Raw genomic sequence first — 288,358 nt, 5'->3', positions numbered from 1 at the left:
TCAGATCTCTACTATCAATTACTGTACCGTTCGAAGCTAGCAATTGACCAGAAACGACCAGAATCGGCCAACGGAAGAGGTTTTGTGTTCCAACAGGACAACGAAATGTGACGCACGTCTTTAGTGACTCGCCAGAAAGTCGAAGAGCTTGGATGGAAAGTGTTAATGCATCCACCGTATAGTCCGGACCTTGCACTAAGCGATTGACACCTTTTCCGCGCATTACAAAATTTCCCGAGTGATGAAAAACTGAGATCAAAAAAGGGTTGTGAAAATGGATTGCTCCAATTTTTCGCCAATAACGAGTAAGCCTTTTATAATAGAGGCATTATGGAGATATTTTTAAAAAGACAACAAATTTTTTAACAAAATGGTGCATATTTGACGCAAATCGGACCATTGGAACGTCTTAAATAATGTTTTGAAGTTCACGCCAAAAACGTCGATTTCTTTTTCCCCAACCTGATATTTGGCAGAACAAACCTAAAGAAAGCTGAAATTGATAACTGCCAATTTAGCGGTTGTCCTGTGATTCATTAAAAATAACGAAGAGAAAAACCTTTTCACCATTAAATGAAGACGTTCTTGAATACAATAGAATATGAAAGTACGGTCTCTATCTTTATCGAATAAAAAATATGATAATAATGTAAACATAGAGTGGCTAGCGACACAAATTTCATCATTCAAACACTTCAATACATTGTAAAATATGAATACTATTTACTTTCAAAGATGGTGAATGCTAGTTTGCGATTCTAAGAGACTAACACTATGACTATTACATGACATATTGAACGAAACCTGTGTACAGGTATCCATTTGCAACCATTTTTTTCGCATTTAGTTTTCTTTCGTTCTCGTTCGATATTAGCATCTGGACGGATTATTTTGTGGTAACGCAATTTTGCATTTAAAAGTAAGATACGTAAGATAAAAAAGGTCAACATCATAGATGGGAAAATTCACTAAATAATTTAAAAATTCCGGCGAACAACGATTTACAATTACTTATAAGAATTATTGGCATAAATAACAAGCAGATTACAAAAATGTTCATCAAACGTGAGAAAGCAATCGAACGAGTAATCAACCATCAACATTAACAATCAAGACACATTAATCAACTCATCTGGGAATGTTTGGTGTTCTGAATCCGTATGGCTAAAACGTGTGCGTGTTTATCAATGATCCCTCAGAAAAGCAGAAACATTTAAGAGGGCTGTTCAAAAAGTTCTAAGACATTTGAATTTCCGCGAGCTACGTATATTCGATTCTCGATTTTTTTTGCTAAATTTTGACAGCTGTTTTGCTTGGACAAGAACTTGGCACCATAAGTGAGTGACATGAGTAGCAAGTTAACCAAAAAAATAAATCTGGATTCGAACATACGTAGCACGCGGAAATTCAAATGCCTTAGAACTTTTTGTACAGCCCTCGTATTTACCCAACATAATTTCGATTTGATCCGACTTGAATTAATTTTTCATCGTCGCATTTTACAAAACCATTTGCTTTGTCAAAATCAGCTTTCACTAGGCTCCAAAATAAATCCAACAATCAAAAAAATTATCGTTGGAAATTATCGCAATAAAATTCCACGACCAAGCGTGACACAGAAGTGCCACGGCGCGATGCAACGTTCCGTGCGTCACAAGACAGCGACTCGATCGCGAAAGTGAAAGTCACACCACCGCCGATCGCCCGCGGATCGCGATGCCGGGCGGTGGCCAAGCACCCCCCGGCCACCCCCGGCCACCCCCGGCCATCCACTTTCGATCGCTTTCCGGTGCTCGCTCGGGTGCGAAGTGCTGTGTGTGCGTGCTCCCGTCCGCCCGGTGCGTTGTTTTGGTTTCGGGCTCCCTCGCCCCGAGTTACGTAAGCTCGGAGCTTACGGTCCAGTGGACGCCAGCCACGATCGGTCGCGCCAGTTGATCGCACACCATGCTGGCACGCGGAACGGTAACGCTGATCGTGCTGCTCGCCGTGGCCCCGTCAGCTGATCGGCTGGTGGCGGCGTTTCGCAAAACGTTTGAAGGTTAGTTGGGCAAAAATGGCGGCCGCAGTGTGAGTGTGTGTTGGTGCAGCTCGGCGGCGATTCAGGAAGTGGGAAGCTGACCAGCACCGTTACCCCGAGCCTCAAGGTTAACTGTATTGTGGTGCCGCCGCAAGATTGCCCCGTTCTCACCAATTGCTGTCATTTATTTGCAGAGCTGAGCGTCCACACGCTGCCGGATTCGGGTTCACTGGGCGGTACGCGGGAACAGAACTGTGCCCAGGGCTATTGCTAATTCCACCACACCTTGTGCCTTAGATTGCCCGCTGAGGCTGCAGAAGCGAGCCAGCGATGAACCGGTGGCTGCTCCAACGCAAGAGTATCCTTCGTTTTCACGACAATTTGCCCATCTGGCCGCGCTCGGCTGGAATTCGACCAGTGGCAGCGCAGCGGACATCGAGTGGCGCTGCAGTGGCACGCTGATCGCGGAAGACTTTGTGCTCACCGCGGCCCATTGCACCCAGGACGAAGGGTGAGTGTCCAAGGCTTCCGGTAGGTCCGGTCCGGCGATCCATTCGGCACCATGAATTATCCATTCGGCCTCTCATTCGATTGCTTAGAGCGGAGCCGACCGTGGTGCGGTTAGGGGATCTGGACCTGTACGACGCCAAAGACGATCGGTACGTGCAGCAGATCGCAATCGCCGAGATTATCCGGCATCCGGAGTTCAACTTCAACAGTGCGTACCACGACGTGGCCCTCCTGCGACTGCAGCAGTCCGTGACGTAAGCCGCCGCGCGAGCCGCTTCTTGGCCGGACACCGAACCGGTTCTGGTTTTCTGTTTTGCTTCACTCTCTCGTTTCAGTGTCAACGATTTTGTCACACCGGCCTGTCTCTACACGAACGATTCCCTGCCGTTCGATACGCTGCACGCCGCGGGATGGGATTTTTGTGAGTGAAACGTGAAGTGAACATAGTGCAGGGTGCGGTCAATAAGCGGCCGGTTGTTTTCGTTGTTGCAGATGCCGAAGTGTCACCGCCGATCGTGAGCAGCGTGTTGCGTGTGATCGCGCAGGATCGGTGCAAGTTTTGGTACCGCGACAACAAGGAAGCGTTCCGGAAGGGCATCAACCGGATGCTGCTGTGTGCCGGCGATGAGCAGCTCAAGAGCTGCCCCAGCGACACGGGCGGTCCGCTGCAGGTGCAGCTGCTGTCCAGCTCCCGCTACACCCCGTTCGTGGTCGGCGTTTCTGCCCTGGGGGTGCCGTGCGGGGCGACGACACCCGGCGTGTACGCCAAGGTTCCGCACTACATCCTGTGGATCGAGTCCGTCACGAAACGGGCCTTCCATCCGCCGGACTGTGTCGTGCGACACATTTCGAAGCGCGAGCGTGACACTTCGCTGGTCCCTCCGGAACTGAAAGTAAGTGGGTTGATTGCCGGTGTGCCGGATTCAGCGTGCCAGGTGGTTAACGGCGCCTGGCGAGGTGTTCGTGTGTGTGTGCTTGGTGCCATGTTTAGAGCATTAGAGTGGCTTACCGGCGTTTTGAATGATGCCTTTCGGAGCCTGTTTGGCTCGGCCATCAAGCAGGGCGGACCCCAACTCGATCCTGTAGAAATCAAACCAACAAATCAATTATCAAACTCAACTCAAACTGAAGGAAATTTGAAAAGTTCATTTAATTCAAGCTCATTTCCACCTCGTGACTATGTTAATAAGCAGAGTTTATCATATTAGGTTTAGAACTTAATTCTTGCAGTTTTTTTTCGACATTTGTGACCTAATTAAAACCACAAAACGTATGACTACCGTAGTGAAAGTATTGTCCGTCGTTAGCTACTACTTTCTCCCATATTTTAGGTAGTTCCTCGATTCCGTGTCGATAGAACTTCTCATCTCATCGTTACTCATGCAACGGAACAAATACTAGTCCCAAGGAGCAAAATCTGTTGAAGAAACGGCGGAGTTAACAGTTCCCATCCGACATTTTCGGAATGGGTTTGACCGGTTTTACGATCTAGTTTTGAGCTTTGTCGTTTTATGGCCAAAGCTTTGCTTCAGATGTTTTAATTGCCGTCGATAGGAATATCCGTCAATAACTTCATAAGGTTTCGAAAGCTCACACTACACCACACCTTTCGTATCCCATCATATTTTTGTAATAACTCCCCTTTTCACCACTAGTAACGATTCGGCACACCATTTTTTTGTGCCGTGCCAGCAGGAATGAAAAAGCACTCCTCGCAAAAACACTTCACCAGGAACAAAACCTGACATGTTCAAATGTTTAAAAAAGGTGTTGTTTACCCTTAACAAAAAACCTATACTGCATTAGATGCGTAGTGACAGTAGCTATCACACACATATTTCATAAAAAAAACTGTGACATTTAGCGAGTAATGCCATGTATTGTAAAACTGCAAGAATTAAGTTCTACACCTAATATTTAAGGCTCGGAAAACGTCGTGCAAGAAATGCCGCTATGGACCACCCTATACTCACCTCATGTACGAGGTGCGTTGAATCATGTCGTTGATGCCTGCAAGAGTCACTTGCACCAACCTAATGATGGTGGAATGGAGTTCACCCGAGTAGAGGTTCCGTCTAAAGAATTCCAAAATGTGTGTTATCCAGTAAAGCTGTTGGTTTATGCCGAGGCGCTGTGCTTAGCACCTTTCGCCTCAACCGGAAGGATATTGTGCAACGTTTGATTTACGCTAAATGTGCCCCAACAAACCAAAGTACCTCAGGGCCGGCCCGGGCGGTACGTAACAAATCGATCCCTTCGTTAACAGATTTAATACCCGTTACGATACGCTTCTTAAGTCGAGTGCCCAGCTTCCCCCGGGGGGGCGGGACGGCACTTTGTGTGCACAAACACACACACACACACGGCCAGCCAGCCGTTCGCCAAGCTTCTGTTGGTGCAGCATCGTTGCATCGTCAGCTCTCTCTCTCTCTCTCTCTCTCTCTCTCTATGTGTGCCTTTGCAGACGCCCGTCCAGGAGACCCACCAGACCGGCAAGCGGAGCACGGTGGCGGCAAATCCTTTGCGTGCTAAATTGCACGTATTCAAAGAATTTAAGGTTAGTTAAACAACGCTATTTACTGGCCACGGTTGGCCTCAGGACTGTCTGTGTGGTAGAACGCCAGCCAGCCAGCCAGCCAGCCGAGGTGTGTCTTGGGCGCCGGTTAAGCCAGTGAAGGAGCTAACGAGGGAGCATCTTTTCGACTTTTCGTTGTACGATTTTTTCGGACCCACATCCGTGCGGCATCGCCATCGCCCGACAACCCTCTTCGCAAACTACGACATCCTCTGGGGCAGTGTGCCGTCGGGGTGGAAGGCGAGAACGTGGAGTGGATTTGCGGTTGCACAATTGTTGCACAGGACTTTGCACTGACGTCCGCCCGGTGCGTCAAGGATGTGTAAGTGTGCTAATGCCGGCTGGGCGCAGACACAGACCGTACCGTACCGATGGAACATCGGTTGTTGGTCCTCGGACGTCGTCTCGCCGCCCGAATGAAAATGTTAACAATTTGATCTACATTCCTTCCTTCCTACCGATTTTGGGTTGCGGCTCTCTGCACACGGTACCCGGGAAATCACGAAATCGAACGCAGCGACGTCGATGTGGTGAACTATCGCAACGACTGGAAGAAGGTGGCCGAAGTAATCTTCCACCCGGAGTACGACAGGAAGACGCTCTACAACGATCTGGCCCTGATTCGGCTGCAGACCGACAACCGGTGAGTTGTGAAGTTGCTGTATTTATTTCCGCCCGGCGACCGGTCCGGGCGGTGTGTTCACCCATTGTTTCCCGCAGCGGAACTGTGCAGCTTTGGTATTCGTATGTAGTGACCACCGGCAGCGTGCATCCAGCCAGCCGAAAACGGACAAGCGAATAATTTATTGATGACGATTATTTGTGCAATAGAGTGCGCCAGTGGGCCCTGATTTCGCCTTTGTTCCGTCAGGGTTTCTGTCTACGATTTGGGCGTCGGAACTGTGGAACAATGCTTGGCCATAGCTGTTGCATTTTAGCTTCACTTTCGCCGAAAAAACCGGCTTCCAAACAGTCACTCGTTTTGGGTGTATTGGCTTCTCTTGCACGAAGTGTCATATTTACGAGCCACAAATAGGACAATTCTGTTTAATAATATAACCACCGAGGTGGAAATGAGAGTTTCGTACGGTTTGAGTTGGAGACGCTTCACTTTTACTAAATACTTTCAATTTCCAGAATGAACATTGACGTTTTAAAAGTCAAGCAATCATTAGTTTAAATTTCAAACACCAGATGGATCACCCTCCAAGATCACCATCCTTCAGTTGCCTCCTTAAACCAAGTAGACCCCAAAACGGGACGGAACAGACTGACTTATTAGTAGAATAGGCTAGAGAAGCGCAGGCCAAATTTGACCACTTCTGCCGCGGTCCGAGTGACACTGTGCAGGAAGAGTTACTAATTTCATTCCCGGTTCATTCCGTGTCCAGCAATCGGTACGACTGGAAGGCGGTGTCGTGTGTGGCCGCCCCGTCCACTGACGATGATCAAAGGGAGTACCTTTCGTTCGGCATCGGTCCCTACAACCTGGCGGACGATGGGCTCACCGATGGCAGCGCGGACACCGCCGAACGGTACCTGACCGCGACCCTGCAGCTGCTGGAGAACGCCAACTGCACCAAGGCGTACGAGGGCTACGGGATCCTGAAGGCGGGTCTGAACGAGACCCAGTTCTGTCTGGGGGCCGGCGCCGATAACCTGGTGCCGGGTGCCTGTGAGCCGTGGAACGGCAACGAGGTGCTGAACGAGATTCGTCCCCCTCAGACGGGCGCCGGCTCGAACCCCTTTCCCGAGGACCTGGTCGGCGTTAGTTCGTACGCCCCGGAGTGCGGGTTCGGGCGGCGGCCTCTGGTCGCGTCGAGGCCGGCCGCATTTCTCGGTTGGATGAACAGCGTCATCTACAAGGCCACCGACATCCAGCGCGTGCCGCAGGTGCTGATGGAGAAGGAGCTGGCGCTGGACTACGTCTGCGAAGCCTCGGACCGGGAGGCGGGCGTGTGCGTGCACATCGACCACTGTTCGCACCGAGCGCTGGCCAAGGACGTGGTGAAGGTGTGCACCAACGAGACGGCCACCATCGTCTGCTGCCCGGTGAACTCGGTCATCGCCACCGCCCACCTACCGCTGCTGGCCGAGTGCGAAGCGAACTACCAGCGGTTCCGCCAGAAGTACGTCGAGTTTGCCACCGCCCCGGACGGGTCGGCGGCAGGCCGGCCCCTGGCCGACGGAGACCATCCGCACGCGGTCCTGATCGGGTGGAAAGTCAACCGGACGGCCACAGCGTGGCACTGCCAGGGTACGCTCATTAATTTGAACACGGTCCTTACGACGGCCGGCTGCGCCAACAGTGTCCGCAGGTAGGTCCTGGTACCGGCTCCGTACACGCGGTTGGTTCCGATAATTCCATTACGCCGCATCCTTCCAGACGGAGCCCGGATGTGATCGGCGTCGGCGAGACGGACATCGCGCGGATCCAGGACGGAGCGGGCCAGCTGGTGCGCGTCAAGGAAACGATCCGCTACCCGAGTTACAACCCGAAAACGCACGAGTACGACATCGCGGTGCTCAAGCTGGAATCCGACGTTCTGTAAGTGGCCCACCCGGTCGGTCCGTCTGCCCTTCCGTTAAATCAGTTGTCACTAATCCGGCTTTGACTGCTGAACTGGACACCACGTCCTGTCGGAGTGTTTGTGCGATGAAATCGTAATCCTGACAAACATCTCCGCCGGCGATAGTGTGTCTCCGCCACGTGGCCACAATTCCACAATAGCACCGAATTTGAATGTATTCGAATGTACGTAATATGTACGATTGAATGGACGAAGAATGTACGAATTCCGGTGGAAGTAGCTCCGTCGTCCGGTAATGATGGGCCAAGCAGGTTACGGTACAACAAACGGTGCTAACCGAAGGCCTCCGACAGCGCAAATCAAATTTTCACCCCACATTCGTTCCGGCCTCTAACACCCGCTCTCCCCTTCACTCTCTCCGTAGCCCCAGTGCGAACGCCATCCCGGCGTGTTTGTGGCGAGACCTGAACCGAACGCCTTACTACGGCCAGGCGGTCCATTTCGACGGCCAGGCGCTGTCGGTGCGGGACAAGAACGTGGTGCACAACCGGGACTGCAAGCTGTTCACGTCGCACACCGAGCTCAACAACGATCAGCTGTGCTGGCAGGCGTTCCGGTTGCGCCCGGACGGATCCGACGGGCCCAACTGTGGCCGCAAGGGCGATCCGCTTATTACGCTGCAGCGAAGCAACAACATCTACCTGCCGTACCTGGTCGGACTGTACAGCCACGACCAGCAGTGCGCCGGCGGCGAACCGATCGTGGCCACACGCATCTCGTCCTACATCAATTGGATTAGTCTCTACATGTAGCGCTCGGACTCGAGCCCGCGGATGCCGCGAACAGATGCAGCTGCAGTAATGCGTCGGTGGTTGTGTAATTGCAATAATTGTTCCACCGTAGCTCTGTAGCGTGTGCGTGGGACCGCCAGGGTGCCAGGACGCCAGGACGAGCCACAGCTGTGTGCGAGATGGAGATGCTGCACTCCCCATTCGACTGCGACCGTTCGACCGGTGGGTTGGTCAGTTATTTCGTTTTGTTTTAGAGCAATTTGCAATAAAATTCGTTTTCCTCCGAGGGAGCGAGAGATAGAGAGAGTGTCAGGACACGAGGACCACCGTGCGAACAGTAATGCATCGGCAGCCGTCGATTGAATCCACCAGCAGGTGGCAGGTGGTCTGGACTGGACCGTTTGGGTGGTTGGTGCTTTGTAAAATGTCTTTCTAATAGAAAATAAATACAAATGGATACACTTTTTTATAAAATGCCTGAAATTACTGATTCTTCGCATAGTTTTGATGGAATAAAGAGTTTAGTTTGATTAGTTTAGTAGGAAGTTTAGTTTGTTTATTATTTGTACTTTTTTCATTAAAAAGTTATTGAGGGTATGGTCTGATGATACGTAACGGACGGATCCCTTTTCGTTTGGAAATATCAGCCTGTTCAATAAGTTTCGAGTTTCAGTAGCAGAAGACGCAACTGGTAACTTAATTTTTGTTGTTATGTTGGTACACTCTTCATATGAACGTATGTGAAGTTTCATTTCAATGTGAAGTTTTATTTCGATGTTCATTTCGATTCATTTGTTTAAAGGCTATCGTATCGGCTATCGCTATCGCTATCACTATCGTTATGTCGAAGTATTTTTACAACGGAAAAAATCAAATATATTACAGTGATTTAATTTTTATTTTTGGATGGTTAAATAAGGGGGAAAAGGAAGGAAATTTATGAACGAATGTTGAAAGTGTACAAGGACTCTAAAACCTTCAACCTGAATTTTAACGTGGTCGTAAGAGCCTTGAAGAAGATGCACGCCAAGGAGAAAATTCGTGAAAATAGACCTGGTAGACAGAAGAAAAATATCCTTTTCCATCGTATTCACCAGATATGGCCCCTAGCGACTTCTATTTGTTTTCAGACCTAAAAAATCATGCGCGAAAAGCGTTTTTCATCAAATGATGACGTCATAAAAGCCGCCGAAGCGTATTTTGCAGCCTTTCCAGATTCTCACTTCAGGGATGGAATTCTTCAATTGGAGTCTCTCTGGAGCAAGTGTATAAATGTTCTGCGGGACTAAAGTGAATAATAAAGTGTGTGTTTTTATCAACGATGCTCAACACTTATTGAACAATCCGGTACTACGATTACTAACAAAACAGGAATTTGGACATTCAAGTCTTTCGAGTTGCAATACTTTGAAACGCTGGTTCGACAGGCATGTACTTTGACATCGTTTTAATTGAACTAAATTTCTAAAGTCTGAATATTGACAACAATTTCGTTCTTGATCTGTCGAATGCTAGTTTTGGTCTTCGCATCACAAGTACTGATAAACTGAGAACCATCGGCGGAATTTATACTGCACATACTGCACATAATTAACACAGACATTCCAATAGCTCTTTCCAGTGCAGATCTCGAATGAAATGATCTGCACGAACGTTGTTCTCCACATAATCTTATGAAACATCCATTCACTCTCAAACAAGAAATTTATTTTAATTAAGCCGTTGCTGGGAAGAACAGTTGAAGTATCCTATTCCCTGTTTGATTTCATTTGTCAAACGACACGACGGTGATTTCAAAACGGTTGGTTTAAGGTGAGTGCATTCAAAGTTCAGACCTCCATTCCGTTCCAGCACGGAATCTGCCGGATGGTTGTCGGAGCCGTTGTTTAATCGTTCGCTCGTTTCCCGCTCGCCCGGCGCTGCTCAATCTAATCCTGCGGTCTTAATAGGATAATTTTATATCTAATTCATTCCGACCCGGGCGACCCGACGTTTCGGCTCTTCCGGAATCGTCGCCGTCGTCAGAAACTCATCACCTCAGCCGGCAGCCGGGTCGGGTTCGGTTCGGCAGGTTCGGTCCTAATTTATTCTGCTACTTGCGATTTGTTTGAAGTGGAGCCTTCATCTTCAAGGCTGGCCCACAAGGTTCGGCGGGGCACCGGTACTGCCGGCAGCCAGGCAGACAGGTGCTGTCTTGACGACGGCGCTGATCTAATCCACCGGATGGTTAATGATAGTGTTACTATATTAACATTTCAAAGGATAATAATTGCTGCGTGGATTGATGGGCCGGTCGGAGCCGTGTGATTGGCACACGGATGGCTGTAGGCTCGCCGTGGTGGCACGCTCAGGTGACGCCGGTGGACACTGATAGTTGCTTCCTGGCTGCTAATGTTTATTGATTGAGGATAAGATGAAGATGTTGGGTGTTATCGCCATCGCCGAAGCTGGAACCCGTGGTGTGGTGAATAGAAATAGGTGCATCCATATCCGATGCAACATTAATAATGATGATAAATTAAATTGAGGGAAATTATTCATAATTGCGTTTGCGGCGGTACCATGCGGCGCCATGGGACCTACACGCACGCCCCTCCCCCCTCAGCGGGACGAGCGAAATCTGATCAAAGCAAATTACATGATTGGCAATTAAAATTGTCTCAAAACCTCAATCCCGCAGCCTGTGCACATAACATAGCGACGCGGCAACAAACCGGAAACTCGAGGCGCTCTCGAGTCCCGTTTCCTGTTCGAACCTGGCGATGCGATGAAAAATCGATACCAGAACAATACTCACACCACTCCCAGCCAGTCCCTGCGTAGCCAATTTCAGATGCCACACCGAAAGTAAGTCAACCGATCCCGCCGTCCCGATTCGAGATGGTTTCCTTCTGCCGTTTATTGGTTTTTCCAAATTATCGATCGGTTTAGAGATGTGAAGCGCGAACCGGGACAGGCCGCTGGCGAGGGGGCTGGGTAGCAGGCAAATCACTTCCTTCAGCTATCCTTCTGATATGCATTATTCACGAATGCAACTGAAATAATTGAGCAAATTATGCTGCCGTCTGCGGCTGGCTTGATCTGCCGGTTGATATGTGATTGGTAACGGAGCCATTTAAGCTCCCCGGGCGTTGGGACGTTCCAAATATTGATCGGGATTTCCGGCTATGCTTTAAGCGTCGGTGTACGATTTGAGGCGATTCGCTTTCGCTTTAAACCGAAACCGGGACAGGTGGGAAATGTTATGGGAAGAATTTCAATTGAAACGATTTGAATAGTAAAACATTGATTCCTTTTTCTGAGAGCTAATCCTGGCTGCTTGGCGAGCATTTTTTCTCGATGCAGCAAGTTCTAGATTCTGATATGATTAGCTGTTAGATGTTGAATGTAAGTGAAAAGTTAATGAATAAAGAAAAGGTTAAATATTATGCGCTATGTTATTTAAAACTAAACCCATCGCGCAATTGTGAAGCTTTTGAATCATTGTTGTCGAAATGTAAACATTGGAAATATAGCATTTTAAAGTCACTCAACATTATGTGAACTGTGAATAGAAACATAGTTCAAAATAATATGCCATTGGAGAGCTTCTGTTTCGCAGTCGTACAACCATTTCTGATCTGCTCTTAACGAAAATCATTAAATTTAAGATGCCAGCGACAATGTGGAAGTTATCTTGTCCGTATTTTCAACCAATAAATAAACCATGTCCCACCCCGCCAGGAATCACGAAGCCACGTCAACGAATGCGACGATGTTTCGAACCGATCGATCCATTCCATCCCAATACTGCATATTGTTTTCTCACGCTCACCGCTCCGCATACATAAACAAGTGGCGCTGGTGTTGGTTTACACCTTTGGCTGCATCTGGCCTTTGATTCCTCATAAACACTCTACTTTAATCCAATCTGCAATAAACATGCAGCCGAACATATACACGCCATCGGACGTGAAGCATCTCGGGACGCCTGACGGAGGACTACCGACTCCGGAGCGCTTTGATGTAAATAAACATATCAAAGTCGATCTTTTGCCCGGCCCCCTGCTCGAGTGCTCCCGGGACGGGGACGAAACGGTAAGCAAGCGGAACCGGCCAAACGGAACCGTGCCGTGGGCCCGTTTTTTCGGCAAAGGCCGCACTCAATGATGGAAAATGTGCGACCGGTCGTAAAGTTCCGGAGAACTTTACGGGTCGTTCCGGGCCCCGAACCGGCCCCGAACCGGGCGGACGTACTCATCGAAGGAATCGAAGCCGGCAAATGGTATCTTCCATACCGGTCCACCGGTCGGGAGGGGGAAATCGAGCTCCACGGCCAACTTGGAGTGTTCGAATCAGCTCACTCAGAGCATTGGGTCGAAGATGCCTGGTTGATGCCGCCGACAAAAGATTGTTTCCGATGTTCCAATCTTCATCTCATCATTCTAAAATGCGCCTCCCAAAGGTGCGTGCCGGAGCGGTTCCAGCGTGTAGTCATTTTTTCCCCCCGCTCCTTCCCTTTCCCACCTTTCCCGGGGTCGTCTCCTTCGTTTCAATTTAGGGTTCGTTCCGTTCGACGAGCACGGGGCCGCTGGGGCCCGGCGGTGCCAGGCCTTTAAAACGAAAGTAAAACCGGGCCGCCGAAACGCCGGCGCTCGCAGGCGAACCCGAGCCCCCTTTCTGCCTTGGGCCGGCGCCCCACCACCCCACGTCCTACCGTCACTTAAAAAATTCTTGAAGAACGCCGGAGTTGATCGAGCAACTCCGGCCGTTCCGGGCGTCCGGCTGCGGAACGGCCGAAGTTAGTTGGCAAAACAAAACGTGGAGCGAAATGGAAAAAGTGGAGCACCGGGCACGGAAAATATGTAAACCGGTGCAGGTCACAAAATTAAGATGGGCAGATTGAGGCATGAAATATAGAACGGGCCGGCTGAATTATAGATGAGCTGGCGCCGGTCGACCCGAGCCCCGGGCCCCGGGCCGTCGCTTTTCGGGTGCTCCGATCACGGAGTGTCCTCACGTTCGGCTCGACCAGCCGGCGCGGCGTGTCCGTCAACGGCGACGGGGCGTACATCAACGAAAGGATACATTCACCGTTCGCCGCTCCGTGACCGCTCTCGGAGGGCGCTACCTTCATTTATTTGAAAAAGCCCATCTCCAGGTATGGTTACAGGACGCAAAAAAACATGGTGTGCGGCGAAGGTGTGGCTGGTAATTCAGTGTGGGCAAAGAAATTCATAAGCCACCTGACTGGCCACCAGACGGCGTGCGGGTGCGGGTGCGCGCGCGTGTGTGCCATCACGTGGGGCACAGGACATGCGGTGATGCATCAAAAATTGTCGCACCTTCTGTGGCACCGTTCGCCCGGTGGAGTCCAAGGAGGATCACCTTTAAGCAATCTGCTATTTTTTATGTCGGTGGTCGATGATCGATGAAGATTGATCAATTAAATTAGTTGACTAATTTGGGGCAAAACTTAAAAAAATGGAAAATGCGATTATGCGATTATTCCACAAAAACTGCGATTTGCAAGTCAAATGCTCGAGAAAATCTTAGAACGAATATTATAATCGTCAACTAAGCATTATGGGAATAATGCTCACTTTAACTTTCGTTCTAACAAAAATTCGGAGTATCATTTGTTAACAGAATATACTGCCTAGAGAATGCATCCTTTGTTAAGCATACCATTTTTATGACCGAAATATGTTTTCTTGACATTCTAGAATCTTTTATCCAATACGCTATCTTTATTTCGATACATTGTTCCGCTACATGTAAACATGTTTTTATTCGGGCTTGTACGGCTCAAATAAACTGCTAATTGCACTTAAAATTTGTCAGCTCTTCACGTTGATAAAGCTCTCGACGAATGACACCACTCACTGACACCAGCCGAATGGTGTTCCACCTTCAAAAAGGCCGCCCGTCGGTGACTAGATGAGGCGAAAATAATTACGTCGATTTGCTTGCTCCATGGCCACCTATGTCCACACTAGCCCCCTCTATTCGGATACGAGTCCCGGATCCTGGGCGCCCGCACCGCCGATTGGCCGGAGCCGGAATTTCGTGCTGTCCTGCGGCACTATTTGTCGCTTTTGGGGCCGCAGAAACGACACGAAAGCACGCCACGTGTGTGTGTGTGTGCGCCGAGGAGCTGAAGGAGTATGGAAAAAGTTGCTGAAAGTGTCATTTGATCCTTACCAGGAAGCCAAAAAGCAAGAATCACGAATTGGCGCAAGGGCGCGACGGCCGCTCGAGAATCTACCGCTCCAGGATGTAGCGGCCGCCAACGGGTAGGAAAAAAAGGGGCGAAGTGGCGGATCCGTGTGTTTGCTTGCAAACAGGAGACGGAGCCCTTTTAGGTGGTGGGATAGGTGAACCAAACGAAGGAACCAATACGCGAGGAGCGAGAATCGGGATCGGGTGAGGTGTGAAAATGGGTGAGAAAACAGCAAAATGTCAGACACCCGATGATGTCACTTGTGAGGAGCCGGCCGGGGCGGGGCGAGGATGGGCCAGGGGGCAGAATAATTACGACGGCCCCGGCCAAGGTATGTATGTTTTGATGTAGCACATATTTTTATCATTGCCCGGGGAACGGTTCGGGCCATGTTGCGAGAGTTAAGTTTGTTTACGCCAAAGTTGCCAGTAAATTTGCGATCGAAAGGACATTCCGACGGCGGCCGGAGTGGAAAGGCGCGACACGACGTAGGCTTTCTTGGTGATCACAGTCAGATGATTATGCTAATCAGTGAGCAGTGGGCGATATGTTGCGTTCGGTATCATGCTCGCATTATTCATGAGCCTCACACACGGCGCCCTTCTTTGAGTGATTAGCAGAGATTATTTATTCATACGAAACTTGTGTACTTCTGGAGCTCCTCGAAACCGGTGCCGGGTGCCGAATGAAAAAGTTACATTGCAATGTAAAAATGTTGCTCACAACTCAATTAGCGAGCCTCTGTGTGCGTGGTTATCCAAACATTATGAGTTGCTAATTGACAAGATTCAAGATACTCTCGTTGGGCTTTCTTTAAGTGGCCATAATGACGTTACGATGTGTACGTTCCATTTCTACACCGACCGACATTTGTTGTGTAAATGCATCATGTGTACACTAACTCGAACCATGTGTAAAATCCTGATGGTACTTTGATTACCATCGGGATGCTAATTTAGCACTCTTCGGTCCTGTTCTTTTCGAACGCAGAGAGCGAATAGAGCACAACGGTTTCGAATAAAAATGCACAAAGTTAAGCTTCGACTGGCAAAGACGGAAAACCGGAGCCACCGAGAGTACGCCACGGTGGAGGGCTCTTGAGATCGAAAGAATGATTCTGTCGAAACACGACACGACATGACTTGTCAGTAAAGGGTGCGTGAGTTGAACTGAAACGGGACAGGCATTGCACTGGTGCGTGAAAATGCGTAGTTGTGAATTGCTGTTACGTCCTTCATTCGATTCAGGCATTGCTTGCGATGAACTAGGAAGGAAGGAAGTTCCAGAACCATAAATCCCCTTCCGAATCGAGAGATTAATTTCCATTTTTATTTGTGTCGTACTAGGATTTTAAATTAATTCATGTGGTTTTTATTCGACAATTGTGGCTTAACTACAACAATAAAACATATGACAACTTTAATTAAAATATTGTCCTTCGTTAGCTTATACCTTCTCCCATCCTTAGAACTTCTCATCTTCGGAAGCGATCCAACCAGAGGGCCAATTTTCAATACTTCTATAAGAACTTTCGATACTTCCATTCCACTGCGGGAATTAATTCAAAGTACAAGAGAGACAAAGCGTGTGGCGTAAGGATTCCAGCAGACATATAATTTAAATCCGTCCTTGGCTTCCTGACTGTGTAACCCGTAAGTCTTAAAAGTAAGGAAACTGCATTGCATCAATATTGCGTTGTCGGTTGGCATTCGGCTACAAATGGAGGCGAGAGGTCTGCGTCTATCTGTTACCACAGCAGCCCTCTGTGCTTGCTGACTCGTAATTTAGTATAATTTCGAAAATACCTCCATTAATTAGCAACCTCCTTTGTTCTTCTCCATTTAAAGTAGACCATTCAGCAAGGACGTGTTCCGGCAATACCACAAGATGTCCACGATTTGGACAATGTTAAGATCCACCTGGTCGGCGGGTAGAAAACAGAGTTAAATGGAAATTTAGACCACAATGGGGCCACGTGATCTGCTCTTTGATTGCTGCAGCAGTCCCTGCTCTTTGCCACGTGATCTGCTCTTTGATTGCTACAGCAGTCCCTGAATTGTAAATAGTCATAGGCCTTACAATGATCTGGCGCAGGTAATTATTTACATTAACTTTGTGGCAGAGCAACGAAAAATCATAAATCATCTCGGAGATGTACGATTGGCCCAACTTTGAAGTAAAATTACCATTCCCGACAGATAACCAATCGCGGTGTCACGTATGTGACGGTGTGTTCATTTTACTCCCAGACTGATCCTAAACACCTGGTACAGCATAAATGCGGCGTCAGAACGAACCAAGTCCATGTCCGATTGCGCTGGCAACATTCGATAAAACAAAAGCTCTCCCACAAGCGGCGTGGTTAGATTCACGTAAGGCAAATTAAGTGTAGTTTTCTCGTAGATTTTTTACCGCTCCTAGCGGACCCGGATCACCACCAACACCCGGTTTGCAATTGTGGCTCCGGCTACCGACCGACCGACAGCGCGGTGCGCTTTGTTAATTATACCACCTTCCGCCGCGGGAAAGTTATTATCAAACTCAAATAAATAATCCTAGCCGGAAGGCGATTACGGGCGGCATTTTCTTTCACGTTCGCTCCGGCCCCACCTGCATTTTGCGGTGGAAAATGGGGCGAGGTCCCGCAGATGGGCAGGAAAATCTGGTTTTATTATGCCATTTACATCACCTTTCCCGGCGGCCACCCTACGGGCGATTACTCGGGCGCGGTGCGTCTTCAAAGACTCCAATGCCGTAGAAGAAGATGGCGGGATGCCGACCGGCAGCCAAGGCGAACGTTAATTTATCCTCAAACCCTACCGGGCAGCCAGAAGCTAGAAGATGCTCCAATCGGCCTTACACCTCTTGTTTTTCAAGGAGGCGCATATTAAATTGGCTCGGCTTTTTTGTCGGTGGTTATCTCGGTGTTCTTGTTGTGTTTTACGGACGAAACGCCAGAACAACGCGATTTCTTCGCGCTGCTCCCGTGGCCGTGTGTATTTTTTTCGGCCCATTTTCCTTTGAATGGCTCCGACTCGGCCAGCCGCCGCAGGGGGCAGGGCCGACAAACCAATCTGGTGCCGACATTAATTAAGCCATCGATAAATTGTACCTTAATCAGCACGTCGGCCAGTAATCGAAGCTACGTTTGTTGGGTTCGCGTATATATTTTTTTATTTAATGGGAAGCCCACCAAGGCGGCGGCCTTTACCGCTCGGGACAAGATTGTACAAAAACCACACACACACACAGCAAGCCACAGAAGAACAATGGAACTGGGCCTTCGACACAGGAAGTTCATTTACGGCTTTGCTTCGTCCTTAATTCGTTTCTGGTAGTTGCTGAGGCCGCTCCCTGCCAACTCCGGCAACAAGCAACAAGATACGGTGCAATACGGTGTGTATTTGTGACCGATCGAGACCTTAAAAACTCGGTGTGTGTGTGTGCGCCCTTTTTAATGAGTTTTAACAACTTCGACCCTTGTAAGGGATATTTCAGGCCAATTCAACTCATTTTACCGTGTTTCTCGCTTGTTTTTTTCTTTCTCCTCGTTTCGGTCGGCGTCATTACATTCTCTAATTTTCCCCAGAAAAGTGCCTCATTTCTTGGCCTAGACCCCACCAACCCACCCCGCCGACCGCTGTAAATGAATATAAATTTTGCGTTCTTAATTCGATACACCTTCCGGGCTTCCGGGCTTCCGGGTTCCGCGTGCGTCGGGCGCAAGGAAATCGATTTGTATTTGAACAAACCGTCTTATCCTCGGTTCGGTTCGGGGGAGCCCCCTTTTCCACGTGCCCCCCCTTTCCGCTGGGGGTCCGGGCCGGATTTATTGAACGATGCTGAGCAAGTCCTTAATGAACCAGCTGTGGCCCCTGTGCGGCGGATTAGGCAGAAGGTGTAAATCTGTTGGTGATGGGGTGGTGTCCTGTCCCGTGGGCCGGAGAGCGCAAAGGGAATTAACTGGTCCCGGTAACTGCTTCCCGGTCCCGATCCCACCACTTGCCGGACGGAAGCGGGCAGATTTTGTGGAATTTGTTCGGAAACGTGTCTAACGGTGTAATATTCCCAGGCTCAGGATCTCTCCTGTGCTCTCGCTCTCTCGCTCTCGTGATGGGTTATTCGAGCACGGTCCTCGAGGGGGGCACCACCATTACCGGCATTATGTGTATGTGTGGGGCATACGGTAGGAAGTGAAAACGATAATGTATATTTAATGATGTTATCATCCCTACAACCCGAACCCGAAACATAAACGTGCCTCTCGTGCTCGTGGAGAGGCAGGGAAAAAAAACTTTATTACGAAAGCACCGTGGCGTGGCGTGGAAGAGACCGACTTTTGGCAACATTTGCTCGAAACCCCTCGAATCCACAGCTTGCCGCGCCCTGGCCGGTTATTATCTGCTAATTTTAATGCCGACTCCGTTACGGTTCTGTGACCGAAGCGAAGCAAGTAGCGCCGGAAGTGTTTTATTTCGCTCTCGGTGGCCTCCGAACCGAACCGGTGGGTCGCGGGGCGTCGACGGGCTGGGTGTTGTTTCTGCTTATTGGTGCAGTTTTTCTAATGGATTCAAAATCAGCCCCGGGGCCGTTCGTTCGTGGAACCGGTTAAGCGGCTCGGGCCGTGTCCCGCCTGTGGTGGACGGGGTGGATGAAGTCATTCCGTGCCCCAGGATCTTGGGGTGAATGGGGGTTTCTGGCCTGCCTTCGCCATCCCCGGGCCAGCATGTGTTTGCCGGAGGTTGACCGTCTGTTTTCGTTCGAAGGTAATGGTGCTCTACAGGCTGTTGTGCTGTTCAGCCTGAGCGGCCCGGGTGGGTCAAGGGAAGAATGCAAATGTGCTAATGTCTATCATGTCGGTTCGGTCGGAGATGTTGTGACACTCGGAAAAAGGCAGCCCGTTCTGCTGACTCACAGCCTTAATACGAAAATGCTTAGACAAGGCCACGTCGGGTCACCGTAATGATGTGGTATTATCGCTTTTGGAGCCGGAACTCGATCATTGGCTGAAGGCGTACATTGAGGGGTACATTATTGAACGGATTGTAATAACAAAGTTCCGACACAGACACATTAAAGATTCCAATTATTGTAGGTTCTATGCCTTATTGATGTGTCGTAATATTCTTGTAATTCTTGGAAGAAACGAACTAAGGAATCGGGAAGGAAGATATCGAACCTTTCATGAAGAGGAAAATCGATGCGAATATTGCTACTGAAGTTCCCGTTCAGTGTATATACGTGGTCTAATAAAAAAAATGCGACATTTGAATTTCCGCAGGTTACGTATATCCGATATTCGATATTTTTGTGGCGTAAGGTTGCTACACATGTCACTCACTTATGGTGAAACGTTCGGCCATTTTGAGTAATCGGTCAATTTTTGACAACTGTTTTGCTAGGACAAGATTTGAGATTAGAAGATCATTAGTGTGTTGTTTTGGCCAAAAATTCGAGCAGAAACTACGATGTGTTAACAGGACCGCGACAGCCAATTTTGGGTTTTCCACAAAACCGGCCGTTTGTGGCGAATTGGTTCGCGCAAATTGCGCATAACTTGCAGGAAATATTCGTTATTGACTGTTCTATCCTTTGGCAACAATGCATGATGCACCACGACCCTACAATCGAAGAAAATTGTGAGCAAAACTGTTCACATTCGACCAAACTTGGCTTTTCCTTGTTCACATCTTCTCGGCCCTCTGAAACAATTTTGAACGACCGATAAGCGCTACTTTTGGTCTTAATAGCTTCACCATAAGCCACAGGCAACATTTCGATTGCGTCCGAGCTCCTAATTTCATTTTTCACACAAAATTGGATACAGATTCTTTGCCATCCATTTTTTTGAATAGCCAAAAATCGACGATGAGCCAAAACAAGCCCAAGCAAAACAGCTGTCAAATATAGACTGATTATTCAAAATGGACGAACTTTTCACCATAAGTGAGTGACATGTGTAGCAACATAATGCCACAAAAAATCGGATATACGTAGCCCACGGAAATTCAAATGTCACGAAAATTTTTGATCAGACCACGTATACTAGGTCGTTGCGTTGAGATTCGGAATTTTGAAAAGATGGCTGTACCTGCCGATTGGGACTTCCCAGTTTTGCTGTTCATGCATCATTTCCTTGTTTTGACATCAGGTAAATGATTGCAGGTCGAAAAAAAAATTATTTCGGTTTGCAACCCATCTTTGAAAGGGTTAAACTATGTCATTTTTTGTGCCTGAAAATGACGGTTTGCGGGGATTATAATTTTTCTGCCCCTGTTGAAGAAAACTACTTCGGAACCGCACCAAATGCTTGTCGGGACTTGTGTTTGGAAGATCGCAGTGCTTTGAGTGGTTTAAAAAGTTTCAAAATGGCGATTTTGACTTAACAAAAAAAAGCGTCGAAGGACTCCAAAAAACGGACTTTCTGGTCGGACAGAAAGGTGTGATGTTTCACAAGCTCCTAAAACCTGATGGAAACGTTAATTCCGATCGCTACTGATAACAAATGATCAATTTGAACCATGCATTGATCTAAAAACGACCAAAATGCAATTCTAGTGGGGGCGCCTGGTGGTCCGTAGAATCAAGCACCAGGCGCCCAAAAAACAAAACTGTTTCAGGATACTATCAAATCACTTGGATGGGAACTGCTATCCCTCCCCGCGTTATTCACTAGACTTGGTTCTTTCCGAATATCATTCATTTTCATCGATGGGACACGTATTGGCTGAGCAGCTCTTCGTTTTCTACGAGGAAGTCGAAATGGGAAGACTAATTAGTTTACTTAAAAAGTCGAAGAATTCTTTCATCTGGGAATCCATGATTTAGCAGAGAGATAGGAGAAATGTATAGCTAGCAATGCCACAAACTTTGAACAATGTAGAAAATCGCATTCAAATTTTATAAACATTTTTGTGTGTCAAACAAATTCCGAATCTCAACGCAACGACCTAGTATATGGCAGCAAGTATCAGAGACCAGAAAGATACTTCTTACGTTCCGTAGAGGTCGGGAACATAACTAGGATCATTCGTTTGGCGTAGCGCAACAGAAATTAAAGGCTGTACCTTTATTCCATTCATAAATCACTTCGTAGAGGCTATTCAATTATTTAAACATCGCGTTTTCACGTCCTTGGCACGTTTCGACAGAATGCTGGTTTCTGGATTCCCCAAGGTGTTTTGAGGAGTTTCGAACATTTCTTCAAATTATTGATGATGGTTTTAATTAGAGTAACCTGTAACCCTTGCAGTAGAGTAAGCTAGAGGCATTACCAGCAACATTTTACTGTAAACATCTTCAACCAGACTAAATAGAGCAAACAGCTTACGGCCGGAACCTTGCCACGAGTTTGTGCATCTGCGTATGGAACTGCGGTCTAGAACACGGTTACTGTTCGCTCTTTTTCAACCACATTTACCGTGATACACTGCAACCTGCAGCCAAAGGTGGTACAATACACATTTAAATCGTTCGCAAAACGGTTTGCAACGGTACGTAGAGCTTCCGCGGCCGACGGGAACCGCCTCGTCATACCGTATCATTACCCTGGAAGGCCGAATCTTGCAATGATACCAGTTAACCCATCACGGGCTCCGTTCCGGGTCCCGTAACTCATATCGGATTGCAGCGCGCGAAAACTGATAGCCATCATTACGAGAACGCCGCGTTCCACGGCCCAACGGTGGCAGTAAATAAATAATAGTATTCAACCAGCCCGGCTGGCCGCGCGGAGAAGAAAAATAAAAATGGCGAACGCACCTCCGGAGGTCGTGGGAAACCCACGAAATGGTCGGAACAGTCATTCGGCCCATTCGGCCCATTCGGTCTCACTGTTCCGCTGTGCGGTTCCTTTGGCGTTCGATTCCTTGCCCAGAAAGCGATTTTCGCCGTGCGTGGTGGCGCCCATACTAAGCAAAAGTAACACGCTTGGCTTTCAGCGTCTCCGCCGTGGTTCATAAATACGCGACTAATATATGCGTTGATTGTTTGTTCGACTTCGGCTCGGAGGGGCCACGCCACGGGTTGGGTGAGCAAAGTTCGATCCAAACAGCGGGCCGATGGGCCGAAAAGTGTGTGTGTGTGTGATGAAATATCGATACGTCATGGTCCTTCGGCGGGCCCAAGGAATGGTGAACCCAACGGCATCCTAAGTGATTTTTGGTCGCTCTGATTGATTGCGCGAAAGGCGCACACACGCGCCGTCCACTTGTTTATAATTTATGGATTATGCTGCTATAAAATGGCACGAAAATATGTTGTTACGGCGAACGATGGGTCGTAAAATTAAAGTGTTCGGCGTCCTTTTGGGTCGTTAGTGAGTGAAATAGGGCAAGGCGATTTTGGATTCGATCACCAAACAGAGCGTGTTTTGAATTGAAATAGTTTTAAGATAAGTTTTTGTTAAGGTGGAGAAAAAAAGGTTAAAAGTGAAACTGACCCATCGGGAATGAAGAAATAAAAGTCTTCGCATTTTTGAAGCCTTTTCCCGAATTCTTTCACTCTCGCTCTCTCTCTGCCTTTCTAATCGATTTCCACAAAATTACACCACAAACAGCAAAAGCTGCCGGGGCAATCGAGTAAAGATATTTATTGTTTTGCTATGACGTTTAGCGCCTCGAAGGTGGGCAGAAAAGGACCGTCCCGTGCCCGTGCCCGGGAGTGAAAGCCCAAAAGCCTCCCGGGCGGAATCACCAAGACACGTGAGCGACAGACCGGCACGGGATGCTGCGGCGGCAGCGGCAGCGCTGGAGGTTAAGAGCGATAAAGTACCAAACAACGATCACCACCACAACGTCAGCCCCGTCTCGTAAACTATGTGTGGTTTATCGATTTTCCCTCCGTTCGCCGGGCGAACCGCGGGGAAAACTGCGGCGACCACCGCCACCGTCAGTCGTCAGCCGTCGGACGAGAGCCGGAGAAAAGGAAGGCTCATTCGTTAAAGGGTTCTCGGGGGGCCGTTCGGTCGATAAGGAAAGCTCTCGTTCCCGCGTTTTCCGCTTCTCTTCGTTCACCCCATTTTGGCTTGGCCACCCTGGCAGACAAATGATTTGTTCATCTGCCACGGAAGGTAAATTTTTCGTACATGATGAACATTTATTTGATTGTGAGTTTACTTTCGCTGGCGGTTGGTGTAACGTAAATTATGTTTGTATTTTGTCCATTTTCTGCAGCAACTTGGCGAACGCGAGCTTTTCACCATTTGGTTGTTGGCGGGTTTTAATGATTCACGCGAAAAACAGGGAGTTCGCTGGAGCGTTAAATGCAAATCGAAATACATCGGGGAACTAGCAGGGCTAGTTGTGTTTCGCGCGAATTTTGCGCCGCTCAGGCAGACGCTACAATATTGAATTTCAATAGATATTTCGAGCACGATCAAAATTGGATGGGTTCGTGGAATGCATTTTAGTCAGCCATATTGTGTGTTTCATTCATGAAGACAGTCCGCAACATGTTTCTTTACCGAATTAATTAGGCTCTTATTACTAGACCGTCAGCATGTCGCTGTCGGAACTATAAATATAACTACACTGACCGACAGGAAAAGGGGTCTAGTTACAGTCGGTCAGCCCGTTAAAATAATTACAACCGGTATGTTCCTACCGAAATCATCAACTATCTACCAAAACCACCTGCCCCAAACAGTGATTGAAATGCGATCGTGATGCACAATATTAGTAAATGAGTATATTATTAACCAAGCCGCTAGAGATCCCAGTTTCTTATTGTTATATTCATGCAATCCAGTTAACTACTAAAATATTTCATCCAACACATGACATTTGATTGAAAATGAAAAGCATAATATTTTTTTGCTTCGCGGTTCGTATATGATCATTGTTCATTTTTAACATTTATTCAGTTGTAATGTTTTGCTAAATTCAGAACGGTTGCGACAATATTTCGAAAAAACAAGGTATTTTCATAAATTCATACGGCAATGTAGTTTAAAACGACTCAAGGTTCGATAATACGTCAAATGCTGTCGAACCTTTCCTTGCCATGATCAAGTTAGCCGTGATGACGTGCCTTCGAAACGTTCACTTGAAGAGGACTGAAAGAAAAGTAATCTATCACACATCCCTCATTAAGACGCGCGCCATCCCGGCGCGCCTAAGTAAGTGGGCAGGCGGCAACAGCCACAGCAGCGACCTTGACTCGTGGTCTCGAATTCCATTAGCACCCAAGCGAGCGTGCACACATCCTAGCCCAGCCCATCCCGACCGCGGCCGGATAATTGAATGAATCAAACTGATTACGGCGAAACACTCAGATTTGGCGACACTCACTTTGGCCGTGAAGTCGTTCAAATTTGATTACCCACGCACAGATGGCCGATCCGGGCCATCGTGACGCGAGGATCCTTGTCCGCGCGCTCCCCCCCCCCCCTCTCTCTCTCTCTCTTCGTACGCCGGTCCGTGCCGAATTACCCGGAAAAGCGGCACGCGTAATTTAAAGTAGAGAAATCAATTGATCGTCTAACATCATAACGGACTCGCATAAATTACCAGACAGTTAGCCATTCATGCTGCCGGCAACCGGCTGGGTGGGGTGGCAACCGGAAGGAAGGCGTGGTCAGCGGAGGGGGGGGGAGGCTCGAAAGGAACACTCTACAGATTGACGGATGGTCGCGACCGAAAGCCGGCTGCTGTTTTGCGGTTTCCTGTTCGCCGAAAGCCCCACTCACGGTGCAGCGGTGAGTGCCACCCGAGGACGACGACGGGGCGAAGCGAAGTGAACTCACCGCTGAGCTCGGTAAAGGAGATTAGTAGGCGACTCTAGTACTGCGCCCGAAGCCCCGCCAGCAGTTTGACGCAGTAGCCGATTCGGCAAGCCGGCCGAGCAACCGAACGCGAGGTGGGCACTCAGGCGAGTGAGTGGCGTGGTTGAAGCTGCTGCGGTTCGCCACCGACGGGACGTTAGTATCCTGCGAACGTTCGTTGACGTCGGTCGGGTTTTGTGGTCGTTCGACGAGTGTCCTGCCGTGTGTGTGCGTTGATCGATTTCGATTAACGAATCCGTTGTTGTCGCTTGCGTGGTCCTTGTGTGTTTTTCCCCCGTGGTGTGACTGGGATAAAGGGCGTGCTAACGGGCGTGAGTAAGTGTGTCCCGGAACGAAGCCGGGCGGTCGTTCGCACGATCCTTGCAAACTCCCACACGCGCTGCACTCACAAGGCCGTGCTCGGGCCGTGGTGGTGGGTGGGAGTGGGTGGCGAGGGCTCGGCCCAAAATTGGTGCAATTTTCGCTGCAGTCTGACACCGCCACGTCCGTATCCGTGGTGTGCGCGCGGTGAGAGTGTGCCGTTTCCGGTGTGCGGGTTCCGGGCTCCGGGTTGCACTTCCGGTTCCCGCCACCGAAAAACCGGACCACAGGAAGTGGAAGGTGAAACGGGCCCGACCCGACCTGACCCGACCCGGCCCGGCCCGGTGTGTGTTATGTTTTGAGCGTTGAGAAGGGAATTGGATTGGATGGGTTGGGATTGGATTGGATTGGATTGGGTCGTATCGCTTTCGGACCGAGGGCGCGACGTGCGGGGGATCACACGTACAGGGCATCGTAAGTGTGCTTGCTTCCGCCGCTCGCGCTCGCACTGCGCGGGCTGCACATCAAAAAAGGACAGCCGAGAGTTCCGGGAGTCGCCGCCGCCGTTAGTTAGTCTAATGAATAAGTAAACGAATCTGTCCGTTTCGTTCATCCGCTCGCAGGGGCACGGCAGGGGAGGGAAGGGGAACGTCGGCATGTCAGCCTTGTCCGCTGTTGACGGGACTCACCGGTCTGATCCGGATCCGGAAAACTTTTGACTTTTCGCAACCCGGTCCGCCGCCCGCCCGGGCGTCGGCCGAAAAGGCCGAAGGGCTTAGCGTTCCTTCGGCGGTCCTTCCACACGCGAGATCCTTTTTGGCGAGAGAGTCGGATGTGCAAATAGCATCCGTTGTCACAGCTAATTACGATCCGGTCTATTTGGTGGTCGTGCCACACTCGCGTGGTCGGAGGCACTTCAATTAACGTGTCCTTGCGGGCCCGCTCGTATGACGGCCGCTGCGCATGGCCGTGTGGATTAGCGATGCAGCAGATGCAGATTGGCGGGCCGACCTTAAGTGTCCTATTTCGTGCGGGCCTCGTGACCCGTTATTGCAGGTCAGGTATTCAACCCCCGAACATCGGGCACTCGAGAGGTCTGTACTGAACATAGATTTGTGACGCAAATAAAAACGTGCAGTGGGAAGAGCCCATAAATTGGGTCATATAGTACCTTCGGAACGAGTTCGCTTCGCCCGGAATGTGTGTAAAATTTATGAAAGTAGAGCTGTCCCGGAACCGGAACACCTCGCGGAAAGAGAGAGCGGGCGAAGTGAAAGCGAAATCACAAGGACCGGCCGAAAAGGCCGCAGCGTGTGCGGACCACCACCATCAATCTCGGCCGTGAGAAGCGCCAGGATGCGTACCTTGCTTCCGGGCTGAAGGATAGCCGGACGCGTAGCACAGTGGTCGTCGTCGGCGGCGGCTTCGGATTCACTGCAGGTGAATCCGGATCACCGCACCGCATCACGGTCGCGAGCCTCGAGAATCCTTTCGATTGCAGACACGGTGCCATCCATCATAGCCTGGCCCCCGGGAGTGGGGGCCTCCTTTAACCCAGGTTTTTTCATCTCTCCCCCTCCCCCCCCGGGTTTTTGTCCTTTCTATTGTTCCGCAGTACCCACGAGCTGGAGGGATAAGCTAAACTTTCGCACGAGCTGCCCGATTCGAGGGCTCCGATGAAGGGATTGTTGTTATAGGAGGATGCGGATGTGCCGCGAGGAAGTGGCCGGAAGTGACGTGCTAGCAGTGCGACCCACAGTGCGGTTGTGCGAATGCGGTCGTGTGCCGTGTGTGAGTATTGTGAGGTAAATTAATTAAAAAAGTTATATCAAAACGCTCCGAAACAGGCGAAACCGAATTAATGCTCCACGTGCCGTTCCCGGAGTCCTTCGTTCGGTGTCGGAGATTGGCGTCAGGTGTGGGAAAAGGCGTGAAAAAAAAGAAAGGACCACTTGATTCACCGCACAGAGGCGCAGAGTGCGGAGGGGTCGGTTGTAAAACGGTTTGAAGGCCGAATGTGATTGCGATTCGTGGTCAGGTCCGAGTGAATGTTTTCAAATGAAGCAATAGAAAGCGGTGCTTGCGGCGGAGTGTGCCCAACATGTGCCGTTGGTAGTGTCGCCGGTGTGTGTGTGTGGGTCGGTGCGGGTGAATGAGTGAACCGTGATTTGTTTTTGCGGGTGGCACTCAGTGTTGTGATGGAGGCGCCTGGTGCCGTTCGGTGTGTTCGATCCTTAAGCACCCTGCCACAGCCCGCAGCCGGTGCGCGGTGAAGTGAGGAAACGGTGTGGATTGAAGCGAAAGCGAACAACGAACATCGAACACACTCCGGGCAGAGAATCGAGAAACGGTCCGGCCGGATTACTCCTAATCACCGAGCCTAGTCGAGCGTCGACTACAAAAGGGACCGAGGCCATCGAGTGACGGTAAGGAATGGATTTTAATTACGCCAAAGGTCAAACTATCGTACGTATTGTCGGCCAGGAGCCGGTTGGCTGACTGTCTGGTCCGTAAGGAGTACAAATAATAGGTTCTTCCTTGCAATACATAACCAACGTCAAGAGGTACTCGATGTCCGAACACTCCACCTGAAACGAAAACTCACCAAAGTAGGCGATGGCTCAAATCAAAGATTATGTTCCGATGATTATGCTACGCTCCGGCAAATCGCTTTGGTGTTAGTTTGATGTGATTCTTGGCTAAATTTGATACCAACATCGACGGACGAGCTCCTGTGAAGTTTCAAAAAAATAAACAACCCCTAGCACGGTGTTACCAATATGTTTGTGTGTGTGTGCGGTTGTTCGAGAAAACTCGTTTCCGGTGGCCTGTGGTTGTCGATGGTTTTTTTTCTTTCCGTCCTTTTCTTCGTTACTGTGCCCCAATCTAATCCCCGTGTTGGCCCGTGTTGGCATTGAATACTTCCTGTTTGGGCCGCCCCACGCAAAACTTCGTTCTAGGAATTTGTCGCTCTACACACACACAGACCGTGTTGGGTTTATTGCTGACTGCCACGGACACAAAATTCCCAGACGTTGCTCGTTCGCATTCGGTCTGATTTGTCAAACGCAATTTCGCACAATTCGCGGTCGGCGGGTTCCACAACCAACAACCAATTAGGTCGGTTTGATAATAAAACTAGCGCACACACCTTCGAGCGCAGGTTGATGTTGTTTCTCACAGGATTTCGCTACGGAGAGGAAGAAATGCTTGCCCTTGATGGAAAGATGGAGCCACGATGGGACTTTTTAAGGTGAAACAGAAATTGATTAGACCAGAAAGCGGATTGAGGTTAAAATAACAAGCGAAACAATGTGATGCTGACCACAGCCAGCTGCTGGTTACTACTTCAAAGTAATAACTTTTTCCGTTATCCTCACCGGTCAACCACCGGCGGGTTTCACGTGATTATCCTTCCACCAACGGAACCGCCATTCGCTATTTCGTTGGAATAAAACCGCAGCCGCGGAACTAAATCCGCTGGAGCTGCTGTTGCTGCTGCTGCAGTAGTCACCTTGTTTTGCCAGCAACTTTGATCCGCTATCTCGAGCAAGAAATATTGCAACACAGCACCGGGGCCGAAGAAAATTAAATGGACCCCAAGGGGTTCTGTGGCCGGTCCGGTTCATCGGTTGAAACGGTTATGAACCGCAGAAGAAAAGCTGCTCCAAACTTTAGCTGTTACTTCGCCGGGGTGTGGTTAGTTCTGTGTGTGTATGTATTTGCGGTCAAAGACCAACTCTTGCGTTGTGAAGGATGCGAAATGCGGATAATGCTGTTCTACATTCTTTTCGGAAAAGGGCGAACAATCAGCTGCGAGCGTGTCTCGTGTTTTCTCGGGCACAAGTTCACAAACAATGCAAACCCCCCGGACGCCGCCGAATTGTTCGTGATCCACACACTTTGTACATTTAATATTCATAGGCTCCGTAAGACGGGTTAAACGGCGTTGTTCGGAATAAATTCAATCAATGTCGCGCGCCTCGAAGCTCAATAAACGAACAAAACTCGTCGGCTTATCAAAAAGCTTTCGAGGAATTTGGCAAATCGCCCGCGCAACGGGAACCGAAGCGGTGGAACTATGGAACTGCGTCCTCTAAAGGACGAGTATCACCGTGAGTTCATGCAAATTCGATTACCGACGGACGGTTGGTTTTGCAAAGGGTGTTCGGGTCGGGTCTACGGCTTTAAGACAGCCACCAGGAAGCAAAAGACGCCGTGCGTTAAGATCGAGCGTATCGGGCGAAGCCAAACAAACACAGCGGACAGCTGAGGACAACCGGCACCGGCACCAAAGATCATAAAAGCCTCACGGGAAGCCCTCGGAACGGAGCCGGGTAAAGTCGGTGCGTGACGGTGGCTGAAAGTTTCCCGTGGCTGCTGTGTGGACCGACCGACCGAAAGGATGCGAGTCACCATCAGGAGATGGCGGGCACAGATTTGGAAGGGATTACATGTTTAGGACGAGTTTGGATGGTGATGGATTTTGGTGAGGTGGCGGTGGCGGCGGCGTCGGCAAACCGAACCGGCTTACGGGCATGCTGCCGTAGACAAAGGGATTATGCTGCGGACTTAGGTGGCCTCCCGGCGAACACGGCGACGCTTGGCGTTGGTGTAATTGGTGTTCGAGGATTATCTTCACTGCAGCCCCGCAATCGTCGGATGGCCCCGGATGCGATTGGTGAGGCACGGCAAAAGCAATCCTTTTAGAGCCTGGTGCAGCTTTGCAGCGTTATCGTTTGTTGCTGGCTGAAACTTTCCGACGTTTTCAAGTATCGCTCCCAAAAACATTGACTGTCTTATCGTGGTCAAACATCAAACAGGTGGTCCGCCGGTGTCTGATTGAATTGCATTGCCCGACGATCGGTTCGGCTTCGACCAACGCTCGCTTCATTGAATTATTAAAAAGCACTTAGCTCACGGTGCCGTGTCGCTTCGGATGACCCTTTGTAGGCGCCCTGTATTTTTGAAGCGACAAAAAAAAAACGTTGCACCGGGAAATAAACGAAGGACCCATTCATGGCCGATCCCTCGCAGAGTCATGGCGCGGTAATTGACTGCAACATGTATGCAACATCGAGTTTCCATTAGAAAACCCGCGTTCACTTCGCGCCGAAGTGCATGTTTGGCGTTGGAGTGGATGGCATGGCACTTTTTTCCCCCCTTCGCTATGACTTCCGTAATCTATGGCTTTGATAAAATGCTTGAGTTGCACAAAAGATACCGAGCAGGCGGAAGGGACGTGAAAAAATGCAACTCGCTTCGGAAAGTGTAATCATACATTTTTCATCACTTTTAGGTGGCGGCCCTCCCGGGTGGGTGCCCGGTGCGGATTACGTCGATTGCGGTGCTCTGAAGCGGTGCCATAATCCTCCGTCCGGGTTCACCCGGGGGTGCGGATTTGCAGTTCGATTTCACTCCCAATACATTGGCATTCAACACATGGCCGATGCCGATGCTGAGCCACTTGATGCGGTGGAAGTTCATCGATCACCCCCCACGCCGCAGCAGCAGCACCGGTGTCGGTGGCAGTCCATTTCTTGGACGCTCACGGAAATTGCTGTGCTGTAGCCCCGAAAACTGCACACCAGCACCGGCACCGTCGGTCCATTACTCGCTTTTCCGTTCGTTCTCCGTTCTCGGGTGTGCCGGACATGCTGGTACTTCGGTTCCGGGTTTTCCATCGCACCGTACGGCAGGGTTCCAACGAGGTGCTTTAAGGGCTGCCGGACTCAACACCTGTATCTTGGCCATGACCCTCTCTACTCTGGGATTCGACCGGATCGGCCGGGGGCTGGGTGCGTTGAGTGCAGATGCTGCCATTACAGCGGCGAGCAACCCGGCTTGCCCGGTAAGCGTCGTTTGGTGCTCCGATTCCTGGACACCGGACTGTGGACTTTGCTGGGGAGTTTCTGCTAAATTAATGAATCGGCATTCTTTGGCCACCGATACGGCGGCTATCACGTTCAAAAAGCACACACACCCATCGAGGATTGGGTGTTCGGAAGGTAGCGCAACTTCACCGAGTGATTAAACTGGTGTAGCCAAAAGGTGGTCCGGTTTTTTGGCCACCAACCTGCTAGCCGATGCTAGTTTGTAAACTTTGTTGGTTTAAAAAAGTCTTATCTACGCAAGTAAATTATTTTGTTGAATAAATTTGGGAAGTGAAAGGCAAATAGCTCTACTACTATCGTTAGATCCATACTTACGATTCATGGGGCTGGAAATTTCACCAAAAATATGCAACAAAACCGAATAACTAATTATGTAAACATTGTTCCGAAAATAAGCTCCATCGCTGGTGTCCCGCGCCAGCTTCAGAAAGAAACATCGCCCCAACGTGAAACTATTTTCAAGCTTCACTATCGCCCTCGCCCCGGCACACGACCGTCTCGAGATTGTAACGCCAACCGGGACCGATTCTTTCATGGCTCGGGCAGGTTTTGCTCTGTTGGACCGCCTAGAACAGCGGGCCGGTGGCAGGCACCGAATATGAATATGAAATGAGGCAGCAACTGTGCCAAAGCGAATCACAATTTCATGGCGGAAACACGAAACCCACACGACCGACCGACCGACGGGCTCGAACGCAATCGAACAGTGCAAGTTCGTTACAGTAAGTAAGTGTCCTTACCCACACAGATCATCCTTGCGCGCTCGATACGTGACAAACTCCGAGCTTTCCCAGCCATCTTCACTCGTGATTGCCAAGAATATGCCACTCGGTTGGGGGGTTCTCTATGGAGGAGGAAAAGTTGGCTCGTACCAAGGAGAACTTTACTGACCGCACACACACACACACAGGGGAGGAAGTAGACGACCACCAGAAAGTCCAGAGAAGGAGAAAATTTTATTAATAAATCAGGTTTCTGCTTGTACACCACCGACCGTGGGCAGTGCTTATCCGTGCGAAATTGGCAGGACATTTAAGGTTGCCCAGCTAGCTTCTGGGAAGCAAACTTCTGGACGGAGAAGCCGATCTGAGGCACCGTCGGGAGTGGAACTGCCCAAGGAGGAGGAAACACACAGCCCGGGGGCCGGGACCGAGTTCTTCTTGTTTCCGGTGCGCAATTTAGTGCGTCCCGGAATTGGTATGGAAATGGGTAAAAAATTTATCGACGTAACGAAAACAATCGAAAGGGGATGTTTGTAAACCGTATCTTGATTTATCAAGAAGAACATGAAGATAAGGAAAGCAGTGTAAACATCACGAAACCGGCACTCCGGTATATTGATTACGTTCAATGCTCAATCGATGCTTTTGACAACTCGAGGAAATTAGTCTAGCGAATCGAGGAGAATATAAACAGTTTATACGGATTCTGCTTCAAGCAACGATGCCTTTTTAGATGAGCAAATAAGTGGAATACCAGGCGCCTCCATCAGGCTCGATGGAGACGCCCGGTCGATAAAAGCAAACGACACAATGTTTAACTGTTTTATCCTCATATCGCTCCGCAAAGCCTCCGGTGTCGGGGGGAAAACGAAGATGAAACCTCATAATAATGTTGCACTTTTAACACCTGATTGAGCTCACGAGATAGCTCCTCTTGTAATGGGTTCCTGACGTATTTTCAATTACTGCGGAGCGTGTGGATTCGGCGCCGGACGTGCGCGCGGCTGGTGGTGGTAATTTTATTAGCGACAAATCTTCGTAACAGGATCCATTGAAGGGGGGGGGCAAATATGGATGTCTGGTGGCCGCCGGATCCGGAGACTTTTTCTTCTGTCGCGCGCCCGGAAGTCCGTGGGACGAACGGAAAGCAGCTCGGAAAGCCGCTCGTAAACCGGAAAAGTGTTTCGCCGGGCCGTGGGCGTGTTTCGCTGGCCCGTGATGCTCTTCTCTTAAGCACTTCGCTAAAGCTTCGGCGATATCCCGTTTTACGACTAAACCGTATTGTTTCCACTGATTGTCCACCCGCCAGGCTCGGCTCGTGAGTTGGTGAGTTTTTCCCAACCAGTCTCTCTCTCTCTCTCGCTTTTTGTGACATTATTTTCTTTCATCTCGGTGGCCTTAAAGAGATAAAATTGCGTGGCTGCGTGGCGCAGACTTTAAGCGCGGAATTGGCCGCGGGGCTGATAATAACTTTACTTTTCCGCGAAAATTATGTCACCTTTGAACGGTACGCCTCGCGGTACGGAGCAGGAGGGGATTTGGATTTTTATTAGATTATCAAAAGAAAGGACAGTCTTTATTTGATGGTACCGACCCGCGGCGATACCGTTCCGGTACGTGTTGCTTGCTGTGGTATTGATTTAATAGGCCGAAGTTGATCAAATTTCAAATCTTCCCGGATGGATTTTATGGCTCTTTTTACGTGGTGAACGATTTTTTATAACAGCCACATAAAATAAGTACTTATCGAAGTGGCGAATGGGATACAGAAAGAGTTGGCGATTTCATAGAGTTGCAATGTCCTCGAAAAGAAATTATTCTACATTTCGTTAAGCCACCGTCAGCCACAACTTATAGTGCTTTATTCCCGGTTCCTGTGGGTCGGTTTTAAACCCAAGAAACGGAGATCATAAATAAAACATTTTTTTTGTAAGTAAATTATGTTGCGTGACGCGGATGTTGCTTGTGGTTTTTGCCATTTTTTTTTTGGTGAATGTTTTTCGCCAGTTCGCCACCACAAACGGGCGGGCGGGATTTTTCCACAAACACCCAATGAGCAGACTGTCGCCACCGCCAGACCGCAAACACGGCGACTTGTCGCTCATAAATAGTCACTTCCGTTGCCTTGCTGAAGCCACCACGGTGTGGAAGTGTTAAATTATAATAAAAGAAACTCTTAAGATCACCACCAGCAGCAGCAGCAGCAGCAGCAGCGAGGAGTGGCATTTGTCATTGGGTAAATGTAAAAGAGTGGCCCCCAATACGGCATATCGCGGCGGCGGCGGCGGTGGCGGTGGTCACCAGCCACCTGCCGTGACCTCACGATCGGTGGTTCCCAGGGAACGCTGCTTGGTTTTCACTCATTCCACCGCGGCCCGGTTTTTTGCGCGGTTCGCCTGATTTTTCCTTCACCGTAACGCCGAAAGCGTTTGCGACTCGCTCTCGCACGGACTGGACCCTTTTTATGGCGGTGGTCCCCGGTGGAAATTCAGTCAACAATAAATTTTCAGATAAATGAAAAACGGACTGCACTTCCCACCGCGGCAATTTCCCGGTGGAGCTGGCCAGGTCAGGCGCGCGCGCAACCGCGCAAGGCAAAGTGTTGAAGACTTCGCGAGCTCACTACAAAAACCTTCGCGGCCAGCGCCAGTTTCGCGTGTGCACCGGACCCACCGGCCACCGGTGCAAGGAACCAAATCTGCAGGTGTGTAATTTATTTTTCGCCAACAGCATCGCCGTCGGCAAGCGGACAGCACGGAAAGCGCTTTTCTTCATTCATTATTTCCAACAGGGCCGCGATGGCATGGGTGGTCTAATGGTAGGTGCTAACCAATAGGAAACAACACAGTAACCGCGAGAGAGAGCGAAGAAAAAAGGGAGGAAAGAACACACAGCACAGCGTCGGGTTCAGCACTCGTCCAGGATACAGGGTCCAGGGTTGTGCAATTGGTGTGGCTCGCGGTCGATGCACAACCAGTGTTTGGCCAACCCGCCGGGTGTTTTTGTGGTTTGATCGGGTGGACGCGATCGACGGAAAAAGGGGGGCCAAAAAAGTTTCCACCACGGGGCAATATGAAAATGGCCAGACAAACGCAGCGACTCGCCCATGGGGTGCCTACTTTTGTTTTGGTTTTTTTGACGAAAAAATAGGGAAATAAAATTAAACAAACAAATAATAGTAACACACAGCACGGTGCAGCCCAGCCCGTTTTATTTCATTAAACTCACCGCGCGCCGGTGACTGCACGTGACGTGGAATAAATGAAAATTGCGTAAACGAATGAACGAGCGCCCGGCAAGCAGTCTCGTCCATTCGCTAGCCAGTCTAATAAATGTAAACAAAAATGGTGGCGAAAAATGGAATGGAACATAAAAAAAGAAGGACCATTGCCCACGCGCTGGTGGTCACAAACAGGAAACACCAACGCGTACGGACACTCGACTCTGTGTGCGAGAGCGAAATTCATTAATCAAACGCTTTGCGGGTTTTGAATAAAGTTGATGATTCGACGAAAGACGGATAACGTGGGCCCTTGGTACACACAGTTTTACGCTTCGATAAGAATGTTGTTGAACTGCGCCGTATCGAATGGAAAAGAAAACAACTTTTTGGAGGGTTTTTTTCCGTTTCATATTTGCCGCTCGGCTGTGCTTCCTTCCAAATGCGTAACGTTGTTCGATTTTCGTGGCAACGCTATGTTTGCCGTTCACAGTTTTATAACGAAGCGCTACGTGGTTCATGCTTTTCGTTTCACTTCGTACCCTCTTTTTCAGCATGATTTGTTCCTTAAGAAAAGTAAACTTAAATAAAAAAAATCACAACAGGTCTAAAACTCGTGTTTTTTTAAAGAAAGCAAATATTCATAACATTTAAATGAAAAATGCTACTTTATTCAAAGTATGTGCCATCACTAGATATACATTTTTCCTATCTCTTTGCAAAATCGTGGATTCTCAGACGAAAGAATTATTCGTCTTTTGAAGCAAACTAATTAGTCATTCAATTTCGACTTCCTCGTAGAAAAACGAAGGGCTGCTCAGCCAATACGTGTCCCATCGATGAAAAAGAATGATATTCGGAAAGAGCTACGTGCTGGTGAATACAGCGGGAGGGAATAGCAGCTCACATCCAAGTGATTTGATAGTATCCTGAACCTGTTTTGCTTTGTGTGCCATGGAGACGCCAGGTTTAGTGGCCATTGTGCCCGACCTGGCGTCTCCATTTCATACCAGAGAAACAGCTTTTGGTCGTTTTTCGATGCATGCTTCAAATTGTTGTCAGTAACGATCTGAATTAACGTTTTCGAGAACTTCGAATTCGAACGAGTTTGTGCCATCAGAAAGTACTTTTTTGGAGTCCTCCGACACTCTTTTCTTGTTAAGAAAAAATCGCCATTTTGGAATTTTTTTAAAGCACTTAAAGCTCTATGATATTCCAAAAACAAGCCCCGACAACCATTGGGTGCGGTTCTACAGCATTTTTCTTCAAGAAGTAGCAGAAAAGTAATGATCTCCTCAAAACATCATTTTCAGGCACAACAGTTGATATGGTCTAAGCCTTTCAACGATCGGTTGATAACTGAATCAATTTTGTTTTTACCTGAACTCATTTACCTGATGTCAGAACAAGGCAATGAGACCAAAACAGCATAACTGGAAAGTCCAAATTTACAAGTAGAGCCATCTGTTCAAAAACTCGATTCTCATGTTCTAGACCTGTAAGTAACAAATAATTTAAAATCCTCTTTTAGCTTTTAAATAAGTTGAGGTCGAACAATTGTTTAAGCACGTTCCACACGTAACTTGACCAGAAAAATCATCCAATCTCATAAAACCACACCGAACAGCGGAACAGCGGACGGTTCTCGAATTGGAAAGTGAAAGCACGTTCTTGAAAAATTACTACTCCAGCTCCTTACGCGGACGGTTGCATCATTCATTCGGCAGTTTAAAGTACTGAATGGAGACGGAAAGCCTGCCAAGAAGGGGCGGACGAACGAAAAAGGAAAAAGTTCGTACGCCCACCGTACGATTCGTGACAGTGCAAAGTTGTTAAAGCATTTTTCACCTTCGTTTCATTAGCGGTGCCGGCGTGCCAGTCCTCAGCAGCAGCAGCAGCAGCAGCAACAGTGCTCGCCATTGCAAGGACACTCGCAGACTCTCCAAGACCCCGCGGGCCCCGTGTTTTGTTTTTGTGCTCCGCTCTGCTCGACGGCAATCACTTTCGTTCCGTTTCGGCGAGCGATTTGGACCCGCAGCCATTTTGGCACCTTTCTGGCGGGTCCGGGTTGGAGCATGGATATTTTGGTTTTATTTGCGCACCGCAAAACAGTGTTTTGGGGGGGAGGCCGAGCAAAAACCGGTGTGGTGCCTGCGATGTGGTGTGTTAACGTGACCGACGTTCTCGGAGTCGGAGTGCGGAGAGTAAGTAAGCCAGAACAGCTGTTTTCGGTATCAAAAAGCACTCGCAAGCGGCGCACTTTTTCGTCTCCCTCGTCTTTCGTCGGAAGGTCAGTTTAGAGCTCTCCATGGCTGCCAGGAGGCCAAGGCCTCAAGATGGTCCCACGAAAATGGCTCACCTATTATCGTTTGTAGTTTAGCATACATGTCGTTCTATTTAGAAGCTCTTTCGCTTTGCAGCTCAGCAACAATACGCTCACCGAGCGCACGTAAGTGTTCATTTGGGGTCGTATAAATGTAAGACTATCGGTTGGCCCGAAACTTCAGCATGTGTCATAAAATTCGGCCCCCCGCCCAGCCGAACAGGAATGATGCTCGTTGGCACGGGACCCTCGCCAGGACGCGCACATGAAGGAGACGCTTACCAGTGTCCATAAATTTGAGTGCATGCATAAAATTTATAAACCCCAAAATCGTAAGGAATCCTATAAATCTCTCAACGGGAGCGGAGCATATGTAGCGGAGCTCGGCGGGACTCGGCTGCGCTCGGAGTCGGTCGTATGGGCAATAAAGCGGCCGTGTCGTAAACGGTGTCAGGTGAAGCTGAAACCAATTTTACATTTTTTCCCCATTCCCGACGTTGACATGTCGGCCGGCTTTGTTGCGATGTCGGGCTTCCGAGGAGCGGCAACCCATCGTACCCATCGGCTGGATTGGCAGCCGAAAAGGCACCCGGTTGTCGATTGACGACACACCCTTCCCGTCTAAAGCTGACAGAAAAGCGGGAATATGCTGCTCAAAACTTTTCGCAATGACGCAATCGCGGGAAAGATTATTTGTGGTGCCTTTGGCAGGAATTTGGCAACTTTACCACGGGGAGGCCAAGTGAGAAAAGTCAACGAAATGCGCTATCACAGGCTTAGAAAGTTAGTAAATTATGATGCTCTGGGTTGCAATAATTTCATAAATTCAAAGCTCGGCAAGCTTTCGGCGGGTAAAAACTCCTACCCAAGAGCAATTTCAGCAGCGTTGGTATTGTGGAACATCGAAAGTTGGCACAAAAATCACACATTGTGCATAGAAATAATGAGGGCCACCAGTTGATCATAAAACTAAAGTACAGTTATCGCTTTAGAAAGACATTTCAAAGCAAACAATAGGGTTTTGTGTGTGTTTTATTTCCAATTAATTCGCTTTGGCCGCCCTTTGGTTCAACATGCGCTTGAATTGGGGTATCGAATCCGAGCCACACAATTTCGGAGCAACTCTTTTACACAACAACACGCAAATCAATTCTCAGAATTCTGTTACCTTCACGCAATCGAAAAAACCAGACCACGTTTCTCCACCGACAGGCGGCATAATTCCACGTGAAGTCTTTCAAGTTCAACGTACACCGTTCTCCCGGAGGAACGCAGACCCGGCGCGGCATAATGAGGCACATAGCAGAGGGCCTGGCACATAACGCCATTACACGAAATATTTGGCTCGAGGTTTATTTATTTTATTCCTCCAGTCGCCGGGCAGCTGGGATGTGGATGGGTGTGACCTTCGGGTGAACGGCACCCATCCAAAATTTACCCTTTTCGTCTATGCGCCGATCAAACAGTGGGTTAACTGGCTGGTTAGTTTTGGGTTCATAGCGGGATCCGAGCTCGTTGTGTTGCCAGTATGACCTATAGTACGAAAATCGCATAAGAAGACTGGTTTTCGATTGTATTCGATTGCCTTAAAATTTCTCTCGGCACACGAACTAATAAATTCCACTCCCAATCGATCGATTTCTGACCTATTCGCTTCGCTGTCGTTCCAATGTCCTGGATCCATCACACCGCTTTGGGTTTGACCACAATTATTTACAGCGTTCTCCACAGTTTTCTACACCCCAGGACGGCCGGCCGCAGTAGAACCGCTTGACGCACCACAGAATACAACCGGAAAAGCACTAGGCGCCTCCACCGCGTACCTTGCGCCGGATGTGGTGAATCATTTTAGTAGACGCTTGTGTGTGTGTGTGTGTGTGCGGTTACCACCATCACGCTTGTCGCGAACAATTCCGTTCAACGACACAGTTCCTTGGGGGCGCGCTCGAGTGCGCACACGTGTGCCTGTGTGTGTGTTTATGGTGGATGTTTTAAGGAAAATATTACCATAATGTTTTATGGCGGTACTTCCGCCTGGGCCTTTCCACCTGACTGCCGCAATGAACGCGTATTTTTTGGCATATTCTGGCCGCGGTTCTTGTTTTTTTTTCGTTGCTGCTGCTGTTTGGCACAACCATCAGCATACTAAACATTGACTCGGTCGGTCGGTCGGTGACCACTTCGCGGGTTTGAAGTAAGTTGTTGGTGTTCGAGCAAGCAGTTCGAGCAGCAGCAGCAAAAAAGGCATGTATTCCACATTACGAGCCGCTCAACGAGTGGTCCCAAAAGCTTTAAACTTTGGACGCCTTTGGAAATGGTGACCCTTTCGGTCACTGCATGCGGTCCGGGCCTTGGAAGCTCGATTTGGTCGATAATGATTTGGTCGTCCAAGGGGCGGTTGGGAGCTATGTTTGTCCTGCGACACCGGCAGGCCCGTGTGTCATGTCGTGGGTGTTGGCAAGTCAGTTACTTATACGATCGTGCACACTTCGCCACCCATTCGCTTGGCACGTGCTTCTGGGGGATTTTGCAACGGTGGGCGTCGTGAGTCATTTGCATGTCCTTGCGTCTAGGGCGGCTGCACTTGCTGTAGACAATTCCAATCAGAAGCGGTCCCGAATGCCTCTAAAATGTTTGTGGTACTATTTCTACAACAAATACTAAATTAGAAGCAAAAAGGATGCACGAATTTGTATGTCGAAATCGTCATAAAGCACTTTACTGACTCATTTCTAACAATGCTCACGCTGAGTTCCAGCAAAACGGTGAAACCCGTCGTTTATGATGCGAGCTTTCACAATGAGTCGGCACGTTTGATGTGGTGTAATCAAATTTTAATTAAATACAGGAACTCATTAAACGCAATGGAAAGCGGCACGGAGCCACTACTTGCAAACTACTTTTATTTCTAAAAATCGTTAAAATAAAAACCGAGAGTGGCCAGTAACGCAATCACTTCGCTTTTGTGAGGAAGTTAAACACGTTGAGCAAGCACTACTAGCCTCGTGCTCGTTTCGCAAATTAAATATGCTCTCCGGCTGTGTACAGATCCTAGAAAACAAGTGCGGCGGCGGTCGGCGCCGAAGATCGCATAGCGAGAGCAGGGAAAGGAAAAAAAACGAAACGTGACCCACATGGCCGTTCCGTGCCTACGATTGCCGGGCACTGCCAGGATTCGTGTACGTGGCACTGCACGCGCTGACCACGGCGTTTTATTTTGCCTGGCCTTTGTTTGCCTTGTTGGATGATAAATTCCAAACTAAATTAAAAAATGGCCGCGTCCCCGGAAGGACAAAGGACAGACCTCCGGCTAACTGTTTGTGTGTGTGTGTGTAATGCCAAAACAAAAAATGAAGCAAAATCGCTTAAACAAACCATTTTACAACACCATATTACGACGCCGCCCCGCTTTCTAGTCAGTTTGGTTTTTGGAGTTTTTTTTACAAACATATCTCAAAAATGCCTTCCCGGGCACACTAATTGTACCGAGCACTGTAGCCTCGTGTGTGTGTGTGTGTGCGTGGATCTGGCTGGGCGGGCTAGGCCGTCCCCGATGGTGCCAACTTTTTGCGTGGGGTTTGGTTTTGTTTTTTCCGTTCGTGCCAGCTGTGGACTTTGGCGTTCCAATATGTGCCTATTTTGTGCAGATTGAAAGTCACGTGTAAAAAAGTCCTTGTCACCAACCAGCCAGCCAGCCAGCCAGCCGGCCGGCCGGCCGGAATCAGCCATCCGGTTCCGTGCTGGCGGATTCCAAAACAGCTTAGGCCCACAAACACCGTGCCACCGTGTGTTGTGGAAAAACAAAAGTGAAATCCATTACGGGCAAACAAAATGGCTGTGTCAATATTGATACTGGTCCCGGTGCTGATGGCACTCGGGTGGTTTGGTTGGCGCCTCCGCGATTTTACACATGTGGGCATGGACTTTCAATTACACCCCGTTCGCGCGGCTTATCAGCCGCAAGCAGATAGAGAAATTAATTTAAACCGTAAATCGCGGCCAGCCAGCCGTCGGTTTAGGGGGCAAATAAATGAGCGATGATCGTATAATTTGTTGAAAAATGGCAAATTTACATGCGTGTGCGTGTGCTCGAATGCACAATGCTAAACAGCTTAAGCATGATGCTGACAGGATGGCCTCTTTTTGTACACCACACCAATTTATGCACAAGGAATGCCATTGTTCCAGTGTTTGATCTGTGTGATCGGTCGAAAAATTGAGCTCCGATATAAAAAAATGGAACATTTCAATTGAATTAAAATTTTTATTGGGCCAATTTGACTGCTCGTTTGGTTAAATTTATTTCTTTTTACCGTTAAACATTTTATTTTATTGTCCTTATTACGGTGCCGTATGTTTCTATCCACTACACGATGATAACAGGCTAATGTTGGAGGCACGAACCCAACACTGACAGTGGAACAAAACAAATAACCAGAACACCAAATGTAATCAAATAAATTGGAGCAACTTCTGTTGCGAGCGCCAAGCCCAGCAGCTCTTGCAGATCCTTCGCGGGTTTTTTTTACAATATGCACTATGCAGGTAGCCTCGCTCGTGTTCGGTGAGATTTAAGGTACACATGCCGCTCGCCGTAAGCAGAAAGGGGCGAAAGAAGCGGCCGAAAAACGTGTGGACGATGAAAACGGAAATGAAGGACAAAATACTAATGGAACTGGACACCGAAAGGATCGCCGGCTCGCTGTTGCTCCGGGTTCCGGGCCTCTAAAGTGAGGCTCGCGCACCGCCCTGCGGTGTGATTCGAACGACACCCGCCACGCACCTTCACCTTCGAGTCGAGGCCGGTGGCCAGGCTCCGAAGGGCACCCATGTTAAATGTAATTATGTAAATGGAACCGGGCACGTGATGCTCTATATTTTAAATTACTCCAACGGCGAGTAATTGCATGGTGCCCTTTTTGCGCTACTCCTTTTCCTGCTGACCGTTTGTTGTTGCGCCGTCATTGCGAAAAATAACGGCCAACGCGCCAGCAGACCTCGGCCACGATCGTCCCCCAAGAGACAGTCGCTTTCTTCTCCTGCGAGCCTCGCGAGGAAAGCATTTAGTGAAATTAACACAATTTGTGCACAACCTTTCGTTTCAAATGTCTCCCGATTGCGTTGCGGGTCGACTGGGATTCACCAGAACGCACCACGGACGCCAGAGCCAGAGGCGCCCAACTTTGGAATAAACTCAATAAATTATCTTCATCACTCTCGAACGATTCGAACCCGGATTGTCCCACGGCAGCACGGCACGGCGATTGCTGCCGGCGAAAGAGATTGAATTCTTGGAAGAGAGCCGGAGGCAGGAGAAATGGTTAATCCTTTTATCGGCGAACTTTCGACTCGTTGTGGCTCGCTTGCAGTGGGTTTGTTGAATCACCGGCCTTCGATTATTCCATTAGAGAAAGTGATAAAAATAGCGTCTTGGCAATGGGTTCGGGAGAAATGGTTCGTGCTTTTGAATGAATTAGTCGCCTGCTTTGATCACAACTGAACTTACATTTCAATGCGTACTAATGCATTGAAATGTAGCACAGGAATGAATTTGGGTTTCGACGTTCGACGTCAGCGGCAAACGTTCAGGTTTGAGCTTCTACAGAAGAACATTTGGAAATGGCCAATTTTTCAATTGATTGCCATCAATGTTTTGACACAATTCCTGCGAGTGAAATTTTCAAATGAAAATGAAGATTCAAGAATAGGATACGACAGCATAGCATTTGAAGCGATGTTTCATATCTAACAAAAACAAGCTTATGAAATATGATCCATTGACAACATTTGCCAATAAGAGCTCTCTCAAACTGGTGTACTGTCTGAATTCATATTGATGTGTATCAACCAGATTTCGGTCCGCAACCATCGTCTTTGTCTGACTTAGCACCTTGTAACTTCTGTTTATAAGATTAAGTCAAAAGACCGATCCAAGGACATCTTTTACAGTAAATAGCTGGGATAGGAGCCGAAAGGAAGAATGTGTTGAAAACTATTCCTTAAAAAGAACTTTTCGGACCGTGTCGAGAATTGGAACAAATGTAGACATAGCTGTATTTAGAATTCATGATATTTTTTTACCACAGTAGTACATTTATAATAAATTGTATTTAAATTTAAATAAATTGTAAATTTAAAAAATTAAAAAAATTCCATGCTTGAACTCGATCAAGGCATCGCCCTGACATTAGGCATTTGCCATGGAACGCGCCATGTAGCTACATGGAGGAAACCTGAACAAAAATCAACCACTAAAAGCCTCCCTAATAAATCAAAAATATTGGAAATGTGACTGCCTGTACTTATAGTGTGCATAGTTGACAGTTATTAAAACTTCCAAAGGGTAGAAAACATTAAAAACCCCGCCGTAACTTATCAAGCATGACGCCTCGCATAGTGTCTGCCCGTATGACGAAGCCATAAGCCACTTAGAATGCCTTTGCGTATGAGTAACTGGCGAAGAAGGGCACAGTCCAGTGCTTAGAACTAGCAGAATTCGAGCACCGAAGCACCGCTCTCGGGACTGATTTAGGTCTCCGGTGTGCCGTGGCCCGCTCTTTCCCATGGGCAACGTATTCCCGTTTCCGGCACTTGCTCCTCAAACCTGGACCCCGTGTAACTCGCCCATCATCTTTTGCGGTCGGACGGAGGCGAATACCAGCTGTCTACCGGACCGCATCGGATTTGCCACCGAAATTTGCATAATATGCCACCGAAACACTCCGAGCTCCGTCGGGGGGGGGGACGAGGTAATAAATTTATGCACATAATTATTAACAAAACTACGTGTCATAATGTAAATAAATTTTCTATTTTCCAAAAAGGCCTGTCCGGCCGACCCGACAACCCAGCGGCAGCAGACCCAGCTGACACTCGGTCTCCTCCTTCGAGTCCCTAGCTAAGTACTGAGACTCCGAGGCGGAAGGTCCTTCCGACCCTTCGGCAAGCAGCAGCGGCAACGGTTAAAATAGTTAGCCGCACACGGGAATGCCGTCGTATCGAGCCCCGTTTTTCATATCTCCGTGCCGCCGTGGCGCTCCCGGAGAAGTTTCCGGGTTTTTCGAAACATTTCCGCAACACAATAAAAGTAGGCAACATAATCGGTTTAGCGCATTCCGGGCCGCACCCATCCACCCCCCCGGCAGGCGCTCGCTCGTGCATGTGCGACATTTGCAAAAGGACTTCATAAATACTTCGCTCTCCTTCCGCCGGCTCCGGGACGGCTTTGTCCGGGACAGGGAGCGGCGAACCGAATATCCGGTGCCGTTCCGCAAAAGTTCCACTGGGAACCCGTGTACCAAACAAGGCCACCCCGGTCTCTTCGTCAGCCCCCCTCCCCCGTGTTTCGATCGGTGGCTATTTCCAATTTTCATAATCCTCTGGCTGATTGTTTTTCCGGCAGAACGGCGCAGAGTCTCCTACCATCCGGAGAGAGGCCTGCGAAGAATGGTTCTGTTGCACGCCGCACACGCTCGGTCGGCAGTTTATAAAAATCCATCTTCCGGTAATAACCGATAACCGGTTGCCACTTTGGTGGGAACCGTTTAAGGCGGTGCGGGGTCGAGATGGGAACCGGTCGATCGGTTTAAAAATTATTTCAAATAAATGGAAATAAATAGCTCAATATTTCATCGCGGCGAGGCAAAAAGTCGTTGGAGTCGACCAAAAACCAAAGGACCTCCAGCGCGATGGTAACGGGGAGCAAACGGGTGCGATTCATAAACGGGATATGCGCCCGTTCTGCAGCACATTACTCCTGCGCCGTCGGCAGTAACGCCGGGCCGGCCGACACTAGGAATGCATTTTGTTTGCACCGATGAGAACCATCTGCTGGTGGAATTTCGGTGGAAGCTTTCGCCACATGGCCCAACAGTTTGCTCCTCGTCGGTCGGTCCTTGTCGTAGATGAAGCACACCCGTGGGCCGCTCCGGACTCCGGTGGGCTCCATTTTTCTCCCGTACCACCAAAGTTTTGCCGCCGGGCCCGGCTGATCCCGAGAATCCTATTTCGGTGTCGGGGATTTTTTTTTCCTCCGTTTTGCTCTGCTCACCATTGCACCAGCTGCAGCAGCAGCAGCAACGGAAACGATAGATAGTCTCCGGCAGTGTTCCGGAAGACCCCGGCCCACAGAGAGAGAGAGAAAGAGAGAGAGCGAGAGAGTGCAAATTTGTATGCAAATAATGCATTTTCATTTTTCAACGGAGGCCCGCCGGGTTTGCCGGTGGGATCCTGGGATCAGCCGCAGATCCCATTGGATCCTGAAAGTCATCTATTATTCAGCTGATTTTTGACTGCCCGGCCCTTTGCCAGAGTGCCCGCCGTGCCAGCCGGCTAGGTTTGCAAGACTTTGTGTGTGTGTGTCTGGAGGACTGCCTCAAGACATTGAAAATTCTAAGACCAATTTCCGCCCAGTATTTAACCGGGAAATTTCCTCGCCATGTCGAACATGCACTTGGCGGCACCCCCGCTGTGCTTTGAAAGCAATAAATCACGTGATTTTGCTTTGAGCTTCGAAAACAAGCCCATTAAGTGAGCGGACAATCGATGAAAAACATCGATTGGTGCTTTAGAAACATAATTCGATTATCCAGTTGGAGGAAAGAAATCAAACAACCAACACTGGATCGATGATGTTCGGGCGCCGATGGCGGGTTCTTTGATGCCTTTGAAGCCTTTTGATGAAGTGTTTGCAGTACCTCTCATCGCAAACGGCCAGCGCGCTGTGAAGTCAATCTTTTAAGCCTTTGTTTGCGTTACACTCAACGGCAATCATCCCGATTGCAGCGACCCAAATCAAAGATCACAGGGCAGGGCGTTCGGTATCGGGTGGTTAAATATGCACGAATTGGACGGTTTTGCTACGAAAGGAGCGATGGAAAGTTATGCTCCCGAACGCAGATATTGAGCAAACATCAAATAATCATAAATCTGCGGCCCATTGCAGTAACCCACCGCACATCGGTCTGCGCATCGGCTGCACCTCACTCCGAGAGCGAAATTAGCAGTCACTAAGTCACGGCGACCGCAACACGGTCTAAACTGAACGAGGCCGAGAGGAGTGCTCGGGCGTAGCGAAAATGGCGGCCAGGACACAGCACACTGACTGACCGCCCGCACCGCACACTGACATAATGTTACCGCAGAAAACATTATCAATTAAATCCCGGATCCCGGGCGGCAACCCGCGATGTCGGTTCGGATGTCGGAGCGATAACGACGACGACGCGTGGTTAATATTTGATTAAAACCGGTCCACCCAAATCATCGGCTGTCGCTGAGGGTCCCTGCACCTGTTCGAGTCGATCGTTCCGCCATTAACGTTACCATTATCGCACGGCTCGGTTCGGGACCGATGCCCGGTGACGCGTGAGATAAAACCCCGAGGCTCCTGGCTCCCGGTTCAGTGCGGTGTCATGGGCCACCCTCGGTGACCTCGGTTTCTCGAAATGTGGCGGCCGTTTGGTCCAATCTTTAGGTGTGCGTGTGTGTGTGGCCACACTCCAGTTCGGCAGGCCTCCGGCAAGCTAATGAGTTTTATGTGATAACGCTCTCGGGCACTCCAGGCACTTACGCTCCCTACGCCTGCTCCGAGAGCAACCCGACTAATGCGACGTTTGTGGATCCCGTAGTGGAGACTGCGGAATCGAGTGGCGCTCGTATCGGCTCTAATTAGAGCACTCAGCACTCAGCAGCCGGGCTCAAGATTGTGGATGCAATGTAGCGGAAAATTAGATATGAGCGAGATAACGGACCATTACAGAGCTATTATACGTTTGTTTACTCTCATTATCTCGTGTCGGCTCGTCGTCCTGGCCTCGAACAGGGCGAGACAGGGAGGGAGTGTTTGGTTGGTGTGCCTGCAGGGTTGCAGTGGGCGATTGCAGGAAACCGCTGAGAAGCGGATCCTTGCCTTCGGCCGGAGGAAGCTGCATTTTCCGGTGGCTGACGCGTCCTGGTGACTGCGACACACAGGGGTCTTATCGGATTTTCCCAAGACACCAACTACTCACAGCCCGGCAGCCAGCCTGGGTCAGACCGGGGTCGTATTGTTCAACGGGCCGAGCGCAAGACGGCTCGGTGGCCAACAGAACCCGCCGTGGCTGGAAGCATCTTGACCATGAAGTGTAAATAAGGCAATAAAACCCCTAGCTCGACCGAGCACCCAAACCGAGGGCCGCCTTCGCCGCCGTTCCCGAAATCCCTTCGTCCCGGACCCGTAATAGGCTACATCCGGAGTGTTTCATGTATTTCAAGATAATTGTCCTGCCGTTTCTTGGGCTCCGGCCAGGACCGGCGGACGGGCCCGTCCGAACCGGGGCAATGAAATTTCTGAAAACGATAAAAGGATCATGAAAGTTTGCGGCGTACTTATGCTGCGTCTCACAATGAAGGTTTTATGAGCTCACCGACAACCGGGCGAGCTACAGCTGCCGGTGGTTCGTTCCTTCGGTTCCTTCGAAGCGGATCCGGTGATGCTGCTGCACTCGGAATGAGGTTCGCTGGCTCACCGTTTCACTAGATCGGTCCGATCCGCCACCCTATTTGCGTGTTTATGTGCGTGTGTTTTTGATGCTCGACAATAACATAAAAATGTCCATTCATAAGCATAGTTTTCTTGTTGCGCTTCTTGCTGCATTAACGAGGGTTTCCGCGTGGCAATGTTGCGCCGGGCTTATCAGTTCCGGTTGGTTGGGATAAATGTAAACGGCTGCATTTTGTTTCACTAGTTGATCCGGTTATACGGTGCACCAAATGAATGAAGAAACTGTTGAAATTAGTTGAGCGAAAGGGCCTTAGAACAACAGGGAAAAGAAAACAATGTTTCCTCGAAGCTTTTAATGTTTCTGAAAATTGCTGAATTATATTTATTATTTAAACATATTCGAACAATCACCATTTGGTATGCTGTGAATGTCGTTTTGCTGTCGAATATTTCCCTAAATGGATGAATATTATTTGTTAGAAATTTTCATTCATTTTTATGGGCTTGCTTAAGGTGCACCGACGTAGCATAAACCCGTGGTGTTCCCGGTCAACATAAATCGCTCTAGGCGAAGGCCAAACACCACCGAACGATCGCTCATTAAAATGCACACTTTTTTCCGTTGTCTCTCGCAACCTGCGATACGAATCCTCGGGAATAGACCAAAACGACGGCGAAGGTTCCGTTGATGGTAGGTCTCGTTAAATTTTTCGATACGTCGCCAGCCGTCGATCCCTCGATCCGCGTTCCTGTCTTAAGGCGCCTGCCACCGGGCGACGGCCCATCGACGGGCCGGCGCACCGTCGGGTTCGATGTTTGCACATTTTTGGCACCGTGAGCTCGTTCTCTGTCCCACGGAAAAGCTCCGTAATACCGTAAAACCCCGGCAAACCCTAAGTAAAGAGAGACCATTTCGGTTTACTCAGCAGCCCTTCGTTACTTCGGCGAAGCGTTTGACAGCGCGGCTCGGAAAAGCCTTTGATTCCCACCGGCCTGCCGGCCCGCCGGCTGTTCCGTCTTCTGCCTTCGTCCCGCGCCTTATGGAAATGCAATTTTACCGGGACGATTTTCCGGCGACTTTTCGCTTTGGAGTGGGGCCGTGAAAATGAAAAAAAAAAACCGGCGATACTCCCGCCAGCAAACGTTTGACGGAACGGACCACTCTATCTGTTAGTCCTTTTCGAACGCTTTCGCCAGCTTCGAAATGGAACAAAATGAACCACGTGCCACGGCCCACCAACACGACCACGTGGACTCGTTTTCCTACCGCCCTAACCTTTATTGGGCACAAACAGAGCACGCTTTTGGCACTGGTTTTTCGGCCAAACTCGGCCCGCACCATTTGTTGGGCCGGTCGGCCGGGATATAAATATTTGAATTTTTTATGAGGCGAACCGTTTAATTGACGCTCGACCGGGTGGCCGAAAAATTAATTTAACATTCCGGGCGGCCGGCAAAAATGGATCGAATGAATGAATTCCGTGCCCCACCGGCGGAAGTCGTTGACTTTTCTTACTTGCGCCACGAAACGGTTATTGCGGCCCCGTTGGGGAAATGGCGTCCCCCGTCAAAAGGCTCCGAGCGTCATAGGTCACGGCGAGATGTTACAGCATCGGTTTCAGGTGAAGGGTTTTACTGTGTTGGGGCCCATAAGTAGCGCGGGAGTATTGGTAGGATCGATTCAGAAAAAAAGACATCCTGTGTAGAGCCCACGGAGTGCCATTGATGTGCGGGATGAAGGTTTGTGTTTGATTGATTCATGTAGCAACGAATATTAAGAGGAAAATAAAGTGATTGGCATTTTACCGTTTCAACCAATAACACGATGTAGCGTGGCAATATACTGAGCGTTCTTTGTCAAAGTAAGTAGGTATGTTGCTTAAAGTGGAATGATTAATTTTGCTGGAAAAAGAATTATTTTTTACGTCTGTTATTTTACTAGCTTGAGATTCAACATTTATTAGCAAAACAGGGGCCATGGGCCATTGGGTCACGCAACATTTAGTAACAGTAACATTAATTGCTTTTTGTTGCAAATTCATTTAATACATTTGGAGTATGAAGGCGCTTTTAGCGATCAAATACAATTGTTCGAAAGGATAACGGTGTTGTACGTAATGCTGTGTTTAACGTAAAATCGCAATTAATTCATTTGTAAAGCTTCGATTCAGAGAGGCAAAACATTTCAACAGGCACACTACTCACATCGTCCTAGGCAAATCCTATTAAAACATGGTCCGTAGCCCGTAGTAGAAATGCTTTCTAAGCTTCAATAATAAATGAATTAGGTACACCTTCATGAGCACGGCGCACAGTAAATGGTTTTGATTGGTTCGGTTGTGTAGCCATCGATCAACGAATCAATTACCCGGCGCGCCCGGCGGCCCGATTACGGCGTGCAGACAAATGGAGAATCATTTATGCGTTTGATCAAGCGAGGCGAAGGAAAAATGAAATGCTCGACCACCAATAATGACACACTACTACACAGCAAATTAATCTCTAATAATTTTCCCACACCGGGCGGCCAGCGACGGTCAATATCGGAGTCGGAGTCGGAGTGTAATCCACTCGGGAGCGGACTATTTGTTGACTGTGTCGATACTTCCGCCCGTTGTCGGTCGAAAACTTTGATGTGTCCAATTATGTTGCTAACCGTTTCACGCTTCGTCGGCGACTCCTGTGACACTCAAGTGTCACAACCACACGGCCTCTCAATCAAAAGACCAGTAGCCTGCAATTATCGGGTCACGGCACAGGCCGTGATGACTTTGATTGCTACAAGCTGTGGCCCATTACATTACAGCTCGGTGACGCCGCAGTTTCCTTCTTTCCTTTCATGCTCCAGCCCGGCAGCAATATAATGAGTAGTTGCCGAGCCACCTGGGTGCAGGCAAAAGCCGACTATAGCAATAAGTGGAAATAAACTGCGAACCAACCCCAGTGCTAGTGAAGTTAATCGATTGAATTCAATTAAAAAACCATTTCCAACGTGCGTGCGCTGAGAAAAGTTGGCTTGGGTCCGCGGGTTGGCATGTTGCCAGCAAAAACGGCCGTCTCCTTGTAGAACCACCTGCAGATTGGATAGGTGCACCCGAACGCACCTGGCTCTCTGATCGATGGAAGGAATTGATTTTTCTGTCTCATTAATAATGGGCACGAGCAACCGGGGCTCCAGTGCTTCAAGGATCAGCGCAAAGCGGCCTACCATTATTGGATTGAACTCGGAGCATTAGCGAGCGAACGGGCTCGGGGCCGGAAAGAGTGCTGTGAATGGCTCAATGCAGAAGTGTGTTTATAATTTAATGTGACAATATTCACGAAACAAAACGCGGCGCAAACAACTGTTGCGCCGCCCTGGCTGCCCACCCGTTTCGAGGGAGCCCATCAACAGCAGCACGCCATCGGGCCCGAAATTGTTGTCCCGACATAAATCGAGAACCGTCGGGTGCTTCGGTCGTCCTGGCCCCCGGATGGAAGTCGTGACAAATTTCGCTTCGATCGACTCTCGATTGCTTACGAATCCGTAACGATTTCCGGTACATCGCACCCGAAGGGGCGAAGTAAAGGGGGTTGAAGAAATGCTGCAAACGGCAGCATTACACGCCGGACATGAAAGGACTGGCGCTGCGCCATTCTTACGCCCGTTCGCTTCGCCGGCGTCGGCTCCTGTCGATATGACGTTATCACATCACTTGCGAATGCGGCAGCTAACGCCCTGCTGGGCGGGTGGTGATGCTCCTTCAAGGGATCATTTGTCGGTGAGTGTATGTGTGTGTTCGTGTGTGCTACGCATCAGGATGATGGCACGGAACTCGGATGATGGTGCTTCTGGAATCAGCAATATGCTTGTTCTCTACGTTTATGCTACAATTCACTTAACTTGAGGCATTTGTGATTGGTTGCCGATGGTGGCCAATCGTACTGGCCGACTGGTTGGTAGACATTTCTAGGAACAGTACAAAAACCACAAAGAAAGTTTAGGCTGTCAAAAAACCATGAAAATGGAACATATTTTTATCTAAGTTTTTGTCTTATTTTACACAAACATGGTTTTTCGCGTTCCGAGTTGTGTTATGTGATATCCATGTCTAGAAACCGAGTAGTAGTAGTAGTTTTAAATGTCAGATTGTTTTATGACTATTAGTTTGCATGTTTGATTGAACAAAAAAACCATTATATCTACCATAGAGGTTACACTTAACAAAAGCACATGAAGGATGTGCACATTGGCTGTAGAGCTCTCTTAGTTCAACACGGAATCAGTCTTGTTTTTATCGCTCATCGCTGAAGGCACTGAACGATGAAGCGTCAACGAGAAGCTAGTTACAGTTACAAAGCCATCGAGTGGTGTGTCTGCCTTCTAGGGCCTCTTGAAGTGGCGTGCGTGATGTCGTCCGCGATTCTATGCTTCACTCTGCGTGGTTCTGGGCCTCCAAAAGCTAACCCCAGTGATGCACATTCATTTCAAGTGGCCCATCGCCACCATATGTTCGTCTCCGACTTGTCCGCCGACTTTCCGGCAACTAGCGATGCGATTTGAGTGATTATTATCACAGCACACCACACTGGGACCTGTGCATGGATGGTGGGCTCCGATCCGATGGATAAGGTGATGGCACGATAATATTCTGTTTTTTTACCCCGCGGGGGCTCGAGACTCGTTGAAAAACTCTTCGTCCCTCAGGGCGAAGAATGGGCTTTTTCCGGGTTCGTCCCCGTGCAATGCGGCTCGCATAGTTGGCGTATCGCAGCTCGTCGTCACCGGGCAAAGTAGACGCGAATAATAACCATGATGAGAGATTTGATCCGATGATGATGTATAAGCTCAGCCAAGCGAGCTCGCGGTCCCTTTTCCCGAGCCAAGCCCCGCCTAGCTTTTCCGGCCAACGACCCGGAAAACATGGGAAAATCCGGCGCTATCGGAAAAGGGGATAATACTGACAGGGATTTATCATGTTCACCGTCCAAGAGGCACTCCAGCCACGCTGGGATCGGTGCTCCGGTTTGGGACGCCGAGTCTTCCTCAAAAGTCACACACACCGACACACACACACACGCAGCATTAGGGGGCATTCCGATTGGATGTTACGTGCTTGAAGTATTGTCGGACGTGATTTATTGCTTTCCGAATGGCGGCGATGGTGTGAGCTTCGCTTCGCCGCGCGACTGAAGCCGCGTTGAAGCACGCGACTCCGTAGACGACGCTAGAGAGCCTGTTCCGCTGGGGCCATATTATTAAATGACGACGACGACGACGATGCCGGAGTCGATGACGACGACGACGGCGGTGGTGTAGGTTATGTCAGAATTAAGACGAAAGCCAGCGGGATTGCGAGCGCCAGGACGTGGCAAGATTTCTTGTGAAGTTCGTGACGAACAAAGCGGATCCTTTAAAAGTCGTTTGAAAGTTATGTTCAATTTGTTACAAGGTTGCTATTTCGATGGTGTTTTGGGGGTCATTAAACGCATCGTGGACCACGGGTTCATTTGCCGGACTTCTCAAGCACGGTACCTTGTTTCTTTCCACCATCAATAACGGTGAGTAAAGTTAAACCATTTGTTGACTATTTTGATTGATGGCGCAGTATTTGATTGGAAAGAAACGAGCTGAGAGCAGTGGTATCGTTAGTATATTTTGAAAGGACCCAAATATCATCAATTAACTCGATGGGCAGTCCGAAATGTTGACTTGCGTTTTGATTCCTTTTCTTAATACTTTTTCGATTCATTAGCGATCACGATACGTAGCAATATGTGATTAGTTTTCAACGTTGTAAGTGTTAAACGAGAAAATAACAATCTCTTATTTCGTTCCGAAAGCAATATTGACTTCGAACGTTAATGACAGTTAAAAATTAAGTCAAAATCCAGTAGGAGTCATTTGCCAGTAAGCCCTCAAAAGAAACTACTTACTTCACAGTGAAACATCTCTTATGCTGAGAAGCAATCGGTGGGAACCATATTCCTAAAGGTTTCACGAGCTTACAAAGAAAAATGTGGATCCTTCGCGACTTCCATTTCCAAGCCCGTCCCCAACATAAAGTCCCCAGGGCATTCGACGGGGACGGTGCTCGGGAGTGTGCATAAATTTGCGCTAATTATCTAAACCAGATAAGCACTAATGCTGTGCTAATTATGCCCCCATTCGGGTGAGTGAAGGAACCCGGCTCCAACTTTTCAATAAAATGCTGCCAGAGATAATTTGTTGGCTTACGCTCTCGCCGTCCTCGTTAAATCTATTATAGCCACTCCTTTCACGGCAGCCAGCACGATACGGATTTCCTTAAACAACGCCGACTCTAGACCCCGGCCCCGGGTCGGTCGCTCGTGCCCAGGTGCCAACGGCCACTGGGGGGGGAGGGGACCGGGCGCCGGGACCATCGAAATTAGCATGCAATATATCAAATTTATCCCCCGTTCGCCGAGGTTCATCTTGGGAAATTCCCCAACGAGCGGGTTTTCATTAATTTGAAATTCATTCCGTGTTTGGTTCGCTTTTCGTGCTCCACTTTTCCACCGGCCTCTGTAGGGGTTTGATTTTTCGTGGCTCCCGGAAGCTCCGCCGCCGTCACCGGCGATGGTGGCCAGAGATAATAAATATTTAAACAATTTCCCTCGCAGCCCGAAATCCGGCACGACGAGCCTTTCTGGCTGACCGGAGTGCCGTGCGCCATTCCCGGCTGAGTCCCGCTGGAGATTCGGGATCGGTGCCAGGTGCCAGGGGCGGGGGGCGGCGGCCGCACAATTAGGGAAGCCTGAATTCCTGAACCGAGCCTTCCGAACAGTTCGTTTCGATTCGCTGCAGTCATCGTGCCTCCGCAGTCGAATCGGTCTGATGCAGTCCCCGAGAAACAGCAGACGGGCGTACGGCTTCCGTGGGGCAAACGAAAAATCGAACGTATGTTCGTCCCTCGAACATCCCTCTCGGGGGGAGGCCCGAGATGCTTGGCCGTCTGAGCGCTGCGGTCCCGCCGCTTTCGATTTACTGCCGCGAGTGGAAACTATTTAAACATTTCCTACCAATTTTCGACCGTTCGTTTCGTTCGCACTACCATTCCGACGCCGCTGCCGCTGAGGCGGCCAGTTTCTGATCGGTTCCGGTTGTTTGCTGAGCCCTGAGCCCAACCTCCCTGCACGTCCCGGTATATTTCACTCGGGAAATTCTTTTTTAATTACCTCGCATGTTAGGGTTTCTCAGTTCAGCGGAGCAATCGACCCTCGGCTTCGGATCGCCGAAGCGGAGAACGAAAAACCGGTCCAGTCAGCGCCCCCCAAAAAAACCGGATGTTCCGTGAAGTTGTGGAATCTGCCGGTGGGGCCGGTGGTGAAACCCAACGGATCCTAGTTTTGACTTTTTTGCTTCATTCGGGCCATCGTGCCGGCGAAGGTCTTCTATATTAATGATTGTTGAAGTAGCTACAACATAGCCGACGGGGATACAACGCAGCGCAGCAGCAGAGCGACGGTACATTGATCGTTTGTCGGTTCCGGGTGTTCCAGTGGCCGGGAACCGAGGACGCACCGAACGTCACGGGGGGATATTCTTTCGCCGCCGGTCGTCACTACGCCAAGAAGCGCTATTTTTAGTTTCTCGTTTCGATGCCCAAATGAAAACTGAACTTTTCTTTCTTTGAACTGAACTTTTCATATTGACGTATCCGTTTTCCGTTGGTTTACTCGAGAAGGGTTCACTAGCACGGATTCGTGGAACGATGGGTGCTCCGGCCGAGGAACTTTACTAAACTTTCCACTGAGCAAATTTATTTTAATGTTTATCTCCCGGACCCGACAGATTGATGCACGGGCACAGATATTTTACCGTTAGAAAACTTGACTAGACGAGACTAAAAACTAATCATAAATGGAGTAACGGGTTTGATATTGGATGATGACGGGTGATCAACAAGCTTCAAGTAAATAAAACTAAAGGAGTATGTGCAATAAATTGTCTTAAAGAAATTTTAATTAATTCTTCCACAAGAGAAATCTTGTTTTTCGACCATCATCATAGCATAAAATCATACATTAATCATATGTTGTTGTTTGACCACAACGGCTGTAAACATTTTATACCTAATATATTCTGACATTTCATGGAGATTTCAAAATGTTCTGATTCACATTATTTCGTGTAGTTCTATTTACGTTAAACAATGTTAAAATATCAATTTATATGTTCCTACATGTACTTCACCATCCCTGAACCCTGACAGCTTGCATACGTTCGCATGGCTGAAGTTTTAACTCGTTGGCATGTTGAACAAAACCAATACCAGGGTTTTTGCGTACACCTTTTAAAAGTTTGTCGAACCAAAGTCCAAAGTCGAAGAATACGCGCCGATAACGGGATGACTAATAGTGCCGAGTGCCGGGCACGATCCAACAGCATGAAGCTATTCAAAGTTCTATCGAGTTTTAAAATGTCTGATCGAAAACTTTACCGGTTACCATTCTAATCTGTTGGCTACATCATCATCGTCATCATCATCAGCAGCATCCTGGCTGTGCTGTGCTGTGCAGTTCCATCTTCACTCGGCTACGCCCTCGGCTCCACCGAAGCCGGAGACGCTGCGCACGAAAAGTTGCACGAAACCACGAAACGTAACGCGTAGAATTTATTTTTACCTCCCCCTTGGTTTCGGCGCAAGTTTCCACGGGTTGGCATGATAAATGGGCTAAATTTATCATGTAGTCCATATCCATGTAGTGGCGCGCGAAGATAGCGGATTCGCCGCAAACTGCCGCTACTGTCTTCATCTTGCCGTTTTTTTTTCGAAGGATAGAAAAGAAGCTCCGAATTTCTGTGCGATTATATCATCCTCCAAAGTGGCCAGACGGTGCTTTTATTGGCTTGGATTTCTTCGCTTTCTTCTCCCGCCGTCAGCCATTTGACAGCCATCCATCGATGGTAATCTCGGATTCGGATCCGTCTCAATCTCAAATTCACTAACGCCGGGCTGTCGTCACTTTGTCTTTCTTTCCAGCGTTTGGATTCGTGTCTCCGTGAAAGGCTTGCCGCGGGCTCCTTAAAATCGTGATTCGATTCGAAGGCAGACAATATGGCGACACACTTCGTGCGGTCCGTCGCCGACGTCGTCAGCATACTGCTGCTCACGGTGATACAGCCGGGCGCGGTCGGGAGCTGGAAGCTGGACAACCGCAACATCCTCTACACCAACCAGGACATCTCGTACGAGTGTCCCACCAACACCATGTGCCGGTGCGCCAGCCTACCCAATCAGACGGCCCTGCTCGAGATCAACTGCAACGAGGTGTCGCTGTACAAATTTCCCGGTAAGCGGTTCCAGGCCAAGTTTTAACGGTGCTAAGATAACAGTTTGCATGCAAACAAACACCAATCGGTTGGGCTGGGACCCGTCTTCGCGCCCTCGAAAGCCTATCTTTATTCATGGAGCAACCGGACGACGGCTCCGGGAGAACGAAATGGAGCATAATCGATTCGACACGGCCCAACATCGGCACCAGTGCGTATCGGGGGGAGCGGCCGGGCCTTCATTGAAGGATCAATATTGACCTTTCGGGTGCACCGTCCGAATCCGCCGGAATCTAACTTCGGTTGACTAATACCTCTTCGGCTTCTGTAAGGACGCGCGGACCTTACACTTACCCGTTGGGCCGCGCGGAGGCGGGACCGGCGATAATCTGTCGGAACATGGCTCGGTGTTGGGGCACGTGGTGAATTTAAATTCCGATCGCCTCCAACCGGCCGATGATAGGCCTACCGAGGGCACCGCATCCCCCGGTTGTTATCCGAAGGACCGTATTTTTTTCAATTTAGGCCCGAAACCCTCGACACGCTCCATTCGTCCTTCGCACCGAACAGAAGTCCCGGACAAGTTTCTTTTCTTGCTCGCCCCGTGTTTGAGACGAGGACCTTTTCCGCTTTCTTGTTGCGCATTCAAAGCGTGTTCGCGTGAGCTGGCCCGATCCTTCCGACGGACGGACCGACGGAAGGTGCCGGTGCTTCGGTTTTTACCGTGCACAGTCTAGTTCACCAAACAACCTTAAGCAAATATCACTAACAAGCTAGTCGCACTTCAATCGCGTCCTTTACCGGAGAGCCAGCCAGCGAGAGAGAGAGTGCCCTTTTGGCCGTCCCCGGTCCCACGGTGTATCCTGCGGCGTCCAAGCCAGCGTCGCAGGGTGGTGTGTCGCCCAGGTGCCAGAGTATCCACTTCACGGTCCACTGGTGTGCGCTTCAAGGAACCCGGTATCTGGAAGGACCGGGAAACTGTGCACCATGGCGGAAGGTTCCGTAAGTCAAGGCTCCTGCGGGGTGGGGCGGGGCGGGCTTTCAGGGCTTATTCGGGGCTAAGGACACTTTTAAGCACGAATGGTCCCTACCCTTCGCGCATGTACGCTACCCTGTTTCAGGCACGCCGCTGTTCCTTCATTCAACTTCTACACTAACACTACAAATAAGAGGATTGCGATTGTTTATTTTGACATTTTGTAATGTTGCATCTTTCTGTTCGGGATTATTTTTTCTCGCTCGTGCCGCGAATGCCGTGCCTGGCGAAGGGCGGTTCTTGGTAGTTACCTTCTTGGGAATAAAAGAGGGAAAGAAAAAACTTACACCATCTTCGCAGGTAACCTCCTCGGCCCGGAGTTTCCTTGTTAGTGCCGGCAGTGTGTAGTGGTGGTAGTTTTGGAGCATCCTTCGAGCGAATCGAGTCATCGAACGACCGAAACAGGAACGGAGTGGCGTAGTTTTGCTGAGAAATCAAATTATTCTCGGTTAACAGTCAGCATGAGTTGGCCCAAGAAGCCAGCAGCCCACTCAGCGAGGCTGAGGTCGAGGAGGACTGACTGAAGCAGAACTGACAGTCATTCCGGGGCATTCCGGGAAGCTAGCAAACCGGGATGTTGGCCGGCGCACGGGCTTTGTACCGAAATGGCGCATCATTACGATCAATATGTCGAAGTGGCCAAATAGAAAACCGCAATTTGCGCAAACCAAAGCGTGTTTTTCGAGTGGTGACAACTCGTTATTCCACGCACACTCGCTCGGTCGAGAAGCTTTTTCGGGACATTTGTTTACTTGCGGCCATCGTCGTGTGTGTGTTATTATGCGACCTACGTTAGCGGGATTTTGGCCGTGGTTTATTTTTTCCCCCTTTTCGTTCTCTTCAAATCCTTTTCAAGAGGCTCATCGGGGCTCCGACGCATTGATCGATGTGTTCGGGCAGCTCCGGAGTGGTCGCTCCGCCCTTCCGCCCGGGCGGGTTGTGCTTTTTATTTGTTAATGCTCAAAGTGGATCTAGAAATCGGCTTCGGAGCGGCAAGGGCCCCGTAAGCCCGTGCCCAGACCCCGGTTTTCCGCCGATGCCGGTGAACTGGTCCGGGGAAAATAAATTGGCCATTTATACTTGGCTCCCAAATGAAAAACGGGAAAACTAGCACAGAAAAAAAAGAACGGTGCCTTATTCGAGCAGTGAGCGTGCCATTGTGTGGACGGGGTGACCGCCCCGCTCTCTCGTGGGGGAGGGAGGCCATTGGGAAATCTCGGCCAAATCGTGGCCAACCGAATCGGTCTCTTTCTTGGCTCGCTGAGCTGAGAAAGGAAAACGGGAGCGTGGTTTGAAAAATCAATCACGAAGAATCACGGTTCCCGACAAAATACCGACAAAATGGGAAAGTGATTGGATGCTGTGAGGATGTTTCATTTAATTCGCACACGGCTGAGATTAATTTTGTAATTGCTCGCAATGCGAGTATTCTTTCTTTGTCGACGAAGGCGAACCCATTTCGAGTGTGTAGCAGTTTCGGTGTCCAGCATGACGTGCGCCAAACATGTAATTTGAAGACACATTTATGTCAGACAAGTAACTGGGTTTGTTAGCTTTAATGCTCGCCACATATATAGGGTTTGTTTGAAATCGATAAACAATATAGCTTCGAAATGATCGAGATGGTGATCGAGCATATATGTTTTGATGGGTAATGCTAACAAAGAATTTATACATAAACCTTAAGGTATATAAGACTTCTAAAATATATGTTTTATCAATAAGACAATTATTTGAATTAAAAACAAACCAACTAATGCATAGATGTAAATGATAGGAAATGAGTCAAAATGTAGTTGAAAACAATTCAGCTGTTTCTTTTACTGTGACCAAAAACGAACGGGAAATAGTTTTTTTTCGATTAATGTGTGTCGAAAATTGGAGAGAATTGCATTGCATTCTATGTTTACATAGAACAGGGACTATGTTAAAGGTCAAATGACATAGATTCAAATTAAAGATTTTTTTGGTTATAAACAAATTTCATTCCGTACCGTACCGTTGAACAAAATGAAGAAACAACCAAGTAAGGCACTGTAAATCGTATAAAAAATTGTCGACCAATTTCTAAATTCACATAAATCACCACTCATCTACATAGACGCAAAGAAAATTGATTTTCCCTCATTCTTTTCTCACGATACGGAGGACATTTTGAACATCGTACGTTTATGTTTATGCCATTCCTCAAAGAGCCGTTTATTCCTTTCACAATCTTTGTCACGATTGTTTTAGATTATCCATATCATGCGTGCGTTCTTGGCTTATTCATGTCCACGAGCTGGCCGCGCTCTACGCGAACCTCACTTTTTCTGGCCACCCACCGTTTTGTTGGAGCATTTCCGCTTTGCTTTGTTCCCCGGGTCGCGATGTTGTTACATCGTGATTTCGTACGAGAGAGACCGTTAAACAAAACGAGCCACTTGCAAAATATTATTGAGAGTATAAAAATTAACCAGAGCGAAGTGGAACAGGCCATCAAACCGGACCAGCGCGGGTCGGGCGGCATAGCATAACTTTACCATCGGGCGAAAGTACACAGCGCGTCCCCGGCGCCGTCTAGTGGAAACTCATCCAGTTCAACAAAAATAAACTTTTAGTAGCTTCATTTCGGTCCGGTTCCACCGTATATAGCTCCGGCTGGCGGAGCCACTTCGTCGGGTTGGGGCCTTTTTTTGTTTCCGTGCCTTCATTACTTCCTGGAAGCATCACCAGGCGCCTCCATCAGCCAAAAGTGCCATCAAATAAAAGCCCTCCCCCACTGTCATGGGCCAGCGGCCACCACAACCACACGTTATGGCCGAACAGTGGAACGGGGTTCGCTGGCTCGGTCACGGCTCGTGACTTTCCTTCACGGAGTCGCGGTAAAAACTGGTAAAATATGACCAATGAAATATTGAAATGCACCGTAAAGAAGGTGATTCGGATCACGGGCACGTTTCGGGCACGGACCCGCCAGTGTACTGAAGCGAAGCGAGTAAAATACGACCATCCGGACAAAAAAACACACCTCTTCATGCAATGGAAGCCATCGGTGTCGACAACCCGTCGCTTTGACGCTTCTTCGAATTTTTCCACGCTGGCCCTCCGTGTGGCAAGTTGCACTTTTCTCTCGCGCACTAGAAAAGGCGTTCTTGGAAACTCGCCCTGATCGATGGAAGTCTAGCGAGAAAGCAACCGAACCGTCTGGCACCCAGCCGAAAGATGTTCGTGTTCGGGGCTCCACAACGGGACAGAAATAAAAGAAAATTTATGTAATGTGCAGTTACAGCATCGGATATCTGTTTCTATTGGCCCCGTTTGGCGCCCGCACGCCCGAAAGTGCCTGCCGCAAGCTGTCAGGTATTGTCATTGGGTAGCGGAAACCTAATCCTCCGCGGGGCCACGCCAGGGCAGGCCAGGGAGGGAAAAGAAAAATGAACCGTAAAAAAAAACGAATCCCAAAAACAACACAAGAATCCTGGCGATGCCACCTGCTTATCTCGTGCGCTGTTCTTTTCCACCCCGGCAACATCAAACGAATAGCGCTCGCTTCGGATGGTTAGAAAACAGTGGAAAACTCGAAAGGAAAACACAAACATAAGCAGCCGGGCCGGGCGAGTCCGGGGGCGGCCTAAGCCGGAAGCCGGGGTCCCCGGAAGCATCCGCCCCGGAAGCATCATGGGTGAAGCAGGGTGAAGATTGTTGTGCGCTTTTAGTGTCGAGCCAAAACAAAGCCAACAGTTTTTCCGCCTGCCCACCCGATCCCCCGCCACACCCTGCCTTTGCCTGGATGCCTTCAGCACTCGCGCCCGGAATGCGTCTCTCGGTTTCCACCTCGGTGTGGACTTCAAACGGTGCCGGGATACGAGATAGAAGCACCCGGTTCCCAGCCCGATAGGATGTGCCAGGATCGGATGGCCCCGGATCTCGACTCCACAGCTGCCCACCTTTCTCGGCACGGTCGAGACTCACCGGTTCCGGGCCCGGAACCGATGGGCGGTACCGGGCCCGAAAAGAAGCGAATGCTCGGAAGGACGAAGGACTTTCACGGTGGCTGCCCCACGGTGTCACAATATTTGGCATATAAGTATGTTGGGGGCCTTTCCCGGGAGCGAAATGTGGCAAAAAGGCGCAAAACAATGCGAAAGGGAAGGCTGTCGACGCGAGAAATAGACATCTTTCGGCAACGGACGCCGTTTTTTGGTCGGGACTTGCGGCTCTTAACTCATTTTCAAAACACAAAAAAGTGAACCAACACCCGCCACTGCCGGGTGGCCCGGGTTTGTGTGGGAGACGGAATGGAATGGAGTAACGAACGCGTTGTCCTCGGTGCTCCGTGCCGTTGCCTCTCAATCATTGGCCGCCTACACCGCCGATTGGTGTTGAGTGTTTTGACTAGCGCCTTTGCCGCCACAGAGTGAGAGTTGTTTGGTCTGTGGATGCGTAAGAAAATACGTTTGCTTGAGGTTTTCACACCTGTTCCCCTACAGCTCAACAAGATAATGCTCCGACAGGATGCTCCGCGTGGATCATCGTCCCGATGATGCTTAAACCAAAAACACAAACGCTCAGATGTGTTGTATACTAAGAGAATTCTTTATTTTATTTACATAGTCAGCTGTAGTGAGTAGCTACAACATATTACATTTTTATAGTTTTCTATGATTGCATGTACTTGACATGAATCAGTTTTATGATTATATGACTTCTCTTGAACCGTTCGTGTATTTTCAACAAGCATCAAATAAACATCAAAGTTCGAAAAATATTACTACCTTTTGTTCCCCGAGCGACACACAGAACACACTGGTCCGAGCTTACCGAGAGTTTCTGCTGCTTTCGACAAAGTTCAATTTCATGCATGATCGAAGATTTGCCTTTCGGGATAGTTTGCGAACGCTTTGATATGAGTGGAGGCTCCGGGGGTTTAGGGATTGCTGCCAAAAATACAACACAACAAAAGCACCGTCATGAAAGGGGAAGTTGTGTGTCGAACCGACAAGTAAAATGTATGTTGTGCATGAGAAAGTTTGCTTGAACGATTCAAAAACGAGTTTTTATGCACCGTCTGTGTTTCGGTGAGCCTTTGGTTGTTCTGGTTGCTTATATGAAATAAGTTGTAATTTGCGGAGTAGCAATCTTTGTGGATATTGGAAGTGTATCGTACATGTTTGGTATAACATATTCGACTAAATTTCAATAATGCTAACCCGCTACTTACTCTGCGTCGTACGTACAACAATTTCTAGATACTAATTAACTTTGATAAATAAACACAATAAATAAATAAGTTTTTTTTATGCTTTCGTGCGGGCACAGGCCCAGGCACCTTTTATTTGCGAAAGTTACCCTGCCCCTGTCCCTCTCTCTAAGCCCTTTGTGCGCCTTGCCAATAAATAAATAAGTTAAAACATAAAAAAGACATCTTGAAATCCATCTCGGTTTTCAAGTTGTCCGAGCAAGATAAGATTTTTCCGTACACTTTTTCAGGCAAATTTAGTTGACCTCGTAAAAGGGCTCGTCACGACGCTCAGCTCAGCACACAAAATGGAAACGAACGTCGTTTCGTGCTGTAGTACCGCCGCAAGTGTTGACGGGGTGCGTTAATCTGTTGCTGTATGTGTACTTAACCGTGGTATTATCTCCGTTTGAGTAGTCAACAGAGTAGATAAGCCAAGGCATCCCTTGGCCGCTCCCTACGCAAGTCAAGTGACTTCACTCCGAATCGACCAAACACCGCCGGCCAACAAAGCATTCCACTGCTGCGGTTCACTGCGCGCACAGCGAGCATCAACATAATCCGCCAGGGGAAACAAACAGAAGCCCGGGCAAACAATGTGTGCTGCTGCATACGTCTCGCCAATGGGAGCTTCTGGGATTCCCGTTTCCGGGTTCTTTCCGAGAAAATAGTGTAAAAAAAACGTTCGCCACTTCGGCCACGATCTGTTCCCCGGTGGTGTGGAGTGCTGCATTGACTAGAGTGCATCGACCGCGCCATCCATCCCGAAGCCCAAATGCGGCAGAGAAAAATAAACAAAACCCCGGAAACCGAAAAGGACCGCTTTTCGTGCAAAAACCGAGTGACGGTGAAAAGTGAAAAGTCGCAAAATTAAGATTATCAATCGACCGCTATGTGTCAGATGCGTGCGTGATGTTCGTTTTTCTTCCGGAATGCTCCAGAGCGGGCGCTCCGAGGCCACCGACACGCCGCAAGCTTTTTCTGGCCAGCAAGCTGATGCGCTCGAGGACTTTCAGTGCTACCGGTGTTAACAATTAATGTATCAGCAGCAAACTATATCAAGGTCCGAATAGACATAACTAAAAAGGGGTTTGCAACATTCATTGTTGACACTGGTGCCGATGTTTCGCTAATTAAATCAGGGCAATCCAGATCAGGACAATCAGTAAACAGGAATGAAATAATACAGCTAACAGGTATTTCGGACAACGCAGTAACCACACTGGGTACAATAGTAGCAAAACTCCAGTTTGGCAACTGCGTGATCAAACATAAATTCCATTTGATTCCAAACACAATAGAAATCAATACCGATGGTATATTAGGTAGGGATTTCCTAGCAGCATACCGATGTACTATAGATTACGAGCATTGGTTGCTAGGGTTTTCAGTCAATGGTGAAATTATTTCTCACCCCATTGAGGATAGCATGGGTAATAGTTTTATGTTACCTATACGAAGTGAGGTCATCCGAAGGATTAATTTAACACAAGTGACGGAGGACTCAGTGGTATTTGCACAAGAAATAGAGCCAGGAGTATTCTGCGGCAACACCATCGTGTCTAAGGAAAGACCATTTGTTAAATTTATCAACACAACCAACAGAAACGTAATAATAAAAGAAAACAGTTTCCAACCAACAATAGAACCACTGCATAATTTTACAATTTTTAAAAATGCAGTCAAGCAAACCAACAATAGACAGGAACAAATTCTCAAAGACATTGAGATCAATAGTATAACAGAGGATACTCGAGAGCAATTGAAAAAAGTGATCAGGCAATATGCTGATATTTTTTGCACAGCAAATGATGCCATCACAACTAACAATTTTTATACTCAAAACATAGAGCTGAAAGACAACATACCCACCTACATTCCTAATTACAAACAAATTCATACACAAACAGATGAAATGAACAGGCAGGTACAGAAGATGTTGCAAGATGAAATCATTGAGCATTCTGTTTCATCCTACAACTCACCCATTTTGCTTGTCCCAAAAAAATCAGACGATGCGGACAAAAAGTGGAGGCTAGTTGTCGACTTCCGACAACTAAATAAAAAAATCTCGCCTGATAAATTTCCACTACCACGGATTGACACAATATTAGATCAGCTAGGAAGAGCGAAGTACTTTAGTACCCTCGACCTAATGTCTGGCTTTCACCAGATTCCCTTGAAGAAGGAATCACGCAGGTTTACGGCGTTTTCAACACCTGCAGGCCACTTTCACTTCAAGCGATTACCGTTCGGGCTGAACATAAGTCCGAACAGTTTCCAGCGAATGATGGCAATAGCCATGGCAGGCTTAACACCAGAACTAGCATTTGTATATATCGACGATATAATTGTTACGGGATGCAGTGCACGGCATCACATCAACAATTTAATTAAGGTTTTTGATAGGCTTAGGAAATATAATCTTAAGCTAAATCCTAAGAAGTGTAAATTTTTTAGAACTGAGGTTACATATTTAGGACATAAGATAACGGATAAAGGGATTTTTCCAGATGACGGAAAATTCGAGGTAATCAGAAATTACCCAATACCGAATAGTGCCGACGATGCAAGGCGATTCGTCGCTTTTTGCAACTATTATAGGAAATTTGTCCAGAACTTTGCCAAGAAAGCAAAACCGCTTAACAACTTAATCAAGAAAAATGTGAAATTCGAATGGACACCTGAGTGCCAGGAAGCATTTGATACGCTGCGTCAGAATTTGATGTCTCCAAACATTTTGAAATACCCTGATTTCGAGAAACAGTTCATAATAACAACGGACGCTTCTGACATGGCATGCGGGGCAGTTCTATCACAAATTACGGATGGCAATGACCACCCGGTTGCCTACGCATCCAAAAGCTTCACACCAGGTGAAAAGAATAAACCTATAATAGAAAAAGAGTTGACCGCAATTCATTGGGCGATCAACTACTTTAAACCTTATGTTTATGGTAGGAAGTTCAAGATAAGAACCGACCATAGACCTTTGGTATACTTATTCGGTATGAAGAATCCCACATCCAAATTAACCAGAATGAGACTAGATTTAGAAGAGTTTGACTTCGAGATAGAGTTCGTTGCAGGAAAGGCAAACGTTGCAGCCGATGCACTTTCCAGAATCATATATAACTCGGACGAACTGAAGGCAACAATACCTAAAAATAAGGAGGAGCTAACTAAGAATAAGGTTCTTACAGTCACAACAAGGGCAATGACAAAAGCAAAAGAAGAAGCCAGGCCAAACCAGGAGATAAAGAGAAACGATGTAGGGAATGATCAACCCGTGATGTGGACGACGGAGAGGCCGTCGGAAACATCAAAATTATTGAAAGTAGTAGGAAAGGAAACAAGAGAAGGAATAGGGTTGACGGTATTCAACCACAATGGAAATAAAGCGCTAGGGTTGACTTTAGTCCCCAATACTAAGAAATCGCACCATAATGGAAGTCAAGCACTAGAGCTTGCTCTTCTAGAGCTGTGCAGCATTGCAAAAAGTTACGGAAGAAATAAGATAGCAATGTCAAAGGAAGATAAGTTGTACCAAAAGTACTCCCTTCAAACCGTAAAAGAAATCGCGAATACAGCCATTTCTGGGTTTGAAATAGTTCTGTTCACTCCAACTAGATGGATCACAGATAGGGAAGAAAGGCTAAGAATAATCCACGATTATCACATGACCCCTTCGGGAGGACATGTAGGCCAGTACAGACTCTACATGAAGCTTAGAGAGAAATACAAGTGGAAAAATATGAGAAAGGATATTCAAGAATACGTAAAGAAATGTGAAGCATGCGTAGTTAATAAAGTAGTTAAACACACAAAAGAGGAGGCAGTTGTGACGACAACCCCTACCAGACCTTTTGATGTAATAGCGATAGATACGATAGGACCTTTAGCAAAAACAAACAAAGGAAACCGTTATGCAGTCACAATTCAATGTGAACTCTCAAAATATATTGTCATAATACCAATACCAAACAAAGAAGCAAACACAATAGCCAGGGCAATAGTAGAAAATTTCATACTCACGTTTGGGAAATTCTTAGAAATGAAAACCGATCAGGGACTAGAATACAATAACGAAATACTTTCCAAAATAGCAGCAATATTGCACGTCAAACATACATTCGCAACAGCTTATCACCCGCAAACAATAGGTTCATTAGAACGAAATCATAGATGTCTGAACGAATACTTGCGAGCATTTTCAAACGAGCATCACGATGATTGGGACGATTGGACCAAATTTTACGAATTTGTATACAACACAACCCCACACACAGATACAAGTTACACACCATACGAATTAATTTTTGGTAGGACAGCAAACTTACCGCAGGAATTATATAAAAGCAAGCTAGATCCAGTATACAACATAGAACAATATTACACGGAAATGCGATACAAACTACAAAAATCAAACGAGGTGGCCAAACAGAAATTAATAGAAGCAAAAGAAAACAGAAAGGGCACAGCAAACAAATACACCAACCCAATACAAATAAGCATAGGAGACACAGTTTATTTAACAAACGAAAACAGGAAGAAGTTAGATCCTGTATACATAGGACCATTTACCATTACAAACATCGACCACACGAATTGCACTATAAGGAACAGGCAGACCCTTAAGGAAACAATAGTACATAAAAACAGACTAATACGAGCCAGGAACGAATGAGACAGCTCATTTCAAATCGCTGCCTCATTCTTTCAAAGGAAGGGAGGTGTAGCAGATTCATCAGATCTGCTAAACAGTCACACCAGTAGAATTCGAGGAAACTTGACCACACAACTAGACCACCCATAGAACGGAAATATGCAGGTCATAAATCACGCAATAGGCAAATTCACTTCCCGGAAAGAAAGCAAGTAGCAAAACAGGAAACAAACCAGACAGCGAGGAATTTGGTAAAAACAGGAAACGAACCAGACCTCGAAGAATTCGAGGAAACTGGACCACACAAACAGGCCACCCATAGAGAAGCGAAATAGACCCCAGGAACGCGATTTAAAGTAGTAGTAGTAGTAGTAGTAGTAAAATAAAGAACGATCCGTCAGTCAAGACCTTTTCTGATGGCGGCGATAACATCCAATATTTCTTCGTGTCGCGTTTAAACAAGTTCTCCCCGAAGGAAAGAAAGCAGCCGAGATCCCCAGTCAGCGGATCAGAGTTCTAAGTGTTACACACGCGGGGCGGCTTCGCCACCGAAGCCGCCCGCCAACAAAGTACTCAGTCCATCACAGCGAACCAACCATGCGTTGGGCCGACGCCAGCAACACCGGCGCGTGCGTAACAATGTGCCACGCGGTGCGCACTTACTACGAACCAATATAACAAGTGTCGGCCAGTGTAAATATATGGCGATCGATGCCAGTGTAAAAACATAAATATATGGCGACCGATGCCAGTGTAAAAACATATATTATAATAACAACAAATATTACAAAACTAGTTCGTTGATAATTATTGATGAAAATCTGGATGGATGGATCTGGAATATGGATGATAATTATGGATGAAAATTTACCGTGTGTTTCGTCACCCTCCTAGCTGAAGGAGTTCGTAGCGTTCCTGAGATGCTGTTTCATCATTGCTTCAAGTAATCACCATGTTTGCAATTATCTTAGCCATAGTGAACGCTTTCCGACCGCAAGCCAAGCCAAGTGGTATGGTATGTAAAACATAGCGCAACATTGTAAACAAACCAAAACATTATTTTCGATTGCAAGCAATCGTCCTTTGTGGGCGAGTTTCTTCACCCGCGACGTTTAATCCCCTTGCATTGAGCACACTTTCGCAGACGATCTGCGGGGGTCCGGGAGCCTCCCGGAATACATTGTTCTGGAATCGCGTGAAGCGTTATTGATTGTTGCACCCATTGCACCCAAGCCCCGTACCGCAATACCCCGCAATGTCTTCAACACTATTCGATGAAGCGTGAAAGGTGGTTTCAACAGATACCATCACGGCACGGCAGCCACCCCAAAACGCGGACCGGTGTTTGGTCTGCGGTTGCATGTCGAGGCGGTTCGATGATATCGAAGGGTTGGTTTTTTTTTTTCAATAATGCCTTCATTTCCATCATCGCATTTTCACGAGCCGCGTGTTTTGTTTTGCGTTTTTTGCATGGCTGTTCCATGCTCCGTTCGCCCGTAGTGCGTATAATTGACACAAAAACAGAACGTTTATCATCGGCACAGGTCGGGCCGGGCTTCGGTGGAAGGGCGGGACATTATCCGACGCATTGATCAATATAAATGTCGAATTGTGGTGTGTGAAGCAACCCGGACGCTGACACGCTCCGTATCAGGCTACGCGCTCAGCTGTTGCCACAAAGCAGGTTTCCGCCATTTTTTTTGTTTGTTTTTCTTGTCACCGTGTGGCTCACGCAGAATTAAATCCCCGCCCGTGTGGGAGACCATGCCCCCCCTCCGACCGTTTCGGCGTGGATTCGGAAGCGCTAAAGCAGGATTAAAAGGACGAATGTGCGACGCGTTCAATATTGCCATTGTTGTTGTTGATGGTGTTGTTTGGGGGCCACGCTTTGTGGAGTTTTCTACGGCACCGAACCTAACGCCGAGGCTCGATCGCAAAACCGCACGCCTGTAATGCGCCGGCCGCTGTTACACAACTTAGTAGTCGGTAGGCTTAGCATGCCGGGCGCATTTCGCGCGATTATGCTCGGCGCATTAGGCATCGGGGCAAAAAATCGCTGAACCTGCGGCTGGATGCTGTTTGCATTCAACAGTAGATAAACGTATTATGTTTCATAATGTATGGGGATTTCACCGCGAGAGGGATCGGTTCGCGGAGGATACGTTAAATCCGTTACGCAAGCATCGGCACGTTGGCGATTAATGAAGGCTTCGAGGGACTCGAGCTAGGCTTCTGGATCGTCTTCTAACCGCCGTCCGTTGCTCGGCAACATTGAACGTGGCTGTTCGAATTCGGAGAAAGTTCAAACAAAAATCTAAATCGAAACAATTTCTGATTAAATGGAATTTTCGGAAGCTGCTGCTCGCCAGGACGCCGGGTCGCGAGTGTTGGAGAGCACTTGCTCAAGCTCAAGATGTGTTCAAGATGCGATTGTCGGGTGGTTTGCCCACGCGTCTTCCACGGCGTGAGCAGCAAAATGGTACGGTCAATATTGAATTTACTTAATTTACACTTAGAGCGCCCAAGTGTCGCCCAATAGGAACTTCATTAATTTCAATCAGAGTGTAACAGAGTGCCCACTCTCCCGGCGAAACCCGTGATTGATATTTTAAAGTATTCTCACGCGCGCCCTGCTCCCGAGTCCCGAGCAAACAGTTGCCCACAAATATCATTTCGGCCCCACTCCGACAGGTCGGAGGATTAAATTGAGTCGCCGAAAGGACTCGGGCCCCACCTGACGGGGACTGCCGGCGTGAAGAGTCGACGACAGAGGCCGGGCGCACAGGACACCGATTTGGGACCCTTTTCCCGTCGGAACCCTTTTTCCGGTTGTCACTCTGTTGATGCTGCCGCTGCTGCTGATGATGTCCGACGAAAAGCGGCGAGACGAGGCGAAATAGGACGTCTCAGGACGCGCCGCTGGCCACACAAAAAGGCTCGATCATTCATCATTTAATCAACGACATCGTTTGCTTCGGTCTGTCTGTCCCGTGGGAGGTGGCAAATTCGGAAGCAAAAACCGGCCTCTAACCTTTTCTCACTCGCTCAGCCCGGTGTCCTTCATCGGGGCAAAATTTGCGCCAAAGATTCCGGCAAATTTTACCCAGACCGAGACCGACCGACCGACGTTCTTTGTTTCGTGTGTCCTGTCATCGTGGGTCCTGTCGCTTGGGCTCGGCTCGGTGAATGTCCGTTCTGCTATGCCGAGTACGCCGCCATCGCAGAGACACTCCGGTCGGGGCTCACCGCACTCAGCAAGGATTTAGAGGGCTCGCCAGGACCTTCACCGAGGGGGCCACTGTGACCGGAACCGAGCACTTGACATAGTTCCCGAAGCTAACGCCAGAGAGGAGGCGTATCCTTGAGTCCTTGGGTTTTTGGAGCCATTTCAGTACCCTTTCCGTAAGGCTGCGGCCGAAGGTGTGCCATTTCTGAGCTGAGGTTCAATTTGCCTTCCCAACGATCCTGTGGTCGGTCCCCGGAGGTCCCGAACCGAAGCGATTATGACCTGCCTGGCGCTCGCATACGGCCCAACAGATCGCTCTCTCTCTCTATCGCTCGCTTAGAGCACTTTTCGTTTGCGTTTTTTTTTTGTTAAACGATATTTCCCGCGGTTGGAGCCGGTCTATTTCTGTTTATTGTTGTTGGCAAAATTCAATCTACAATCAGTGTTGATTGAGTGACATTGAGAATATTCGACCCCCCACGGTCGACGCCGAAGGAAAAGGGGAGATTGTTTCGAGTGAACGCAAATCGTGTGCCTGAATCGGAGCAATAGAAACAAGTGTTTGCATGCTAAACTTAGAACACCATTATGATAATGTTGGCACGAGGATTAAGGAGTATTGCGAGAACCGAGAATATTGCATTTGCAGGAGACCCGTCCTGTACGTAGCTCGGCGTTGCGTTGCAATTGAGTTGCTGTTCAGTTTCGCTCGTGATAAACGGAAAACAATTCCACCGAATAGAAATGCCAATATAAACAGCAACAGTGCAGCAAGCAAAACCGTACCGTAAAACAATTTCCTTGTACGGAATGTCAATAAACGACTGGAAAAAGGCTAGTGTACCGCCAGGGGAAATGGAAAATCATCATCAACGTCGTTGCGGCGACGTGCCTCCGACGTCGGGACGCCGTGTTGCCGGGCTACAGGTTGTCGCAGCGATGGCCGAGGAAAATTGGATGCAAAAATGGCCACCGAGTCAGTCGATAAAAATGGCACACGGGAAGTTAAACAGTGCAATCAAGTGTCGGTAATCAAACGCAGGCGGGTATGGTAAGCGATCGCGGGGGTACCATCGTTCCCATTCTTGATCAGCTTTTTTTTTCCTGTTGTTGCCGGGAGCGATACCGCCCGACGGTTGAGAGGTGTAAAGTGGTGGAGAATAATGCGAGTAATGAAACGATAAAATGCGACGGAACGAGGGGCGAGATGGCTGCGCTTTCACGAGCACGATAAGGTGAGTCGTGATGATAAATTGAAATAAGCAGAATGGATGGTCGATCAGACAAGGCGCGTACATAAACGAGAATAAATGGTGGAAACGGTGCTTTTAATGTATGTATTTTCGATCCGCTTGAAAAAAGAACCAGTGAACTGGATGGATGCCATTACGAACGGCAATGGTTCACAATAGAGCGAAGCTGTTCAATATTTGTTTCAAATTTTCTAATTAAAAATTACCCATCATCGGCTGTACCGTTTCTGATACCGTTAAACTACGCCAGTGGCGCTCGTTATTAGTTAGACATCGCTCGCCACACACCGAATCCACCGGAACCGAGTCCTGCAGCACTGCGAGCAATATTAATTAGTGTGGCAAATAATGCCATTAATATTGCAGCAGACGCCGGCGCAGACGATATAATCGTCACCGAATGTCTTGAATCGTTTCCCTTTCGCCACTTTCACGATCATTTTGCCAAGAAGAGCTGCCCCTAGTCCTGCATATCTAGTTTCTTCCCTGCGGACGGTGGCGTTTTGTGGAACAATCGTCTTTGTTCATTTGCGAAAATATTTTTCTTTAATTTCTCGCTCTTTATCTTTGCCCACTACCGTCTGGAGTGCGCGTCGCTAGAAGACGAGCTTCGGCCGTCGGCAGGAAACATATATTTGTGTTTGGCTAAACGTATGCACATCCCCCGGTGGTGGTGGTAATGAAACACGGCGGCAAATCTAGTGCCGCCGATGCTGCCAGTTGCCGGTGCTTTCGGAACGCGCGGCACTCCGGAAACTTCCGGAGCCGCAGGACGATGCGTCTTCCGCCATTGAAGCGACGGCATGCCTTCGCTTTTAGGGAAGCTATAATTTTCCGACCGCAGCCCGAGAGGCATGCAAAATAGCTGAGATGGCAAATTTAATTAGGTCACTCTGTTGGCGGCTGAGCATGAGCTGTTTGCCTGACGGTGCTTGATCGGTAGCTTCAACATGCTAGGAGATTTACACACGATTGGCAGCCGTACAGCTTCAAAGTAGTTATGCGAGAAGTAGATTCACGAGTTAGGGTGCCGGCGCATACATCATCTGCCAACAGACAACAAAGAGGAACACTGGACTAAATAGGGTTAGGTATTGTTAAGGAGAGTGCACTTTTTCAATTCCATGTTGAGTAGGACACTGCAAAGCGATTATCACCTATTATCCGCGCATTGCAAAACTTTCTGTGTGATAAGAAATAAAGATCAAATAAAGACAGATTGTTGTGTGTAAAGTTTTACGCCAATAACGACCTATGCAAGACCAACGATCTATGCAAGAGGCATTATGAGGCTACCTTTAAAATGGCAACCAATTTTCCAACAAAACCATGCATATTTGACGCAAATCGGAGCACCAAAAGTATTTTAAATAAAGTTTTGAAATTCACGCAAAAATATTGCGTAAAAGCTGCTACCAACGGGATGCATGGCCTGATTTATAACTGTAAACGTTAAGTTAATAGCACACGTGATGTAATTTAACGAGACGAAAGCAAACCCGGCGGCTGATGATACATTGCGACACCGACTAAGGGACACAAAGTCATCCAAGGCAATAAGTGACGAAAAATTATTGTAAGTGCGACCAAGAACTACCCCTATAACACTATCAGTATTAGGATCTATCAGCAGGCATCTTTAGCCACAGCCAATGTTCTTTCACTGAACCTTTTTTTAAACTGCTCACTGCATATTGTTGTAAAATTGAAAAAAAGTATGTTGTTGGAATACATTACACGATCCTACTTACTCGCCCTAATTGGGCTTATTTAAAATTCATTAGCGAAGCAATTGTAACCGAGAAAGGTTTTTAAATAAATGTTCACAGGCCTCGAAGGCTGCCCCGTATTACTCATGCAAATATTTAATCACCCAGAGTGTGCCATTAGTTGATTCGAGCATCCCGCCCGCGGCGACCCCGGAGGCACAGGATACCGCCACGAGTCGTGCTTGCCGCTAACACCTATAATTTGTACGTATTCCCGTTAAGTATTCCAGGGCCGTGACTCTGGCCACTTAGAGCTGGCCACACTAATCGTCACACGAAAATGCGCCTCCACCGGCAATGACACATGGTAGGTGGTAGCAAAAAAGGATACATTCACGCGCGTACAGGCTACCGAACCAGCAACCGGCACCACGGTATCGAGGGGATCTCCGGATTGCCGCCCGGGAGCCGCTCAGAAACGTGACACACTTTCCCCGGAGTGCATAAATAACGCCCCGAATGGTTCCCAGGAGGCTCGGGGCAGAAAATGATGATCGCTATCAAACGGCGCCCAGTGACCGCCGAGCCCCCGGTTTGCCCCCCCGTCACACTCGAACCCATTGTCACCCGACACACCTAGGCGGCGACCTGCCTTGACATTTGAGGCCCCGGGAGAACCGCAACAAGGACGTGCGATCCGTGCCAGTGGAGGGCCACTGGCTAGAAGTTGCCCTTGTTTGTCCCACGTCCTACTTGCTACAATGAGCCGGGAGTGTTTGGCACGTCGCGCTGTGTTACGGCGGCCCACATGCTCACATGTTGCATGCTAATTTTATTGGCATTACTCGCTACCCGTAACCTGCGGCCACATTTCGCCGGCGTAAAGTACGCACGCAGCGAGCGGAGAAAGTGTAAAATTGGATTGCCTTTTTTACCACCGAGGCTCATCTGTGCCCACCATGACCACAATCCGTTGAGCAGGCTCTGACGCCTACGAGAGCCTGTGTGAATATAACGAAACTAAAATGGTACGTTTGTTATACTCGGATTTTTTATTGCACTTTCGCGAAATTGTCTACTAATGTTTATGGCTTCCTGTGTAAACAAATATGACAACTCAAGTATTATTTGCAGCGGACATGTTTTATAATAAAAACAAAACAAAAGAAACATTACAAATGGTGCAACCGTTTTTTGCCCACACGTTACGGCAGATTTCCATGGCAATCCTGCCCATAATTACCCAGACCATTTTGGGAGTCACGGCAGTGAAGCCAATGGCAGTTCCTTCGCGGTAGCCTCTCTCACACCGGTGTCATCATATCAATGCACCATCAATGGCTGCCCACATTAAATTCTGCTCCGTTCGTGCCTGCGAAGCATTTTCGAGCTATTATAGTGTACAAACTGCTAATAAAATAAACCAAACATCAGCCCGCGTGTGTAAACAAACCGTCATAAACCGACCCGTCTGCCTGGGGAAATATACAAATGCAAGCTCAGATAATATACCGACCGGCGTCGGCTTTATTTACAGTATGTTACACACGGCATCAAACAGATCGATGCGCGAGTCCGACACATCGTGCATCGCATTTCGTCCTTTGAACGACACTTTCCCTATCTCAAACATTTAATTACAAACAATAGCGAGCAATTGATCACGACATGAAAATGTGTGTGTCTGTTTGTTTTCCAAACAACTGCTTTGTTCTGTAAAATGCTAAGTGTTTGAAAATGTGTAAACGTAAATGGTACACGATTGATGTAATTCGGTACTTGTAACTGGTGTCGTTTAATTGATTGAGCGTTGTTCAGCATGTTAACACACGAAAGCAGGTTGCATTGTGAAGCATCAGCATCTTCATCGAAGTGATATTTGAACCGTTTCAATAAACGTTCAATGAAATTTTGTGTTTTTGTTTCACGAGCGTTTTTTGTACTACAACAGGGAAACTTAACGATTACAAATTGTTGGGTCGATGTCTAAAGTATACGAATTAATTTGAAAATGGCACTTTCGGCCTCGGTCGAATCAATGGTCATGTTGAAAGTGGATGATAATTGAAATGGGAATACCATTTGGAGGCTCGTTAATGCCTGTGAGGGTAAAAATGACTGCAGATATCGACTTTCCTGAATTGTAGAACTCTCATTTGTTGCTTCGTTCCATCCCTAATGACTTTGTTTGCGTGCGTCGTGTTTCGTCATTTAAACCACCTACCAGGATAATGCCCGTATCCCATCCCTGTGGAGAAACATAATTCGATGTTGCTGATGACTCGCCCCAGGTATCCCTCTGATGATGATGGCTCTACTAGAGGTCGAGAATATGTTCAGAACCGGTTCTATCGGCCACGCAATGGCAAAAAAAATCCAACACACCCCACTATGTGTAAGATAAACTTTGAAAAAATATGTAAAACACGGCAACAGTTCTTTAAACTGATTTGACCTGAACGTTCACACTACAATAGCCAGAAGTGGACCGAGTTAGACAAAGCGTGCGACATTCATTTACAATTTATTACCCACGTCCTCGCGTCGGCCAAGTGCGCGGCTCACGCAGCGCAGACGATGGCGGGGCCGTGCAAAACATGCCTTGATTATGGTGTATGAAAAATAATTATCAGATACTTTTATCTGCCGTGCCGTCCTCTCGGTCACGAACGGCGACGACGACGACGCGGAGTACCGGCAATATGTAACCGCCCCAGGAGAGTACCCCCCGGGAAGTCCTTCGTGCGTGACTACAAAGTCACCGCTACGACCGGTGGACGCTGGGCTACAGTTCCGGCCAGTCGGCCGGCCGTCCGATCGCGGGCAAAATAATTCTCCCCGAGACCCGGTGTGCGCCCGGTGAGCAAATAATTCATCAGCTTTGCGGTTCAGCGACGAATTTTCAACTCGACAAAACCGGCGCGAAAAGCGACATTCGTTCACGGATTTCGGAACGCTCTGGTGTGTGTGTGTGCGTGTGTGTGTGCAAGCGTATCATGGGCACGGGGCGAAGCATATATTTGCATGATTGTATAATTGCATCATGGCACGATAATTAAACCGGGGCGTGGAATTGAAATAGACGTGCGCTTTAAATCACCAACTTGTTATAGAAGCGACGGCGACCAGAGCACCAGCACCAGAGCGTGCGAGCGATGGTGACAAATTCGTCGGAATCGGATTCGGTTGGCTCACTCACGGAAAGGACACGGAAAATGGACACGTTTTTGCAGGTGACAGCGGGACCATTTGCTGCCTGCAGGGAAGTTGAGCACTGCAGCTGGGGCTCGCGCCATAGCCGTAGAGTGTGCGGTTTGCGTGGCAAATGCCAGTGAATTAAGCATGCACCTTGCCGTTGAATATTTCAGCACCGGTGGCCAGAGGGTCACGAAAAAGGCTCCTTTCGAGCGAGCGTCGGCTCTTGAGCTCAGGGTCTTGGGGCAAACTTTGGGCCAGGTGCCTACGTGCAAGATGCCGCGTGGTGCAAAACTATTCACGAAAAGCAAATCCGACTTCCCGCGGTGAATTCTGAAACACCGAGAAATGTTATCATTATTTTCTAATGGAGACGCCTGGTAACCCGTGCTATCGGGGACGAAATTTGTGTGTTCGAGTTGATTGATTTATTGTGCTGCGGGCTGTGCTGTTGAAAATCGCGTCGAAAAGGAAATCAACTAAAATCCTGAAGAGGGGAGTTCCATTTGCTGGTGACCCAAGGCATAGGCCGCTCGCCAACGGGAACGATCCGCCCATCAGTTAATCTTCCAAGATTCAATGGGGCCCCTGGAACTTTGGCCCCCTTGGAATGAACTGATTTAGCAGACGCCCAAATGCCAACGACCACACCGGCGTCCTCCCTAGTCACCTTTGCAGCTTCCACAAACCAGTTGACTGATTTTAATCGGTGGCAAGGGACAATTTTATCTACTCCGTTGGGCCCTTCGTTCAACGGAGTTGTCGAGTGTCTTTGAAGGGAACCCGCGCCCCCGTCCTATTACTTCCGGGAGCCGGGAGGCGGGAAGCGATACAAAGTTTAATTTGAGCCATAAATTTTGTTACCCTTTACTTAGGGCAACATTTTTACGGATACCGACAATCCTACCGGCGCCCCGCTTCGGACCACTGACAAATGCTTGTTGCCGAACACTGAGACTAGTCCGTCTCACCGACCGAGCCACTTAAGGAGCAACTTTTCCCGACATCTCACTCAACCGCCCAATGAGCGCCAACGACTACGACGAGAAGAAGGTTTTGGGATACGCTGAGCAAGATTGCCAACATACTGTGTGGGTCACTATTTGCACAGGGTGGATCGGTATTCTTAAGAACTTTCACTCTTTTCGAAACCTCCCAACCGAGTCAAGGGGAACTGCGGAATGAGCTAAATGGAGCAGCAATTTTATTACTCGTCAGCCGTTTTTGGACGAACCTAGACACTGCTGCCTTTCACGGCGTAATGGGTCGGAGGAACTTTAAATACCAATAATCTTACTTTTATGCTGATGACCATACTGACGGTGGCCGTAACGACTGCCGGTCGGAGAGTGGACGGTGACAGCAACAGTTTTGAGGAACGTCTCCGTTTTGGGGATGATGTTTGACCGGGAAGTTGTGACCCGGTTTCCGAAGTTGCGGCCCTTTGAAGCATAAATCAATACAAACTTCTTCACTTTTGAACTTAAGTTTATTCGTAGCAGTAATAACATCGTGGCTTCATAGTGTTGTTATCACTGCAAATTGAAGTCTATAAAGTTGTGACCATCTTTGTTAATCAAATCTGAATTACTATATCAAAAGTTAGAAACAAATTAGAAGGAAATTTGAATCAAAATCGGTGTGGATAGTCATGTCGCTTAAGGCTCATAAAACACCGTTGGCAGGGAATCGGAAATTTTGCATGTTTTACATGGAAAAGCCCATCTGTTAGCTAACTTAATTTCAATGCTCACTCTTTGGTCCCAATTTATGGTGATTAGCTTGCTTGATACACTGTTTGTTGCCGAGTTCACCAAAAAGTCGGCACCACCTGACTCGACCACCGGAAGGAGTCATTGGCAATGGCGTGTTGTTGGCAAATAAAACTTTAATTCACGCAACGATGGTGCCACAGTCATCATGGACGATGTTTGAACAGGACAAACTTGGAACCGCGAGGCGTGGTGGTTTTTGGACCTTTTTTTCTGGACGTGAAACAAACGGACGAAAAGTTTGTAACCAGAACGCTCAACGCTCATTAAGCATAATCAAATTGTTTGTTCGAAGCAAAAATCATCGGTGCTTGGAGGTTATATCAACCGAAACCGTATCATTCTGATCAACTGTCTGTTTCGAATATTTGTTTTCGGTTTAGTCACTCAATGTTGAATTTTCCGAAGACTCACCTTGTTTAGATCGATAAAATATTACATTGAAAACGAACTCAAGTATCAAAAAAGACTCATACAATCGCTTCACTAAACCTTGCCCAAAATGCAGCAAAACAAGACTGTTTTAATGTCTTCATTTGCGCAACGACTCATTCTACTTGATGCCTCTGTTGACGCAACCGATGAACTCGGCTGGTCTGAGGTTGAGACGGTGGACAGAATTACTTCGCCTATCGCCGGATCAACCGGTGACCCCATGAAATGCTTAATCAAATAATTTGTCACCCATCAGCCATCCACTCGATGGCATCATAACTCGACACCTTTCGCCCGAACTCGATTAAGTCGCACAAACACATAATCCAGGGGTGATTTCGTTTTTTTTCCTCCGCCACCAAGGGCCACATAAACTGATAGCTACGGCCTTGGTTATGTTGCAAAATCACCCGTACGCGCCAATAGTTGGCGCTGGCCGCCGCAAGTTTCGCGTGGATGCGTGACAAACAAAATAAAAAGGAAAGTAAACATCACATGCAGCCTCCGCCGGCGCCGGAATGATACCAGGACACAAAATCGTTAAGTATGTACAAGCACACTCATACGCCCACGCACACACACACACGTGAGATGCGAAGGAAGTTTGCGCTCTCGACTAATCAGATTAGAGCGAATTGTTTACTTATTTATTTAGTTGTGTGTCGGAGAGTTCCAGCGAACCGTGGCGTCACCGGCGCCCCGATGCCGGCACGCAAGCGATGCTGCGCATAAAAGACGTTTGTGGTGTTGGTTGGGCCGTTGTTTGTGTGTTTTCCACGTCCTGGATGCTGCGCGCAGCTGATACGGTGGCCACGGTTTACTGGGTGAATAAAAATGCTGCGGGAAAAAGGAATGCCACGAGAAAAACATCCAAAGATGAGTGGCCAAAACGATGGTTCCCATGGCATGGAAGGATCGGCGGGTCCAGAAACCCATCGCACTGGACCGACTCGGCGGCACACGGGCGATCGTTACCACAATCGCAGTGCTTAACTTCAGCATAAGGAATGATTGCCGTCGAATGACGGGGCCCGGTCCTGCACGACGACGACGACTAAGGCGACCACGACATGGCAGAAGATGAGGCCGAAAGATTAGACCTTCAGCTGAATTGAATTAGAAGATTCGGAAATTAATTGCTAATGGATTTCCGATTGTGCGCTTCGGGGAAACCGTCGGCGCGGCCAGTTGTCAAAGGAGCAAGGCGATGGACTCACCGGTCGGAGAAAAGTTTCGTTTTCGGCATCAGTAGTTCGGATCCGGTTCGGACGGGCGGATTAAGGTGTGCCTCTAACTTCTCTGGGCTCTAGTACGAGATTGTGTCACTTCACCAACGTCCATAAGCAAGCATCCGCTAATTATGTTCCCAAACTCCCACGAATATTAACCAACATGAATGCCTTACTGATGGGGAAAGTTTGTCGGAAAGATTGAACTTAAATTATTTATTAGCTGTTTGGCAACAAGTTGTTGTTAGATTGTTATTTATCACTGTTTGAGCAACTCCTATTGAGAACGTATTTTATCGAAAAGAAACCATTTTTTTAGTTTACTTTAAGTTGTATCTTTTCTTATATATTCGACAAAAAGGTAAACATTGCGGTAGTTTGCAATCAGTACATAACTTATGTCCTTATACCAAATGTCATATCAATCTGACCCGAAAATCTTGGAGCTCAAAATTAAGCACACGTCAATAGCGTATGTAAGGTATGCTCATGATAAAACACTTATTCGCATCGCACTACTAGAGAAATTGTTGATTTAAGATAAATCAGAGACACGCTGTGTTGTGAAAAAAATAGTTTACTGCTAAGCCACAGTCCATTGAACCGTGTCCTGGCTGACTGCCAGAAGCTTACTCGGTTCCTAGCGTTCTTAGTTAAGCTCTGCTCACACACCACATTTTTGTAAACCTTAAGCTTTCACATAAAATGTTAAATTTGACACGCTTCGTCGCTTCTCCTAAGCAGTGGCATTTTTTTCTCCGTAAAATTCCTTCACCAAAGGTCACCTCAGGAATCGGTACATGCTCACACGGCTGCCTGGTCTGGCCTGGCCTACAATGGTAGGAAATTTCAGACGACATTCTTCGAGCAGAAGAAACCTCCCATCCCACGTTCACCGGGGAAGGTGGAGGCGCACCAACATGGACGACAAAGTGTAAACATATTTGCGTCCCCGAAAAGAGAGGCCATAAAACCAAAAACTAACGGATGGCAAAAGCTAATTTCGCCGCACACGAATAACCGTGGCGTGGTGAGAGCAGCACTGTCATTACCAGTGCCAAAGAGCCGTGCCACGGGGAGTGGAACTCCAATCCCGGTGGGCCCGGGCAATCCCGGGGCCCACTGGTAGGCCACAGGATACCGAAATGATCTTTCCCGCCGTCGACCTGTCCGTGCCGTCGCCACCGAAAAAGAGCCCCCGCCACCGAAGCCCGTCTAAGTGCGTCTATGTGTTTCTCGCCGAGGCGCCGAAGAAAAGGATATTTTCGTGTTAACATGATGTTACAGCAAATAATGTATATGTTGCTGTTGGTTGGGCTCGCTCGAAAAGTGCTCCGATAGCGACTCGAGCCCAGAAGTGACTCGGGCAGTGCGCCTTCTGGAGAAGCGCTCGAGACTCCCGGCGCTCTAATGGGGCTGTTTTGTGACGATTCAAACCCACCGGAACCATGTCCCGGATGTGGTCGACGTGACTTCGCATGGCCAGCTAGTGGTGGCCAGAGAACGGTCCACGTTCGGCCACCGGGGGCCCCGCGATGGCTCTGATGGAATGGACGATTGCGCTGCTCCAGCTGGCAACAAACTGTTGCCAACAACGTAGCGATATGCTTAATTATTCCTACCGGACCTCAGGATGATCCTCGAATCCCGGCAGTCCGTTCTCGACGGACGGACCGTTGTTTTGAGGCAGCTGAAGATTATTTCATTTTCCAAATATTCCGACGCGTTGCTAATGGAACAATGTGTGATGATGTTTCAGAACGAGTCTCAAACCATTGGCAACGCGCAAAAGTATGCAAATGTGGATTAATGGATTGCAAGCTATGGTTTCATTTCAACGAAGTTTAGGTTTCAAAATTATGCCAGTTAAAACGTAATGTTAGCGCTGGTTAGAGAAATTAGCACATTCAAATTAGGATTTAAAAATGAAGCAAAGTAAAGCACAAAACATCTTCTCATCAATCGTCATAAAACGCCTGATGTTAGGCAATCCTGCAAACTCCTACGGAGTGACGACTCGTTATTTTAATGAAAAAAAAACAGAAAGTAACCAAACCACATAAATTAAAAGCGTGAAACATTATTAAAAAAAACTAAAAAACACACAAAAAGGATTTAAAAAAAATGAAGTCTTTGTCGTGGCCATTTAGTACATCCGGTTGGATTTTTATATTCATTAAACGCGTGGTTTTAGTGGCCTGCGTTCGGTGTAAAACCAATTAGCGAATCGATAGTCCACCCGTATCAACTCGGGCCAGCATCCGTTCGTTTGTTCGTGTCGAACATGCACCACAATTACGCTTACAGTGCATCATAAATCTTGGCACTGCCGAGAACTCTCCTGCTCGGGCTGCATGGTCGTAACAAATCGCGCATTAGTAGCAATTAATCGAACGGCCACGGGTTTTAGGGCAAACAATCGAACCCCTGCATTGGCTTCAGCCGATCGCCACGGGTCACCAGGCACCGGCTTATCGAAATTTGCGTTCCGGCGATGAATTTAATTATTCATCATTTTTATTGCACTTCGAAAAGTACATTAAAAAGCGGCTCCGGCCGGTTCGGTTCCCGGTTGCGATCGCATCCCTTCCGGTGTGGTCGACCGTGCCTGGAAGGACGGCCGCGTTGGAAAGATCCTCCGTGGGCAAGCGTGTTCCCGTGGCCATGGACTTGAAAGTGCCGTGGGCGAACAACAAAACTACGCCGATGCCGCGGTACGGTACGCTGGGGTCGGGAATATTTTTCCCACCCAACCCACCTGCCCGTCCGACGGTGTCCGTTTGAGGACTTCGAGGGCTTGTTTTTGTAGCCGATTCCCCGGCAAGGCGGGAAACTTTATGAAAGGGAATTTATACAAGGATTTCTTTTGCGCAATCTGGTTCTGGCTCGCCGTTAGCTACTTTCAAGCTACCCGGGGGGGGCCTCGAACCCGAGAACTAGGACGAAGACGCTAACCGCAAACATTCTCCGCTCGCCCGCCGACGAGTCACCCGAGCACCAGGGGCTGGGCACGGGAAGACGGCCGGAAGTTGGCTGTCCTTTTTAGCTGGCAGTGCTTTTATGAGGACTTATCTCACCGACAGGCTCCCGTAAGAATTCACCTTCGCCGGAGCACGGTTTTGGAAACTTTTACCTTCCCTACTTCCGGTTCGGGGAAAGCCAAGCCTTGGGGAGGGCGCCGAAGAATTTAGAGTGGGTAGCAGGAAAAAAAAAGTTTAATTGAAGATAAAGTAACTTCCAGCGCGGCCAGGCGCCCCGCGCCCGGTCTCACTTCCGCTCGTTGATCTAAGTGAACCTGCTGAATACATTAATTCATTACGAAGTTTCATCCGGAGGATTTAGCGTAAATAGGATCGCGAGTCCACAACGACGACGGCGACGAAGACACGCTTTGCGAGCGCCAAAAACATGGAACTCGTTTCTCGCCAACCCAATGGTGTTTTGTGATTTCACGGCAGGCTCTAAGCCTACAGTCGGTCGGTACATGTCGTTACCAGCCGCCAGAAACTATATATGAATGTTGTGTGCGATCTCGCAACAAACCCACTCCGGTATCCGGTTGCGTAATCTGGTTAACACATTCGTGGCCATCGCGCACCGAGCAGCTGCTCCAGCGACGTGAAACTAGAAACAAATTATTCGACGTCATGTTAAGCCCCGGTAAGCACCCGAAAAGGACGCGACGTTCCGGGTTCGAAAAAGATACCGTTTCCCTCTAAGACGTCATGACGGATCGTGCCTTAAAATCAACATCAAAAATTAGTTGGAGTTAAACAATGAATGTCGTAATCGTTTGACAAAAGCGAGAGCCCCATTATCCACTCAACCACCGGAGGGCGGCGAGTGGCCTCCTTTTGGTCCAAATTGGCCTATCAAATTTCCCGGAGTGTCTTATAGTTTTCTTGGAAATAAATTCAATCATAATACTGCCAACCATTTAGCGTAACTACCCGGTTCGCTGATGCCGGGCTGCAGTCGAACCGAGTCCGGGCAGCGTCGAGTCTTCCACCCCGAGGGTCGGGTTTTACGGTGCGGTCGAGGTGATGAAATCGGATTAAAATCTCCAGACTCGTCAACCGTCCGAAAGCTGCTTCTTGCGACGTTTTCCGCAGCCAAAAAGCGGAGCATAAACGACACCCGGGGACCATAATGTTGGGTTTCCGTTTCTTCTTCGACAGAACTGCACCCGGGGCCAGGATAGCCAAAGCCCGGGCAGCAGCAGCAGCAGCTGGACGGACTTGACTCGCACACCCAAATGTTATCCTGTTTGTGTCCTGTCAGCTTGAGATAAAAGAGATGAATAGCATCTCGGTTTGTCGGTTTTCGGTGCCAGTCCCGGTGCCGGGTGCCGGGGCGAGCCTTCTGCCGCCGACGAATGCATTCTTCGTCCGGGAAACGGACTGCGAAGTTGTTTTCTCAACCCGTTCGGGCTTTGAATACCACGACGAACCCTTTCCCGGCAGCGGAGGGAAGGAAAAAAAGAGAACACTCCAGAAAATCACGATCTGCTGAACAGCTGCTATCCATTTCGGGGCCGGCGTTCGCCCAAAGCGGTTTCCACATCGATTGTCGGATTTTCGGTTCGCTTCAAAAAGCGCTTCCCAAAGCCGGGGCTGCAGCAAATGTCGCCCGGGTATTGTCCCAGCGGTCCCAGCGGTTGCCAGCAGCAGCAGCAGCGGCGTTCGGGTTCGGGTTTGCATAAGATATGAAAATCAGGCAACGATCAGCGAAAAGATACGGCGTCCAGAGGGCAACAACAAACACCGGGGGCGAAGAATTAAACTACGCCATGGCGCTTGATTGAAATGGCGCGTGGCAGAAGGGCATTGGGAGATTTATGGTCCAGTTCAGCTGTTTCGGAGATTCCACCAGTTCATAGATCTTGCGAAATGATGTAACGAATGCTAGACTTGCTTTTGCTTGAGCTTTTTATAAGCTCCGATTAAGTGGCCAGATTTCAAGACAGTTTGAATTAGCCATAGTCGATGCGTTTAAACTATTTTTGCGATGTGGTTTTGAGTGTTTTCAATCAACTGTAACTTCATTAGCATCAATTCCTGTTTAAGGCACTGTTCAAATGCTCATGGTGAAAGCGATTCCTTGAGAAGCTACGAATTCGGAAGCAAAAACATCAGCGCAATACGCAATTGAAACAGAAGATTGACACTCTGCAACGACGTGAACTCTACGGCTGAGGGTTGTGGCCTACGCTCGAAGCACTGGCCCAACGGAGGCGAACGACACAATGCACTCCTCGTTCGCTGTCAAAGATGAAAGATTGTCAGTGAAGATGTTGACAACCAGAGTCCTGTCTCCCACCAGCATCCACCGGCCTTCCGAAACCCAGCATGGCGTAGGAACCGGCCGGCCGGCGGAAGGAGAAGTGAAAATTAAATTTTCGCTTCAGGATTCTTTTCCCCCCGAACAAAGGGTCGTCGTCACTGACGTCCGCCCGACGACTTATCCCGTCCCGGCATCTGCTCGTCGATAAAACACGGCAGATTGCTTGCCGGCCAGACCTTCGATCAGCCTTTCAAAGGATTATGAAAAATTAAATCTTCCCCAACCGGGATGCTGCTTCGTCCTGAAGGAACGGCGATAGGCTTCGTGTTTTGCTCGCACGGCTCGTTAGGACGGCTCCGAGGACGTGCAGTGACTGCCTCATGAGGAACGCCTCGGAGGAACGACTCTCGGGGGCTGATCGAGAGCACCCGAAAGGTGATAATGGGAAAATCGGTCAGCCTTTTCCAGGGCCGGGCCGGGGTTTCTTTGAAGAACCGCTTTTGGGTGCTTTAAAATGAGGTTGATAGTGGCACGACAATGGGCCGAAAGCCGATGATGATAACCCTACGAAAAGGGGTTCGGGAAACTATTATTGCCCTTTGCAGTGGGGCCACGTAGGCCGTAGGGTTCTCCAGATAAACATTCAAGGATTAACCCCTCATTAGGCGGACGGGATTAGGTCATGTTCTTCGGCGAGGCGCGATGAATCCTAAAATAAATTTTAAAGATGATGCATTAATTATGTTTACACAGAAGCGGTAAACGATAAAAAAGGAGTGTAATTAGTTTCCCCATCGTTCGGAACGATAGTGAAACTGTAGTAACAATAGGATGTTTTTGGTGTAATCCGTTTTTTTCATTTGCCAATAACAACACTTTGAAGCGATAGTCATATAATAGCTTTGGAGCGATTAGTCAATTAGATTTAATTTCATATATCGGTAAAGATGATGAAAAATAAATAAGAGGAAAGATCTTTTTCTAATGCGTTTCATTAAGGCTTTTTAAATTATAAATTAACAACTGCTTACTGTAACTGTAACTTTATTTTCCTCAAGCCAATAGACTGTTAGACTATATTTACTTGGAAGTGGTAAAGTCGCTAGAACGCTAGAATCGAATGAATCCTTTGTATATAAGAAGTGTTTCGCTGCTTAATGATCAACCTTTTCTAATAACTTCTTTCAAATATTCATTTGAATACATCATATTTTAAATTGAAGACATCATATTTCATAGACCCGTGGTTTGATAAACATAAAATATTCTCTACCCAACAACACAAATTCGACATTCTGTGACGGGTAGTGAGTTAATTAGAATATGTATTGCTCAAACACAGGCAATTAGTTCGCTTTAACATACCAATAGTAAAGTATGACCTTCGTTCAACACGTTGTCAACACAAATTTGGACCGTTCACAAGAGTCCTTCGTAGAACCATTACGCAAAACGGAGCGAGACACAACATTACGACCACCACACCAACGAAAGGCGGGCAACCCAACCCAATAGCACGCCGAGGATTTGTTTTGCTTTCGTGACGATCATAAATCGTTCATCGTTCCGTTCCCGAGAACCCCGGAGGTCCTGCGGTGGCCCCAGTGCCATTTTCCAGCGGTTTGTTTTTCTAATTTATGTTTCGATTAATTTAGCAACGTCTATTCGCCTAATGCAGGGTTTCCAGTTTCCCTCGGCACTCAATAACGACTCCGTTTTTTTTGCTCCATTCTCTCTCTCTCACACACTTCGTGTTTCTCTTTCTGTCTACCTTCGCAGAGTTTCTCCACGGGACGATAAAGCACATCGACATGTCACGCACCTTCATCCACAACGTGGACGACGAGACGTTCCAGGGGCTGCGGCTCGAGTCGCTGAAGCTGGTGGACAACAAAATACAGGATATTTCCGAAAAGAGCTTCAAGTAAGTAAACAGAGCCACCCGAAGGGCCGTCCCTGCAGGGGCAACACGCTTCGCGGAACTTGGCGTCGTGCAGTGAACAGAAAAATAATTTTCCACGAACGCCGGCGTAAAGCTCAGCAAACAAGGCGACGGCGGCGGCGGCGGCGGCCGGGTACTTCCGTTTCCGCTTCCGTTCTCGGAACGGCACACGAGCGAGCGGCTCAAGGAGGGACACGGCAAATGGAGCCCAAAGAAAAAGGTGGCCCTCCGGCGGGTGGGACACAAAGAGAGCAGTAAAACTTTGGCTGACCATTCGTCATCGCTCATCGTCGGGTGATAATTGAAAGCAAAAGTGCGACAACTTCCAAACGGTTTTGCCAGGTTTTCCGCAGTGCTGCGCTCGCCCTTCTGCACCGTTATGCGCATTCCGCCAGAGGCCGGAACCCATCCACGGGCCGCGGTGCCCCCGTTTTCTGCGGCAGCAGTTCTTTTTGGTGGGGCTCGCACTGGTCAGTGGGGCGGGAAGTGTGGGAAAATTAGAAAGAAGCACATAACTGCCCTCCAAACGTCAGGGCAGGTTTGATTGATGATGGTGCCCGCGACCCCGCCAAAAAGGTGTGCGCTGCCCGCGGCGGTGGAGTACGCCTCACTGAGTGTGTGTGTGTGTGTGTGTGAGTCGCTCCAGATCCCTACCTGTGGACAGTGGGACCTCCACACACTGAAGAACGGACAAATGTAGGTTTGCAGCATTTTTCGGCAGAATTCAATTTATTGCAATCGGGACAAAGACTCAACATTGATTAATATGACATTCATAAAAACTGCCACACTTTAAGTAAATATTTAAAACGTTCTCTATAATTGCTCAAAACGCTGTCATGAGTTCATTGCTGTCAGTTCATTCATGTTACAACACATTTTTTTTATTGTGCGATATTTTAAAGAAGGTCTTGACTATGACGTTATATTTGAGTGTCGTTTTGACGCAAATAACAATTGCTGGCCCAATAAGATATTAGTAAATGACTATAGAGTTACTTCTTAGGTGAAATAAAACCCAATAGTCTCAACAGTCTCAATAGACTTCTTTTATAGTTTCAAAGCAACGAGAAGTATCGATGAGATAATGCTCAAACAACATTTGAATGTCATTATTTTTAAGTGTAATATTTTTTTCTATAAAAATGTTCGCTATTGATGCTTGTAAAATAAGGCGCTAAAGCTTAAGCCGCTGTTTTGTTAAACAATATTGTTGTTGTTAATAAAAAAAATACCAAATTGTCTATGCTAAGAACCTACAGCGGCAAACCTCTGCTAAATAGTTTCGCTACTGAAAATCTCTCAAAGCCTGCTCTTTAGTTTTAATACACTTTAGTGGATGGTAATTTATATTTTGGAGGTATATCCCCCATTTCCAGTGAACCGTAATTTGGAGAGAACCATTTTGTTTGAATACTGGCCACACTTTTAGCCCACTGTGCGCTCCAGGGATTCTTGTTTTTACCTTAGCGCCAAGGGCTGGCCTCACCGATGACGATGAGAACGACGATTATGAGGCACGCCAGCGAGCCACCAGGTAATGGTCTCTCGCCCGCATCACTTGCATAACGCGCATACAACAAAAAACAAACCAAACGTCGAGACTTTTCGAAGTGGAAATGGTGGTCCAGTATTTTCTGTTTTTTTTGTGGGTGAAATGAAGTTCAAAAGAACACATAGGAAAACAGAGAGAGAGAGAGAGAGGAGAGAGCAAAAAATGTAATGCAAAAATGAATGACCGAGTGTAACTGGTGCCGAGAGTGCCGCCGACAACCGCAATCCCCACACACTCACGCGGGAAACGGAAAATTTCAATCGTTGGTTTATAATGATTTACCTCTCCGCGGGAGCGTCGGCGACGAAGGAAACGGCAGGAAAAGCTTCGCTTCGAGCACACGAGCAGTGCGGAGGAGGTTGGCGAAAAACTCAAGGCGACGCAAGGAAGCAATCAGCCGTGGCACGGAAGGACTCACCGGGAGGGCCGGCTTGCGTTTGCCAGGAAGGTCGCGTTGACGGTTGATGATGAGTTATGAATAGGATGTAAAATTTAAATTAAGCGTCGGCGGACGGGCGTTTGTCACGTGGCGATTTCTTTTTTTTCCCCGAACATGAACGATGAAACGGCGAAATGCCGCTTTATTTGCTGCGAGATGATTTATAATGCACGCGTCTTGGCGCCGGCAGAGGGTCTTCAATTAGTGGTGTTATAAATGGAGGGCAAAGTAATCATGACACATGGCCCGGCCCAATTGATACGAATTTGGTGGCGCAAGGCGGGCATATTTCTTCCATAACAAATTAAATTATTATTTCGGGAGTACCATTGCAGCAGCGGAGACGCAACAAATGGGACTGGGGATTTGTATTAACTTAGCGCCAGCGATCGACAAAGGCGGTACTCGAAAGTGACATTCTATCGGTATTCATGCAAAAACGCACACTAAGAGGCAAAATGTCCTTTATTTTAGAGAGTGGATCATACGGGATTCCTTTTACGATCCGCTTTGAAATGTTAGCCACATTTTGCACCGTTCTTCCTAATCCCGTAACTGTTTTGCATTAAAAACGCATCATTGCGTCTTTGAAGGCAGCAGCTAAAAAGTCCGAAAGCATACAGGACTGCCGGCAGCCGGTAATTGCCTCCCCCTAAACTGTGGAACCAGACAACACGGAGCAGATCGTTGCAAATCTTCGCTGCTATTGTCACTGTCGCCAGGCACGGTGGTGACGGTGCGAAGGTTGTCGGTGCTCCCCAGCAACAGTTGACCTTTCGGTCCGGGACCTCGCCGCCTGGTGCAGCGCAACATAGAGCCACCTCCCCATGCTTTGACACGATTTATTTGCTCTTGCATACTTTAATCGGCTTTTGTTCGGCGACGTTTGGTGCACGTTCTGTACCACCCCACACGCGGGGGTGAAGCCGTTTGACGGGGGATGGTGAGGCATAAAAATATGTTGCAAGTGTCGAAGTGTTCCATTGTGCGTTCCGGTCTTGAGAGTGCAGCCGCGCAGCGTCTTCGGAGCACTGCCGCATGGCTCCATCGCTACATTTTGCTAGCATCTCAAGAAACTACATCTTATGCTGCACGTGTGTGTGTGTGTGTGTGAGTGTAGAATGTTTGCCGAGTAAAATTGGATTGAAGTTGTACGTATGCGCAACTGTTCACACAAAGAATGCCCCAGATAGTCGGCCTGATCTGTTGACTCCGGCCCCAGGCCGAAGCCAGACCCTGGCGTTTGCCGGGGCACACGTTCGCTTAAATCAGGGTCTCAAAGTGCACAGTGCAGAGAGTGCACATTCGTTATGCAGCCTTATGGGCTTCATATTTCATAAGCCAAATGAGTACAAGCGAACTTATCACCGAGCTTGGCTTGATTCGAAAGAGCATTGTAGGATTAAACCACGCTTCGTTCAATAGACTGCTGTTATGCTACATAAAAGTCTCGAGAGCCGATATGATCGACAGTCCTTAGCATCTTGGTAGACATTAAGCTTTAAGTTATGTTGAAGGAAGATCGCTGAAAAGCTGATGACGATAACTATTATGCGAGGCTGGCTGTCAAAGAGATCATTGTAAGACGCTACCAATGAACAACTTAATACCCAAAACTTTACGCAAATATGCATTATTAACATTCTGCGAAGTTTGCTGTTCCTCTTCAAATAATTTCAACTAATTTGGTAATTTTGAAAACAACTTCTAATCCTGTTTCTGGCTCCAACGAAAGATTTGTGTTTTTATCAATGCAACTGTCACTGATAAGTGACGCCAGCGAGCGGCGCAAGAGGGCGCTGCCGCCAGGCGAGAGGACGCTCGGTCCAGGTGTGGAGTACGGATGACAAACCACACGGATCGAGCGTACTGCAGAGACCAGTACGAATCAGAACGGCAAAGCCGTAACTAGTAAAAATTCTTACAGGAGTAAATTTGTACAAGTTTATGGGTAGAGCCCAAAATAAAAACAGTTTATTCGCGACACAACCATTAAAGATTCATTAAATCGAAATCTACCCACACTTCGTATGTAAATAAGCTTGATTCGCCAAATTTCCACCCTCACGTGCGAAGGGCACTTCGGTACCTTTTTCGCCGAATTAGTTCCGACGAGCTCATTGAAGCCACTCCACGTTATTATGTTTGACGCGCCAGTCACTAACTTTGTCAAGCTGTCACGGAAACGTACATGACTTGTACCGCTGCTAATGCACTCAATCCATTTGCGAGTGCACGCGGCTCCACAATGCGGCTGCGGCAAGTTTGCAAATTCTTAATGCATTTTGTTGCCCTCGCATCGCTCGCAAGGATTCCCTCCGCCAGCGTATGTTGTGTACTGCGCCGCTTGAAACAACACTCTACCGCTCCAGTAACACCCAGTTCGAACGCCACACACACACGCTCACTCACTCAACAAGCACAAACACTTCCGGTCTCGGTGAACTACACATTGAACATCCGTTTCGGTGGCAACATTATTGCTACGCAGCATAACCGCACGCCACAGCTCGATGCGGTTGCGAAGGGCGGGCGAAGAAACGCCCGGCCTTGGGGAGGGAAATCAAAGCAAATGCATCGTAAACTATAAATGAAGCGCAAATGCAGCGGGCAAAAATGTGTACCTGTGCACCCCTGTGCACCGTGGCGGGTTACGGTCGCGGATTTCGGAAATCCTGTTGCGGCAACGGTTCGCCTGGGAAGCCGGGATTCAACAGAATTGCCCCGAACAATGTGATTGGTTGCAGTCGGGTGCAGCGCGAACTCGAAGCAACAAAAAACCGCCACCCAACAATACTCGCCCCAACGCCCGGTCATGGCACCATGGCATACCGTAATCTGCTGCGGAAGTAACGGAAAAGCTGTTGGTTCCTTACCAAGAGCAGCGGAGGGAAAAAATTGTATGAAGGACTTTCGAAATGCGCTCTTTATTAAAATTGAATTTCGGGGCAAATTGAATAGGGGTAAAACCTCTTTAAATTTCGCGAAATTCGAAAATATTTTGTATACATTCAGTAACATCGTTTAACTACACGCAGCAGCAAATCGATGGTGCTAAAAACATCCGTAGCAGATTAGGAGTAACAGATTTTAAACATAGCTTTCGTTATTACAGAAATGTCAATTGTTTGATTTTTTTTCAATAAAACTAAACAGAGTGCAATCCTTTTTGATAAACCAGTTGTAATGTTAACAGTTGGAATTATAAATATTTGGAAAATGCCAAAAAGAAATATTTGATGAAGGTCTGCCGTTTAATTCATGAGCCTACAATAACAAGAAAATGTTTCTAATTATACACAACTGCTGCGGAACCGAATTAAGTATAGTCAGCAAGATCCGGATCTTTTACTATTTTTAAATACAAAACATATTCTTTTTTATACATGGAAGTGAAGCATACACGAGAGCTGTTCAAAAGGACTTGCGACTGGCAAATTTCTGTTGGCTATGGTTTTTCAATTTGCTTGTGTCGTCATGTTGATAATCATGTTTTCCACGTTTACCTGCAAATTCTGAAATTTTGAATGCGTAGTTTAGTATTTAAAAACGTTTGTGACGCGTGGTTTGTCTTGTTTTCGACTGTTGAATTTTGTAAATACCTTTAGAATTTGAAAAAAAACATTGACACAAATGAAACAGTACATTGAATTGGTTAACATAGATATTAAAGAAACATGAAAGTGTCGTTTCGTTTCGAACAGCTCTCGTATATATAGAAAATCGGTGTTAGTTGCAGCTGTTCAAATCAGGGTAACGTACGCATTCATACAGTCTTTAGTTTTTGACATGTACGTACCAAAGAAAATATAAAAAAAAACACAAGTTAAAGAATATCGAAATATAACCGCACTCTTAAACTCTACGAATGACCAGAAAACAATAAAATGCCAAAAATAGTCATTTTAAGCGGCGATAGTTGTGTTGAAAATAATTTCTCTATATAAGAAAAGTAGTTTTGTTTCAGCGAATTTAGACTTGACGTGACTGCGAGACTGAGATTAGCGTGACTTGACTGAGACTTGAGAGATTGGAGACTTAAGACACAGCTCCTTATGATTTACTACTTCTTTGTAGTTTTGGCCCTTACTCTTACACAAAGTGTTTCAAAAGTTTCCTAATTTTAAGCCCCGAAATTCAAGTATTATGATGACGAGTGCACTCCAACCACGCCGCGAGTACATGAACTGGAACAACCAGTGCAAGACGGGCACACTAGATGCCATTCGTTATCGGTCGAGATCCTTCCAGGATCTGCGCGCCAAAAAACACCGAAAAAAAAGGCTTTCATTGTCATTTCGCTGCTGCTGTGGGGTTGCCTCTTGTCGAACGGATCGTTGTGCCGAGTGATCACAACATGTAAAGGGCACCGGACTGGGCCACCGACGGCCGACCTTACTAAACAACGCTACCCCGGCAATGGTTCAGGAGGTCCTCAAGGGCCAACCGAGGCCAGCCCGCCCGCCTTCCTGCCGGTAGTGCAAGTGTAGCAAAGCGGCGAATAAATCTTATCTCTGCGAGGCAATCGAACTTTCTTTTCAATTGTAAAGCAATAAAGATGTACAATCTCTGATTTCTCGGGCGCACCCACTTCGGGCCGCCACTGGAGGTCGCAGGCCACAAACACACAGACACAGACAGACAGGGCGAACGGGAGCGCTGGGGCGGGCTCGGGAATGATGAACTTTTCCCTGTGTGCGCCACACGGGTCGTTCGCATTTCCCGGCGCGCGGCGATAAAGTTGCGGAATTGAAAAAATAGAAATAAAATGAAAAATCCTTGCAACCGAAAAGCGCCAGCCTCCCACCGGGGGAATGCATTTTCAGGCCCGCCCTCCCGGGCTTTTCTTTCACTGCAACCATCCTCCCGTCCCCATTTTCTGGGTCAGCTCGGGCTAGAGTCTGACGCAGTTAGCGTCACTCGAGTGAATCGAAACGAAATTGTAGTTGAACATTCATGGGAAGGGGACCAAAACCGGAAGCAATGCGGCAAATGCAGGCAAGTCGGCCCAAGTTGGGCCGCGTCGAGGAAAGTCGAGAATCCCGAATTGAAAAAAAAACGGAAGAATGTGACCCCGAACAACCCCAAAACGGGGCGGAGGCCATCTCCCGGAATCCCGGAGCCCAAAAAATGGCAACGATGCTCGCCGGCCCAGAACATGCAACGGGATAACATCTCCGGGAGTGCCTTTTGTTTCCGACGCTCTCGTTGAGAGTGGCCAGCACACCCTCACACGTACACATACACACACAGAAGTGCAGCAGAGCGCGTTGCCTGCAGGCCCAAAGTTTGACTCGAGACTCTTCCTTCGGTCGTCTGTCACCACCAGGTCCGTCGCCAGTAAGAAACGAGGCAACATAGTGTTCGAACTTTTGTTCGAAACTTCGAACAAACGATGCAGCCAATCGGGGGGGTCGTGGCTCAGTGGTCAAGGCACCGGGCGGTTGTAGTTGTCTGATTAGGTACATGCGAAGTCACCAGCCGGTCATAGGGAGCATAGTTTATTGCCGTCCCTTTAAACATCAATTTCATTCGACGGCCCCGTAATTGGTGAATAACGCGAAGAAAAGGACACTAACTTAAGGAGCGTTTCGGTTATGCTCCTGAATTCTGTCAACGTCCTTTCTGGGGGGTCCTCCTCAGATGGTCCAATAAGCTGCCAAACAAAAAAGCCATCCGCAGAGGATGGTTAATATTATAAACCTCTTTGCTCCACAATAAGCTTCGTTGATCGAGTTCCTTTCATCCTTTCCGCAATTTGAATGGCACCAAAACGTATTCTGGCTGGAATGCCATTAGCTAGAGGCCCTCCTGTCGATCCCGTCGGTCAATGGCCAGACTAATTTTTGTATCATAAGCAAAGCGGGCGGCTTTTTTGCGGCTTCTAGCTCTCTCTTACTCGTTGCTTTAAAATCACTCAAGATCCCTGTGCCCCGGTGGCCACTCACCAGTTATCCACCTGTCGCTGGCCGTTTCTGGCTTCTGTGGCCCCCTTTTAGCCAAGCGATCTCTCACTTTATTTCATTTAGACGGAACGTCGATTGTCAATTTACAACTCCACTTTTGGCTTCTGGCCGTTGTTCGGCTTTTCGTTTCTTTCGGCAGCGAAGGAATTTGTCTCCTATTGCGCATTTTCCCATCCACTCGGCAACTACTAGGTCTATGCGTTGCAAATCGGACTTTAAAAAAAATGGCTGTACCTGTCGATTGTGACTTCCCAGTTTAGCGGTTCATTCATCATTACCTTGTTTTGACATCAGGTAAATGAATCCAGGTCGCAAAAAAATTTAATCAGTTTGCAAACGGCCGTTGAAAGGGTTAGACCATGTCAACTTTTGTGCCTGAAAATGACGTTTTACGGAGATTATTATTTTTCTGCTCCTCTTGAAGAAAGCTGCTTCGGAATCGCACCAAATGCTTGTCGGGACTTGTGTTTGGAAGATCGCAGTGCTTTAAGTGGTTTAAAAGATTTCAAAATGGCGATTTTGACTTAACAGAAAAAAAGCGTCGAAGGACTCCAAAAAACGGACTTTTTGATGGGACGGAAAGGTGTGGTGTTTCACAAGCTCCTAAAACCTGATAGAAACGTTAATTCCGATCGCTACTGACAACAAATGGTCAATTTGAACCATGTTTGATCGAAAATCGACCAAAAAGCAATTCTAGTGGTTTTTAATGGAGACGCCTAGTCCCTCATGGTCCCTCAACAGTCCGATTTGCAACGCATAGACCTAGTATGCTGTGGGCCGGCCATAGCGTGGGCCGTTCGCAATTCTTATGCTTCTGAGGACCCCGTCCATTGGGGTCATTTGAGGTCCACCGTACGCTCTCGCTCTCCTTCTCTCTAGAGAGAGAGCGATGCCAAGCTGCCGAAAATCCTCCGATGCTCCGATGGTTGATCCCGGGCCGCCGGATCCGACGTCCGGGCGGATATCAAATAAAGGAGATTTAAAATACAATTTAAATTTGCATAAAAACCATGAATAGATATGATGGCATACATTATGCGGTACGCGGTTTCTGGGGCCGGGTGAGGACCCAGCTTGCCAACCGGGCTCACGTATGGCACGAGGATGACACAGTTCCGGGCTCTTTTGCGGTCGTTTATCGCTCGTTTCACCGCCCCTTCCCACTCTGCCACCGGCCAGCCGGTCGGCCCGTCCCCCGGCACAACGCAATGCTTCATACTCAAATATGTCTTGTGGAAAATGGAGGCTGTTGCTGCTGCTCCGGTCGCCCTTGCCCGAGCGCCCTAAACCCGGGAAGCCCTCGGCCCCGCGGGGAATCGTCCTTCGATGGGATGGTTTATTTATCAAACCTGATTCTCCATTTTTGCCCCCCTATTCTTCCTGTCCTGCCGTACCGTGCCGCTTCGCACGCTAAGTGACAGGACGATCTGGTGGACGATTCTGCTGCGGGTCCCGTACGATATGCTGATGCATTCTGGGTGTCCGGGCTCCGTGCCCCCCCGGGGTGGAGGGCAGCAAATTGCGGACGGTGCTGCATTTCCATTACATGACTGCATCGCCGAGTCTCGCTGCATGAATGATGGCGCAGGACAGTATCGACGGCGACGGCCGGGACCGGGACCGGGGATAAAGCCAAACCATTTGTAGTGGATATTCGCACTTTGCCACCGTACTTCGAACCACCCGCTCCGTCGCGCGCACCACCCTTCCACGGTGGTGGTGTCACGATCGAACGGAAACATCGGCAAGCCGCTTTCCACTTGACGGCGTCGACGGATGAACGTGTTCCGGGCGGTGCCCGACGTCTGATGCTGCCGCCGGGGCCGTGGGCTGCTGGAATGATGTAGCCGCCGTTCGTCGGTACGCTTAGGATCCGGTTGTCGCAGCTTAACGAGCGACCGATTGCTTCTCGCCAAGGACTCGCCTCTGAGTGACACACACCCAAAGGCAGAGTGAGTGAGCGAGAGAGAGAATCGGGAATTAAAACTGATTTTGTGAATGCAGATCGTACGTTGGGCCGATTGCGGTAAGTTGATGAATTAGACAATACCTTCCGCAAACGGTTCGAGCCTGGTGGTGGTTAGAGTAACGCGCTTTCGCTTGTCGTGCTTGGGAATGTTTGGACCTGGGGTATTGTTGGTGATTTTAGGACCTTTTTGCAGTCGCTTTGGTGGCTGAAGCATAACAGATTACCAGCATCTTTTTCTTGACAGACGTCGTATTATACGGTTTAGTGAGAACTACGAACGCTAGAATCAAAGGCGATTAAATCCTTTAACGGCTAAAGTAAATCAACCATAACTAAAAATTATCGGATAGCTTAAACTAGGAGATGTTGAAGTCTCCGATAGAATTGTCGCACTTGAATGTTTCGAACGTCATAAAAGTATAAGAAGTTTAAAAAAGACAACAAAAAGGATATCATCAATCGTCCATTCACTAATCCGGCATCGTCCGGTACTGACTGAACTGCAAAACTGAAGTTTGTTTGTATGAGTAAACCGTAAGAACATTTTCTATCCTTTCCCAGAATTATCCAAAACCATTTTTAACCTTTGTTGCTAACATTTTGCTTAAAAGATGGAATATCATAACAACTTTCCACATAGTTTTTGGCGACTAAAGCCTTACAGCAAACACGTGCCGCGTTGGCTTTTGACTTTCCCTCATGCGTACGACACCACCGATCGTTGAAACCTTCGTTGGAGCCACCAAACAATCGGTCCACCGATCGGTATCGGCAGTTTCGGAAATGGAAAATTTATGATCAACAACAATCCATCGTTAGGGAATTTGGGGGCCGTTCGGTTGCGGCGCCAAGCCATGAGCCAATACCGAACCGGTCCACCGGTCGATGGTTGCCAAATTGTCCAAACACTGTTGTGAAATATTAATATTTCACCTACAATGTCACAGTACAATGTTGGTGCGCCACTGTTTGTGCAGTTTAGCGTCGTCCGCATTTCTCGACTCGAATTCAATTGCCGTTCGAACGTTACACCGATTCGAAGAAGAGCGAACCGGGATGGTTCGCAGCGACGGTCATGATGTTGTGATTCGTGCCCAGGTCGGAGAACCTGCTACGTGCTGGGCTGGGTAAGCCAATTTAAACCACGTCACTGAATAGTCTGGCAGCTAGAGGATCGGCACCGTCGATGGTGGGTCTGGTGAGTGAAAACCAAATTTGTGTTCGGGTGGTTCACCCACAAGCCTCCAGTTTGTCTTTCTTGCTTTTTTGTCGTTCCTCTAATTTTGAACAATTATTATGGGTGAGCGCCATTGATGGTTTCCGCAGAACGCTGACAGCGTGTGGTCATTTTTTTAATCGGAAAAATTCGCTCCAAAAATTCGTTAATTTGTTTCGTATAGAACTTGTACACGAATCATGAACCGCGAAATTGCACCGAAATCTTTCACAAGCAATAATATTGAAATATTGCCGAAAATATTGTTTGACCATACCACCAAACAACCCAGCTTCGCAATCAAGATGGCATACAACATTGCACACAACATTGTGTACAAGTTTTGGAAAGCAAATCTTGTTGTACAATATTGCATACAATGTTACATGCAAGTTTTGGAAATCAAATATTGCATGCAATGTTGCGTGCAATATTTCATGCAACGTTATCACTGGTGCTACCTACCAGTCGCTCCTGCTCCCCTAGTCAAATTTCGTATTTTTCGGGTTTCGAAGTTTTTCAAAAATTGTTCCTTTTTTTCGGCTGTCCGTTGTCTGTTCCGTTATTTCTCCAAAACTACTGAACCAATCTGCGAGAAATTTTGCACAGCGTAGTTTTGTGACACCGAACAATTAATGCAGGACAGTTCGACTCTCTCACACCTCCGAGGAGAGAACGAAAAATTCATGATAATTGGGTTTTTATAAATCTTAGAAGAACGGTATTTATGATAATTTGGGTTGTTTTCGAATAAATCGAACCAAATTTTGCAGGTAGGAGTTTTTGAGAGGGGGAAACATTCCGGTGAATATTTGAAACCCTTCCTCATCTTACAACCGGTTCGGAACCGATTCAAAATCGGTTCATGACCGGCTCAGAACACGATCGAATAAGTGGACCGATTTGATCACCGGTTTGATTACCGTTTCGACTTCCTGACGCCTATTTTCCTAAAAAAGAAAGTCAAAGACGCTTAAAATGGTTGATTCTACCTTAGCATCGGCATATTCTAATGTTAATAGAGGAACCTCTTTATTCTCTTATCAATGGTTTGTGCTCCAAGTGAGTAAAGTGTATAAAAGTTTATGAACTTTAAACGACGCTACAACTCTCAAACGCCGAGACGAGATTTTGACAGATAAGCGCCCGCCGTCCTTACAACAATGGGGTTTACAAGATTCGGAAATGGTCCGGATGAAAGCACAACGACAAGAAATAAATATAACAGCAAATCCTCGTCACTCGTGTCCGTCCGCCGTCGTCCGAGACGGACCTCGAGAACCCACCATCATCGTGCGCTCGAGAGTCCTTCACGATCCGCATTCGAAGCAAAAACCGAACAAGCGTCTTCCATTCTTGTCTTGGCTACTGTTCGAAGTCCAACCCTCCCCCGCTGCCGGCAGAGTGCTCTCCTGGCCGGTGTCCCAGCTCCGTCGATTGTGCCAGCGGGCCAGCGATTGAATTAGCCTTCATCTTTTTATCACGGCTAAGCATCAGCAGTGGCCCGTGAGTGGTGAGAAAGATAAAATTCCTCCAAACGGCAAAAGCCCCCAGACGTCCGAAACGTGGCCACTGGCTGCCGGATTGCCGGATCTGTCCATCGAACCTCGAAATGTGCGCGGCTTTCCGTTGGCGTTGGCGTTTCGGTCGAAGCCGTGCACACACATTCAAATAAATAAATTGAGAAAATTTGATTTTCGGTCCGGTAAGAAAAACAATTTCCAATTTGGCCATTTTTATCCACCACTCTCTGCGGAGGGACTTTTTCTTGCCGGTGGACGACGACGACGACCGCCAATAGTTGGATGCCTGCAGCTGTTTTCAGCAACTCTGCCCTTAAGGTCAACATGCAAATGCCAGCCGATGAGTTTATTTTTCCGACCAATCTGCGGAACGGGCGGACGGCTGCGGGTTTAAAAGTCGTTTTCCGTGCTTCCCGGTTTTTTGCTTCCCGTGCTGTCCGGGCAGCCATTTAGTTTGCGAAAGCGCCCATTTATAGCGATTGGCCTGTGCTGTGTGTATCCCTTCTAAGCTTCGCTTACGATCTCGGGTTTTTTTTTCTTCTTTCGCTTCCATCCACAGCTTCATGCAGCACTCGCTGGTTTCGCTGGATCTCTCAGACAATCAACTGCAGGGCCTGCCGCTGGATTCGCTGAAAAATGTCCACAGCCTAAGCCGATTAGTAGCCCAGAGGTAAGTAAGTTAGGTTCTGCGACAACACCGGACCGCGCGCCCGACCATATGGCTCGGTCCAGCGACCGACGACGGAAGCCGGAACCGTTATCCGGATGGTTCCTGGATGGTGACTTTTTTGCTCATTTTCGTGGTTCTTCAAAAAATAACAATAACATTCGGTTTGGTAAAGTAAAGAAAGCTCTGTGCGGTGTTAATCTAACGGGCAGGGTGAATTGCTTTGCCGTTAGGACCTTTTTAATGGATAATTTATTTGCAAAGTAATCTCAATGCCGTTTGTTCACTGCTTATCAGGTTGAGATAAATCCAATCCAACTAAGCCAGATGAAATAAACCGAAACAGAATATATAAATATAAATTGCTAGCTCATTGATGAGTAGTATGTTCAGTCCTGCTGTAGACTGATTGCTCCTACCAAATTAATCTTGTTAAAAGATATACAGTACTGTTCGAAGTTCTGCCTCTCGAACCTCGATTCTCGAAAACTTGAATGTAGCTTTCAACGCAACGCTTATCGAGTGCCTCGGAGCACTACGAAGTACGACGTAACAAGTTCATAATTTGTTTTCGCTACTCAGAACTCCACAGCGGGCTGACCACTGGTCTGACGTGCTTGAGACAGACAGACAGCTAGATAATACCGAAACCGACCAAATCTGGATCTGCCATCGTTCTCATTTTGCCCTGTTCCTTTCTCCTCGCACACTCACACACCCAGGAACAACATCCACCACCTGGACGGCAACTGGGGCGGGCTGGCGGACTCGCTGCGCAGTTTACACATTTCCGGCAACTCCATCTCGGAGGTCTCGTTTTACACGCACGACGAGAAGCGTCAGAACCACACGGCTCCGAACTCGCAGGCTTCGATGATAAACGCGAAACTCTTCTCGGCCGCCACCCAGCAAACGGGGACGGGTGCATCGGGACAGCCGCCGCAGCAGCAGCAACAGCAGCAAGGCAGTAAGCCGTTCGCGAAGCTGAAAAAGCTCGTCTGGCTCGACATCAGCTCGAACCGGATCGCCCACATCAGCCCGAACACGTTCCCCAGGTCACTGGTAACGATCGATCTGTCCAAGAACCTACTCACCCAGTTCCCGACCGCCTTCCTGGAGCACCTGCACGATCTGCGCGTCCTGTCGCTGCGGGACAATCTGATTGCGAAGCTCGGCGGTGGCGGTGGGCCGGGCCCGGAACCGCCCGTCCCCGTGCGGATCCGGCTGGAGAAGCTGGACCTGAGCCTGAACCATGTCGAGGAGCTGCCGCCGCAACTGTTCAACGGCAGTGTGCGGATAAAGGCAATCAATTTCGATAAAAACTTCATCCGCCACCTACCGGCCGACTCGTTCCAGGGCCTGAACATCGTGCACATGGTGCTGGCGTTCAATTTCATCGAGTCGGTCGATGCGTTCGCCTTCGCGACGCTCGAGAACAGCCTCGAATACCTGGACCTGGAGCGCAACCGGTTGACGGTGGTGCCGGCGGCCATCGGCAGTCTGAATCGGCTGCGCTACCTCTACCTGACGTCCAACGAGCTGAGCAGCGTTCCGGATGGGCCGCACGGGTTACTTCCCGGCACGCTGAAGGTGCTGTCGTTGAGTGGCAACAATTTCACCGCCATTCCGGTGGACGGACTAATTAATTGCACCGAGCTGTCGTACCTGAACATGGGCTACAACAAAATCACCGACATCGAGGAGGGCGCCTTCGGCGGGTGGGGCGCCAACCTGCAGACGTTGTTGCTGCGCAACAACAAAATCACCAGCCTCGGGTACGGTGCGTTCGGTGGGCTCGAGACGATCAAGGAAATTAGCCTCAGCTTCAACGGCATCCACCACGTGCACCCGAACGTGTTCGATAACGTGTCCTCGACGCTCAAGATCCTGGAACTGTCGTTCGGCATCTACCGGCAGGAGTACCCGGGCGAGGCGCTCTCCGTGCTCACGGAGCTAATGTGGCTCGGGCTGGACAACAACAACCTAAAGTCCCTGCCGGACGATGCGCTGGCCAGCCTGGGGCAGCTGACGTACATCAATCTGGCGTTCAACCGAATTGTGGCCATCCCGCGCTCGCTGTTCCGCTCGGAAGTCCACCGAAATCTGGTCGAGATTGATTTGTCGTTCAACCACCTGGAGGAGCTGCCGAGTCTCACGTTCGACAGTCTGGAGTTGATTCAGATCATCAATCTGTCGTCGAACAAAATCCGGGCGGTCCAGAAGAATGCGTTCCACGATCTGCCGTACCTGACGTACGTGGACATGTCCTGCAATGGGCTGCAGAATGTTAGCGAGGGTGCGTTCAGCTTTCTGCCCAGTCTGCTGAGTGTCGATCTGATGCACAACGAGCTGTCGGTGCTGTCACTGAAGGTGTTCCGCCAGGTCTCGAACGCCACCACCCCGATGAGGCTGAACATTAGCAGCAACGCGATGGAGCTACTCGACGGGGACGTCAACTCGCTGCTGTACGTTTACTCCCTGGACGCTAGCCACAATCAGCTACAGGAAACGGCCGCCTTCCGGGCGTTGGCCTTTTCGCTGCGTATCCTGTATCTCAACTGGAACAACCTAACGGCGCTGGGTAACCATGCGTTCGGTGATCTGCAGATCCTGGAGGTGTTGAACTTGGCCCACAACAACATCAGCTCGTTGCGACGTCGTAGCTTCGCGGGGCTCGCCAACCTGCAGGAGTTTGATCTGAGCCACAACCGGATCGAGAGTCTGCAGATCGAGCAGTTTTCGCCGTTGAAAAAATTGCGTCTCCTCAAGCTCAACAACAACCGGCTGCGTACGATCCCGCGCGATTCGTTCCTGAACACGCGCATCGAGTATCTGGACCTGTCCAACAATCAGTTCACGACCTGGCAGGCGACCGCGTTCGCCGATATCGGGTTTACGCTGCGCTCGATTCAGTTCGACAACAATCTGCTCGAATTTCTGGACCCGTACATGTTCACGAGCACCCAGTTTCTGCTGGAACTCAGCCTGGCCGGCAATCTGATCAAGACCGTCACGGAAAACTCGTTCGCCAACCTCAACAATCTGACCGTGCTCGATCTTAGCTACAACCAGCTGATGCCGGTCAACTTCCGGGAGTTGTTCGTGAACGTGCCACGGTTGCGTGTGCTGAGCCTGCGTGCGACCGGCATCTACCGTCTGCCGACCCTGGCGTTGCCCCAGCTGGCATCGCTCGATGTCGGCGAGAACAACCTGCAGGAGATCGAGTCGCAGGAGGAACTGTACCTGCTGCGCGAGCTGCGCATCGAGGAGAACAAGATTAGCAACATCTCGAACTTGCTGCGCAACCTGCCGGCGTCGTTGCGTGTGCTGGACGTGTCGCGGAATCCGATCCGGAAGATTTCGTTCCACGACTTTGCGCTCTCGCGCCGACTGGAGGAACTGTTCATCGAGGACATCAAAATCGCCAACTCGGACGTGTTCATCAAACTGCACAATCTGAAGCGGCTCCGGATCGGGGCGCAACACAACTTCAGTGATCTCATCTCGAAGTTGCGCGGTCTGCAGGAGCTGTACGTCACCGTGTACGATGAGCATCTGGGAGACGGGCTGTTTACGTCGCGGATGCACTCGAACACCAAACTGAACGTGGTGGAAATCACCGGCCGCCGGCTGGTGTCGATTTCGAGCAACGCCTTCGAGGGACTCGCCCGGAATCACGAGTTGAAGCTGCGGCTCCACAACACCCTGGTGAACGATCTGCCTCCGGGGGTTTTCTACGCCCTCAAGTACATCCCACGGTTGAGCATCGATCTGTCGGACAACCTGCTGGCGGCGCTCGCCCCGGACAGTTTCTACCCCAACACCAGCTCCTGGGATGCGGTGGGGACGCGCAGCGTCATCGGGGGCCTCGACGTGTCCAACAACCCGCTCCAGTGCGAGTGTGGCTTGGTGTGGCTCGGTCACTGGCTACGCCGATGGCTTCGCGAGACGGCGCAAGTCAACCTTATATCGAAGGACGAGATGAAACAAATGATCCGGGTAAGTCAGGGAAAAATAGAGGGACAGTTTGATAAATACTCATTGCGCCATTAGTACTTACCCGAAAAAAATAGGACGAGTTTCAATCACCAAATAATGTACCTCAATCTTCCGGTTCCGCGAACGACGCCAAAGTGTTGCGACGCAAAGCAAACAAAACCGGCTCATGATCAAACTGTTTACAAAGGCGACAACGAGACATGATTAATTACCGCATCGTTTCTGCTTCAATCAACTGCAGCTTCTTTGGCGCTCTCCCGTCGAAGCACCCGATATGATGTGCTCGCTCGCTGTTTTCATTAGCATCCCCGGGCCGCAGGAAGAGCGAAAAACGGGGACACAAAAACGCTGCGCTGCGAAACACCCCGGAAAACTAACACTCAACTTCCCCGGGCGGGCGGTACAAAAACTTCGGGCACACTTTGTAGCGATTATGCTCTGGGTCTGGCGGGCTGGCTGGCCGGGTCCCTAGGGTCCCCGCTTCCGTCCTGCCTGCCGTCCTGAAGCGAACAACGAATGTAAAGCTAATCTGGTGCCAAGCAACACTTTTTCCCTCCCGCTTCGGTTCGGCACAGTATAAATAACCTTTTATTCTGGCATTGATTAATACGAAACGACATTAATAATTTATGCTGCTCGCCCAGTGTGATGATGCTGGGTCCTTCCCATCGCCACGATTTTTTTTCGCATCTCGTTCGCCTCTTTTCGGATCATTATGCTGCTTGCTGCCCGGGAACTTTTCCTTTGCCGGGCGCGCCGTGATGAGACTCTGACTATGTTATATTGTTTCGCTGTTGTGGGCAGCGCTCATTTTTTCGCGATAATAAGGATTTCAGCCATCAGCCACGCTGGCGGCGACCGGCGACATTGGACATTGTGCTGGAAAATTGCATCATAATTAAGGGAAGCAATAAAGTGCTCCACGGTGATAATGGCATTCATCGTTTCCGGGTTGTGACAGTGACGGAGAGTGTGTCTAATTTGCTGTGAGTGACTGTCGGTGATGGTTGCACAGCCAATATCCGTTGCAATTCACTGTAATTACCCGGCAATTGTGGTATATACGCGGTTCTTCGTTGCGTGTTGCAACGGTGAAATCGTAGCCCGCAACGTGTGAGCCCTTCTTTCAAAGGGCTAGTTGAATATTTATTCGAACATTTTGGGCGCTACTTTATCGCTGACATACTCGCAAACTGTGGCGAACTCTTTTGAAGTAGTTTTCATAGTTTCAGTGTCACATTCTTCATAGGATTCTCAAGAGATTCTCAAACAGAACGTAAACTATTCAGGCTAAACGTGTATTGCATACTTCTAGGTGCGCCTTTCACGAACACGACTCTAGGTTGTTCAATATGTTTTGAACTTCGATAAGAAAAACACAATTTTATGGTTTAAAATACACTTCATTATTGAGTATCCTGAACATCAACACAGTTGTTCCAAACAGACCAAAGTTCCAATTTATGAATTCCATCCCTGAAGTGAGATTTTGGAAGGGCTGTAAAATACGCTTCCACAGCCGTTATGACCCCACCATTTGATGAAAATCACTTTCCACGCATTCATTGTTTTTACGCCTGGAAACAAATGAAAGTCGAACTTTAATTTATGGATGTTTGCCATTGTCAAAATGCTCTTCCGACACGGTGTATTGTTCAGAAGAAACAGGATTTGTTTCTGAAACCCACTACTTCAGTCCAAATATTGATTCCATTGCCCAATAAGATACCGAGCGGTTTAGTAATTCTTCTTCAGTTACTGGTCAATTTTCCAATACGATATCCTGTATTTTTCCTATCATTTCTGGTGTTGCTACTGTTTTTGGACGTCCTTGACGTGCGTTACTTTCAAGGCTTTTCAGCAACCCATCTTTCTACTGTATCAATTGAAGGTGAAGAGTCCTTATACACTTTTAACATGCGTTCGTAAATTGCCTTTGCTTTTAAACTTTCCAAATATAAAGACTCAATCACTGCACAATACCTGATTTTTTCCGTTGTAAAAAATACTGTGACACGTTGATACTAAACGGCTTGTAAACAACGAATGAAGTGAAAGATTAAAATGAAACTTCTCTGCTATTGAAGCTGAACACTTATTGGTATAAGATTATTACAGCCTGGTATAAGATTATTAGTAACAAAGCCAAATGTACTGTAACTAATGCAACAACAAATTCAATCCTCTTTTATTGACTTGTACCTTTTCCCGAGTAAAATAAATCACATTGCTTGAAAATGCACCGGGTTATGAGTTATGAGAAAAACCTCCTTAGCTCCGTCCTTACATGTCATTTCATAACCCTTACAAATTGTAGTCAATATGTAGGGCTCAATACAAACGAAATTACGAATTGTTGCATCATTCATCCTCTCAAACCACAGAGCCAGGTGAAGCCAACATCAGACAAATCCCAGCACACTGCCCGGGTTGCATGTAAAGCATTATCAGCTTACTATCAAATTATTCATTGGCGGAGCACAAAGTTGCACGGAATTCAAGAATTTTAGAATGGATTAAAGTGGAAAACTTGACGCTGATCCAATCGCACTCTCCAATGGCACCTTTTTGCTTCGCCCACAACAGATGTCCGAATCAATGGCCCGGCCCGGAGTGCACTAAAAAACTTGTTGGAGCTCACTTTGTCAACTCATCGACGACATCGTCCTTGTTAGCGTTAGGTGAGCTCTTGCGCTGCGAAGGTATTTCCACACACACACACAACTTGAGCGATACTTTGACATCGAAACACCGAAACCAAGGCGCCTTTGAATCTTGTGAAGCGCCGTCTCCGGTCCGGGAAAATTAGTCACATCTTCCGAACCCGCTCCACTCGACCCGACTCGAGTGTGTTTGAATATGTTCTCCGAGACTCGGGGGTGCTCGAGTGTGTGTGTGTGTGTGTGGTGAGAAGGCATTGCCGGTGCGCTGCTCTTTTGGGCCGCCCCAAAAGTATGGCTAAACTTGTTTAGGTCCAATGCGATGGAAAAGTTCCCGGTCACACGGCCACACGGCACCCGGACTGGCCGCAACGGCATCGTTTCGGTCCCCTGAGCCGCGGCCGAACGCTCCGGTTTCCGGTGGCCGAACGTGGGAGAGCGTTTTGAAAGTTTTTCAAGCATACAGAATGACGCCATCGTCGTCATCGGCGGCGGCGGCGTCGAAAAGGTACGGCTCCTGCGCTTCTACGGAGTCTGTTTGCACGCCGTGTGTTTGTTTGCCTTACGCTCGAGCCCGGCCCGGCTCCCGAGGAGCCCGAAAGCCAAGAGTGAGAAGTTCGGTAAATAGAATATTCTATCCCCGGGTTGTCGTCAACCCCGTTCCACCCCGGGGCCGTGTCGCCATCGAACAGGGCTAATGTCGCCATCGTCGTCCTGCGCCCAGGTACCGGGCGATCCGACCGGCCGGTCCCGAGGTGTTTCACTGTTTAACTTTCCAGTCACTTTGACCGAAACTTTTGACAAAATGTCACATTCATTCGGCTGTTTGTGTTGTGAAGATACAACATTCTCCCAACGGCCTGGGGTTCCGGGCGCTTGGTTGGTGAAAAGGTACCGAAGGTTGAAGCATGAATGGGGGCCACAAATCTTAAACGGTTCCTTTGCTGGCTTATCAATGCGAGAACCGGTGATGTTGCTCAGTCAAGCGTCAGACTTTGCATTTCAACAACCCGATTAAAGTTACCGGGGAAGGATGGGTGATGTTGTAAACGATGGCTTAACTGTTTACCTGATTGCCATTAGTTCCGGTTCCATTCCGATAGCGTACGCGTCACTAATGCACCGGTTCCGTTCTCTACTTCACAGCGAGCAAAGAAGAGCACCTGCACGGATCCACTGACCGGGCGGCGGTTACCGTTCCTGGAGATCTTCCCCGAGGACCTGCTGTGCCACGCGAGCGCGCTGAGCAGTTTAGCGCTGAAGCTACGCTTTCGGTTTATGCTAATCTGCCTCAACATGCTGCTAATAGTGCTGCACAAATCGCGGACACTGATACTGTAATTCCCGCCTTGTCACGGATGTGTGTGTGCGTGTTTCTTGTGTGAATCTTCGCGTACGCGTGTGTACCACAGATCGATCTGCATGTAGTGCCAACGATTACGACCGGAAAGGTAAGACAACCCAGGCCAGGCCAGTCGTCCAAATGCACCGGACGGAGATGCACGGAGAAGCATTATGGACAGTTTTTTGCGTTCTGAGTGTTTGCCCCACACCGTCCTCGGTGCTCGGTGACATTGTAAATAGTGTAGTCGAAGTGTAAATTACGATAGGAAAATGGAGGTTATGTTTTTGTACGCGAGCCATGGTCCAAGACGAATGATGTAAAAGAAAACACACACAAAAAGAGAAGCGAAAGAAAGCGAAACAATCGATCGAAGAAGGATCGAACAGTGATGGAGGACGGCCGGTCCGGCACCGGCGTGTAATGAGTAAGATATTAACGAAAGCCCATCCACGCACCCGACCCAACAGCAAGGAATCCATCACGAATCGTAGCGGTCTTAGAATAGAGTACTTCGTTCACCGGCACCATATTTGCACCTGAGTAAGAAACGAGAATAAGTCGTTGATTGGCACCTACCAACCATAGGCACCGAGCCCGACGCCTAGCGAGTCGTGCCATTTTGAGGGCAAGGCCTCCGAGGCCACTAGCAAAGTAGTTAATTCGAAGCGCGGTTCGTTTTGCTGTGAGATTTATGCTCGGTAAAAAAAAATACTCAATACCAATTGTGACTGTTTGTTGTGCGATTGACACACGCAAAGGCAGCTCTGGGTGGGTCAGCAGTTCGATCACAAAAATCGTCCCCGTCAGGGCTACGCGTCACCATGCGTCTCCATCGCCATTCGAAATATGTTAAACTCAAACACACTTCACCTGTCCGCGATCGTACCCCGCGATGAGTGATAATATAGAAATCGAAACTGCCACCGCAGCAACATTCTGGTCCACCGAACGGCCGCGTTCGATAAAATGGCACGTTCTGTTCCCGTCAATCAGATAATAATGATGCGGCCGGCCCACCCGCCCGCCTGCTGCTGACCCCAAACCGAACCTGGGCGGTACATAATTATGCCATTTTCAGTCCAATTACGAAAACATACAAACCACCGACCGACCGATCGACCGAAAAGGCTGCATCGGATGCATTTTCGCTGTTTTCGTAAAATTTCCCGACCCGTCCCCCGACCGGGACGCCCCGCCCGTTCGCGCTGTGCCATTCGCCGAGCCAAGCCGGACGGATTCTGTTGATTGATATTCATAATGATCACACAATTATTATCACCGCGAGGCCGCGATTATAATAAGGTCGGCCGCCCGGTAACATCGTGACCGGCTCCGGGTACCTATGCTCCTGTCTCTCCTCGTGTGTGTGTGTGTGCAGTTTGTATGTGATGTTAATTAATTTCACATAACTCGGGCCGAGTCGTGCGCCGTCGTCGATCGGTTCATGTTGCGTCTGAAGCAATAACTGCCGGGCCGCTCGGCCATCAAACAAATTTATCGAGCACTTAGCTGTTAATACAATCTGTCAGCAAGCCGTGTCGATGGCGATGTATGTGCGCGTATGTGTGCCCGCCCCGGCAGAAAGTAAGCTCCGGGGAGGTTTAGTTACAGTCTAACCCGCTTTTTCACTCCAATGGAATGACATTTGTTAGTAGAAAATAGTGTTTTGTGTTCGGTTATTAGGTCCCACACTGAAGCGTTGTTGCTGGTGCCTATTTTTGCGACACGATTTTCAGTGATCGTTAGTTTCAAGTTTCGAAGTCAGTTTTGTTAATCATGCTTTCACCAACATTTTTTAATAGTATTGCTCGTGTATTTTCAGACCAATAGCTGACACTGGAAAAAGGACGTCCTTTTGCCTCATTGCAAAAGGATTTTTAATCCATTGTTTAAATATTTGCTACCAAGCACCGGTCAAGCCAGCTTAATTTTTAACTCACCTTAGCTTATTGGTTGTAAACAAAACCCTCTCAGCTACTTAGTTCATGTTGCAGAATGTTATTTTTACGCTTTACCCTTTAAGAAACACAAATAGATGAACTTCAGCATATTTCTTGAGTAGAAACCGTTTTTCAGTACTATTAACTATGCTTTTGTTTGTAGAATGTGTCTCCTTTTTTTCGTTTTATTTGCTTCAGTTGTTATTATTTTATTAACATTAACAAATGTTCAATGCGTTAAATACAAGTTGAATGAATCGGTTGGTAAATTACCTTAAAAAACCTCTTTTCCTATCATACTTTTCGAATAACCAGTAGTTTTTTTTCCAACCATTAATTATCATTCCTGTCTAGGGTCAACGGCCCTTACGGAGTAGATTCGCGGAACAATCTGAAGAAGCTACTCGGCTAACGTCACATACGCATCCGAGGTATCTCTGTCACTCTGTCCAAGTCTGTGCCGAACCCCTTATCTTATCCAATCCAATCAACCGATAAATAATTTAACAAAATGGCACTCCTTTCTGGCCTGCTCACTCACGAATTTGTACGATTTCAAAGAACATCCTTTTAAACCATTGTGCCAGTGCCATTGTTTGCTGTGTGCTCGGGAAAACAATTTGTGAATCATGTTTCCACCGAAACGGAAGCGGATTAATGTAATCTTGCTCCGAAGTTCGGTCGCTACCGTTCGCTTTCCTCGTCCCATCTCGTCACGCCCGTGACACGCTGCACATTGTGATTGATGAATTCCTGAAGGCCGCCGTGCTGCGAAGTGCGGTCTCCACTTACTGTCGAAGATCAATCTGATAACTTCGGCGGCAGCGGCAAGTCAATTAAAATTTTATCAAGATTGATTAGCCGCCCCCGGGGGGGGAAGGAAGGTTTTCCAGTTGTTTTCTTGGCGTGAGGTTCGACTCGCAATTCTCTCGCAACGAACGCTCCGGAGCCCCGGAACCAGAGAGAGCATAATGGTGGCCGCATGATTTCGTAATATTTCACCAGAGCCGAGAAGGAGCCAAGCCTATCACGGGGACATGGGCGTCATGATAAGCAGACATAATTGAATTCTGCGATTGATTTTATCATTTCTTTGTTGCGGCCCCGGAGGATTCGGCGAATGCGGCATTTTCCCTCGTTTTCGGGGTTGCCAAGAACCCCAAGAAGTTCCCTGGAATTTGCACAACAACCCGCGAGACGGGCACGTACGTATGTGTGCGTGCGGAATTGTTTTATAATGAATAATGTTCAGCACGCCGCGGTATGGCTCGATGGGCTGCGGGTTGGAGAAAATGTGCAAAGAAAAACAGTTTTTCCATCCATCAATCAATCCCCGAACCGCGACCGCGTCGCGACCCGACCATCGCGAGTGGCGCGTTCCTTAAAGGATGCAGCCATGCGTGCGTGGCATGCCACATGCCGTCAATACGCCCACCAGACGTGGCCACACGTGTGCTCCGTACGGTGCCGATCAGGTCCTTTCCATGGAAAGGACCGGCAAAAAGTCAGCACGCCACGGCACCATCGTCATTTTTCAAACTTGGCCGCACCGTGAGCCGCCGCGGATCGCGAGCCCGGCCGACGGGGGGTTCACTTTCATTTTCCTTCACTTGACGGCGCCGTTGACAGTTGCCACACAAACCGACAGCCACGTGGCCCACCCGGGTAAATCGCATGGCATAACGGTTCTGATTAATACAAATCACCGACAAATTTCTCAATTGATAAACTTCGCATTTACGTCAGGAGCCGCCGCCGCCGATAGTGTCGCCACCGTCTCTCACGCGTGCGCCCGTGTGTGTGTGCGATGGTGTCGGCTTCATGACATTTGACAGGTGATGGGTTTCCGGTGGGTGGTTCGTGTGGTGGGCGCTGGCATTCACGAAAGGTGCCACGCGGTGCCACGCGAAAGCCATCGAAGTGGCTCCCAAGGAGAACGCAAACGCGTGGTTGGCGCGCAGCGGGGAGCTGGAAAAAAATGTGCGTCATTTCGCTCAACATTCACCCGATCCTACGGCCCCCGCCACGGCGTGTCCTTGTGAGTCACCGGAACACACCTTGGCGCGATCGATCGTAGCTCGCGCGAGCGAACACCAGAAAGAGGCTGCCATCCGCCTGGCGAAAGGGGTCACGGGGGGGTGGGTGCGCGGGCATCCACGACGACGTGGGTGAAGGAAGTGAATTTTAATCTTGGGTACTTTTTGCAGCGCACCACCACCACGCAGTTCCCCCCGCGGCAGCGTAATCGAACCACGGATGCCACGGAACGATGACGAACGGATATGCTCGCGACGGAAACGTAGAAGTAAATTATGCTCTTTTCCCACTTACCACGCGTCCCCAACGCCGTCCCCTCGGGGGGGGGGGAGGTAAAGTGTACATGCCAATCATTCGGTCACGAAAGGGCTGCCGGCGATGCCGGGGTGGAGTCCTGCGCCACCCGGCTGGTCAACCCACCCGTGGCCTGTGTGGTTGCGTGTTGCCACTCGGCCCTCTTTGTTCCCTGTCCGTGTGTCCTTCCGCTTGACGTGTGTGTGTGTGCGGAAGTGATTTACTCGACACCAAACTCCCGGCAGCCCGTACCCACGGCGGGTGACCTTGGACGCCAGCATAATACATATGGCAGAATGTTTTCTTTTGAATTGGCAAAAAGTCGGACTATCGGGCCACAAAACGGGAACAAAACGTGTCGCAGGTAGGTGTGTGTGTGTGTGTGTGTGCGAGTGTAGGTTCCCCAAACCAATCTAGTTACCCGGAAACGGATTGCGCTCTTTTGCCTGGTTTTTATCATGCGGCGCCATCGGTGAATGACAGATGGTTGATTGAGGAACCACAGCGCCGCCGTTGAATGAAGGGAGGAAGCCACCATTTTTGAATGGTGGCCACAATACGGTGATACGTACCGCCATTTCTAGCCTCGGTTGGGCTCTCTATCAAAACAAACCGGAAATCAGATTTACACCTGATCGACTTCCACAAACAGTTGAACAAGCATCAAAATATGAAGTTGATTTAATTAAATCACACCTTCAATCATCGCGTTTAGGTGAAGAGTAGAAAGATCCTTTTTTTGGGGGGAAATATTTCATTTTTGATAGCATTATAGACCGAGGAACGGGTTTTTGAACCCATTCATTGTTGAAAAGCTTAAACGTTATTTAAACTTATTTTACGGTAGCTGTTCTGTGTTCATTAAAGAACAACAGTTACGCAATACTTTCACAACTTTATTGTCGGCTTTGACAATTTATGGATAAAAATGATTTAAATTTAATTTAGAGCATAATTTGAGAATTAATTTCCATAAAATATTGATATAAAATCCAAAAAAGGCTCTAAAGGGTAACAATGAGTCCGAATTGGAAGGACCGACGATGAATCTGTTTTGATCGGTTTTAAATTGAATTATTGTCTGTTAGCTGAGGTCGCTTCGCCTTCTGCATCGAAATAATTCCCGTGTTACAGCCATGGGCCGGGTCGGTGCTCGCTGATCAATCAATTTTCATTAAAGTAAAAGCACACACAATCGCACATGGGCTACAAGTATCAATTAATGAGCTTACAGTTTCGTGCCATATCTTATTGAATACTTTAAGCGTTAAATAATTTTCAATTCGACTTCCAGGGCTATTAATTCCAGGCTCCAATTGGGATTCCATTTGGAATGTTTCAAATATTTTAACTACCACCGAATGGTGGCATAAAATTTATTTAAAAAATCATAAATTGGGCAGCCTATGCCCAACTGGCAATGGTGGCTTCAATCTGACGCAAGTTCGATGCAACTCCATCCCAAAATGCCGATACTTTGCACAAGCAGCTCTTGGGGTTGTTTAATTACCTTCGAATCTCCAATTATGAATGTCCTGCAAACGCCGGATGGGAAACAATACTATTAGGTACAGTGAGGGCACACACAATAGTCGTTTTGTTTGCTTACTTCAACTGGCCAGTCCATCCAACGCATGAGGGGTCTCCACTAACACTAATGGGGAAACCAACGGTAGCCAACCCGCAACTCTGCTGCATTATGCCCCGTAATTGCCATCCGATGTCGGGGTTTTTGTGTCACCTCCGGACCATTTGAACCAGAATTGATTGAACACACACACACACACTAATGTGATGTTTAATTTTATAAACCCATCATTTTGCGCACTGCGCGCCCAGTAACACTTGAACTTTCCCTAAATGGCTTACCGGAGGGGCCCTTGCGGCCCACTTATTTGCTCGCCGGTAATGAGCATTAAAATTGGATCATGCTTCGGATGCATCGGTGACTAGGATTTGAGCCGGTTTTGACCACATTTCGCGATGTGTGTTTAAACACAATTATTTCAAATGAAGCTGGCCGGCACATCGGTGATAGTCGTTGTCGATCGGGGCCACCGTTGGCCGTAAAGCAACACTGTTATGAGATTTTCGGAGCTAATGTCATGTGAAACAATAGTACCTACAAGAATAATATATTTGGAATCAGAATTGAAAAAGAGGGGATTTGCTTTTGTTTTAGTTGGAGTTTTTAGCAGCATTGCCTACGTTTTAATCATTTTCATATTTTTAATATCCGAATTTTTCCTAAAACAGAATTTTCCACATGACTCCGCTCAAGTTCAAAAGCGAAAAAATGTCATCAGTGTAGCTGTTCGCATAGCATAAAATGGACCCACACGTACGGTGAAGTTATAATTCGTTGAATAAGTTCATCCTCACTGGGTTCCGGACGGCAAATGCCGGACATTCCATCGCATCGCACAAATCCAAGCCTAACTCTCCACTAACCAGAAGTCAACTGGAAGGCCATGAGCCTAGTCCTAGTGCTCTGACAAAAAAACCGAAACTTTCAAACTGTGTGCCGTACAGTCATCAGCACTATCTGCAGCGAACTCACTTGCCTGGTCAGTAAAGGCAGTAGACGAAGCAAGTTCATCACCATTTGTCATCAAGCAAATGCTAGTGGTCGGGTTTCACGGGCTCAAACCCGAACCCGAGGCCGAGTAAAAATTGATGGTTCAATGAAATAGTAGTTTGCGACATACAAACCGAATATTTCACTTCCTGAAAATTACCCACAGCTTGCATGAAACCCACGGGGGTCGGCAGTGCCACCGGGGTTGGCCATTTTCGAAAGTCACGTACGGAAATTAAATATTAAAGCTATTTGATCACATAAAAATGCATGCACGGCGTTACGGTGCGTAGCCCAGGCCCCGTGCGGCTTTGTTGACGTTTGGCTAGACATCCTTTTATGCCGACAAAAAAACCCTCTCGACCAGGGTGTGTTCCCTACGGTGGGGTCACTGTCAGCCATACATGGCCTCAGGCCATATCAGAAACATAGAAGGTGCATCAATGTTTATGGTTCAGTGCGCAGAGCCGCAGATTCAATGGGGTGTCTGTGTGACTCGGGCGTGCTCCGGAGTGTCCTTTGGCAGTCAGCGCCCTTAGCCACTTCACATGGAACGGGCTCTGCTGCTCTGCTTCACGGTACGTCCAATGCCAAAGTTTCCGAGGCAGTTGTACAAGGAAAAATTATGAAACCATGCCGAAGCCAGCGGTATCCGTCTGGCCCGAGTTGAACCGACGCGTTCTGGGGTTTATTTATGGAAATGGTTCATTGTAGTGTGATTCCGAGGAGAGTTTCACGTTGAAGTAAGATGCATTAAAATTATTTTAATATTAATGAAACCGGGCTGAACGGAAAGATAATATCTTGGCGAATATGATTTCGGATGGTGACATGATCCAAGCGCACAACACTCATTGACAAACTGTAAATAGGATTTATTTATCCATTAATATATTATTTTTTGCGTAAGGGTCCAGGCCTCCTGGGTTGCCTGAAAAGGAACGTGTATCGGGGGACTGGACACACCTAGTTCTTCAATAAAGAACACTACCATTTAAAAATTAACATTTTATACCATTTGGTTATATTAGTTGATCGGTCTAACATGAAGCGACATTCTTTTTTCTCATTTTTGGTGTAGTATTCTGCTGATGTTTTAAATGATCCCACAATTCCAATATACTCACACTCATGTTAGTGCTTGTTGGCGAAGGCTTAAATCTCATAAATGAACTAAACATGTTGCATGTTGCACAAAAATGGTTCCCGATTATCTCTGGGTCTGGTATTAGCGTGTTTTAGTTCTCAAATGCCAATAGTTGAAACAATCGAGCTGATTCAATCTCACAGCAAAACGGCCGCGTCTCGCAAATAGATAATTGATCCGTAAGAAAGAAAATGTGAATACGTTACGTTCGCACTGTAACATTGCCCAACAGCCGAACCGTTGACGACTAAATCGATAACGATAAAATCATACACATTCACCTACATACATGAATAAATTGTGATATATTTTTATATGAAGAAAACCATTATAGTTAAACGGAATCGGCAGTAAGGAAATCAAAGAATGCAAGTTTCGTGAGAGACGAAAATTGGCGCGTGGACGTGTAGTAGCAGAAAACAGTAGCTAATACGCAGAAAAAGCAAAATGCATCACTTTCTATTGGATTGCAGGGTTTTGCTTTAGGTTATCTCGCGCTCAACACGGCGCAAGACACAACGCAGTTTTATTCCTGAAAGGAACGTTCCTACCGCAAGCACTGCAAAAAAACCCGAGATCAGTGACAGCCGGGGTTTTTGAAGATAAATTCCGATCTCTGCTTCTTCTGATGCTGCTGAAACCTCTTGATCGCACATCGCTACACTGGTGAAAGGCAAGATGAAGCACAACAGCATATAAATAAAAATTTGATACCCAACAAATAAAGGCACGGCCTCCGGGAGCCAGCAAACCAACGAACAGTCAGTGGAAGGCTGGCCGATAAGAGAGATGGATGTGCGAGAAGACAGCGCCCGACGATAAGCGCAAATGCGAAGGAAATAGGTATCAGAATGTTCTTTTTTCCGGGGCCTTGGTCTTGGCGCCAGGACGCCAAAGAATGATGTTTGGATTTTTTTGCTTCAATTTGTTTTACGCTATCTGTTTTCATTACATTACGGTTACGAACACCAGTAGAAAAGGTTGGCCGAATTGCTCTTGACATTCAAATGGATTGCCAACCGGTGACGGCCCTTCTTAAGACGCTAGCCAGAACTAATTGGTTATGGTCATAGACAAAACAAGGTTTGTTGTTTGAATAGGGCCAAATGTATGGCCTTGAAATTACAAAACTTTTCCACACAACCGTCTGCCTGTTGGCCTAGGGCTTTGTGAGGATTAATATTTCAAATCTCTAGAGATCAATAACAAATATTGAATTGTAATGAATAAATGTGTAAAAAGGGGGTAAAAGGGTTTATCTTCATGAAGGCTCGATTTTTTGTGATAAAATATACTGATTTTTAACAAAGTTCAGTATTTAGATTTCAGACAAAGTTCAGATCATTTAGTTTGTGGGCAATTTTAATAATCATTTCTTTGCTTTGCTTCGAATTGATAATTAAATCGAGCCGAACGACCCAAGACTCACTCACCAGCGGCCATAATGCACAGTTGTAAAATGGCGTAACTCGATTAATCTTCTTCCGGCCATGCAAATGCGAACCGACCGACGGCAGCTTTGGGTGTGAGCTTCTAATTTGTACACCAAACATCTACACAGAGCTCCTTTCTCCACAGAGCTGGTGGTGCCAAACTCTAGGCAAACATTCATTCGTCCAGGCAAAGCCCGAAAAGTCCGGAAACTATGCTTGGAAACTATGCCATTCGTCAATCCGTGCCCGACGTACAGCTGGCAGAGGGCTATAGCTTAGCTTAATTTATTTTCTACACTTTCTCCCACCGGCGCACTTCGCACGCAACGTAACGTAGCCGCCCGGAAAAGCCTGGCCAGAGGTCGGGCCTTGCGGCCACCATCCCGACCATTTAACCGGCCTCAACCTTTCTGTCGGATTACTAGGATCCCGAAAAGAAATGACGTTGATCCTTCACCGATCCGTACGCTTAGTTGAATTCCCGCTCTGCCCTGTCCGCTGGCCCCGCCTTGGGCCGTCTTTCGTTGCCCGCCTTCGGTTCGGATCCGCTGCTGTCTACCCGGGGTGTCTACGCCGATGCCGGGATGCGGACTGAAAAATGGGGCCAAATGGAGCAGCAAACGCATAGTCAGCCTTGTCGGTATCTTATCACGGGCTTCACGGGCCGCAATTTTCTATCCGGTTCGGTTCCACTCAACACCACTCAAAATCACTGGCCCACGCCAGTGATACGGGATACGGTCGTTGAAAAATGGTACGGTAGGGAAAAAATTATTATCCTGAAATTTAAACTGACGGCTCCGCGTACGGCGATAGGGTTGGATCGGTTGGAGGCCTGCCCGAACCCTGGTTCCGGTGAGCGGTGTAGGATTTCACCAAATCTCACATATTGACAGTTTCATTCGATCCGATACAAATCTGGAGTGGTGAGAATCGGATTGGTTTGGGCTTGGGAATTTATTACGCACGGACCCGAGCCAAAGGACGATGTCCTGCGATCCTGCGGCCCGTCGTTACTCTGGCGGGCGCTGGCCATTCAAAATGTACCAATCGGTCTGTTCTGGTTGTCTGGTCGTCCTCCATGCTCGATTGCGTGTGATTAGGGCCAATCATAAATCACTTGTTTTGATTTTCCCGCTTTTATCGTTCAAGGTCACGCGTCCGGAAGTGGAACAGGAAAATTCGATTTTTCGCAACGGGATGCGTTAACGTAAACAAATGGTTCATTCATCGGTTAATGAAATTCTTGTTAGGAATGGTAGGAACTTTATGATAAAATTTAAATTGTTGACATAAAACGTTCAAGGACATTAAAAAAATAATAAAAAATGTGTGTCTATTGTTTCATTTCTTTTAACTTGATAGACTCCTCAAGTAAACTTTGTCTCACGTCAACCTACAAAATATCGAAGATAAAAATATAAGTTAGTAACGAACAATTGTACACCAGACACGATTTTGATTGGAAAAAAGTCTAAGTATTCCAAATAGGTAAATTGATATGCATAGAAAAAAGAGAAATGCTTTGAAAAGAAAAGCTTCCTCCTTTTAGGCCTTTTAATTATAAATTCATGTTAGCCTAATTCAATGTTTTAACGTTCACCAGAACGATGTCATTTGGCCATCTAAACTCCGGAGTGCCTGTCGAGTGAAGTAAATGTAAAGGTATTGAACGCCAGCCAGGGGATGTCAGCGAAACATTGTCACCCGTTACAACCAGCATAAACTAGTGCCACTTGCTGGTGTAAAACTGAAGATGCAAACGTGTGATTAATGATAGCAGATCCGGCCCTACCCTATCATGTTGTAATCATCTTGTCGATAAGGGTTTCTTTTGATTCCACAGTCAGATGAGGGAGCTGTTAAGCCAAACTACCGGACCGGGTTTGCCATGCGTTGCTATCTGCACGCCGGCTTAGCTAATGCATCATCGCTAACGTTCCGAAACGTAGTGCAGCACCCACCGACGATCCTTTAATTAAATATTGAAGACTGACGCCCGCCAGCCCATCGGATGCACCACTTCACCACGTGCCGCATCGTTCGAAGGCCGAGACCGATCGAAGGAGGCATCAGTAACACCAGTCGGATCCACACGACGATGACGACGATGATTATTATTATTATGTGTATCCTCGCACAAAGTAAATTGACTCGTGCTGCTCTAAGCGGCCAGCAATACGCATTCGATTCGATCCTGCCGCATCGTAAATCCACATTCCGGTCGTACCGACCGCTCCACTCCAGGCCTTGGCTGGTCGGTTGGTTGGTTAATTTATGAACGCTTCCGAGTTCACAATTAGAAGTCACCGGCAAACCGGCAAACGTGTAACGATTTCTCACAGCACAATCACGGCCGGTAACGCGTCCACCGTGCTACCCGTCATGCCCCTGCAGGACCCAGGAAGATTGTCGAGAGATAACGATCTTGTCCCAGAACTTGTCTGGCGCAAGTGAGCAACAAAGTCCCGCTGGCTCGATAGTGTGTATTTCACTCAACACCCGGGCCCCTCGCTTTAGCAGGGTGATAGTTTCTGTGATCAAGTTCTGTGATTTAATGAAAGGCTGCCCGCACGCCCGGAACGAGGAAATGGGATTTACAAGTTATGCTAAGCTCGCCTGAGGTGCGCTCCGGTGCTCCGGTGGGCGGCCCCGGGCTAAGTTTGCGAGCATTTTACATTAGCATCAATCTGAATGCCAAATATGACAATGAATATTTATGGCAGTAAATAAGTCGCCCGAAGCTGGCCCGAGCCCAAGCCGTGAACCGTGAGCCGCGCCACCTAATGCTGGCAATGTTTGGACCATTTTTCCGACGGTCGGTGATTTAAACGCACATTACGCGTGAACGATGAACGATTTCGATGTTACATCTCGTGCGGGCCCATCACGAGCTACGTCATCGTTTACACACCCCAAAATTATGTCTATGCTCCGCGTGTGTGTGGGCTCCCTTTTCGGCTGCATTCCGGATGTTATTCAACGCACTCGAGAGAGGGGTTGAAGGGTTAGCTGCGCTCGTTGGATTGCCCAGTTCCAGTTTCTATCACAATTATGATAATGTTGCACCTTGAGCGAGGCATTCACCCGACATTTTGCTGGCCGAAAGTTTACGAAGAAATAAAAAAGCATCACCCCAACCGAACCAAATACTTATAATTAGCCCGTGCCCGTTAAACGCACACACAACTCTTTCGCCGGTGGCAACCTCGGTTTATTGCGCAACGAATCCATTCCGGCCGGTTGATGTATCGTAAACTTTGCCACCCCTCGGTGGCTGATGGCCGATAACACCACCCAGCCCACGACCCACTAGGGTTGCACTAGGTTGTGCGGTTGTGCTTCAGATGATCCACGAAAAATGGCCCCTTCGAATTCGCCACCGATTTCGACAATTTACTATCAATCGGAATGTTGCGGAATCGGTTGCCATAAATTTCCTCGAAACGCGCTTCATTGACTGCCCGAAATGGGGACGGTGTGACAACATTGGACGACAAATTTGCTGCAGTTTTCCACGTGACACGTTGTTTTGTGACAACCGTTTGATTCGCCCACCCCTAAAGGGGCGTCTTTCTAATTCCGGCGCGAAACGCTATTAATTGTGGACGTTGGAAAACACAATATACCACGCATCGGCGCCTCGTTCCTCGGCGCACTGAGTTAATCTTCCACTCGGAGGCCACCCTTGACCAACGTCTTCGACGTCTTCTGCCCGACCGGCCGGAGTGTTTTCTGCCGGAAAAAGAAACTTTTTCATTCGCGCGCCCGAAAAAATGCGGAAAGTTCCTTCGCCGCAACTTCGACCGAAGACGGTGGCTATAAACTTTTCATTTAGTTTTCCACGGCACGTTTTTTAATGAATTCCGGTGCCCAGGTGCGGTGCGGTGGCCCAACTTTACCCCAATCTTACTGCTCTTTCTCTGTGCGCGAGTTTCGAGTTCGAGAAAATTTACAATTCTATGGCGCAGGTCGAGACACGTCTCTGCGTCGTCTCTGCACATCGTCAAACAACCGAAAAATATTGATAAAATGGACGAAAAACAGAAAGCACCGAAAAGAGACCGCGCGACACCCATCGGTGGTCACCCGGGGTAGTCGCAACCCTTCGGCGAGCCTTCGCCGAGCGCAATCCTGAGCCAGCCGATATCGGTCGTAATGGTGTTTGCAAGATTCACGCATCACTTCCGTCCGAATCCGGAGGGAAGGAGAAGAAGAAAACAGCGCCGAAGCTTGACGGCGGATAGGATCACCGTCGGTGGCCAACACAGGTGGCTGACCCGCGGACCCGCGGATCGGGCACACCGCGTTCGCGCCTATATAAGCTGCGGCCGGGGCCCTCCGAAAGTCAGTTCTTTCTCTGGTCTCGCTATCTCCGGTACTATTGTGCAGGTGCGAACGTAAAAGTGGACGGCGCAACAACGGCGTGTTTTTGGTGAATCGACAGTGCACGATGCGTATGGTACGTTGGCTCTCTGGGATGCTGTCTATGTGTGTGTGTGTGTGTGTGTGGCGCAGAGACCTCTTACCCCGTTTTGGACTTGGACCTGGGCGCCGATGCGATTGATAGGATAATGGGCGCAGAATCAGTGAAATCGGCTAACGGAACCCTGACGGCCCCAATCTGTGACGCGCTCTTCACTTTCTTTGTCCCATTTGATTGCGGGGCCTCCCCGATGGCCTGCGAAAAGTGAGATTCATGTTTCGGGGTAGTGTGGGTTAATCATCTTTCTGGTGGGATCTCTGGCGTCGGTCTCGATCAACGATCGATCCAAGCGATCGAATCGATCGACTATCGTGGCGCCTTATGAGCCGCCGACTCCAGCCGCCCCGGGAGACCCCGGGATGGAAAGTGGCCCACATTGGCCCACAGAGAAACCCGCGCGCATCGCTCGCTCCGATTGTCCGTCATATTTATTTCGGCAATCCACACGCACGGCACCTCTTCCGGAGGCGGAGGGGCCAGTGGCGAAATTGGGTGGCAATTAGGCGCGTTACGACATGCGCTGCGTCCGAGAGAGTTTCTTCCATTTCGCCCATTCGCCCAACTCAATTCGATTTCGTTCCGTTCCGTGCCGTTCCGTTCCGAGAGTCCAATGACTTCCGATGGTTCGTGGCATCCGTGGTGGGCTTTCCGGTTCATGTGCGGCGTCATGTAACGCGTGGCAGGGTGATGATGATGATGTTGGCAAATTATGAAAATTCATAAACCATCTCCGGGTTTCAGCGTGGTTACTCAATCCAATCCCATCCATTCCGGTCTGCACTCCACAGTTTATCATCCCTTGCTGCCTGGCCCTGCTGGTGGCACTGGCCACTGCTGAGGGCGGCGCTGCAGCGGAACAGCAGACGGCGGCCGACGAGAGAAGCGCAGAAGCTGAGCCAAAGGAATCTCAACGCCTGGAGAAGCGGGGCGCGTCGGTGGGCGACTGGAACCAGCTGTCGCACGGATACGCCGAGCAGCACAGCTACCAGCTGCAGCATCCGCATCAGTACCACAGCAGCAGCAGCAGCAATGGCCCCCAGCTGCAGTACAACATCCTGCAGCACCACCAGCACGTGAAGTACGAGCAGCCGATCAAGACGATCACGATCGAGAAGAAGATCCCGGTGCCGTACACGGTCGAGAAGCACATTCCCTACACGGTCGAGAAGAAGGTACCGTACGAGGTGAAGGTGGCGATCCCGAAGCCATACCTGGTCGAGAAGAAGGTGCCGGTCCACTACAAGGAATACGTCAAGTATACGGTCCACGTCCCGGAACCGTACACCGTCTACAAGAAGATCCCGTACGAGGTCAAGGTGCCGGTCGACAAACCGTACGAGGTGAAAGTGCACGTACCCAAGCCGTATCTCGTGGAGAAGAAGATTCCGTACGAGGTAAAGGTGCCCGTCCCGGTGCCAGTGACCGTCGAGAAGAAGGTCCCGTACGAAGTGAAGTACGAGGTGGCCGTCCCGAAGCCGTACGTCGTTTACCGAAAGGTACCGTATGAGGTGAAGGTGCCAGTCGACAAGCCCTACAAGGTAGAGGTTCCCCGCCCGGTCAAGGTAGAGGTCCTCAAGCCGTATCCGGTCGTTGTCGAGAAGAAGGTCCCTTACGAGGTGAAGGTCGCCGTTGACAAGCCCTACAAAGTGGAGGTGCCCAAGCCCTACAAGGTTGAGGTGAAAGTCCCTTACCCAGCACCGTACACGGTCGAGAAGAAGTTCCCGTACACAGTGGAGAAGGCTGTGCCATACGAGGTGAAGGTACCGATCGACCGTCCGGTGCCAGTCTACAAGGAGGTTAAGTTCGCCGTCCAAAAGGAAGTGCCCGTGCCGGTGAAGGAGAAGCTTTACGTGCCGGTGCCGGTCAGCGAGAAGAAGCCGGAAACCGAGTACCATCACCAGGAACAGCAGCAGCACCAGCAGCAGGAACACTTCTACCACGAGCAACCTCAGGCTCTGGTCTACCAGCAGGATGAGCCCACGTACCATCAAGAAGCGCAGCCACAGCACCACCAGCAGCAACACCAGCTGCATCAGCAACCTCAAGCTCTTGTCTACCAGCAGGATGAGCCCACGTACCATCAAGAAGCGCAGCCACAACACCACCAGCAGCAACACAAACTGCACCAGCAACAGGAGCAGCAGCACCAACAGCAGGAGCAGCAGTACCACCAGTATCAGCAGCACCAGCAGCAGATCTACCATGCGCACCAGGACCAACAGTTCCAGCAGCAACAACACCAACAGCAGCAGGAACAACACCATCACCAGCAGCACTATGAGTCGCACTAGGGCGGTGCGGATCGCCAGCTCAGACAGCTGAGACACCAGATGTGATAACGATTAGATTATTTGCCTAATGACGCTTTTTTGCTATGCGGAACCGGACGACCAGCAGGTTGCGTCCCCAACTAGTGCGCCCCGCCTGTTGTGCTTCATTGAATCGATCGATAGCTGTTTCAGTCGACCGGGATTAGGATAGACCGAGCAAGAGAGAAAGAGAGAGAGAGGGAAAGGGATATATGTAAATCAGAAGCAGCTACAGCGCGTATACGAAAGGATGACGAAGTGATCGTATTCCGATGGAAAAAATCTTGAAATGTTCGGACCTGTGCCAATGCGCAGCCCACCACGGTCTCAATAGCTCAGCACGTGGTCCATTTGGTCCGCTGACGCCGGGACGACGGTGCTTAAGGGACTGGTAATGCACCGCCGTTTCCTGGCCGAGGTGGGACGAATTGGCCCGGGAGCTGGCGAGGTGGGTGCGGTTGGTCGATACTCGCACCGACAAGTTGTTGCCTAGTTGTTTATAGATCTTTTGACTGAAGAACAGAAGTTAATGAAAATAAAAATTATGATCACAACAAATCGTCGGCAGAATTTTTCGGTACTTTCATTCGCCAATTGTTTACGGTTCTCAGTGTTTCACTGACGACGATCAGCAAAAAGTCAGTAAAATCTACAAATCCCAGAAAAGATTCGATTCTAGTTCGATTGCATACATTCAGGCGCTTTCCTAAGTTCTAAACTGACTCTGTGTATAGCAATCTTGGCATGTGCGCCAAGATGTAGGCAATCCGTGTTCCTCGATCTCAAGAATGAGTTTTTGAAGGAAGGCTCCATGTGTTCTCGGTAATACATTTTATGTTGGTTTACCTTACCAGAAATTAAATTTACAGGTGTTGTTACAAATGAAATGTAACAAGTAAGTACACGCGGGTGGTTCAGTTACTTTCAACAGTTTAGAATATTGGCGGTTAAAAGAAGAACCGTGTCGCCACGCGGTTCGTAGTGAAGAGAGATCATCGCTGGTGACAATCCGCTGTGGTAATGATCCGACGGCAGGTAAGTGTTTGCCCTAGTGCGTGTAACCGCGAGCTGCCGTGGTTCCCTTTAACTACTTTTTAAGACATTTTCTATGTTTGCCTTTATTCCAATAATGCCTTGATTCATTGCATCATTTTAGACTAGAAAAAACACAAACTACACAATCGCTAAATGCAACGAACGTCCAAAACAATGTGCGCAATATGTTACTAAATGCTACATTTTGACGTTACCAAACCCCACACTGGCTCCTTCATTGCCCACTGACAACAACAGAATCGCAAATTCGTGTTCCGCGAAGCCTTGAAACCTCCGCAATAATAATGAAAACGGGGAAAAAGGAGGCACCAAAACATGACGCCGTCCCGAAAATTGGCTCTCATTTCCGCGTGATTCCCCGGTGGCCGACCGGTGGACACCGGTTGGCAGCGGCGGTGGCGGGGAATCCATTGATATTTAAATGAACCGTAATCTAATTAGGTGGAAAATTTATCGAGTGCCTCCCGAGGGACCGACCGGCCGGCTCTTCGGCACGCCTCCCCGCGGGAAACAACCAAATTGAGGAGTCATTCAGCTAATTTCGGAATTCATCCGGCCAGCCGGCCCGGGGATGACCGGGGTCACGTGTGCCGGCCGCCGGGCCAGATAATGGGTGTGGGACGAAATTTAATGCACCAGGAAACATGCTCCCGATCGCCACCGTACGGCGGCGCAGGTTACCGTCGTGCCTGCGCGTGCCGAGAATCGCAAAACTTTCGCTACTTCCGACTCCGGCGGAGGGCGAAGGTGGCCCCGTAGCTCCCGCCTCGCCCGGGGGGAGGCCAACGCCGTGAGCATAAACTAATTCGCCCGAAAACCCGAAACGCCCGGAGCTCAATCTAAATAACAAATTTTTCATGCATATATTTGATTATTTGCAACGCATCATTGATTAGGCCCTCTGTGGGGGTGGTGGGCGGTTTTCCGACCGACTGCAAATGCCAAACACCTCACCGCCCCACCCACTAGTCCTGTGGGGCCAGAGTTGTCGCAGGACCTGTTTTTCTTTCTTGATTCCTCCGGCCGGCTGGGTGCGCCCTGGCAAAACCCGGGCAGCTAATCAACGGTCGAACGAACGAACGGACCTTGTTCAATCCGGTCCCCCGTGGAGGGTCCCCTTGCACCAACACCGCACTGAGCATAGCACCCAGGCCGCGAAAGTCAGCGTGCGTTGCAATAATAATTGTTACCAACAAACAACGGTTCGGCTGTTCATATTATATTCGCTTAACTTAATCGATGCTCATTGCGCTCGAGTGGCCAACAAACTGTTTGCGCCCAACCGCAACCATATGCTCCCGCCACACTCCCGGGCGCACAGGTCAACGGGGTTTTAGGTGGCCATGGCCGAGCTTCCAATTCCAAACATGCACCACCTGTCTAACGAACTGTGCCCCCGCAGCCTGGCGTGCTATAAAAAACGCGGGTCCTTGCCAATCGCTGGCTGGCGCTGAAAAATGGCCAAAATGGACGACAACCGCTGGCCGATGTAAGTAACGGGGAGGGCGGGCGCTTAATAGGGCCACCACACCACTACATTAAGTGCACACTACATAAACAAACATATCTAAAATACCACAGCCCGGGTAGTGACCACCCGACCTTCGCTGCCAGCGCCTCCCGCACCGGCGACATCGACGGGTTTCGAATGAATAATCATCCAGCCAGCCACACTTTCTGCCTGCCGTTACTGTTCGCAGCCCCACTTCACCACGCCACGGTACATTTTAGTATTTTTCATTATTAATGAGATAAAAATTGGAAATATGTTTTCCAATTTCATAATAATTTGATATGCAAATTCCAATTGAATTTTAATGCTACTTTCGCACGCCCCGCACGGGCAGGGACCGGACACGATGGGGCCATGGGGCCACCCATTAAATAATGTGTGGTGGAAAACAACAACTTTGCGAAGCACACACACAAACACGCGCGGGTCGCACAAGGTTGGTTTATAAACCACCGCAATTTTCAAGTGCCCGATGGTCGATGATTGCTGGGTGGCTTTTGTTTTCATTTTCATAAAATTTATGTAGTTTGATTAGCGCGGATGAGGCCGCTGCTGGGTGTTTAGTTGCCGAATTGATGGAAAACATCACACAACATCATGACGTCAAACACCCAATTATTCTATTCGACTGGCGCGGATCCACCGGATGCCATTCCAGGTTCGTTATACACAGGACGAGACAGACAATTAGTTTCAACGACTATAATTAGGTAACTAGCGGCGATCATTCCACGCTAAGGACTTACGAGAACTCTTTTACGATAGCTTACCGAATCATAAGTACATGACCGCTTTTTGACTGGAACAACACTATTTTGAAATACTCGTGCGATGGCGCAATACCGAGCAATAGAACTTGACACTGTCTGACGCAGATAGTTTCGCATGCTGCGCCGCTTCTTAGCCACTCCAGTGTCTTGTGCAGTATGCGTAACACTCAGCAAGCGGAAGGTCAGTTTTTTCAATCGGAAAAATCCGTTTCAAAAATTCGTCAAAACTTTGCAGTACCAGCCAGATTACACGAAAAAAATTGGTTATCCGAAGCCGCAAAAACAATAGGGAAACAGGAGCGACTGTAAGGTAGCATCAGGTTCTACCAATCTTTTGGGTGTACAAGTTCTACGAATCATGCAGCGGAAAATTGCACCAAAATATGTCACAAGCAATAATATTGAAATATTGCCGAAAATATTGTTCGGCCGTATCATGCAATATTATTACAAAATTTTTCCAAGCAAGCTACGCAATCGCAAGGATTGCATACAACATTGCAAGCAAAATTGTATACAAGTTTTGAAAAGCAAATCACGTATGCAATGTTGCGTGCAATATTGCATGCAAGTCACTGGTGCTACCTACCAGTCGCTCCTGCTACCCTTGTAAAATTTCGGATTTTTCGGGTTTTAGATTTTTTCAAAATTTCATTAAAAAATCGGATTTTTTTCGTATTGCTCCAAAACTACTGAACCAATCCGCGAGAAATTTTGCACATGGTAGGTTTCTGACACCGGACAGTGAATATAGGTCAGTTCGGCCCTCCCACAACTCCGGGAAGGGGGCTCCCATACAAACGAAAATTCAGGATAATTTGGGTTGTTTTCGAACAAATCGAACCAAATTCTACAGTTGAGAGTTTCGGGGAAATGTTCTAATGAATGTTTGAAACCCATCCCCACTTTACAAAGCGGGGTTCCCCTACAAAATCTGGGTTAATTTCAGCAAAACTCGGATAGTTTGCAAGCAATTTGAGCCAAATTCGGTTGGCGCGAGTTTTGCCATGCAGGGAAGGGAAGGGATCGGATACGTCACCGGAACGTCCGATCCTCTGAAACGCCGGATCATCGCGAAACGGGAGTGAAATGAGGCGTCGCGACGCACGCCGGGAAGAACTAGTAAACTAATAACTTCATCAATTACCTCAGTTTCTTGGCAGACAGATAAATCGATGATCTATGCACCTTTCAAACTGTCTTGATCGAGAATCGACCAACCTAACCAAAGATTGTATTTGAAAGTCTATGGAAAAGTTTCAGATTAATTTGTTGTTTGGCAAGCTGGACCCGCAAACAACGAACAGAGTTTAATTTTTCCTGGAGCCAAATGGTGCTCTATTAATTAAGCTCAGAAGAAGTTTCAAGAACTAAGAAACGGACCAACCTTTTAACCGTTGTAAACAATAACAAAAAATCTAACAAACTAACGACTCTATGGCATCCATTTAGCAAACAATAAATCTGGTTGGGCCTGAGCCTTTCTAAGGTATCGCCAGTCTGGCACGGGTCCAATTGGCACACCGTTCGACAAACTAATTGTTCGACAACGGCGGGAAGGCAAAACACTTTATATTATGATTTTTTCGGCGGGGGCCAAGAAACATTATAAAAAATGGCTACCCAAGCGCATAAACTTTCCGAACCCCCACTGTCCCGGAACTGGAATGTTACGAAAAGTTGCGACCATTTTTCTGCGCCTGCTCTCTGTTGACCCACATTTTCCCGGCCGGGCCTGAAATACAAGGCAAGTGCGCTTTTAATCGTTGGCGAGAGAATTTATCTACAATAAAATTTTTAACAATTTGCCTAACGAATTCAGCGCCGCGATCGCCAAGATGGATTCCAGCCAGCCGGCAGCCACAGTGTGTTGCCGATCGAGAGCCGGCGAGGGAAATAAAAGGCACCCACGCCACGGTACATTTTAGTATTTTTCATTATTAATGAGATAAAAATTGGAAATATGTTTTCCAATTTCATAATAATTTGATATGCAAATTCCAATTGAATTTTAATGCTACTTTCGCACGCCCCGCACGGGCAGGGACCGGACACGATGGGGCCATGGGGCCACCCATTAAATAATGTGTGGTGGAAAACAACAACTTTGCGAAGCACACACACAAACACGCGCGGGTCGCACAAGGTTGGTTTATAAACCACCGCAATTTTCAAGTGCCCGATGGTCGATGATTGCTGGGTGGCTTTTGTTTTCATTTTCATAAAATTTATGTAGTTTGATTAGCGCGGATGAGGCCGCTGCTGGGTGTTTAGTTGCCGAATTGATGGAAAACATCACACAACATCATGACGTCAAACACCCAATTATTCTATTCGACTGGCGCGGATCCACCGGATGCCATTCCAGGTTCGTTATACACAGGACGAGACAGACAATTAGTTTCAACGACTATAATTAGGTAACTAGCGGCGATCATTCCACGCTAAGGACTTACGAGAACTCTTTTACGATAGCTTACCGAATCATAAGTACATGACCGCTTTTTGACTGGAACAACACTATTTTGAAATACTCGTGCGATGGCGCAATACCGAGCAATAGAACTTGACACTGTCTGACGCAGATAGTTTCGCATGCTGCGCCGCTTCTTAGCCACTCCAGTGTCTTGTGCAGTATGCGTAACACTCAGCAAGCGGAAGGTCAGTTTTTTCAATCGGAAAAATCCGTTTCAAAAATTCGTCAAAACTTTGCAGTACCAGCCAGATTACACGAAAAAAATTGGTTATCCGAAGCCGCAAAAACAATAGGGAAACAGGAGCGACTGTAAGGTAGCATCAGGTTCTACCAATCTTTTGGGTGTACAAGTTCTACGAATCATGCAGCGGAAAATTGCACCAAAATATGTCACAAGCAATAATATTGAAATATTGCCGAAAATATTGTTCGGCCGTATCATGCAATATTATTACAAAATTTTTCCAAGCAAGCTACGCAATCGCAAGGATTGCATACAACATTGCAAGCAAAATTGTATACAAGTTTTGAAAAGCAAATCACGTATGCAATGTTGCGTGCAATATTGCATGCAAGTCACTGGTGCTACCTACCAGTCGCTCCTGCTACCCTTGTAAAATTTCGGATTTTTCGGGTTTTAGATTTTTTCAAAATTTCATTAAAAAATCGGATTTTTTTCGTATTGCTCCAAAACTACTGAACCAATCCGCGAGAAATTTTGCACATGGTAGGTTTCTGACACCGGACAGTGAATATAGGTCAGTTCGGCCCTCCCACAACTCCGGGAAGGGGGCTCCCATACAAACGAAAATTCAGGATAATTTGGGTTGTTTTCGAACAAATCGAACCAAATTCTACAGTTGAGAGTTTCGGGGAAATGTTCTAATGAATGTTTGAAACCCATCCCCACTTTACAAAGCGGGGTTCCCCTACAAAATCTGGGTTAATTTCAGCAAAACTCGGATAGTTTGCAAGCAATTTGAGCCAAATTCGGTTGGCGCGAGTTTTGCCATGCAGGGAAGGGAAGGGATCGGATACGTCACCGGAACGTCCGATCCTCTGAAACGCCGGATCATCGCGAAACGGGAGTGAAATGAGGCGTCGCGACGCACGCCGGGAAGAACTAGTAAACTAATAACTTCATCAATTACCTCAGTTTCTTGGCAGACAGATAAATCGATGATCTATGCACCTTTCAAACTGTCTTGATCGAGAATCGACCAACCTAACCAAAGATTGTATTTGAAAGTCTATGGAAAAGTTTCAGATTAATTTGTTGTTTGGCAAGCTGGACCCGCAAACAACGAACAGAGTTTAATTTTTCCTGGAGCCAAATGGTGCTCTATTAATTAAGCTCAGAAGAAGTTTCAAGAACTAAGAAACGGACCAACCTTTTAACCGTTGTAAACAATAACAAAAAATCTAACAAACTAACGACTCTATGGCATCCATTTAGCAAACAATAAATCTGGTTGGGCCTGAGCCTTTCTAAGGTATCGCCAGTCTGGCACGGGTCCAATTGGCACACCGTTCGACAAACTAATTGTTCGACAACGGCGGGAAGGCAAAACACTTTATATTATGATTTTTTCGGCGGGGGCCAAGAAACATTATAAAAAATGGCTACCCAAGCGCATAAACTTTCCGAACCCCCACTGTCCCGGAACTGGAATGTTACGAAAAGTTGCGACCATTTTTCTGCGCCTGCTCTCTGTTGACCCACATTTTCCCGGCCGGGCCTGAAATACAAGGCAAGTGCGCTTTTAATCGTTGGCGAGAGAATTTATCTACAATAAAATTTTTAACAATTTGCCTAACGAATTCAGCGCCGCGATCGCCAAGATGGATTCCAGCCAGCCGGCAGCCACAGTGTGTTGCCGATCGAGAGCCGGCGAGGGAAATAAAAGGCACAAAAAACAACCTTTTAATTTATCTTGCAGGATAATTGCAGGAAGTGCTCCTTCGAAAAAGTGCTCCGTTAAAAACAGGTCCTTTTTTCGGTCAGTTCGGCCGCCCGTTGGCCATTTTTTTTCGCTTGGTTCACCATCCGTTCCCCCCCAGGGACGGGGGTTGATGTTGAAGCGCCGGCTTCTAACGAGCGCCCGTTAATAGAAAGCAACGCCTTTTTGACCACCACTTAGGGAAGCGGGTCTATAATTTTCGCCTCCGGCGATGCCCTTAGAGACGGGTTCCGCTACACTCCGAACTCCGTCGGTCGGTTTGGGGGGAGGGTAAAATTTTAAAATTCTAACGCTCAGTTCCGTTCCGTGACGTGCTTCCATTGTGCCATTCACAGCGGTACACACACACACTCTCATTCGGCAGGACCAATCGAAAAGCATTGAAGATAAAGCGAGCTGGAGAATGTGCTGATGCATGCACTAAAAGTGCCCCGGAAAGGGTATAAAATAGCACCCAAATAAGAACCCGTAAATTTGTTCGTCCTGCTTGTGGCCAAGGCGAACGCTGCTGCTGGGGCTTTCCTTTCTATTTTTAATTAGTTGCAATGATATTTGAGAGCACGGACCGCAATTCAGCCGGTTCTCCACTCATTTGGGTGTCAATTTTTCACGTATGTGCTATGCACTGCAGTGTCTCGCTCAATTATTGGGGCAAAAAATCCATTAGCTCTCTCGAACAAAGGTTTCTTAAAGACGATCGCCTAGGATGGCAAGCGATCCCACAATCAACATCACCAACTACACATCTTCTGAAGCTTTTATGGTTTTTATTAGGAAAAAACGGAGTCCGGATTGCACAAAAAGGATGAAATGGCTCCACTCATTCAAACCAAGCTCTGCTTTTTTACGCTACTCAACATAACGTTTTTGATGGTACCGTATCCTACGTAAAAGCACTTTATCACCTCTAGCGTCTTCTTGTTCTTTGAGCACAAGTCGGCACCGTTTTGAAGCGGCTCGAGTATGTAAGATAATAAAATTCACTTTAAATTCCGTATCTTCGAGTGGATCGCAAATTGCAGCCTCCAAACACATATTGCCAACCTAGCAGCCACACAAATCAATAACCGACCCCCGCCCGAAGTTAGAGTGTCTCAAGACATTGAGTCGAATCGTAAATCCCGTACCTGCGCGTCGCTGGATCATTAATTTCACGGTCTAGCAATTTATAGCACCCGAGAGAGATGCTAAATTAGCACTCCGGAGGTCCCTACGAAGCCCCGAAAAGGGGCTCATTACGATGATTCGTGGTAGCAGCAACCTCGTGTCTGCCATCGCCGCCCGAAAACTGGAAGCACAGCACATTGGCTTCAATTAACATCGCCAAATTGTATCCAGCGGCTGTCGGTTTACCTTTTCCAGCTGGTGGAACCGGTGGCAGGTTGTGGTCCCGTTCGTCTGCCGTGGCCGTGACTGCCAACTTGAACCGCACTAGAATGATTACTCCTTGAGAAAGCGTTGCACCGGGCACGGTGAGAACGTACGAACGTCGCCCGTAGACCCGGAGAACGCGTCTGGGGCGAGCCCTAATCATGTACATTCCAAGCGTTCAAACAAGAAAGGACATCAACACCACCAGGTCGGGCCAACCCTGCCCTGCGCGCACAGCCTGAACACGCACTAAAAACCCTCATCCGCTGTAATTAACTTTAATAATATCACTTTGCCATGAATATGAAATTTTATGTAGGCGAGTTCACTAAATAATGCACGGCACAATATTCATATCCGAGTGGACGGTGCCGGAGCCGTCCGTGGCAAGATTAAGAAGCGGCAGCGTCTTCGTCTTGAGGGTCGCCCGGCTTGACAAAGGGTGCCACAGATGTGTACTACGTTGGTTTGCTTTCGGGAGCAAAACAACACAACGGCGAACAATGCCGGGTTGCTTTCCGGCAGTCCGGAACGGACCTTTCTGTTTGATTAGAGTTAATTGATGTGAAACGCATATGGAACCCACCGTTTCGCAGCATAATGGGCCATCTTAAGTAGGTATCTTTAGCGACGCCGTTCTTTAAATTTCCACAAATAACCAACGCCACCTGCCCTAATAGGCACTATGTTTGATGTAAACCCATAATCCTTGCTTTTCGTTTAACGGATTTACCATTGTTGAGTTGGCTATGGAACAAAAAATTTAATATGTTTGTCAGCTTCAAAGTCCAAAACAATATACAGTAAATGAAAAGATAAAACAAATCTATTCTCACGGTTAGATTTAGGCTTAAAACAGCTTACAGCAACCATTTAACTGATTATCTTTATGCAAATGGATCCTCAAACGCGCTGAGGCGCAGATGTGCCATACTTATTATGAGTTAGTGTCCCATCTTATTTCTTGCTTAATAATTTGTATTGAGCTTCTTCATGTAGGACTTATGTTTTTGTTTAACAAACAGTGTTCATAAAACAATAAGTAATTACACAAGAATCACTATGATTCAGCCACTTGGTAGACTCTTCTCTCATCGCCCTCGTTGCTTAAGGAAAACCATTGTTTGAGAAACAACAATGACCCTTTCTCACAATATGGGACAGACTTTTATGGAGAATGTCCTGCAATACAATGTTCTGACTAAAGCATCATCCACTTGTCGAAAAAGAACTCAAAGGGGAGCACATTTATCTTGGAGTAAATGTTACATGATCTATCTCAACGAGCGTATCAGCACATCGCAAAGCAAGTGGTGTTGGCAGAAGGTGACTTCAGAAGTGCGTCCGGATCACTTTCCCGAGCTCAAGCTGGGTTCCGTGAAGGGTGTAGGGCTTCAAAAAACACAAAACCCGACCCCGGTGCTTGTGATGAGAGGCCACTGACTGATAGACTCATACGCACACGGGCAAGATAACGGGATCGGCACAGGGCTTCGCAAATAGCGACCAGATCCTGGTGAATGGAACCGCACGAGAAGGGCAAAGAATCATAATAATCCTTAGAAAATATTGTAAGATCCCTGGAGATAGTACACCCCGTCGGTTAGTATGTGGGCCCCGGGTCTGGAACTTCACTAGAAACGGATTCAGTAATTACCGGTACTCCGGCGACGGGATCCCGAGCCGAGGACGCATCACTTAGGCTCCGACGCGCCTCCGACGGTTGTGGCTTTGCCAGTTTTTATCCAACTTTTATCGTTGACACCCGACGAAAGCGAAGAAATGTGTTAAATTATTGATAGCATCTCCGGAGGTCGCCCGGTCGGAGGAAGGACCAACTGCCCGGCCACTCCGCAGCCGCCTTCGTGTCTCCAGCGTTCATTGAATTCAATTCCTCTTATCGGCCGGCAAGTGAAGCTGTCCAGCTCGGGATGACAGCAATTGCTAGGGAAAGCGAGAACGGCTGGAATCCGAAGAAGCCGAGCCCGGGCCGTGTGCCATGCGTGCTCTCCACAGCGGAATGGTCCTGCCGACCCGACCAGACCGAGAGATTCCATTCCGGAGGCGGCGGCGGCGGTGCAGGTGCCGGTTCCTTTCAGCGTTGCTTCCGGGGTGGCTCGCAAAAGGGACGGTTTCAGGATATTTATGTATTCAAAGCCACCGCAGGGAATTTTGTCCCCGCGTCCCTGGACGTAAATACAATCTCGGGCCACATTTCTGGCCGGGCGCCGGGAAAGGTTCTGCAGATTGATGGAAGGTTAATTGGGGCACGGTTATGCGTTCGCTCAGTTAATGGAAATGAACAATTTTTACAACACATCACTCGTATGCGTTCGTCCCCGGAACCCCAGAGAGCGGCGGAAACTTTAAAGCGCATCCGGCCGGAGCCGGAGCTAATTTCATGGCAGGGCTTTAAAAAAACGGAAATTCACGCCACACGTATCAGATAATGTTGATGATTGAAACTAAACGAATTCCAGCAGTGGGGTGTCTGCTACAAGTTGGTGGGCTTCTAGTTTCCAGCGCCAAACGATTATTGCATGCGTAAACGTTACGGCTCTAGCGTATAGAGGCCTAGTTGTCCCAGAAAAAACATTACTCGATGTCGATTCCGTTTTTCGATAAACGAGATGATTCAACTATAGTTCAGATGCTTTCAAAAAGTAATGCATTACTTGAAACAAAAAAGAGTTCAGCAAATAGGCTTTTGGCTAGGTAAAGGTTGTTCACCAGATAAGACTATCGGGTTGTTCAAAGGACTTTATTCTCTTATTCGGGTTCACCCGATAATCGAAGATAGCCCTGCCTTAACATTAGCACGTAAGAATCTCCGTCTGTAAACGCACTCAGCATGTTCAATCGTTTTGCAACGATTAAATTTTAAGTAAGATTAGTTTGATTAAACCGACTGACTTATTGGTCAGTTGATGAAGTCCTGGGGCGCTCAGAACGCTTTAAGACTTCCTCGTCCCTCTGTGAACGGTTTGCACCATTTATTCACTCGGGTTTTCGCACAAAACCAAATCTGTAAAAGCGTTTAAGCACCTGATACTTTATCCGCCACACGAACTTCTTCGTTGGCTAATGGCCCGTAGCAAATTGAACTATGACAAACTCGAAAAAAACACCCGATTGGCTGTTTACAAAGGTCAACGTTATGGGGTAATGAGTCAAAGACAGTGACCGCCAACGTAGCCGACCTGCTCATATCAATAAACCTATCCAGCCACAGCTAGGACTATCTCGGAAAGAAGGACATGAGAAAGAAGGCAACGGAAAAAAAAGGAGCGCGGAAAAATACATAACGCAACGCTCTTTGGAACGCGATACGTCTAGCTATTAAAGTGTCCTTTAGGATTCGAATTTTGAAATTGACCAAACAGTTGCCACCGTAACCGGATCATAAAATGCCAGAACCGAGGTACTGTGTACAAGTAGCCTGAAATAAGCGACCCAAAGGAACGCATAAAAGAAACCAGATGATAAGAAAAACCGTTTTCTAAATGTGCATCCCAAGAAATAGCCAAGCGACACTCCAGAGGAAGTAAATGTATCGTAAATAGTTCGACCCTAGCAAAGATACAAAGGCAAAGCGACAAACACGTAAACAAAACGATCGAAGCAAGAATTACGTTATTTACTCAGGTGCATCTCCAAGCGGAGATCGGTCTCAATTTCTCCTCCTCGAAGATTAGAAGCTCCTCGCGTGGCTACAGTTGGATTGGAATGATAAAGCATTGGAATCGCCAATATGCATGTGACATGGACGAGTCATCTTAAATTTCGTTCCGATAATGGAATTAAATCTAGGGCATAAATTATCGCTCGAGTTATCGAGTTAGAGATCGTTGGTATGTGGGAGCCGCGATATCCGCGTCGTACTATAAATAAGAGACAGCAAATAAACTTAGACAAGATTGTAATGAAGAACGTCGAAGTGTAAAGATCTTCTTATTTTGGAGGTTCCCAGTTCGCCTCAGGCAACAATGGGCTCCAACCGGGATCTTAAAGGCTCAGTGAGATGTCAGTTGTAAAGGGGTTACTTACATCGGTTATTATTCAATATTATGATACTAAAACGAGTAGAGCCGCACTAGCACCAGCCAAATGTGTTACCTTCCAGTTGATGTAGAGTTGTCAGGGTTCGAACTGATGCCTGTGATACAGATACGATTGTGTCCTGCCGCCGGGCGTCGCAGCTGGAGAACCAACTCGTCCATCAAATAAAATTAGAGCACGAACCTCCCGGAACATTCAGAGTGTATCACTTTTATTAATGAAATAAAGCACCTTCTCTCTGTCACGCTCGCGCGCGTCCTCTCTGTCGTCAACATTAAAATCTTACCAATTATCAATGTAATAGCCACACACGCGCACACGCTTAGAGTAAAAAAAAGACACCCACCCTGCCAAACACCTCAAACCGCGATCGCGATCGAGGCACGTTCAGTGAGACCCTCGCCTGTTACAGGACGCCTTATCGACTACTCGGGTTCAGCCTGTCGCTGTCGCCACAAAACTTGCTGCTCGATGTGTGCGGTGCGTGCTGCAGAAACACCGCAACACGGCGATCCTGCAGCACGCACCGGGGTTCCGGTTACTAAATATTAGCATTCGTCATCTGCATCGTCGTCGTCGTGGAGTGTGTGTTCAATAAATTATCCTTCATTGGCCCGGTGGGGGGCCACCAACCCTCGACTAATCCTAGCGTCGGCCGCGCGCGTAGGTAACGTACAGTGCAACACTGCCCCCTCGTTCTGCAGCCCCGGAAACGGATCCGTACTGCCTCAGTCTTAAGAGTAAACGTAAACCTAGTGAACCTGTGAGAGTGTGTGAGTGTGTGCTTTGCCCTTGAGTAATTTTAGGAGTAAAACAATCTCAACTTTTTCGGCGATCAACCGCCTTTACATCTCTGCCAAGCGCGCGCGCGCCGCCATTAGCACCGAGGACACACCGGAACAGGAAGTGTGTCGCGGTCACAAATCGCCTGGCTGGCGGATTCGGTGTGGTTGATGGTGATGCGCGATGACCGCGCTCGTTGTGGTCACACCGCGTTAGCCGGCACTCAATTATCACCTCAGGCCACCTCAGCGCGGCCTCACCACCACCTCACGGTCCTTTTTACGACTCGAAGCGCATGCTGGCCCGGACCACCGTTTCGACCATCGTGTTATTTTTATTACTTCCCGCCCGTGCCGGCGGTCGCTCTGTTCCCCGGTGGCCGCTTTCCGCCTCGTCTGCCGTTTTATTTGCATCCATTAGTTTTAAGTCCACCGTGGGTTCGTCCGCCGCCTTCGCCGCCGCCGCCGGCGGATTCCGACTTTCGGTTTTATCGCCCTGACGTCGGCCGGCGCCCAGGACCGTAGCCGTTGCCGGCGCTGGCGGTCGCTTCGTTTTGGGCCGGAAGTTGCGGATGCCCGAGTTCGACTTGACCGGCAGCAGCGTGACGAGCGTCGAGGGTGGCGCTGGCGGTGTTGTCGGGACCTGTGTCCGCTCCGGGACGCTGGCGGCGAGTGCCAGCGAACTGAGCATCTCCTCGTAGATGCTCGGATCGATGACTTCCACTTCCGCCTGGCCGATGACGACCGGGACCGCGGGGGGCTCGGCAGACTCGGACGAGACGGTCTCGAGCATCACCGGAACCGCGTCTTCGATCTCGTCGTTGGTGACGGTCGGGATGACGCGCGACATCGGAGTCGTCGTCTCCGGGAAGCCGGTCGTGGCAGGACGCGTTTTCTTCCGCTTTGGCCGCCCGGTACTGGTGGTGGACGGGGACGTTGTGGGGCGAGGTTTGCCCGCCGTCCGGTGCTTGATCTTGGCGAGCGAAGAAAAGGGTGGCAGCTTGCTGGACACTTCCGGCCGGATGCCGAGCTTGGACGCGAGCGTATCGAAGATGTCGGACAGGTTCTGCAAGTTCTGCGAGCGGTTCACCTTCAGGTCGGCCAGCTGGTTGGCTGCGGCAGCGGGCAACCGGGGCAGCACCGGGGCGGTCGTCGCTTCCGGCGCCACGTTCTCCACCACCAGCGCCTGGAGCGTCTCGTTAAACACCTTCCGGGTCGGCGGTTTCTCGGCCGTCGTCCGCCGAGTTCCGTTCACGAACTCCCACTTCGTGATCGGGAACAGCGCCGGTTGGGTCGGGGTGGGGGGTGGCACTGTCGGCGGGCTGTACTTTAACGTTTCCACCTCGACGTACGTTGTGGAGGGGCGGCCCGCGGTTAGCACGCCATCCGACGGCACCGTCGTTACCTCCTGTGAGTCGTTGTCGCGTTCCTCACTAGAGGGCGCTCCGAACTCCGTCGTCGAAGGCAAGGTGGCCGGTGTTGTCACCGAGGTGGGTGGGTCGGTAATGTCCGATTCCGCCGACGTCAGCGTGGTGACGGATGACGGGAGCATCGTCGTTGTCACTTCCTCGTCCGGACTAAGCCGGGACTCCGCGAGGTCCATCGCGACATCCATCATGAGCTGCTCCTCGTCAAGCGTGGCGTTTAGCTCCCCGGACCCGTAGTACGGACCCTCCGTTGAAGCGGTCTCGTCGGATGATTGGACATCCAAGGACACGAGGGTAGTCGTTTCGATTGCTTCTGTCGTCGTGGCGGCGACCGGCTCGTCCCTGGACCCACCCGTGTCTGGCTTCTTGGCAATCACACCGTCCCCGAGGTGCTCGAACTTTTGCTCGTCCAGCGTCGGATTGAGGAGCTGCTCGGTCGCGTCCACGGCCGTCGGCGCCAGGTACTTGAAGTCCGGTATCATCTCCTCGTGGATCTTGTCCACCGGCAGCGGGTACGGCCGCACGTCCAGCACCCCGAGCGGCTCGATGCCGAGCGTTGACGAACCGAAGCTCGGGTTGGTGTAGCTCTGGTAGTAAGTGATCGGCCCGTTCGGATTCTCCGTGTACGCGAGCGCACTCTCGATGTCCGACGGCCGGTTCCGGTACAGGATCTCCTCCGCCAGCGATGGCTTCTTGCGGGCCGGCAACCCGGTACGCTGGGCCACCGACTTTGCCGGGAGTTCCGCCGACTCCGGCTGCTGCTGCTGCTGCTGGTGGCTGATTGGGTGCCAGGGCTGCTTGTCCAGGACCGGGGCACTGGTGAACAGGTTCACGTCCAGCTTCGGTATGCTGTCCACCCCGAGGCGCCTCCGCGCCGGTGTCAACTCCTCGGGCGTGCTGTCATTAATGATGGCCTGGAAAATGTTCCCCAACAGAAGGGTGTCATTCTTTACACCCTCATCGGCCGACGGATCCACGCCAATCGCCGCCGGTGGCAACTGGTCAACATCGTATGCTCCCGGTCCGGCCATGTCCACCAGCTGCTGCTCGTCCCACTCGGCCGAGGACGATGACGCGGATGATGATGTTTCGTTGACGGCGTTCGCCGCCAGTGATGCCAGCACTTGATAGCGGACGGTTGTCATCCGGTTTGTCGTGCCGCTGACCGGAGACGGTGTCTTCTCCGTGGTCGATGAGCTGGCCGCGACCGTCACAGACAGTGGCGGTGCCACCGTAGTGGTAGTTGTTGTGGTGGACCTCACGCCACTCTTGGGGTGCGCCGTTTTGGTGGTGGTTGCGGTGACCGTCGAAGACCGTCGGCCACCCCCGGCTTGAGTGGTTTTAATTTTCTTCGTCGTCGCTCCGTGCTTATCCATTTTTTCGATCTTTGCCGTGGCCGTTTCATATTTTGATTTCGGGCCCACCGGTTTATCCTGGCCGCCGCGGGCCGGTGACGCCGTGGTGGGTAACGTCGCAGGGGGCGGCGGCGGTGGCGCAGGCCTAGGGACGGTGGCCGGTGGTTCGCCGGCGCCGGACCCCTTCCGCTTCTGCGTGATGTCGGCGTCGGTTTTCGTTATCTCAAACGAACCCTGTATCACCGGTAAATTATCCATGTCAATGTCGGACTCGGCCTCGACCAGAGGGGGTAACGCGGCGGCTCCGCCACCGCCACCACCGGTGTGCGGTGGCACGCGAGGCGTGAACTTGTGGATAGTTTTTTCGATCACGCCGCTCTTCTTCGTGACGTGGCGCCCATCGTGCTCTGCGCCGGGCTGGCCAGGCTTGACCACCGTCGGCGGAAATGCCTGCCGGGCACCGATCGGCGATAAGTCGCACAGCGGACCACAAGGAGCGAGTGAGTGAGTGAGAGAGAGAGAGAGAGAAACAAATCATCATCAGTGTTATCTAATCCACTTTTTCGGTGTACCGCGGCACCGGAGCATATCCGGCGGCAGGACCTCGCTTACCTCGTGGCGCGTCAGGAGGGCCGTCTTCAGTACGTCCTGGTCGAGCAGCCGCTTAATCTCGATGCTGTCCGGATCGATGCGTATGCTCTTGAACGCCGAGTTCGGGTTGAGCACCTCGCTCAGGAAGGCGGTCCGGATGTGCTCCTCCACGTTGTTGATGGTGCTGTGTGAGGGCGGGCGGGCGAGACCACGGGTGATTAGTTTTCCAACAAAACGCGAGCGTGGGAAATGAAGAAGGAGGGGAAAATGGGACCGGTGTCGGCGGTCAATATTAGTTCCCTGCAAGCCCACTTCGAACGATGATGACGATGATGATGGAAACTTCAAACCATGATGGGTGGGATCGGGAAGGTTTTCTAACGGCACACTGGGCTGCTGGCAATTTAGCAATTTCTGAAAAGAGTCCGACCGAGGGCTACTTCCGGTTCTAGTCGCCACTCGCTTGCTCGTCGTTCGGTTCGGTTTCGCAAAATGCAACAGAATTATTTTATAAACTCTACTTCGCACTTTGCACGTGAGTAGAACCGGAACCGGACCGTGCGCAACACAAATGTAAAGGAGTGGGAAAGAAGGACTTACGATGTTTCTTCGCAACGGAAAACTATTGTTTATGGTTTCTCTCTGTTCAGGGAAGGTACATTCTGTCGGTGTTTCATTGTTTGGTCGCTTGGCAGTAAACACTAGCCACATTTTGCTAACCAAGTACGAATTGAAAGTAACATTTATGAAAAGATGTTATACACAGGCACGTCAGTAGCTAGCGAAACAAATTTAAACATTTGGTTAATATGTAAAATAAGGATCTTCCTTTAGAATCGCTCTCCTAAGATGGTGAATGTTAGTTTAAGATTCTAAGAGCAAAATCGTGAAATTTCGACTGAATCCGCCTTAGAAGAAGGTCAAAATTATTCAAGAAAATGTCATACGAAGTAGGGTGTATGATGCGGTCTTGTTTTAAAGAAGTTTCCGAACCGAAGCCAATTTGAGACAAAGAATTTATCATCAGTATGCTTTTAAACTGAGCAGCCTTTATTCTGAGCAAAGACACTCTGGGATGATTCGAATTGTTGATAAGACTCAACTACAGTTATGGCAAGTTGAAGTTTTCTTCTAGAAGCGAAGCAAATGGCAAAGACATGATAGTATATCAATGCATTTTTCCAATGAAAGAGCAACTTAGGGCCCGATTATCATTCTCTAATTGAGTACTCGAACGTTAGAGTGAACACAGTAAGGGAGAAAGCAAAATACAGCAAGAGAGAAGACAGAAAGTGACAGCTATAGCAAAATGAACTCAAAATGAATGATCGAGTGAACGTTCGAGTTTCATAATAAGGGGGTTAGTCACTGTTCAGGGTCGTATTGTCTCCAAGACACAGAAGTCAAGACACTGTTGAACATTGGAGTATCTGAAAAGACTCCAAGTAATTTAACAGAATTGGCTCAATCAATTGAAACAATCTGGTCAACAATTGTAGCTGGGATCCTTCTGGTGTTTCGTTGAGTCGAAGTAAAACCGCTTGCCTGTGTCAATCTGTTTCAGTGATCGTTTTTTACGTCAACTCGCAAAGCCTTTTCGTCTATATGGTTTTGGTTATTGTGACAGTTCAAACGATTCCGACGCTCAACTACCATGATGGAGATTTGCCACTATGGAGTTAAACTTTTCTTACAGCCCGGGCCCTGGTAATATTCTCTCCGGGTTTTTAAATAATGAGCGTTAGCGTTATAGATTATGTTTTCGTCGTCTTTGCCGTATAGGGATTTCCCAACTTTGGGGAAGGGATCTGGGCTACTTCCCATCCACAAGAACGAAGCAGCATGTGTGTTGACTACAACGGCATTTCCATCCATTGTGCATGCTACTAATAATTTTCAGTACTAAGCGCAGTAGCAATAGTATCTTACTTCTCCAACCAGCAACAGCGACGTCGTCCCGCTTAGATCGGTGCCGGCTAACGTTCTCTATTATCTGAACGGTTGCTACCTTTATTTAACAGAGAAGCTGCAACAAAGCAGCATTTGACAGAATAGCCCATAAAATAGTAACCTCTTAAATGGGTCCATTCCTCGTAGGCTGTTCGCCTTTTACCGTAGGCCGTATTAGTAAGAATCAGACTTTGAGTTCTGCGTTCTCAAAAGTCTCTAGTGTTCCCGAATGAATCACCTTGGGTCCGCTTTTGTTTTTGCTGTTCATCAATGATCTGATCCTTCGGCTTCCTTCCAAGTATCATTTACTTTATGCTGACGATCTTATGTTGTTTTGCCTGTACGCGAGCAATCTGATTGCCCTAATATGCAAATAATATGCAGACAAATTGTATGTAGCAATAATAATGCTAGAAATTATTGTTTGAGTCTCTTTTGTTTTTGCGAAACTGATTTTGAGAAATACGTCTATTTGCTATAATAGCAGTTTACTAAAACATGTTAGGTGTTCCAAAATGATTTGTTCAAAATGTCAAAACTGGCCCTTTTGAAATGTCCCATCGCCTTGAAGAAGAAGAGTAGCAATAACATTTGAAATTCCACCATTTCTTCGCCATTCGATGGTAAAAGAAAGAAGTCGAGAACAGGAATAGGAAACATATTTCTCTGTTACCCCAAAAACGCAGCAACAGCAGACTTACATCTTAATCTTCCGCATGTCCAGAAACACCCTGAAGCTGAGCACGATGTTTGGGCCGTCACCAAAGCTCATGATTTCCGCTCGGGAAACGGTGAGGCCACTGCGCTCGAGCGACGTATCGATCAGCTTTTCGTAGAACGCCGTCTTCTGCCGGTACACCGGGGTGCTGTTGCTCCGCAGACCAGTGGTGTAGATATCACCCCGCGCCACCCGGAACGTGCAGTCGAAAGCCAGGATTGCTGTAAACAAAAGTCACCATTTAATGTCAAATATGATCGTTCAACTGAACGCTGCTCCAGGACTTCACTTTAATACGCTTTATTGTTGGACAACCATCAACCAACCAACTTTTTACATTTAAAGTAGCAACGAAAGTGTTATAATCGATCACAATTAGGCACCTAGACATTTAACAAAATACAGTCACGCACCGGAAACAAATAACACGAACGCTAATGCCGCCGAGTGCCCGGAGCGTCCATCGGGCGGCGATTGTTATCTTCTTCGCAAAACAAAATCAATAAAGCTACAATTAAAGCCCAATAATTGACGGCCCGAAGCGAAGCTGTCAAAAAAAGGACCTTCCATGACACGAATAAATTACGCGTTTACGCTTCAATCGATTTGGCGCGACTTGATGAGCCAATCACGGCCCGTCCGCTGCGCACTTGGCCGTGGTCACCACTACCACTGTCCACCCGGTCCGAACAATCCGACCGATATCAAACAAACTTTCGTCACTCCTGCTCGCTCGCCGTGGTTATTTGATTGGAAATTGATGGACACGACGCTGCACTTTCGCGGTCCCGGCCCCAAAAAACGCTCCCGCAAACAAAAAAGCTGCACGGACTCTAGTCATCTATTGATCCGCTGACTTTAATTAAGCTCCGCAAAGTTTGCTCTCGGTTACCGCCACCCGAACCGGGTCCCAACTACACACACACACACACACCGAAGCTGCAGAATTATGTTTATCTAGTGAAGCTCGCACCACTGAGCACCAGTCCGTGGTAGTTCCGTGCCGAAAGGGGAAAAAATCCCATTTCGATGTCACTCGGCTCGGCGTGCATAGTGGCCGCGTACGTCGGGGGTCTGGGTCCTGCAAACAAAAACAACAACGGCTGACCCAACCATTGTCATTAAAGCCACAACAAAGAGCACTCTTGTCGGGCGGGCGCTATGATAGCCACGTGGATGACGATCCTGATGATGATGATGATGATGCTGGAGCCCCAACGAAGCACCAGCTTCTACAACACATCAATCAGTTAAAGCTACATTTTTGCCACCCGCCTGCCGGATGACAAAAACGCTCGGCGTCCTGGTGCCCCTCTTCTCTGGTGCTCGTCGGTATTAAATCAGTTCATGCATCAAGTCTCGGGTAGTGGCATAATGAAATGCCACGACTCGTTGCCGCTCTACTGTGCCACCAGGTCCCTAGCCCATCCTTTTCGGGGTGTGCATACATTGATGACATCCGGTTCGCTGCATCGTTTGCATAGCGTAGCCCCATCCGAGGATGGCCGGTGGAGACGCCTGGTTGTCCACTGCTGTCCTGTGCTAATGTTATCCATTATTTCCACGAATTTTTACACTGCTGACGGTATCGCCCGCCCGTGGATGTGTGTCGCTTTTGTTTCGGTCGAGGATTACAATGTCGGTCGGGCAGTCGAGGTGAGCAAAATGGGATGAATGCTCACCTCACTGCATAAGTGGCTCTATTTGCAACGCGTATCGAACGTTGTTTCTACCTTTGTTTCCACATTGCAGCCTGCATAATACATAATTACATGTTTCGTTTCGTTGTTTCAGAAATGTAAACAAAAGGGATTAATTTTATTGTCACGTATTCATTTAATTTTACAATTAAAATGCGACATGTTTTCTATCATTTCAAACAAAATGCAACATAATAATCTTCGACTAACGATCGCTACTTACATCCGCTTAGATCCGTCTTGAATGTACTGAAGTAGAACGCCAGACCGGCCACGCAGAGCACCGCCAGGACGACGATGAACGCCGCAGACATCAACAGTATGGAGAACGATTTGATGTTTTTCTGCTTCTTGGCGTACAGGGCCGAGGACAGGTTGCGGCTGTCGCGCCAGAGACCCCAAGAAGTGTAGCCATAGTGGCTACTTACGCTCACATCCGTGGGATAGGAGTATTTGCTCATGTGTGTGTACGGTCCAACGAGTGTCGAGCGTCGCCCGAGAGTGTTCTGGTATGAAGCATATTCGCTGGCCTGTGGGAGAAAAAGAAACAATGGAACAATTCCTGTTAATACACAGCTTGTTTAAGAAAAGAGTTATCAAATTATGTCCAATTTCAAAGAAGCCAGCTGTTTGAAAAGATCGAATAAAAGTAAATAATGTTGAATTATTCTTTTCGTATTTGAATTGAATTTAAGGATCATCAAAACAGTTTAAATAAAACAAACACCAGGAGAGCACCGGTGGGTTTCTAAGACTTTGTGAAAGTAATTACTGTTCGAAATGAAAGATCTTTTTATTCCGATTCCCGGGATTCAATCGATTAAGCTGCTGTCGACGTTCTTCATTCTACTCGAGATAAGCTGATGGTTGATGTGGTTAGATTTTCTTAGAATGTGCTGCCTTCGCTCACTGTGGACCCACTTCCAGTTGACTTCATTTAAATTATCAAGAAATTAGTCAACATTTACTTCAGCTCATGCCCAACGCAGACTGCCGGGAACTCCATCCCAGACCAAGAGTCTTGAGTCTGTGCCATTTCAATTATTCGGTCCACAATCAGTGGTGTGCTGTGGGTTGGCGACCCTTTTAAGAAAGTCTTGAACCTGCAGAATGTATCTGAAATCCAATCAATACTTCAACCCTCCCCCCGCCCCGATAGGAAAGACCAAACGCTCACCCAGACCCACTACGGGAATCGGTTGGCAATGCTATGTGTCCACCCAATCCTCCCGGTCATCATCGGTGCAATCTGGGTCACCGCCAGTCAGAGCTGCAGCGGTGAGTGTGCGATGTCGAATGTAACCATCACTTACGCTCAGGTGTTTGAGCAAACATCTGCAAGTGGTGGCAGCGGTCCCACTCCGTGTTCCCTTTAATTTTTGCATATTCGTTTCCGCCTTCCAGGCGAACAGGTCGAAGGAAGACCCGGAGCATAGATCGGGGCACAAAATTTAATCACTGAACACGATTGGGGCGACGCGGAACATTAGTATGCTGGAACCGGCGGCTGGAAAGGGGTCGTGCGGTAAAATCAAACATACCGGCACGATTTGCAATTCCGATAGGGTAAAAATGTAATAAGTGTGGCAAAGTGGACCCTCCTTCGGCAGTGCTTTCGGGCGCACAAGAAAATGCACTTAATATAGGGCACGTTCCATCGGACGAGCGCAAGCAAACAGTTTACTTTGGCACACATTTGCACGTTGCCAAAGGTTTAGTTCTTTCGCACTTCCGGATCTACTGTTTCAATATGATTTTATTTCGATTTACCATCAAAGGTGATGATTGAATGATCCGTTCCTGAGGTTATGAGGTTAAGATTTTAAAATGACGTTTGATAACATTGGTCATAATCGATCGCCAGACAATATCTACAAAAACGAAATGAAAGTCGATGATGGATGATTGTCAAAATATTGTAGTATAACACATGGACTGGAAAGTCTCGTGCCTAACACATAGATTATGCTAATTATGTTGCATTCATCGCTTTTTCAGTTAGCTCTAACCTTAAAAGAAAGCTGTTAAAATTGCATAATTTCATGATACTCATAAGTTTGTGAGTTCTTTTGCTAAGGGTGAGCGTGGCTTTGATGTTTTCAATACAATTTCCGTGTTTTAATTTTACAATTTAAATCCGTTTTTAATTTTTTTAAAGGATCCATCACTTTACTCCGAAATCAAAACGATCATCTTCTGAGTGGAGAACAACTGGTGAACCTCGTCCAAGCCCCCAAAAGCACAACAGCGGGCTGGAAAGGTTATGGTATCGGTATTTTAAGATGTGCGAAGAGTAATATTCATCGACTGTCTTCAAGGAAGATACCATTAACGGAAGGAAGATCAAGGAAGATACTAGAAAGATACCACATCTACCGTATTCGCCAGATTTGACTCCCAGCGACTAATGTCGCTAGATTGAAGAAGTTATCGCAGAAACTGATGCCTGTTTTGAGGCAAATCGATGAGTCGTTCTACGAAAATGACAATTAAATGTTAGAGCAGCGCTGGAATGATCGTGTGGCTCTTGATGAACATTGCATTGATAAATAAAGCTGATTAAAAAAAAAAAAAACACCGCGTTTCTCTTTTTTAGCTACAACACTTGTCAGTCCACGTGTTACGTTTGATCTACGAAAATGTATCTACGTTATAATAAGAACCCGAGCAGTTCTGGTGTCATTAACACTCGTTCGCGCTGCTGCATGGCGCGGAATCGGAAAACCCTCGCCGAACCGCCGAATCAAACGTTCGACAGATGAAATGGGAATCGGGCCCATTGCCCTACTTTCGCTGCCCGTGTCCGTGAACACGTCGAGAGGGTAGTCCGTCGAGGGATCAAATAAATCCCATCAATTACGCGAGAGCATTGCGGTTTTCTATCAACTGCCTTATTCTGCCCACCATTGCCCCATCCTTGCTGCGGCGGACCATGCGGCGGGACATCACTGCTGGAGAGGTGCTACGAAACTGCGGATGCGGCCGTAGAACCGGCAGCGAAACCGGCGTCGTGTTTAGGTCGAAGAGCTTACGATGCCCGGCCGATGCCGGGCGGCGTGTGTTTTATGTAAGTGATGTTTTTCTATTTCATACGATGTGTGGCGGCCACAGCGCCATAAATACTGATCGGTGGTTTATTTGTTCCGTAGGTGCTCCAACATGGCCGCGGTCCCGATGATGCTCCTTTGGCCCGCTACTCACCAGCGGTGGCCAAAGGGTGGCTTCGTGGTCTCGCGGTCCGTGCACCATTTCCATAGGGCGCGGGACACGCGGGTGCTGGTGGTCATGATTGAAATTCTATCCCAAACATTCACCGAGCATCGAGTGCAGCATGGCCGGGTGATCACACACAGGAGAGAAATGTCCATCACGAACACGAGGCCAGGCCGTTGCCGAATGTGAGCCGGCGCTCTGACTGCACCGTGGCCGCAATTTCGGCAATAGCTTTTCTATTAGATTGATGAAGTACCTGCCGGGGACCGAACATCCGATAACCGGACGCTGCCGGCGGAATCGACACTGGAACGAGTCAAAATAAAAATCCTTGCTCGTTCCGTGTGCGTCGGCCGTCGCGAATCAATTCCGGTAGCGTCGGCCGTAGGCCGTCCGGTGTCGAAAGGCCGATGCAAAATTGCTAATACATTTATTCCTTCAGTTCGGTTCGGTTCGCTTTGGGTAGCCTCCGGAACCGCAGATGCGTTGGCTGTGGCGAGGTGTTGGGCATTGACGAACCGGAACTGCTCCCTGACTGGCGGAGAAAAGTTTTACAAAAAGGCCCACCGTAGATTGAGGAATATTAAATTAGTTTTTGGTGGACAGCGCGTCCACCGGAAGCAGTCCATCAAGTTATCTATTAACTTGATTAATAACATTACGGAGAGTAGTCAAAAGGAACATGAGATGAGATGAGAAGGAAATTATATGAGATTGAGCTTTCGTGAATGAAAATATCTTATTTAATAATCATATCAAATGTGTCATTGAATATGGTGTTCAATTTGCAGCCATTCTTCATAATGCTGGGACCAACTAAGAGTATTGTTGACTTAGGTAAATTATTAAATGCTTTTTTGGTGTAACCTATTTTCATTAACTTTACACATTTCAATGCTAATTTTTCCACCTTAATGATGAGTAAATTATTAAAAGACATTTGCAATCAATTATGAATATTCATTTTCAGCCAAAGCAACTTCCTAAGAAGTTCCACAAGCAAACGTGAGATCCAATGCTGTCTCTTTATGATTTATGCTGTGAACATAAAAAGGACAGAAAAAAAATCGGTCCTCTTGGGTGCACATCAATCTCCATCAGACGTCATGGTCCGGTCGATTTTTGCCTCGTTTTGCACCTGATAAATCGTCCTCGGGGTCCATCGAGCAAGACATCCGGCATCGATTAGAGGCGCATCGCTTCGGCGGACAGTAGCACCGAAAGCTGGCTGGCTGGCCGGGTGACAGTTCACCCGCAGGCGCACCACACATCCGTATGCGGGCAGTAACCACATTAATGCACCGTTAATGCAATTCCTGACACCAGCGACCACGAGCACCCTGGTGTGCCTGGTCCTGGTACGCCCCCGGGGCCAACCCTGCGACAACAAAATTGCCCCACCACGCTTGGATCACCGCACGGCCACCAAGCAAACGCGAATGTGGGGCGGAATCGGACGCGAAAACAAAATCGAATTCGAACGCGACCGAAATAATAAACATCGTCCACGTCCTTGAGCGAAGGGGCAATATTTCCTAATTCCGGTGCACCGATCCTGGCGCACGGATCCTGGCACAAAAAAAAGCGGCACCCAATAATCGCCCGATCGGTTCAAACGTCAACCTCAGGCGCATCCTTTGCCAATCTGCCTAAATCAATAAAGTGTCCAAACGCCGCTCCGGCACCGGCGTGCCGGGACATTCAGCCAGGGCCGGTGGTGATGGTGGTGACCACAGGACGGGTAGCATAGCAGAAGCATAAAATGCGACCCGTGGGCACACCAGTTCGCAAGATACGCGCGCATACTTACTTCACGCGCTCCCGCATCACCTGATCGAGTCTGATCGAAGATAAATACGTGCGAATGGGCGAAAATAGTGCCGGTGTCTATTTTCGGCCACCGGACGTTCTGTTCCCGTGCGAATCGAGCCCGCACTTCGGTTTTCATCGCGTCACAACATACACCTCGGCGGGCAGGTTAAGTATCGACCTGGCCCTTTGGCTACACCCAGCGCCGAGCGTAGCGCATGATTTTGGGAAATTACCTGAAATACCTCGATTGAACTATTTTGATAATAATGGGCAATTTAATTGGAATTGCTGAAAATTTATATTAACAATGAGCACAAGCCAGCTGTATCAAATTCATCACTTTTTCGTTTTTCATGATTGACTGTCCCGATTCGTTAGCTCAATCGAATGCTTTTCGATTCATTTGCTAATTGCGTAGACTTGATTGCTCATTTCAATGGAAAGCTACATAAAAAAAGCTACAATTACAAATATTACGTGGAATTTATCAATCGAAAAACACGTTGAAAGCAATCAACAACAACACATACTGAAGCGCACCAGCTGCGATCAACTGGGTCGGAATCGAAATCCTCGAATTATGCTGCCGCATAAACAGCGATCAGCAGTGTGTCCGTGTCTGAGGGCTGAAGCCAGACGATACTGGAACCTATTTCCATTCCGACAATTCCTTCCAAAATACCGGGTGCCATCTCGCACCGCAGCGGTGTCTCGTCGAGAGCCATCCGGTTTTATTATGCCATCATTTGCCGTTTTTTTTTTTTCTTTGGCGAGTCCTTCCACGAACGAGCATTTCAATGAAATAAAAACCGAAAGAACACCCCCGAGAACGATTAAAAAATTCAACAGTAAAATGCTTTATTGAATATAATGCTGCAATCATTCGTCGCGCATGGCTCGAATACGGAAATAGCACTCCGGAGACTTCGGCAGGACCGGACCGGTGGAGCCGGAGGAAAAGACACACACCAGCCGTTCCGTGGTGAGTTCCGCTCCGATACCGATAGCACGCCCCAGCCCGGTATTGACCGGTCATCGTCGCGGGCCACGATTTGCGCTGGCAACAGGCCAAACGGTGCGACATCATTATGCCACGGCTGCTGCTGCTGCTCCTGTGGATTCCAACCGCGGCGGCGGCGGTGGCAGTGAGCATAACCGCGCACACCAATCGACCCCGGCCAGGCACTTTATAACGGTTCGGTGCATTTTTCTGTCATTATTTATTGGCCGCGTTTCGCGTTATTTTTATTCTTGCTGCACGCACGGCACGGCACGCACGATAGTGTCCCGGGGCCGGATTGGAGAAACCATAAAAACGGAAGAATGTGTGTCGATGCTCCCTCGAGAGCGGAATGGAACGCACTTCATCCGAACGCGCCCGAAATGAGCCTGTGAGGTGAGTCGTTTTTTTTTCGTTTTCAATATTTTGTGTCCGTTCTGCATTTTCATTTGGATTTCATGAGGTCAGTATGCAACAAAATTAACTTATTAGTAGTTTGGCCAGATCGGCGGCCAGACCGGAGCTCCGAAGCGCACGAAAAACCCCGTACGGCGTTGCATAATGCAAACGATTCATTTGCGGTTGGCCACTGACTCAGCGATCGGTGGTTAGAATTTGAAGCCGAGCTGTTTCAAAGAACAGTAAGCCGCCCCTAACCGCTTCGGTGGGCATCATCCTGGTAGGGACTGGAGAAAGAACCGAAGTATCAATGTTATTTGAAACCAACTTTTGTAAATTAATGACCGCACAAGTGAGCGGTCCGTCCCCCACCCTCCACCCCCCGGAACAACGGCTACGGTGCTTTAATTTCCCAATTAAGTCCGGACATCCGAGGCGACTCCTTTCGGGTGGGCCGCGAAAGCTAATTTCCAATTCCTCGCCCCACCGACGAGCTCCGCTTGGCGACTCCTGCCGGAGCCTTATCTTCCGCAGCGGGGCAAAAGTGGCCAACCATCACCACACCGCTCCACTCCGCCCCGCCCGAGGCCCGGGCGAGTGGACGAGCGGGCATTTGCAATGATATAAATTCTTCGCCAAAGTTTAATTGAATTTCTTTGCTTCCGCCCCACGCGTTCCCTTTTTCCCGGTTTTCTCCGGCCGTGTCGGTTCCGGCCGGTCGGCAGTTTTTAATTTTTATTTTTTAACAAATTCATAACAGAAAAAAGCCGCCCACCGGGGGCCGGGGTGGGGCTTATTTATACATTAAAAGTTAGCAGTACACCCGACTGGAACCGGCGGCCAAAGTAGCGGCATTAATTTCTTGGCCTGTCAGAATTCATTTTCTCGCGCATTATCCCGTGCGGCCGCGCAGACGGACAGCTATGCTCCAGGAGGCTCCAGGGGCAGTAGTCGGCACATCAGAAAGGTGTTGGCCGTGAAGACGGCCGCCCACCGGTGATCGGGTGATGACGGTGATAATGCCTCTGTTCTCGGGTTCTGCGTTCCGGGCTGCGGTTGAATTATTTTCGATGAACCGAAAATAATCCTCAATTAGGGCCGCGACCGGCGATGAATCACGGTAGTCCAGGTTTGTTCGCCCTCAGCCGTACCACAGTCGCGAGCGAGAAGTTGAGCAATCGTTCGCGGTTACACGGTTTTTATTGAGCGAACTCCAAGTGAGAAATAATCTACTGATTTCAGTATAGAAAGAGCTGGCAACAGGTACTTCTTGTGGTTCACTCGTAGATCGGATTAAACCACCGCTTTATCGGTTTTATAAGCGAAAGATGTTGGTTCCAACTCTGACAGTGCCATCAACTTGATTACAAGACATCAAGTTAAAAAATATAAAAGATAAATTAGTGATGTTCACAGTAAGGAGTACTACTGTGGCTATAACCTATCAAGAATTCGCTTATAACTCAGAAAATCTTTGTTTATTCTATATTTTAACCTATGTGTATGTCTTTTTGGGGAAAAGTCTTCAAAACATTCATTGTTTTAGGCTCCTTCCTACTTCGTTTCGGCTCCTATCTCAACTATTGACTGTAGAAGGTGTCCACGCAGAAAATGAAAAATAACATCCGAAAAATCTTAAGCACAGCTGCCACACAACATCACACTAACCAACTCACTTGCTGCTTTGTGGACGGAATAGATTTCGTATCTAATTTTAAAATAACAAATTGTGAATTGTAAATATATTTCTTATAGGAACTTTAAAATATATAAGAACACTTTTCAGTGAATAATAAACTACCAAATTTAATTTAATTTGCAAGACTCAACCATTTTTGTAATAGCCCACGATATTGAAAATAAATCAACTAAAACAGGATGGCGAACAATGTGCCTCAGTTTCATGAGAAAGTATGACATCAAACAGCGGACAAAACCACAGCAAACTATTCCAGAAAAACAAAACTGGACATGCCAGAAACAATGGTGAGAGCGCATGCAAATGAAAAATAAAAAAAAACGCGGACCAAAACATGAACTTGACAACGCACCAGAAAGCGCGGCCACAAATCAACCCCGAGCACTCTGACGGAACGGGAATAGAACGAATCGCCGGGCGAAAGGGCTGCGAAAATCGCTCCACATTTTCATAACCCAACGTTCGGTGGCCGCGCGACCGCAACCCAGCCCAGAACCACAAGAGGGGGGGTGAACCGCTTCCTTTCGATCCGGCACGTCGCGCCAAATGTTTGTTTTTATCCCAGCCGACCCCCAGCCGTGTGGCGGAAGTGATCGCGTGGCCCCATTTCGGTGCGATTTTGCGTGGATAATTATTTCATCATAAAAAGGTTAAAATATTGCCTTCTTTCGCCCGTAAGGCCCGAGGAAGCCATGCCGGGCCTCGTGCACGGGTTTCCATCTTTTTATCGATGGTAATGAGGCTGCAAGCGACTGCGATTGTGGTTGCGGCCCACCGCCGGCCAGTCACGTCTATTGGTTATGCTGAAGGGGCATCTGCTCCGTCTTTTCTTCTTCTCTCCGGCATTCTCCGGTGCGCGCGAGGGCGCGCTTTGTGTCATGCTCCAACCGCGCACCCCGTTATGGTAATAAGGCTAACGAAAGGGTTGGCACAGGTAACAGGACCGACCCAACCCACCCCCGGGGAGGGTAACAAACGCATTTTAATATTCGCCGTCGTCGGGTCTAACGGTAAACGTCGGATGAAACCGTCGCGGTGAAAATGGATCACGAAGGAGTTACGAAAAAAAAATACAACAACCCAGCGGAACATAAAACGGTTGCTCGCTCACCACGGGCAGCTTACAGGCGACAAGGGTGTTACGGGGCGAAATGAAAATTAGAGCATAACCCGGGGCTAGCCGGGCGCGGCCCGGGTGGCCAGGAAGGAGTTAGGCAAACGAGACAGGGACACTTGCTGGCGACCCTTTTCGGCGTTGGAGATTGCTTGTTCTACTCTTCTTTTTAATGATTCATTCATTTTGATTTCACACGAACATTTAGGTACGCGCGGTGTCGCTGCTAAAACGGTCAAAAACGACACACAAACACAACGAAGCGCCAAAATTCCAAGCTTTAAGCATGTTTTTCCCTTCGTCAACAACGACGGACGGACGGCGCCGAAGACGACGACGATAATTTTCCGTTGATTAATGGGTCTAAATTGAACAAAGAACGCGACGGCGGCGCGAATTATTCTTCGGGCAGCGTGGCAACGAGAAATGGCCCAAAGTGATAAACATTCTAAAATTTTTGACATAATTTGGTTCGGATAATATCATTATGCTCGGGTGCACGGGACGGCACGCGTTCATGGCCGGTCAAACGTCAGAACATCCGAATTTCCGTTGCGTTGGCGGTAATTGTTTTATTTCGGTATTTTTTTTATCAATTCATTGATTATTCCGTTTACCCGTACTTCCTTAATTGAAATGCCCGAATTTAGAGTGACCTAGAAAGAAGCATAAAGTATCTATTGGTTCCCTAGAATGCGAACAATGACATAAAACTATCGTTAGAAACTAAAACTTTACGCGAATCTCACAGAACGCAAGCCAGGAGCAGGTTTGATTATGTTCTTTTATTGATTGTTCGACTTTGGTTTTCAATGAAAATTTAACAAATTTTCACTAACCCCGTCTTGTGAAAGGACAACTCTATCCAAGAGATTAAGCCAATCACAATCGATGTTATTGAAATTTTCTAGCTTGACAATGACTCCAATAGCGGCAGAAAAGTGTTAAGTAGCGAGGCAAGAAAGTGGCAGACACGAGCCAACAGTAAGTAGGTCCACGTTTTCTGGTGTTCAAAGTCTCCAAAATCGGGTGCCCCGCGGTAACGCGGTCAAATTAGCACCTCTTCTCTATACAAATTGGTCTTGGGACACGAACACACGAAAAAAAAACAGGAAGAAAACGAACCACACCAACTCGCGTAATAATAATGTGCGATCCAATTTCTGATTCACGCCCAATTTTGTGGTCACCTTCGTGAGTGGCCGTGGGGCGTCCAGGGCTACCCCCACACCTTCGCCTTCACCGCCCAGGAAGCCGAAACCGTTCATTTCGACCGACCAAGTCCAAGGGGGTTGGTAATAAGATTAAAAATTAAATGCAACTTACATTTTTTCCTTCCCAAACCGCACGGTGGGTGCTACTGTAACATTCTACCGTTTTCATTTCATTCACTGCTCTAGCCTCCCGTTAGCCCCCCTCTGTGGGTCGCGTTTCTTTTGGCCGGCCGAAAAAAAAAACGGTGGGAGAGTATCACGTGGAGGCAAGTTACGCGAGTGCGCGAGTTGTGAAAATTAGTACGGGAAGGGAGCAACGAGAAGAAAAAAAGTATGCTAACAGACGGAAAAGGTGCCTCTTCCATTTTGGCGCACAGAAAATGACTCCCCGACATGCGATGCAACGTTCTGAGGAGAGCGAGCGAGAGCACGAGACGGATTGCCGAAGGGATTCACAGTTAGTGGCGGCAATTGTTGTGCAATCGGTGTGCATTCCCCCTTCGTTGGCTGAACCATTAGCGCGAATAAAACTTTTGACCCACATTCGCCGGGACGGGAACCATCATCATCATCGCGTCCAGACAGCCCTGGACTGGACCGAGCCGAGAATCGGGAACCGAGACCCGAAATCGTGGCACCGTTACAACAGCGAGTTGTTGCGTTGCGTTCATCATCATCGGCGCAAGACCCGGGCCGGGAATCTTTCTTTCGCCGCGAATCGGAAGCATAAATAAGAAATCGTTCCACCAGCACGAACGAATGGTCCAGACGGGTGGACGGGTGGACGGACGGACGGAACCTCTCGTTAGCGCGTCTCGGGGCACTAATTTTTGGTTGCCCGGTTTCGGCTCGGCCCAAGCCAAGGCCCCGGTAGCGCTCGGCCAGGCGAATCATTAGTCGAAAGGACGGTTTGGGTGGGTGGGAAAATGTTGATTAAGCGGACTATTGGTTTGCGGTGCCAACAAAGCCATTCACGCCGGTACGGTTTTCGGCAGTTTCGATATTGGGCGATGGCGATGGGCTCTCGATTGGTGGATGCTATGGTGTTTGTGACGTTATGCGAAGTAATATTGTTTGTATTACATTAAGTTAGTCGATCCTGCGAAAGGCAAACGATCGAATACATTTTTCTCATGGCTTCACTACAATGCACAGGCTGGTGAATGCTTTTTAGGTCTAGTTATGCAGCGGATTGTTAATCAGCAATGAGGTCTTGTGGTCGGAATGTCAATTCAAACACCGAAAAGATTATCAAACATTTTTACACGAATATTTTCGGTGATCGAAGAGATCCCAAAATAATTGGGACTCCGGCCACATTGTCAGGGTTCGAACTGACGTTTTTCGTAGAGCATCAGGACGTAGAATATGTGGATGCCTTGAGTCGAATATCGGTAATGTTGACCACCAGCATCGAACGCGGATCTGGAAGCCGTAATGATTTACCCGAGTTCTTAATGTGCCTTTACAGTATTTTATTAGTGACGCCGACCTTTGTCGATTTTCAGTAGAACATTCTTCGGACCATATATTCGTCGTGGCTGCATAAATAGAACCGAAATTTGATCATTTTTGACACAGCGACCGATTGGTTGAGCTGTTCCTGACAAACCAATCGCAACAGATTGAAACATGAAGGAGCACACGTCTCTCGGGCACACGAGCACGCCCCAGCGTTCGTTAGTGGCAGTGACGCGTGTGTGATGGACTTCTAAGGACGAATTGTTGCGTGTCTTAGATGACCGTTATGGGAACTTCGCGATGTTTGGACGTTTGCTATTATTTCCAACAACTAACTTTAATAAAGATAACTAACAAATTTCACTCAGGATGAGACCTCCCTAAGTCTATTATCGCCAACTTTTCCCTTCTTTACCTCGTCAACTAACTAAACCCTTTTTATGGGTTGCAAGCGAAGTTGGAAAGGTAATCGAAGTGCAGTTGCGGTCCCAATATGCAACAATCCCCCGAGTGCAACAATTATCTACATAATTTGCCTGATTTACCCAAAACTATCACGCAGCCAATCAATAGAGCATTACGGACGGACTGATTGACTGCGGCTCTATTGTGCCCCAATCGGGGTTTCGAAACAGTGCACTTCATTCTTCAACCGTCAACAAATTGCGCTTCCCAACCCCGGAGGGCACTTCACTCAACGGACAGCGGCTCCACCAGCTGCTGCCTCCGGTATCTCCATCGCATAACTCGGCATTAATTGTGCCCCGACCCCGGAGGGTGGCCCGACTCAACCCGCGCACGCTGCGACACATCCTTGGGAAGGTGGGTGGGTCCGCATGCTAATCAACATAATCGTTTACCGGACACAATAGACATACCAACACACACTGGCACACCAGCGCACGGGCACGCGGGCTCGGTCCCCTTGGAGAGCATATATCGTTTCGGCCGACGCCAGGGACACCAATTAGATTCTCTCGCTCACTATTCAATCATTTGCGAGTCATTTGTCCAAACAGACAATTATCGAACGGCCAACAAAACCATCCGAGACCCCGGCCAAAGCACCGGGAATCATCGATCTCAGCCCGGACCCGGACGGACTCCGGACGAACGGTCCCGTCAGTGTCCAGGTAGCACAGATTAAGCTGTCAATCTGGTATAATTGCGATAACATCTACACTAAATTACGAAACCGGGAAAAGCCACCGTCGGCCTCGATCCGGCGGCGGCGGACGTGGAGTGGTTTTCCCGGGAAAATTGTCCCAAAAGTGGGTCGAAGCGAGAGCGCAGCGGAACGAGAGTGTCCTCACATGGCCGTGGTTATCGATCTCCTTCCGGCCAACTCCGGCCACTGCCAGAGTAAATACACATTTATTTAAATCCTTCGAACCAGTCCTTCGGAGTGCTCCAGGGTCGAACGGTGACGGATACGATTTCCCGATCCACGGCCACAATAAATTCGAGCGCTTTTCGCTGCTCAAGTTACAATTTTCACACCCTTTTCGGACGATTTCTGGCCGACGGGAAAATGCAACCAAATGCTATCCATTCATTGGAACAGGTTCCGACCCTTCCACCGAACAGACCGACTATCAGTTATCAATCCATAACCGATTCCGGCGTGTTGATGGAAATCATTGCACCGATTGGCCGCCGGGAAAAAGCGCAACTAGCCGTCGCAGTTGTGAAAATTCATCCCCGGCCCAGCCATAATGGAATTACGATGTCAAACATTAATTTTTGTTCGCCGACCCTGATTGACGCCGACAGCCGTGGCCGTGGACCGGACGCCAAGGTTCCGAATGGATCGTTGCGCATCGCATGCAGGTTGCAGTGGAACTGCAGCGGCGGGCTACCTCCGACCTGCCAAATGTTTTGCTACAATTGAAAAATTTTCCAGTGATTTCCAGGAGGCCAGAGGGTCTTGGGCCGATCAGTTTTCGGAACGTGTATAGGCCCGGCATGGTTTGGGGGTGTTTGACGGCAACAAGTATCTCGGCGTGAAATACGTCAATCCACACGTTCGGCCATCACAAAGTTTCGTCTGGAAATCAGAAAATTACGCGAAATCATTTCAAATCAACGACATATTGAACGTTATTTACACTTTTGCGATTTTACGGATAAACCTCATGCGATTTAACGCCATCGGTCAAGAACTTGTGTGGGTTTTCGCAGAAAGACGGTGGCCAAGTGATTTGCGGCTTTTCGGCCGTTTCCTGTGGCCGAATGCAAAAAAAATGCCCGAAATAATTTGTGTCAATTTGCTCTAAGCCAACAAAGACGTTTGTGGTCTGGAAGTACCCGTGATAAATTAAATCGCAATCCGTCAAATAGAACATAAATCAAATAGATCATAGAACAAGAAATCAAACAACAAATCTAACAAGTTAAACAATTGAGCTCTACATTGAAAATAATCGTTCAATTTTAAACACTGTGAAAACTGTGCGTGTTTCTTGTTGCCGAATTTCTTCTGACTTCTTTCTGTGGGGATATTTGAAGTGTAAGGTTTATGCCAGCCAACCGAAGACCATTGAAGAACTGAAAGCTAACATCATAGCGGAAATTGCTGCTATCAAGTTGTCTATTACCGAAATGTTGTCAAATACAATAAAAAATGCCCAAAAAAGGGCCGCTTTTTGTGTGTCTAATGGAGACGGTCATTTGATCGATATTGTTAATAAACGGCATTCTATAATCTAAATAAATCTTGTTCATTTGTCAAAATTTAGTGACAAAGAGAGGGGTTATTAAACATTTCAATAGTGTGGGCCGTGATGGAACACCCTGTAGTTGTTAAAGAAAAAAAGATATCTCATACGTGTCGAAAGCTGATACCAAGCTCTATTCGTTCTCATCGCTTACGATGAGAAAAGCATGTTCTTTATTCGTGAGTAGTTTTGTATTTAAGTCAATTATGTTTGATGCCACAAAATCATGTCAATTTTTTTTATCGAAATCGATACAATCATCTTCTATACAAAAATAAAATGGAATTCAAACAAATGGTCTTGATTTCATCACATCTAACGTTCTTATTGTCTAACTAAAACTCAAAATGCTTTCGTCTAACATCCTTTAGATCATGTGCTCTTCTCCTCGATGGCATCTCAAAGAAAACCCAGAACTACCGCACACCATTAAACCTGTACAACAACGTCCTGGAAACGGGCCACCCAGGCCACCGGGACAAATGATTTCCCATGAACGAGCATTACTTGCGCCTTGCACGCTATCTTGTCCACGGTTCTGTGTAAATCATTGGATTAGCCCCGCGAACGGCACCGGGCTTCGGGCCAATTCTGACCCAACGGTGCGTACCGCTCGCTGCGGTGCACTGTCCTGCGCTAATGAGTACGAAGAAGGACGGCGCCACATTAATGGTCGGCTCACCCGGCAAACAGCGCGATCGTTGCACATTTCGGTGCTTCTCTGCCACCACACCAATGCTCGATTGCCCATTTGTGCTCGATTGTCCGCCGTGCACCGTGGATTGTGAGCGCGAAATCAACAAACACGCGAAAACCCCGGTGCTGCTGCGGCTGAGCGACGGCTGCTGACAAGCTGCACCATTGCATTGACGATAAATGTCGCATGTAAAAGCCGCGGGGCAACCCACTCCGGCCGCGCTAATGACCACCGCTTTCGGACACCGGACTGTAAATTGACACCACGTTCACTGGGCGCTAAATCAATTTCAATCCGCATCCCGAAAACGGTGGCCGCGCGACCCATGGTGCGTCCTTGTAACGATGATGATGGTCGCTCATCGACGCGGCCCATCGCTCATTGGCGCTATTTTGTGGTCCTCGGAAGCACCAGCGGGAAACGCGCTGGTCCAGGACTCCTCGGAGTAGGAGTACTCTAACCCACACACGGGGCGGGGGGCGACCAAAGCCCTCAACCGAGCTCCGGTTTCCGGGTGTAATGTGACCTCGCGCGCGCGAAATTTGTGGCCATCCGAGCGAGGGAAGGAAGTCCTGGTCTGGCGCCCAGCCAAAACGCGTATGCCATTAGACGTTAGTGTCCCGTGGGAAATAAAGATTTATGTTTCATCTATCACGTCGTCATGATTTGATTAATGCAAAATCCAGTGGCCCAGTTCCCGGGTGTCATAGATTCCGGGGTCAGATAAGTGGACACCCGGATCAGCGCACAGATCTGCTTTGCGATCCGGTGTAGAGGGCTGCAATTGCCGTCAGCCGCTTGTAAATATGACGCGTCGCATTATTCACGGGAACAGACGGAATACATTGGTCCTTTGGTTTGCAGGAAAGAACTCAACCTCAGGAGAAAGACGTAACCAAGCCAGACGTACACATAACCGTCCCTTCGAGCCATTTCTTCGCTTTCACATTTCTTTCCACTTCGCTTCGGCCCCCAGGATCGGCACCTGTACCCCGCTCTCCCCGGGCACGCCCACGCGTTATGAGGCCATAAATTTGTGTACGGTCAATTAGCAAAGTGATGAAGATATTAGCCCTCGGTCGGTCAGGCCTGTTACAGTAACGAGCAAGAAAACCCGTTTATCGATCAGCCCCCCTTTCGGCACGCAGGCGGGTGGGGAGTTCCAACCCACACACACACACACACACACCTAGGGTTCTGGGAGGCCATTTATTGACCACCGATTTACCACCGCACCGCTACCGCTAGCCCTAGCGGGAGCCGCAAACGGGCGTAAATTTGATGGCAAACCCTAATGGATAGTTCTGGAGTTCTGGAGCGTGAAGAATCGATCGAATCGCTCCGGAATGCACAAATCGGGTCAAGAAGTTTTACTGCCTCCGTTGGGCCACCGGAAGTCATACCTTTTATGACCCAACAGACAGTGTTGCCTTCAGTGTTGTTGTTATCATACTTTGAAGAATTCTTTCTAAGGACCGGTAGACGGGTAGCTTGCATTCCGAGGTGCATGTTGTAGGTTGATGAACTACTAGGTTTATGGTTCTTCAATCAGCATTACACACAGACTCAGCTAAGGCAACATATTAAACCATCTTTATGTCGAAACTGTTTTAATGTCAGTCCTTCAAATCATATCTATTTCTCACATCACTGTCATTTCTTTCGACTGGCTTTGGCCTTGTTGTGTTTCGGTGAGCTAATTTGAGTTTTATTTAACAAAAATCGTTCCTACTGATTATTACAATCTTTATAGGAGTTTAATGGCGCGGCACCAACCAAACGGGATGGTCGCTCCAAGCTCGAAAACCGAGAGGCACTTGTGGGAATCGCGCCATTATCCACACTCCAGAGAAGCTAATTATTTTGATTAGGATCGTTATATCTCAGCGATGCGACAAAACATCTCGCAACCGGGCGCACCGGGCGCCAGGGGTCATAATAAATATTCTGTGAAATATAGAAATGATCCCAGTTTTATGACGGCAATTTCGGGACTTTCCCAGGTGAGACCGGCGCTCCCGCGAACGGTCCGGGTCGGAGCTGGAGCGCGCCATAATCAAGCGAAGGTTCGGTTCCAGCCAGCCAGCCATCGTGGCCGAGGGAGCTATTTTTCCACGTGCTTGTGCTGCCAAGTGGCTCCTGCACGCGTAACGTCACGCCACGTGGCTTCTCCACGCGGCGAGCATGGCACACATCATTTCCCGTCTTGTTTCAGCAGCGCTTTCGGGGCGTCGTTGAGTGATTTGCTGCTGGATGGCAAAATGTTATCTTCAATTCTGACACAAAGTACAGATTTCACGCGTAATAAAAAGTGAAAACCATTTATTTATGGTAAAGATTTTTTACGACTGCAGTCGGTGCGCCCGGGTTCGCCCGGGGGCAACCCCCTATACGGAGAGCCAGACACACGGAGGACACGAAACCAAGAAAGCGCTCTACGAAAGGGAGCCATTTCTCTGTTAAAGTCACACGGCACACGCTGCGCTATAAAAAAAAGTGATGGTGATGATCGATGTTAGCAGAATTTTACGAGATTTCCAGTCTCATTGCCGGGTTGGGTATGAATTAAAGTTTAAAGCACCCGAACGGTGGCATGTTGATTGCGCGAAGCGGTTCGGATGAACACGGAATAAAATATTCCAATTTTTGAACGAAATGACAATTCAGCTACTGTTAGGTCACCATTTTAGTGATAAAATACTGAATAGCATTGTTCTTCGATAAAGACTTCCATTTATTCATCATATGTTCCTACCGGTGGCAATACATTCTCGTTCTCCACTTAGAAAGGCAGGAGAAAATACGATAGGGACCCGCCTTTGATTTATGTCCATGATTCACAGCAATATGGAGACCTTCATTCTGCCGCTTCAATGTACATTGTTCGGCATCTTTTCGGTGAAACTCTTTGTATATATTCCACCCGTTTCTTAACGAGCAGTGAAAGAAAGAGAGAGAGTGCGATTCAACGATGGAATGACACACAGTGGCTGGACGCTTTCCAACCTTTTAAACGATGTTCACCACCGAAAGACCTACCCCAAAAATGTTCTCCGACTCGGCCGGCGATTGCTTCCCCGAAATCACTCCCCTGGCGCGTCAGTTAACAAGTGGTTTTATGTCTTCATCGTACACCAACCGAACGCACCCTCGCGGCCGGAAGAGGCATAAAATTTAGAAAAATCACTGCCCATAACTCAACCGTTAGCCGCGCTGTCGGCAGCGCGGCCTCATCCGTCACGGGAAATCGGGAGGAAGCGATCCGAGAGCTCCGAGTGAATGGGGTTATTAAAATTGGTGGCTCCACAAGAAGCTTGCAACTCGGCCACCCACACACCCACCCAACCCGAAAACCCACCCACCCAAAACCCGCCCGATAAGCGAGAGTATAAATCTCATTAGCACAGAATTGGTTTGCCGGGACCCACGGAGCAACTACAGTTTCTATTGCGGTTTGGAAAATTTACATAATTAAATCCGTTAATTGTATCGCCCTTTTCTCAGCGGCCCCTGCCCCGGGGAGCCTGCCGGGGAGATCACCAATCATAAATCAGTGAACTGCAAACGCCAACAGGAAGCGGCGCCACACCGGAGCCGTATCCTGCGCGGGAACGCGAAAGACTCGTTCACTCCGGTGACACTCCGGCTGCTGCCGGCGATTTCTTTGCATTCAATCCGATGGCGGCTTCGGCGCTCCGGTTCCGGAGATCGTTGTGATCGAAGTTGAAGTGCCTCGCCGACCCGGCGAGTTGGAAAGAAATAATTAACACGCCAACTAACGATCTGTATCGGCGTGGTAACAACGGTTCTTTGAAATTCGATTCGTTCTGGGTTGTGGATAGAATGCACATAGTGCGCTGAGCCGGAATCAGAAGTTGTGGCCCGCTTCGGCAGCATTGTATCGATGCATCGGTACTTTAAAAATGTGGAAATATTTTAAAGCTCTCGTTTTGAAATACATTTATGCCGTTACGCCATACTGCGTTAAAGGTACAGTTGGAAACATAATTTAAAGTCATGTAATTTAAAAAAAATATATATAGCAATAAAAGAAGCGTCGTTAGCGTCTTATAGCCTTATTTCGGACCATAATGCTCAAACTCTATCAAACTAATACAAAACACTTTTGTATAGAAACAAGATACAAACCTGCATAACTTTTTGTGATTTTTTCTATTCTAATGTTGCTTTAGACAGGCAACTGGTTTTTTGTGATCAAAAATCGAAAAAAGTTTTGACCACAACTTGATTCGATTTTTGAAACGACCGAAAAATAAGTTCTGACAATTGTATATTTACGTGGGCTACGTATATCCGATTTCCGTTATGTTTTTATGATTATGATTTTTATGGCGTTATGATTTTTTTTATGTCGTTATGTTGCTACTCATGTTATTCACTTATGGTGACAAGTTCGATCATTTTTGGCAATCAGTCAATTTTTGCCACCTGTTTTACTAGGACAAGTTTTGGCTCATCGTCGAATTTTCTTTATTCCAAAAAGTCGATAAACATAAGAAAAAAAAATGGAAAAACCGTTTAGAAACATCTAAATAGTCTCATTGGAAATATGAGAAAAACAACGCAATCAATTTTTGGATCACAAAGTTCATTGTAAAAATTGGAAAAAAACATTTCTTATTCACTTCTTAAATAAATAACTAAATTTTCTTTATAAATCAAAAATTTCTGATACTTTAATACACCATAATCTTTTCAAACTGATTGTAAAAACTGAAAGGGAGCGGTCAGTGACTTTTTAAACGCAATCGTGTGACACACAGCAGCACCAAAGTAAGACATCGTCATTATGGCATTTGTTATAAATGGTGAAAAACCATGTTTTTCTATGCTCCGAGGAATGTGGACATTTTATTGCATTTCCGCCCTCTGATCCAACACACACACACCCACACACGCCTACGATTGGCACGTGTGGGGAATATTGAATTGAAATCGTTTATCACCCCGTCGGGAGGCCAAATCAGGGCACCCGCTTTTGGTTTCGGGTGGGGGGAGGGATCGAGCATTTTTGAAAAATACCAAGTCCTGCCGACAGGACAGCTGGACGAGGACAGACGACAGCAGCCGTACGCCATTGGTATGCATTCCTCACCTTCGTTCCGAGCCGAGCATATCTTGCGCACTTTTCTTTCGCCGGCACGACGCTGCTTAAGATTCGTTGGCCGTCGTCGATACAGCACGTCAGAGTGGATGCAGTTTTGCATTATTTACTCTTTGTTTCCCCGGGTGCCGGTGCAGTCGGAATCGCAAAAGTGCACGGAACCAAGAAGCGAAACAAGAAGAGAAAAACACACACCCAGAACGCAAAGCCAACGGTGCCAAACCGCACGATTCTGGTCGATTATAATAATTGCATCCATCATAATCGTCAGCTGCACCGGAAGTGCAGACAGCAAGGGAGAGGGAGCGAGAGAAGAGAGCCAGAAAAAGCATAAACCGTTGCCGGCGGCCTCAAATATTTTCCTTAGGCACCTTCGCGCCTTCTGCCTTCTGCGGATGCCCGGGTTGGGCGTACGTCAGCATAACGGAAGGCAGGCGAGTCGGCAAACGGAGCACTGTGTGGCAAAGACAGGCTTTAAGCGTCGGTGCGGTCGGTTCCGCACCGCGGAAATCCATAGTGTCATCGGAAAAGCGGAAACCTCAAACGCAGTGGCGGGCGCACCGAGCGGTTTTCCACTCGGAACCCGGGCTCGGAATTTTCTTTTTTCCATCCCATTCACTCACAGCCATTTTACTCCATCACACACACACACACACACACAGACACAGACAGGGCACGGTGAAAAAAAAACACATTGTGAGTGATGAACGGGTACTTCACCTCTAGGCCGTGTTGTGGGCTCGGTGTGAAAGCTTTTCCTATCACGACACGTTTTCGTGTGAAGTTTTCAATTAATTCAATTCTAGTTTTTTCTTTCCCCCACAGCCCGCCGCTGTTTAGATTTATGCTGTGGCGTTCCCACCCACCACCCGCCGGCCGGCCGATTGAATTAGGGCGATGTCTGGCGTACGTGTGTGTGTGTGTCCGGCTGGCACACAACGGAAATTGTTCAATAGAGTAGTGCAACATACTGACGTGGCACGGACTCGACGGAGGATCCCTTTTTTCGCATCCACCGCGATTTAGACGCATGGCGGAAATCAGAACATTCCCGCAAACCAGTCGGGAGGCCACAGAGGAAAAAAACAGGACCCGCTGGAGGCTTAGGGCAGCGAGCAGAAATGAATCCAATTAGGTGACAACGGACAACAGGATTTGCGATATTGTTTCCGCATGTCACACACGTGCAGCTGTCCGGCTGACATGACATTGTGTCCTAAGCTCTCCCTCTCACTCTCGGACCGTTTGTAATTGAGTTCGAGGTCGACGCGAAAGCAAAAACAATGAAGATTCCCAATTTATTGTTACACATTTATTGAACCACTCGAAAGAATGACCATTGTCCGGTTGGCCGCTATTGTTTTCTGTTTTGGAAAAACTTTTAATTGACTATCGGCTAGCTACTAGAAACAATTGATTCGAACGGCCGCACACCGGGTGACACTTTTCTAAGCGCAGAACTTTCCTGGAAAAAAAGCAAACTAAAATAAAGCGAAAGTGTTTTTCCGCTTCGCCCCAAATCCAGCAAACCCGATATCAATGCGCACGCCAATTCGGAGTCGTCACCGGAAGCGAGTGTAAAGCCACCCTCAAAAACGGGCTCACCCCTAATGTGCGGGAGGGCACAGGATTGTCAATTGTTGGGGCAAAAGTCTGACCGGGCCAGTTGCAACAAATCTCGGAACCACTTTGGTGTGAAAATAATTTCAAAATTACCAATTTCGGGCGGGCTGCCGTTACTTCGCCCCACAAAAACCCCGGCGGCCCGGCAAGTCAGATTGTGGCCATTACTTGCACAACTTTCGTACACCCCCAGCCCGGCCCCGGACAAACCTGCCCGGAGCGTCCTGCACGCCATCACACCATTCAGAGGTCGGAGAAAAATGTATTCTCCTCGCTCGCTCCTCGCTCGTGGACACAACCTCCGACGGCCCTAGGCTGAGGCTTCCGGTGTCGGCATCCGTTCTTTCGTTCTTTTTTTTTTCGTGGCTTTCTTCTTCCGCCCAGACAGCAACAGACCAAGAGCCGAGTCCATCCATCTCCGGAACGCTCCGGTACTGCCCGGCCCGGCTGGCGAAAAGTTTCCCGCGAAATAGCTTTACACTTTCCAAAGTGTCAATAAAATTTATATTCCCTCTTTCTTTCCCGATGACACCACCACCAGGAACGGTTTGGTCCTGCGACATGCCACCGCCACCGCCGACAACGATGAAGACGGAGTCAGCGGCCATCCTCCCGCCGTTCGGCGAGATTGGAAAAACCAATTCGTTTCCAAAAAAGGGAAGTACCGAACACACGCGGGGCCTGCGAAATGGCCAACTCCCGCCACGAAACACGCGACCAATTGCAGCAGAAAGCAGTCGCGCAAGGCACCGGAAGTGACTGAAAACAAGTGAACGGAGCGAAAGTAAAAGCGTTGATTTCTTACTAAAAGTTTGACTTTTTCCACTGCAGCGTCCGTCGGAGTAGTCCGTCGGCGTCAGGAGCCACTGAATATCACTTGGCAGTGGCAGTGGTCTGTAACGATTATGAATAATTTAGGTACAAAACTTTGTTCTCCTGCACTGTTTGGCTCCCACTCGCGCGTTACTTCCGCAGAAGTCTTCGATGCTCAACGCGGCGCGACAATGTTCGGCGGCGGCGGCGGCGACGACGTTCAGGAGCATTGCTGCACCTTAGTCGACGTCGTCGTCGTCGTCGTCGTCGTCATAAATCTAGATTAAATTGATAAGTATTTTGATCGCCGAAGTAATAAATCAATCATCGTCCGGTGACTGGCTCCTGAGATCAGCTTTTCGGCGACGACACCGGCAAGTGGAGCCCTTGCATCGGGATCCGGACGGAAAGCTCCGCGGCGGTGCAGCAGCACCAGTGATCGATGCTGAAAATGGATTCAAATGCAGCGTGATTGGATTGGAACACTTAAATTGCTGTCATCGATCATCGGATCGCCGCGGTAAGCCGCGGGTGGGTTGATTGAGTTTGATTGAGAATCATGCCGCAATTCGCGGGTACCCGGTCGCGGAAAGTCGCGGGATTTTCCGAACCGCTCGTGTCCTTTGTGGCACATTGTGAGTTGGAAAACTTTAACACTTAGCATTCGAATGTGTCTGTTTGTTGTCTTTGTCGCACCATTTAACTGAGCTTTTAAATAAAAGTCTTTCCTTCACGGCAAGAAGTGATAACAATGACTTGTTCCTACTGACCTTTGCAGTGAGATGAGGTAGTTGTGCATTTCCTAAACAATAGACTAGATTTGCACTTCATAAGCTTTATGCAAATGCAAATTCGGTTTTATGCAAATTCTTCACGAATCGCAAACAACAAATCGTAAAGCTAAATCTCAAGTCGACAAGTTGATAGAAACGATAGTCTGTCCGTTTGGTCCACTGAGGAACTTTAATAAAAATGGTGGAATGTCCAAATCAATCTAGCAAATTTTTTGCATCTGTTTTGGTAAAATAGGTTAAATCTTATGGGGATTAGAATCAATAATTGTAATTTTGAAACTATAGTGTTCAAAATGCAGATGCCGTTTCCAAAACCTTTTTTAATGATGCCAGAATAATACTTTGAGTAGTTTTTGTTTTGGAGAAATTAACCGAGTAAATCACTACTAAAAACAAACTTTAATAAAACGCTAATAAAATGGTGAGGTCGCTAAATTGGCGAACAGAATATTCTTCTTTTATAGTAATTGAACCTCACCACAAAAACAAGCTTGAATGTCTTAGGTAGCATCAAACTTCTAAAACTTTTTTAAGAATGTTTTCAAGCCGCATAGTTTCTAAATATGGAACAGACACTCGCTAAATGTGCGAAACGACAATGTTTAGAAACATGGTCGATCGCCAAAGTAGCCTCTACGTCGAGGCGTGACATCTGTGGCAAATTCTTTCAATTTATTCACCTTCAGGTCCACCTCACCGCCCGTTTGGTACGTCGCCGCCGTGGGAAGCTGGTTACCGACGAAGTCGCAGCCGGTGACACTAGCAGCGCCAGTGGTCACTATTGCCCGTCGAAATCAACAACCAAAAGTCCAGAAATGATTGGAGAAAGTTTCACGGCACGTACACGCCTCTCGGGCTTTTCACGTAGTCATTGCCTCACCTCTCCTGCCTCTCTCTCTGTCGCCCGCACGAAAGCTTTTCCGATTCCGAGCTGGGCAGGGTCAGGCAATTTATCTCACGATTATTTTTTTTTTTGGGAACACAGCCACCTAGACCTGTAGGTGGCCCACCGGCTAGCCTACGGTCGTCCGTCTGCCGCATTTCCATTAGTCAGCCGGAGAGCTCCACTTCAAAGGAAGCCCACATTTCCCAGCGCTCGCCCCCCGTTCCGGTCCCTCCAAAAAGCTCGGGCTAACCCGCTGACCAGCTCGGCGCCCCAATTGGCACGACCGACTACGAGTAACCTGCATTCCGCATTAGGTCAGGTCAATTATCTAATAAACTTAATTATGTAAATTTGCCAACTCTCCCAACCGACCGGTCGCCGTCCCGGGGTCGACCGGTCTCCGGGCATCAATCTGACCGACAATCTGGTTCGGTGGTAATTCGAAACACTTTCCCGCCGGAGATGGCCCGAAACCGAAATCTCGCGTTAACCGTAGACAAACATTAGCTCTTTTTTTTTTGGGGGGGGGGGGGGGGCGGCGTGATGGTGGCTTTTCCCTTTTCCGGGAAATTTTGGGTTGTCATCGGAAAGCTCGTCGGTGTCGGTGCGTAGATCGGATCGCTCCAGATGCTTTCATCGTGGTGCCGAATTCGATCCAATCACCCTTTTTTGCCTGCGCTGGCGAATATGCGTGAACATGCAGATGGTCCGGCCTCATCCGGCGTCGGTGTCTGATGATGATCAGTGTTCGCGAGGGAGGAAAACAGAAAGACCTCCCCCCCGGGCTTTCCCCATTGCCGGGTTTCTTTTTGCCGTCAGAGAATCCGCCGCTCAGCAATCCGGGTTGTGTCATCGCTCGCTTTCCTTGCCATTTCGAGCGGTTAATCGGATTTTGAGATCCCGAGGCCCGAGCTACACTTTCTTCGCCGTATGGGACGTATGAGCCGGTTTTTTCGTCTGTTTCTGGGCAAATCGTTAATCGATTTGCTCGACGTGAAGGTGTGAAGCGAGTCATTTGAGAGGTGAGAAAAAAAAACGCTGGCCCCCGTTGGACGAGGTTTCTGCGAACGAAGTTTTTAGATTAATCGACCAAACGATGAACTAGCGCGACAACACCGGTCGGGCGGGAGATTTAGGTCGATTTGGACGCAGCTTGTGTGGAACAGTGTCAACATTATTACTTTACCAGCGGCTGTGGAATGCTTGAAGGTAGGTAACTTTTTCATGGTAATTCCACCGGCTATTTATGATCATTTGCAGTTAACAATTAATTTTAAATTAGCTTAGAATTAATTTATAAACAAATAGTTTCCAGTTTAGAAAAAAGAAAAGGCACTTATAACATTGCTCATGAGGTTGCTTGAGACTTGGGTAAAAGTATTTGCACAATGAATAGTAATGATGCAATGCTTTCCGCAAAGATTCCCGCAACTAAACATGATTTACTTTCCGTAATGATGCGATGCTATTATCCGAAGTTACTGTTTGAGTAACAACATCCCTGCCCAATTATAATATTTTGATATCATCAACTTCGGAAACCCCATTGCACCATCGTGCTGGACTCTCAATCCCATGTTTGCCCAAGACTACCGAGTACTATATTTGTCAGTAATATCTCATTTGAATACGTGCGAAACGGCAAAGCACTCTCTAGCACCCGACCAGTCGGCCCGAAGATGAGACGGCCGCAGATGCCCCCAGCAGACACGCCTTATGGTCACGCTTACGGCGCCATCTTAAGCCACTTCCGTCGATGATGTGCCGAAAATAACTCCTTCAAAAATTGAATCCGGCCACTGAGAAATGGATGGATGTTTGTACCGACGGAACGATAGAAGAGAGCTACTGGCGAGAAAGGAAAAATCAATGCAAACGAACGAAATGCTTTCAGCAGAAGAATATCCATCAGAGAGACGGCCTGGCCGGCCACAGCCAGCAGCCACCAGCGGCTTTCCAATCTGCGGAAAATCGACCCCAAAACGATGGGCACGTTTCGGCCGTTTCGGGCGTGCGTCTTTGATGCTCCCGGGTTTCCCGGTGGGAAAGTGGAACTGATTTCATTTTTCGGACCAACACTCGGGGCTTGCTGGGATGCTGGCCGAAAAATATGCTTGTTCTTCAAACAGAAAAACCAAGCGGCCCGATGAAAACTGGAGCCCCGTTCTTCGGCTTCTCCGGTGCCCTGATTAGGTTAGTGCCGCCCAAGGAAAGTGTTAATGGTGCAGCTCCACCTCGAGATCGCTCCTGATGATGGAACAGCAGCTTTGCAGTTCCGCCCGAGAAGTTTTGGGTGGAGCTGCGAGAAAATGGCAGCGCAAATGAACGCCAAACGATGCGATGATTGCGTTTCACGCATCATTTTGTTTCTCCCGGACCCGCAGTGTTGACCCGTGGTCCGGTAAACTATGCCAAACGTAAACTGTAATGCTTTCAGCATACAATTCAATGGGTCAACACGTTCAATCGTATTCGATCCGGTTGAAAGTGGCCAGTGTCAAGCTCCAGAGGCCCCGATTTCGGGCGTTGTAAAGCGGGCCATGCACGGAATTACAAAGCGCACACAGGATAATAGCCCGTCGCGATTCGCGTTTGCCGTCAAATAACGGTGCCACGAATCAAATTTGCCGCCAAGTTTTACGGTTCACTTTTGCATTTCCATCACGGCGGCTAGTTTAAAATTCGTTTGAATAATTTAAACCATTTACGCCCTGAGCCTTGTGAGCGGTCAGTGTAGGAATCTTGTTCGAAGAATTTCCGCCACCAGAAAGCCGCTCATTTGAATTGAATGCCATCAACATCGCTGATACCAGAGGTTTTGCTCGACCGTTCCAAATTTAACAACTACCTGGAAATTTATTTTTATCATCGTTGAGAACCGGCGCCGAACTAATGAATGAAATTGAGAGCCTCTTAATGGTTTGAGCCCATTCAGGTTACGGCTCCAAGATCCCCGCGTTTGGATTACTTTCCGGCGAAGCAGAAAAGGTGTAATTTTGAAATTTATAATAAAACGCGTTTCAAGCGTCCGTCCGCGGGTATGAGTGGTTCGTGCAGGGCTTCGTTTGATGTCACAAACGGGCATCCTTAAAATAATGGCGGCACAACTCGGACAGGTCCATGACCAGATGATGGCAAATTGCTGTAGGTATTTGTAATATCAAAATGATTCTTTTGATTCTTGTAACAAAGCGACCGAGAGTTTCTACGAAAAGAGCCCTGTCGAGTAAAGTCGGAGTACTCAAAAATCAGCTCGTTAATGAAGGTAATGAAACACGTCTTGGAATGTCTGAAAATGGATAAAAACTGCCTCACTCACCATGGGCCGGAGTGTGCTCGGACTGCGGTAGTAGTCGCTGCCGGCGATGCTTTGCAAGTACTTTTTGTTCGTTCCGTAAATGGGCTCCATCTTGCGTTCGGGAGCATTCGTGAGTTTTCACTTCTTCAGAAGAAAACCCTTCCAAATCGACTGCTTGACACTCATACACTCACCCGGATACACTGTTCACTTTCACTGTAGAATAATTTCATTAACGGTGCACTCAAATCACGCTACACACCATCGGCACGGGTGGCGAGTGAAACTTGGCCACATTTTCCTCCGACGGCAGCCAAAAAAAAAACCACCCGTGGCACGTGGCCCATTGCACTAAATGTGACACACTTTCTGCACACACACACACACACACACTAAGCCATAAACACTCACACGTACACTAAGTTACACGTGTGTTTCCCTTTCAGCGCCAATCCATCGCGTTAGATAATTATGCGGTCGGTTTTCGCTCTCTCACTCTTCTTCTGTGTGTCTCTCTGCTCCGGATACCGGATGGCTCCTGCGGATGAAAAGCGAGTACGAAATGAAATAAAATACTCAAAATTAAGCCCACTTTCGCCCAACCCGTCTACGGAAAACCCGAAATCGTTTAGATGAAAAACCTTGGCGTGTTTATTGTTGAGCCCTCCCGAACCACTTAAAAGCGCACGGTATTTGACGGATCCGGTTGCCCAATCCGGTTGGAGGAGTTCGTAAGTGTTCCTGTGCGCTCCCACAGGTGATCCTTTAATGACAGAAAATCCCACCCAAAAAGGGAAACGTGACCCCACAACGATCAACACACCTAGTGGCCGACGAAACCGATGTGACGATCGGCCAAAAACCACAGCCAAGAACTGGAACCCGCCATAACTTCCCAATATGAAGAGCATAAGCGCCCGAGCAGCGTAGAAAAAGGGACCCCAAAGCTGGGCCCCTTTTTTCTTCGTTCAAAGCCGGCCACAACCAAATACCACCAACTCTCTCTCCGAAAGGACACCGAAACTCCCGGGAACAGCCACAGCTCACAGCAGCCGCCTTTCGGGGCCGTCGCCCCTCAATAGCACTCTAATTGTTGTTCCCCGGGTGGCCCGGTGTGGTTGGCCGGCCCAGCTCCGGTGCCCTTTCTGCGGTGGGAAGACCCCACCTGGAAGAACCTCCGCGTGGAGCGCGTCCCGATATGCATCCGGATATCCGGGAAAAACTTCAAACCGAACCGGTCCGTCGGCTGTCGATTTTCTCCCGAACCGATCCAGTTGGTTTCGAGCCCCCGTCCACCCCGTCCGTCTACCTGCTGGTCAAAACTGTTCAATTTCCCACCGAACCCCACCCCGGGCCGGAGGGGAGCGTGAAAAACGGTTCTCGGTGGGTAGGAGCAAAACATTTTCTTCGTCCATTTTTTGTTGTGTGACACTTCCGCAAAAACAAGCATGTTCCGTCGGGACGGGTTTAGTCCGGTGAAAGAGTGTGTGTGCTTTTTTTGGTTTAGCCTCCACCTCCGTTTGATAAACCCCAGTTTTGCGGGCGGTTTTGGATTGGGGCACAAAAAATGGCTACGGCTTTCCCTTGCAGCGACCGCATATGAGCCACAAAATTAAATTTTGGCATTATTCTCACGACGCAGCAGGACGAACGGGGAGAGCGAGCCGAGCCGGTGGACAAAGGGTTTGAAAAGTGGTTTGTCGAACGCCCTGGTCCCTGCATCGTCATATCGCCGGTGCCGGTGAAAAATTGCCCAAAACAAGGACCCTCGCGCACACACCGGCACACCGACACAATGTGTCCTTGTTCGCTGGCACTGGCAACCGGTGCGAACCGGTTAGTATGACCACCTGTCGGGCCAGGACTCAATGCCGGTCAATTACATTTTGATTGGCCTTCGACGGTCGTGGTTTTCCCGCGCTCTGGGGCAGCCGTTAGCACCCAGCCCGATGGCCGCAACGGCCACATGGCGATATTCCTTGCTGCTCGATGAAAATTGATTTAATCCCGATTTTCGTGGGGTGCTTAGCAGGCACGCGGCTTACTTCCGTTTGACTGCCCGACACCCCATTCGAGCACTTATTCGGTTGGAGCACGATCCGAATGATAACATTTGTCGAAAGCTTGCTTTCGTTACCGATCACCCGGCGCTCAGCCAAAACCCGTTACCTGGACATAAACAATATTTAGATCGTGCTCCCAATTCCCTACCACGAGTCCGAGCTAATGTCCGAGTGGCTCCTCGGCTCCGCTGTAATAGTTTTAAAACAAATGGCTCAACACGTTGGCGCTGGCGGGTCGGTATCGTAATTGGCCGTTAATTGGCCCCGAAGCCCAGCTGCGGCCACAAGCCGGCGCGCCAGCGATTTCCCATTAATGGAATCTCCGATGACACCAATGGTTCGATATCGGAGCGACTCCGGGGCTGTGCCAGTTGTTGCCAACAAACCGACTGTTGGCTAAATTATTTAACAGCATCTTTGGCGATAACCGAGCGCGAATGGCCCGGGAAATAAAAAAACCCGGAAAGCAAGCTTGGCGACTGCTCCCGGGAAACACCATTAATGAGCCGGGGTGGCCACCAGCTGACCAGGGGAGCACGGGGAAAACTCGTCCGTGCGCCATCTTGGGACCGTCGCCGCGGAAAGCAGGTTACCAGAACAATGAGATTCAACGCAACACCGCAAAATGGTCACCGCGACACATTTTCCACGCCACGGACAGCGTGCTCAGGCCGCCAGTGGCCAGCGCACCGGGTCACCGTGATCCAACGACCACCGTGTCCACCGCGTGACACGTTCGGTTGCTTCCTACTTTCGTCTAATTAAAAACTGGCCACCACCATGCCGACGGCGACGGCGACGATGCTTTGCGTTACACTTTCCGTGCGTCATCATCGTCGGGGCCGGACAACATGGGTTGCGTGGAAATGGGAAGAAGATGATGCAAAAGAGTTGTCTCGTGTAGTTTGCCCATATGTACGCGAGGCGAGCACGTGGTGTGAGCACCATTATTGAGGTGTCTATCAAACTGTTCCACACATTTTCCTACGAATTGAGTTAAATTGAAGAATTCGGAGAATAATGACTGCGCAACTGATTGCATTATTTTTTCCTGGAATTTCGTTCAAATAGATAAGTTACTAGGCTGCTCGTTAAACTCGGAGCCTCGACAACAGATGGCGCTACGCTACGCTTGCTACGAGTCTAATTTTTTTGCCATATTGGTACACTATTCGTATGAACGTATGGAAAGTTTCATTTCAATCGGTCACTTACTTTTATTTTACAAGCCTTTTAGTATCGACAGTATTTTTGTCACGTTAAAGTATGCTTTACAGCTGCTATGACGTCATAATTTGATGAAAAAAGCTTTCCGCGCAGGATTTTTTTAGGTTTGAAAACAGATGGAAGTCGGTAGGGGCCAAATCTGGTGAATAGGGTGGATACTTCAACAATTCGAAGTTTAATTCATGGATTTTTGCCATTTTCGAAATGCTCTTGTGACATGGTGCATTGCCCTGATGAAAGAGGATGTTTTTCTTCTATAAACCGGGTCGTTTTTCACGAATTTTCGCTTTCAGTTGCTCTAAAATGTTACAAAAATAATCAAAATTTATTGTTTTATCAATTTGCAAGTAATCCGTTGGCAAAATTCCATTCGCATCCCACAAAACTGATCCTAACATCTTTTTTGGCAATTTCTGGACGAACTCGTTTCGGAACCGAAGAAAAAGGTTCAAACCACTCCTTAGACTCTTGTTTTGATTCAGGATCATGATGTTAGACCTAAGTCTCATCCCTAGAGTTGATTCAATGCACAAAATCCACTTTATCCTATCGAAAACGCTTTAAATATTGTCAAGAAAGATGCATTCGAATGGCTTTTTAGCGAATGCGGCACCCATTTTGCAAACAGCTTTCAGTAATACAAAACTTTACTCAAAATATTGGTTATACTGTTCAATGAGTTGGTTAGGTCTTGTACTTAATTTCTATCAGTTATTGGACGATTTTCGAAAACGATATTCTGTATTTTTTTTACGATTTCCGATGTTGTGTCTGTTTTGTGACGTTTTTGACATGGATCGTCTTGAAGGCTACTACGACCGCATTTAAACTCAGAAAACTCTCTTTTAACCCTCCAATTAAAGGTGAAGAGTCCTTATACACTTTCAATATCCGTTCATAATTTTCCTTTGCGTTTAAACCTTTCAAAAATAAAAATTCAATCACTGCACGATACTTGGTTTTTTCCATTGTGAAAAATACTGTGACATGTCGATACTAAATGGCTTGTAAAAAAAAAGTAAGTGACCGATTGAAATGAAACTTTACATACGTTCATTTGAAGAGTGTACGATAGAAATTAGACTCGTAGCAGCGCCCTTTGTTGTCGAGGCTCCGATTTCAATGAGCAGCGTAGTATATCTCAATTGACAGTTGACGCCCACCGGGTCGGACTACGGTTGTCAAATAGCAATATTAATTAAAACTGGATTGAAGAATTGACTCCACGATGATTCCCGAAACCGACGTGACGTGGGACCAACAACCTCGCTCGAAAAAACACAACGTTACAGCAAGCAACAGAGATTAACATTGTCTCTGTTGCAGACCACTAGACTGCCCGGCGGTTATAATTGCCGGACTTAGTAGAAGGATCACTTATCACGGCAGAGATGCCAAAGAAGAAAAAGATTGGAGAAAATTTCAGCGCTCGGTCTGTCTTGACCTCTCAATGGCCTGGAACCTCGCCATTAAGTCCGAGTACTACACATCTCCACGACGTAGCAGTGTTGGCCAACAGCTCATGTTCATGAGATGGGACTTCGAAAGAGGTCAACTGAAGCGCGCACAGTTTGCAGATATCGAAAACGTTTCAACTGGACGATCTTAAGCCGCATCCAATGTGGAGCACTGTTGGCCAGCGAGTAATAGAAAATGCGAGCGCTCACAGCGAAGCTCCGAAAGCCACCAATCATTGATAGCAAATATAATGGCCACTTCTGGGAAGAAGAGTCGGGGAGGTTCATCAAATTCAAATCATCAATTAAGGTGGCCCGAGACCCACTTCAGGGTGCGCCATAATTCACACATCGGAGTGCTCCTATCAGACGCACACCGTCGTGCTGCTACAACGAATATAATTACAGACGCTTTCACCTGCGCGCGCCCGCTGCCTTACATCTCAATGCCCCGGCCACAAGATGCCCCGACCCGAGATGAAGCTGAAGCTTTCAAAGAAAGCAACCATCTTCATGGCTCCGTCTCCGGAAGGTTCCGGCGGCAGTGCTACACTGCAACCTGCAACCTGCAAATCATCAAACATTTCGTTTGAATGACTTTGCAATAGTCCCGAGACGGACACCGGACACTCGGCAAACAGGCAGCGGCCGAGAAGGAATATTAGAAAAAGCGGGACGAAAACCCTTCATCGCTCGACCCGGGGGAAGTTCTTGACATAACGAGACGATCTGGTCACAGACGGAAATTAAACCCTCGCCCCCCGGCCCACCCCGGCAGCCTGCCTTTCACCGCACAACCGGAGTTGAAGTGGGGCCCCTAATGAACGTCGGTCCTGGACTGGAGGAAAGCTCTGACCTCAATGAGATGCAGATGCGAACCGCATCAAGGCCTCGGCCGCTACACCGCTTGATGTGGTGCACGGTGATTGATATCTCTCGGTTTGTCTATCTTTTAATAGTTGTCATCTTAGAACCAGCATAATCACCGGACCAAAGACACACCATCATCGCCACCACCACCACCGGCTCCACCGGGTGCTTTTGTTGCTGTGTGTATGCTACAAATCAGGACTGGGCTTAGATCATCGATCATGGGAGGAAAGCAACCGGTAGAACGAGTTTATGCGCCTGCCACAAACACGCACACGTGGTGGGCTACTTTGATGCTTCCACTTTATGGTCGCCCCCTCCCCCAGGGAATGGGATGCTTCAATCTGGTGAATCTTCATTATTTTAATGGCCCGTTTGTTGATCCCTATCAATCGTTGTTGATTCTATGATCGGCGCCGGCTACAATGCTACTGTTGGCGGCCTCTGTCTTTGGCTGCTCTACACGTAACATTTCCACTTGATGGAGAATTTCTTGGTGTGGAAAAGCAAATGTATTCCAATCTTCAGAAAACAATAAAATAACCGCATTTTACTCAACAAACTATATGTACTGATCGTGGAAATAATGGACTTTTAATGGAACAAATGGCCCATTAGTTAGATTTTCCTACTTGCGAGGCCTCACACCGGTTTCATAGAAGAAATTGAATTACTATTATTCAATGAGCACAATGAAACAAAACTTGTCTCCACTAGTCGATAAACCACTTTCTACCGCCCCAAAGTGGAACATTCCTGCTCTGCAATAGTGCACCCCACCGCAACCCGGCGCAAAAACACACCAAACATGTAAATCTCGGCTCGGCTCGGCGTCCTCCAAAACGAGTTCTTCGTCGCCTTTAATCCCGCTAGCTTAAAAGTAAAACTTGCCCACAAGAAGAGTGAATCTTCCGGATCCCGGTTTTTGTCGAAGCGAAGGCCGCCACAAACACCACGCAACAACAACAGCAACATAAAAAAACCATCTTCTAAATGTACATTCCATTTCATTATCGGCCAGTTGCACGCGCCATTTGCCGAGTGAAAGTCGCAGACGACGCCGCGGCAGGGTTCTCGGCTAAACAGGATTTTTCGCCACCGGCCGACACTGACCACCGGCATCCCGCTCTCTCACTCGGTGCTTGCGGAGACCGAGGCCGAGGTCTGAGGTTAGCCGGTCTGTCGTCGGTTGTCGTCGCCGTAGACGTCTCTCCAGGACTCGGCCGCTCTGTGTAGAAACCGGAACCGGTTTCGGCGCTATCGCTAGGCGATGCTTGATGCTTGGCGTCTTAAGTTAATTACATTAATCAACCATAAGAAGGCACAGTGTTTGTGCGATGCAACTGAGCGGATTTAATTCCGTAACGCTAAAAGCTTAGCGAACATCTCTCTCTCGGTGCTCGGGCTGTGACTACACACGTTGCTAATCTAAATTATAAATGGCCGGACCTGGCGGGAGTCTAGCCCAATTAAAAACCACAATGCCACCGGACAATAATTGTTTCGTGGCTTCCATTTTCAGACGCATTCCCCGCTCGCGGCTCCTTCCGATTCGGGGGCCCGAACGCAATGGAGTGCACGAAACTTGAGGATCTCGAATCTATGTTGGCGCGTCGACTGAAGTTGTCAACCCGGGCGCAACGAAAGACGGATGGCGGATATTGGAGCAATCACGCAGAGCTTTTTAATACATTTTCCCGGCCAGCAGCAGCCCGCAGCGCGTGGCCTTCGGTTATTTCTCGTTCCAGTTAAATGTTGCCGGGGGTTTTCATTCAGTTTCTTCTTCGTTCCGATCGCTCCGGCCCAGGGTGTCCCAGGTTTTTTTTCTTTCCACTCCGATACGGGAATTGGAGCAGCGCAAAACAAACATCGCCACACGGCTGCCACGGACTGCGCCGTCGGACCGGGAAAAATCTGTGGCGTGCAGTTTATGGGAAAATGGTGCGACGGGCGCGTCTGGGAGCCGAAGCCCAATGAAGCCCATTCGGCCCCGGCGGCCGCGGATGGCCGCAGTGCGCAAAGGGGTGGAAAGTAACGTCTTGCTCTAATTTTATTCCCGGAGTCGCAACAAGTCTTTGTGTGGCCAAGACCCGCCTGCAACGAGGACGCAAACGGGCATTGTTTTCTTTGGGCTCTTGGGCTCTTGGACTCTATCGAACACCCTTCTTCGGGCGGGCGAATGATCGCTCTGACGCCGGACCGGACCGGGCCAAAGAGCCAGCATAGTTGTCTGAAACATTCTTGTTGCTTTCGGGCTCAGAAACCCATTCTCGGAGGGTAAGATCCTTCCCTTGCATACCAGAGTCTCGGGGTTCAATTTGGAAGCGTGACGTGATCTACTCATTTGCACGCAAAGGTCGCTAGGAAACGGTACGGAGTGCTGCACCTCAAGTCGTGTCCTCAAGCTCAAGCTGAATGTTGCTGCTAAACCGAGCGAGTTGGGCTCCAAACGGAGCGTTTTTGTCTAATTGATATCCTGTGTGTGCGCATGGCGCACGACAATTTTCGCCTCGACGCTCGAAAAGTGGAGCAACTCAAAGTGCAGTCCTTCACTTGCACATCCGGCACACGCACACACACAGAATGTCGAATACTCTTATGCTTTATGGAGCAAAACACCCGGGGGTTGCAGGAATGGAGGCGCCCGGGCAAGATAGTGCCACGACATGCCATGTAAAATGACAAAATTCAAACGCCAAGCCAAGAATGCCTCTGTGGGTGGCTCCGACAGGGACAGGGAAAAGCAAACCAGCTCACCGGGGAGCCAAGCCTGGCATAACATAAAATGTTGTCTCTCGTCTCCGGAACCTTGTCAGCATCATTGTCAGCGTGTGTGTGCCATCAAACTCCCGAGACAAAGGGTGTCCTCAACCGTCGCTGAGGCCAAAATTGGATGCTACAATTTAACGCAGAGTCTGGGAATATTTTACAACCGCACGCAAGTAGTCTTGGGTTTTTTAAATATAACTAAAATAGTCTAAGAGTTCGTTTGCGAATGGGTAATTTAATCGAAGACCTTCCGGCCAGTCATCATCGGTCCACTGTGCGGCGACAATAAACAAATGAAATGCCAACAGTAATTTGCTACCGGAACCTCTTCGCCCTGTTTTAACACATACAAGGAGTTTGCTTAGCAATTTTAACTCCCATTTCCAAGAATCGTTCCGGAGATGACAATACACGGTACCTCTCACAGGGTGGCACGTCTCGCTACGAGCATACGAAGCGCATAAACATGCCGTTAAGTAAATGGTAAGCGTTTAGAAACGAACCTTTTGAACCGGACGACATTGCACCGAGTCGATCCTGGAAGTGTTTTAACAAGTTGCACTTCGGTTGCCTACGTGCCGTGTGTTTTTTTAGGCATAATTATGTATGCACACACACTCCAGTGGGCCAACAGGGGGAGTTTGTGTAGTTTGTGCTACTCTTGAATGTTTTAAATAGTTTGCCCAATTAAGTAGTAGCAAATCCATCGCCCAAGTCCGACCAAAATCAGAACCGCGTTGCCGGGCGTATGTGGGTTGGTGATCCTATTTTTATGCCGACAGCGCGATAACATGATTGATCCTGCTATTTCTGAGCTCCTTGCAGTCGCTGTTTGCCTCAACATAAACCCACTCTCGGCTCGGCTCGAAGCGTAGAAGCAGTAGGAGCGTACTCCGTGTGTTCAATTGCCGTAAAGGGCTCTCCCGTCCCGGAGTGCATATGGCATATTCCCATGCTGGCGATGTTGTTATGCGAAGCATTCCTTTGTTCCTACAGCAAAGGAAAGTCGTTATGGGTCTGAGTGTGTGTGTGGATGGGGCCACTCGCTTTCGGCCACGCCAAGCACGCGAGACAGCGAAAGGACTGTCGAATATTGATCAACTGCCGACAGATCGTCCCAACGAGTCATATCAGTAACCGCGCCTCAACCACCCGAATCACAACTCAACCGCTTCTAGAGACCCTGGCGCAGACGTGCGTGAAGCCGATTGGCACCGGCTCCCAAAGGACCTCCGAAACGAACCCGCGAACCGCCCGAAAGCCCGGGCGCTGTAATGGACGGGAACTTCCGAGGAACGTTTCTCCGATGGATGAATTCCTTTGATATTTAAATTAACCCTCCTGCCGAAACTTTTATTTCGCCTTTTCCGATTGGCGCCCGAGCGATTTGCTTACTCCTTGGCAACCATTCAATGCCGTGGGCTGGTCTGGCAAGCAGGAGAAAAACGTCACGATACGCGGGCAAGGGAGTTGGATGTGGATGCCCTGTGGACGATGGCCCAACAAGTGTTGGCTATCAAACAGGGTGACTATAAATATCCTAGGATGTAGTATCTTGTAAGTAACGTCCAGACTTGCGGACTTTGAATCTATATTTCTGGACAAATGAATGGAGCTTCTGGTTCATTTTTCAGACCAAATGTTTGCGCAACTGGAAGTTGGAATCCCTAATCCTCATCCTGGACTTACAGTCCTTGCTGTACTCAGCCTAAAGGTGTTCCACCTTCCAGCACAAGCTGCTCTCCGCAAACCTCAAAGATTCGCTTTGCGTAACTGATATTACTTTGAACGGTACGTGCCCGGGCTCCCGTTGAGTGCTCGTTGCTCCGCGCGCACCGGCGAAGAGTTTGCCAGGGCGCTTCCGTTGCCGTCCTTCCCCCCACCGACCACGCCCGTCCCATCCTGACGCGTGCAGCACAACAAGTTGAAAATGGTCCGCGCAACCACAGCAGCCCAGCGGCGCACATACACCGATACTTGCCGCCCAACAATGGGCATCGAGGACATCGAGCAGAGGACAGCGTCCCTGCCAGCGTCCCGTCACATCCCCACCACACCGTGTCCACCCCCGTGTCAATCATCTGCAACTTCCTCTGTGAATCCCTTTCATCATTAGGGTACCGAGAAGGATCCCGGCTCCCTGTCGGTTCGGATTCGCAACTTTTCATTCCGCTGCCACCGAAAGCATCGTCGCACAGGACACACTGGCACGTGGGGGCCGGGCTCGGGGGGTGGCGTTAATGCTCTTTTCCACGGCAGATGATCTCGGGCGTCCGGGCGTCCCCGGGCGTGCGCCCTTTCTATTCTTCTTCAGCTATTTGCCGGTCCTGACCCTCTGTCGGCGTCCGCGTGGTTGGTGTTGTTTGCGTTTCACGAGTTCCTCTTCGTTTCGTCCATCGGTTTTATTCGTCGGATCCGCGTATGGCCATGCCGTTTTGCATCTCTTTCTGTCACCCACACACACACACACACCGGCAATGGATACAATATTTAAGCGATTTCCTTCGTTAGCCGTTCGCGGTGCTTGCGCTCTTATTTTGCATACGCGTTTAGCAGGTCTTCTTCACTCCCCTCCCCTTCACGTTCTCTTCACCCCGCTTTAGTGGTACTTTGGTACTTTCGTTTCCGCCAAAAGAGGTTGGCACGCCGGTTACGATTCTTACGATGATTACTATTATTACTTTCTTCGTTTTCAGGGTTTTTCGTTTTTATTTTTCCGCCTGATGCCGACTGTTGCCACCTTCGCGTCGCCGCTGGCAGTGCCATTCGGTCGAGTAGCGATCCCTAACTCGCGCCTAATGATGACGCACTCTCGGAGTGGTGCAATAAGCAGACGACTGTACCGAGTTTGGTCTGTGGGGCAAGCGGTGACGGAAGGTGACGCGGAAGCCTATTAAACCTCACGACCAGGAGCTAGACACATACACACACGTGCATCTTATTACTCGGAGCGTCCTTTTATGATGCTTTTGTCCCAAGCACCGTCTGGTTCTCACAGTTATTCAACTTTAGTCTTGATGCAGGTCCTTTCATTGCTTCATATGCACCGCACCAATCATAGCCAACTACAACACTTGAGTTCTCACGCACTCACTGAGGTATAGAGTTTAGTTTATGGTTTGTACTGACAAGTATCCAATTCTCAAGTATTGACAACAAAATTAATTACTTTATATCTCTCAGACATTACTAGCAACTAGCCGTAGAATTGGTACTGCGGGTCCTGCCGTCAGATCGTCTCAATTTAATTAAAACCGAATTTCGCTGACAAGCTCTCTAAATTGCCAATCGCATCACCGACACTCACTGAAACGGCACGGTGCCGCATATGGCCCTGTTACACAGATAGTACGTGGAAACGAGGAATCTTCTAGGTCCCAGCGAGCACCTGCATCTTCTAGGTCCCAGCTTCCTGCACACTGCAACAGGCTGAGGGTCACGCCAAGTCGAACGTGAAGTTATTAGTTTTGACACATTTTTGTACACTTCCATTTTCCATTTCTTTTCAACGGGTCCGGCGTTACACCAGCCAGCAGCTGGTTCCGTGGAGCCAGCTTCTTGGGTCAGGAGAGACGCAATTGTAATCACACAGCGGCGTACCAGGCCATAAATCACCGGCAATAGAGTTGGAGCCCCAGGAGACGATGCGGATGCCGCAGTACTTTTCCCACTTAGACACTTTCTTCGGCTTCAACCCCGAAGTCCGATGTACACCAAGAATGCCACTTTCACGCCTGCCGCGGGTTGCGGTTGCAACGGCTGCACTCCAGCCCCTGGGGGGGCCTATGTACCGTTGCTTCTTAAACCCCTTTTCGGCCTATTCCCTCCACTTCTGCTGCCTTCGGTGCTCCGCTACGTTGCGGTTGACGCCAGGCTTTCAAGAAACGCTTCCAAATCGATCCCGCGGTCAACGACACATACCTAGATTCTGTTCTGTTTTGCTCCACGCGAACGAAGGGCACCCACCTCGGCGGCGGGGGGTCAACCCTTCCGATGCCGTCGTACGAAGGGGGGAACGCACGCACCCGAATGCACCGTTATAGGCCGTTGGAACGGAGGAGCCGGACGACGACGACACACCGTGGTGGAAGACGCGCAACCTGCGAAAGACGACAACCAGCGCCGTACTGGCGATCGTGACGGAAAAGCTGGCCGGCTGGGGAACCAAGTTCAAGATCGCGCCGCCGCCTCCGAAGATTGGTCCTGCCGTCTCACTCGCACTTTCTCTGTTGCGTCTTTCTCTGTTGCGCGCGGTTTTCTTTTGCGCTTCTCTTTTCTTTCGGTTCGTCCCAGGTCCGCTTTGCGATCGTCTTTCGTTCGTCCGGGTTCCGCGATTCGACTCTCCTTCTCTCTTGGTCTCGCTCTTTCTCGCTCAACCCTTTCGAGGCTGCTGCATTATGGTTCGTCGTCCCCCGTGGAAGATCGACACGCAAAGCTTCTCGCGGGCTGCTGCTCTCGCGTGCCCCCCGCAGGGCTCCTATCACGACGGAACGGTGTCGATCGTGACGCGCCCATCGCGCTGGTGTTGGTAGCGTTCCGTTTTTAACCGATCGAGTGGTGTGTGTCTGTGTGCGTCCCCGCGACTCCGATCTGGTGGCCAGTCGAGATCGCGTTCCAGCTGGAGTCTCATTTCCTGTGCGTCGATCGTGGGGTTGTTGTTTTCCCCCCTTCCCCTCGTCTTGTTTGCTACTCCCTACTCCACGCCGGGACCATTTGTGTGTTGACTGCAGTCACGGGAGCCTGAGAATTGGGTGATCACTTCCGACCCCCAACGGGCGAGCGTCACGCAAAAAATCACGTCATGAATGGAGCTGCTGTTTGTTGTCTTCGGACTTCAAATCAAACATCAAAACAATCATAAAATCGAGAACAACCATTTCTCATCGAGAAGCGCATTTTTGGCATGAGGCATTTTCCGGTGACAGTTGTTTCTCCGGTTGGGCTGAGCAAACATATAAACTTTTTCTATTTTCAATCTACATAAAGCGAACAAAACGTGGCCCCATAGTTTAAGGATATATAGCCCCGGGAAAAGGCTATCCTGTACTGAAGGAAACGGCATGAATTTAATAAATACGGCCCGGTCCGTTCTTCAAAGATAAAAAAAAGAAGTTTCAATTTGACAAAACTGAATTATAATATAATAAACATTAGATCTCGGTAGATTTAAAAGCTTAAAAGATAATTTAAAAGCAGAAACTAGTAACCGGTATATAAGGAGATGCACAATTAAAACAGTAACATTAATTAAACAGTTACTATGAAAACATGAAATCAAACAAATCCCGACACTGATAAGGGGACATAAGTCAAAAAGTAACGAAAAATTCATATTGCATCGATATTGCTTCGAAATATGAGCCGTTCGACTGATTGAAGCAGACGAGATGCATGAAGTTGTCTCCTATTGGTTAAAATAAATAAAAATCAAAACAAAAACTTACTAAACAATGAATAAATTTATCACAAATTTCTAACAATATTTCAAAACTCTTTCAAATTCAAAAGAAATGCCCAAACTGCCTTAAAATTTCTAGTAAAACGGACGACAAGGTTGATAACAATACAAAGTAAAAGTATACAATGTTTTAGTCAATTTTGTTTATACAAATTTACCTATAAATCCAAAATAAAACGAAAAAAAGGAGCATTCAATTGCAATCACCTCGAAATCTGGCTGGCCCCACGATTTGTTCCCTAGTTTCTTGGCCGCGGTTTCGCGGACGACGTTCGTTGACTTCTTGGCTATGCTCGCGCGCATAGACGCCGTGCGCGCGTGGAGCTGGGGAGCCATCAAAAAGGCGGCCGGACGTGGCCCCCGCCGGCCGCGTTGGTGTGAGTGAATGTGAGGCGGGAGGCCCGAAACGGAAAACGAAACCTAGCCGCGGATTTTCTTGCACACCGCGGCGACGCGTCCACTCCGGAAAGCCGAAGACGAAAGCATAAGATCACGCGAAGACGTTTTTCCTTCACGCTCCGGCCGGCGACGGCGACAGCGGGAGCCATTCGCACACACCCAACACACCACGTGCCACTAGAATTCCTCGTCTGGCCCGGCTACAATCCATTCGCTGCGCCATTCGGTCATCGTCATGCGGGCAGCATGGAAGCGAACGAGCGAACAAGCAGCATCCTTCTGAGGCTTGTTGGCCGGTGATCTTGAACTTCGAGCACCAGCGCCGATCGATCAGCAGACCAACCAGCTGTTGTTGTGGGGCCCCCGGCGTGAGAGCATATGCTGTGCGGGGCCCACCGGCCTCACCCATTAGCATCGGCTCAACCCCATCGGCCAGCTAATCAGAGATTCAAGATGTGCTTGGCAGTAGCTTGGCCGGCAGCGCCACCGGTATGGCGCTGTCCATCACTCGAGCATATGCTAACGAGGCAGCATAATGATAAGCACGGAATACATTTTCTTGCCGTTGCCGTTTTTTACTACTGTCCCACCGGCCTCGCGTTTCTTTTACTTCAACAAAGCGGGGAAATCATATTATGCCATACTTATCCGGTCAACGAAACCCGGTGATTTCGCGAGCGGCCAACAATCGTAATGAGCCAGCCAACGGAGACGCGACGCTAAGAGCGCAAAGGAAAAAACGCTTCCCCCTTTAAGAAGGTGACGCCGTCGACGGTGAGAAGATAACGTTAGAAGTCGAGTCCCGTGTCAGACCTTCCACCTTGGGTGTCTTTTGGTCTTTTCTTTCTTTGCACTCCCAACAATTAGCATTAATCTTCGATTTAATATTCCTTCCGCATTCCGCCCGTGCAGTCGCCGGGAGCACCGATCTTTGGCCTGCTTCAAACTATTACGCCTTCCCGGGCAAAGTGACCCTCGAGATAAGACGGACCGACAGATTTTAATGGAACGATTCTTTTTTCTTCCCTTAAAATTTGCACTCCACTTCGGGTGCCTTTCGCGTAAATGGGAAATTAAATTTAGATTTCTGCTTAATCCGCTGGCCGGCGGGCGTTGTTTTACGACACCGATGGACATTGTGCTTTACGTTCGCAGGACATTATGCTTGACTTTTTTTGTGTGTGTCAATGTTGTAAGAACAGTCAGTAGTGTAGCCGGAAAGCCATGGTCCATGGAAATCCTTCGACACGAGGTTGAGGTTACAACGAGATTAAACCCTTCATGGCGGTTCAACAGTACTCGAGCAAAGATGACAATTTAATGTAGTTGCCAGGAGTATGGATTGGAATTTCTTAATATCGTACCAAACATGAACAGCGAGCTGGAACTTGTCCGAAAGCAAACCACTCACTGGTTGTGGCAGTTATTAAATTAATTTTCTGCAACTCGTTTCCAGACAGTTGCACAGATGATAATCGAGTAAATTCTTAAGAAGTAACACATACGGCAAGGCATTGTGTGTTAGACACAGATTCATATTCATATTTCAATTACCCGGTATAAAATCCAATATATTTTCCATTTCATGCCTCTTCATACCTGATGCGTTTTAATAATTTTTAAATTAAATTGGGTAACTTTGGAGTGAGTTCAGGAACGGCCCACAGTGCTACTGTGCTACTGCTAGGTTGCCAACGAATTTATTGCGGCACATTCTTTCTAGCATCTATCACATTGTTCAAAGCTTCAGGGAATAATATAAAAAAGTATTTAAATCTATTTTATAAAATCTAAAAAAGTATTTTAATCTATCTATTTTAAATCTTACCCCCGCTGATAGAGCAGTCGGTAGTGCTCTTCGCTGTCACGCAGCTGGCCCGGGTTTCGAATCCCGGGATCGGTTGTCACTCAACCGGCCATGGTTTCGATTTCCGATACCGGCGTGATATAGGGGGGTTGGCGCGGGGCTAACAATCTCGCCCGTAAAAATGAAATGTTAGAGAGAGCACCAGAGATTAACATTGTCTCTGGTGCAGGCCAAGACCGCGCAGCGGTTGTACAGCCAAATAAGAAGAAGAAGATTTAAATCTATAGTTTTTAACAACAGTATAAGTCCGCATTTTAATCATTTGAATACAAGGTATGTATATTTAAATGACTCTACTTCTTCTACTACACAATAAATTCAAACTTAACTCGTTTGCATGTATCATATACTATTTTTATTGTAATTGTGGAAAGACATCATAGAGATAACGATACAATAACTAGAAGTATCACAAACTACCACGGGTACTCTTCTACTCGAAGAATCTTATTCGACAGGCGTAAAACACCTAGAAATTATAAATTCTGGTAGCATTCCAAATGCAAAAGTTAGTCCATAAACCAAAAAAACAGAAAATTCTTTTTCCTAATAATAAAGAGATGATTAGTGAAAGAAGAGTATCAAATTTTGCTGTTCAGGATCAGTCAGTTTTTGCGTCGGTAAATCGCAACCAGCATTCGGCATCAATGGAGTGCATTGGAGAAGCAGTTTTCATACCTTTCTATAGGCAAAATTTTCAAAAAAAAATTATTATCTATGTAATATGAAAAATGAATAGTCCCACACACTTGATTGATTGAGTATTGATTACTTGAACCTGCCGATGGTAACAGAATGCTAACACCAACTCACAAACCACCATTTTGAAACATGATGCGACACCGCCTTTGCTTAAATATTTTAAAACGCCGTTGTTGGATGAATTGAAGAGCAGAAATTAAAACAACATTCAAAACCATCGTGCGGTGGCTCGGTGAACAATGCAATATAAATATCCATTGTGGAGTAAAATCATCCATGATGCATGCTAATTACCCGATCCAGCCACTCATTACGGGATGTCCCCGGACTACCGGAAAGTAAACCGATTTTTAACTCCGGTCAGTGTACAAACAGTGCCAATTTAGACACGTTGTCCTGACAATGGCAGCACCGTCGATTGTGCAATGATCGTACAAAATGTGATAACAGGATAACTTCCGGCTATTGCACGCTTTTTGTGGTGTCCCCAACCTGTGTCCCACGGCCACCTGCACTCCACCCATCTCCCGTACCATAAAGCAACGGTTGAAGACAAATAAACCATTCCGATGGTTGTTCAGGTGCCCGTCGCCGCGTTTCGACCGCGAGAACCGTTCCGCGGGCCAAAGTTTCCCAAAGCGCAAAAGTATCAGGTTTATGGACGGCACGGCAGTATCCCACCGGCGGCGGCGGCGGAAGCGGAACCCATCACACGGTGGACGACCGACCGGGACAGGTTGACAATTTTGCAAATTTTATGAAGCTCGTAATCCGATCCAGAAAAGAAATCATCCCGACATCTAGCTGCTGCCGGGACGATAACGGGTCGCTGGACGTTTTTCGTTGGATTTTCGCTTCCTGGCCACCGCCCGTCGGTGACGCCGAAAATGGGGCGATGGCGAGGGATGGTGCGAGGCAGCATAGGAGTTTTTCGCAGTAAAAACCACCGGCAGCGAGCCAGCGAGCGAGTGGATGTGGTCGCTATAACCCAGTGGGTTTGGGGCGGTTTTTTCCATCGCGACTCCACGTGCGCCGTGGCCAAATGGGTTCCATAAAACCAGGCTGAAGGCCAGTGAGCCGGCGGATACCGGCGGATTGGATGTCGCTTCGGGGGTCACTCGGTTCGGTTCAACATATCCTGCGGGCCCGTGTCACCTACTCCCGCACCGAACGCAATGAGCGGGCGGGCAGTTTGGTTAAGAGCAAAAGCATAAAGGAGCAGGAGTGGAAAAAAGCGGGCCGACTTGAATAATGTTGCAGTTTGCGCACTAATGGCCCCACATAGCTGGCTGGCCGTCTCGCTCGCTCCGCAGGGTGGTCATAAAAAAAAACCGACGGCGAACGGGTGGCCATCATCATAAATACCGGAGAAGCTATGGCCAGCACGCTAGGGATGGTCGGCCAGGCCAGGTTTTTGTGCTGGACTTCCGCTCTCGAAAGCCGTTCCACGGTGCCAAGACTCGCAACTCGCAGGTGAGGTCACTACTCTTGGACTTTGGTCCAGTTCCGCTCGGTTTCGCGAACCAGCGCGAAAGGGGGCCCAGTAAGCCCCCAAGTGACCCGCCGCTGTTCACATGACAGGCGGTGGCAACGTTCCTGACATCATTATCAACACTATGTTGAGGTCGACTCCGTCGGGCGGAGCCTGAGAGTATGTGTAGGACTTGACCGCAACATCGGGTGCCCATTAGCGAGCGGCGGACTCATCGATGGGATGGTTCCTAGCAGCGGCGGCGCATTAACCATTATTGTCGTTCGATAGCTCCCGGAGCGCACTCCTGGGTTGAGGTTACGCAAGGTCCGCCGCGCATCCAGACCTCGCTGACCGCGGACCTATTACGATGCGAAGCAAAGCGAAACCTCGGAAGCAGCATACAAAAAATCTCGGACGGACCCGACCCGGTCAGTTCGTTGCCCAGAGGACCTGGGACCAGCCGGCCACCAACCGGATTCCAGCTAAAAGGCACATCAAATAGCATTTATGTACTTGTTTACTCGTTGATGGTTATGTTTGCCGAAGCGAGCTCGTCCATGTCCCACCGGTCAGTTGCATCGCTGCATACGAAGGTGCTTGTATGGACCGTGGTCCTTGGAAGCATCCCGGGACGCAACCACTTCGTGGTTCCAGTTTACAGGTGATGGACACCAAATTTCGTTGCTGGATATTGCACTGTGAAGAGCGCGTAAAAAGGTGATGCAGATGTCGAAGACAGAAAATTCTTTGAAATGTTCGACTTTTAAATGACATTTTTATCCTGTGATTACTTCTCCATTGCTTATGGGTAATTTATCATTGCATATATTGTCATAAATATCACTCTTCAAATATAATTATAGCATACTTGCTGGAGAACTGGGATTACCAGGGTAGAAGCGATATACTAGGCTGCTCATTAAGTTCTGAGCTTTTTCAACAGAGGGTACCACTACGAGGCTGATTTTTTTTGTGATATTGGTACTCTCTTCACATGAACGTATGTGAAGTTTCATTTCAATCGGTCACTTGGTTTTTTTTTACAAGTCATTTAGTATCGACATGTCACAGTATTTTTCACAATGGAAAAAATCAAGTATCGTGCAGTGATTGAATGTTTATTTTTGGAATGTTTAAAGGCAAAGTAGATTTATGAACGAATGTTGAAAGTGTATAAGGACTCTTTACCTTTAATTAGGTGGGTAAAAGGAGCAGTTATGAGTTTAGACGTGGCCGTAGTAGCCTTCAAGACGATCCATGTAAAAAACGTAAAAAAACAGACACAACACCTGAAATCGTAAAACAATACAGGATATCGTTTTTGAAAATCGTTCAATCACTGATAGAAATTAAGTACAAGACCTAGCCAACTCATTGAGCAGTATAACCAATACTTTGACTGAAGTTTTGTGTTCGAGAAAGCTGTTTGCACAATGGGTGCCGCATTTGCTAAAAAGCCATTCGAATGCATCTTTCTTGACAACATTTAAAGCGTTTTCGATAGGAGAAAGTGGATTTTGTGCATTGAATCAACACTAGGAATGAGACTTGGGTCTATCACTATGATCCTGAATCAAAACAAGAGGTTAAGAAGTGGTATGAACCATTTTCTTCTGTTCCGAAACGAGTTCGTTCAGAAATTGCCTTAAAAGATGTTAGCATCAGTTTTGTGGGATGCGAATGGAATTTTGCTAGCGGATTACTTGTAAATTGATAAAACAATAAATGTTGATTATTTTTGTAACATTTTAGAGCAACTGAAAGCGAAAATTCGTGAAAAAAGACCCGGTTTGCAGAAGAAAGACAACCTCTTTCATCAGGGCAACGCACCATGTCAAAAGAGCATTTCGAAAATGGCAAAAATCCATGATTTTAAGTTCGAATTGTAGGAGTATCCACCCTATGCACCAGATTTGGCCCCTAGCGACTTCCATCTGTTTTCAAACCTAAAAAAAATCCAGCGCGGAAAGCGTTTTTTATCAAATGATGACGTCATAACAGCTGTGAAGCATACTGTGACGTGACACAAATACTGTCGATGCTAAAATGCTTGTAAAAAAAAGTAAGTGACCGATTGAAATGAAACTTTCCATACGTTCATTTAAAGAGTGTACCAATATCACAAAAAAAACAGCCTCGTAATAGTGCCCTCTGTTGAAAAAGCTCAGAACTTAATGAGCAGCCTAGTATAAGCAACTCCAAAGCCCTTAAAACCATGTAATTTTTCGATCATTGAAATTCGCTTGGCGTTATGTAAGAGTACGGTTACAGAAACATTCCGTTGCCTATTCTTCCGTTGCTCTCTCTGTTCTGTCGATCCGAAACCTTTTCTTCGTTTTTTTATCTCTACAAACTGAGCGAATGTTTACCCAATGAAAAGTACTTCGAAACATGGCTAAGGTATTGGTGCAACCATCGGTGAAGATCGTTGAGTAAACCTCTTCCAATCCGGCGGCACCGCTTCTGAGCAGGAAACCGTTTCCAACCAGAACCCAAAGTGTCCGTGAATCGGGTGGATCGCTGCTGGGTAACGGACCACAGAGCCTCGTAGTACGTGCTCGTGACACCCTGTCCGGTGATGCCGTTTTGCACCCGCAAGTGACCACAACCACGATCGTACCGCGAGACAAATCGAACCGCGAACGGACGGGGCCCAGGATCCCCGCCGAGAACCGAGGCAGAAAATAAATATCATAATGAACAGCGAACAAATTATGAGTACCGTTGGACTACCCTCGCCACCGTCACTTCGGAGCTCCAGAGGGCGGCCTCTGGAGCGTGTCCTCCGTGTGGAGGCCCGGCGTTGGCGTTGCGGTCCGTTGCATCTGCAACCGTCATCGAGCTTCACACGCGTCAAACCGTCCTCCGATGCTGCGAAACGAAAAGTTCTATTCCACCGCTTCCGAACGGGTTCGCTCTCTCCACATGACGGTTGCACAACACCAGCCCCGGCCCAGCCAATCCGCGGTCCGGTTGCTCATTTGCCTCCCGTTCCGGGAACTTTATTATGCCGCAACTATTGCAACCGACCGATAAGGGCTTGCATCGGTGCCGTTTATCCTGGTGCCTGGTAAGTTTGGGAACTCTCGCCAACGCCAACGAATGTCGTTTGCAGTGCCATTTACCGAGCCGAGCCCGGATTTGGCCCGGATCCTCTCGTAAACGATCCGAAATGGGTAGGACCGGTCGGTTGGGTCGGGTCGGCACCGTTGTTGGTCGTACATCGGTTTCGGATCAATTTCCCATTATCCGCTTGCGTTAACCAGGAGGGTTTGCACGGGAGGAGAAAGCCCGGACCGGATGGCCGCGTGCGGATGTTGTAATTTGCAGTAATTTTTAATTATGAGCTTCAATGCAACTAATGAATGGAGTTATGGATTTGTTTGTCCGGATTTGCAGTATTTAACGTGTCGACATTCATCAGCGGGCAGCGGGTTGTCAGTTGCGGGTGGCGACACCGTTACCGTTCGCCAATGGTCCCGCTTGGGTCGTTATTTACGTTGCAAACATTGCATCAGTTGAGTAAGCGGAACTACAAAAAGGGGATTAAAGTTAGAAAAACAACTGTTCATAATCGAACAGTTAAATGGATTTTTCGGTTTAACGAACACCAATAGAAGCGTCCAACTATTAGAGATGGTTGGAGTTTTTCTATAGCAATGTTTTCGAACGCAATTTAACTTTATTAGTAATACATAGAAGTAAGATATTAAATTTATAAATTATAAATATTTTACACTAAATTCCTCACACTTTACTACTATTAGCATTTGGTCCATTCAGAAAGTTTGGTTATTTAAAAAGAGGAAAATTTAAATTTAAACTAAATATTGACTATATTGATACAACATTTAGTACTGCTAAATTCATTTGATTTGTTTTCCATGTTTCATTATCACACAATTATTGTCTAATAATGCTACCCGGTATTTGACTTAATGCCCTTTAAAAATTGCCTTCAATTCAGTTGGTTCGATTTGGCAAAGTCATTAAACTCATACAGCCAGTTAGTCCTTGACTCGATAATACGAAATCTGCACCCGATACTTGTCTTCTTGGACAGCTGTGCTACTACAAACGGTTCTACAAATCACGGAGTAAAACCACAACACACACAAGAAAACAATCCTCTCATCCATTCGGCAGTTGGAGCATGAACCGATTGGCGTTCGTTAATTCGCGTTTAACTTTAACATCTTTAGGACTCATAACAAGACTCACAACAAGAAAAACGGGCGCCATACCGGGCCAAGTACCGAAAAGTCATCGTTAAAAGTCCATCGCTCGGTGGGTGCCCTACTGAACGACTCCCGACTTCGAGTTTTGCTCGTTAACAATCCAATTGTGAAAACACGCACACTCACGCACGCAGGTGGCCGCCCGAACCTTGCCGCCTATCGTAAACGATGAAAAATAAAATCTCCTCCGCTCCGGCCAAGACTCCGGAGGGGTTCTATATCTCCACGCGGGCACGCGGGAGTTCATCGGCCGTACTGCCGAATCGTCCGCCGGTGCGCCGGAAGTTGCCGGCGATAGATCACGTTCACAATGCCGAGAGTCGAGCGCGAGCGCGTAAGACTCTGCCACCGTTTCCGGTGCCGCTACGCGGTAAGTGATTAAACGGTGTATCTTCTCCAATTTCCAGGTCCCTTGGCGTCATGCCGAGATGGGACGTCAAGTGCAACGTCGTCGGTTGCTGCTGCTGCTGGCGTTCCTTGGCGCCATCCTTGCGCGGTGCTCGGCTCGGCTCGTTGAGACGGTACATGCAGCAGCGATTGCTGAAGTTGATGGCCAGAGCCGATGGTGCCAAACCGAGTGGAAAAAATGAACGAAATGAGCCCGACACGACCGGAGAGCCCGGGGATAGGATGTGTTGGGTGCGGTGCGAAACCTGTTCTTTTAAAGTGCGTTCACTTTCAAGATGACACCCTGGCCTGTCTGGCGTAAGGATAAGGAGGCGCCGTTCGCAAGAAGCGCACAAGTTTCGCTGAACACGCATCAATGAACCGCTGGGTGGGTGCTCCGACATACAGGCGCACCGAGAGTGAGATGGCCCAAGTACGTGGAACGAGTGCATTTTATGCTTCAATTGTTTATGATACGACCGACCGTACATGTGCTTCGGCGGAGAACAACAACGACGACGACGACGCCGACCACGCTGATGGCGACGATGGCGGTGATGATGATCATGATGATACAAAAGCTGGTTATGCAAACGGGATGAACGGGGTGAATGGATATGAAATTCTGACAAGTTATCTAGATGGGGAGTAGCGCCATCGCTCGGTTCTGGGGATAGAACGCAACGCGTTGGGGTTCGTCGTTTAGAGACATTCGGCACTGGTGACATCATGGTCTAGTACTCGTCTAGGATTTTCACTGGTATTTTTGTCACACTGAACTCTGGTCAACAAGTGCTTCGTAATTACCGCATGCAGTGTTACCATGAATCCTTGTGACAGCCGAGCTCTCTTTATTCAAATAAAATCTCATGGCAACGGTAACGAAGAAAGATTAAACCTAGAGGCTCATGGGATTAGGAGATGAAAGCAAAATTTAACAAAAAAGAATTTACATTAAACACCATTCAATGGATTAAGTAGAGTGAGAAACTCTCATATTTTCCTGATATAAAAAAGAAGAACATGCTCCGTTTGCAAGTAAACCGGAATGAGCTATTTTTGAAGAAAGAAGTCGAAGTTGAAATGAAGTTTATACACATTCTGCGCATCCAGTTGCAGTTGTTAGGTCTCAGCAAGCTTATAAAACTTCGGAAGCACAAAGAGTAAATAATAATGAGACGTGAATCAATAGTGAAAGTTTTGAATTGCTTGTTGGCTAGTGTAACCTCGGAGAAATTGTGTTACATGGTTGTTAAATTTAAACTACTCATTTATATAATATTACTTAACCAATTATTCAATGTCTTCTTTTTCATAAAGACGATTTTACCAAATGTGCAGAAAAATAACCAGAGTCAGAGCTGCCAGAGACGCCAAAAAGAATGTATTGCTTGCTTAAATTAAATCAAGTTTGATTCTTGATTTAGCGCACAAGAGTGGAGTAGTGTGAATCCGATATGTCACGTACTCCATCACGATAATATATAAAAAATCAAAAATGGAAGATCATGTAGTTTAATGTTTTAAACCAATGACAATGACTCAATAACTACCTTCTCCAGTTGATGTTTATTATTCAACCACATGACGAACGCTCACACGATACGCTAGAATCATCACGTGTGTCACCGTACCATCGTCACGTGCTCACTGCCAAATGTGGTATTCTAATTGGATTCATTCGTATCTGGTCTTTTCCCACATCTCCCGACACTTTCCTTGCACCGTACGGTACCTACTCCCCATCAGAATAAGTATGGAGTTCCAAAGAGGGCTAAAGTAGCACCATTAGAACAACTTACTACGTAGTAAAACAATAACCTCATTTCACCGCTCAGTATTCCCTCGAGTGCCGTTACTTCCCACCACCCCGTGGTTCATTCCATGACATCGCGAAAACCCCAGCATATCCATTTCATCTCCGGTTCCGCGGCTCAGGCTCAGGCTGGTCCACTGACCGGACGGGGACCGGGACCCGTTACTGGCCGGCCGGTCCGTAAAGTCCGAGGTTAATTTATTCCCATAATTCTTACAGCATTCCATTGTTGTAAACTTTTATCTGATGCAGGATGATTGCACATCATTGCACACCGGCCCGCCGGTCCCATTTCTGGCCTGGCCGTCCCCAGAGCCGATCGGTGGTGGGCCTTAGCCGACATGCAACCGGGCTGTCCTCTTACACAATAAGATCATAGGGCAGATTGTGCGCTGGACCTGCGCCCGATTCGAAGGCCCCGTTGGTTGATTTATGCTTCGGTTTGCATTCACCGCAGGCTGAAGAATTGTTGGCCGTAAGCCGATTACGGGAAAATGATGGAAGGGTTACCTGCGTGGGACACCTCCCCCCGTGGGGTCTGTTGTGCGGGGGTCGCTTGTCAATGGCGTGCGGTCAGAGGCGATGGAGAAATTGGATGTTTTCTTGTGGGTTTTTTTTTTCACTAGCTCTTGGCGTGCAAGATTTGAGCATCTTGATGCGTGGAATGTTCACGTGAGCGTCATGCTGAACAATCGCCGTGAAGCAGTAGCACGAGCAGAACCGTTTTGCCAGTCCCTGTTGCTGTGCGCTTCCAATTTCCCGTTTCCATCGGCCCTCACCTCAAGAGACCGTTCGGCTTATGGCCGTCATAACGGACGCTTCCGACGTCTAGCTGGCACAGAACGGCTCCATGTGCATGTTCGACCCAATAAAGTCATCGGCACACGCCACGGCGAGGAGTCTGGATAAGTATGCTGATTATGTTGTACACATCCCACTACTTTCTTTACATACGCACAATGGATGTGTCAGAATTGAACGGCACAATGGTGCACTCAGCGCGTGGCTTTCGTTTTTGAACTTTACAACTTGCAGCGTTGGGGAAAACAGATGAAGAGCTGGGAAATTGCGGAATTGATTATGAAAATGTAAAGGATGGTGAATGTTTGTCAAGAATTCCATTGCCTTCTAATTAGATTACACAAACATACGAAGAACCGTCAATTTATTCTACCCCACTGCTCTGTTCTGAGTGGATTACCCAAAGAATTTACATTTTTTTTTTCCAATAAGTGCAATTTGGCACCCATGTTACAGCCGCTTGAATCGCTGGCATGTTGTAATAATAAAATCCTTTCATCGCCAAATCGACAGATCAGGCGTATTCGGAGAATTATTGTCCGTTTTTGCGGTTTTAATCATGTCTTTCGAGTGTGATACACGAGAGTCCTTTTGCGGTCTGTTAATTCATGCGAAACAAAACGAGCACAAACTTTTCTTCATTACGTTACATTTTACAAAAAATGTCTTTACTTGTATTACACTTTTCAGCCAACATCCTTACAGTGAAACTTCCATCCACAGCAAGGATTTTACGAACTTTTGCCACCAATTTTGAATTTTGTTTCGGTCTTGTGAACGAACAGGCCTTTCATAATCTTCGTAGTCCCCGTGATTCTTTTTAAATCGTTTACCACAAACTCGTTAAAACTCTTGCTCTACTCATACACTCACTCTGGTTATACCAAATTTAAAACAAAATTAAACATTGGGCCTTTGTTCAAAGTTAACTTTTTTGTAACACTTATTAAACATATTGAAACATAAAGGCGCACCATCTAATGCGTCTAAAAGTGGAAGAACGCGCCTTTCAAACTATGTTAAGCTGCTAATAGCATATGGCTGCATTTTATACTTTTAAAAATAAAATTTACTTATTTATCAAACATACCGTGTATGGTGTGATCAAAGAAAGATTTCGTTCAAACACTCAGTGATTGTGTTTTACTGTCCAAATTTTGGCATTTGGGATCCCACACACTTAATGTGAATCTCACTATAGCCGTAAAAGCAACGTGTTGCTGAAATGAAGCATAAACCAAACCCGCAGGCACCCGCAGATTTAAATTTTATCAAATTACTTTTCCACCCAGGTGAAGTGCATCGAATACCAGCCGCCGGCACTCCGAAATCTCCCTCTAGAAGGCGCCGAAGCTCAAATACCAGCGGACCTGGAAGGGCTTGGAATATTTTCGCCGGACACATCGTCGGGCTTCGAGGGCTTCGAGGCATCGAGCGAGGTGCAGTCAAATTTTCATTCCAATTTCGAGCCACCATCGAGGCGTAACAATTAACATGCTTTGGCACGAAATTCATTCACGGATTCCAGCTGTCCATGCTTCGGACAACCGACGCAAGGATCGACTTCGCGACCCACCCCCGGGGGCCGATACAGTCCGGGTTAGACCATTCCAGCGAACCCACGAAAGCCATCGGAATATGATGACTTCCGCCAAACGAAACCGGCACCACCCGCCGGCCGGTAGGTATCCTCAAAGCGCCACATAAATCACGCTTTCGGTCGGTCGTGGAAAACAACACTAAACAGACCTCTGTTGTCGACAAAATATTCCTTAATGGAGATTTTATACCAACTGATAACTACTACTTGCTGGCTGGATACGGTGGTCTCTACAAAGCGGCCCCGTTGGCTACGGTCGCCCGCTGGCTGGGAGTAATAAATTGTGCGCTCGCCTTTCGCCGGTCCCAGCTGTTGACTGTGTAAATAGTTTAAGGATAACCGGACCGGCCGGAACCGACCGGTCCATGCGACGACGACTGCAATCGGCACCGGCTACGTCGCGTCCGGTTGTCCGTCCGTCTGCCGGTCCGTTCGGTACACGTTGTTGACTTTCGTCCATTTCTTCGTCAACGGATCTGTTTACCGACCGGAGCGGAGCAGAGCGGCCGGAAAGACGACGCGGCCGAACGTGGACAAATATTTTCGCCCAATGCGCTTGTAGGATTATCAGAATTTGTTTCACCATGTCGCGGGGGTTCCCACTTCAAACAGTGTCCTTCGACATTCGGCGTATTTTCGGTATTGTTCATGAGATTGCCGGTTTTTGGAAGAAAATTTGGTGCTGGCTCCTGAGCCGTTCCCGATCATCGTCCGCCGTAACTGTTCATCAAAAGTCCACCCCGAAGCAGATCCGTCGCCCTTCCAGCGGCACTCTTCGGGTCAGGCTCGGCGTCGAAAGTGATTAAAATCATAAATTAGACATCAAATTCCGCAAGCATGTCGAGCGAGAGGATTCAATTTCCGCGGTATCAGTCAGCCAGCCAGCCGTCAGATGTCGCTCTCCTGCACATCATCATTATCAGCGTCGTGTTTGTGGTGTCGTTGTCATCATCACCGCCGCCGCCGCCGCTCGGCAGAGTCGCGCATCGGTTTTGTCACTGTCAGAAACAGCAGCAGCCTGCAGGAAAACAACCTCCGCCAGGTCCCGGCGCAGGTTTGCGCCGTGGTGGCGTAAAAGTTTCGCCACGTTTCGAAACGGCGGAATTGACGAGGGTGCGAATTTTTAATCCAATTCACCTATTACGCGCATGAAGGCGCGCCGCTCGGTGGCTTCGGGTTGCCAGGTCGCCCCGGGGTTGCCCGACTTAACAAGGTTTTGATTAATTGAAAAGTCAGCCTGATTGCAAAAACAGCCCTTTTTTCGCCGGCCTGCGGTAAATGGGGGGCCCGGGACCGGGCTTAGTGCCAGGGCTGCGGTCGATATCCTTCGGAAGATTTCTATCTTGCACCGAAAGGTTGCCCGGTGTTATGTTTTCTCTCCCGGCTCCTTGTGCGAGGGTCGGCTAAGGAGGTCCGTGCCGGCACGGACGACGACGACGGCAGACGGGCGTTCGATGGCATTGGTTTTGGATAGACCAAGTTTATAATAAATTATGCCACAAACAACTTCGAGGCGAAATTCCGAAATCCGCCGATCGTAAATATGTATGACACCGTGGTGCAGGATGGGACAGGAATTAATTTGAGGTTTACGTTGCTTACGGCCGCACACGCCTTTCTTCGCCGAGACAGACGGATGGTTCAGATTTTTCTATGTTTTTGCCGCCCTGTGTTCTTTGGCGCACGCTACCCTGCTGGCGTAGATTCGATTCTAGATTTCTCCATCGCCAACTTTCGCCAACATCCGGCCACTCCACAACCACAATGTTCCACACTCTCGCTCATCGCTCAGGCTTCCCTCGCTCAAGTCGCGTTTCAATTAGCTCACTCGGCGAGGTTAGAGGCCACTCGATGTAATTGTTTACCGCGCGCGATGTTTTTCGGGCGATGGAACGCTCCGCCTGCGGTACTTCCGGCCGGGGTTCGCTAGAGTGCGGCGGTGTCTATCCCTCCACCGGCCGGCGAGTGACAGGTTACGGGGCCCAAAAGCCAACCTCGCAAAAACTACTCACGTGGAACCGCGCGAAGAACGAATAATTAAAACTCTTTCATCAGATTTCCGCCGTCACGACTGCGGGGCGAGAGTCGGGTCGGTGGCTTCAGCGTTTTTGGGCTGATGAATCGTTATTACTTCATTACTTTCACCGCACGGTGGCGCTGCCGGCTCGGCTTCTACTCGCCGCCGCCCGGTCGTCGGTTGGTACTTCAGTTCCGATTGTTTGTGTTCGGTTCGATTATAAAACCAATTAAAAATCAAATTAATTTCTTGTGCGCCGTGCGCTACATGCCACTACAGACCGATACTCTGCTTTCGCGGGGGCCGAGAACCGGTTCCGAGGGCCGCGCCACGTTTCCGGTGTTTTGCGTGTTTTTTCCCGCCTCCCGTTTTTTGTGTTTACGGTCGTATGTTCTTGACCAACACTGTTCAACATTTATTCTCTTCTGCTTTCCTTTGCTCTTAATATGTGGTCCAGCGAACGACTATCTCGCACTGTCTGCACTGTTTCGTGGAAGCCTTTTTCCTATTTTTAAGGTTTTGAGGACCCCGCAGGGAAGCGAAGCAAAGGGATGATGGCCGGACCTCGACTGGGAATGGTTTCCCGAAAATGTAAATTCACTATCTCTACCGGTAAAGCATTCCGGACCGCGTGCCTTTGCGCTGACACTGCCAATACTTTCTGCCTCGCCCGGGTACCCGGGATCCAGTTTGAGAGTTCTAAGGGTTGAGGGTTTTTTCGCCATATCAGCAGCGGTTCGGGGAACAGCATCAATCTGGATGATGCCGACATCGACAGGAAAGGCTGAATTGTTCGACGAATGATGTTAATTAAAGCATTTCCGTACATGTCTTTCGGTTGCCAGTTCGGTCTATGTGTATCTTCCTGGAATCGATAGACCCGTTTGCCTGACCCGTTTATTTTTGAGTCGATGAGTTTAGGTACGCTTAAAACTGATGCTACTGCTAACTTAGTATGTCTGAGTATAAGAACTATCCCCCTGATCCGTGTGTGCTGCATCACTATGCAGTAAGGGACCCATGTCTCGGTCCAGTACTTCATAGCAATTTGTCAGCATAACAGGTCCTTCGCCTTCGCTACTAACGCATCATTTGGGTTGCCGTTCGATCGCATCCATCACGAGCGTGAACGCCTGGGCAGCGGGCCCGAACCATGAGCTGCTGGACAAATTGTCCCAGATCCCACTGCCCGTGGACCTCGATCGGACCCCGGAACTGGACCGCTGGCCGCCTGTCGAACGGCCGCCGGCGAACGAGCGGTCTCCGTTCAGGTAATCGACATAATCGTAATCCGACGTCAGTGGGGCCACCTTCGAGTAGTAGATAGCGGTGAACGTCGAGTAGATGACCACGGCCGCCGTCACCACCTGCGCAAACGGACGGAGCGGTTAACAATTCATTTCCATCAGTTCGATTTGCGATCACTTACCTGGAACACGGCCCAAAACTTGTACGAATACTCGCTGATGACGACATCGTAGTATCCTTTCAGCGGGTCACCCTTGATGTAGCGACCTTCGACCGGCGCTAGCGCTGTGGAGACAGGAGTGTTCAAACTGACAGTATTATAACTCGGGGTCTCGTCACTCGATGGATGTATCATAAATTAATTTATTCTTGATTTCGAAACTATCGGAGCATATTTAAAAAAACGTAAGCTTAACTTAAGCCCCTTAAGCTACGGAAAAACATTGAAATAAAACATTGAAGGCTCCCGGACGGTTCTGTCCGAAGCAGGCCACCAGGAAGGTTAAATGTTTCATATGAATGTCCCCGACCGAACGGGAGCCCTATTTCGGGGCGTTCTCTATGGCGTGCATCACGGTTTCGAACGCTTGAGCCGCCGGTCCGAACCACCAGTTGTTGGCCACCGTGTCCCAGATCGCACCCATACCGCGGCCACCGCCTCCGCCCCCGGTTCCCGCCATCGGGCGACCACCGGCGAACGAGCGCGCCCCGTTCAAGTAATCGATATAGTCGTAATCCGACGTCAGAGGGCTCACTTTCGAGTAGTAAATGGCCGCAAAGGTGGCGTACAGGACGAGCGCACAGGTGAAGAGCTGTCGGACGGCAGCGGATCCAGGAAACAGAGAAAGAGAGAGAAAGAGAGCACATTGGGATGCGTTAGCTCCGGTTCTCGGGCTCCCACATCAATTATCCCAATTGGGCCACTGGCCACTAGGAAGCCGGGGGGGAGTTTACGGGTAGGTTATGCTGAAACAGTGATAGCTACCTGAAACACCACCCAAAACTTGTACGATCCTTCGCTGATCACGAAATCGAAGTAGCCATTCAGCGGATCGCCTTTAATGTATCGTCCACCCGTCATCGCGGTTGCTGTTTCTGGAATGAAACACAAATCGCACCTTTTAGCACCGGCCAAAAACAGGGTTTATCTGTGCAGTGGAAAAAAGGGGTAAAACGGGGAAGATGGATGGTTGGTTGCGCGTGTACAGGGAGGTATTAAAAAGGAGAACTTTAAACCTCCTGGACAGCGATTAAAATTAAGGCGGGCCAAATTAGCGCATCGGCTGTTTATCGATTTTCAAACCAAACCCGTGGCGACAACCCGAAGGATGCAAAATTCCCAATGACACTTTGCAAAATGGAGCCATAGCTTTTGATCAAAAGTTGAACACCGTGGAATTCATCATTTCATCAAACGTTGGTTGCAGTATTTAACCGCTTAGCGCATCGCTTTATGATGCTGTATCTTGAGTACACGATGCTCAAGTCATCTTGATGTACCGAAACTTACAGAACCGATCCAGAAACTGTGTAGCTTTTTCGATCGATTGGTTCGGTGACGTCCACAAGAAGATCTCTATTCCCATCGATCGATCGTCTCTTTTGAAATCCACTTTTTAGAACACCTAATCCACTTCAAAGGAGAGAAGCTCAAGTGGTTAAGTCTCTAATCTTTTGTAAGATTTTTTTGTTGATCAATGTGCCATTGGTGCGAGTTGTAAACCCCGAATGACTACAGCCAGCTGAATGTGTGAACTTACTAAAATTTACCGAAACCACCCCAAATTGAGTCATTCAGCATGCCGAAAACAACATTTCTGAAGAATCTTTAAAAATGCTCCAACAATATAAAGAAAGGAAAGGTAATGATACCAAGAATGTTAAAGGTATTTCGTCTACATTTTATTAGTTGAATAGCATTCGGTTGTACTGCTACTCTAAAAAGAATTTCTACGCTTTTTTAGGTGCATGATTGCAAAACTATCCCACTTTACCTGTGAATCCTGTGTGGTCAAAACTGGCCAAATAGATTAACATATTTCGCCCTTCTCGCCGTTTTCAATCTTGTTTTTAACGTATAAATGTAAAAATTTTCCCAATTTCCCTAGCATTTTGTTTTTGCAACGTCATAAGGATATTTTTCTACACAACGAATGCTATTTCTGATAGTCCGGGACCATAGATTTCAAATATTCCTAGCATTGTAAGTCCATCCAATTACATGTTACAACGGCTGCCGAAGCATAACACCCTCAGTGTCGATCCATTGCGACCAAAAAACCCTCTCGATTCCGAAAATTGAGCAACTCTTTGCCTTGTTCTAGAAATTCGGCGAACCCAAAACACGCTCCAGTCACTGGCACCTGGATTTTGATGGGTTTTAGGTTTGTTTGTTTCATTATCACTCCACCAGGAGCACTTTCCCGATGGATCCTGGAAAGTTGAAAAATGTGATCATCGCCACATTCCATTTGTGGCCTTTGCCGCCTTGCCGCCGCTTGATAATGAAGCCACCCATCCACGTGAGAAACCCATCACAGAAGTCACGGACCCAGCCAAACGCGTGAAGTGAATGGTTCCACGAGTTGCGAAAGTTTTTAATTTGTAACTTTATCTCATTTTGAAACCACCACAGTTGGGTTGCCGAAATGGCGTCGGTGACCCTCTTTTCGCGGGATGCGAGTGTCGTTTTTTTTTCGGCTTTACTTTCGAGATGGGATTTTGCATAAACGCTGGCCGGGTCGGGGGAGGTTTCCCTGGCCCCTTCCGACGCCCGCGTTTACCGTGAATGCACCACACAGTTATTTTCATCGAAATCGAAGTTCATGTTCACATGTCGACCGGAGTGGAGCTCCCGTCGTCGCTCCGTGGCAACTTCAGCGAGTCACTCGAGCGAACGGCAGAATGTTATAAACTTTTTCAATTTATTCTCGCTGCCGTGGCATTGCACGCCGGTCCTGGCTTCGGGCTGGCATTCCGGCCAGCCCGAAAGGTCCCGTCGCCCCAACCGAAGAGGGCATATTAGAAGATTTTGTGGATCAACAAACAGCAACTAACGGCAAGTAATAAGGCTGCGAGCTACCGGTGGCTAGCGGTCCCCACTGAGGACTGCACCGAGCAACCGGAGTGCAGACGGATCGTTTATAAGCTGGGACGCTCGGTGCTCGGAAAAACCTCGGAATCAAAGCATTTGCATGGTAGTTCCCCGTGGTCGGAAGCACTCTCCATTCTCGATTCGTAAAATTAGGTGACGTTCGACGGCACATCGAACACGGCATCTCTTCAAAGTGCCGAGCACGTGTTTACCAGCCGCACCCGCAGAGGAACCAACCCCGCCGAGTCTCCCGGACGCTGTAAGGATCTCGTAAAAAGAATCGCATAAATAAAATCCAATAAAACGGAATGTTTCCCACAACGTTCTTCGTTTGCTTCCAGCCCAAACTCGCTCGAGCAGATGCTTCCGATGTGAAGTGCTTCGAAACATTCTTCACCCGCGTGCCCCGTTCCACCCAGCGCTGTGTTGCTCCCCCCAAAACATCTCCCGGCAGTGTGTTGTGAAATTGCACAAATTGTTTTACAGCTTTGGGATTTTTGGGGGCCCACCGTTTCCGTGCGTCGGTCGGCTGGCCGCCGCATGAGAATATGCTGCCAAGCCAGGGCTCGTTAGCGAACGCACGACGAAGCCACCGAAATGGCAGCGGGAGTGACTATAAAACCATTGCTTCAAGAAATGGACCCCAACCGAAAACGCTCCAACAGCTGAAAGCTAGTTTTGTGACGGGGGCCACGGCCGGACGGACCGGCATTCGTCAACCGGCGGCAGTGGGCTGCGTATGCTGCATTGGGCAAATATGCTAAGCATTCAAAATATGCATTACCAGTTTCATTATCTGCGCCGCTGCTGCTGCCGTGGCTTGTTGAGTCGCCGCCACCAAGGGTGATGTTCACATTTTTATTGTCACCGTCGGTCGAGGCCATGCCGGACAACATCGATCGCATCGATCGTCCGGACGATAAAACTCTGCTTATCACATTAAATAATGTCAGCATCGGTTTCACCATATTGCTGTACGACTGCGGCTCGATGTCCTGCTCCTGCTGCTCCTGCTGCTGCTGCTGTTGCTCCCGTTCGGCCCGGTCCGCCGCTTCGTCGTAGTCCTCGAGGCCCTGCTCGTAGCTGTCCGATGTGCAAGGCGGCAGCAGTGGCCAGGTCCGGTCGATGTGTGACGCCGGAATGTTATGTGGAAGAGCAAGAGAAGAAAAGCGGAATGAGCTGGAGTTGGACCTACGGGAACGAGTAGACCGGCTCCAAAAGAATCCTGCACCGTACGGAAATGTGTGGAGCGAGCGAACATTTTGTCGTCGTCGTTGTCGTCGTCTGTATGGGGTCTGTTTGGGGTGGTTGGGGTGCGACTGTAGTTCGCCTCCGCGTGGCGCACCCTGGGTAACGCTAAGAGACTACAAACCAAGCGGCTCCCACACGCTTTAAGGTGGCAGCCCCACCGTGGGATAGGGACCTTAGGCTAACAACCTACTGTACCCGAAAAAACACTACGTTACGGAAAATGAAGAAAAATTTCGATCTGGATTATTGGCAACGACCCTGAGCATGAAAACAAGGACACGAATTGGAACTTGGAACATACTGACCCTTGCCCAGCAAGGTAAACTAGCACAATTAGCGAGGGAGGCTAGCCGACTTAAAGTGGAAATTCTGGGGCTGAGCGAAGTCCGTTGGCCCAATACTGGTGAGCACAAGGCATTGTCCAGACAAGTTTTGCTCTACTCTGGCATACGAGGCGAAAACGCTCCTCGGGAACGTGGAGTTGGATTCCTACTTAGTCCAGGGGCCCACGCAGCCTTGATGAAGTGGGAACCGATAAGCGACCGAATCATCGTTGCCAGATTCAGAACGCGGGTTAGAAACCTTACAGTCATCCAGTGCTACGCACCAACAGACGCTGCCGCCCTACACGAGAAAGAGAGTTTCTACAGTCAGCTGAACAGCGTGGTTGAGAAAATCCCAAAAGGGGATATCCAGATCCATCTAGGCGACTTCAACGCAAAGATAGGCTCGAACAACGCGGACCTTGAGCGTGTCATGGGGCGCCACGGCCTAGGAGAAATGAACGAAAACGGTGAGCTGTTCACAGAGTTTTGTGGCAATAATAACATGGTGATTGGTGGATCGCTCTTTCCCCATCGACCAGCACATAAGGTCACGTGGGTATCTCGCGATGGCCGAACAGAAAACCAAATCGACCACATCTGCATCAGCCACAAGTGGAGAAGGAGCTTGCTTGATGTACGCAACAAACGTAGCGCTGATATCGCATCTGATCACCATCTTGTTGTCGCCGAGGTACGCCTGCGCGTCGCACGTGTGCAGCGACGAGAAGAGAAAGTAGGGTGCCGCTATGACGTGCGTCGGCTGCAGAACCCGGAGGTTAAGAGGGCTTTTGTCGATCAGCTTCAAGCCCGTGCCGCGGATATGTCGCCAGGCGGATCTGTCGAAGAGCAATGGAACGGTATCAAGGACGCCTTCATCACGACGAGTGACAAAATCCTCGGCAAGGCGCGCAGTGAACGGAAAGAATGGATCTCGGATGTAACCTGGGGAATGATTGACGAGCGGAGAGAGGCGAAAGCCAGTGTTGAGCGAGCGAGAACCAGAGCGGCTAAGACCGTAGCCCGTCAAAAATACGCCGAACTGGAGAGAGGTGTTAAGCAAGCCTGTAGACGGGACAAGAGAGCTTGGACCAACTCCCTAGCCGAAGAGGGAGAAACCGCCGCCGCCAATGGTGATATCCGCTTGTTGTACGATATCTCTCGCCGCCTAAGTGGTGTCAGGACAAATACTCGAATGCCGCTGAAGGACAGAGCTGGCCAGTTATTGACTGACCGAACAGACCAACTTAATCGCTGGACTGAGCACTTCGAAGAACTTCTCCGTGTCTCGAGTGTCACAGACCAACAGAATCAGCAGCAAGTGATACCATCAGTGCGTCGCATCAACCGTGTGAACTCTGAGGCACCATCACTGACAGAAATCGAAGCAGCAGTCAAGGGTATGAAATCCAACAGAGCGCCAGGAGTAGACCGCATTCCGGCCGAGATGCTAAAAGCTGACCCAGCCTTGTCAGCCCAGATGATGCATAGGCTATTCACAACTATTTGGGAAACCGCGACTTTTCCGGTGGACTGGATGCAGGGCATCTTGGTGAAGGTTCCTAAGAAAGGGGACCTTACAGAATGCAGTAACTGGCGCGGCATCACGCTGCTCTGTATTGCACAAAAAGTATTGTGCAGAGTGATCCTCAATAGGATCCAAAAGAAAATCGACGCTACTCTCCGGCGGCAGCAAGCCGGATTCCGTGCCGGCCGATCATGTGTGGACCACATCACAACGCTCCGCATAATACTGGAGCAAATCAACGAGCTCCAGGACTCCCTCCTACTGGTGTTCGTTGATTTCGAAAAAGCTTTTGACCGACTCAACCAGGAAAACATCTGGAGCGCACTCAGGCGCAGAGGAGTTCCAGATAAGCTAGTCCATCTCATCGAAGCTCAGTATGAGGCGTTCTCGTGCAAGGTATTGCACAACGGCGTCTTGTCCGCCCCCATAAGGGTCACTGCTGGCGTGAGACAGGGCTGTATACTATCGCCGCTACTCTTCCTTGTCGTGATGGATGAGATTCTTGCTGGAGCTATTGACAGCAAACCTAATCGAGGACTACCGTGGAACCCTATAACGATGGAGCAGCTAAATGACCTCGACCTAGCCGACGACATTGTTTTGCTCTCGCAACGTCGAACTGACATGCAGAGCAAACTTGATGACCTCACCAACTGCTCTAAGGCGGCAGGTTTAACAGTGAATGTTGCGAAAACTAAGTCAATGGTAGTGAACGCTGACAACCCCTCCAGCCTCACAGTAGCGAGCCAACAAGTTGAGCAGGTGGAAACCTTTCAATATCTTGGTAGCCAGACAACGCCTGATGGAGGTACCAAGAAAGATATAGCCATGCGGATCAGGAAGGCCAGGGGTGCATTTGCAGGTCTTCGAAATATCTGGCGCTCAAACCAGATCACTCTGCACACCAAAACCCGGATATTTAACTCTAACGTTAAATCTGTGTTGCTATACGCCTGTGAGACGTGGTGCGTATCCACAGAAATAACGCAAAAACTGCAAGTCTTCGTCAACCGCTGCCTGCGATACATCATTCGGGCATGGTGGCCTAACAGTTGGATATCCAACGAGGAACTCCACCGTCGATGCCAGCAGCGACTGATTGAGATTGAAATCCGGGAGCGCAGGTGGAGGTGGATCGGACATACCCTGCGAAGAGGTGCAAACGAGATCTGTAGGGAGGTACTGGACTGGAACCCGCAAGGGCAACGGAGGAGGGGCAGGCCCAGAGGCTCTTGGCGGCGAAGCCTGGCCGACGACATCCGGGCTGCTGACGGAAACCTTTCCTGGCGCCAGGTAAAGGCGATAGCGGGTAACCGTCAGCAGTGGAGAAATTTAACTTCATCCCTATTGTCGCGCCGATAAGACGGCGGACACAGGACCTGTAAGTAAGTAAGTAAGTTGTCGTCGTCGTCGGTATTCGAGAGGCTGAGTACTGTGAACGGAAAGGCTTAAAGTTGTGCACCAAAACACCGATCAGTCGGACGGCCCCAGGAGGATGTTTTATTATTTGGGAATTGCCATTAAATTGACGTCGATGCAAATTTCAATTGAAACGAAGCGTGCATCGGTTGGTACTGGTTCCGAAATAGGCAACCAACTACTTTAGCAAGCATTTGATTGAAATGAAGCATTCTGGCAAAATAAGTTTGATTAGCGAATTAATTTGTATGAATACAAAGGGATGTTTTCGACTGCCTGGCACAACGAGCTCTTGGTGGACAGTTGTAAAGTAAAAGTACCAAGGAATTTAATTGTTTTACAGTTAATAAGCCTCGGGAGGCAATATTCGCAATTTTTTCACAAAAAAGTTAATTACCTGGTAAATAGAAAACAATTATTAGTAAGCCCTTCCTTGCCCTGAAGGGTCCTTTCCTTCCTTTCGAAATCTTAGGACAGCCAAATGTAATTTAAAACGGGTCTTATGTAGATTTTTGAAAGTAACGCACTCCCTGTTACATCTTATTACGGGGGCCAGGGCTTATTGAAATTTCTTGAAATTTTTAAAACACGAAGATGAATAATCAATAATAACGAAGAAAACGAAACCAACTACTTTAGCAACTATAAAGCTACTTCAGCACGTCACATTCAGAAACATCAATGCAAAAGTACACAAAAATTATAACACAATATGGTCTACAAATCAAAACTGAACAAAAAATAATACATAAACAACAAAATAACTAAAAGAGATGAAAGAAGCTTCATGCTCAAATGCATCAACAACAAAAGAAAACCCCAAACTTTAACTCGTTTAAATAGTTACTTAAAATAAAGCACCTCTAGTCTATGATATGAATGGTCAAACCATAGCGAAATCACTTAGTTTTGTAGCGCAAAAACCGATGGTAGTTGAATAGCCTGATCGAACAACACTCCAGTTCTCACGCTAAACCCATCAACACAACGGTAACCGTATTCCAACGTCTTTCTGCGGTATTTCCAAAATATGCTGCCGCTATGCAATAAACCGGCTTCACCCGGCCCCGGCCCAGCCAACCGCTTGCTCGTCAAAATTCGTCCCTACGTACGCCAACCAACCGGGGGAACCGGGCATTCGTGGACCACTCCACAGGCACCATTCGGCAACATACAAAATGTTGAGCCCGACAATTGGAGACAGCACATTCGGGGCCCTAGCCCTGGCGTGTGGAACAGTGTCCATGGCGTGTGGCCGTCGTTGTTTTGGGCGCCGGTGGCCAGATAAGATAAAGCGAAAACAGAATTAAGCGATAATAACAATAAATAAAATTTAATTCAGTTTCTCAAATTGTTTTATTAGAAATAATGAACGCCGGGCTCGGAAAGTGCCCCGAGACTGCCGAACGGTAACGACCCGAAACGGGTCGCCCTTTTCGCCACCATGGCGCGTGAGGCGGGCGGTAGCCGCCCTGGGGGTGCTGGCGTGTGAGGGCCGTATGTTGGGCCAATTCTCCCGAAGGTACTTCCGGGTCCGGGCGACGAGCACGAGAGCCGTGCGGTTCATTACGGTTCACTGCGGTTTTGTCCGGAAAATGTTCGCCCGAGTCGTTTATTCCGGGCCCGAGGATTGAGGCAGGAGTTAATGAGGCTAATGAAAGAAAAACCTCTGCCCTGCGTCGCCCGGTGCGGCTCCGGAAGCGGTCCGGAAGCGTGTGGCACATAAGCCCCGTGGCCAGTTGCCCACCCCGTGCTGGGCGCGCTTTATGGGCTGAGACTAACGGGCCAGATTATGATCCTGATTTGAGTTCAAAGGATCACCGTGGGGAGCGCAAGGTTTCGGTCTCGCCCGCCGGTAGATAGCCAGCGTTCGAACCGATCGCTGGGCGGGTGGGGACACGCGCAGGACACGTCTTTGGAATCCAATCCACCGGGCACGATCCGGGAAGCGATGGTGCGTACTGCTGGCTTATGGTTATGTTAATTGATAATGTTGCGGTCCAACGGAACGGAAGGATAGGAAGGTTCCGCCACACATGGCAATGCCGAAATAAATAGGCCTCATAAGGGCAGGCAAAGGGCCAAAACGAGTTCTAAATAAACTGCAACCCCGAATGCTCAACAGTGCCTCGGATGGCTCGAATCTTACGATTGGAGCCGTTAGCTGCCGTTATGGTGCACAAATTGAAACAAATGAATGCCTTGGCCCACACACGATAAGCATGTCGTCTCGGAGATAAGAAACCGGTGCGGCAAGGGTCAGCATTGGCACGTACGAAATAATGTTGCGATGTTTTGATGATTGAATGTTGCTGCCAATTGCTGTCGTCCGTGTCTCAAAACAAGCCCATTTTTCGGCCACCCACAGCACAGAGCTTAATTGAGTGAATAAATTACCGTTTTCGCATACGGCAAGTTAAATCACTCGGATAATGCAATGGGGGGTTCCCGCTTAATGTGCCCACAAAATGGCAACCCCATGCGACCGACAATGGATGGGTTTGCGCAAGAGTGTATTTAATTTGTAACATTTTGTGTAATTCTGTAAATTCTTCACTGACCCGTCGGTCGGTGAGCCTAAACTATTTCCTAGCCGTTTCCGGCAGGCGGCAGGCTGATATGGATGCGATGGTCACGCCGACGGTTGGGAGCTTTTCTATCCGTACAGATTACGGGACCTGCTTAATGCGCGTAAATCACGGACTCGGAATGATAATTAATGTCCGGAAGGTCGAACAACCAGCGTCCGGTGAGCATTCCTCACATTGCCGGGGAAAAGTGATACCTTTTATCATGCTGGCAGCAAATGGACATCATCACGATGGCCCTCGCTCTCCTTTTTTTCTCTGGCGCCCCAAACAGGGATGGATGGATCAATATTCATATGCCGCTGTCGCCGGCGCACTGCGTGATCCGCGTTGCATATTCAATAAATATTTCACCTATTTATTTACGGCCAGGGGCCAGGTGAAATCGTATCGTGTGCCCTGATCTCGTGGCCCGCCGCAGGCCCGCATCGAACAGGACACTCTGGAAAAAACTGGAAAAACTGGGAAAACTTCAAACACACCGGAAACCTGCCGGTCTACGTTCGCGAAATGTATTCATTGAAATGATATTCAATTTATTTTGATGGAGCTGACCTTGGGTCGGGTCTACCTTCAGCGAAACGGAGCGAAATGAATGGGCACATTAAAAATACGCGCAATGTGACGGAACGACAGAAAAAAGGCACACACCAGGCACCCGGAGCCGAACATAAAAATCCAACATCATAAAAATAATTAATAAAAAACAAAATATCAGGCTGGCTAAAAAGTAATCCATTATTTTTTCGGTAGATGCCTTTAGTGATCGATATCTTGTGAAGTATTTATCGTACAGTTTCAAGTTTAGGCTCGTTTTAAAGCTGATACTTTACACTTAAAAAAATACTTTCATCGTTCTTTGTTTGTTCTATTCGTTTGTGAGTTACAGGGTGTTAACAATGGAGGTCAACGCGGAGAAAATTCGGTACATTTTACATTTTTTGTCCGATAAAGGCGAAAACTCGAGCTAGGCCACTGAAATTTTGCATGGTGTTCATGGTGCCGATACTCTAACAACCAGCTGGGTGAAATTTTGGTTTCGTTGACACGTTTCAGTTATTTTTGATGTTAAAGCCTAGGCAGACATGTCATCGAAAATGTCGATAAAATCACAGAACTAATCAAAGTTGGTCGGCATGTTAGTAGTCAGAGCATCGTCCAGGAGCTAAAGATCAATCATCAAACAATTTTAAGCCATTTACGCAAAGCTGGATACACAAAGAAGCTCGATATTTGGGCGCCACCTAATTTACACCAAAAAACATGATGGCCATCTGCACAGTTTTGGCCCCACGGAATGAAATCGAACCGTTTCTTAAACGGATGGGTACTGAGGATGAGGATTGGGATAAATACGACAATACTGTGTGAAAATGATCATGGTCTAAGCGTGGTGAAGCAACTTAACCTGTGACCAAACCAGAAATAACGGCTAGGAAGGTTCTACGGGATATATGGTGGGACTTGAAAGGAACCGTTTATTATGAGTCGCTTCCGTGTGGCTAAACAATAAATTCAGATCTCTACTACCAACAACTGCACGGTTTGAAGATAACAATTGACCAGAAACGACCAGAATCGGCCAACAGAAGAGGTGTTGTGTTCCATCAGGAAAACGAAATGTCACGCACGTCTTTAGTGACTCACCAGAAAGTCCGGGAGTTTGTCTGGGATGTTTTAATGCATCCACCGTATAGTCCGGACCTTGCACTAAGCGATTGACACCTTTTTTGCGCATTACAAAATTTCCTGAGTGATGAAAAACTGAGATCAAAAAAGGATTGTGAAAATGGATTGCTCCAGTTTTTCGCCAATAACGACTAAGTCTTTTACAAAAGAGGCATGATAAGCCTATCTTTAAAAAGACAACAAATTTCCCAACAAAACGGTACATATTTGACGTAAATCGGACCATTGGAAGTATCTTAAATAATGTTTTGAATCTCACCCAAAAATAATGGATTACTTTTTAGCCAGCCTTATATGAATAATAATAATCTCCAGAACCCGGTGGCCAACGCAAAAACAACGCCGCAGACCGTGCAGATCCGCGAAAGCACTAAGTAAATGTATTAATTATTTCCATTGCTTCCGCACCACCGCCACATTTAACGGCCAGGTACGGGCGGGGAGGGGCGCCCCGGTTCCGCTTTACAACCAACCACTTTTGATCGGAGGAAGAAATTCGGAGGACATGTTGAACCGTTCGGGTTAAAGTCCGCGAGTGTGGCGAATGCAAGTTCAATAAATCCAAAAGTCGGCATTCAAATGGCCCCGGTTCACGGCACCATCCGCAACACACACCCAACCCGTGTGTTAACCCGTCCTCTGCACCCTCTGGGTTGATGAAATCCCCTTGCCAGGGCACACGCGCTTCCTGCAGTTGGCCCATGAAATTCGAAAAACAATTTTGAATTAATGAACTTTGCTCCCGGTGCATCCATTAATTATTTGCAATCGGTTTAGCCGCTGCAGCGCTGGGTCCCCTGGATGGGCGGATGGTGGACCCCCTGGATGGGCGGGATGGGGTCAAGAACGAACACCGGCGACGAATATCAATTTTCGGGCGCAATCTGACACACACAAAAAAGACACGATTCCAATCCCCGGTGCAAGGGGGCACCGGTGCGGCTTTTACAGCCACCCCGCATTATCCTTCCGGAACGGACGGGTGGCAAGGAAGGGGGCCGGTGGGGAGACATCGACCTCCGCTGCCACCCGTTGCCGGTGTAATAAATGATCGGTACGGCATAATTAAAATTAAAAGCTCGCACACAAAGTCCCGCGTCCTTTTTCCGCCCCATTTTGTCCACCGTGGGGGGACGGGGGCGGAGGACTACCCCAATTGGTTTGACCGATCGTGCGTGCAAATTATGCTACGGTCGAATTGATCTTTTTTGCTCGCCCGCCGAAACTTTTACACGACACCGGTACCGGACCACCACCACGGCGGGTGGTGATTGTAATTGTCAAATTAAGCGGTTTAATTTAAATCTCAGCCGAATGCCAAACGGATTGCTCGCCAGCGAGCGCTGGGCTACAGCTGGGGCCCGGGTTTCGTTGGGGCCACAAATTAAGCCGCCCAGCATCAAGGACACGGCCCGGGTGCACACTCGGCCGGGCATCGGTCACCAAACGCCAGCGCCAGCGCCATTTATCGCTGAAAATTATGCAGAGTGAAATAATTCAGAAAGGACATCGCTGGCCTGCGGAGCCTGTATCCTGTGCCGTCTGCACAAAAGAACACCAACCAGCAGCAGGCCGAGGACGAAAAAAAGGGAACCGGTGGAGCCGGTGAAACCTATCCCGACCGCCACACGACATCGGAACGTTCGACAGTCCGACCGCTGTTGGAGAGTCCAGTCCCCCTCCCCGCCCCGTCGGAGCGGCGTTTGTTTTAATGTTTGTTATTGCAGCGCATCCGGTCGGCACATTAAATCCGGCGGTGAACATAAATTTAAATTCAATCTACGTATTAGCGGCCCGTCTGGCCCCGTCGGGTGCATATGATCGGAGCTAACAAAAAAAACTCACCGACCAAACTACAATCTACTACGGCCGCGCTCCGAAACGGTCGGACGCAATGGCAAATTGGCATGTTGCTGCAATAAATTCTTCGGCGGCCTAATCCGACCACTCGGCTACTCGGGTAGGGCTGCGCACAGGACCCATAACTCGACATGGTTACGACTGGTCGAAGCGCCTACCTTCGCGATTTGTGCGCCAGCCAGGCACAGTAATTACGGTTAAGTACAGTTTTTGTAGACCTTTTTTCCACACCCAGCACCCAGGTGATCGATCCTGTCGGTCGGTCGGTCCACCGTCGGCTCGCGTTTCAGGACATTTGTTTCAGGAGTCCATCGTGGGGTGAACTGGAACATCCCGGAACCGGATATGCATCATGCTGCCAGTAATTGAAAGTTGTTTTGTTTGTTTTTGTTGTGTTGTTAATCGTTAATCGTTATTGCTTCTGGCATGCAACATGCAAAACGCCGGTGTAAGGCGGCGGATGGCAAAAAACGCTGATTTTCGCAGAATTTTATGATACCTTTCGGTCTAATTCGGTACACAGAACCAATGTACCGTGCGTGAGTCACTTCGGCGTGAAATGCAAATCTAACAAGTGGATGCTCCGTAATTGCCAGTCTGGCTGGGTTTCAAAGAATTCAATTCAATACAACGTTTGCTGGACATTTGGTCCATGATAAAGGATGAAATATATTATTTTCTAATTAATTTTGAAACCCTCATGAACCGATCATGCGCAAGTTAATAGTTCATCGGATAATCAATCCATACCTTCTAACTCCTAACCATCAAATATACACTGTTCTAATTTCCAGGTCATTCTGATGATCAGGTTAATAAAATTAAATGACACTAGTTGAACATAAAATTCAAACTAATTTCAAACAACATGGCCATCGTGAAGGAAACCCACTATTCCATCATTTTGGAAGAACATATTTTCATCAAAAAGCCCGTTTCGAGTACCATGTTTTATTGCTATTGGATCGTTTGCAAAGATAAAAAACCCCTATTGAATTGAAATATTCTTTCGAATTGCTATCGACCACAGAGAGAGAGTTCGTAGTCATTCAACTCCACGATCTGCTCACTAAGACTCCTTACGCGCCTCACCGTAATTCGCGAGAGTAATTAGTCTGCAATATCGCTTTCATGCGCAGCTTGATTTTCTTTTGCAGCAAAAACACTAATCCTTCTCCACTTTTTTATCACAACGATGCTTTTTCCAACTTTATTTTCCTTCGAAAAGCCACCAATACCGAAGGATTACGCCGAAGTCAATACTAATCTCCGCGTCGAGACGGCGAAAACTAATATCCTTGGAAACGATAATAATCCGAGCGGCCTGAATGCGGTGCCGCATCCAAACGGAAGCCATTCAAAACGTGTCTGGTGCACTCCAATTGCAACAAAAAATGGGCAACTCCCTACAAACATGTTTACCCCTTCGTTCGGTGACATAATACTAATATCTGCACCGGTTTAGTTACGACGGAGTGGCAGCATCTGCTAACCACAAAAGATCCCGCAACCCGCAGCTGGCTGGCCAATCAAGGTGATCATGAAATCGACCTCCGCCAAAACGTGAGCAAGCAAACCCGAAAGGCTTAACCGAACACGTACAGGGGTGCAATGGCCTGGGCACGCGTATGTGGTGAACCTGAAGTTGCCATAACTATATGGGGCTGACTACATTTCGGAAATAATTATAACTTCCGGTTGAGCACCTTCACCGGACTTCCATTTCGCAGTGTCCCAACCAACGAGCGAGAGCGGGACGGAGCCTGGGAAACATATCAAAATGATCGCAACTGGCACAAAACCAACATTTGCCGATGTTGGCGGTGCCACCCAACTGGCAGGCAGCCACCCACCCAACTCTATGCTGTCATGACACCCGAAGTTCATTAACACCATCCCCAATGAAAGCGAGTTGATGAATAGTTTCCGCAGTAATTAGGCAACTTTATTTGAGAGATAGCTGCATATTCCCGTGCATCCAGCATTAGCCAGCTGTATCCGGGGTTGATATACAAAAATCCCTTCACACACACACACACACACACGCGCGGGGTGGTCCCGTTCTCGGCACAAACACCCTTCGCACCGCATGCACTCACGGTCGGTCGGGCGGCTTGCGGTGGCGGCCATCTGGGGCGGAAGGAAAAACTCATTTTAGCGATTCGTCGAGTTTCGGGCGCAGTTTTCGTCAAACAACTTTGCAGCCAGCCGGCTGCGTGAAGTTTAGCGAACCGTTATGATTTTAGTGCATGATCGTTTAGTTTACGCTCACAACTCAAACAAAAACTGGGACACCCGGGTCCGGCTCTGTCATGTGCACGGTGTCCTGCAGCAATACGCCCTGCGTTGCGAAGGGCCCCATTGTAGGATCTTGCATGGAAAGAGCTGGTCCACATCAGACGATAGGGAGGATATGTTCACCATCAACATAGTTCAGTAAAAAAAGGTTCAGTAACGTGCATAGTTACATAGGCATTGCACAACTTTCATCAACAGCCTGTGTACCATTCCAAAAAACCAAATCTAAACACATCAATTTCGAGCCACTCACTGGAACTGCTCCGTATAGTCCAGCCCGCAGCGATAATACTCCACGGTTTCCGTTTCTTTTTATCCTCCTCCACGAAGCCACGGAACACTCCTTTCGCAGAACACCGTTAGCTTAAGCGAATAGCAATAATACCGTCTCCGCCTCCCGAAAACCCGAACCATTACTTACCGGCTTAACTGCTTCACGACCGGCACTATCTTCGGTGTAGTCGCTACCGCACTGAAGCCCGGCGTCGTCGACGGTTCCGTCGACGAGTCCTGCGAATCCTGCCAGCCGCCGTTGCCTGCGGCTTCACTTTCGTCCGCACGCTGAGCTCCGCCGGGGGCTTCCTTGGCGTCAGGCGCTTGGCTGACGTCTTGTTCGAAATTTTCGTCAGCAACCATTTCGTCGGACGCACCGACAGCGGCACTGCTATCTTCATCTTCCGCTAGACTGACTGCGGCCGTCGCCCCGACACTTGCCGCACGCCCCCCGTGCGGTCCGACGATGGCCAACAAAACTAGGGCCACCAGCAGCAGCCGGACAAGCTGCTGCTGCAGCATCATTGACCGTGGAGCCGGCAAACTACTAATGCCACCGCTACCGGTTGCCATCATTAGACACTGGCGTTAGTCGCGGGGGACCGCGAAACCACCACGGCTTACGTCCGGCGCTGCGCTCGAATGCAGATCCCACGCGTCCCAGGTGTGCCCGGTGCTCAGGATTCACTTTCGTCCGCCACCGGTCGCTAAGAATGCGCGACTGCGTACTTTCTGAGACCCGCCTGATAGCGTTTCGGCTGTTTATCTGGCCAGTCCGCGTGGTGGTTCTTCGGTGGGTCTGCACCAGGAGTTTCGCGTTCGAGGATTGCCGTTGTCCTTCGCTGGGATTACTCAATCACTGAATTAAAAGTGAAGTGTGGTGCACCTCGAGCGGAGCTGCTCGGTATCGTGCTAACTCAAGACCGGAGGACGTTGTTCAATGGGTAATCCTTCCTGATAATTGTCATTACCTGCTCAGCTCAACAAGGCGCATGCATGTTCCCGGTACTCGATACTCGCCCGGTATCAACTTATCTCTCAGTACGCTCGTATCTCGTACGGTCATCAGTTACATCGACTAGTGGCCACCAGCCGCCAACACGGTAATTACTGACAGTCCGGAACGTCCGGAACGCGTGTGCCTCGTAGCTCCACTATTTCGTCGGGTCTACCAACAACAAACCGCACTCCAACGGAGAGATTAGACCAGCGCTCCAACGGTCGCTCCACTCGCCACTAAATTCTAAACCGATCACCGAAATCGAGTTTGGTGTAACCAACCGATCGACTGAAAGCGTACTGCAGCACTGGAGTGTCGGTTCTCTGCCAGGAAGTGTCCATTAGAAACTACCCCACCCCATACGGTGTCCGCTTCCCGCTTAGCTCGTGCTACATTTTACAAATCGACCAAAGTGGGGCAAGAATATGCTATTCCAATTAGCACCTTCCGCATCGCTCCAGCCGGCCAACAGCCGGTAGGTTGGGGCTAACCTAGTTTCTAGCGCCGATCGCACGTTAGCAGGATTTTTTTTCCCCGCTCTCCCGTACCGGATCGCTACGGTTCGCCCTGCTTTTCGCCAAAAAACTGTGCTACGAAGGTTGTGAAAGTTACTCCAGATCGGAAGCGGGCCCAAGGATGTGTGTGGAGGAAGCAAACGTCTTCCAGACGTAAACTGACACTGTACGGTGTACCGAGCGTAAGAAATGGCTACCTTACGCAGGTACACGGACAGAGAGAGAGACACTTTTCGGAACCAGTGCCCCACAGACACAGCGTGTAGTGTATTATCTACTATCCCCGCGGGGCGTGGGCTTCTGTCGAAAGTGAAATGCCCAGTGATGACCAATACGAGTTGTAAAAATAGCTTCGATTCCTGTCTTTTGAAGGCACATCCCGGCGGTATCGGGTTCACAGCAAGTTCAATCGTCACTTTGGCATGGAACTTGATTAATGCACTCCCAGGCTCGTCTAGACTTCAATTTCCGGGCCATCGGTTTTTCTTGCCAATTTCCGCCCATCGGAGCTGCACTGATACAGATGAAATCAGCTCATAACAGACAGATGTTGTTTCTGTGATTCGATCCCACTTCATTCCAGCCCTCCAATTGAGGCCATGTATTGATCACGGACGCACCATTTATAAAATAATTTTCTTACCGACCGACTCGACTCGATCAACGTCGGGACGAGATTTGTCCGACCGTGTCTGGCGGGGCAGACCTTCCACCCTTTGGACAGTGAGGGACAACTTCATCATGACGGCATGACATGGTTCCGGCTAGACAAGCGCTTCAGGTGGGAATCGATCAAACGTTAACGCCAGCCCGCCCAGCCAGCCCACAGGTCAACGTGCCCTTGCGTGGCCAAGCTCGCCAAGCCGTGGTCAGGATGTCCAATTACCGAAAGATTTCTCAATTTCCACCAGCCTCGGTGCCTAACTCGATTTAGCCATCGGAGAATGAAAATGAAACACGGCCGTTTTTTCGGGGCCATCGCATTCCATCCGGTGCCTACAGGCGGGACGAGCAGGATTCCGAAAGAAATGGAATGGGCGGACAGAACCAGCTTCCGGACGAGACGTTCGCCAAAAATGGAACCCCCAACCTCCCTCAATTCGATGAATTTGTTCCTCTGGCACGCCGAGAACGGGACAGATGTGCCAGAACGTGTCAGCTTCCGGCGTAAACTGATTTCTATTTCATCGGCCGTCCGCTGTCGGGGTTGGAACGGACGAGCCTCCGCTCCGGTTCCGGAATGTCCCGAGGCTGGTATGCAATGTTTTACGAGCGGTCCTTTTTGTACTTTTTGCCGGCCGGTTCTTCACGACACGGTCGATTCGATGAAGTTTGGACCGAAGCGAACCGACCTCTGTTCCAGGAGTGTTGCGGTAAAAAAAACCCGCTGGTCCACCATAAGTAGCCTATCTGGAATCGGTTGTACAATTCCGCAGAAACGGATCAAAACACGGCGGCCGGAAATCCAAAACAATCACAACCCACGATAGCAAATGTTCTGCTGCCAGTGCCAGTGCCTTCTCCTTGCGGATAGTTAGCAATTTATAGGCCGGCGGCTAACTTTGCATCGACGGACTGACCATCCAGGGGGCCACGCGTTCGGTCACGTTTTGTCGGCAGCAACACACATCACGCATCATCGATGATGAAAGGCACGTAATATTTGTTAAACTGATTGTATTCCACACACCCGACGCAATCCTGGGCCGGGCGAGGAATTCGGCATAAATCAAACCCTTCGGACCTAATTCATACCGGGCGCCGGGCGTTGTAATCACGCACGGCACGCTCGGTCACGTCCGAGCGATCCCGAGGAACAGGACCGGGACTAGGGCTAGGAATAGACGAAAATGGTAACGAGCGTCGGGACAAAAAAAAATGCAACATCAATATTCACAAGGTTGTGTCCGGCATTTTTCGGACCACACATCATCGGGACCTTTGGCCAAGGAAGGACCATTCTAGTAGCATGCCGGACCTACGCTGGGAAAAAGAAGGACCACCTCCTTTGAATTAACCCCAATCGTGTGGAACATCAAACGTCATTACCCCCGTAACCGGTAATGAGCGGGTGCGGTCTGGTCCACGGCACCAGATAATGTCCTCGGGGAGGGAAACACACATCGTAGACCACTAATTTGCGGAAAATCACACGCCGGTTCCGTCGGGTGGGCGACATAAAAAATTAATATACAAAATGTTGCACATTTCTCCATCGGAGCGTACGAAATTAGTTCCCACTTCCCGTGTCTGGTGACGCGAAACTACCGGCCGTGTTCCGGTGGCCCACCGCTAACCATCAACACATCCGCCCCGAACAGCATATTTCACACATCCGGTTGGCTTACTAACCCCCCGGGTGGTGAAGAGCTAGGACCGCGAGGACCTCTATTTTTTTTGCGGCCCTCAATGAAGTCAGAATATTTATTCCAGTCTCATCCGCGCGTTTTGACGAACGGCAGCGCAAAGCAGACCAGGATATGAAAGGACGCCGTGCATGCAAACAAATCCGCACCACGACCAGAGCCGGGCCAGCCGGGCCAGATTGGGTGCCGAGCGCTGATTGATATTTTTTTACGTATTTATTTTCACAACACATCACACGCTTTCGCCACCACCGTGACGTGTGCTCCAGCAGCAGCGGCAACATTCGGGAAAAGCGGAAAAATCGTACACCCCGACCCCGGTAAGCAATAACGCAAAAGATCAATCATACCCGGGAAGATATTATTTATTTATGGTGTTCCGCTCTCGTTCGCTCGCTCTCTCGGTGCCCGGTGGAAACGTGGCCGAAAACCCGGGAAACACTACCGGGAAAAATAGATGGCGGCCGTGGAGCCACCTTTGTTTACAGCGCCCGTTCCGCGCTTTTCGCCAATTCCAGTCATCAAATAATCAGTGGAATCGATTTGTACAGGCAAAGGCAAAAAGCGAATGGAAATGGCAATCAGCAAGGAACTGTGACATTTGGAACTTGAGGTTGATTAGTGGGAAAAATGTACATACATAGTTTACAATCGTGTTAATCTTGCTCGAGGCAAAGGCAATTCTACGTGTTCTTTCGAGATCTCTGCAGAACATTTCTTGAAATAAATAAGAAAATAAGAAAGGTTTTTTTTAAATTAAAACTTTTAAAAAGTTTTTCCAACAACCACTTTTTTTTTTAATTCATATTATAGCATTGTAGGATCCAAACGTAAGTTTTATTCAAAAATTGTAAATTTTATTCACAAATGGCTGAATTTGTTAGAGAACGATAGCTTATCTAGTATGATTCAAATAAATTTATCCTTTCCAGGCCTTTCTACTGAACATAATGTTGGAACGGTTTCCCGTATAAAAAGCCCACGGGAAAAAGGAAATTTGTGTCTCTATTTCCCGTTCCCGTTCGCATAGTTACAACTTGATTTCCTCTCCAACTCGGGCCCCCAAGGACGATGTTTGTCTTGCTGATTCTCGTCGCCGGTGATAAGTCGCAGGTGAAACGGGTGTCTAGCTCCAGCGAAATGATGCGCATGATGTACAACATCGAACGCTTCAATGAACGACACTTTGGAAGTGGTGCACTTTCGCTGATGTTTCGACAGTTTAATGGGTCATCACCAGAATCATGAGGCGCAGTAGGTGAGATTCCCTTGCCGAACAAACTTTCTACCGGCTCGTGGCTCGTAGCACCGTGCCACAATCGAACCCAACGGCATTCGCCAACCCGTGATCGCATGGTTCCGGATCGGACTCCCGGAAAACTGGAGCATACCAACGGCGTACCAGAAAGGCACCTAGAAGAAGAACCCTGCTGCTACTTCACACCGATTAGCGCCTCGCGACCAGCGAATGTCGGTCAACGGGGAGCGAGGGAAAACGATCCTGCCCTAAGCCGGACCGATTTGGCCCACAATTGATGATCCAGAAAATATTTGTCACGTTTTCAGCTCCCGCCCGGCAAGGTGCAAGAATAATTCGAACCTCCGCGGCCTGTGCCAGCCGATTAGTGGGTTTACGCCATCCGCCCGATGGTCATTCCACTGGAAGATGACATCGCGTTAAGACGTCTGCGGAGTGCGCACCCAAGTTAAGGGGGTTATGAGAAACGGTTATCAAGGACCCCAGTGCACTGTGTTCCCGTTTCTGGCAAACGAAATCAAAAGGACCGAGCCGTGCGAGTCGCTTTGTGGTGAAAACAACGAATTACACACGAACGGAACACTTTTGGCAACGCAGCCAATTGCATACCATGCCGAGTTTCAAGTGCATTGTAGTTCTTGTGTCACTTCTGCAGCTGCTCAGTCATGGAGAAACGAAAACGATTGTGTTCAACTCCTACGCCACGGGGCCTTCTGCTCCTGGTGCTACGCTGCCAAAGGACGAAACCGATGCCGCAGCGCGCCAAGAAACCAAGGGCGAATCGTAAGCACGCTTTACGGAATGTTTGATCCTCAAAAGAGCCGCTTTTCACATGCTCTTTGCCTTTGTACCGTTTCCGTGCTCTTATCCTTAGCTCTGGGAGGGCCTTCTCCAGCAGTGACAGTGTAAATGGCTTCCCGTTTTCGATACACCCCAATTACCTATCGAAACCCGTTCAAGTGGCACGGCCAGTAGACGGTGCGTACCAAACACCGAAATACATCTACCCAAGCTACTCGGACAGCAGCCGGCCGTATTACGATGGGCCAGTAGGTAAGATACGATAAATTATACACGCTCGCTGGGTCAAACAGTTTATGGCCAACGGAACCGCCGTAGCAATCAGCCAGCCTGAACTCCCTCCGATCTCCTTCCTCTAGCGATGGACCGATTTGCTCCCGGGGAGGCATACGGTGGAACGATCTACAAGTTGAAGAAGCAAAAGCTAGCCCTCCAGCAGGGAGGCGGTGGAGGTATATTGCCCACGTTCTGACATCCGACCGCGAAGGGACGGTGTTTTTGATAATTTTTTGTTTTTCTTTTATTTACCAGGTCCGTTTGCGTCGATTCCGGCCGCTTCGTTCAACAGTCCGGTCAGCGTTGTTGCACCGACCGTGTTACGACCGGCGGCCTCCGACAACAGTCCAGTTAACATTCCTGCACCGCCTGGCCTAAGTTCGGGTGGTCCACCACCTTCACCAGCAATGCCATCTATGGATGGTCCACCCAGCCCGCCTATCAGTGCCCCAACACCGAATCCGAGTTCTGGTGAGGATTCCTCGACATCACATCCACCCGGCCCGATCGGTGCACAGATGGATTCTGCCGAGATACTCCTTTCCCCACCCAACTCCCACACTGGCTACCTTCCGCCCGATAAAAAGGCTTCGAAACCAGATGCATCGCTTTTTGTCCGAAAATCAAAACCCTCCTCGACTGTCGATTCTTTCCATGCGAACGGGAACGACGATTTATTTAAATTCCCTCCCAACGTTAACGACAGCTACCCGGTGCCTTTGGGGGTTCTATCTAAAAATCCGGTCACCAGCTATCTTCCGCCACCGTCGGGAAACACCGATTCCAGAGCGAATGCAGAATCTGATACATCCGCGAATAAGGCGACTGCCGAGTTGTTCAAATTTCCACCTAACGCACATGCAGGATACCTTCCACCGACCAGTACCGATTCAAAGTCGCATTCCGACACCAGTTACCTTCCTCCACCATCGGGAGATCCTAGTTCATTGTCCAATTTGAAAACAATAGCTAAAGATGCTCAGATTCCTGGCCCAACACCTAAGGGAGAGCTCTTCAAGTTCCCGCCAAACACTGACGCGGCTTACTTGCCACCACCGCTAGAGTCTGGTGGCAGTTTGAAGCCACTCTCCGACACTAGTTATCTTCCCCCGCCGTCTGGAGATCCTAATTCGTTGTCAAATTTAAAAACAATGTCCAAAGGTGCTCCGATCCCCGGTAAGTCAGCGGCAATACCTGCGGCAGAACTCTACAAGTTCCCACCGAACAGTAACGCCGCTTACTTGCCACCCTCGCCAGATTCCTCCAAAAGCGTCGTCACTAGCTATTTGCCACCACCTTCGGGTAACCCTAGTTCACCAGGGATGTCGTCTGCGATGGGGTCTGGTCCTGCCAGTGCCTTCAAGTTTCCACCCAATACCAACGCCAACTATTTGCCACCGGACGTCATGAAATTACCCAAGAGCCACGCCACAAGTTACCTGCCTCCTCCGTCCGGCAATCCCAATTCAAACTACTATTTGCACCCTCCTCGGCCATCTCCCGCCCAATCCTACATACCTCCGGCCAGTTTGTTCAAATTTCCACCCAACATAAACTCGCAATATCTGCCAGCAAACAACAGTCCTCCCAGACCGAACAACGCTGTGACCAGCTATCTTCCTCCTGCTTCCGGCATTCCAGGTGATGATACCGCCGGAACTATCCCGGTCGGACCGGGAAAGCCGCAGTATCTGCCTCCCTACTATGCTGGTAAACGACTTACTTAAGCCGGTGAAGTCAAGCTTTGTTAATGCATGTTCTTCAACATCTCGTATCTTGCAGACAGTCGACCACCGCCACCGCCACCAGCTCCAATGAAAATGCCCACAATGCCAATGATGCCAATGATGCCGCCTCCAAACATGCCCATGGATGGCCCACCGACAGGACCGACCGGAATGGATCATGACCACGATCACCATCATCATCACGACTTTCCTTACTTGAGCGGATTCGATCATGACCACTATCCGGACATCATATACGATCACGATCACGATCACTTTCACCATCATCACGATGAGCCAACCACAACACCGGCTCCACCACCACCACCGCCACCGCCGGTACCGGAAACACCGCGTCTCAAGAACTACAGCTACTACTACATCAGTCGTACGCTGTGGTACGTGCCACTGTACTTTACCCTCTACTTCTGCTTCTACGTTACGGCGCTGATCCTTCGGTCGATTGCCAGACACAAGGTAGGACATGAGTTTATCCCGTTTATTTTTACTTGAAAACAGTGTTTCAACAACCTCTTCTTGTTTTTCCATTTGTGGCATTCCCACGCACCGCGCAGGTCAACATTCCTAACGAATGGACCTCCAACCAACGTTCACTCTCCAGCCTGGCGGACCTCAGCGATGCACAAACCCGCCAGAAGGCTACTATGTTAGCCACTTTTACGATGAAACAGATCGAAGATTTCAGGGAGAAGTACTTGTAGCCTCCAAGTCGCCAGGTAATGTAAACCGGTAATGCACCTATTGGCCGCTAGACATGTCCACCGCCGCGACGACGGAGGAAATGTTCATCGAACAATTTGTACTCTATGTTGGTTAAGCAAAAAGAACAAGAAAATAGAAATTGAGTTGACATTCCTTTCGTTTCTTTTTAAGAAAGAACTCATAAGAAGTAAAACATGTCTTTAAAGTAGACATTAATAGCATTACCAATTAAATGACTGTGAAGGTGAAGTTTGTACTTCTTTTCTGAATTGTACACGTTTTCGTATTGATACTCTGTGATGACTCTGTGTGACCCGGCACTTGTGATATCTTTAAATACGTTAGAATTAACCATAGCAAAATTTGATTCATGAATGGTTCCTTTTCTGCATTTTCCTAAACTTTTGGTACCGCTCCCCGGCATTGGGCCGGTTCTACACAGGCTACCACCTTTTTACTGTCTAATTAACGCAAGCAGTGACTACGGCACGGCTCTACCATCACGGCCAGCTTAAAACTAGCGTACTGCTTATGGACACCATAATATTTTCAGAAAAAAAACATACACACAATTCATATGCCGTTTGCAAATGTACAGACAAATCCCTGACCTGAAGTTGTATACTTTCCATTGCACCCTTTGACGAGTGACCGTTATGCTTCTAGTTCAATTATGGGAGTCTTCGTTTCCTCGTTAAGATTACTTTTTTTGACTCTGATAGGACTAACGTTTACTTCACTAAGCTTGTATTTTTTTACTTTGATATTGCTAGCGTGATCTTCTCTAAGACCAGCTTTATTCGAAACGACAGCACATGGCATTTCAGTTTTATCGACGACGGGCTCTGTTGGATCGGTAATGTGCTGTATTATTTCCGGTATGCTTGCAGCGGTGGGTGAGCTCGAGAGTCTGAAAGTACAAAAGACAGAGGGCGTAAGTAAGATTATTTGCCATCCCGGTTTCAGTCGTACTTCATCGCTACTTACTTTGGTGAAATGTGATCTTCGCCACGGACACCGATTGCGGGGCAGAGCGCCGGGTGTGGCTAAAACACTGGCCGAGCGCCTACAAGGTAAGTAGTAAGTAACCGGTATCGGTACCATTTCCTTTTGCCTGACGAGCAACTTTCGCTTTGTTTTAGCCGAAAGTAAGGTAGATCCTGAAGTCAGCAAACCGGTAAACATTGGATTCCCCTACCTGAAGCCTTCCCGATCAGCACAACTGAGTGAGCGCTTAGCACAGTTGAAGAACCGCCGTAAAAGTCCCGAACTAGAATGTTTATCACGCGAACGAAAGTGTAAGCTACTTCTTGGCTCGCGAATGCCGTAAAGATTTCATTAGTTTGCTCACTGGCTCTGGTGCTCTCTTTATCTTGAATCAGTGGACATCAATATCGACCAGGTGCGAGAAGAATGGCTACAGACCAGCGGTCCTTTCCACATCCGTCGCATCGCTGAGCATTATGGCGTATTCAAGCATCTCTTCGGCACGGCGTACTTTGTGCCACGCGCCGAACTTCGCATACATTTCGAAGCGACGGACGGAGCATTGCATCCAGTACGCTACGGTAACTTGTTGAAGCCCACCGAAGCCCAATCTGCGCCGAGTGTGGAATTTGACGGACGGTTTCAGTACGCTGGACCGGCGAAGACCGGCGAAAATAAAAGCTGGTGGAGTTTACTGCTCACCAACCCGGACGGTCACTTCGAGGACGGAGAAAAGGAGTACTGCCATTGGTTCGTGTAAGTATTGGCAGTAAATGTATGAAAAAGCTACAAAAGGAATCGGACAGGGTATCATTTATGTTTCACATCCTTTCGACCACCCTCATACCTACCAACAGAGGAAACATACCGGATGGAGACATTAAACGCGGAGAAGTTCTGATGCCCTATCTACAACCATTTCCACCAAAAGGAACAGGCTACCATCGTCACATTTTCGTGCTATACAAGCAGGACGCAGGAAAGATAGACCTCTCCGGCTATAAGCTGTCGAATCCGTACTCACTTCCCGAGCGTACCTTCCGCACGCTTGATTTTTACCGTACACATCAGGAACGTATCACGCCAGTTGGGTTAGCATTTTTCCAATGCGATTGGGACGCGACTCTGCCGGCGTTCTATCATGAGAAGCTCGGCATGCGGCACCCGGTGTTTGAGTACGACTTTCCACGGCCGTACCTTCGCGATCAGGAGTGGTTCCCGCTGCGCAAACCGTTCAATCTTTATCTGGACAAGTACCGTGATCCTGCTCAAATCCGGAAGGAGTATCTTCTGCGCAAGCTGGCGAAGGCGCATCCGTTTGAAGGACCGGAGCGACCCCTTCGGTTCCCGAATGCCCATTCCCTGCGCCACGACATACCGTCGTGGCTGCGCACGGAAATGAAAAAGGACCGGCTTGGTTGGGGTAGGATCAATGACATCTAAACGAGTTCCAAGCGCCAGTTAGGGGTAGTCGTGTGTGAAAATGTTTGATTGAAAAACAATAAACCAAACTTTAAATAAACGGAAAACGGTTTAGCAAAACCGCGGCAAAGCCTTGTTATTGTGCAAAACAATTGCCTGAATGTAGCTTCGTTTTGCTACTTTATTTCTCTGTATCCCAAAGACTTATGACAATAGGACTCACTTCTAGTTGCTATTTAGAGCTCAAAGTTTCATTAGAACTAAACCATCCATGTCGCGCTTAAATGCACAGTAAATATCCTATCGTTCGATTGTCCAAAAGTACAGTGCTAAACAGTACTAATACTTCACGTGAAATGCAGTCTAAATTTCCGTAATTCTACTTTGTTCGATCTGTTGTAAGCCTAACCTTTAAAAAGCAACAACGCTAGAGCAGAATCGGTAGTTTCTTTAAAAATCAGGCTTATTCAATCGAGCGGTACCTCTAATCTTGCTCTTCGTCTACAAGTACTATGCTACTTTTCTCTAATTAACTACTACCTAACCAAGTACTTAGCTTACGTGAAAAATACTTGATAAGTGTCCTAAATATTGCAACTCGTGTTCCATGCGTATCTTTGATTATGCTTTCGTTTGGTGACGTCTCGTTACGATGTAACCTGCTTGCTGCTAGTCGACAGTAGAACCGCTTTACGTTAGTGCGGAAGGTTGCTGAAATTACTGCACTATCGCCCGGCCAGAATATCCTTTGGCATTCAACTCGTCGATGGTTTTCTTGCCGTTCCCTTGGAGCCGCGATGCCAAGCCACACGTCTGGCGCAGGAGAACACATGCATTAGAAGGTTACGTTCGAGTACATTTCGAGAAGAGCTGATACTTACGATTATTGTTGAGAGCGCTAACAAAGCCGCTAGTAGTCCGGAGATCACGACGAAGTTCTTGCACTGCTCGGGGCTTTGCTGATACCGCATGGCGTCATCGTACTCGCCCGGCATGATGACCGTGTATTCAATGTTTTCCTTAAATTTAGTGTACTCCGTGCGGTTGCGTGGACTCGAATCCCGCCGTCTTCTGCCAAGCCCTGCGAAGGAAGACACCGAAAGTGTACTCTCCGAATGGGACAGATTATTACCGGCGGCCCTACTTACTCTTGGACGGTTCGTACATGTCCAGACAAAAGTCCGGTTGACAGTCCATCGCGTCCATGCAGGCCTTAATCTGCGAGTGGATCCATAGTGTGCTCCGTTCCTTCATCGAGCTCAGCAGGAACGCCTCGAAGTCGAGGAATACCTCATTCGGTTTGTCGCGGTAACGGGCCGGCTGGTGCGGAATGATCGAGGCAAAGTCCCTGTTCCGACAGCCATCGCGTACCAACGACACCGAACCGTGCGCATGCGGATCATCCGGATCCGGCGACACCGTAACCTCCATCAACTTGACGTACTTCCAGACGCTCTGCGAGCTGATGCGCGCCCGCAGCTGCAGCTTGGTACCGATGGGGACCGCCTGATCTACCGGCACCTCATTGTTGGTCACCGCCGGAAGTGACGATGACGTGGAGTGATTTTTCAGTCCCGCCAGATTACCGCTGATACGGGCAATCGGAGGGGCCTCCTTGTACAGTGCCACCTCGTACTCGAGCCGGCCGGGAGTTTCCTCGACCACACCCGACACACGTGCCCCATGTGGACTTCACGAGGTTTTGGGAGAAAAGCCAGAAAAAGCGGGTTAGCTTTCAACCTGCCGGCACCTGTCGGGGATTGGGGTCGGCCAACTTACAAGCTTCCCGCGAATCCGGCGGCCTTGTTCTGGATAACGGTCGGTTCCGGCGGTTTGCACATGATGATCAGTTCCTGATCGGATTGCATGACGACCGACGGAAACTGCGGGAACCAGATGCGGACGTGGACGAAACCCTGCGTGTGCGTGTGAGAGAACGAACCAAAAACCGTACGCTTCATTAGCCAATGCATCACACCTTGACCCTGTTGCCGAATTCCCGCTCTCGTCGAAGATCGATTCCTAGCACCCCTGATACCCAATTTCTTCAGCCAAAACGGCCAAACAGCTTCAGATCGTAAAAAACTTACATTCCGCTTCAGCACACCGCACCGTGAGAAATCGGTAATCTTCAGATCGTACGCCAGTTCGCTCACGTCTTTGCGATCGTGCTTGATCGCGCAGGCAAAGTCCGTTTCCGGATTCACGCCCCGGTCGTCGGCGAACAGGGGTGCCCCCTTGAAGCCGATCGGTTTCTTCAGCCGCGCCGTGATGATATCGCCCAGGTTGGAGCCCTGCGATGCAAACGAACACTGGATGTCCGTTACTAGAGGTGAGAGTCGTCGAGTGGGAATGAATTAAATGGTGGTCATCCAGCCCGAACTAAAGGCCAATCAATTACGAATCGCCCCTTCGCCTCCAGTAGGCTGTTCGTACTATATATGGCCATAGCCATCCAACTCACCATCGTAATCCTGCGCCCGTACCAGTGGCAAAAGCTGGGAAAGAATCCAGACAAAATCCAGTCAGTGAGATAACTTCTATTGGTGCTACAGTGTGGCGTTTGCCGGATAAGAGTTCCGAGGTACAGATGGTTCAAAGTGGTCCAATTACGTAATTACAAGTCGATCGCCCGGCCATATGCATGATCCCGGCCCCCGCGATAGGTCGATTCGGTCATCAAAGTTCACCCAACGCCCCGAGTAGACCCATATGGCTCACATCTTTTAGCCGCCCAGAAGCCCCCAGAAGGCGCCCCCGATCGAGCGGACGAAGTCCGGCGAGAGGTGAACGAAAGATCAAAACACGGCAAAAACACTTGTAACGGAAGTTTTCAACCCGCCCGGCCCAAAGCGCACGTCCGACGGAACGCCGTTCGTATGCCAAATCCGACACCTCGCCGGAGTGGACTTCCTCTCGCGGGCCGTGGATTCGAAACCAGAACAACGGCAGAACACGTGGCCATCAGCGCCACGGCCATCAGCCGACCGCAAGGGGGCTCGATATGATGCGCTGGTGCCATAATTGCCATAATGAGTTCCCCCCCAAAATGAAGCCATTGTTTGGCTGCAAGCCGATCGATACCAGCACCGCCAAAGTGTGTCGATTCCGACGCCTCGCGAAGATTAGGATCTTGTAACAGGAACAACAACAACGGCCACACACCGATCGGTATCGGCTATCGATTGAGTTCAATCCGCTTTCCGCTTATGGGTCGCGGTAGGAGCCCCGCGAGAGAGAGAGAGAGAGGAGAATCTGTGCCAATGTGTCAATTTCATGGTGGAATTATGTTTTTGAGGTTGTGTTGTTTACTGAACGAGTGCCCGGAAACGGAAAAATGCCACTAACAAGCGAAACCATTTTAATAACCAGGATCCTGTGGTCCAATTAGCAAACAATGATTGTGATAATAAACGCACGATCGCGTCATGTTCCGGTTCCACGGGTTCCTTATCGGTGTCGCTAATGGTCTGCACGTGTGTCATATAAAAAGGTCGTGCCGAGCTCAGGCAACATTCCGGTACAAAGCTGTCCATTTCTGATCGATTGTGCGTTGGCCTACAAACCCAGTGCGCGGTGCGCAAGTGGCTTTTTTCCCTCCGCAATGGCGGTCGTCTGGTGCGTCTCGTTAGCTGATTACATCAAATGTGTATCTGACACACTCGCCGCGTAGGACCACTGTCCGGGAGCTCGGCAAGTTTCTCACAAGATCTTCCAGCCACTCTCACTCGGTGCGGCTCAAAGCAATGCTGGCAGTGGATAGAAAAAATAAATACATAAAGCGATTCAACTATGCCATTTAACGGCAGACACCCCGGATGGCGTTGGGCTTTGATTTCCCAAGTGGAATTGGAGTGGCTAGATTTGCGGTACCAATTATCCAATAAGGCTCAAGTGCCCGCAGTCCAGCCGGAGCGAGGTGTGCACCGCGAAGGGTGCCATGCGGCCGGACGGTGGGCCGGCGGATGGGGGAAGCATAAAAACAAACGAACGGACAGGCGCGGGCAACATAACAGCCCCACGCAGAGTCCGGCCGGCCCCGGCAGCAGCTACAGTAAAACGTTGCGGCGAGCGGCTTCGGAGTGATGCTTCGCGATTCGGAAACGGAATCGCTCCAAAGCTGGATGCACCTGCTGCGAGCCGTTAACGGATTTCCTCCGCCCGGGCGTGTGATTTGCGGCGAACAGGGACGCTTTGCATGCTTCACGATATTTATGTCGATGTGTGGCCTAGTTTTGGCCCCCATCGTTCTGTTTTGAAAACGGAAGGCTGCTGTTGGTACACTTTGTCATTAAATCCGGCAACTGTTCACGTTTAACAGCAATTGAAACATCCATTCAAATCCCTTTTTATAGTAGCTCAGATGTTTATGCAAACGATTCGCTGATCAATTTTTTCAATTCAATTTTTTTCAAACTAAGTGGATTCTGTCACAGTTCCGATTGACGAAATTATTCAATCCCTTTGAAGCTAAATCATTTTTGACAAATAGTTTCAACGTTCACAATTTATCACGTTTGCAATTAAACTGGATAGCATAGCAACGATGCGTATAATATAGAAGTTCAAAATTATGTGTTGGAAATTAGCAATGTAGCGCTGTTTTTGATGTTCTTTAGATTTTGCATATTTCCACACCAACGAGGTATTTCCTTTTTTATTTTGAAAATTATGTAAAAAGCAATCAACGTGTTATGTGAACAAACGTGTTATGTGATCTTATTCAATGTTATATGTTGGCGCTAGATGTTTATAGTCTATATGCTTAACCTTTCCTCAACCTCAGCAGCGATTGCTTTTTACACTCAAACGCACCCAATGATTAAGTTAAATCTCTAATCACTTTAAATATCGATTGTTGGTCTCCTGCGAGAGTCCCAGAAGCGAACTGACATTGAGCAACTTGAACAGAACAAGCTTTCAGTGAAAAGACACGATTTCAGTGATAGTAAAATCTTCTACAGCAAAATAATTCAAACAGGTAACGGCACAAAAGCGTAAGAATTTTATGTATGCCACAAATTATAGCGTACGCAATATGCACTGGCGCAGTACACATCGCGCAAACGACGTGTCGCGAACAATGACGTCAAATCGGGAAAGGAAACAATATCAACCACCTGTTGGCTGCACACAGTATGTATGTAGTTCATGGGAAGAGAAAAAAGGGCCGAGACGAAAAACTTGTTAAAAAGTCATCATTGTGGCGGTGTTCGTCCCCCAGGCTGGCCCTTCAGTTGCTTCAGGTGCGAACAAGACCAGCAGCGCCAGGGTGCTCCGGTCCCTTAATGGAGGTTTGCTGTCTGCGCAGCAAACGAGGTGCGAAGTGGCGTGAAAAATGTGCCACACCGGCAGCAGTTTGGCAAATTGCAATATTATAACATTTCACACATTTGCATACAACTAACTAGGAGGGCTTGGCTCATATTTTTGCATACCGTAACGCCACTAGCTACGGGGAAAAATCGGCCCGAACGAAGAAAAAAAAACCGGAAAGAAAGACAAGCCGCGTCTTCCGAGCGCACTAATGCATCGGCGCATTTCGAGTCCGCCCACGTGAGGAGCGCGGGCTGTGTAAATTGTGTCAACGTTCATGGACAGTGATTGAGCATATGGTGACACGGGGCCAAACAAATGTAGTAAACGCCCTCGGGCACAGCCCAGCCCAACTGTCCATCAGGCGGCCGTGAATAAAAACATTACCCCCCGGTAGGGGCATTGTGTGCTAATGCAGCGACCATAAACCTCTCACCGGGCAATCGCGCGAAGACAAATTCGCTTGACGCTTTCGAGGAATCGCAAGAGCCACAGCGCGGTGGTTCTCGTGTGATTTTTCCAGTTTTTCTCTTCGGTTTGCCTGCTACACTTCCGCTGGTTCCCAGCCCGTAAAATCTGCCTGCGCGCGAGTTGAACTTTGCCTGTGTCAACCCCGCGGAGCCGGAGCATAATCGTGACACAATTATGTCATAAAAAAATAAAACACATCTCGCTGCCGCCTGCCAGACAACTGTCGCGACGGAGGCACTTTCGTTACGCTCGTCCCGCTAGCTGCCGGGCGAGGCTCCGAAGCATTGCGCTGCCACGCTACGGAGAGCATAAACGGTTTGGCCCGAGTCGGCCGTGCAGGCTGAGTGAGCGAAAAACGACTTCTGAAATTGAATCCCGTAGCATAACGAGCCCCCTCCGCTCTAGCAGCCGTTGACCGAGTTTTGCTCGGAATTGCCCCCGGGAATAGCGTCACTCCGAACGCGGGCTGCAATCTGCAAAGAATCTGCAATCCGTCTGCACATCGCTCTATCAGCGCAGCCACCGAAATGGGTTTGGCGTTTCGTGCGGTGGCTCGTGGAAATTGGTGCATGAATTTTGATAGCCCTCCAGAATCGGCTTCAGACGAGCAGCAGGCAGCAGAACAACGGAAGTGAGCGAAATCAATGTCAGCGGCTCGCTGACGATTGGCCAACGGTTAGGATGGGATTAACTGTTGCAACTGGATCGGCACGCCAGTGTTTGAATGGGATTTATTTTCAAATAATTTCATGCTCCAGCTACGCAAGCAGATCCTATGGAGCGAGCCCTTTCCCTCCCGAGCCGAGCGCTGTTTGCGTGAGCGCTCTGTTCTGTACTCATTTGCATGAAACCAACGCGTGCCGAAACCGGAAATGCTGTAAGTTGTTGTGTAAATTTTTCAAAATAGTTGTTAAAATTACATACATAATATTAGCATAACTTCAGGCAAATGCAATGCCACAACTAATTACCGACTCCCAACCACGGCTCCTTCGGTGGTTGACATGGTTTTGATTTATGCGGTTTAAATTTTGCGCTAGAACGAACATAACTGTTAGCAGCGGACTGTCACCGGTCGCCATCCGGTCGGCGCACTGTGTGTCTGTGTGCTATCAATTGGTTGAATTCGATTTACGGAAACGAGAGCTACGCAACCGCGCTATTCACGGTGGCCTCTTCATTGGCCATTCTCGGACGCGTACCTCCATTTATGCGCTCGCTTGCGCCACATAACTGCGGCACGCTCTACGAAGTGAGCTCCTGACAGGGAGTATGCAGGGACCACCGCGACACTAATGATACATTTTCGACCCACTGCACAGGAATGTTTCGTGTGTTTCCGTTAAGCGAAATTATAAGTGTGTGCCGCGCACGCAGAAATGCAAGGCGCACGCAGAAGTGCAACGCAGTGACTTCAGTGCGCGATGAAATCGAGAAGCAAAGCAATATATTTAATCTGACTAGTGGACATGTTTGCCATCCATCCGCGGCTCCGACACTGTACTGGTGCAGGAAGAGCGATGGATCATCACTCAATTTGTAACTCATATTCAATATGATGGATGTACACAGACCCAATGGCAAGTTGTTAACATATTATGCAACTACCTTTTAAATGCTCGTACGTCAGCCACAAGTGATCGAAGAGTGTTTCTTCTCTACCTCACAGTCTGGACCCTATGGCCAGAGCTAATCACGGTAATTTCGTAATCCGTCAGCAAAATTTGCACAAAGGCTTTGAATTGGAGATCTAGTATAATTAGGTTGGTTGGAAAAAAACAGCGGTAAGTGGTGTGCATGAGAAAGCCAGAAACAAACCAAGACTAGTCTGAGAGAAAGGAAAGAAAAGCAGAGCCAAACAAGGGGCAACCCGTATTATGGTGATTGGAATAGAAACAGATTAGACCAAACAGAATGATACCTTGCCATTGGCATTCATTTTTGCTCGTTACTTCAAGTGGATCGAACAAATGTTGCAAATATTTATTTACTTTGTCTTTTGTTTGAAATGCATTAATGCAATGTGTTGCCACGCGAAGAAGAATCTTCCAGAGCAGCACGCGAAACGCTTTAAATTAATACATGCAACAATGGACAGGCCATGCCATGGATCAGCCCCTCGCCCGTTTATTCATGTAACTGCATCCAATACCGCCACGCATTGCTCCGAAGACGAAAGACTTCAACGCCAGGGCCAGCAAGAAACCCTTCGCTAACGGCAACGGCATAGCCAGGGGGAAACATTTCTTTTGTGTTTTTTTTAGGAACCAGAGAAGAGCATAATTGATGAATCATATTCTACGCGTGGCATCGGCACGCGGATTAAGAACGTTGTGCGTAATCAGTAATGGGGTAATGAGTTTAATTTGTGTAATTTCTCATTCGCCACCCGTGTTTATGTGCAATGGTTTTACTCTCATTCGGCAGCTAAGGTTGAAGGCCCTCTGGGTGTCATGCGTATTACTTATGGTCGATTACTGCGTTTTTGAGCGCCATCCCCACAGCACCGGAAAACTTTACCGCAAGTGAGTCCATAACTGTTCTTTTCTAAATTCACGAAAGGAGCGTACAGCGTAGGAGTCATTTTGTATAAGTAATCACATTTTTCATATTCAAGTTGTTGCTATCAAATGATTGTGCATTGCGTACTTTATCCGTCAGACTGCAAGAATGTGCATTGATCGAGGACTTTTCAAGGCGCTGTGATTGATTGACTGATTCAATAAAAATAAAAGATTGGACCTTTGCTTTTGAGTACAACGGCTTGGAGTACAAGACTTTTAACGTGAGAAATTACAATTCACTTCATTGAAACTTACCACGGTGAACAGTACAGCCACTAAATGCCCGCTACTGCACTCGACGATACTTGACCTCAGCAGCTTCATCTTCGCTTTCGTCGTCAGCATTGGGGGTTCCGTTAGTTTTGGGGAAAGCAAAGTGTTTTACACTTCGGTTTGCTTCATCCAGAAAAACCCGTCCGGCGCCGACTGCCCTTCTGCCAACTCGCCTGGGAAAACCGATGCCGCGTTGAAGTCGCCGCCGTCGATGCCTACAAATAAGGTGCTGCGAAAGAGTGAAACGGAACGAAACACTATTAAAACGCTGCTAATTTATGGATTTTCGTTTTCGGCGGAGAATGTGAGTGAGAAAGCGTTCCGTACTAATTCTATTTCCCATTGGCCCGGAAGGCGATGCCACAAATAATTTCAACACAAAAGAATCATTCAAAACCGGCACAAAACGAATGCATAACGAATCATGTCCGCACTGGGCAGCGCAGTTTCTTCAAATGCGCGCGTTTCTATCGTAAAAATGGATGGCCTGCGGTCGCGAAGTCGCGGAAACAGTTAGCTAGACGCGGGCGACGTCCTAGGCACGCAACTGGTTTCGATTTCTTTCCCTTCTGCTCGTTATTCGTTCGCCGTTTTTTTTTGTTTTACCCTTCATCTGTGTGACACCCTTTTTCGTGCTTTTTGTGTGCGTTTTTTCCTTCACTCCTAGTAGCGCGACCATTTGATTTCGCCCGCAGTAAATAGGAGAAAACCGATCCAACGTGCAGCTTCCCGCTCCTGGGGCCGCCGATGGTGTTGCTGATGGCGGTGCCCCGATCGATACCGGGACCCCGTGGCTGACTGGCTGGCTGCTAAGGCCCGGGACCGGTTGCATCGGAGCAAACCGGCCTTGCCGGTGCGCAGCAAAGTGCAATCGTGCAAAAGAGCACGGAACGGAGCCAACTTCTAGCGTGGCATCGGCCCGGGTGTCCTACAAACAACGGGATTAAATAAGGTTAAATGCACCGGCGGCAGCGCTAGGGTGCGCGGGCTCGATTCGACACCCTTCACGGTCACCCTCTTCTAGGCCAGGGAAAAATTAGTTTCGATTTCAACCCTTTCCTGTGGGCAGCTGTGAAAGTCGGAATATGAAATTGAGCTGTACCGGGTGCGCCAGCCGCCAGCAGGGCTCCGAAGGCTCCGAGTGTACGAGAAATGGTTTTTTTTCTGGCGAAGACTATTGCGAGGGAAAGTTACATTATATGTGCCCCAGCATAATTTTTACCACCATCCCCAACCATAATAGTCCTGCATCCGTCCGTCCTTTGAATAATTGGATCGCGCGACTAAAATTGATAGAGAAGTAATTGGAAGTTCCCGGTTCGTGTTTGTTGCTCATCAAACTACGATCATACCAAAGTGCCAATCGAAAATGGTGTTTAAAGATATTTAAATAGTTCATCGATATTTAAATACACAATTTAAGCTTAATATTCGATTTTCAACTGTTGTTTACTTCGTTCAAAATCGACAATCAATATGCCAATTTTTTCGTAGCGAATTTCCTTGCACATAAATATTAGGATAAATTGAATTTATTAGTCCGGCGTCCTATAAACACAAAAGGTGGCAGTAACTCTTTCGTTCGAAAGTCCAAATCAGACACGAAGGTGTCATTTCGTGAGAAAACATCCATCTTCTTTAAAACTAGAAACAACAAAACTGGAAAGTGGAAGCGAAGCGTTGTTGTGGCCACATTTTTGGCACAGATCACAAGTACACGATCCTGCGCACTGCGTTTCTCATACCACGGCGATGCTTATCCGCGTGGCGTTATCACATGTACATATCTTCGTGCGTTTAGAAAGTACGCCTCGTACAATGACACGAAAGTGGGAACGCGGCTCGGCGGCTGAGGTGACTATCGTTTTTACGGCCCCACCGTGGCGACACCGTTTCCGGCACCGATGCTTTCTTCCCAGTTCTCGATTTCTCATTGTCTCATTACCAAAAAAAGAAAAACAGAAAAGAGCCGAAAATTTGGTCGAACCCCGGCCAGGGGCCGATCCATGCCATCAATTGGCGTCATTAGTAACACTATCTCCGGAGATCCTAAACGGGAACCGGCGAAGAGAAAAGTCGGGCACCGATCGGGCCCTTTCACTCTCATTACGCACGGTACGCTCGGCGACGGCCGCGGTTGTGTTTTTGGGCATATTTTCGTGCCTATGCTAGTTAGTCGCACCCGCAGAGCCACAGGAAAGTGCCACCCGAAGACCAAAGCCGCGTGAAAACTGTAGCGGAACGCTCTCGATTACCGCCACGGGCCACGAGTGTGTGTACCCCGGGGAGGGACCCCGGAGATGTGGGCTATTTGCGCGATCGTACCGAAAGCGACGATTAGTTACTCTTCATTTCCTTCCTTCCGAAAAACAGGGTTTCACCAGCGCGACCTTGATCCCGGCGCGATTTGGGCACAGCCGCGCCACACCGGCCGCCGGACTGAACTGGATCCGCCACATTAGAGCGGATCTGTCGCGGCCCCCGGAGACTGGTGTACAAAGTGTTTAAATATTGGACCCACCAGGCTCCCGGGGGTGCCATGTGCGGTTCCCCTTCCCGAAAGCGGCTCGAAGCCTCGGCACATTATCCGTCACAATCAATTGGCACACATTTCCCGCGACGCGAGCGCGCGCGTCCGCAGTTTCCTTTTTTATTGCCACCTGCCTTCAGCATCAACTATGCCGCCCATCGGTGCGAATGTTGTGCTCTCGATTGCAATGCAGAAGCGCCCGGTCCCGACGGTCGCACCGTGGACCCGAACCTGAATGCGCGCGATTGAGCGGATCGGTGGTAATTCAGGTTAGTCTTGGGCCGGAGAAAGGCTGAGCTGATTAATGGTGGCCACGGACCAACGGGCTCCCTGGGGGGAGGCCAAAACCTTGTGCGGGCGCTCCCGCCGACAGGTTTGGCAACTTTGAAATCGCGGCGGACACGCCGAGGATCACTGCGAGGATGCGCCATGATGGAAATCAGCATGAGAAATCTCGGTTTCTTCTATGCTCCGGGCGCCCAGAGCGTGAAATGTACGAATCAGATCGAAAACGAAATCGAGGCGCGGCCATTACCGATGAATGAATATAGTATAATGAAAATTATCATAATCATGTCTCAGCTCCTCAGGCCAAACAATGCCATTCCATGCCATGCAAAGGTCACCGCATTGTATTGACCAATCGGCATTAGTTATGCATTCGATGGGCCGAAGTTTTGGAAATCGTCAAACCGCTGACCTACTTCCCACTGGAGGGCAGTGGAGCTCGAGCAGTGGCTCATCAATGTGCAAAAACGTGTCCCCGAGCCGGGCCGCAATGGGTGAAAATCGGCGCGATTGCATCCCTCAGTGCCGATTCAGGTCTTGCGTTTAGTGGTGATTTAAAAACGGTAGCCAACTTGCCAACCTATAACCCAGGCAAGACGCGAAGTAAAGTTTAAAATGGAACCTCCTAACAAAAGCTCCTGCATTCTCGTTAGTCCTCTTGGTCCTGTAGCATCCCGTATTAAAATGAACACAAGTTCCCGCTAGAAATGGCCGCCGAAACATGATAACACACAAGCTGGAGACAGTCGGTTGCTGCTCCACATTCAACGCACCGTAATCACAACACACACTCGACGACTCGAAATTCAGCCACCGGAACACCGGGAACCGCTTCCAGAACGCACTGCGGAACTGCACCGGAATAACGTAACGCTACGCGGGGCACTCCGCCGCCTGTCACCGTGTCACGGCCGCAAATAACCGACAATCACGTAAACTGCACACCACGCCTCAGAGCGACTGCCAACGGGTTCGATCCACCGGGACGGACGCCCGGATGTTGCGATCTGTCCGTCTTCGCGCCAACAACAAGCTAGAGCTCCTCGGGGCTGCTCAGGTCCGCTTTCGACGCGCGCTCAACATGGAATGAACTTGACTTTGGCCAGGCTTCCACTACGTCGATCATCCAACCGGCCCCGGCGCCCCTATGTTCGGAAGAGCGAGGGAGAGCTATGCGAGCGTGTGCACGGAACCGCTATGCTTCGCTAGCGAGAGGCTGTCCGTGGCCCGTGGCCTGGCCCGGCCCGGCCCGGCCCGGGACCGTTTACCATTCGGCTTCGGCTGCGGATTGCATGCCGATAGTTGACGGCATGCTGTGGGGGGCTTACTGCTCTATTGCACTTCTGACGAGCGCCAATCCCGGCGTCGGCTGGACCCGATGGAAGCTGCTTTCTTGGAAAGGCCACTGTTTTGCTTGTTTTCAGTGACAGGGCGGAACGAAGGGGGGCTGCGAAGAGCGAGGCCATTGGCAATGTGTAGTTTCGGGGTGACATTTTGGAACATACAATCTCGTTTTGCATTTTAATGCCAATTACAATTAATTTGATGCCAATTTTATAGAAATTCGAGTTTCTCCAATTTATTGGACTGATTTACTTTTGAACGTCTAAATTTCATAATTTAAATTACTATCGTTGCATTAAATCAATTTTATTTGGTCAAACGGACAAAACCCATTTTATTTTTATATCATTGATCATTTTATCACATGACCACATGAATGCACTATTTTTCGTGGTTACGCCACTTGATGGTTATGGTAGTTAGTTTTTAGTTAAGTGATAGTTCTTAGTCAAAGGTGAAAATCTTAACTTAAAAAGCTTTTCACATCCATGTTAAATTTTGTTCCTCTTACGCTCAGTTCATACATTTTACAAAACATAATTGAGAAACTAGAAGTGCAATCAACATGCCAATGAAACATAAGATCATAAGAATGTAAATGTGAACGATTGGCAGATTGGTTACAGTTTCGATACTCTTTTATCCAGTATCTTTCCTGTCTTTGTTTTTTATAGGTATCTTTCCTGTCTTTGTTTAAAAGGCTCTCCCGTTTCTCAGAAATGCACAGAAACCAATAGTAAAAACCACTAATCGAAAAGGGGTAGTCCGACGTTCACTGCCCCCCCTGCGCCGGGAGTGCACCTACCAAAGTGTGAAATCGACCATATAAGCTGCTCCACACGCGGACCATGTACCGTTGGGTTCCCCGCGCGCTCTGCCCGGAATGAGTAAATTTAATTAAACTTACTCGCCCCTCGTTCTTGCGACTACTACGGTAAAGTAGGTGAAAATGGCACGCCACTAACGAAACCAAGAACTCGCCCAAAGGTGCACGCAAATATTGAAAGGCGCTCTGTGAGCCGTTCGAAACTCCCGACGGTACCGAACGGCGTGCACCTGATCGGCGTGGAATGGAAAACCCAACAATCGCGAAAAATGTTTCAGCTGCCCGAAAAACGGATGCCCGCCCTGCCCCGCCGATGGTGCGGATTCGCGGCTCATCTCGGGGTGCTTCAGGCTGTGGAGTCTGAGCCCGATACCGGATGGCGAGAGGCCTTACAATTGCCAATTACGCGAGCGATGCAGTGCCGTAATTTCGGTACACATTTCATTCACTGGCTCTGATTGATCCCGGACCGCACCGAACCGGCCCACGGCGCGTATCAGCCGTAGCCGGTCGAAAATTGGTAGAAGATCATCGCCCAATCCGTGCTGATCCGATTGATGACGGCAGTGATGAGGCGCTCGGGTTTTTGCCCCGTTCCGAGCAGGAAATAGTTGTAGCAACTAAGTAAAATTAGCCACGGCAGCCACCAAAAGATGGGTAGCATATCAAATAACGGCACCCCGTCGAAAGGTAATCGAACGAACCATATCGGATCGCCCTGATGTTCATTCTGGGCGCCTAGCAGCCCATTCTGGGCGCCGATAACTTTAGCCTAATACATTCGGCAGCTGCACTGGCAAATGGACTGGTTATTGGTTTTTTAAAACCTTATCAAATACTGTCGGTGAGTAAGTACCGCCCGACCGCGGACCCCGAAGTAGCTGGATTAGCTGTAGCATGTTGCGTACAGTAAATTACGGGTTATTAAAAATGTTGTCCTAAGTATTGATCCCCATTTAATGTTAGGTCCATGTTTGGCATTTAAACAAATGCAACTCTGACCAAACAACACCGGCCCCAGCCCCGCTTTCCGTTTTGCCGCCCATGGCGCCGAGCGCATCGGCGTTTGCTTGTAAAATCGATTCGAAATGTAGTAACAACAAGTACGAACCACTTCACACCCGTGTCCCGTGGTGGAGGGGCGCATTCTGGGGGTCCGCCTTTTCCCAGAACACCCTTCCCCCGGGGAGCGGTGTTGTTATTGTTGTTCCCGGGCCGCGCGGAAGTGATCCAGAAAATTTTTTAATTTTCCACCATCCTTCGCGCGAGCGTTCAATCAATGGTGAAACCACATTCCGTCCCGCGCCCTGCTCGGTGAGCTAGTCCAAACACCACAAACACCACACTCTAACGCAACTGTAACGCTTGGGGTCCGCTTCATCCGGCCGTTGCCTTAGAATGGTTCCATCGTCGGAGTCGGCCCGATCGAATTTAGATAAAATTTGAAGCCCAAGTGCTACTACAGAACGGCGCGGTAATGTAATGTACAGTTCGATTCCATCGGGCACCTAGTTATGCAAGCGTGAAACTAGGGTGCACCTGTAGGACTCCGGAATGACGGAAGTGAACGGAAACATGCACGACGACGGTTCTGGCCAACGGCGGTGTAATGGTTCAATTCGAACGGCCGCCCGTCTGGCCACCCGTTAGCTGCACTGGTAAAGGACCACCTGCCGGCTAGTGGACCATATTCCCCGATACCTTTAGGGCTCCCGTTGGCGAGATGGGAAATAAAAACGCCTATCATCGTGCGCCGTTAGCACGGATCGAAAGCTGTCGAAATGGAGTTGGCCCGGCACTGTCGACGATGAGCATCATTTGTGAACCACTCTCGCCGTGTCCGACATTTAATGCTGCTGGCTTCAAGAGGAAACGGGCCCGAACCACGAGCATTACCGGTATGCGAAGTTCAGGTTTTTGTCTTAATTTTTGTTCACCGCTGTCTAGACTTGCAAATGATTTCCCGGCACTTTATTAAAAATATCAATTATGTTTTTGCGCCACTGAAGGCAGAGGTTTTGCATGGACAGATTTTAATTGAGTTAGCGGATTTCCCTGGGCTTGCCAATTTTTTTAGGCTTTCGAAGCCTTTTAAACGACCCTTTGTTCCGAGATGGTTATCCTTTCGATTGTTGTGCTCTACGGAATTGGTGAACTACGCTTGTATGAATTACATAATTAAATTCAAAAGTTGCAGCAATGTCCTACGTTTCAAACAAAGTGTAACATTCTTTGGACCACAGGGAACTGGTCATCAGTAAGTTGTTCGTGCATCTTAAAGATATATAATATTTCTTTAGTGTTGAGTAGGATTGTAAGATTGTTTTCTCGTTCACTCGGTTTGTACCATAGCTTAACAATTGCTCATTTTAACCGAAACATAATGGTGAATCAGGCAATCAAAATACTATTAAAAAGAAACAAAATCCAGATACAAAAGCGACATACTTGCGCTTAACCATTACACATACTTGCGCTTACATTACATTACACCATCGATGATTAGAAATTTTACCTCGTTTCTATAATCCGAATAATTTCTTTTCCATCGTAGAAAACTACCGCAAAGAGCTTTACCACAATCCATTCCCATGTTAATCGCTGGCAGCTAATCAGGTCAACCGAAGCACGGCCGAAATTCTCGCCGAATCGTGGTTAACATGGCGCAGAAACCAGATTTTGCATAATTTTACACACACTCTCTTTCTCTCTCGCTCCCGCTCTGCGCTCGGTGTCGCCGGCATGTGGGAGAAAGCATGCATTTCTCGTGATTGCCCGTCTTATTGCTCCAAAATCGTAATCGGGCTTGTAACGCCCGTTGCGAACCGCGGAAACCAAACCAAACTGCGTGGAAACGGTTAATCGCTCGCACCTGTAGCGGGTGTAAGAGCGATCAGCGGAACTGTCCCAACGACCGCCAGACCACCGTAGAACACGGCCCTCCTCCGTAGCATGAGAATATATACAAAGCGGGGTACAGTAATGGACGGACTGCGCCGCCGATCAGTGGCAGTCAATCGGCATTAATAATCCAAATCATGCCGAACGGCGTGCAACCCACCGTTAAGAAGGGCGATAATTTATGCTATTTTCCTCGCATGATCGGCTCGGCCGTCGCAGCTGGGCTCTGGGCCCTTTCCACCGCAGCCCCCGATACGCTCCAAATCGGATGAGGTTTTTTCGGCCATTCCTTATGCCCGTTCGCCGCTTCGGCACTTCGAGCGTAATCTTCGTTTGTAAATTCGACGAAACGGCTTTCCTCTTGGTACGGGCGGGACAAACAATGGATGAAAAATGTTGTTTTCACGCATTACCGAACCTTGGTTTTCTGTGTATTTATGTCCGTTAAACACTTACCCATTGAGCATTTTAGGAAAAATAAATCGAGAGAGAGAGAGGAACCCAGACAACATCGCTTTACCAATGCGAAAACAGCTTTTCTTTGTTTTATTATGGAATCGTTACATTTTAGATAAGAACACATGGTACCACTTGAAATAAGCTAAGTTCTAATAACTACGACCAGCTCGCAGGAACTGGTGTGACAGAAATGATTTACACACGATGTATTTGCAGAGGAAGAAAACTAAACACACGCACTTAAAAAAATCATCCTATTGATCTCATCGTACTGCAGACGCTCACGCGTCTTCAAAATTCTGTGCGTGACCGTATGACACTGAGATGCGACTTAGCACTATTAAGTATTGTTTTTGGTAAAAATTATATACATTCTTAGACTAGGTGCTTGCAATATTTATTATCCAGCGTGTTAATCAAACAATTTGTTGAATTTGAGCTCATTTCATTCGCTTTTAGTTTACTGCAACCTATAAAGAGGAGAAAATCCAAAGGAGCTACACTGCTTTGCGTTGGCTTAGCTACATTTTAAGGACACTTTTGATCGTGTGCGGTTCTTGCACCTGCCGAGAAACTGCCGAAAACCGATTCAAAAGAATGAGAAATGTTTCAAAACACAATTAATAGCGTGGTATATCAGACGCACCATTTCACGGACTCAGTTCTTCTGCGCTGCCCGGGGCGAGCAACGAGTTTGTGTTTTCCTAGAACAGTTAGCAGGCCTGCTGTGCAATCGCCTTCGACTGCGGTTTCTGTATTGGCAGGAACAGCTTGAACTCTGCCGGCAGTTCGTCTTCGGAGTAGAGGCGATCGGAAAAGTACACGCGCCGTATTCGGCAGTTGGCGTGTATTTGCACGCGCAACGTTTCCACATAGTTGGTTCCGTAGGCGCGCCGTGTGAAATCCGACAGATTGAACTGAATCTGGTTCCAGCCCTCGTCTAGCCTCATGGGCATCGTGCAGATAAACGGCTTCACGCGAGTCGTCGACTGGTAATTGCTGGCACGAAACCGCCGGCGCACGTTTTTGTCATCCAGGACCTGTGTGTTAGGTAACGAAAGAAACGCGAAATTATATCGATACCTCGGACACTTGAGCAAACAAACTGAACGGCGAAGGGAAAATTAAAGCAATTAAATCAGTGAAAGTTTTGCCGGTCGGGTCGGTGGTTGGGCTGCTGTCTCGCAGGATTGCTAACGGACGGCACGGTAACCTACAAAACTTGAGCCGAACGAAAACGCACTGCGTCCTGGCGGAACCTGATAATGACGGTTCGCAAATGGACAGAAAGAGGTCATTGATTTGTTTCGGATTACCGGGCCGCAGGATAAGGCCGCGTGTCGTGTTGATTGGTTGTTGATTTTTATGGTTTTATCAATTACGTCCATGAACCAAAGCACACTGATGGCTGATTTTGTTTCATAAGAACAGTAATTGTTAAAGTAAATTCGCCAAACGGGTTTTGTTAAATTTGTGATTAAATATCGTTATTTTAAACAAATAAACTTTAATATTAGCAAGGCGATTGACTCGTCTAGTTTCCGTTTTTTGTATCCCAGCCAATTTTGACCGTAATGTTCTCGCCCGGTGTGCACTGCACCTTCAGCGTGTGGAAAGGAACTCTGAACGTACATTCATTCGTACGCCTCGAAGGGGGTTGTTTTGACAACGGTCACGACACTTTTTGCCCTACCCATTCCATTTGCTAGCTTTATGTTGTTATGTTAAAATCATTGAACTTTGAGCATGGCAAACATGAATGACAAACGAACAAAAAGAAAGCACACATTCCTTGAACGCGCGGCGGAACTTGAAACGACAAAATATCGATTCCACAGCCGGAGGACGCCAACCGGCCGGCAAGCCAGCCGGATAACACTAACCTGCACTTCGAAGGTGAAGTATTTCTTCAAGTTTTTGATGATCATCACCAGAAACGGTAGCTTGATGCCGAGGGTCTTTTTCGGATCGGCCGGGCATGTGATGTATGTTGTGCTAACGTTTGTTCCAATAATCTCCAAAACAAGCGATTGGATGTCTTGGTCGGTTATACGCTTAATGTGGCCGTTGCGAACTTTTTTGTCCCATATTTGCAGCGGTTTGCTGCCTATGCTGTACAGTATCGACAAGAAGCCTGATTGAAACGTGTTTTTGAACATATTCCGTAAGCGAGTATCACCGGGGCGAAGAACGAAAAACTTTACACGACCGCGATCAAATCAACAAACAACGTTTTGATTCTTCACAACTGAATACGTCAAAAATTGTTTACCGGAGGCCTCTGAAGTGCTCGAAAAACAAGCGCTAACTATTCGAGTACTTTTCGTAGCGTTCTGTTCAACCCTGTTCTGTCGAGGATGTAAACCCGTGCAAGAAATTTTGAAAATTGAAATCGAAAGTTAAGGCAGGTTCTAGGGACAAGTATCCGTAATTTGCAAACAGTTTCTACTTTTATTATCTCTTTCTATGCTAATTGGCAACTGTAAGTACTTCACAACCATCGTCGGTTATTAAAACGGTGTGCTCGAACTGGGCACTTCGCGCATTGTCCACCGAAACCGCAGTCCAAGCATCCTCCAGAATTTCCGCTTCCGCATCCCCCAAAGTCAGGACAGGTTCAATAGTGAACGTCATTCCTGGCAACATTACTCCGGGAAAATCGTTATCTACAACAAAATAGTTCAGTTTGAGAAGAATAGGCAACCAAGCATATACCGCGATGCACAGTACCGAAGTGAAACACGTTTGGTGAACCGTGGAAGTAGCTGCCGATACCGTGCCCTAAGAATGCCGGCATTACCGTCAGCTCCTTTCGTCTGGCATGTTTCTCTATCGATTTTCCGATCAGGCATAGCGGTTGCCCAGGGCCTAGGCAAAGGATCGCCTCATTCAGGCACTCCTCGGTGCTTTGCATCAAATGTTTTCCCATTTCATCCACAGCTCCTATCGCCACTGTCCTCGAACAATCGCCATGGTAGCCGTTCAGAAACACCGTAATGTCGATGTTAACGATGTCTCCATCGAGTAGTTTCCGATCGTCCGGTATACCATGGCAGGCCACATTGTTTACCGACGTGCACACCGATTTTGGAAATCCCAAGTAACGCAAAGGAGACGGATATGCGTTCGCTTTGATCGACGCTTCGTGAACGAAGCCATCGATCTCGTCCGTCGTAACACCAACCTGCAAACAGAAAAATGCTTCTACCATGCATTCGATGCTGTGTTTCGTGGCTAACCTGGGCAAAAGAACAGGCGCGCTGCAAAATGGTCGCCGCCAATCGGCAGCTTTCCCTCATTCCGTCGATTTGCGCTTTGGACTTGATTTCTGGCCGCCCTTCGCCACTGGCGGGAGAGTTACGCACGTAGTAATAGTCCGGCTTTGGGATGTGTTCCGGAACTGGTCGCTCTGCCGATACATTTCCCAGCTCGGTGATGATATTACACTTGCCAAAGTCTCTGTAAAATACGATTTGGTAAAGTGGTGGCATGATCTTTGCCAGTCATTCATACCTCTTACGTTTGCTGAAAAAGGGTCGGCCTAAATTGTTCCACCATCGCACTCCATGCTGAAGATGTTTGATGTTTTGGATCATGCTGTACCCCGACTCATTTGGCCTACAGAACTGTGGCAAATTATTAACGCAAGTTCAGCTCAATTTATACTTGAAACACACATATTTTGGGCAATTGTTTACCTAATCCACCAGCAGTTTGAATGTCAAAACAAGCGGAACACCGTCGAGCAGCTGCTCGATTTTTGTTCTGCTCTACTTGAATGAACTCGAAAAGCACTTGAATTTTCAAATATACAATGCTGTACAAACTGTTAGCTCCAAGGTAAAAGCTAAACTGAAATATAATTGAAACCATACGTTTATTTTCTTGACTTGCTTCAAGCCGTATTGTAATCATATTTACAATACAAACTAAGCATCGTTTTCATGTTTGTAACCGAATTAAACAGGCTGCCATACAAAACATAGCAACGGGTTAAGGAATTGATCAATGATTCAAACCACCTACAGGAATAGAGGAAGAACACCAATCTGAAGTTATACAGTTTCCCGGTAACAATCACCAAGTATCATCAATGATATGGTTTTCATTCCTAGATTTTCCTGACATTAAAAACACACCGTCTCATGGTAACACTGTTGTTTAAGGGTAACATCTTTTTGGCAAATCTTTAATCAAGAAGTCTTTGCAACATTGATTTCAGAAACAAGACTAGTTTTGTTCCGCGGATCTCAAAGAAGTGGTCGATCGACGTGGCATTAGATCAGTTCATCCTTCAATCATCCTGTGGAAGTATCCGCATGCAAAATCGATGCCAACTGGCTCCGTCCGCACGTACGCTCCGTGCAATAAAGTGAACTTGCCGGGCAGCTTCTTCGCAAAAGGGGCCCAGGATCTAACGGAGCTCCGTACGAGGGTGTAAATAAAATCGTTGGAAGCTATCGTCAAAACGCGGCGACGGTGCGTAAAAAGTGCGCGCGCTAGAAATGGAATCCGTGATCGCGCAGCTGCCGCACTGGCACTGGATCTTAAACTTTTTATTTTATTATTATGTTTTACTTACTTGAGCATTTTTTATTGCGGTTGATTATTGCAATTATATTATTACTATCTCCTGCTATTATGGGTTTTGATCGATAGTGGCCCCGGTGTGCTGGTGCTCCGTCACGACGTAAGCTTTGGCTTTACGAGCCACCGTGCCGGGCGTTGGAGATGCGCAGTTGAAGAAGACGTCTGCCGGGATCGGCATCGGGACCTTCTATCAGAGGGCTTGGTTGGTTGCACCCTTCTCGGACGCTTCCGTGGACATCCGGCAGCATCAGCCGCGGCACCGACAGCAGTGTCTGCTGCGCCGTGGACTAATTATACGCCATGCTTGTTCGCCGTTTGCTGCCACTTCGCCCATCAGCAGGTTATTGCATTTTTAATGAGCAAATGCGCTGGAAACGGGTTGGTGGCGTTGGGGCCGTGGCCGGGTTCAGCGTCGGGACGCCGGGGCACAGTGCGTGCGTGAGGGACGTGATGCGTGGACGCTTCATTGTGGCTAGATGCGCGACGAGGGGCGCAGGTCACAACAAGCCCCATTACCATACGGGGGGCGCACGATGGTGGATTGGAAAGTGATTTGATTGGCCGACCGGCGAGGCACCGCACGGGGTCGGATTCATTCATTGTGGGCGCCATTTTATTTAACGACAGCAAAAGTCACATAATTTACCAAACAGTTCTATTACGAATTCCACGGCCTGCGGACCCGGCGATGAAGTCATCAGGTGCGTGCAAACTGTGGCCGGCGAAGCAAAGAGCCACGAGCTACCTCGCGGAGCTCGCGGGAAGATCCGCAGCCTGCAGATCTTTTCAATCGTCCCTATCCGGCCCAGGATCCGGCGGTTGGACGGCGTGACCATGTCATCGCTTAACCCAGACACCGCCGCTCCACCTCGAATCCGATTCCCCGGGAGCTCGGTGCCCGGGTGACGATGGGGACGGTCACCGTTCAGAACCGTTAGCCACGGGAAGGAGCATTTTATTGTTTTCAGCAAGTCGGTGGGAAAAAGGAAATTAGCCTCGGTGACGCCGACCTGACACACCGGGGGAAGATCGGGCCGATCGAGAGCACTATCGCGCGCGCCAGAAGCTTTGGCTCTAGTTTACGACACAAGCTTTGAACTAGTTTTCAGAGGGCGAGGAGGGCGACGACGGCCAGGCCGGGGAGGAAATTATGAAACCAGTTGCGCACATACACGCACGATCACGCGGGGCCAGTTGGTGCATAAAAATTCCGACGCTACTCTAGGTGTCCGTTCTCTGCGACCTGCGTGCTCAGAAGAGTTGGGCTGTGCAGGAGCTGCCCCTGTCTGTCCGGAGGCTGATTAATGCACATATCGATCATGGCCCCAGTTGGAGCGCTTCCGGTGCCAGGAGGAGTAGATTAAAACGGGGCCGCCCTGCCATGGGGTCTTGTGACGTATGCAAAGAGATTCTCGAGCAGCAGCACGACGGTGGAGCAAATAAGCCCCGCTGTGGAAGGTAGGTGTTGTGGAGGGTTGTTGCTAGGAACATTGTATTGCCTGCAATCCCTTACCGGCTAGCACCGAAAATGGTGTCGTCACTCCGGCCATCACTACCGAATACACCAGCGGACCGTGCTGGCAGGTTGGAGCATCGTGGCGGTACATTCCTAACAGACGACGCAGCATGCCCGTGCCCTGAGCGCTTAGCAGTCTGAAAGGGACAGTCAAGGAAGTTTTTATGGAATGGAACGGCCAACGAGTGATGGTTCTCACGTTAGTCTGAACTGCTCGCTGAATTGCTGGCTGCGCTTCGGAAGTACGAAGCTCATCATTTCGAGATCGGTGTAAAGTCCTTCCATCTGACGGTAGAGGGAGAATAATGTTTAATTCTGTTCTGCATCATTAGCATCCGCGGAACCTACGGTTCGTAGTTCGCAGATTTCCTCAGCGTTGAAGCGTTGGACAATGGTCCGGAATGCTTCGGTCAACTCGCAGTGGAAAGCGAAACCATCGTGATGGAGCAATCGTACGCCTGTGGCTACATCGGTGTAGATCGCAACGGAACGATTCGATGGTGATGCCGATTCCTCCTAACGAGAGTGAGATATTTCATTTAAGTTGAAGATCTTTGACCGGCGATATGGGTATCTACCTTCGCAGATCGACGGTAGTGTAGCATTTGGATGGTTTTTAGAACGACTTCGTCCTTAAAATGAAACGGAGTTGATTAAACACCGTTGGGAAACCCAACCTCTAGCTCACCTTCGACAGCGCTCGGTTGTATGAATCATTATTAAACACCACCGCTAGAGGGCTTCGCCTCAGCTGCTCGATCGACTGTGGTTCCCGATTGAACCCACTGACAAGCTCGCCGGCGATGGAAGCCGTGTAGTAGTTGTAGAGGATAAAGTTTACTATCAGAACTGTGTACAGCACAATACGTACCGGAAGTCTCGACGAGTCCTGGGTGGTGCCTTGCTGCGCGATCATTCCAATGACGTCCGTTAGGTACGGAATGGTTGCGAACGGCTGCCGACTGTCGTCGAATGTAGTTAGGAAGTGCAACGTTGCCACTGTTAATGTAAATATCGCCAAAGAAACCCCCCAAGCGCTCGCCGTGAATGGTGACAGGTAACCCGTTTTCCGAGTAGCTCCGTTCAGTTCGGGGGTCATTCGAACGACGAAACCTAACCTGCAAAAAGGGATACGAGACTTTTAGATTTACGACTGAGATCGACACGGGCTGCCTGGTGATAGACCTGTAACTCCAGCTTTGGTGTATGATGCGAACATTTAGAGGTTTCTCGCGCCGATTTTGCAGGACACCTGAAGCGACCAAATCGTAAGGGACTGTGGTGTCGTTGATCGATCCATCTTCCTTCTGGTGGATTACACTACAATGTGAAACAATATCTTATACCAGTTCTCAGGACTTAAACATCGATCTGCCTACGAAAAATTGTGCACATCTTGGAGAAACCTAACCAACGAGAGATGAAACTTAGCGTGACCCGGTATGCCCTCGATGTTGTTCCAGCGATCAACCGATCCCATTGCGTCTGCTTCGGGCCAGTCTGAAGTCTGTGGTAGAAGAGTGCTTTGAAAGTAAGTTCTGCGATTGCAGGATGCTCAGCGACTTACCATCAACACCAACGATCGGAACGTAAGATGGCTAAAGTTTCGTCGAACTTCGTTCCGATCGAACGCAGGCTCGATACGTAGACCGGTGTCCTTTTGCCATCGACCCAACGGGTGGATTTGCACGGAGCTACCGACAGTTCCGTTTCTTCCATGTAGATCATACACTAGATACTCAAGACGGTCGGCTGATTCATGTACACACAGAACGTCAGAGTCCATGCGCAGATGCGCGTACAGTTTTGTAAGAATTTGGCTGTCGTTTTGCGTTTTATTGTAACTTGCCACCAACAGCCAGGTGTACGTAGAGTTAAAGTAATTATCAATCACCTACACCAATAAAGTACATTGAGCAACTCCAACGATGTATGTTTTGTTAAACTCACCTGCTGAAGCATTGATGAAAAACGAGAACAAGTTATGTCGGCTACAATCGCTAATCGCTCAGATTGCAAAGAACCCTGGTATGCAAATGGTTCCTGATAAGCCATGTTTAGGTTTATTGTTTGGACAAACAAATCATGGTTTAAATCATGGTTCATTATCTTCATTACCATCAAGGAAACTTCTATTAAAAGGCATAAAACTTATTTAACCTCCAAATGCGATATTTATGGTGTTAGTTACCTTCGTCGCACAGTAGAAACAACGCACGTCTCGAATGTTTATAGGCCAGAAGATCCACAACTAAATCGTACTCCAAGCAAGTCACGGTCCATAAACCGGAACAGATTAGCTTCATAAAAACTCCAAAATAGTTCATTGCTGGTTTTGGACGAACTGATTGCTGCGGGATGAAGTAAGTTACTGAGACTAGATACATGTCCTTTGGTGCTCAATTCGCATGAAACCCCATAACTAACCATCTTTTTAATTAATAACAAGCAATCATCAAATCAAGAAGATGTCAATCCAGAATGATCCGCCTGGCAGTTTTGATGTTTTTCAAACAATTTGCAGAAAATTGTTCTTTGAAATATTCACCGAGAAAACTCTTTGTGCTCTTTAGAAGTGTTTATTCTGAACAAAGCTAATACAATTATAAACAATATGATGTAAATTCCGAAGCGTAGTACTGCGTTTCAATATTCCACCTTTTAACATTCTTAGAACACCTCCTAACAACGCCAGATCAAATGGTCCATGTTCGCACGTTCGGACGTTCTGATGCAGTGTAAATATTATTACTTCCCACCTGGGACACTAAATTACAGCAAAAACTATGCCCAAAGGCCGTATATTAAAAGTTTTATGATTAATTTATAATTCATATGGTTTCGGATCGTTCGGCGCAGCTATAATTCACGAGCTGTCACTCAATTCTTTCGGGGGCCTGGGGCCTAAAATCAAGAAGAGGTGGCGTTGGCCGAGCCTTAAATTATCGGACCGGGCCGTCTATTGTTTGCAGACATAATTTAAAACAATAAGCGAGATGGCATTTCGCAGAATTTTGCTATCTGTTATGGTCATCGGGCAGCCAGTCGGCCGGCCCGTGATGTCGTTCCCGAAAACCGCTCGAAGGCGAAAACACGCTGCTCACCAGGCCACGACCGTCCGTCGCTGCCGCCGTCGGATGCCGCACCGTTTGCTTTCCGCCAGATACATTAGCCCCGATAGTGCGATGCCAACTGTAAAGCAGGTCACAATTCAAACCATTAACATCAACGTCGCCATTTGAGCCGCCGCGGACTCGCCGAGGACGGGATTTGGCCGAGTTTTTGTGGCGCTGTCACAACCTCCGAGTATTATGAACGCCAGCGAAACCTCGCTCAGCTCCACCGAGTAGACCGTTGCACTTCCTTGGCAGATCGGTTTGGGCATTTTGTGGATCCTATTAATCCGCTTTACGATTCCCGTTTCCTGTGCCCGCATCAGGCTGTCGCGGGGTTTGTTTTTTCGCATAGATCCGGAGGTAAGATAGAGCAGAGAGAGCGAGAGAGAGAGATAGAGGTAGTTTAGGAACCGGTGTGATGAACGGCATGTGAAGCGATTTGACGAGAGGGTGGCCGCAACTCACGTGGTTCGGAACATTTCGCTGTACATACTATGTTTAGGCAAAATGAGAGCCAGCAGGCGGATATCGCTGTTGTAGAGACCTCCGACCTGTGGAAAGTGTGATCAGAGGAGTAGCCTATCGATACTGGCGTCATGCGCTGACGTTCTTACCGTTCGCACCTCGCATATCTCGTTGGCCGTGAACTGTTTGGCCAGCGCAGGGTAGACTTCGGACAGCTCACAGTGCAGAGCGTGTCCGCCTCGCCGCAGAAACGGAATCGCCTGGTCCACGTTGGTGTAGAGTGGCAACTCTTGTGGAGTACGCGGTGGCCGGGCTTTGCGTTCGTACAGCCTCTTGCTGTGAGGAAGCGTTTGCTCCTGGAAATGGAAAACGTTACCGAAGTACTTTGCCCATTCTGCACCCCTTGTGACTATCGATCCTGACCCTGAACAGCACCTTGTGGTAGCCCGTATCGGTGAATGAAATCTTCACCGGGCTATCGATGAGTTGGGGAATCGTTTCCGGCCCCATCATCTGCGCGCTCAGCAGTCCACTGACGACGGTGGACGTGTAGTAGTTGAAGAGCACCAAATTGGCCACCAGAAGCACCAGCACGGCAATGCGTGCGGGCACGAGGCGTGGCACGCCCGGTACGCCTTGCTGGGCCACACAGCAGATCACGTCCAGCACGTACGCCATCGTCGATCTGGCGCCTCGTGTCTCGACCTGTCGCACCAACCAGCGCTCGGACAGCTGGGCCAGGCATCGCAGGACCACCACCGACAACCCCAGCGACACCAAGAACGCGATCCACACGGGGAGCGAAAATGGAGCGACGAAACCGTTTCCCTCCGATTGGCTGCCAATGTCCGGTGTGATTTTGTAGATGAATCCAGATCTACAAGAGCAACACAAGTTACCGGACGGACTACTTAAGAAGTCGGCTGCAGGCGGCCCCTACTCGAATATCCAGCTGTAGTGTATTGCGTCGTATTCCTCATGGCGATTCATCCGCATAAGGATTCCCGTCGCTGCGATATCCGCTTCACGGCGCTTCACTACACCCAGCAACCCCAAACGATACCCGGACGGTAGCCGACCGGACCAACCTCTTGTGACACGAAATTTGATGCTACGAACGGAGGGTGGAGGAGTACGAAAAGTCTTTTAGCCCAGAACGCCCGAGTCGTTGATTAGGAAACCTACGTGAAGTTGTGGTAGTCCCTCAGGACCATGATCAGAGCGTAGTGATACTTCAGAAAAGACGTCGTTCCCTTCTGCACTCCATGTTCGTTGAAAATTGTGTCAACCTGGTCGGACGTTATGTTATCGCGATCGATCTAGAACCTCCGGAACAATGAGTCCGAGACCGTCACCCCGTCACCGAAGTGATGCTCACCACAGTAACGCCCCGGAGTTGGAGGCGGTCAAAGTTTCCGCGCGCCCTATAGCGACTGTAGTTGGGGACCTGCTGAATACCTTCACCCGTGCGCCAGCGACCGTACAGCGTGCGATGGATATCCTTACACAAGTGGCGCCCTTGGGAGTAGATATCGAACAGATTAATCACTCCACCGTCCGGATCGGCCTCGACTATGGTCAAATCGGTGTCCAATTGGATTCCGGTTAAATTCCACAGGACCCGCTGCACGATCGACTCGGCGGAGATGTGAGCCATCGTCCGCGGTAGCAACAGCCAGCTGACACTCTGGTTCAAGAACCGATATCTGGAGACCTGCGAAGATAACCCATTAGCGTGTGAGATTGTTTCGGGCACCGCCAACATTCTGAGGAACCTCTTCCAACAGCGCCGCTGCTCCTGGGCACTCGAAGTCGACCGCGGCGCACAGTTTCGCGTACTGACGAGGTGCGAAAACAGTTGTCACATCATACCGGCGGTCGAGGTCAACAAATTGGACCGCCATATTGCGGGAACCTGCAGCACGGAACACCCTGGCCCGTGGCGGGAGCACATCGCCACAGTCGAACACGATCGCACGCTGACAGTGTTTTAGGATAAGAAAGTCCACCAGCAGAGCTTCCCTATCCAGAAGCTTTGTTTCGCACGCAACCACAGGGGCGATGAACAGTAGAACTGCAAGATACATCGGGTAGTTGCCGCCGTTTCCGTGGATAGACACCGAATCAAATCGGATCCAGAAGGATCCAGCCTTTTACACGACTTCTCTGACTGACAAATGTCTCAGTGATTGATAGACAGCCGCTAAAACGGACTAGAATTATGAATGCAAATCGCAAGTGCAATTGGCAATGTAAATACTGCACCACGCTTCCATGGTTGAATTCTTTAATTTTTGACGAGCTTGTGACAATCTTGCTCCTTGCCTGCCAGTCACCTTCCATCGTTATACGTGTCCACCGTGTTCCGTCCTAACGTTCCGCCACGGGTTCTACAAAAACAACCGCCACCGGGGCTTGGAAGTTTATCCTTGAAGTTTTTATCACTGCTAAAGTGCACGAGACCAACGACCATCGACGGGACTCGTAGCTGTTGATGGGATAATAATGGTTGCTGCGGTTCGAAAAACGATCCCTGAAACCTGCCGCTCGGATCCGCGCCACGGACACGTGACCTTCGGCACTTGGGACGGCCGTCCGTCAGCCATCGAGTGTTGCAGTGTCGCCCTAATTATCTTATCTTGCCACTCAAATCTGCTGACCACCAGCACCTGAAGCGCAGCCGGAAAAAAAAGACACGGCTTAAAGAGACCAACAAAAAAGACGCTCAAGCATCGAGAAGCCGACGCTTGACGCTCTCGACGGTGGTGGTCACGTGGTGTACTAGGTCTATGCGTTGCAATTCGGACTGTTTTTAACCAAAAATAAAATATTATAACATTTTAATGCGATTTTCTATTTTATTCAAAGTATGTGCCATCGCTAGCTATACATTTCTCCTACCTCTCTGCTAAATCATGGATTCCCAGACGAAAGAATTCTTCGTTTTTTTAAGTAAATTAATTAGTCATCCCATTTCGACTTCCTCGTAGAAAAACGAGGCTGCTCAGCCAATACGTGTCCCATCGATGAAAATGAATGATATTCGGAAAGAACCAAGTCTGGGGAATAACGCGGGGAGGGATAGCAACTCCCATCCAAGTGATTTGATAGTATCCTCAAACAGTTTGGCTTTTTGGGGCGCCTGGTGCTTGATTCCACGGGCCACCATGCGTCTCCATTTAAAAAAACTGGAACGGCTTTTTGGTCGTTTTCGATCAATGCATGGTTCAAATTGATCATTTGTTGTCAGCAGCGATCGGAATTAACGTTTCCATCAGGTTTTAGGAGCTTGTGAAACACCACACCTTTCTGTCCCATCAGAAAGTCCGTTTTTTGGAGTCCTTGGACGCTTTTTTTTTGTAAAGTCAAAATCGCCATTTTGATTTTTTTTAAACCACTCAAAGCACTGCGATCTTTCAAACACAAGTCCCGACAAGCATTTGGTGCGACTCCGAAGCAGTTTTCTTCAAGAGGAGCAGAAAAATTATAATTCCCGCAAAACGTCATTTTCAGGCACAAAAGTTGACATAGTTTAACCCTTTCAGTGATGGGTTGCACATCGAAATAATTTATTTTGCGACCTGAAATCATTTACCTGATGTCAAAACAAGGTAATGATGAATGAACCGCTAAACTGGGAAGTCCCAATCGACAGGTACAGCCATTTTTTAAAAAGTCCGTTTTGCAACGCATAGACCTAGTAAGTACATTTTCGCACGCGCATTACGCCGTGTTCCAACCTTGGCGATCCGTTTTAGGGCCGCTACCTCCCGGTGCAGAACCGTGTGCGATGCAAGTCCAGTTCTGCTTTTTGCCGCGGTTGTGGCACTTCTCCAAGATGCCGGTCCTCCCACTGTTGCGATCGAAATAATAAAATTATAATTTTTACTACACATCCTTTGTTTTCCGTGGCGCTCTCGCGCAGGCCGGTGCTGGCCGCCCGGCGGAACGGGGTGGTGCTCTGATCGCTTTCAACTCAAGACGCCTCGCCCTTGAAGAGGCCGACTTGTCCAGCCGGGGCTGCGGTTTGGAGCGACATTTTACATAATTATATGTAGACGATAGTTGTGGTGTTAAGGAATAATATAAAAAGCAGTACTTCCTGAGCCAGTGCAGTGCCCTTCGAGGCGACGGAGGGCCACCTGAGCACTATTAAAAATGCAAATGTAATGTGTGGTAAAAGCTAGGTACCGAGGCAGCCTTTTCAGAGGGAGAGAGAGCGAGAGAGAGAGATAGAGAGAAAAATTATCATATGCTCGGAGCATGACATGTTTTGAAGAGCATTTTTTATCCTTTGTCGCCGAGCGATGATGCGGTGCCTGTTGGTCGCGTGGATAGCGACAATATTTATTTGCATTATGAGCAATGAATATAATTTTGTTTAATTAAAATTATACACTTCCAGAGCAGTACGGCTACGGCTTTGGGAAGCTAACGGGAGTTTCCGCGAGCCTTGCCACCTAAGCAGGCATTGCTCACTTCAATCACCTAGTGATGCTGATTTGTACAGCGCTGCGGATGCTGCTTCATTCGTGTTCACAGTATTATATCACGTAGCGATACAGTAATTCTTTAGTTTTTTAATTTTAAATCTGCAAAAAACCACTAGCAAATGATACGATTCGTGGAGCTCAAATATATATTTTACAACGAAACAAAAGCGTATCCAGCGAAGCTTTTGGTTACCACGTTAGATGCCGACTGTACTCCACTTAAACGTTGACGGTTGACCAAACGGTCGACTAGTTATTTGAAGATTTTAGAATAAGTTATAGGCTATTGTTGTTTATTTCAAACTTAACGAGCATGATGCTTAATAAAGCACGGTTTCTTTATATCTACTAATAAACATTTTTCTTATATTAGGTCTAGGTGTTAATTCGTGCGGTTTAAAATACATGGCACTGCTCACTAAGTATAACGAATATTTTTGAAATGAAATATGTGTTTGACAGCTACTGTCATTACGCATCTAACGCAGTATATGTTTTTTTGCTAAAGTGCAAACAACACCTTTTATAAGCATTTGAACATGTCAAGTTTTGTTCCTTGTAGAGTAGTTTTGCGGGGAGTACTTTTTCATTACTGCTTGCACGGCAGCAAAAGGGGTTCTTGTACCGAATCGTCACTGGTTATGAAAAGGGGAGTTATTACAAGAATCCTAAACGCAAAAAACCCTGCATACAGCTTGGTGAACCAGGGCCACCGCAACTAAAAATTCCTTGCGCAAAGGTTATGCTGTGCATATGGTGGGATATGAAAGGTGTGGTATACTTTGAGCTTTTAAAACCTTATTAAATTGTTGAAGGACAATCCCATAAACCACAATTAATCCATTTGAAGTAAAGCTTTGGCCATGAAACGACGGAAATGGGATAAAAGACATGATAAGCTGATTTTTAAAAAGGCAAAACTCGATCCCACATCGCAAAACCGGTCAAAACCTATCTCGAAAATGTCGGATGGGAACTATTAACCCCCCCACGCTATTCACCAGATGTTGCTCTTTCTGACTAGTATTTGTTCCGTTACATGAGTAACGATTTGGCAGCACAGCGGTTCTTCTCTTATGAAGGTATAGAAAAATGGGTCTCTGACTGGATCGCTGATAAGGATAAGAAGTTCTATCGACACGGAATCGAGGAATTACCCGAAAGATGGGAGAAAGTCGTCGCTAACGATGGGCAATACTTTCAATAAGTTAGTTATACGTTATGTTGTTGTAATTAGGTTATAAATATTGAATAAAAACCGCACGAATTAACACCTAGACCTAATATTATAACCCTCAACGTGGGCAAGTTCGAACATAAATTAAGCTTTGCAAACATCGATTACTGACATGCAGAGACGTTGATGGAAACTGGATATAGAATTATTATAGTCGAAATAATTGGCATTAAACTGTCTGATGGCGAAAGTTAACGGTTCAAACATTCCCGAACGAGTTTTCCGAAACGCGACTTCGAGACTCGAAATAGAGCGCAAGGATATTATTATATGAGGGCAGAAATATAGTTTGAAATGTTTGAGACAAACGCAACGAGTTCCGTTGTTCGTTTCGTTTGTTGAGCGTCGAGATCTACCAAACTAGTGACGGTTTCAACCGTTTCAAAAGCATACAACTGTGAGAAATTTCTTCATCTACCAAGGTTAATTCATGTTGCTTACTGTAACGCTGTGTAACGCTAACCCTCCTGTCACTCCACGGGAATTGAACAGGGGTGATGACGATGAATTACAAGTGCTTCAAAGTATGCTCAGCTGTAACGCCACCTTAAAATGGGAAAATAGGTCCACACACGCGTCATATCTGCGAGAAGCGCCTTGAAGAATCGCGTCACTTTTGCCGCCCAGCACCCCATTTGTAACCCATCCGGACCGAAGTTATTTAAATATTCCTCCACGAATTTAAATTATTTCGTCGTCCCATTAGGTTCGGCATGTCAGCTATGAGGCAACAAACCAACAGTGGTGCAGCAGCGGATGAAAAGAACGGGGAAAGAGACGCCGCAAAGGCCGTCCGGGTGTACTCGAGCGTGGCCCGCAAATTGCTCCACACGCTCCCGACGGGATCATGGGGGATGGCCGGGGCGCGTGAGATTCGGGGGGGGATGGTTGTGCCGGACCGCGCGCCACCATCGGCCGGGCCGGGTGTAAATGAGAACTTGACGCATAACACTCGATACGGTTATGGGAGACTGATTTTCCCGGTTCCCGCACGTCGGAAGCCCGCCCGTCTGAGGGGGGAACATAATTACCATTGTGTCTGTCTGGCTGGGTGGCTGGGAGTCGAGCTGGGGCCACACCCAACGCCAAGAAAGCGGGGGAGCCAAATTACGGCCGTTTCGTGACCTTTCTATCCGAATGCTTCCACCACCGGGTGCCATCATCGGAGAGTCGGAAGGCTGCGACTGCTCCCACGTGCCGAAACACGATCTGATCGGGGACACGCCACCCCCTCGAAGGGTGGGGTGGCGCTTCCGGTACTGCTCCGCACCGCACCGCATTCAGTCTGGAGAGAATCTCCAATCTCAACGCGATGGTGCTCAAGTTAAGGGATATCTATAACGGGCTGCCCCAAGCTGGCTGGCAGCTGCAGCGGGGGGCTTCCTCCTACCACCCCAGACCGATGACACTGTACAGGGGCACACAAAGAGGCAAGAGGCCATACCGATAAACCAGACACACAGCCGAGGGAGAGAGAGCCCAACAGTAATCGATGATTGAACGAGCCGTGCAACTAATCTGTAGTAAAACCACCGAACACACATTAACCGCGGCCGACCGGGTTCTAGTCCTCTAGTCCCGGGGGCGGCCACCGGCGGAGGAGGAGGACCGAGGATGAGCGACGCGGATTGACGGACAATTTGCTTACGGTGCTGCTTCGACTACTCTATCAATCTCGCCCCGCCACTGCCAGCGCCAGTGTCTGCGCGAACGGCGATGTTTAATTTATCATTGCAATCAATCATTTTGCACAGCATTAATGTTATCATTCGTGCACCGCACCGCACCGGTACCGATGCAGGATGCAGGATGTGTCCCGGGCCGCTGTCCCGAGAAGCGAGAGGAGCATAAAAAATGGAAAGCAAAACGCCTGATGCGTCGATCCCGCGGGACTCTGCCATGATAGGTCAATCGAGCCGAGGTAGCCCGGGAGAGGTGAGTTATTAAACCGGGCGGCCGTCCCGGCGGGAAAGAGCTCCCCGGCCTCCCGTCTCACCGCTCGTCCGTCGTCGCGACATCGGCGGCGACAGATGGTTGCTGCTGGCGGTTGCGCTTGAAGCAAAAACCCGCCCGACGGATGCGGGCTATGCTGCTGCGCCGGCGAGCATAGCCGAGCGAACATAAAACACATAACCGCGTGTGCGCTCCCGAGCAAGATGCGGCCACTGTCAGCTTCAGCGTCAGCGCAGTGTGTAGAATTAAAAGCCATAACCCCGTTTCTTTGTACGTGTGCGCGCGCCTCCCGTATGTCTGTGTTTTTTTGTTCATAAATTATAATTGTGACAATAAACGGAGAATTACACCTTCGCGGTCGCGGCCGCCCGAGAGCGCTTGCCGCCGCTCAGCTGCCCAGAAGCCAACGTGTGTCCAACGCGATCCGTTCCGATCCGGAGTTCGCCCCCCCCCAAGTGACACAGCCAGCCGGCCGGCCGGGCGTGACAGGCCCGGTGCACAATTGCCCAAGCACACACACACACTAATCACTTATTCGCTCCCCCTCCCGGGACCTGCCTGGCTCATCAGCCGGTAAAGTGTTACCGTTTCCCTCTTCGGCTGCTGCCGATCCGATTGATGGTCCCACATTTTCCGCGCCCATCATCATCAGTCACCCGGGGTTGGCCGGCCGCCGGTCGGCAGCCAGGAATTTGCCTCCTCGCAAGAAGCCGGCTAGACGAGCGCCCGCTTCAAACATAATAACTTCGGCTGTCAACCGCGGACCGCGGGAGTTGGGTGAGTCCGGGCGCACCGCGCACTCTGATTGAATTAATTGATTATGAATAAACATCGTGCCGAGGGGGAGCGGGCAGATAAACGATCCTTCGGGATGCGCCGGTTGTGGTTGGAAAATTGATGTTTATCGTTTAAGATCGATTGAATCGAGGGGAAGGCGGCACCGGCGGTGGCGGCGGTGAGGGTGGCGGCATTGATAAACAGATTGATTGGCGATTGTGTACGGCGCTCTGGCCGCGCCGTACGGACACGGAAAAACGGCACGCCACGCCAGGCAGTGCGTCCATCATCATCGGACTCCGACTCCCGGCTTTGGCCATGGCCAGTTTTCCGGCCATCCATCAACAACTGCGCGGCTCAGGGGCAACGCAAGTGCAACATTACAGTGCCAGGAAACTGTAAACCATTCGGTGATTAAGCAGACTCGATCCTCGGTCCGCTCGGTGATATCCGGCAACGCGTTCTGCATAATTTATTGTACGCCATTTTATGCCACACGATAAGGATGCGGGACACTGGTGGGCCTTGCTAGTGCCGGCGCACCCGTACGCTGGTGAACAAATTGGAGCACAGATTAGCAGTTGGCGAGTTACTGCTGCAGACCTTAGCGCGCGATAGGGAAGTAGTAGTGGAGGGATTGGAACCGACGAAATCAGTCACTAAGATAGTGCGTACGAATTTAGAAACACCTTACGTTAGTCACAACGTGGAGTTTAGTTGGCACTGGTCTGGTCTGGTCTAAGAGCTGGCAGACGACGATGGGCACCCCATCATCAGCGTACGCGCCCGGGACAGGCTTGATCGATCGCTGTTCCGAATCCGTTTGGTGTCCGTTAAACTTCCCGTCCGATAGTAATTTATCTCGCATCCGTAATGATAGCTGACATTGATAGCTCTTCAGGGGTGGTTATGTCATTAGGAAGCAGCATAACTCCAAGGATCCGACATTCGCGGGCAGCGGTTTATCGCGTGCGAAGCAACTCATATTGTAGTACGTCGGAGATGTAAAACTAACAGTAACTGACGGGCCATGGCGGGTCTGTGTATGAGGAAATGAATGCACGGAACGGAGTGTTCCGAAGCCATGACCACGCATACATTGGATAGCGAAAGGAAATTTTGAATAATATGTGAAAATATGAGTAATATTTCTATGAGATTCGCTCTATCCAGACGTTGAATGTTAGTTTGAGGTTCTCAGACCAAAATTATGACGATCGTTGCCATAGCTAGCTGAACAAGTTTAGTTGAAGTTGGAAGCTTGAAGTTTTCAGTTTTTCACACTAATTTCCTTCGTTTTGCTCGGCAATAAAGCAACTAGAGTAGATTCAGTTATTTGTTTTATTAATATTTTGAGTTTTAACATGTTTTGCATTGAAAAACGTAAGGGTAAACAATGCACAAGAAATTATACTGTTTCTAAGCTTGTAAGATGGCACAAACCTCGAAATATTTTGAAGTAACCGATGAAGAACGTCGAATGGTCATTAATATGAGTTTATATTCGACAAAAATATTCGACCAAAGTGGGGCAGCAATCGGTTAAATAATCAAACGTTATGAAAACGAAGATCGCATTCCTTATATTAAAGCTCGTGGGCGCAAGAAATCAACATCAAAACGATAAACGTATAAACGTAAATATCTTCTTCACAAACCATTTTCAATCCGCCTAAAATATTGGACAGAAACTAAAGTCAGAAGGTAAAGAATTCCCTTCCGTGCATGTCATTCGCCGTAGTAAACACAAGGCACATGTGTCCCATATGTATGTGTAAAGACCGTACAAAATTTACAAGAATTAGCTAAATTAATCAAAACAATCTGAACCAAAACAATACCTGAGGACCGAAGAAAGGACCGCTTGACAAATATGTGTTGTTCTAAATATGTGTGGCTAAAATATTTCTTTTGTATCAATAATCCCTAAATACAGTAAAACAATCTATTATACGTCTGATACTATTTCGCCTGATATTATTCTAGCTTCAATTAATTAGAGTAAACTCAAACTGAAGTAAAAATTTCATCCTGGTATTTCGAACTTCCCAAAGTCTTTTGGGTTCTTGAATTAAACTTCAGAGAGAGTCAGAGAGTTAAAGAGCGCTTTATAAATAACAAAAACTATAAAAAGATCAATGAATTGGTATGAACGATCCTTAGAACATATTAACATGCAAATATTCGATTTGTAGGCCACTTATCTCATTGGCCGTACATTAGCAGTATCGGAAAATTCATTACTGGTTCTCGCAAATAAAAAATAAATTACGTAAGAACGATAATCAAAACTATCATAAAATACCTAACAAAATGCAAAGTGTAGAGAGAATAGACAACCCTCTTAAAAAGCAATTCAAACCGCTTAATCCAAAATACAAACAAATCAATACTAACGTAATAGAAGAAAATGTTTTCATCTTTACTACAACATTGAATCGTACTCTAGTTTAAACGACTTCAGTGAGCACGAACATCAACCTCCAGATTTGCCTCCAAAACGGCACCAGCTCCACCCAGCTGACTAAACCAGACGCCTATGTTTCGACGCCCCTCCTGGTTCTTTCCCGTCCCACCGGTGCGATCTTCCGCCCGTGGTGATGTGTGATGCTTTCTCGCAAATCGCGACCGTTCGAAAACGGCGCAAACGGCGCACAATTCTCACGGGTCCCGAGAGTCGGAGTCGGAGTCGGAGTTTAGGTTGCTGCCCAGAAGTCGTATCAACGCACCAGACAACTGCACCCGGCCCAGAGCTCGCGGCATCGAAGCTTTTATAGCTGACAAAATGGGGCAGTACGTTTGATTGGACGACCCTCTGGGCGCGCACGTTTAAATGCAAACTAACGAATGTATTTTGTTTTGTTGGTTGCCGAATATCTTTCAAGTTAATCGTACAGTTTACACGTTAATTGTTGCTAGTTGCGCTTGATCGCGAGAAACGTACGCCCGATCGTGGACCGGGCGCGGAACAATAAACTATATCCCAAGCGCGATCGCCGCATATCCGCTCACCGAAAGCTCTCACGCCGCACTCATGAGTGCGATCGCGCGAGCTTTCGGTGAGGAATTCCTTCGCATTTCCTATGCTCCCGATCTCGCGCAGTCGCAGTTCAGTGCTCTCTCGTTTCGGGGTTCGTCGCTTCACTCGAGCTCGTGTCTTGCGTTTTCTGGACCGCGCACCAGGATTCCCAGGAGAACACACTTTGTTTTCTGCTTTCTTTCTTTCTCTGCTCACTCTCTTGAAGAACGAGTGAGCGGAGTCTGGACCGGAGTCCGGAGCGATCGAGCGAGAGACCTCATCCTCCGTCCGCCGTTGGGAAGAGAGAGAGAGAGCGAGCTTTCGCGCAAAAGGCGCTCTCGGGCGCGCGCGCGGTCGGCCTTTCTTCTCGCCAGCGCCTATTTGTATATAAAATTGCTCCGGTGACTTAAGTTTAAATCAACTACTTAAGTCAGTCGCACTTAATATTCGAACAGATACGGACCAGGGGGCGCAATCAAAACAAGGTATAAATTAGCCCACCGACCGAAGTGCGGAGTGCGATCGACAAGTGGCGACTGTGTGTGTATGCCCGGACCCGGACCGGAACCTTCCGATCGCCTGCCCGCGCACCGGACCCGTTGTGGAGAGAGTGAACTATTTTCGGGCCCACCGGTTGCAGCCAGCCAGTCAGTGTGGGATCCGCGTCCAATTTAGGTCCTGGTGATCGTCAGTCGTCCCGTCAGTCGTCAGTCCCGTCGTGTCGTGGTCTGAACTTCCGCCGCTCTCTCGCGCCAGCTCCCGCGGACAGTGTTCGCGATCTTTTCCTGCGCCTGCGGTGAACGTTCCGTCGCTCGCGGCGCTGACTCAAGTGTCGGGATCCGGGGCCGAAGAGCAGAAATTTGTCGCACTCGGTCGCGCTCGCTCGGCTTCAGAGGCTCTCGCTTCCAACCAACCTTCCACGGTCCAGCCGCGGTCGGTGGCCGCCGTGCCTCGAGCTTCACATTCGTCGGGTTCGTCGTCGTCGTCTGCAGCAGCAGCAGCAGCGTTGCAGTCTCCGGTTTGCGTGGAATTTGCGTGCACACTTGCGTACGTACGTACGAGGAGGCGACGAGTTCTCGTCATCTCTGGTGCTCTGGCTCTGGTTGGCTCGCTGTCAACGGGGCTGTCGTCGCCGCCGTCATCGCACTCGTTATCGCGGTTTTGCGCGCTGCCCGGATCGCTCGCTTAACTCGCTGGATGTAATTTCATCATCCCAGCAGCGCAGAGCAGAGCAGAGCGGGACTGTTTGGCGAAGGAGCGGCAGGACCTTCGCCGTCGGTATTGTTTTACGCCCGGCTCGGAGCTGACGAAACGAAGCCGAGAAAGGAAGCTGACAAAGCGTAGAACCGTGCGGAAGCAGAGACTTGTGCGCTGGCTGGCAGACGCGGAATTAACATGTTCCGAGCGTGCTGTGCTTTGTGTAATACAATGTAGTGTGTGCAGCAGACGATAGTGGAAAAATCCGCCGAACGTGTTGACGGAAAGGTTTTTGGCGCGATCCATCATCCGCGATATCGGGCCGGTCGCGGGAAAAGATATTGTGTGATCCGTTTCCGTTGTGCTAGCGAAGTGTGGCGAAACCAAGCTGCGGCCCGGGTGTGCCCCTGGTGTGTGCTGTGTGTATCCTCCGGTGATCCGCGGTTCTGAGTGCAAAGTGTTCGAAGGAAGGGCGTCGTACGCCCTTTCGGGGTCCGTTCTGGGGCGGCGAAGAAAGTTGTTTGCCGGTTTGGTGGTTGGTGACAAATTCTGAAGCTGAGTACCTGAGTCATCTCCTGAATCATCTCCTGTCGTTACTTCGTTCAAGTAAGTAGACCAAAAGGGGACACTCTCTTCCCTATCTAATAAACCAGACGTCAGCTGTGTGCCGTGGCCTTTAAGCGAAGCTATAGTGCCATTTAATAACAATTATCATGATGCTTAGCCAACGGTGCGGTTACGATCATAAACACACGCCGTAAAACGGGGGTTCGTGGCCCGAAACATAATCACCGCGTTGTGTCATGTCCCGCTTAACGAAACATCACCATTCAATCGCACCCCGACGACTATGCATTGGATTAAGTTTCCGTGTCCTCACCGTGTGACATTTACCGAGAGCCAACACCGTGCCAGGACGCTACCAATTATGGTGGCCCACGGAGCGCGACCTGCTGCAAAGCACGACCCAAGCGGCTCACCTCACTGGCTTCTATTTCATTCTGGCCCCGGGGACGAGCTGCCAGTTTTGCCGATGCTTAATTAACAATCTATTTGGCAATCTTCGGGTGCTGCCGCCAGCAGCCCTGAGCCCTGAGCCCTGAGCATAGCGTGCACCTCGCGAACCACGGATTCAGGTGCATTCGTTCCCTTGTGGGCCTGCGACTGCGAGAGAGTGTGTGGATGCAGGGCGACCCGAACTGGGGTCCGTCTGTGGAGGTGTCCAGATCGTGGTGGTGGTCCCGTACAATACCGGTAATCACGTGATATTTAGCGCAAGTGCAGAAGAACAACGATGACTAATCGCGGCCCTGACGTGCCCTGGCGGGCCCAAGAATCGGTTTCAAAACAAACCGTAAATAATGCCCCGCTCCGGGTGCCGATCCTCCACCGAAAGTGCCGATCGCCGTGCCCGGGTTTTTGCTCGAATGTTCCGAGCGAACCCCCCCTTCACAAGCGGGCGGCGTGTGATGAAACGAAGCGCCCGGCGGCGTGATGCACGTCCCGCGAGCGTGGTGCTCGTCGCCAGTCGCCAATATCTTACACAGCAAATTAATCAATACCGACCAGACCCGAGACGGTCTGGTCGCGCGAGGCCGCAAGGTTTCTCAGGAGTTTCCACGATAGCGCCACTCCGGAGGGCAGCGAAAAACCGGACAAGATTGAAGATGAGGTTTCCGTGGGGACCGTCGGACACAAAAAAGCTGGCCTAGCGCCACCAACGGCGGCGGCGGCTCTACTCTCTCTCGCCAACGGTCAACTTTTGATCGAGGAATCCTACGGTACAACGTTTCGGTTTTACGGCGGCACTTTGGGCTGATTAACGGTTGTCTTTTTGGGTCCGTTTCTTCTTTTCGCTCGCCCGCGGGAACCTACCGGGCCGCGGGCCATTTTGGGGAAAAAGGGAAATTTCGGGGAAAAAGCGAGGGGAGCCGGGGCCCAAATTAGTAGCGTAACAAAGCGCCCGGCACCGGGGCGTAGATCACCGTTTGGCGATATGATACAGTTGTCGAGCCGGCCACAACAAGGCCGGCCAACCGACCGATAAAACCGATGAATAAATTGTCCACTCGACACCCGGCCCGGGCATTGCGATGCGTGGCTGCAGCGACCTGGAGAGTTCCCATAAATCAGACTGTCGCCCTTGGTCGCCCAGACCAGGCGGGGTGTGCAATCAATCAAATGATAAAAAAGCGCACCCTCTCCTTGGTGTCCTTGGACCGACCGGACCTGACTGGGTCCACACTTGACATTGGACAGACCAATCGATCCAACGGATCGCCTCTCCAACGGCAGCCCGGTCCGGTCTATCAGCAAGTGCGGATCTTGATTAGTGATCTGGCCTCCCGGGCTGATCGTTGGCTCCGTCGTTTTGTCGGGATTTTGTTTCCAACTTTCAATCCCGGAGTGCATCGGGTGAGGTGATCGATATGGGATCGCTTCGATGCAAAAGCGCCGGTCAATCAGCCGAGACACGGTGGAACGGGCGAGTGACAGATGTAACGCTTCGCGTTACGGTACCGACCGGACGGACCTGCCAGCGGGCCTGTCAGTCCTGGACTCCGCGCGATCCGCAAGCTTTGTGTGATCCGCGCGTTGAAAGGCAACTCAGCTGACACATCGCTCATCGGACTCCGGATCGGACAGACACACTCCTGCACTCCGGCGATCCGTTTCGACTCCAGACTTCGCTTGAAGTGAAGCGCTTTGTTAGCTTATCGTCCTTTCTGCAGCATAGCTGACCCTGAACGCGATCGCTCAGGTGACCCACACAGAGGGAGGATATTGATGAGCGATCCCAGAGAGAGAGCGAGAGGTTCGCTAGCCCGGGCACCGGATACGGATCATAAGCCGACAACCCGGACCGGGCAGTGGTCTAAATTATTCTTCCCGAGTGCCGATTTGCGCCGAGGCTTCACCTGATTGCCCCGACATCTGCTCCGCCAGATGGTACGCAAATGCGTATTCAAATGGGGTTTGGCGAGCGAAACAGGAACTCGGTGGGTAAATTATCGGAATCTTCCTCCCGTGCTTGGTTTGGATGCTCCGCTCCCACCAGACCGAAGGATGAAAGAAGCCCAGGTCGGGTGCTCCATCGTCCGGGCTCGGGCGGCGTTGGTCAATCAATAAATTATTTCACAGTACATTTTCCCACCCAAACCCAGGGGGAGCGCCTCGCCGGTGGTGGTGGCGGTAAGGACAGGTATCGTCCAGAGCCGCCCGACCCCCGCCATGTATTTATATTGTTCTGAGTTGCGCTAATGAATCTTTCAAGCCTCCAACCTTCCGGACGAAGGAAGTGGAGGATTTGTGGGCCGAATCTTCCGAAACCTGTGGACCCCGCGCACGTCTAATGCGCCATGAAACGAAACCGAAACGAACGAACGAACGAAAAAAACAAAACTTTATATTGCCTCCACCGTAATAGACTTCCTTCCAGGCCGGGGCTCCAGGCCGGGGAGCTAAACGGGCGAGCCGGCAAAAAACGGCCTTTCGGCGCGGAACCTTTCAACCAAAATGCCAAAACAGCCGGCCGGTGAAGAGGTCTGAGGCCGGAGGCGGCATCGCAGCATCTGGTGTTTTGGAATAACCGCGCGGTCCAATCGCCCAATTTAATCTTAATTCATTGTTGATAGTCACGCGTCATAACAGCAGTTGCATAAGCCGCCTCCCCGGTAGGGTCCCGCGGCGTCCCAGCTGTCCGTGCGGTGGAGCTCCTCCGCCTCCGGATCCCTGGAATCGAGACTCGGTCGGGATGCACGAACTTGGAGTCGCCAATATCTAGCGCCCGCGGTCGAATTCCGACGCCGACGGTCGATGCGCCTGAACCGTGGGTCCGGGTTGGGATAATTTAAATGTCATCCAGCATCGTCGGCCAGCAGAACCGTTTACGGTGACGCCTTGGACGCCACCGGGGGACGCCCGGGAAATGATGAATCAAAACGTAAGACTTCCAGCGTGGAAGCCACCCCAAAAAAAATCAACAAAAACAACGCACAATAAAAACAAAATGAACCGAAAAAGGGGGGCAAAAGACATCCTCACACACAGACACACACACACACACACACTGGGAGCCGAAATCTAAAACGGTAAAGAAGTCTTCGGCCCCCCCCGGCACGGTCGGGGGGGCCGGAAACCCGGCCGCGAGACCGAGAAGTGAATGAACGGGCAACGAAAATGTGGAATAAAACAACGGCCACAACCACGGCAATAATAATAAGTAAACTAAGACGATGCTAAGCCTAAGAACGCCTGCTGCCTCCTCGGGCCACTGGTCTATCGGCCGCATCGTCAACCCGGAGCGGAGCGCCAGAGCGAGACGGCAGCAGCGCTAGTCGGCTTATGAATGATAGGACTCGGCGCGATCGGAACGCAATTGAGTGATCGAGAGCCGAGCCGCTGCAGGATAGTAGCGATCGCGAGAATGGTCGCAGCTTCTCGTTCTTGCCGTTCTTGCGTAAGGTGGAACACCCTGGCCGTGCGCTGGTTGGCTTGAACCATCGAAGTTGGTTCGGGGTTTTGTTGACTTGAATTTTTTTATCAGGGATTCAGACGCAGTCCTTGCCTGTTCTTAAAAGAGCTTTGAAGGTGCTCTGTGACTAAAGCACTACGCAAACTTCATTCCGCCCGTAGTGTATTGTTTGGAAACAAAACAAACGGTCATTAGGATCGACATGACTACTGTTTATGGCGTACGATGAATATCGAACGGATTAAACCAACATCGTCGTTCAGCTTAAAATCGACGAAAATCTGCGTCAATTAACTCATGTTTTTGGGATTCAAAATGCCCTTAAATTACTTATCAGTGTATGCTGTGTATTATTGTATTATTTATCGGTTAGTGAATGATTTTTTTATTTCAGTTTGCAGATGGATTCAACTTAACTTCCGTTCAAAACATTTCCCTTAGTACCACTTCTGTTGATGAGTTCTACTGCAACAATTCGAAACACGTTGAGTGCCGATAACTTTATAAAATATTCGATGTATTTGTATTTATTCTATGAACGATTACAATCGTCATTCAGATGCAAAGATGTCAGTTCGAATCCTTACAGTGCATACAACATGAGCGCCAAACTTTAAATTGGTACTCATAAAGTTGCTGTGCCCATTCCAATGGCAATGTAAAAATTGCTGGGCCCACAAATGTTTACATTCTAACAAAAGTTAGATAAATAAAGGACGTTGAATGTTGAATTTTTACTATTTGGCCTCAAAATGTACAAATGCTAAGGTTAAGCTATAGATGCCAAGCCACAAATGTGCATAGAGGAATCGATATGTTCTACCCGACGTTGGCTTTCACAAAAATGTATACAATTAATAGTCCAATTCGGAAGCAAATCAAGAGAGTTCTTGGAAAATTGATTCGCTTCGTTCGTTCGTTTGACGTGAATTTCGGGTTGGTAGAGGCTACAACTAGAGCATCCCAAAGACATTTTTCTAACTTGTTTTTGACCATGTTTATCTAAGTTATCCTGCAATATGCAGGAGGTTGCAGAAGTAGAATTAACAACCAATAGTCCGTTGGGTTTTGCAAGTGGATTACGTTCTTGATGTTATATAGGGTGGTCAAATAAGTGTTTTCTTTTTCATTTAGTTATAAAAAGAAAACGACAAAATATTTTTCGATACTTAAACATTAATTTGAAAGGTTGATCATCAAATTTATGTATAAAAAACAATTTCGCTCAAATGTCGATGTCGAAGATGCGGCGCAAACAATCGATCGTGACTGTCGCTGTATAGCACGTAGCGCCATCCTGCTGAAAACAAATGTCGGCTAAATTCTCAGCTTCAATTTCGCCAAAGAGCCAATCAACCAACTTTGCTCGGTTGCGTACGCCTTCGACGGCCGATGATGCCGACAGACCAAAATCCGCACCGAACTGTCACTCGTTTTAGGTGCATTAGCTTCTCTTGCACGACGTGTGGGTTTTCGGAACCTCAAAAACGACAATTTTGCTTATTAGCATAACAACCAAGGTGAAAATGAGCTTCAATGCACTAAGCTTTTCAAATATCGTACCGTTTGATTAAGGACCTATCACTTTGGAAATAAGTTTTTAATATTTCCCAGCTTTCTTCAAGCGTATAGCGACCCATTTCGTAAATTTCAAAGTGTAATGTCTACAATTTCCAGAATCAAGTTTGACGCTTTTAACGTCAAATAATAGGTAGTTCAAAAAGAGAACGCTTATTTGACCACCCTGTACTTACCAGAGCGCTCCTCGGAATCTGTGCTCCGATCGGATCGACTCCAAAGACTAGGTGCTCCGACTTATTCTACACCACCGCAGTGTGTTCCACCTTTGAATCCCCTGACCGAATCCTACGGTGGCTTTGATGAAATATTTTTTCCAGAAGCATCAAATCACTTTTCCGAAGATTCTGAAGTGTTTAGTTGAGATCTAGGACTTTGTCTCTACATTCCCGTCGCCGGTGGCCCCTTTTAAACATTCTGCTTCCGTCTATCCGTGATCCAGCTTAAAAGGTTCACCTCTGGATGTACCCTATCCGCCGTTTGCGTTGTGAGCACTTGCCTGCCATCCGGTCGGCTGGTTCCAAGCTTCCGCTGCACCACCCGCACCCGTCCCACCACCGGTCATCATAAATGGTCATCTCCGCTTTTTGACATTTCGGCCCCTCGGGGCCAACGTCGTCGTCGTCGTCGGGGACGCGCTTTCGACTGTTTTACGCAATCTTCCATCAGCTGTTTGCCGGACCACCTGCTCTCCGCCACCGTTCGGATGGTCCCGACGGTCCTGCCGACGGATGCCGCGTGTCGTCTCGCTCTGGCGTTCCCCGGGGGAGGGGTGGTGCGCGCGAAAGGCTTGATCAAGGCCCGCAGCTGAACTATAATTACAAATAAATTGTGGTTCTTTGTTCTTCTGCTCATCATCGATAGTGGCGACGGCTGTCCGGCCAACCGGCTCAACCGGCCTCGCTGATGGACCCTATGCTCTGCTCTGCCTCTGCCCACCCCTGGCTGCTCGCATGCAGCCAGAGGCCAACCGTTTTGGGCGATCGTTGCCGTAAATTGTTACTCCCCAGCGGTGCAGCCCAGCGGTGAGTTCTTGGTGGCATTATTTTGCATCGTTTCACCTCAGGGCCCCTTGGTCCGACCCGGTCCCCCCCCCCTGGCCTATGCTGCGCGGGTTGCCACTTCCTTTGCTTCTGATTTTTCTCACCACCCAACCACTGTGGCCGGCGGCCACGGTGCCTTCATTACCCCGCCGAGAGGTGCTATTAAATGCGGGCCGTTTTTTAATATATTTAAATTCATCCGTTGACTTATTTATAGACGGAACCGGGGGGGGTTCCGGTGCCCTGCCGCCGCCACCGACACGAGACAATGTTGCGCAATGGTCCCGGTGGTCGAGCACCGGCCGGTGGAGTGGGTCCCAAGTGCCGCTTGGCGCTGGCTCCTTAAGATCACGCGTCGCACCCCGTCGTCGCACGGTACACTTGCTTAGAGGGTGCTTGGGCTATACGCAGCACTACACATATTGGCCGGCCACACGCTCCAGCAGCAAAACGTTACCGGTGCCAAGCGGGCTCCTCTCGCGCCCGCGCCAAGAGATGGGCCCCCCGATCACTGAGCGATTCGATTGATTTATGTTGCGCTGCGCTCGTGAGTTGCAAAAATTGCTCTTTGTGCATCTGAAGAGAGTGACATTGCGTAATAAATGCACGTTTTGCGAACGCCGATCAGTTCGCCGATCGGCTGCCTGTGCGTTTGTGAGTAACATTGTAGATTTTCCCCACCCCCAGGACGTGTCGCGCTGTCAGGCAGGGAAAAAAAAGAACAAATGTCTAATGTTGCCAATGGCCAGCTGAGGACACGGATCTGTGCTAACAATCCATTGAATCAAGCGTGAAAAGGAGTTAAATTGAAGCTCTTCAAAATCGTAGCTCCAGAGCGTAGCCCACGTGCAATGGCTCGGCTTGTGGCGTAGCATAAATGCTTCGTTTTACATCGTTCCTCCCACCATCGTTTTGTTACGCGAAAGAGGCTTACATGGCCATTTTTGTAAGTAGCGAGACGATCATCAAGCGCAAACCTCTAAGCCAACATTGTTCTGTTCGTGGATCTGTTCCATTTGGATACAAAGACTGCCACATTCATTCGAACCTCGTATCGAGCTAGCTTTTCTCTTCGGTATGTTACTTCAAAGTTTACCAGTTGGCCAGTGCCACCTGACTAACGTCACAACCAACAATTGGGGCAACCATTCTGATGCAGCCGATTCTCTACGTCGTGCCTGTTGGTGTTTTCTGTTGTTCCCTTGTTTTTTTGTTCAACTCAGACGCCACAGATTGGTTGAGTTCATCTGAAAGGGAAGCGTAATTTCTGTACATATTTTACCCAATTTTGTTCAGCTGTACTTTCAAAATACGATAAACATAAATAAATAAACCAAAATTTTCCGTTTCATGCTACCGAAAACACTCAGTTAATCCAACATTCAATGTATTTGCAAGGATATGATCATCTGCTCGTATTTTTTTACGCTGATGATGAAGCTACGATAACCGACAATGGTGAACGTTATCGGACCATGATAACGAGTTTTGTGAAGCCCGCTGTTCGTGAAAATGACATGGACGGTTACTTGTTCCAACAGCTCAACCAGGGATCAATTTATTCTGGTTTGGCTGATAAGTCATATCGAAAAATGGTCAAATTTTGACTGACCACCAAGATCACCACATTTGACGCCACCAAACTTTTATTTTTGGGGTTATTTGAAATACAAGGTATACGCTGACAAGCCTCTAGGACTCTAGCTGCCCTCAAGAAAAAATATTCGCCACGAAATTGCCAACACATCCGCCGAAACATTGTTCAAAGTGATGGAAAACGCCAGAGGTGTCTATTTGTGCGATATCAGTTTTCGAAAAGAGACGCTTTGTCCCAAAGGAGTCTTTGCCCAAAGGAGTCAAAAACCCTTTCAAGAGTCACCCTTCACTTTGCGAGCCTTTGCTGATGACCCATAATCGCAGAATCCTCAGAGGCGAAGATCGCGAATTACAGAATAGAGTCACTTCTCTGTGAGCCTTTGCCGACGACCCATAGTCGCCAACTCCCTCAGAGTAGGGGCTCTTGTACTTCAAAAACCCCTACCAGTTCACGTCTCTCGGAAAGGCCAGGGTTTGAAACGCCCAGGTACACACTGGTATTAGAACTGGTATTACTGGTGTTAGAATTAGATTAGAATTAAATAACGACGAATGTTAGGCTATTACAGCTCAAAATCTTTATAATGTAAAAAAAAAATTTTTTTGAAAAGGGAATGCAACAAATCTCCTTGGACCGAAATGAATGGTTTTTCAAACGAACAACAAAAAAAATGTTTTAATGTATTTTTTTTAAATACAATATCCTTTTTTCTATTAGCAAAATTGTAGCATAAAGTTTCTGCATTAGTTCAATGAAACTCATCGATCAGCTTCAAACTTTTGCTCAAAGCATATAAAATCAATAAGCACAATATTCCCAAAACTATCATCCGCGAGTTGAATGGCCCAATCAAACTAGGTGTAAGCCCATCGACCAAATCTGAGGCCAGTTTCTAAGCCACCTCCCAATCGAAATGCCACCAAAAAAAGGGTGCCGAAAAGCCGCTGGGTGTTCGGACACTTTACCTACCAATTGATTTTCGCGTTAATTAGCGCACGTTGCGTGGTTCCCTCAGGCGGGAGGGCCTCAGGGCCCCGGCCACACTGGCCGCTTCATTAATTATCGGACTCGAAATGTAAATAACTTCTTTTGCCACTTCGCCACCACCACCACTTCGTTTGCCGACCCGATGCCAATTGCAATGGGCGACCAATTGCAATCGGCGGCGATAAAACAGCCAGTTAGCCAGTTAGCCGTAATGATGATTCGATTGCACAAGTGTTAACAACTTGCTGCTGGCCACTGCCGCCGCCGTCGCCGCCGCCACCGTAATTGTCCTCCCGGCATCACAAATGGGGACCGCCGGACGTCAAATCGAAACGCAAACCGATCGCAACGGCGGACCGGCGGCAGAGGCACTGGTCGGCACCGAAAAGGGTTTGCCGAATCCACCGGAGGGTCCACGGAGGGCACTCGAAGGAAGCAAAAAAAAATACCCGCGTGCACACAAACTATCGACGAACGGCATGGAAGGAGCATCACCAAACGGCAAGGACCCACAAGCAATAAAACGAAAATCGAATGCATCAACATAAGCAGCCGCAGCCGCCGCTGCAGCAGCAGCAGCATCATCGTCATCATCATCATCACTGGCGCGGCCCGCACTGGAGCGGAGCCGGAGCTGGAGAATTTATTTGATTGCTTTTCTGTTACCCGTTGTCACATTATTCATACGACGATTAGAGTGTCGCCAAATGTTTGATTTAACATCAACGGCACACAATAAAATAAGCATTCCCCGTGCTGGCCCCCATTGGCTGGTGGCTTGGCCCGGGCCGGGGGCCAGCATACCGCGGTCGCGGTGGCGGCGGTGGCGGTGGCCGCTCTCTCACATAATCATGCGGGGCCGCCGTGGTAGTGGCGGCCGCCAGTAAAATTAAAACAAAACCACGCCAACAAAGAAACAACGCCTCGCACGACATGTCTCACGCGGGGTCGATCGCTGCTGCTGCCGCCGCCGAAAGGAGAATGTCCGGCCAAAAATGACGAAATTGACCAAAAACGTAATCGCGAAACATAAGACCGGCCCGGCGAGAATGGAGCAACAGGAAAAGGAAAAAGAAGGGGGGCGAAAAGAAAACAGAACGCAAGACACGCCAGCGTGCGTGGCGGGCGGGTCGCGCGGCCGCGCGAATCAAAAAACCAAAAGAGACAAACGTCCGACGTCCGGATCGCGTCACCAGGCTCAGGCCTAGGAGCACCGCTTGATCGAAAGCCTGCGGGCGCAGGGGGCGGGGGGGGGCAGCGTCAGCGACCTGGGCAACAAAAAAAAAACACAACAAATGTCGGGAAAAAAGTCGGGAAAAGTCGCGAAAATAAATGGTCATCCGAAAATCGCTCACTCAGCTCCGCGAAGTGTTATGCTCTGTGCCGTGTGTGGAGGGGGGGTTGCCTTCCGCTTGGCGTGTGTGTGTGTGTGCCCCCGAAATGTCCATCCATCCTGCGCGCTGGATGGATGTTTCCGAATCCCCAGAAGCGGCCGAGCATAAAAAAAGGCGTGTGTGGAGACGAGCGCGACAATATCGCGGCGTACGAAGCAAATAAACCATCTCACGGGAGCCGCCGCCTGGTGCAGGATGAAGAGCACAAGCACGAAGAACAAACGACCGGAACGATGCACAAAATATGCACTCTCCGATGCTCGACGCTTATGCTGCGCTGCGGCCGGCCATACTTTGTCGCAAATCAAAAACGACCGTTTACCCCGAGCCCAGGCCCAGGCCAGCCCAGGACGGAGGTTCCTTGAACCTTCTGGTGCCAGATTTCGACCCCGATTCCGCCCCAGCCGACCGTCCGGATGGTCTCCCTGTCGCGTCCTTTCACATTCCGTGGCGTCCTCGGGACTCGCGGGTTTTATCGTTTGCCCGGCCGCGGCCTCTATTGGGGGCCGCGGCAGAAACAATGCGCGCCACCGTCCGTCCCCGGGACGGACGGTTTTCCCACCACAGCCCCCCCCCCCCCCACACCCGCGGAAGGACGAGGGCCGATGGCGGTATTATACATACACATTTTTTTTTTCTATATATTATTAAACACGGCCGCCGCACGCTGCGCTCTATATAAATTATTGTTATCGCGACTCGTCTCCGCGCGGCCAGCGAACGGAACACACAAAATTGATATACCAACATACGTACATTAAAAAATAAACAACAATCCCTCACCGGTGTGTGTTTCGTGGCCCGCGTCGTGGCCCCCTCTAGCAACCGAACAAGGACGGGCAACATCTCCCGGAGATGTCCCGCTCCCATCGCGCGCACACACACACACACCCCGGGAAGACAAAAGGCCGGCACCAGGCAGCCCGGTGGAGCAGGAGCCTAAAATCAGCGAAAAACCAAAACCGAAAAGCGAACCGAAAAAAATCGCATAAAACGTTGTCGCGTCATGTTTTGGAAAAGTTGCTGCCACCGGTGCTGACGGTTGTCGCGAAAAGATGCGCGCGCGCGCGCCTTGCCCTCTTCGGGTCGGGTTTTTCTTTTTCCCCCAACTTGGCTGTTGTTGTTGTTGCGTCGCTTGCTGGCTGATTGCGGCGCAGAGGACCCCACCGAGGAATGTGCTCCGCTACTGTCAACGGACGCGGCGCGATGCGTTATCGGTGTGCCCGGTCGCGGTCCGCGAGACTGACCGAGAGAGAGAGAGAGAGAGCGAGCGAGATAAAAAGAGAATGAGGGGCTTGAGGGAGGGTGGCCGAGTGTCATCGATCGTCTCCGCTGATCGATCTCGCTTGATGCGCGATCGGAGCCGGGAACAGGACACTTTGGAGGGCCGCTGATGCGGAACACATCGGCCCCGAGACGGCCTGTCGCGCTAGGCTTCTAGGATGGGTAGCCCATTTTCGAGTTCGAAACGGTTAGTCAATCTGGAAATCCCGGTGGGTTGAGCTTCGAAGATGGTTTTTTCGTATTTCATAGTATCGTTGAAGGCGTCATCGATCCGTCTGTGCTCCGTCGATCCTTCAGAAGACTCTCGCTTCGTTTGTTTGGTTGTTTAAGGAAGAACCCAGAAGAGTGGTAGCAGACTTTTTTACCGTACTTTCAATCATTTTCTTTTCTTTTTAAATAATACTCATGAGTGTCAGTAAATCTTCTCTTTCCTTCGGGAGACCTCGTACTGACCACACCTGTTTTATTCCTTGATTTTGTGTAAAGCTCTTCGACTACGTTTAGCTCCAAGAATTTTTATTGACATGTTTGTGATAATTTCTCACTTTTACTTGCGCTGGTTATACTCTATTTTGGTGGTTTTAACATACGAATTGTAAGGACGAAACATCAAGTAAGTTTCGGAACGCTATTTTTCACTTGCGGATAAGCTAACAAATTTGTTTCAACTCTACTAATTTCTACGTTTAAAGTTTGAACACAATTCTAAGCGGCGCCAATACGTTCCACATTCAACTCCTCAAGCAACCTGACCGCTCTGACTTCCCCGGTTTTTTGGGAGGCGAATGGTGATAAACGTACCGTGTGCTGTGCTGCCTTTCGATGCGTCGAAAGCGCGTAGCAAAAGGGACGAAACAGCCGCCGCGCCTCATATTGTGTGATGCGCCCCAAAACAATAACGATTATAATAAACAAGAGTTAAACATGGACGAAGGAAATTGATTTTGGGGCCGTCGTGTGGCAGGATGCCCGCTGGCCTGGCCCCCGGGGGCATAAACAATGTAAATTGGATCAGAATTCAATGTAAAACGACGATTGCAGTGCCGATTTGCATTCGTGCGCATCCGAGGGGCATGCAAATTCGGATGCTCCTACCGCTCCGTGACTCATACGACGGCTTTGTGAGTCCCGAAAATTGGCCCCAACCGGTGGACGTGCGTGGACTGCTGGTGGAGTCGGTCTGGCGTCGGATTAAGTGGTGCATTTGCATTGTCCCAGAGCCTAACCTAACTATGTCCGCGACTGATTTCCTTGGCGGTACACAGGAATTGGGTGGAATAATTCTTTACCAGCAATTGCAGGATAGCTTCCGAGAGTGTATTTAAACCTAGTATGCGATTTGGATTTTTAATAATTGAATCCTTCCTAAGTAGGGTCCGGTTGCAAAACACTCTATGGTTTGTGCCTTTCCCAAATATTCTTATCGATAGTTTTTAGGCATTTTGATTTATTATTAAAAGCAAGTGATTCTTACTGGAACATCCTGGCACCGTGTTGAACGATCCTTAATAAAATCAAGTCGCAAAGCGAAGGCATATTTTGTGGCCGAACTAACTAGCGGACAAATAGGCACAAAGTTACAGTTTTCAACATAAGCATAGAAGCATAGCCTCTGTGGTGAGTCTGTTTTATTGGTACCATCTCCCAAGTGTAACACACTCATCATCACAGAAGGCTGCCTCAGCAACGGCATCAGGGCTCATCAGCTTAGGAAACGAAAACAAAGCTCGCAGCCGAAGATTCCGGCCATAATCAGCACTTCCGGTCGCGCATAGGAAACCGATGCGTGCAATTAGAGGCTGGCCCAGTTGGCCCCGGAGCACCGCGCCCGATAACCAGGCGGGCGGGTGGACGGACGGGTGTTTGCTGGGGCGGACCGGGGGCCACAACAAACACACATTCGCTCGCGTTACCGGACCGGATGGCGTTGGATTGTTCAAACGACTGCGAAATTACTCGCCATTAATGTTGCTTTTCAATTATAAACACATTACATTAATGCGTTTTCCCATTCGCCCATTGACCCCACCATGTGGGGTGGCTACGGGCGGGGATTTTGATAATTTTCCATCCGTCTAGCTCGGCTACCGCCGGGCGGTTTTTCCGGGCGGAGACCCACGGAACCGGGCCTCCGGGATTGACGGGCCGCCTGGCGTGGATTGATGTCTGCCAGCCGGCCAGGGACCTGCTCTCGGGGGGCCGGGGGCCTTAATATGCTAATGTTGGCTTTCTCTGACAACCGCGGCCAACATGCCGACCGGCCCGGCAACCGCGCTACGTGGGGCACTGCAATTAGATATCACTGCACGGGCCGGGCCGGCCACGGTGATGATGGTGAAATTGAACATCGCAAAGTGTACCATTAGCCTACACGGTTACACCTGTCCGTGGCCCGGAGGAAGCTGCTTGGCCGGGGACGAAAAAAACGGAACCACTTTCAGCGTATCTATCATCACTTTTCAGCGCCCCCTGGGGCCGGTTTGGCGCATCGGCCGGCGCGCATCCGTGCCAAAGACGCCACTTGGAAACAACTTTCTAAGACCCCGGTGGGGTGGGCCGGTGTCGGTGTCCTTAAAACCGGCGGACCATCCACCAAACCGGGTGTTGCATCGCGCGCGTGCGCCCGTAGCTCCCTTTGTCTATTGGGCGAGAGAATTTTGAATAATTACGCTTCAAGTCCGCGTAATGTAGCTTGCACCTGCACACCGATGGTCGAAAGTACCGGTACAGTGAGACGGATCAGTGTGATTAAGGATGAAGGATGGTGATAGTAAATAGATTCAGCCCAGCCGTTCAACAGTTTTTTGTTGCTATTTTTTTATACTAAATTTTATTTCTTTTGTTGGTTATCTCGTTAACGCGTTGAAAAGCAATAGAAAACTGCATGGTGATGGCTGTAAAAAACTCCTCTATACGAATTTTTTGCCATAGCTACCGTATTCTCTAGATCTAACCCCCTGTGACTTTTTCTTATTCCAAAAACTGAAGGAGGCCATGAAAGGACGACGCTACGATACGATTTAGGAGATAAAGACGGCATCGACGATGAGCCAAATCTTGCCCAAGTAAAACATCTATCAAAAATTGACTGATTACTCAAAATGACCGAACATTTCACCA

The 288,358-nt window shown here is 48.6% G+C and overlaps 10 protein-coding genes and 1 pseudogene across 10 annotated transcripts in view; 5 read left to right on the top strand and 6 right to left on the bottom strand.

Annotated features, from left to right (window-relative positions):
- Window positions 1-8,800, top strand: part of LOC128271774 (transmembrane protease serine 9-like) — a 16,409-nt gene extending 7,609 nt beyond the window's left edge. The window contains exons 5-12 of the mRNA XM_053009409.1: window positions 2,863-2,948; window positions 3,020-3,420; window positions 4,992-5,084; window positions 5,324-5,424; window positions 5,620-5,745; window positions 6,494-7,420; window positions 7,489-7,650; window positions 8,058-8,800. Of these exons, the coding sequence (XP_052865369.1) occupies window positions 2,863-2,948; window positions 3,020-3,420; window positions 4,992-5,084; window positions 5,324-5,424; window positions 5,620-5,745; window positions 6,494-7,420; window positions 7,489-7,650; window positions 8,058-8,445 (2,284 nt within the window). The 3' untranslated portion in view covers window positions 8,446-8,800. The remainder of the gene's footprint in view (window positions 1-2,862; window positions 2,949-3,019; window positions 3,421-4,991; window positions 5,085-5,323; window positions 5,425-5,619; window positions 5,746-6,493; window positions 7,421-7,488; window positions 7,651-8,057) is intronic.
- A 48,694-nt stretch (window positions 8,801-57,494) lies between these two features.
- Window positions 57,495-109,933, top strand: LOC128273296 (chaoptin). The gene is made up of 5 exons (XM_053011234.1): window positions 57,495-57,648; window positions 88,433-88,577; window positions 101,826-101,936; window positions 102,656-105,932; window positions 109,739-109,933. Exons 1-5 carry the CDS (start codon window positions 57,567-57,569, stop codon window positions 109,931-109,933), a joined length of 3,810 nt encoding a protein of 1,269 aa, XP_052867194.1. The 5' UTR covers window positions 57,495-57,566.
- A 13,874-nt stretch (window positions 109,934-123,807) lies between these two features.
- Window positions 123,808-126,143, top strand: LOC128271761 (probable serine/threonine-protein kinase kinX). The gene is made up of 3 exons (XM_053009393.1): window positions 123,808-123,828; window positions 124,641-124,840; window positions 124,877-126,143. Exons 1-3 carry the CDS (start codon window positions 123,820-123,822, stop codon window positions 126,141-126,143), a joined length of 1,476 nt encoding a protein of 491 aa, XP_052865353.1. The 5' UTR covers window positions 123,808-123,819.
- A 14,286-nt stretch (window positions 126,144-140,429) lies between these two features.
- On the bottom strand, window positions 140,430-175,866 carry LOC128270752 (mucin-5AC). Its single transcript, XM_053008168.1, has 5 exons — window positions 175,777-175,866; window positions 148,114-148,420; window positions 146,174-146,411; window positions 143,544-143,706; window positions 140,430-143,381 (listed from the first exon to the last, which is right to left on the bottom strand). Exons 1-5 carry the CDS (start codon window positions 175,864-175,866, stop codon window positions 140,430-140,432), a joined length of 3,750 nt encoding a protein of 1,249 aa, XP_052864128.1.
- A 30,122-nt stretch (window positions 175,867-205,988) lies between these two features.
- LOC128270751 (uncharacterized) lies at window positions 205,989-223,044 on the bottom strand. Its single transcript, XM_053008167.1, has 4 exons — window positions 222,620-223,044; window positions 210,027-210,325; window positions 206,330-206,433; window positions 205,989-206,267 (listed from the first exon to the last, which is right to left on the bottom strand). The coding sequence occupies exons 1-4, from the start codon at window positions 223,042-223,044 to the stop codon at window positions 205,989-205,991; spliced, it is 1,107 nt and encodes a 368-aa protein (XP_052864127.1).
- Window positions 223,045-228,220: 5,176 nt separating this feature from the next.
- On the top strand, window positions 228,221-231,136 carry LOC128270750 (uncharacterized). The gene is made up of 6 exons (XM_053008166.1): window positions 228,221-228,393; window positions 228,485-228,663; window positions 228,771-228,863; window positions 228,943-230,397; window positions 230,470-230,891; window positions 230,990-231,136. The coding sequence occupies exons 1-6, from the start codon at window positions 228,221-228,223 to the stop codon at window positions 231,134-231,136; spliced, it is 2,469 nt and encodes an 822-aa protein (XP_052864126.1).
- Window positions 231,137-232,017: 881 nt separating this feature from the next.
- Window positions 232,018-233,630, top strand: LOC128270749 (39S ribosomal protein L38, mitochondrial). Its single transcript, XM_053008165.1, has 4 exons — window positions 232,018-232,210; window positions 232,280-232,435; window positions 232,520-232,880; window positions 232,982-233,630. Exons 1-4 carry the CDS (start codon window positions 232,018-232,020, stop codon window positions 233,565-233,567), a joined length of 1,296 nt encoding a protein of 431 aa, XP_052864125.1. The 3' UTR covers window positions 233,568-233,630.
- Window positions 233,631-234,263: 633 nt separating this feature from the next.
- On the bottom strand, window positions 234,264-242,242 carry LOC128274289 (uncharacterized; annotated as a pseudogene).
- An 8,412-nt stretch (window positions 242,243-250,654) lies between these two features.
- LOC128272318 (cilia- and flagella-associated protein 20) lies at window positions 250,655-252,677 on the bottom strand. Its single transcript, XM_053010104.1, has 2 exons — window positions 252,402-252,677; window positions 250,655-251,558 (listed from the first exon to the last, which is right to left on the bottom strand). Exons 1-2 carry the CDS (start codon window positions 252,675-252,677, stop codon window positions 251,232-251,234), a joined length of 603 nt encoding a protein of 200 aa, XP_052866064.1. The 3' UTR covers window positions 250,655-251,231.
- A 281-nt stretch (window positions 252,678-252,958) lies between these two features.
- Window positions 252,959-254,204, bottom strand: LOC128273069 (methionine aminopeptidase 1D, mitochondrial). The gene is made up of 4 exons (XM_053010983.1): window positions 254,032-254,204; window positions 253,758-253,977; window positions 253,249-253,702; window positions 252,959-253,184 (listed from the first exon to the last, which is right to left on the bottom strand). The coding sequence occupies exons 1-4, from the start codon at window positions 254,112-254,114 to the stop codon at window positions 252,988-252,990; spliced, it is 954 nt and encodes a 317-aa protein (XP_052866943.1). The 5' UTR covers window positions 254,115-254,204; the 3' UTR covers window positions 252,959-252,987.
- A 2,615-nt stretch (window positions 254,205-256,819) lies between these two features.
- On the bottom strand, window positions 256,820-262,292 carry LOC128270748 (uncharacterized). The gene is made up of 12 exons (XM_053008164.1): window positions 261,969-262,292; window positions 261,584-261,919; window positions 261,391-261,524; window positions 261,146-261,316; window positions 260,629-261,082; window positions 260,355-260,561; window positions 260,206-260,291; window positions 259,925-260,064; window positions 259,729-259,816; window positions 257,313-257,586; window positions 256,973-257,140; window positions 256,820-256,909 (listed from the first exon to the last, which is right to left on the bottom strand). The coding sequence occupies exons 1-12, from the start codon at window positions 262,290-262,292 to the stop codon at window positions 256,820-256,822; spliced, it is 2,472 nt and encodes an 823-aa protein (XP_052864124.1).
- Window positions 262,293-288,358: the final 26,066 nt, after the last annotated feature.

The sequence above is a fragment of the Anopheles cruzii genome, chromosome 3 (genome assembly GCF_943734635.1).
Source record: "Anopheles cruzii chromosome 3, idAnoCruzAS_RS32_06, whole genome shotgun sequence".
NCBI classification, from domain to species: Eukaryota; Metazoa; Arthropoda; class Insecta; order Diptera; family Culicidae; genus Anopheles; species Anopheles cruzii.
Note: the sequence above shows the minus strand (reverse complement) of the source record. Positions and strands in the feature narration are given on the sequence as shown.

What these genes read in the sequence shown, in the direction of transcription:
- LOC128273296 (XM_053011234.1), top strand. Translation starts at nt 57,567, where the DNA reads ATGTGCCGGTGCGCCAGCCTACCCAATCAGACGGCCCTGCTCGAGATC. An exon ending in GTCGCTGTACAAATTTCCCG is followed by an intron (nt 57,649 to 88,432) that starts GTAAGCGGTTCC and finishes CTACCTTCGCAG; the next exon opens with AGTTTCTCCACGGGACGATA. An exon ending in AGCCGATTAGTAGCCCAGAG is followed by an intron (nt 101,937 to 102,655) that starts GTAAGTAAGTTA and finishes TCACACACCCAG; the next exon opens with GAACAACATCCACCACCTGG.
- LOC128271761 (XM_053009393.1), top strand. An exon ending in GCCGAGCAGCACAGCTACCA is followed by an intron (nt 124,841 to 124,876) that starts GCTGCAGCATCC and finishes CAGCAGCAGCAG; the next exon opens with CAGCAATGGCCCCCAGCTGC.
- LOC128270752 (XM_053008168.1), bottom strand. Translation starts at nt 175,866, where the DNA reads ATGGAGCCCATTTACGGAACGAACAAAAAGTACTTGCAAAGCATCGCC. An exon ending in CGAGCACACTCCGGCCCATG is followed by an intron (nt 148,421 to 175,776) that starts GTGAGTGAGGCA and finishes TTTCTCCCACAG; the next exon opens with GCCAGCGAATATGCTTCATA. An exon ending in CAAGACGGATCTAAGCGGAT is followed by an intron (nt 146,412 to 148,113) that starts GTAAGTAGCGAT and finishes TTTTGTTTACAG; the next exon opens with CAATCCTGGCTTTCGACTGC.
- LOC128270751 (XM_053008167.1), bottom strand. Translation starts at nt 223,044, where the DNA reads ATGGCAACCGGTAGCGGTGGCATTAGTAGTTTGCCGGCTCCACGGTCA. An exon ending in GTCGTGAAGCAGTTAAGCCG is followed by an intron (nt 210,326 to 222,619) that starts GTAAGTAATGGT and finishes CACATCGGACAG; the next exon opens with CTACGAGCAGGGCCTCGAGG. An exon ending in CGGCGCAGATAATGAAACTG is followed by an intron (nt 206,434 to 210,026) that starts GTAATGCATATT and finishes CTGTCTCCACAG; the next exon opens with CGCTAGCGCCGGTCGAAGGT.
- LOC128270750 (XM_053008166.1), top strand. Translation starts at nt 228,221, where the DNA reads ATGCCGAGTTTCAAGTGCATTGTAGTTCTTGTGTCACTTCTGCAGCTG. An exon ending in CCAGCAGGGAGGCGGTGGAG is followed by an intron (nt 228,864 to 228,942) that starts GTATATTGCCCA and finishes TTTATTTACCAG; the next exon opens with GTCCGTTTGCGTCGATTCCG. An exon ending in TCTGCCTCCCTACTATGCTG is followed by an intron (nt 230,398 to 230,469) that starts GTAAACGACTTA and finishes CGTATCTTGCAG; the next exon opens with ACAGTCGACCACCGCCACCG.
- LOC128270749 (XM_053008165.1), top strand. Translation starts at nt 232,018, where the DNA reads ATGCTTGCAGCGGTGGGTGAGCTCGAGAGTCTGAAAGTACAAAAGACA. An exon ending in ACTGGCCGAGCGCCTACAAG is followed by an intron (nt 232,211 to 232,279) that starts GTAAGTAGTAAG and finishes GCTTTGTTTTAG; the next exon opens with CCGAAAGTAAGGTAGATCCT. An exon ending in GAGTACTGCCATTGGTTCGT is followed by an intron (nt 232,881 to 232,981) that starts GTAAGTATTGGC and finishes ACCTACCAACAG; the next exon opens with AGGAAACATACCGGATGGAG.
- LOC128272318 (XM_053010104.1), bottom strand. Translation starts at nt 252,677, where the DNA reads ATGTTCAAAAACACGTTTCAATCAGGCTTCTTGTCGATACTGTACAGC. An exon ending in ACTTCACCTTCGAAGTGCAG is followed by an intron (nt 251,559 to 252,401) that starts GTTAGTGTTATC and finishes CCTAACACACAG; the next exon opens with GTCCTGGATGACAAAAACGT.
- LOC128273069 (XM_053010983.1), bottom strand. Translation starts at nt 254,114, where the DNA reads ATGATCCAAAACATCAAACATCTTCAGCATGGAGTGCGATGGTGGAAC. An exon ending in GCGCCTGTTCTTTTGCCCAG is followed by an intron (nt 253,703 to 253,757) that starts GTTAGCCACGAA and finishes TTCTGTTTGCAG; the next exon opens with GTTGGTGTTACGACGGACGA. An exon ending in ACCAAACGTGTTTCACTTCG is followed by an intron (nt 253,185 to 253,248) that starts GTACTGTGCATC and finishes ATTTTGTTGTAG; the next exon opens with ATAACGATTTTCCCGGAGTA.
- LOC128270748 (XM_053008164.1), bottom strand. Translation starts at nt 262,292, where the DNA reads ATGTATCTTGCAGTTCTACTGTTCATCGCCCCTGTGGTTGCGTGCGAA. An exon ending in AGGGACTACCACAACTTCAC is followed by an intron (nt 261,317 to 261,390) that starts GTAGGTTTCCTA and finishes CTCCGTTCGTAG; the next exon opens with CATCAAATTTCGTGTCACAA. An exon ending in CACTACAGCTGGATATTCGA is followed by an intron (nt 261,083 to 261,145) that starts GTAGGGGCCGCC and finishes TTGCTCTTGTAG; the next exon opens with ATCTGGATTCATCTACAAAA.